Raw genomic sequence first — 288,358 nt, forward strand, 5'->3', positions numbered from 1 at the left:
CTGCAGCGGTCCGTTCAAACTTGAGAGTCTATCAATAAAATGAAGAGTGAGGTTACATTAGCTCTGATTGGTAGAGGACTGGCAGGACATAACCAGGATTCACTAACGTTACACATTACAAGAGATGGGTACCTTTCACATTTGAAATATGCCGTACCAATGCCCAATACCTGGCAATCGGTACAAACTTCAAACAACAGCGCTACGTAACTGTACTGATAAATACCTCTGTTCTTTGTTTTGAACAAAGAGAATTTGTTCAAAACTAACACAAGCCTGGTTAAAAGTCAAATCTTCACGACAGTGTGTGTGAGACTCCGGGCCAGAAGGTGGTAAGACAGTCACAGTCCAATTAAAACTGATCCTCCTCAGAGCATCTTTAATGTTTTTTTTTTTTTTTTTTAAATCTTGTTCATCTCAAAGCTTTAAAAAGCACTCAACCAATAAGTAGCAAATTATCTGAGATCCACTGTTGCTGCAATGGGTGTATTCAAGTTAATGTTATAGAAAATGCATTAAGCTCATCTCTGGGATCCCTAAAAACCTGCACATTTAAATATTACTTAAAATTAGAAATCTTTATCTTTCTTAATAATCCAAGTCTTATCTTTGCCCCAGTTTCAAAAAGTCCTTTAAAGCTTTAGTCTGTGAGCCGCTCCCTGTCTTCCGTTCATCTTTGTTCTAGACTCAGACAGAGTCCATATTTGCCAGACTTTTACCTGGATTTCCCTCGGCAGAGTGTGTTTGACACCTCCCTATCAGCTGTGTCAGGACCTGTACCTCAGCTGGCTCTAACCCTGACTGACAAGATGGGGTCAGATATAAGAGAGCTGGCTGTGATGGCTCTGACTGTGTTTGTATTGATTCACCACTTTGGGTGCTCAGGGTTCAAAAGTCTGAAAGGCCGATCCAGGCCTCTCTGGTGTTGATGTTCCAAACGGGAACAGCTGATTGAACACAGGCACAAAGTGGACAAAAAACAGACTTCTCTGGGCTGGGCCGGGCAAGCTGCCCTCTCAAAGGTAGGGCAAACATTTCTGGATGAGATCACGTTACCAAAGCACAGCACAGGTTCTAAATAAAGGTCTGTGACTGGTCTGATCTGGCTTTGTGGTGAATGTGTGTCGTGTCTGTGTGGGTCACATCACTCCACTAACTGGGAGTTCGTTTTTACTGTAAGCCCTAAACTTTTACACTGAATCCAGACCTTAAATTGGAGCTCAGTCTGGGTCTGCCTCCTGAATGTGGACAATACCAAACATTGGTTAAAACAACGTGGGCTGACTCCCTTTTTGTCACCTACGGTCGCTGCACTACTGTTTTATTTAGTTGTTTTACTGCACAGAGAGAAATGCAGGGACAAAAGCATGGGCAGGCAGGACCTTTGACAGTCTGTGTCCTAAAATAATCTTTTACTATCCATAGTTTAAAGTTTCTGAACGTGGTCAGAGGTTTTCTCTTCAACACAGCATGCTACACTGTGGTTTTCAGGCGCTCTCTATGTAAAAAAAAAAAAAAAAAAAAAAAGCATCCTCACTTTTTCTGTAAGAGGATTGTTTTTTTGTTTCTGGAGCCAGAGAATAATCTTCTCAAGTACAACCACTTCTTTACCACATTCAAGGCAAAATGCTTCTCTATATGCATCGGAAAAGTACGAACTCGGTCTTCAAAGAGACTTAATTTCTGAGTTAAAACTCAGGGGAATATGACGCCTGGGAAAATGCCCTGCAGAAATCCGTCTAACCCAAGATAAGATATCATTAGTTTTTTTCGAGGCAGAGCCTGCGATCCTCACTGTAACACCAAGATACATCATCTTAAAGCTTTTCTTCTAATTCTTCTACTTCAGAAATGCTCCACTGGTCTCTGAAGGCTCCCAGCAGGTGATGGAGAACCACACAACGGTTGTTGTAAATCTCTCTTTATGCTCCAACCTGTTGAGTTGTATGGCTGCACATAGTATGAAAACTTTGGATCATTTAATAGTCAAGGATCATTCATTTTAGGAGCCAAGCAGCACTAGAGACTGTGTGGTCTGTTGGCTGCTGACACACTCAGCGTCCCATCAGGGGAGTCAGTTTAACAACTCCTGAACTTGAGGGTGGTTATGTTATTCTACAACCTGCTCTTCAGCTTTCATCCATGATTGAACCTGCAGCTGACAGAGCTGTCAGCATCATGGGGGGACAGACGCTCTGTGGTGTGATGGGAATTTGCAACTGTGTATGAGCAGGTGGCACACTTTACTTTGTCTGACAACATGGAAATCCTATGTCCACTGATTACAAATGAATAAAAAATTTAGGTTAATGAGTAAGTGGTATTGACATGATGTGTCCCATCGTAGAGGGCTTTGAATTCACTGACTACCAGCTGATGACGATGACTGACAACATTATCTGTGGGCTCATACGTCCTAGAAACAGCTTCTTACTGTTCATGGAAAGACTGCACTGATCAAAATCTTTCTTCAGATATTTGTGAGACGGAATAGTTTTGACGTTAGGTAGCAAGAATGTCCGCTAAAAAAATAAACTTTCAAACCACGAAAATGGGAATTTTATACTACACTGTAGAAAATATTATAACAAAGTAAGAGTGGATTCTAGGATGAGCTGCAGAGAGGATAATTTATCTTGTAACTAAAACAAACCACTGACTTTAAAGGACACTGAGAGACAACAGAGATCTGAATCATCATCAATAAGGTTTCTGTGTTAGCTGATCAAATTACAGGGAAAACAGTTTACAGGCCACACAACCTGAACCATCCCAGTCACAAGACACGTTACAGTTTAGGTCATGGCTTCCACCCTGTGAAAAGAAAAGTCAGTGAATGAGACATTATACTAAAAAAAAAAATAGTAGGAATGTCCCGAACAGAATATTTAGTATTGAGTATCAGCCATTCTGGGTCCAATTCAATCCAATTGTTTGGCTTGCAAAGATAAACTGTGCTGAAGAGGTTTTTTTTTTTATTTATTTATTGGTTTCATTTACAAACCATTTGTCCAATCCAAAAACTGAAAAAAACTGGCATAATTATCAGATTCTCAAGTTTCCAAGGGTACCTGAATGTATCACAAGGGACATGGCCACTGTCAATATAACTACTTTTTAAACCTCTACATCAGGGGTCTGCAACCTTTACTTTATCGAAAGCCATTTTACCTCAGCTGACCTGGATAAAAGTCATTCAGGAGCCATAAAATGAATTTTATGTTTATGTATTTTATTTTTCACAAGATAGTAAAAAGCTAGTGAATTATTATCTAAACGAGAAGTTTTTTGTGTGTTTGTAAAATTGTACATTTGATGTCTTAGTTTTTTTTATTTCTAACAAATTTGCAAATACTTTTTAAAGAAAAATAAAAAAATGGTAATGTCATGAATTTCTTTAATTTGCAAAATTTATAAAATTTCAATATGTAAAAAAAAATGAAATTCAAAATTTCAAAGATTTGCAAAAATGTCATTAATTGGCAAAAAAAAATGTAATTTCAATTTTTTGTTAAAAAAAAAATAATTCAGAAATTACAAAAATAAATTTGCAAAAATGTGTGAAATCTTCAAAAAATAGGCTTTTTTAAAACATTTGAATAAATGTTGAAAAATTGAAAATCCAAAATTTGAAAAAATAAAATAATGCAGGAATCTTAAAAATTTTGAAATATAAAAACTAATGCAAAATCCTGAAGAATGTCAAATTTCAGAAAATTTGCAATTTTTTTAATTGAAATTTAAATAATTAAAAAAAAAAAATTCTGAAATAATTTTTGAATTCGACAACATTTATTGATTATGTTGCACCACTCATTTTTACTTTTTTGAAACTTGTAATGTCTTTCAGATTTGTGGATTTGTAGATTTAGTTTTCTTACCAGGGCTGTGAAACTTAAGGTTAGCCACAGGTGCAAAGAAAGTCATTAGGCTATTGATGTTGTAGGAGGTGAAGAAGCGTTGCGAGGATATCCCAACTGGTTCGTGACAACTTTAACGAGCAGGCCTCAATTACTGGGGTCCACCCATAGCCTTCATCAGGCCCTTTAAAAGGGCTGGCCAATCAGAAAGAAGGGGGTTTGCTGAGCAGGAAGTCTTACGAGACAGCAGCTATAACAAAGCTTTTCAGACTGAGGCTGAAATAAGAGAAAAAGTGTAAATGTACAACTGGGGAACCAGAAGGGAAGTATAAAGACTAAAAAATATGCAAAACATCTCCTCTTTAAAATATTTCTCTGATGCTCCATTAAGGCTTTCCGGAGCTGCTAGTGGAGTTGACAATAAATGTTGCTTGTCTTGTTTCTTTTACAACTTCAAATCACCCACTGACTGAAACTCTATGAAGTTCAATGATATAGTGTTCAACAACTGTGACCTAAAAAATGATGTAACACGCATAGAAGGAATGTAGCCAGGGGATGTGCTTCTCTGCAGCTGGTATAAAAGCTTTACCCTGAAACAAGAACAGGCAAGTAAGCTGAGGGGATCCCACATGTCAATTCACTCACTGTACAAAAACTGAAAGAGACCCGATGAAAGAAAGTGGCTGATGTAATGAAGTGCTGAGAGTTTGGAAATGAAATCCCACAGTTTAAAGGTCATGTTGTTCAGATTAAAAAGGGAACTAGGAGAAACCATCAGTGGTGCTGCTGTTAAAGAAGAGGAAGCAACAGGAGCAGCTCACTTTCGGTTAATGGCCTGTGACTGAGCCATTCATGAAGAGGAGCTACTGTACACACCTCACATCCCTAAGAGCAGGGACAGTTTGAGGAACTCTGACCGTGTCCTCAGCAGGATCATAACCTGCACAGTTTCAGTCACATCTGATGACCGTGGCCTTCCTCAAACTACACTTTGAGTAGAAAAACCCCACAGCGTATCCAATGAGGGGATTTTTTTCTTCCTTATCTACTACCACACAGCTCAGAAAAGCAAACATTAGGCATACCAGCTGTATTAAGAGTTCATTTGATTATGAAAATCTTCTGTTGTTGCACAGTGTCAAAAATTTGGATATTGACTGTGCAGCTGATGTCAGGCAAGGAAGGCACGTACCTGCTAAAATAACTCACCTGGTGTGGTTTTGAAAGGACTATGGAGCCTTTTTAAGTGATAAGGTATGAACCAAGTCATATGTATGAACAGTTCTGAAGTATAGAAGCCCTGTTTTTCCATAGTTGCAGATCAGATCTAACCTTGCAGAGCAGATGGACCTGCCTGATTCAGTTTCTGAACTCCTGCAGGTCCATCTTGCCAGGCTCCATTGACCAAAGATTTCACTCGGCTAAATTCTGACCGGCCCAATCAGGGAAGAGAGGCGGGAGCTGTGGGAGCAGACGTGACGTCAGCAGACTTTCGTATTTGTCAGCGTTCCTTTGATTCTTAAGCTAAATTTATAAAAACGGAAGCTGTCGTCTGACGCCTTTTTCACAGCTGTTTCACGTGATTCAGTAGTTGTTCATCTATTGTTTCTCAGAAGCATCGGCTCACATAAGCATCGTCATACCGTGGCTTGATGTGGATTGGTCCGTGGTGAGTGTGTTAATCAGAACAGTCGTCCAATCACCAGCAGCAATTTTTTTTTAAAGTCCCGCCTCTGAAAACAAATCGGAAGAGCTGCTACCCAGATGGACGAGTGAAATATTTCCGTGGCAGATGTATAAAACTGTCTGTCTGGCGTGTCAGGTTAGATCAGATCTGGCTTTTAAGGAAAGATAGTTACTTTCAGGTGTTAATGGAACTCTACTTCTTGTTCCATATATTCAACAATTGTTTTATCTCATAACAAACTGACTAAAAAATATCTTTCTTGGTTTGTTTTGTGCATTTAAAACTCTGGGGATATGATGTTTGTCTGCCATTAAAGTGATACTCCGGGATGGAACAAGTTGGGTCCTATCACAAGGTTTAGGGCAGAAATTACCCCTACAGCAGTGTTTTTGTGCAGCAGAAGCCCAGGGCGCACGCACCAAACACCCCCTCCCTGCTCGTCACCCAGTTTCCTCTGCACTCAGACGGGGCCATATTTTACTTGACCAAAAACACAAATTAACTGACTCCCAATTAGCACTCGGCACTCGCCACTGGCCAGCATTTTTTCTGTTTGCTGACAAAGATTTTTAGCCGACATGCCACATGTCGAGTATGATGTTAAACCTCCCAAAAAGTATCACACCTTTGAGGTCGGATCACGCGCCCCTGCGTGATTTCTACATAGCGATATATTTTCATTAATATCTCTGCCATTCGCTGCTCAGTAAATATAGTTCAAGCGCTCCCGGAGAGCCGAGACTCTGCCGTTTACGGACATGCCTCTCGCGTGATTCTACATGAATTCCGCACGGAGACGGAGCGAATCATTGAGCCAAGTGCTTGGCCTTAGTAGAAGACCAGAGTTCATGGATGGAGGGAAGAGAAAGCATAAATTGTCTGACTGAGAACTCTGAGGACTCCGATTCTGGCGGAGTAGAACCTCCTGACTCAGAAGCTAACTGAAGAACAGTGCAGAACATGGCAGAATGTCATGCACCCAAGAACAGGCAATTGTTTTGAAAAGAACAAAAAATCAATCTCCCCAGTCATTCCAGATGGGCTGTGGTCAAACTTTACACTACTAACACACCCCATAGAAGTGTTTCTCACGTCCAATTTTCAAGGTGATTTGAAGATATCATTTGGCTGCCTTGAGTTCAAGTCCTTTTTTTCTAAAAAGTTTCATTTTTACTAGTTATAAGAGGTTAAAAACGAGGCCTTACATTATGTTTAATGATGATTCACAGCTGCCATACTTGTGTATTTTTTCGGGGATTATAGAATATGTTGGGTGGGGGAGCTTAAAAGAGACTGGACTCTCAGAAGAAAAAAAAAGGAGTCTCAGACTCTGGCTGGACAATGTCTGTCAATGGCGGCACCTGTGACTGTTTTTTTTTTTTTGGTTTCCAAACCACACAATGGTGAAATGCAGGGCTGCGCTGTCCACTCGATTTACAGTCTAAGGTCACAACAATCAAACTTTGTAAACTCAGTTAGTAGTTTGGCGTCCAGAAAGTGAGCAGACTGTTCAGTGTTCCTCACAACCTGGTGCTCTGAGACCTGTCTGTAGCATGTAACATTAGTGAATCCTGGTTATGTCTGACCAGTCATTTACCAACTCCAACCTCACCAAGCAGTTTAAGCCTGTGCTCCATCACTCTCTTGTTTAGCTTTCTTCTGCTCTGACCTCATTTTTCTGTCTGACAGTCCAGCTCCAGTGCCCACCATTACCACAGAAAAACCAACACTTTTTAGCAGCGAAAAAAAGGACAGATCTGACTTCTCACAGCTAAACTTTATTAGCCAGCATTATGTCATCAAAGTGACTTCGGGTCTAAGTGATGTAAAAGGATTTGTTGTCTCCTGGGAGAATCCAACCTGACCACAGACACTGAGAAATAGCACGGTGATGCTGATAATCTCATTTTAAATCAAGGGTTATGAACAGACAAATATTTAAAGCTGAGGTCTTGAGAAAAACAGCAGAAATGTACTTTTTACCCAGGCTGAGTGACGTAAATGTCTACTTAAAGTTTCCTTCTGATTCATATGCTAACAGAGCATTGCTGGTCCGGTCTGTCTGATTGATTGATTGAAACACCATCAAACGCCCATGCTCATGGTCATGACTGCTCACTTCCAGCACACAGATGCTCCTAAGTGCTTTAACCAGCCTGAAGACTCTCCTGCCCTCTCTTGTTGCAGCCAGCTGGCTTTCTGAAAGAGCACATTCTTCCATCTGCTGCTGAGCACACAGTCACAGGAGACTCATCACTGGCTGCTGTGCGCGCAGGGAGGCGCAGAGTGCCAACTGGACCACTAAGCAGACACTGGAAGCCCAGTGGAGGTAAACACTGCTGGTCCAGAAGGATAACAAGCTCTGAGAAAGTTGGGTTACGAGTTGAGATGTATTTTAAAGTCACTAACACTGAGTCTGAATTCAAAGTATCATGCATAGAGGAGATTTCGTGGTGTACAGAAACAACACTGGGGCACATTGTGAACTTTTAAGCACCAGATAAGAGATAATGATGGAATAAATTAAAATTATCTCTATACTCTCTTCTTTTGAGCTGGGTTACGGAGCTAGGAAGGGAAAACTGATCCTCTAACAGGCTGGAACATCCTCCTGATCCTCTCCCGTGTATTAATATTAGCCGCGCATGTTTCCCTGCATGAGGATTTCCATTTAAACCTGGCTAAGTGCTAACTCCGCTGCTAACTGCTAACAGGCTAACGTTTGCAGAACATTCAAACTTTCTGAAGCTCCGTCATGAAGAATCATAAAAGCGACAAGTGTTGGAGGGCTTACCTCAGTTTATCAATATGCGAAAGCCAGTAGTATCCTTCTTCACAGCTCTCATTTCTCCCAGCAGCAGTCCAACATGTGTCTGGGACTGTCTGTAGGACTGTCTGTAGACCTCTGCTGTAGACGTGTCTGTATACGGAGCTAACGGCAGCTAACTGTTAGCCACCGGCTCGCTAACCTGGACAGTTCGCGCTCGCTGCCTCGGGATGTCGCTATAACTAACTTACCTTTCTCCAAAGGTGAGTTTATCGAAAGAAAGTTATCAACTGACGGTTTATTTCCACTTCTACACGAAACAAAAACGGGAAATGCACAAAAAACTCCATTTATGACTCAACGCCTCAAAGTAAAACGAACCAACTGTCAACCGTTAGATCCACATCACACTGCGCATGCGTTCATGAACATCAGGTGTACTGTATTTCTTAATATTTTGAAAACGACTGAAATGGTTGGGTTCTTATTTATTTCCCGGGGGAAATGTCTCATTGTTTAAGGAAAGTGAGCTATAAAGGAAAATTCTCGTTTTAGGAAAGCTCCCTATTTCTTCCCTCTTTTTTATTGCTGTGTTTTTGTTTTATTCTCTTAAAAGCTGCGTTTTGTTGTTTCATTCCTTTCAAGCCATAATATCTTGAAGTTTTTTTTAAATCTGTTTAAGTTTCTTTAACCTTTCTAACCCCCTTTTTTTAGAAAGTGCTGCATTAATAAAGATTATTATCATCATGTATAATCTAACATTCAACTTTTATTCAGCACCCTTTGTGCTATTGAAATGCTGTTCATTGTACTTTACAGGGATTGAAAAAAAAAATCAATATGAAAATATAAAATAAGTAATGACAAAAAAAATTAAAACAGAAAAAAATATTTCAGAGACTAATGCACACATATGAAAGTATTAGATTTGAATTAAGATTATAACTTAAATATAATGATAAGGGATAAAAGGTAAAAAAAAAAAAAATCAAAGGTACGTAAAGGCATCAAAACTACTAATAAACTAAATAAAAGAAAAATGTCAAAAAAGATTAAAATAAATTAAGTTTCAACCTACAAAAACACTACATAGAAGCCAAACTAAACAGATAAGTCTTTAGTTTAACTTATCCTTGATTTGGCAACATTTTGGGGACATTTACAGACTTGGATAAATAAACTTCTGAAGTAGGGAAAATTTCCTCTTAATAGTTATGAAAGGTGTATGTAGGTGTAATAAACATATTTCAAATAGAAATCCTTTTTTCATATAATCTCAAAATTAAGGAAATTAAATTCGGAAAATATATGTTTACATTAGCTTTTGTTTACAAATCATATTAGATTTTTTTTATATTTCTGTATTTGTTTCTTTATTTCCAATGCAAAGGAATACCTTCATCCAACTTAAACTTCTGCATCTTCATTGGTAAATATTAGAGTATCATAGTAATTTTTACATCAGTCTTCCAGTGACAGATTTTATTTCTTTGAGAGTATTTTTATTCCTTTGATCATTTGTCTTTTTTTAAAACCTTCACAAAGAGTTTCAGAAATTATGAGCGAGTCAGTAAATAGAAAATTTGTCATTTAATGCAACATAATTGTGACTGAATTACAATTAATCTCATGGAAATAAACCACCAAACTGACAGACAGGATGTTTCATACAGGTATATATTACAATGTGCCTTGTTATATAATACAGTCAGGTTCTGTTTAATAAAAATAAGCACTGGAGGAGGAAGTGATACGTTTTGATTTATTGTAAATTGGACATTATGCACATTACTTAGCGATGACTGATGACTTGTTAATTAAGCTTGTTAGGTAAGTGGTCGCAGAGCTCCCTGCACTGAGTGAGAGTCTGGACGATGTCAAGTCAAGAAGGCGATTTGAGCCTGTGAGCGTGGGGACTCGCATACAGGACACACGGTGTGGAGGAGAGTACCAGGATGAGGGGGAAGAACATTGAGTGGCTCACAGTGGTGACTGCTTGTGCCAAAAATACCAGTCAATGAACACAAACAACTTTTTCTTTTTTTCCATTGATTGTACGGGATGTAACCGTGAAGTGAAGGGAGTCGTTTTCCAGCCAAATGCAGATGCAGATTTGTTTCACCATCATTGCAAACTCAAACCGTTTTATTCAGCAGGTCAAATAAAAGGTGTGGTCTCACTAACACAATAAATATTGCACATGTGATCTGTCTTTAAGAAGGATGATTTGCATACGAGTGCTGCCTCCTTTTCCTATGTCTTCAAATAATTCCTCAAGTTATATTTTTAGATTCATCACCACAGGCTGAATATACAGAGGAGATATCTGTATCAAACAAAACAACAATAAAAGTAAACATCCAATGTGTAATGTGACATCCGGGGGTGAGACCAAACCTTTCTTTGCTCCTGTTTCTCTAATTTCTGTACAAAGACGATACAACTATCCAGTCATGCAACGTTTGTTTGGGATTGGGTGGGGATGGGTGGGGGCTGTTGTCTGTTATGTTCTCCGTTGTCTTCTTTTTTTTTTTTTTTAAGCATTCTGCATCTCTTTGCCGATCTTGTAGCTCAGGATCTTGTTCCAGTCGATCTTGGTGCGTGTCACAGGAAGCTGGCGGCGTAAGGCTTTGAAGGTAGTGTCCGACATGGTCTGGTAATTCTCGTTGATGGCGGTCTGGAAGGAAACATCGAAGAAGGGAGATAAACGTCACGGTGTATTTGAATATATTTAAATCATCTTCTGATTCCCCCCAAAAATCTTAGTTTGTGATCAGGATGAAAAAACATGTCTGTGCCGGCAGAGGCTGAGTGTGAAGGATGATTAACTTTAATGGAAACTTTGTTTTTAAAACAGAAAATTACTCCTGAAAAACTTAAAAAATGTCACAACAAAAGTGTTTTCTGAAAATAGTGGCAAGTAAAATAAAATCTCCTCCGTTAAAAGAACGTTTAAAGTATTTCATCATCCCCTCCTGATGAGAAAAACTCATTTCTGTCTGCACATCTTACACCACAAATGTCACCTGATAAACTGCAACACAAACTTTAAGATAAACAGGAACCCAGATTATAATCGTTTCCTTTTGCTCAACTTTCTGGACCACAGAGTCACATAAAAAGGTCAGAGTCACATCTTCACCTGATAGTCGTTCTCTGAAGCCTCCATGATCTTCACAAACTCCTTTGCAGTTGAAGCCTCGTTCTGGCAAAGACAACGTGGAAATCACAGAGTTTATTTCAAGACAGAAAAGGTGCAGCATTATCACATTGGTTGATTTTTTAAAGCCCTTATTAGGGCTCTGATTTCAGAAATTAAAATCAATCGCCTGTCGAAGTTCAACTCACAGAAATTGACATGGACTCCTGGACCTCTTTGTGGCTCACCAGCTGAACGTTGCCGTCTTCATAGTAATGAACCTGAAATAAAGAGAAGAGCAAAGAAGAAGCTTCATGACGCAGGTGGATCAAAAAGAAAGGCAACTCTCACAGTTTTAAAGGTCCCATATTATGCAAAAATCACTTTATTAAGTCTTTTAGTGAAATGTGTGGGTCTTTGGCTTTCTTCCCAGCCCACAAAACGTGATATCTAATGACTTAGTAGTGCTTGTGAATGTAAAATCCTGAGCTAGAACGTGCCGTTCGGAATTTCCAGGATTTGCCGACGTCAGCGATTCCCTTTTTTGACCAATCAGGAGCAAGTCTGACCTGATTGGTCCACCGGAGCAAATACCCCAGAACCCCCTCCCCGCCCACTCCCCACCCCGGGAGGAGAATGCCAAAGTTGAAGAGCCATCACTGCTCTGTTTTTGGCTGTAGACAGCCACATAGTTCCATGCACAAGCTTCTCATCTCAGAAGAAGACAGACTCAGTGTCTAGAGTTCATTTATGAAAGAAATGTTCCAGCTACACTCAGTAAAACTGTGCATGTGTGTGCTAGTCACTTCACGGCCTACTGCTTTTCCAACTTTGGACAGTCCAACAGAGGGCTAGCGAATAGACTGGTCCTGAATCCAGGCGCATTACCAACCATCCTCCAACAAACCTGGGACCCTGGAAATGTGAGTATTTTAAATGCTGTGGAGCAGAACAACTAGCTTAGCTTCAGGTTGCTAACTTTAGCTGCAGTTAGCCTGTTGTTTTAGCCTGTAATGTTACAGTAATCAAGCTTCTCTGTTTTCTAAACATTGTGCACTCGGAGCTCATGGCGCCGCTCTCAGTGACGTGGAAGAGCGGGGCGGTATCAGCGGTGGCTCATTTACATATGAAGGCCACGCCCACTAAATCAGAGCGTTCTGAACAGAGGGGCTATGAGAGCCTGCAAACAATGCTGCTGTGCTTGTTTTATTGGCTTTTTGGACCAAAACATGTTACTACCATTTCATGAAGACATCAATGATCCATATTAAACTGCAGAAAAGGAGCAGAATATGGGACTTTTAAAAATGTTAAAAATAACATGTTTTATAAACAATTCTCCACAAATATGAAAAAAAACACTTGAAAATACACTGTCTGTAAATACTGTACAAACACAGTGTCAGATTTTCTAACAGATACCTGGATTTTCATGATTCCTGCCACCTGAGTGGTGGAGGGGGAGATGGTGAATTTCCATTCTGACCTCCAGCGTCCGTTCCTGTGCAGAGCGAAAAAAGAACAAACAATGGATTAATTTATTTCTTCTGTAATCTTTCGCTATCATACATCGAACATGAGCAAATATTTAAACAGAAGAAAATTAATGCATAGACAAAAGTGATCAGACAATAAACACCAACAACAACCAAGGAGCCAAATAACATTTGTATGTTCAAAAAGCAGTGAAAGGAAATTGAGCACACACAGGGAACGGTTCTGTGCTAATGTGTTGTTCAGGAAGTGACTCGCCTGCTTCAGGTACCACAAATATTCACCCCGTGGTTATGAGTGTTGAAATTTGAGCCGTTTGACTTTATCTTGAGAAAACAAACACTGCAGGGTTTTATCATCGAGGTTGTCTCATGTCAGGATGTACGAGGCCAAGAATGATGCATCATGTGACAGCTGCAGACTCATTTAACTCCTGATTATTATCAGAGGTGTCAAGTAATGAAGTAAAAATACTTTACTTTACTTAAGTAGAAAGTTTGGGTATCTATACTTTACTGGAGTAGTTTTTGTTAGCCGACTTTTTACTTCTACTCTTTACATTTTTTAAATATCTGTCCTTCCCTACATTTCAAAAATAACCTTGTTACCTCTGTTTCATTTCAGCTTGTTTTCATTCCAGCCTGACATCACAAAAAAAAAAAAACACTAAGTACGGTGGCTCTAATGGGAAAAATATAATCATCATTCAGAAAATTATCCACAGTAAGCTTAAATTACTTATTCTATGGTCTGGAGCTATGTGGAAAAATAAAATTAATTTTAATTACATAGGGGGAAACACTGCAGGTGTTGTGATAGTGCCAAAATAAAGTAATCAAACATTTTGGGTAGCCTCAATTCCCCTTACATTACTTTTACTTTTATACTTTAATGAGTTTTGAAACCAGTACTTTTACACTTTAACATAAGTAAAAAGTAGAGTTGACATTTCAACTTCAACAAAAGTCTTTTTAAACCCTCCTATCAATACTTCTGCTTGAGAAATGAATGTGAAGACTTTTGACACCTCTGATTGAGGGATGGGACCGTTCACTAAATCAACTGTGCAGTTCTAACCCCTTTATTTTTAGCATACACCCTAATAATCCACTATTAGCAGATCATTTTTTATCAGTTATGCCATGTATAGACATGAAAAAGCTGAAAGAATGAGGCTGTTTCACATTTCAAACATCATTACAGCTGAGGGAAGAATTGCTAGTTTCAACATGCCAACTCCTCAGCAAGGACAGTCACTATTGTCTGTCCCAGAAGTCACTAAAAGTCACTAAATGACGCTGCTGTCTAATTTGCATGATAATCCATTTGCCTGTAATTGTCATGGACTCTGTAGGAGAGAGAAATAACATGGGAGAGACAGAAAGCAGGAAAAACACAACATCACAATATGTTTAAACTACAAATTAACTTTCTTGTGTCCATTCTTGTTTTTTATGTCTAAATATCAACCCTCCTCCTTTATCTGAGCTGGGGACCAGCAGAAGTGACCGTAATTCATTTGCTGTGAGTGAGGAGGACTGTCTCTTTTTTAAGGATAGGGGAGTGGCTCACACACGCTGACCATTGAGGAGATCAAAACATGCTGCAAGTTGTAGGAATTGTTGTCTTTAAAAAAAACTCGCCAGAGGGGTCGGAAATCTAATCTTTAGTGCTCCCAGACAGCAGAAGGACTTAATGCTACAGGTAAACCCTCTAACTCTGTCTTCTCTGCTTGTCAACACACACAACAACACACACGCTTCCCCACACAACTGTTCTGCTGTATCTTTCGCCTTGCGGTGCGCATGCGTCTAATCGGAGCTGCATATTTGCTTCAAACTGAGCTGTAAAACGCAAAAGAAAAACAAACCGAGCAAGGGAAACCAAACGGTTTTTTTTTTTTTCATAAACCGTTCGGTCCCTACTGATTATCATACAAACTGTAATGTCAGTCATATTAACAGACCTCACACAGATATGTTTTCAGAGCTCATCCAGACGCGAAACTGTAAATATTTCTCTCTAGCTGTGAGAAGTTCTTGAAGTAGACTCTTCCATTCAAACAGTTACATGATCTGGGCCCTAACCCAACCCTGGTCACATGCTATTAATAGCATACAAACAACGTAAAACAGCCTGCTAATTGCAAGTGTGCTTCTGATGTCAGACGTTTTTGTACCAGGTGTAGTTGCATCTCTTTTTATAGCCCTCAACTTTTCAAAAGCTGATGCTTTTCTGAAACTAAATCTACAGTGTGCAGCAGTTTAATCCAACAAACAAGTGTTTATGTCTCAATATGAGTCACATTCACCCGACGAGTCCAGGTGATTGTGAGACTTTTAGACTTCTGTTTGTGAAGTTTTTCTGCTTTTAATATCTTGAAATGAGACATTTTTATGGTCCGTCAGGTGAATTAGGCTCATACTGAGCATAAAGACTTGCTTCTATTTCAGTTTTTGCCGTGCAGCAGTTCATTCCTGGTTTAATGTGTGATCTAAAGAATCAGGAGGGAAAGTTAATGGTGCCTCTGTCATTTACACTTTCAGAATCTCATCCCAAATCGGCGCTCCAGCTTCCTCCTCACAGCAACATGTTGGCCTCATAAAGGAGCTGTGGGATCATTACACCCAACAACCCATAAGCCCAGCAGAAAGCCAGCAGCAAAGAGGATTGTTGCACTTCTTATCCAATTAGATTAACCCGATCAGAAACAGCTCAGCGATGCTTACGAGGGGCCACAGACTAAACACTGTGGTGTAAACTGCTAATTAACTTAATGCCTTCAGAGCGTCTCGTAGAAACCAAACATTTCAGGCTTCCTGCGCTCGTTCAGGATCTCGACATCTTATTTTAGTGAGGAGTGATTAATGGACCAGCGTGAGATTATAACAAGCTGCTGGGCTTCAGGAGGGAAAGTTAGAACAACAAACTCGCCAGTCGTCTCTCATCTCTCCATTAACTGGAGAGGATATTCTGGAAATGAACTGTGCTGTTTGTCCTCGTAATAACTTTCCCTGAAGCAACATGAAGATATCAGAGATGTTAGACGTGGAAAAGAGAGTTAAAGATGTTATTGATACTAGAAACTTTGCTGAACATACCAGAAGTTTTTGGGTTGAAACTGATGGCACTCGATGCACACGATGATGGTTTGTTGTCCGTCGATGGTTTTCCCGTAAATCTGAAAAAGAAGAAAAAAGAAAGGAATATTGTTAGAGGAGAGGAGCCACTAAAAAAGAGGGCTGTTGTTTTTTTTGTCTCTTTTTCATAACCTTTGTATTTGCAGTGGATCATTACTTTGTATGGCTCATTTGTTGGTCATGGACACCAAACTTTTTGTGGCTTCAGTGATATTTTTACTATTTTTTCTCCTGTGTTTGTCTGGAGATCCTACATGTATCCATGGCTGCATTGTTTACATGTGAACTCAGCTGTTAGCAGCCTGTAGCATGTCAATGCTAACTGGTGCAAGGCCAGATGTCTTCCCACAAGGTGAGGAGAAGGAGGTGAGGACTACGTGCTGGTTCTCAGGTGTGAGCTAAGAAGTGACGACATCGACCTGTCCTTCCATCCATCGTTGTTGGGAACGTAAGATCTATCTCCAATAAGATGGACGAGCTAGCTGTGCTAACCCAGCAACAGAGGGAATACCAGAGGGCAGAGTAGCATCATGCTATTCACAGACATGGCTAACGGAGCTAACACCAAACACCAACACCACATTGGAAGAGCTTCACCTGCTGTGAGCAGACAGGATCCAGGAGACAGAAACTGAACAGACTGCTGAAGAAGCTCAGTCCTGGACCCTGTGGAGGTGGAGGCTGGCTGACTGGACAATGATGGACAAGCTGTCAGCATCTATTTTCTTATGGAGCTTTTTGCACTTTCTATACACTTTCTTACTTTTGTTTTCTCGATTGCTGCTTTGACTTCAATTTCGTTGTACTTGTTGCAATGACAATAAAGTTCTATTCTATTTTATTCTCTGAAGCCTGCAATGCTATGCCTCACCAATAGGTGGCAGGTTAGCAATATGTGAAAACCATAGAAGAAGAATGTTATGAGCATGCACAGTCAAAAACAGAAAGAAGAAGCAGTCAACGGAGTAAGGAGATGGCGCAAAAAACAAATAAAATTGGGTCGTTTGAGTGCCAAAGATGCAACAACATTACATTAATTTGTAGAGCTGTAATGAGGGCAAAAAGTGCAAAGAATACAGAAATAGCTTGTTGCTAGGTGCTTGTCATCATTGCATCAACACCAACTCTGTTTAACACCACTACACGGATCCACTTGATCAGTTATTTTTTTATTTCTTCACATTTTTATCCATTTTAAAAAATCTCAGTTTATGTGGGTGAAAAACAGAAAATGTGCATTTAAGAATATATCCATATTCGTGTGGTCCAGGCCTCAATCTCAGACTTCTGACTTTAACCTAAAAATTCAGACTTTAATCTAAGACTTCTGACATAAATCGCAGAATTCTGAGGAAAAAAAGTTGGAATTCTGACTGTAACCTGGGAAGTCTGACTTTTTTCTCAGAATTCCAAGATTACAGTGAGAGTTTTGAATTCCGAGAAAAAAAGTCAGAACTCTAGAGTTAAATTAAACTTCTGAGAAAAAAAGTCTGTATTCTAGAATTAAATTAAAATTCTGAGAAAGTCTGAATTCTAGAATTAAAGTTAGAATTCACAGAAAAAAGATAGAATTCTAGAATTAAATTTAAATTTTGAGAAAAAAGTTAGAATTCTAGAATTAAATTTAAAATTTGAGAAAAAAGTCAGTATTCCAGAATTATATTTAAATTCTGAGAAAAAAGTCAGAATTCTAGAATTAAATTTAAATTCAGAGAAAAAAGTTAGAATTCTAGAATTAAAGTTAGAATTCACAGAAAAAAGTTAGAATTCTAGAATTAAATTTAAATTTTGAGAAAAAAGTTAGAATTTTAGAATTAAATTTAAATTCTGAGAAGACAGTCAGTATTCTAGAATTAAATTTAAAATTTGAGAAAAAGTCAGTATTCTAGAATTAAATTTAAATTCAGAGAAAAAAGTCAGAATTCAAGAATTAAATTTAAATTCAGAGAAAAAAGTTAGAATTCTAGAATTAAAGTTAGAATTCTGAGAAAAAAGTCAGTTTTCTAGAAGTAAATTTAAATTCTGATAAAAAAAAATTGAATTTAAGAATTAAATTTAAATTCTGAGAAAAAAGTCAGAATTCTACAATTTAAATCTAAATTCTGAGAAAAAAGTCAGTTTTCTAGAATTAAATTAAAATTCTGATTAAAAAAAATAGAATTCAAGAATTAAATTAAAATTCTGAGAAAAAAGTCAGAATTCTACAATTTAAATCTAAATTCAGAGAAAAAAGTCAGAATTCAAGAACTAAATTAAAATTCTGTGAAAAAAGTCAATATTCTACAATTTAAATTAAATTCTGAGAAAAAAGTCAGAATTCTGAGATTACAGCCAGAACTTTGACCTTTTCCTCAGATTATTCTGAATTATCACAAAAGTCAGAATTCTGATTTAATCTTAAAATTCTGACTATTATCTAAGAAAAAAAAAGGATTAAAAAAAAAAAGTTAGACTTATTTTTATTTATTTTAGTGGCCCTTTGCCTCTTCTGTTTGAAAGTCACGTATCTCCTTTGCAGCTGTATGAAGCTGAATGAGACAGTGGTTTGTGGTTTACAGCTTTAACTAAAAGCACGACCTGCTACTGAGAGTGTAACATGCTAACCACAACTCTCCAAATTCACAGGATATCCCTGTAATGTCTGGCAGAACTGCACTGTCTGCACTCTGCATGAATAAAAAAAGAAGCTCAGCAGAAGCTTTTTGGAGAGGAGTGTCTGAAAGGGGTCTGGGGGACGTACGGTGCAGACTCCGTTGGGATAGTGCTCCTTGACGTAAGCCCTGACAGCAGAGTCTACAGCGCTCCTCCAGCCTTCTATGGAGCTGTCCACGTCGTGGGGCCGGGGGTCGCTGGCCTCCTTCCTCAGGTGGTCGAACTTGAAGGAGATCTTGTTCTTAGGGTCCAGGACCCGGCCGTTGCCGAGGTCACCGTGCTCTGTGATTAAGACCTGGGAGGAGAGGGAGAGGGTGTGAATTCTTAATGAACATTAGGAAGGAGAGGAAGAAAACAGGTCGTCAGCCTGAACTTTCCATCTCCTGTCCTCCACCTCAGCACGCAGCTCAGCTCAGCTCAGCTCGCCGGGTGTCAGACTGGGGAATTTCTACCCCAACAGCAGGAACACAGGGACATGATGACATCTTTACATAAGATCCTGCAACTATTACTGAGGCTGACACACCGGCACATTCACTCAGCAGCCTGTTCACTCAAACTCACAGGCGGCGGGCTCCATGAAATTACAGCAGCAATGTGTTTCACGTGTTTGTGAAGAGAAACAGGAGCTCTGGGACTTGTTTGATGCTTTAATCCAATAAAAAGCTTCTGAGACCATCATAATATCAACAATAACAGAAATCCTAAAGGTTTTTTGTCTGTTCCTGAGTGCTTCATCTCTAAACATAATTGATTTAACAATTTTCCCGCTTTTTATTGTTTTACGAAAATGATTGTCCTTTATCCTCTGTTCATTTTCAGAAAATCAGACACACTGGATCCTTATCTTACTACTTTCTACTGTAGTTTGAATGTAATTTAGCTGCACAAAAACAGTCTGAAACAGTGGATTAAACACTCAGCGTTGGATTAACCCTCCAACTGACCAGCGCCTGGGTGAAAGGAGAGCTCTGCCCATCGTTTGGGCTATTATTGCAGACTACTGAGCGTCACACTTTAACCTTTTAAAGCCTGACTCATTAAAAATTACCAGGAAATTCTGATTTTTTCGAACTGAGATGTTTATTGACCTCTTCAACAAAATTCACTGAAAAATACTGCTAAACCATTTTGTTCCTTTTTTATTTTTTGTGTCAGATTTTACACCTTAGGAGATTTTGTGATTTTTTTTTAGTAAACTTTTTAGTAAATTTGCATCCATTTAATGCAGAAAATACTTGTTTTGAACAGTAAAAGTTTTGTATTATTCCTACTGGACATGCACTGATAGATTGGTGCCGATTTCCTTAATTTTGGGGGATCGGTGATCGGCCCATCCTTACATATGAAACTGATCTTATAAACCTCCAGGAAGGTCTGACAGCCAGCCGTTGTTGATTTTTGCTCTGAGACCTAAAACTCAGGACACTTTATTGGTTGTTGAAGTTAAAACATAAAGTTTTTATTGTTTCACAGATACTGTTTAATGATTTTAATAAAATAAGATTGGAACATTGAAGGTTAATGCTGTCAGTTATAAAAAATAGAAAAAAGTAAAAATCAGTATCGGCCCAGATCAGTATTGGCAGGTCAGGCTTTTTAAAGATCGTAATCTGTCATCGGTGCACCCCTAATTCCTACCGCAACTTCTTTGAAATAAGAAATTATTTTCCTGTGAAAACTGTGTGGATGAGTTCACGAGTGCAGCCATTTTTGAAAAGGACCAAAATACAACTTCAGCTGCCTGTACTGGTGGAGAAAGTGGGGAAGAATACATTTTTTTTTAAATTTCTTAACAGTTTTTAAGGAAACTATTTGTCGTGTAAATAAGATAGAGGTCTTTGAAGCTCATGTTTCAAATATGAAACATTTGGCAGCATAGGGTTAGGCAAAAAAAACCTGAGACATAATCTATTTGAATAGGAGATTTTGAGAATTTATTTTGTATTATAACACCTATTTTATTTATTTGTATTTCAATTTTGTTCTCCCAGAAAACTTGAAAGCATTAGGACTCAGTTTTTGAATTGAGCATTTATTTAACTGAAGTTGACAAACAAAGCTAATGGTCTGTTTTGTTTGTGTCGTCTTTTAAGACTTGAAAGCTTTTACTTGGTCAGACTTTAAGTTTAGTTAAAAGCAGATGTACTTGTCTTTTTTTATCTAAAGTAGTTATATAATATTCTTCAGTACATCTGTCGTGTTCAACCTCTTCAAAACTGACTTCTACTCCTTCATTTAGCAGACGCTTTTGTCCAAAGTGACGTACGACACAAGCAAGAATTTAGACAGAAAGAAAAACCTACTGCGACAACAGTGCTACAAGTTAGGCTGCAGGTTCTGCCATTAAGTGCAAGATTTTTTTTAATTAAATAATGTTGAATAATCTAGCAAACTAAGCACAACTGATTGCTGCAACAGCATACTTTAACCTTCAACAACATTTAGTAATTAGTGCTGGAAAATCAATAAGAGCCGAGTCTTCGACCTCATTCTCCCCCTGAGGACAAAGAGGAGAAGGCTCAGATTAAGGGTCTAAGTGTTTCCTGAACAGATGTATCTCCAGACATCTCTTAAAGTAGAAAGGGACTTTGTCGATCATATAGAGTTAGGTAATTCATTCCACCATTTGGGAACAACAGAGGAGAAGAGTCTGGCTAGAGATTTGGAGCCACAATGAGCTGGGAGCACTTCTTTTGAGTTATTACATTTTGTTTGGATCAGTATCAGTATTTGAGGCACTGTGACTTGTCTGTGTGTCTGAAGTTGATACTGACTCATGTTTATCAGAGAACTTTCACTCCAATAACTCTGCCTCACTTAATTTATCTTTTATATGTTCACATCTTTTCAGTTAGACTCTCCTGAAACCATCGAACAAGTAATGATGATGACTCAGAGAAATGTGACGCAGCAGGGGCTGTCGTACACTTTGAATTTACAGCACGTGTGAGTTGAAATTTGCTGAAGCAGCTGAAGAGTGTGATGTGCAACAGGAAGTGACAGTGTGCAGATTCAGGCACATTACATCATCACTTTACCTGTTCTTCATATCCCTCGGTTTTCACTGGAGTAAACTGGTCCAAGTTGTACTGTGCAAATGCACTGCAAGGAGACACAGAGAGACACTTCAAAGGTCTTAGTCTGAACAGATTTCTTTACATTCTTGTCTGGCTGAAGGAACAAGCAGCATGCATAGAAAAGACTCAGTTTGAGGCAAACACAGAGCTTGAAAATAGATGAAATCCTACTGAAAACTGAGTGTTTCTGTTGCTCTTTAACCTCAGTGTCAAGTAGGAGAGTTTATGGGAAACTTACTGCGCTGCATCTTCCCTGAGAAGATTGTCATTGTTGAGCAGCAATCGCACATCTGAGGAGAATAAAAGCAGGATGGTTAAAAGAGAGAAAGAAGACAGAGACAGCACATTAACACTATCACATACACTCAAACATGAAAAACAGAGCGGCCTGCAGTCAATCTTTACAGCGTTTATGCCAGGAGAGTGAAGCAGACATGGTGAATTAGCTCAGTGGAAAAGGCTGTAAAATCACACAGAGATGAAAGGGACAAAGTGGCAAGAGGGGACTGTGTTTAACAGTGTGTGTGTGTGTGTGTGTGTGTGTGGCTGTCAGGCTGTGATAACAAGCAGACAGACAGCCTAACGGCGCTCCTACGAGGTGACGACATTCATCGAGGCAGGACGATGTTTTAACGATGCCAAAACACACACACACACACACACACACACACACACACACACACTGGAGGGGCACTACTTAAGCAGCGTGGTGTCAACACTGGCTTTGCACGGCGAGCTAAAGTTTGGCCAAAACATCGCCGTCTCATTCTGTTCCCTAAGAGGCCTCTGAGGTAAAATGTGCAACACAAAAACAGTCTGACGTCTCAGCTCCTTCAAGAAAACAAAGCTGAGCATTTACTACGACCTGTTGGACCTCTACGAGTACGGGCATCCCATTACATCAACTTTATGTTTCTCTTTTCACAAGTTTCTCCTGACTACTTCCTTTTGGGCTGCAACTTCCAATCCCTTCCAGTTTCCACCAAAGAGTGCAAACAAGAGCTGGGACTTGACTGTCAGCCCGTCTGTCTCAGGCTTTCAATCAGTAGTGCTGAAGCACTACAGTTTGACAGGACAAAAATCAGGACATCAATTTTGATGACATACTTTGCCAAGAAATGCTTACTCTTATTCTGGAAAGAGGATTCCCCTCCATCTTTCAAGGTTTTCACAGATCAGATCTCAGCTTTTTTTTACCATCAGTCTAAAAGACACTAATGAGTGGTTTGGTCTGACCCCAAATCTATGTACCAAAAGGCCCGGTTGACCTCAATATAACGTGTATCTTTCTTTATTTATGTATATGTGTATCTCAAGGTTCTTCAACCTGCATCTCTGGAGCCTAATGCAGCTCTTTGACTCCTATGCAGTGGCTCCTTGAAGGATTAAAAAATGAGGAGTTGTGCAACATAATTAACATACCTTATTAAATTCAAAAAATCATTTTATGTGTGAGAAATTATAAAAAATTGTAACATTTCAAGTTTAAAAATGTTTTGCAAATTTTTGAGAGATCAAAATTTGTCCCATTTTTGCAATGTTTTTACATTTCAATATTTAAATTCTTGCATTTTTTTTTATATTTTGAATTTTTTTTGTCATTTTTTTCAAAGAAAAAAAATAGTGTCTCTGTTTGATCAGTTTTCCCAAGGTGAGTTGTGGGATAAAAATCAATATAGGTTATCAAATTCAGGAAATCTTTCAAAATTTAAGAAATAATAATAAAAAAGAAAATAATCATTTTTTAAATTTATTGTGCATAATTTTGAAAATTCCAAATTGTTCAATCTTTGCACAGTTATTAGATTCCAATTTTTCCTTTTTTTTTTTGCATTTTTTATTTTTGCATTTTTTTGGTTTTCAATTTTTTTGACATTTTTTCAAATTTAGAAGAATTTTTTTTTTTTTTAAATTTTGCACGTTTTTGCAAATTTCAAAACTTTTGAATTACTGCTAGGTTTTGCAACATTTTAAGTTTTGAAAGTACAATTTCTCGTTTGGATAATTATTCAATAGATTTTTACTATGTTGTGAAGATAAAGTATATTTTGTGGCTCCTGAATGACTTTAATCCGGGTTAGCTGAGGAAAAATGGCTCCTATGACCCCTGGGTTTTTTTTAATTCAAATGTATGAGTTATGTGAAACCTGTGGGCAGGCACACATGTATGTATTTATGTATATGCATGTATGTGCAAAGAACTGATGTCAGTGAAAATGTGTTGCTGCTTTTTCACTTATTCACTTTTTTTTAATATTTATATTTTTTAATTTTTATTGTTTTTCATTGGTCATTGTTTTTATGTTTTATTAGAATTTTTCCCTTTTTGGGGGTACATGTGGGTTAAAAAGAAAAACAGTACAAGTCAATGAAAATGTTTTCCAAGCCAAAAAAAAGCGCTGAAGCACAGTGAATTAAAAACTACTGTAAAAAGCAGCAAATTTATCACCCACGCAGTGTCAAACATGGTATCCCTTTAACTTAATTTTGACTTCTATTTCACGTGTGCAGTAACACAGCTTACAAAAAGGAAGACAAATAGAGCACTCACCGTTGAAAACTTCGTTGAACTCTCCTGGCGGGGCATGGATGATGAAGTTAGCTGCTATGCGTAACTGCAGAGAAAACACACAGAAAAGGCAAAAAGTTAAGAATGAGGGAACACAGACCAGATAAAAACACAAGGAAAATTTAAAATTTGAGAAACTTTTCACCAAAATCTCACGGTACTAGAAACTAGAGGTAGACCGATATATCGGCCGGCCGATATATCGGGCCGATAATTGGATATTTGTCTCTATCGGCCATCGGCCGTATTTTCTTTTAAAAAGCCGATTTTTGATCCGTTGTATAAAATGACGCAATTTTTGATTAGGCACAAAAAAGATGAGCACCTCAAACTTGTGGAACCACTTGGATACATTAAATACTTTTGTTCAAATTATATTAATAAGTTTAAATTTCTTTTTTGACATTTTAAGAAGAGTGTGAATGTTTACTACTGCTTGTTACATTGTGTGTTTACTCAGACAAAATATTTCATTGTTTTGAAAGCTGAATAAATGTTCAGAGGACTGGACACGACTTGTTGTAATAGATTTCTTTTAGTTGCTCAGAAATTGTTGTGTTTCACAAAAATGTGATAAATATATATTTATTTAACAATCGGCCTGAATATCAAATTGGAAAAATCGGCTTTGCATATCGGCATTGGCTGCCCAAATTTGGAAAGCATCGGCATCGGCATCGGCCCCCAAAAAAGCCATATCGGTCGACCTCTACTTTCTGGTTTCATTTTTCAGGGTTAACAACAAAGACTATTTTATAATGAGACACTAATAGTACAGCGCTGTTTTACATCTTTTTTTCCAACCAAAACTGCTTTGCCCTCGTGAGGGGGTACTTGGCAGAAAATGCATTTCACAAGGAGTAGATCATTGAAAAAAGTTTGAACAACTTTTAGTTTAAACAAAAAACTAGTTTTGAATTTGGCTCCAGACCAGCCCTGACACTTGCTTTGTGTCATTGAGGTTATTAAAGTCTCCTTAAAAACTAAAGCTTGACTGGTACGCCGTAAGTTATCTCTTTTAAAGTCCGTATTAGTTCCTAAAATCCCCCAGGACTGAGGCTACTTTTCCAACCATAACATAAAAACGCCTCTCACTAATAGAGCACTATTATAATCCCAGATCCACTTGTTCCACTCCATGCACATCCCAGTTTAATGCTGGATAAAAACAGTGGACCCGTGTGTCCAACAGAGGGGGTAACATCCCCGTGTCAGAGCTTCAGAGAGCGGCGTCCTCCACTATCTGTCTCAGTCTGAGGCACATCTGAGCAATCATTTCCCCCTTCCTCACTTCTCCTCTGCTGCTTCTGCCTCACCACAACACTTCCTGTTTCCAGGTCACATGTCAAACTGACAGTGAGACGACAGCCCCTCCCTCCCCCGCGTGGTTTACGACCATATAAGGACATAAAAATGTGCCGAGGACTCCGGTACACATTCAATCTCTCGCTGTATGCCTGCATCTCTCCAGCTCTCTGTCAGCAGCAGGGGTTCAGCCAGGTTTCCCCCTGCGCTCGCGAGCTGGTGTAACACGGGAGGTGTTCATATCTGTGTATCTGAGTGTGTGTGAGTGTGTGTGTGTCCCCTGGGCCCTTATTAGCAGTGTGTGCCTACACAGAAACACAGGCACTGTGCAGAGCTGCAGATTGATTCTTGCTAATGAGCGATGCTGAGAGGAAGGAAGACAGGGAGGAACGTGTGTGTGTGAGTGTGTGTGATGCTGAGATCAAAGTTTATCTGCATAAGTCTAATCCTCTGTCATGAAAGCATCATGACCCACTTATGCTTAACGATCCTCGATCTGTAGCACAATGGGTATGTGAGTGTTTCTGTGTGTTTCTGTGTGTGCAGACACATGCACACTCTTTGTTAAACAGCTGGTGGAAAACTGTGTTTGTGATGGGGATCCCTGTGGGACATCTCATTTGCATCGGGTCTCCCTCATTACGTTTGACGACAGAGTAAACAGACTTTTGGTTTACATACAGCAGCCTGGACTCTCATCCAACGACCAAATTTACATTTTAACATCAGTTATCTGTCAGCTCCACCACATACACAGAGAAAAGTTTCAAATCTGGGACGAGGACTTTAGTTCTGAGTGGAATGAGGAACTGATGATGACAGAAACTTGAGAAACAACACGACCGTCTGTCTGGACTTTCAGGGGAAGAAACAAACACATGTCGGAAGATTCAGAGCCCCAAATGTAACGACGACCAACAATGTGAAAACTTTTTGCCCAAAATATAAAAACTTCTTACAATTTGGGCTCTAACAAGCAACAAGTTCAGTTGGTGAAATTGCATCTCTTTGGGATCCATAACAGTAGACATCACTCTAAGGGCTCTAATTTCGTAGGTTTAACACAGCCAAGCGCTGTTTTCATCGATCAAATGAGCGCCTCTCCTCGCCTTTAAATGCCCTGTGGCCGAGGCGCAGCGTCTGATTGGTCTGAGAGATCCCCAGCACCGCGGAGAGAGTGCTGGAAAGACCCGGTAGCGGAGACGGTCAGAGCCGCTGTCCCTACCGTGTGGGCCAGCTTTAATCACAGATGTAATTTAACAGATTTAATCTGTTCCTTTGTCATTAATGGGAGTACAAAATGAAGAGGCAGTTACACAGTTGGCTTATCCATTCAGAATACTTTTGATCCACCTGCACTCCCGGTTTGTCATCGCCAAATAGCAGAACCTTTGGTGATATACTGTATACTCTCCCAGTGTCTCCACCTCATCCTCCTTACAATAATGTACTCCATCTTTTTAGATCACGTTAAAAATAAAGACTAAAACAGAGAAATATGGGAAATCACGGGTAAATCCTGAGTGACAAACATTTATTTTGTCTCTTTTTTCTTCGTCTTTTCTCTCCCTCTTTTCTTTGAATTAAATAAAATGAGAGAAGCCAGATATATACTCAGTATCAGATGTTAAGGCTGTTTGTTGTTTAATTGTAAGATGTGCATCAAACTTCCAGCTGTCGTCAGGTTAACTTTCCATTATGACAAACGGCTTTAATCTGACATCAGATGTGACGGGACAGTTAATATAGATACAAATGTATATGCTGGTTCAGACGGTTACATTAAACAGCGATTGCTGTGATTGTTTACTGCATTAAAATGTGCCTGACACTCTGGAAACCTGCCTCTGAGGCTTTGATGACATGTGCGCACATGTGCGCCTGTCACCAAATTACAGCTGCTGAGGGTGCGCTCCGCTTTGCACCGAGGATAGACCAGGTTGGAGCTGGCAAGCTTCTGCTGAATCTGCTGACACCTCCCCCTGGTGCGCTGTCAACTCCCCCTGGCGCGTAGTCACACCCATCTCTGTGCAGACGGTCTACCGAATTGTCAAATTGGCAGCGCACAGTGGTGCGCCGCACGAAATTAACACTGCGCGGGTTGCGCCCCCTGCACTGCGCCATGAAATTAGAGCCCTTAGAGTTTACATCATGCTCAACTAGTATCTGAAGTCAAAACCTTCAGAGATTCCCGCAGAACTTTTCAAAGCCATACTGCTGCCTGTCCTATTAAAAAAAAAAAAAGTTTTAACCTCGAAGCAAACAGAAAAAAAGATTGTGTGAAAAATAAAATATTGCCTGATTTTATTTATCATATTTTTTTACCTTGAGCCTTTTTGGTTTTCTGTTAATTATTCCAATTTTTAAATTCCTGATGTATTGTTTTCTTAATATATAATTTTTGAATATATCTTTTTAATTTCTGCAATTTGAAAAAAATACATTTTTAAATTTTTTTTGAAAGTTATGAAATAACAATGTTTTGAAAATTCTAAATTTGGGGGACTTTATTTTTAAAAAAACTTTAAATTTCATAAATTTTGCAAATTAATGAAATTTATGACATTACAAATTTTTCCTTTTTATAATAATTGAAAATTTATTAAAAATACAAAAAACTAAGACATCACATGAACAATGTAGTAAACACAAAAAACATCTTATTTAGACTATTTGTTGTGAAGATAAAGTAGATTTTATGGCTGCCTTATGACTTTAATCTGAGCAGAGGTGAAATGGCTCTTATCAAAGTAAAGTTGCAGACTCCTGGACTAGATCCTCTGCTGTTTTGAACTGTGTGATTTTTGTGCGGGCATTTATCCTGAATGTTTTGTAAGCTTTCTGTGAACAATAATAATAACTTTATTTGTATACACTTTTTAAAAAAGAAGTTAGCAAAGGGCTTTGACAGCCAGGATATGAAAACAAACACAAGCTTCAAAAAGGGAACAAAAGCTTTGACCCAGCTAATTGACTCAATCTGTTAATTAAAAAAAAAAATCTCCCACCTGCTTACATTAAAACACAAATTTTTCTCAATCCGAGCAAGTGCGAGGAAAGCTGGATGAGATACTGATTCTGAGTAAAAGTCAAAGATTTGTTGGTAACTGAGTAAAAGATAATTGAACGATGAATTAAATAACATTTTCCTTCCAAGAGCCCTCACACACAAAAAACAGACCACAATAACTCACGTAGTGTCCACAGCTTGGGAGAAAACAATAAAAACTGATAGAAAAATACTCGGAGGGATGTAGATACCACACAAGAAGACGAGAGGAACAGAGGAGCTGAAGATCTGGGAGTGAAAAGAGATTTAAAAGAAGCACTCAAAGGAGGAGGAGGAGGAGGAGGAGGAAGAAGTGTACAGAGATACTTCATTTAGCTGATTATGAGAAAGACAGTGTCTGTTAAAAGCTGGTGAAGAAGAGGCTGATACTTCCTCTGAGCTGTTCCACTAATGCACTGAAGCAGAGGACTTCAGTCCTCTATAACTGTACACATACGAAGAATAAAAAAAAAGCAATAAATTCTCTTTTCTACTTTTTCTTATGGACCTAAAACAACAACAGTTTGCTCTCTCCAAACCAAAGCTTGGTGTGAAACAATCTCAGGACAAAGCTTAGACTTAACTGAGGACTATAATACTAGATCAAGGGTTTTCAACCTGTGGCTCTGGAGCCTCATGTAGCTCTTTGACTCCTTTGCAGTGGCTCCTTGTAGCTTTAAAAAAAATATTGAAATGAAGACTTTTTATTTTTCTTATCGAGAGTATAGGTGAGTAAAGACTGACACTAAATAAAATCATGGGTTTACCTCTTGCAATAAAAGTTTTTTTAGATTTCTGCAAATGTATTGAAACTTTTTGCAAATCTCTTAAATGTTTTTTTTTGAGATTTTTGCATAGGTTTAATTTTTTTTTTTTTTTTAAGTTTTTTTCATTTTTTTCATTTTTTCAAATTAAGTCAAAAATCAATTTTTTGTGGATTTTGCAAATTTTTAGAATTTCGAAAATATGATTTTTATTAATTTCTGCAAATTTTCTCAAAGTTCTGAAATAATTTTTTTTACAAATCAAAATTTATGTAAATTCTAAAACATTTTGCAAATGTCATTTTTTTTAAATCTGCAAATTTTTTGAAAGTTTTAAAATTAAAATTTTTATGCACATAAAAAAACATGCAAATTTTTGAAATTTTAATATTTGGGTTTTTTAACAACCTTTAATTTTAATAAATTTTGCAAATTCATGAAATTTATGAAATTATATGTTTTTTTTGTTGTTTTTAAATATTTGGAAATTTACTTAAAATTCAAAAAACTAAGATATCACATGAACAATTTTATAAATACAAAAAACTTCTCATTAAGATTATTTGTTGCGAAGATAAAGTAGATCTTGTGGCTGCCTTATGACTTTCGTCCCGGTGAAATGAGGTAAAATGGCTCTAATAAATAAAAAAAAAATATCTTGTAAAGGTTGCAGACCTCTGTACTCAATCCTCTGCTCTGTAATTTTTGAAGTAAATATTTTGCTGTAGCTGCTGGAAGATGCTGCCTTGTTGCACTGTGTGAACAGAAAAAAAAAAGAGTGTCTCATCCTCTGATCAGTTTTCCCCGTGTAAAGCCCTCTCAAAGACACAGATTAATGGATACAACACCTTAACATGAACAACTTTAAATCAGAAGTGTCCTGACTCAACAGATGTTGAGAATAAGTCACTGCAGAAGTAATTATCAGTTTGAACACTGAGCTACGAGGTGAAGCACAGACCCAGTGTCGGTCTGGCTCACTGGGAGACAGGCTTCTGGGACACTTATGAGCTCTGAGACCCAGTTTTGAATACCAACTGTCGCCGTGCTACATGAAAGACCGAGCTGAAGGCAAAGAGTCTCTATGGAGGATTTTATTAACTAACTCAGAGTTCTCTGTGTCAGCTGGGCTGTCACATCACGGAGAAAGTCTGAGTTTTTGCCTCCAGAAGATGGACTTCAGGTCGCTCAATGTAGCAAACATTTGAGACATTTGGATGCTAAAAAAAAACCCATCACATTATCAAAGCTGGATTTTGTTTCCCTGTTTGCTCAGAGCATGTTAGATTTCAATAACTCAGATCATTTTAACCCCAACATTCACAGACAACAGGATCTAATGTCTCAGGTAAAGCTGACACACACTCAGTAAAGTGATGTGTTGATACCACAGCTTTCGAATGATTTGGGGGTATATATTTATAAAGAAAGACTTCTTTAACTCTCTATGTAAATCTTTCCTCCTTCACATTTAGTCAGTGGTCAAAACAAGGTATTTCATTAAATCATTCTGGACTTTCTGAAACACTGTTCAGTTCTTGTTGCCATTTTCCAACATCTTAATGACGTGGGACTGTATGCTCATTCAGTCACTGCACAAAAGGGACCATTAGTCATAGTTTACCGTAATGGAAAAGCCCGTTAAGCCATAGCGTTAGCCGCATGCACCACTGCCAAGAACTGGTCAATTAAGTCATTGCCACAAAAACGAGGCAGGTGCAGAAAGTTATATATCCAACTTCCTGGAAAACCTTTATCCAACAAATTCAATTTGCACATGCAAACCCTGTGTCTCCTAAATTTAAGGATTCATTAAAAACCCTAAAAAAAAATCAGTTCTCTTCAATTATTTTGTCCTTTGTGGTAACACATCAGGACGGTGTCCACCATCCTTAAACCAGTCTAACAGGTGAGGTCATCCTGCTGTTAGCACCTGTAATGGTGGGGCTACCACCGTTAAATTTAATGGTCGAAACTATGAAACTTTTTTCTTCACCATTACTATAAACGGTCCATTTTTATGGCTAATGGCAGGACGTGCATACGGGCCCAGGACACGAGGGGTTAACTTCAGGAGTCCCAGTAGTCCCCCTGTAAATGCTAGGTGAGTTAATGATACAACTTTGGGCGCCGGTATAGCCTAGCAGTCCGGGTTGCACACTCCATGAGGTAAGCCCTCAAGCGGCCAGCCCGGGTTTGAATCCAACCTGTGGCACCAACCCTGCATGTCACCCCAACCCTCACCCTGCCTCTATACACTGTCTGATCCTCTGCAGTTAAAGGGACAAAAAGCTGAGGCTGGGGCGGTATGCTTTCCTCCCAATTTGATTCTTTTATGAATTTTGGGATACTTATTCAATTTAAATTGTGATTCCTAGATATTTCCCATTTTTATAATATTTAGTTTGATTTTTTTAACACTAAATCAAATGAAATAGTGAAACGACGACTAGAGGTCGACCGATATGGGTTTTTTGGGGACCGACGCCGATGCTGATGCTTTCCAAATTTGGGCAGCCGATGCCGATATGCATGGCCGATTTTTCCAATTTGATATTCAGGCCGATAGTTAAATAAATATATATTTATCACATTTTTGTGAAACGCAGCAATTTCTGAGCAACTAAAAGAAATCTATTACAACAAGTTGTGTCCAGTCCTCTGAACATTTATTCAGCTATTAAAACAATGAAATATTTTGTCTGAGTAAACACACAATGTAACAAGCAGTAGTAAACATTCACACTCTTCTTAAAATGTCAAAAAAGAAATTTAAACTTATTAATATAATTTGAACAAAAGTATGTAATGTATCCAAGTGGTTCCACAAGTTCGAGGTGCTCGTCTTTTTTGTGCCTGATCAAAAATTGCGTCACTTTATACAACGGATCAAAAATCAGCTTTTTAAAAGAAAATACGGCCGATGGCCGATAGAGACAAATATCCAAATATTGGCCCAATATATCGGCCTACCTCTAACGACGACGTCCACAGACAAAATCAGGAGCCATATTTTCCCCAAAATACGCATCATGTGAGTCAGTTTTCAGGATCTATTCAGGGGATCTGACATCTCAACTTTTTTTTCCAACCCAGCTTATAAACAAGGATTAGAATTAAGGGAATAATGAAAAAAAAGAAAAAAAATGATTTGCTTTGTAACCACAGGAGCTTTGCTAGGAACTAGGGATGTTTTGAGAAACTATGTGCACATGAACCCAGAAACTAGGGTCTAAGTTTAGTTCTAGGGTAGATGATCCCCTCCTTGAGAGATAGTTTTTTCCAGATGTCCAGGGACTTGAGAAAATTCCCACCCACAGATTTTACAATTTCATAGTGAAGTTAAAAAAATCCCTTATTACACCCATTTTTTTCAGTGCAAGAAGCTTCCATCAAAATTCTGGCATAGATCTGATCAGATCCTGGTATCTGGATATCAAAGAGTTCAATCGCAGCAAAGAAGCATTTCAGCTGTGTCTGTCTTAAACTTACTGTTTCTTAAGGTGGAAACACGGGGTTATGTCAGCCACAGTCAATCTCCTTTTCTTTTTTCATGGAAGCTGAGGGATTTTTAAGAGTGGATCCAAAAGACACACTCTTACTAAGGAGGGGACGTGGGACGTGGCCCCCCTGTGGCGCGTGAGCCTCATGTCTTTGTGCTCTCTTGGCCTGGACACCAGCTGGTCTCTTTTCTTCCCCTCACTGTACATTCATCCTCGTATTACCCAGCCACTCCTCCTTTCATTTCAGCACACACGTCTCCCATCACCCACCCTGCAGTGCACCCTCCTGGGGAGCACCGTTCCTTAATCCCAAATGACACCCGCAAACACTGAGAGCACATTGATCTTAATCCTGGTGTCCCAATCGCCTTATCGCACCCATCCAGATCTATGAAGATGGAAATAATACACGCAGCAGGAGCAAAACGTGGCTTTATTTTGGCCTGTGGGCACTTTAAGCTGCATCATCTCCCTAAATTTGATTCCCTTCCCTGGCATGCCTCCAATTCAATACCCTAGATAGAAAACGGGAGGAGAAATCAGGTCCCAGCGCCTCGAAATGCAGAAGCAGAGCTGAGCCAAGTTTACAAGATAACCAGTGGGCTGTGGGTGAAACCTGGGAGGCTGGGTGATAATGTATGCAATCGTTCATGAATAAGAAATGACAGCAGATAAAATGAGGACCTATGGGTGGCTTTGGATGAGCTAGAAATGATCTTTTGCTAATCAAATAAGAGGAAAGTGTCCAGTCAGAATTAGATTGAAAACATTTCTCTCTTGATTTCTGAAGTGAACACAAGCTAACGGCAGAGCCTGAGCTCTCTTTGCGCTGAGTGCAGCTGCCTTATCTGCTCCACTCTGCACATTTGTCACCTTCACTCTGCACCGCAACGACTTATCCTTTTAGTTTAGAAAGCAGGGTCACTTTACCTCAAGCAGCTAGCTATGCAGTATATGGAATACCTCTGGCTTGTGTTACCACCTTCAGTATGCAGGCACTGCAGCGTAAAGCCACCGGTCTTTACAAATTAACACAGGGGGAGGCTGGGATCTCAACTCAAGCTCCAGTTCTTCAGTTTGAGGAGCAACAAGGAGGTTGGTAAGAAGATGAGAAGAAGGTTTCTACGAGGTACAAAGTGTTAAAACTGAACAAACGCTTTCTTCATCTCTAGATCTTTCGTGTTGCTGCAGGCGCGTACAGACAGCGCTCCTCTGTCTTTGATTCCTCAGCTAAAGGGAAAATGCAACTTTTTTAACTCTCCACAATACTATATAATCCCATGGTACAGGTCAGCTGTTCAAAAGCATCAAGGTCAGCTGTTCACAAGCTTTGCTTGGGGACATACAGAGCTGATACGTTTTCAATGCTGCTCAGTGTAAAAGAAATCTACCTTATCTGAGTTTGCTTTATCACTCCTAATACACCAAACTTTGATATTAGAATTTAAAGACCAGCATGAACGAAGTATTAAAGTGATACCCCGGGATGGAACAAGTTGGGTCCTATCACAAGGGTTGTGTCCGAAATGGCATACTAACATACTACATACTACATGGTCGTTGTGTTTATACTGTATACTACATACTATAAGTATGATTAGAGTGCCAACCGTTAACACTGTAGTATACTACTCGGTTTCCCATGATGCATTTCAAAACCTCCAACGACAAAAATTGGAAGCACACATAAGTCTATGGAAGCACACCAGGCTATCAAATATCTCTGTTGATTCGCCACATTTGAAAGTTTTAAGAACATTTTAGGCGGGAAAGTCATCACGTAGAATACCAAAATGTGGTCATTTTGGCCATGAAACGCACGGATACAAATTTAATTTCGATATTTCGGACATTCTGTTAAGAGCGCCAATATGCTATCGAAGAAACTTCCGGTCGGCTCCAAAACAAGAGCCCAATTTACAAGGAGGAGATAATAAAGGGTGCTTTTATTTTGAAAACGGGAAGTTCGCTAGTGGATGATTTTTAAGCTAACACCGGTCTCAAAACGAATTCATCTCTCTTAAAAAAATTAAAAAATGTTTACTGCTCGCAGACACCGAAGACGATCCGTCCGTCGCCTCAGGCACTTTATTTCTTTGTACTTTCGTTAGGTTTCCCTGTAGAGCTAAGTCCATTTTAGTTGCTTCTTATCTTGTCATCTCATTCACTATTTATGTTTATAAATACCGGGCTTGCAATGCATTATGGGGCGTGTCAGTGCGACTAGTATGCCCACCTCCCATACTTACAATTTTTACCGATATAGTATACATCCGGGTATTTCTCGCGCACACAATCTTTTCATACTATTTAATGTGAATACACTACATACTATTTTTTGACGTCGCACTTAGTATGAGTTGTACGTTAGTATGCCATTTCGGACACAGCCAAGGTTAAGGGCAGAAATTACCCCTACAGCAGTGTTTTTGTGCAGCAGAAGCCCAGAGCGCTCACACCAAACATCCCCTCCCTGCTCCTCTGCCGGTTTCCTCTGCACTCAGACGGGGCCATATTTTACTTGACCAAAAACACAAATAAACGGACTCCCACTGAAAAAATCTGATATGGGTCTGCATTCACGCTTTATTTAGAGAATTTTCAGCATGTTACTTTCACACAAAAACACAGCTAAATAAGGCACCTTTGTGTCCACTGGTAGTTTAAACCTAAAATCTGTATCAATAAAGCCCAGGTTTCATATAATTTTTTTTCTTTAGAAATTTATGTCACTCCCATCTCTGCTGAGATATTGGGTGGATGTGTTATCTATATTTCAAGACGGCCTTGTAAAAGGGATTTAATGCATGCTTTCATCCACCTTATAGTTCACTCTGACCACATGCATTATTAATCCTGATGCCCCATGAAGGAACTAACCCACTATCCTTGGTGCTGTCAGCTGACTGTTTACTTTCTCTGACTCTAGCTGAGTTAATTATTGTGCTAGCTTCACCTGCAGTAGACGGTTATAAAACTAGCCCTGCTCCTGAATGTTAGCAGGACGTCACTTCACAACATCACTTTGACTGTGTGTGGCACACAGCAGCCCAAATATTTCTCCATACATTTTACTAAAACTTGAGGGGTGCTGTGCCTCATGGTTCACCTCTGATCAGCATCAGAGGGATGTGACATTTTTTCAGCTTCCTCATAAAACTGAGAGTTCACGTCGAGACCAGGACAAAACAAACTTCAGCTTCTGCGAACAAAGAGAAACTCTGAAACTTACTGATATCTCTAACGATCATTAAACACATGACTAAGTCACTTGTGTATAAAGAGGTATAATAGACAATTTAGTTTTACTGTCTTATCAGTGAAGTCTGGGGAAGTCTGTTCAGCTCTGCTCTTCAGACTCACAACCTTTGAGGCAAAGGAAGTCCACCCTAAAAACCCTGAACACTGTCTCTGGTGAACTTCTGTTTCCTAAATGTCTCTTTCCACCCTCACCCTGTTTTTCCAGCTCTATCAGGACAGGAATAAAAAGCCTGTTCTGTCCATCAGTGGTTTACAGATGGACATGTATCATCTGCCTGGAGCTGTGTTCACACCAAACATGAACAGTATGGTAAAATGTGCGTACACAAAAACACAAATGTTTCGTGTTTACTTGCTTAAGCCCCGTTTCCACCAAACAGTCTGGTTTAGTACAGGTTGGCTTGGTTAAGCCTGGTCCTGTTTGCATTTCCACAGCCAACCCTGGCCTTTCGTGGTAGACAGCGTGTGAACCAGACGCCGCGCATCAATTACATAATATTGTGATGCCAAAACGAGCAACGATAGAAGACAGCAGTTTGTCTTCTTCGTCTTACCAAGTCCAATCAAGCTTTGTTTCAGAGAAGGCTGTGAGCTGTCAGAAGAAATACAGCAGCTGCTGACGCACAGGAAGTGATGATTCTTTGCGAATCAACGGTCTGCAGTGTTGTAGCTCCACCTTCTAGGACTGCATCGGTTTAGTTTGGCACTCCTACAGAAGGGTCCCAAAAAGTGGGAGGCAAAACAACAGAAACCTAAATGTCATAAGAATGTTCTTGTGCGTCTTTGAGCCCCTGAGCCTTGACGGACACGTCCTTATAGTCCATATCAACAGCCCAAAGAGGTTGATGTAAACTAGACCTCTCGTCAGTTAACTTCCAAATCCCTTTCCTCCAATCCTCTGTTTTCTATCTGTCACTCTTCAGGAGTTTGATTAAGATCTTTGACTGAAACATTTACAAAGCAGGGACCCTTTAAGATTCACCTGCAGATTATTGATGATGTGATGCTGCTCTTCGAAGATAATACTCTGATCCTTTTGAGATTTAGACAGTAAAGAAATATACATTAGTTTATCTCAGAACATCCTCACTGTACCAAAGAAAATCCCCTCTTAAGGTGATTTGGATGGAGCATGATTTGTGGAAGTAGACTGCAGGGTGGGGGACGGGACGACGATGGGCGATCGAACAGAGCGGCGCGCTGCTCGGACAGACATGACTACGAAGGTGTTAAACTTTTACCTGAGGAAAGCTGAGTTCTGTCTTTCCCTGTAACTCCCTCTCTTCCACCAACTAAATCCTCCATTCAGCATAAATCCATGTGCTGACGAGCAGAGCAACATAACACACCTGCAAGAAATAAGCTCTGACAAGCAGGGGCGGACCAGACTTTTTAGACTGGGGTGCCCCGACCAGGGAACTGACTTATGCAGGGAGGCATGAATTTTACGAGTCCACACTTGAATAAATAGCATTTATTTTTACTTATTTGTTTGTGTTAAAATTAAAGGATTAACAGGCTACAGCCTTAGAAAAATAAAACTTGACAGAAACAAAGTGTTTTTTTTTTTTTTAAATCATTTAAAAGTAGAATATAACTGAATAGTGCTGTAGTGCACTGAAACAGTACTGTACACTGGTTTTGAGTTTTTTCTGTCATTTGTACTTATTGTTTTCTTTAAAAGGAAAAAAAAATCGTCAAAAAATCGTAAATCGAATTTTTTGTGAAAAAATCTGAGATTTTATTTTTAGGCCATATCGCCCAGGCCTAAGTGGGAATGATTGTTTTAACAAAATAAATAAATTATAAGGATGTGAAATTTGTTTGGAATATGCATACTGCATCTAACGAGACCAAAGTTGGTTTACAGTTTTTGTAATACATTGCAGCCATAACACGCTTGCAAATTAAGAACAAGGGGGTCTGTGTTGGTTTGTCTGCTCTGTCAGTCTGATCTGTATCAGGTCTTCTCTTTTTTAGCAATCAAGCGAAAGTCTCTTTCAGATACTTCACCAGTCTCTAAACTCAGACTAGGAAGTGTTAGCATAACATTAAGTAAGGGGAGTTTCCTGTGTAAAACTCGTGTGTGGTTTCTCTGCTGCAACCAGGAAGCTTGCAGACTGCTTCCCAATTGACTAAGAGAGACGACGACCCCAGAAACGGCACTTTCTGTTTAATCGTCTATAAAAGGAAGTGCGGCTTGTAGCTTCCTATCAGGGAGCTCTCTGTACTTTTTAAGAAACAGCACAGCAATCGGAGAGAAATTCTCGCTCCCCTCCGGGGACACATTTCACAAGGAAAACCAGAAATTATTTATTCTCTTCCCTGCTACACACATGTCCTGATTTAGACATTTAGAAAACCAGTGTTCCTCCAAACTGCCTTTTTAAAAATAGACTGAATCATTCATCACAGTAATGTGGGATCACAGGGAGATAAAAGCCAGTTTGCAGGTTTTTCATTCGATTTAGGAAAGCACCATCAGCTGAGGAGACTCTGTCTGTGGCTCGTCTCTGGCAGGTTTCCAAACATCATTTTCTAAGAGTAATTCAAAGCGAGCACTCGTGACTTTTGAAAACTCTTCCCCACTTTCACATTTTAGCCAAAAAAAAATGTTTTTTTCCTCGTTGGTGCTGCGCAACACAGACAAGCTGAAGCAGATGGCTGACTGCTCTGAGCTAATGCGCTGCAGAGACGTGGAAATGCTGGGCTTTCAACAGCACAATAACAGACAGCGGACGGATGCATAATGCAACCCTCTTGGAGCGGAAATGAAACCACTTCCAGCAGCAAAATTCTGCTCACAGGACGAGATTTCTTTTCAACCAGTCAGCCTGGCAGGTCGCCCGTCCTCACGCTTTCAGCTCTCTGAAATCAAACCCTTATGTTGAACAGGATAGTGACCACTCTGGTGAAAAGTAAGAAAGCTGACAAAACTTAAACCACAACTTCCCCAGTTACCTAAAAGCACACACCGCGAACGCGCCAGAATCACACCCTGGCTCTGTCATGAAATCCCTCACCAACAGCTGATGCCTGTGTGCTGATGAGCATGATGCAGTCACACCCGCGGGTCAATGAGCTGCCTTTCCTCGAAAAAACTTCTGACTCACGCTGATGTGGAACAGATGGAAATAAACCTGGCCTTGTTTTAACTCTGAAAAGTAAATTACATAACTCAGACAGCAACAATTAATGTGTTCCCAAGCACAAGTGAAGCACAATGCTCCTAATAGTTTCCTGGGATATTGTCAAACCTGCTTGGAATTTAGGTGTGACACATAATTGACCTGTACACAGCATAGTTTTTAGTGAGCTGTTGTTGACACGTGTCTAAGTCACACCCACGCTTCTTGTATGTTGATTTTAGGAATAAGGATGTCAAACAAATACACTATTTGATAGCTACTGCTAACTATCAGTCGATCAGTTTCCCAACTCCTCTGTGGAATAGATTGATATTCTGGTTTTACCAACCATTAGGCCTGTCACGATAACAAATTTTGCTAGACGATAATTTTCCAAAATATTATTGCCAATAAACGATATTATTGTCAATATTATTTTGATTTTTTTTCCATTTTTTCATTGATGTAATTATGATAAATGGATAATAAAGTGAGTACACCACATCAAAAGCAAGAAACTTTAGTTTCTTAAGAGTATTTAACTGTAACTAAAAGGTCAGGATCTTTTAAATAAAATAAATCAAACAAAAAATATAATAAACTTAACAAACAAGAAAGAGAAAAAAATAAAATGAAAATGAAATGGACTCTCTATTAGAAAAAAATGCATGTCAATGAAAATAATACAACATATCAAAAACAATAAAACATAGACCCTGTCTCTAAAGAAAAAACGAAACTCCAAAAAAAAACAACAACAATAAAAACTATAGCCTAAATAAAAGGGAGTTTATACAGTTCCTGAATTGTTTGTAACATGTACTTTTTCCCAGTCAATCCGTACTGTCTGTCAAACATTTTTAACATTTCTGGTTTTCAACCGTATTGAAGGGCTGCATTTCTTTGTTAATGTAGCTGTCTTTGAGCGCCACCATTTGGTGCTTTTATTTCTATTTACTTTGCCGACCAAAAGCCTCAGTAAGAGCGGATTGTCAAAGAACAAGGCTCCACTGCACCTCCCCTTCTTCTTCTTCTTCGTCGCCACTATTTTCAAACAAACGCGACATATCAGCTCGTTGGTGTTCATGAGCTCACACTTTGTTCATTCTGATAAAAACAAAATATTCCCACACTGGGACTGTGGCAGGCGGCTTAAGAACCGTATCTTTTGTGCCATCACTCATATTAGCGTGTGTTTCCTCATTACCCCTCAGGACGCTCGCTTCAGCTCTCTACGTGTGTACGCGCAAGCAGCCCGGTCTTCACCCGAAAGATCGCATTTTTGACAAATGCTCACTCCACTATAAATCTGCTAAATCCATGAGAGAACCTATTCACCCTGATGTTAGGAAAGATAGACGTAGTGAGCCATCTTCTCATTCAGCCTCTTTGGTGGAAAGAGAGGAGGAAAACAAACATGCACGTGTCCGTTTATCGAGGCTGGCAAACTTACCCAGGATGTTCTTATTTATAGTTCAGTTAATTGATTTATTGATTATCGTGACAGGCCTTTTTTTATTTGTTATTTTGTGGCAAGAAGTGATCAGCTTTGAGGCAATAATATCTTGTTACAGCCAGAGGCAGGTAAAAACAATGTAAAAATGCATTTTAAAGATAAGATAGCAATCATATAACCTGATAAATTTTGTTATGATTTGTGCTTCTTCTTGTCAATTGCTATACATTAATTTTCTAGATAACTGTGATTGAAACAGAGTCAATTAATCGTCAGAAAGCATTCCTGAAATAGTGAAATACTAACAAAATGCTGTCACAGCACACACACAAATGTTTTATTTTGCCAATTTTCTTTGAATGAAGGCAACAAAAAAGAGTATTTAATTTACAAAGTCGAAACTGAATGCATCTTAAGCCATTAATTTTCCCTTGAATTTGACTCCTGCAACGCCACTACTTCATAACTCTTTGCATAATATATAATTAGCATGTGTGTTAGCATTTAAGTAAATTTTGATGCATGATTTTTGCATCATTGCAGGATCAATGTACCATAGTATACTTTTCGTTGTGGGCCACTCAGCAGGTTTTGTATCACAACATTCAACTGTAAATCCCAATATAAGTAGTCTTTACCTCCAGGCATGATTTTCTTATTGAAAACACAAAATAATTTGCGTTTTTGCCTCTTCTCTAGACTTAAAAAAAAAAACATTTCTCTGTCTCAAAAGTTTAGGACTTGTTGTTTAAGTAGTTACCCCATTAATAATCCTCTCAGAGTTGTGTCCAAATGTCCAAAAAGAGACAGAAAACCACTCATCAAAGTCTGCTATAATCAAACCCATCTATATAGAAGGATATAAACGCTGTGTAATGAAGATTTGTGTGGTTAACACACTCATGTTGTCTCAGGGGACCGGCTGAGTGTGTCTATGCTCTTTTAAGGAAATGAGAAAACTAGCTCTGTCAGGGGTGTGATGAGGTGTAAACCTCGCTTGCATTTAAACATTTACTACCTAGTTTGTTAATAAGTAGATTTTTTATTTGAAAAATTTGAACACTGCCGATAATTCTTTAAGTAACGACATGTTTTAGTTGGAAGTGCTGTGTGTAGTTCCCACGCATTTTTACGAATGAAACCCTCTTTAACAGAAGTGCAACGGTTAGCATGTAAGCTTACAGATTTCCTAAATGTCCTGATAAATGTGTCTTCAATCCTGCACCGTCTAAAATACTCTGCACAGGCTGTTATGTTGTTATTTCATATGAGTGAACGGGCAGAAAAGCGGTGTCAAACAGCAAAAAGGGCGTGTTAGTAAGTCAAGCTATCTGTTAGCATGTTGCGGCTAAGCTACACTAACCAGCTAGCGATCTTTCATGTATGAAAACTTCTTTAACACCAAAAATCAGAAACACAGAGAACCAACGACAAGTCTGCTAAACCAAAAGGGTGCAGGAGGTAAGCTTAGGTAAAATTATTGTGTGTACACGGCTCCTATTTTGAGTCAGGACCGTACAAGGAGCCTCCGTTTGAGATTTGAGCGGAACTTGAGCTAAAAATAAGAGCAGAAGCAGCAGCGGTTGAGCTGAGGCCTGGGATTTTGGACATATTAATTCATGCTGGTCGACGCTGGGATGCTCACAGAGTCGGACTCTAATGCACCATACAATCCACGCGGTACCGTCCCCCACTGGAGTCTCTTTAAAGAATAAATCGGTATTTTACCTTTTCCTCGTCGGATAGCTGCTCCTCATGATCCGCCATCTTTTCTTCCGGCACCACCAGCTTGTCAGTGCCCCGTGACGTCATCCGATGGGTGGATTCCCAGCGTCAGTTCAGCTCAGTGCTCATACAAGTGATTGATACTCTGTCACTCTGTTATTACACAGTATGTACTTGTTACTGTACCAGGAGAAGGTACGTATCTTATGACAGATCGTTTAATTAATAAATAGCAAAATAATAGAGAATAAATAAATATGAAAAATAAAAATGAGGGCCCCACTCAAAAAGTCATAGTAATGGATAGTAGCTGTCAAAATTTTTAGGTACAATTCTTTATATAAAGTACTTTTTTCTCCATTTTTAGGAAAACATATTCTTTTTTATTAATCAATTATTTTATTTATTTATCTTGATCTCATAATTTTGTTGTCTTATTATTTTGACTTGTCACATTATCATGATTTAATATCTCAAAAATATGGGATAGCTTCTTATACTTCTGACTTAATATCTCATAGTTATGACTTAATTATGATTATATAATAATTAATAATTATGACTTGGACTCATCATATGACAAACCAATTTTTTGTGATTTTTTTCCCCTTGATTTCTTTTTATGGAAATGGTATTCCATATATTGAAATCCTCTCAGTTTATGCTTTTTTCAATTTCAACTTGTAAAGTTGTTTAATTAGCGTTATGGCAATAAGTGGTCATCCTGGTCCTTGTAATACACCAAAAATCTGAACAAACTTTGAGAATTGCTCTTAAGCGTCCAAGCTTACTTAATTTATTAAGATAAAAAACTTAGATTTAAAAGCCTACATAAGGCAGTAGTGTGCTGGTGTGGAGTGCAAAGACTACTCAAATAAATATAAGTACATGAAGTAACCAAATGCTCTGCATGTGTGACCATAGTTAAACTGGACTTTTAATAGACTTTGCCTTGGCAGCTCCTTTGTAAACCTTTTTTTGTATGTAAATTGCTCAAAGGCAGTTGGAAACAAAATCTAGTTTACAAAGGCTTTTGTAAAAAAGCATTAAATCATTTGTTGTGTGCCTTTTTGTGCAATGTTTCTTTCCTTTCTTTATTTTTTCTTTACTTTTTTTTTTTTGCTTTGCTCTCCAACGTCTTTTTTATTGCATTTTGGCACAAAAGTTAAACAAAGGTTACAAATCAGCAAATCAGTGCATTAGGTCAGTGGTTCTAAAACTTTTTTTTAGTGACTTACCCCCTATGACATGTATTTTTTTCTGCCAAGTACCCCCTAACAAGCGCAAATTAGTTTTGGTTGGAAAAAAAAAAGTAAAACAGCACTGTACTATTAGTGTCTTTTGGATAAAGTACTCAGTTTAAGAACTCAAACTTATTTGGATTAAAAAATTGATTGAATAAATTGTGTTAAAGGAATTTTTCTTGGTTAATATTTTTTTTAATATACATTTTTGAATCTTGCGTACCCCTGGGAGTGCCCTCGCGTACTCCCAGGGGTACACGTACCCCATTTGAGAACCACTGCATTAGATTATATACTAGAACCCAACCACTCCAATCTTACAGAAAATAAACAAATTACTTAAAATAAATAAATACATAAATAAATGAATACATAAATAAATATTATTATTTTTATTATTATTATTATTTTTAATAATAATAATAATAATAATAATAATAATAATAATAATAATAATAATTGTTATTATTATTATTATTATTATTATTATTATTATTATTATAATGTGAAAGGAAAAGAAAAACCCACCCAGACAAAAATAGATCTAATCAATAAAAAGCAAATAATTACTAGAAAATTACAGTGGAATTAATATGATTACAAATAATACTTATAGTAATAATAAATAACAGAGATTAAAATAGAAAATCATAAACAAGTAGTAGTAGTTGTAGTATAACAATCCAAGTAATTGAGGAAAAAGTGAAATTTAGGCACACTAACCCAGCAATGTTTCTACTACTTACGCCACTAGATGGCGAGCTAAGACCACTAAGTGCGGCTTACAGAAACACAGTAGTGTCCACTGAAATTAGATCATTCTCACTCAGTGACTCAGTCTCTCACTCAAAAAAAAGTCACATCCATGCAGAAACAAATTAGTCACTGAAGTTTGGTGCATAGCATCTTCCTGAATCATGCAACATAAAACCAGTTTCCTCATTCTGCAGGAACCAACACAGACTTTACTCACTGAGATCCCTCAGGTTGGCACAGTTTGACAAAACAGCTTCTTAAGACAGTCTGAAGTGGACGCTCAGTGTTATGGAAATTCAATGACTCTTCTCATTCCAGCTGCTCTCTGCTGATCCAGTGCACACAAACACTCAGTCAGGGTATTGGCAAACTCAAGCTTACATGCTAAGTAAAAATTAATACAAAACAGCATGAAAAAAGATAAACAAAAGCAAATCATTTGATAATTTCTTAGGGTATTCTAATTTGATAGTTTGACTCATGTCTCATCCATGCAGCCTGCCAGCAGGGGGAGCTCAACATATTTTGGCGAGCTGATCTTTTGCAAAGCAAGGAAAGTTTTCAAATCAGATCTTTTGCACTCCTTGGCAATACTAATGCTTTCTTTTTCTGTTTCCTATTCAATTTCTTCCTGTTAAATTCCTGAATACACATATCTTGGTGGTCTATAGTACATCTTTGTTGCACTCAAATAACCTTTGAGTCTTTATCTCTCCTTCAAGAGGCCCCACCATCAGCACAAGTGTCTGAATTATTGTGCAGCTTCAAATTTGGAGAGGCAAGGCAAGCCGACGCTGGAGGATCAATTCAGGGGGATTTAAACCGCCCTATAATCTGCCTTGAACTCGGATCGCCTGCAGTGCTTTGCCATTGTGTTGAGACTGGAGCTACTCATCATCTCCAGGGACCAAAAGGGAGCACCGAAAACAGCTTCTGAAAAGAGGGCCGCACCGTGACTCATCCCCAGCCACTGGTTAGTCACCTCAGATACTCATTACACTGTGCCCCCGTTAGACAATAATGAGGCTGAAAAGACCGAAAAGTTGAGGTATTGAAGATGCAGAATGATGAATGCACGGAGACAGAGGAGAAGTATCATTTTGGACGCAGCGCGCTGAGTGATTGCGAGCCTCTCTGTTCTGCAGCCATGCGAGTATCAGTGTGAGAAATGTCTTCCTGGCAGTGCATCAAAGTGGAAGGAGGCAGAGCCATGGGGATGAGTGAGACCGTGTTTCCACACCTCCTGACAGTATCTGCTGCAGACTGCTTTGTGCCACTTCAATAGCTGCTGTGTTGAAATGCGGGCAGCGGTCATGCAGATGGATGAGGGCTCGCAGCAAAGCCAGGGAGTTTGGACCTGCAGGTAGAGTCCTCTGGGTTATTCCAGGATGTGGTTTTTGGCAACTGGATAATGATGTTTGTAAGCTGTGGAAAGCAATGTCAATCTGTCATTTCATACAGCGGTACAGGGCATAGACATGACTGAAAATTGATGTAGGTGTCATAACGTCACCCCTGAAGCCAAGGGTTTGATATTTTAGCTGCCAGGAGGGCAGGACTGGACTGAAGGCTTAACAATCAGCTCAGAAATAAATCATTTAGCCAGTGTGTTCTCTGCAGAATGAGGTAGTATTCGAAACATTAGATGAGCAGAACGTCAGAGTCCCTGTGGAGGAAAGCCGCCCCCTGGATCCCCCGTTTAACAACAGGTCCTCTCTTCTCCACAGCCCACTGTCTCCTCTTCCAGACAACAATCTTGATTCCCATGAACAAGCTGTAACAAATCATGCAATATTTGAAAAACACTGACAGATCTTACAACCCAGACACCAGTATCTGCTGGATTGTTCAAACTCATTAATGAAATGCTTTAAAGATGCTAAGAGGAGAATCACCTTACGACCTGGAGTCTCACGCACACTGTCGTAAATTTCTTTAAGCAAAGTGTTTGTTTTGGGATTAATTGGACAACTTTTTGTTGGATACAACACACAGAGGTAAATTATTTATCAGTACAGTTGCATAGCAATACAGTTTGAAACGTGACAACAAACTAATGTTGTAGTGGCCAATTATATGTAGTGCTATCGGCAGCCCGGTGCTCCGACGTATCTGTAGGCTAACGAAAAAAAAAAGCTAACACTGTCAGTTTGTATGTATTGTTACTCTAAGACATGTCCATTAGGGGTAGGAGAAAAAAAATCAAAAATCAATATATAAGGATTTTTTGTTTGACGATTTAAAAATTATTTTTTTCAAACTCAAATTTTTCACTCAACTCTTTGTTTATAAACTGGATTGGAAAAAAGTTACCTCTTCTCTCCAGCAGAGGGCGAAATGTTTCTCCCTGACTCACGTGATATGCATTTTAAAGGAAAATATGACTCCTGATATAGACTGTAGACATCATCATCATCATTAAACAAAAAACCGCAATAATCGTAAATATCGAAGAATCACTATTTAAATCGAATCGGCACCCCAAAAACTGTAATAGAATCGAGTCACAAGAATAGCATATGGTCCCAGCCCTAACTTCCATAATGTGAAACGTTAGTGAATCATGGTTATGTTCGACCAGTCATCTACCAATCAGAGCTAAGGTAACCTCACTCTTCATTTTATTGATAGACTCTCAAGTTTGAACAGACCACAGCAGAATAACTGCTGACTGTGGGTTGAAATGAACATTAGCACAAACAGTTTAGCTCTTTTAGCATTTAGCTCGTGCTCTATCTCTCTCCTGTTTATCTTTCTTCTGCTCTTCTGTCCTTTTTCTGTAGCGGGGAAATCAGACGCACAAGATCTGCACTAGAGAACGCGTGAGGCTTTTGGTGTTAATTCCCAAACCGCAGGGGGCGGTAAATCACAAACGTATGTCTACTATAGTCCTAAACGAGAGTCGAAGAAGTGTGGCTTTGTTTACAGAACATTTACATATCTGTCCTGGAGATTTTCTTGGTTCTTTTAACTGATTTCTTTCTTTTCTGTACCAGAAGTACCAGAAGTCACAAACACACTAAGCCAAAAACAAAGACGTTTTCAAAGCAGAAATTAACCTATTTACAGCCTGGTTCAAAAAACGTCTCCTGTCTGAGTCGCTAGTTTTGCTGTCGGCACACACTGTACGAGAGTGAATTTTTTTCTGACACGGCCATTCAGTGGATATTAAGATCACAAGCTCACCCAATCAGAGGCACAGGTCAGGGTCATGTGACTGACAGGCGTCCTATAGCTGTATGTGAAGCCCTTGCCACTTCCAATATGGCCTTGATAGCCGATGTGCTTCATTTTCAGTTTCAGAAACAGACAGGTGACGTTGGGGAGACTACGTCCATGTTTTATACAGTCTATGGTGAAGAGTCATACAGATGCCTGTATTTCTGCACTTCAACCTTTTGGAGATCCTGTTCTTCCGCAAACCTGTCCATGCATCTCCTGATGGCAGGTTAGTAATTTTTGGGTGTGAGCGGCATGGAAATTTTCCACGTGAAAGGGACCGTGCAAGGGGGCATAGGTGTGAAAATGACGTCCCGCAGACGCGTCAAGCATAAATCAGCCTTTAGGCTCCTGTGTCCACCATCACTACAAAATTAATCACAGAAATCGTTATCAGGAGAGAAAAACACAGGAAGCTGAACCACTGCACCACCAAGCCAGAAGCTCTGATTTGGATTAAAACCTGCAAACTTACTGACATTTGCATCGACCTGAGATGAAGTTTGTACCTTTTGCTTGAAGCACTAACATGTCATGGTGTAGCCAATTAAAATTGGCTTCAGACTATTGTACAAGGTGGAAAGTGAAAAATCTAATCTTAATCTTATTTTTGGATTTGATCTGGATCAGAAAATGTTTGCCCAGAAGTCACAAACTTTGGATTTCACATTTTTTAACATTCTGCAAAACAACAAAAGCTTGTTTGCTCAACATCCTGCCAAGTTGTGCGTATAGTCAGTATATTTATGACTCCTTGTGTTAACGCACATTTTTCACTGAGCTGCATCGCTGTTACTCTGATTATTTTCTGACAGTTGCTCACTTTCAGCATGTAATTGTCACCTGTCACATTTGGAAACAAGAGGAATTCGTCAAACCACTTTATGGCTGAAATGTTGAGACCATGTTCACGAAATTCCCCCCTCCACCTCCAGCCCGCCACGGAGCCTTCTGGGACTTTGGTTTCCCACTAAGCCACAGATATGAGCTTTCAACGCCAGTCTGGCTGTGATCGCACTCCCCTGGAATTCTTCGGTACACCAGCACTCCCCGTCCTGATTACTGGTCCCTCCAAACTGATTATGTTTCAGTCTGAGTGATTGAGGAGTTATTCTGACGAGGACGCTTCAAACCCTGAGTGATGTTTGAGGAGAAACTCAGACCACAAGATTACTTTTCTTGATTAAACTTACAAGTGACTGAGAAATACTGCTTTCCTCAAGTGTGTGTGTGTGTGTAAAGTTTCCCCTGTCACCTCTAAAAATGTGACACATTTAAAAGTTAAAGAATAAATCGGAGGGAAACTTTCCGATCTTGCTGACCTTGGAGGGATTGGATGCTGAGATGAACATCCTCTGACAACAAGCCTGTAAAGTACCTGAACCACATGTGAAATTATGGATTTAGGCCTCTCTCTCTCACACACACACACACTCACACACACACATGTTGCAGCTGAAGGTAAAAAGTTGAGCTGTTGAGAGCAGGAACAGGATGGTCTGTGTTAAATCATGTCTAGAAGGAAAGTAGACGTGAGCCAAAGCGAGACATTCATCGAGGATAAACTCACATTGTGTTGATTCATCGAGCAGAAAAACACAGAAATCATTTCATGTTTTTACAGGATGATCGACTCAGGTCTTTCAAGTATTCAAACAGGATAGCTAAGGCAGGATGTTTAGGATAAATCAAGAAAGATGTTTGAAATAAAATCCATGTGTCTGAACACCGACAAGAGGACGTCCAGATGATAGGGAAGACAAACATAGAGATAAAAACAAAACGACAAAGTCACCATGACTGCTAATAGACTTCTGTTTTTAAAGCTGTGGTTAAAACAGGAGAGTGCACTGAGAATGGAGGATGGGTTTTTAATAATGCCAGCTAAGGGTGGCATTGATTGCAGCAACACCTGTGGCTGATCTACTGTCCAACTTTTCCCAGGATGCAAAGTGACAGTGTACTGTATTTGTAACAACAATCAAACTTTAAAGACTCAGTTTGTAGTTCGGTGACTAACCTCACTGAGCAGAGCTAACGTAGTCTGGCTCTGCAACCTCGGGTCTAAAAATGTGAGACAATGGGGAAGAGCCGAATCTGCTGTTTCTGGGGTGTCGGCATGAGGCTGGCTCATGCTGGAAGTCACACAAGCCCTGTTTCCACCAAGCAGTCTGGTTTAGATCAGTACGGTTTAGTACTCGATGGCTTGGTTAAGCCTGGTCCTGTTTGCGTTTCCACAGCCAAGCATGCCCCCTTGTGGTAGGCGGTGTGTAAGCCAGATGCCGATGGCTGCAGCGCGACACAGTGCACCCTGCTAATAAATCCAGCAAAGAATAAAATCCAAGGGGCAACATCCAGTCAGTAAAAATGAAGCCTATGTGGAAGTGCCAAGAGTCGCTGTTCGGCAAGAATCCTCTTGAGTCTGGCTGCAGAATGACTGGAAGTCACTTACACACCCAGCTGTAAAAACAGACTTTTACAGCATTAAAAAAACATTTACACGTTGGTTCAAGAAACGGCTTGGGTCTAAAACGCTGATTTTACTATCGGCACACACTGTACAGTGAGTGAATTTTTTCCATCCCTGTGGTTTAGAATTTATTAAGATTAGATTTTCCAATCAGAGGTGCTGCTCAGGTCACGTGACCGCCGGGTGCCCTGTAGCTGCTCGAAGAAAAACCAACAGCCGGCATCATAGCGAATGTGGCTGCCTCCGCGGATTGGTTTCATTTCACAGCTTCAGTAACAGACGGGTGATGTCTCCGATGCTTCGTCCATGTTTTATACAGTCTATGATAAAAACACAACATAGAAAACAAAGAGCAACGATGGGGACATCCAGTAATTTGTCTTCTCTGTGATTGTCATGTGGCTCTTTGTTACAAAGCGCAATCAAGCTTTGTTTCAGAGACAGTGAGTCGCCAGGAGAATACAGCCGCTGCTGCACAGGAAGTGACAATTCTTTCGACTAATCAACGAACTGCAGTGTTGTGCAGTATTAACCTCCCAGGATCAGATCAGTTGAGCAGGGATGGGTCCTTTCATATTTGAAACAATACGGTACCGATGCCCAATACCTTGCAACTGGTATTGGTACTCAACAGTACCAATTTTCAGTACTTTTTTGTGTTTTTGTAGCAAAAAATTGCATTTTTTAAATTCTTATTTAACATATTTATTCTTCAAATTATAACCTTGTACTGTGTTCATGTTTAGCATGTAATATAACTACTCTTCCACTCCCTCACAGTCACAAGGATGCATTTAGGTACCTAAACATGGTAACTTTTGATTTCCATGAATCTATACATGGTACTTTTGACAGAATTCGGTCGGTACCTATTAAAGTTTCTAATTCGATACCCATCCCTACGGAAGGGTACCAAAAGCGGGATGGCTTGTCTCGGTTATTTGGGGATCTGTCCCAAGATTAGTGTATGGAAACAGCATAAAATATGTGCCATGAGGAGATAAATAGGGGGGAAACGGGGGCTGTACACCTAGCCAAAAAAAGCCATTGACACAGTAGAAATACAAATATTTACTTCCTCACACCAAAACATCTCCCATCTGGATTGCTAAATTCACTACTGGCACACACTTCAAAATTACAAATCTGTTTTTTTCACTCTGCAGTTTGGAAGATATTGAAACCGCGAGTTCTTCCAATCAGAGGCATGACTCAGCTCACGTGACTGATACACGCCTTATAGCGGGATCTTCAGTCTACGTCATCACAAAGATGCGCGTTTAGCTCCATTCATTTAAACGAGTTAGCGTTTTTAAACACCAAATTTAGCCTGTTAGCAGCATAAAAAATGTACGGGTGTTCTGTGGTCAGTTTTTAGAAACGATACTACACAACAGAAGCAACGTCTATCAAGTTTTGACCCTCACAGAGCAACCGGTGTTTTGGAGTTAATAGCAACCATGCTAACTGGTGACTCTCAGGCAACAGTATCATTGGTTGACGGCCGAGAGTCACCAGTTAATGGGGTCACACTTTACACTGGAACACCAGCGACGTCTGCGGGTAAATAATTAACTCTGGACGTAGTTTTCTGGTTCTTTTATTACGAACCGGGTCTCAGACACACGTTTACATCCTGGTCTGTCACAGTCTGGTAAGTGTCCACGGATAATGCAGTCATGAGCATCGAGTGACAGCTGTGTGTCGTTTGTCCACCTAATATCTGACCACTTGCTGATCTCTCCTGTCCACTCACTGCTATTTCACAAACCTGGAAGCAGTTTACCATCCTATAGGTGATGATATTTAGTTTAAAAGTGTGTGTTTTGGTTGTTAACTCCTCCACTCACTGTCCTGTTTATCTTTCTTCTGCTCTGACCTCCTTTTTCTGTCTGACAGTTAGGCTCCATTGTCACAGAAATCCTCTCTTCTCACTGATTAACTTTGCTGCTCAGTGCAGTGTCGTCATAGAGACCGTGGACACATTTGTATATTAAGAAACGAACTATTTTTCGTGCTGATAATCTCATTTTATATAATGGATGATGAACAGGCAAACATATTAACAGGGGCGTAGCTACAATTAGGCAAACACAGGCAGTTGCCTGGGGCCCCATAATTCCAAGGGCCCCCCAAAGCATCTCTTAAAAACTGATTTATGAAGTTCTCTTCAATTGAAAGCATTTCTTTTTTCTAAATCTTACTTCACATGCCTCAAAATACATCAAAAGGCTTAATCTTCAATGATTGTTTTGGGTACTCCTCCCTTCTTATTTATTGGGCTATTCCATGTTACAACACATCTGAAAATTTGATTCAGGAAGAAAATGGTAAAAAACACTTTTTTTCCCATTTTTTTTCTTATTTTCAACCAAGTGGGAAATAAAAACAATGTTGCTCTGAGATCTGAGATAAACATATAAGACTTTTAGGATTTTAAGGACTTTATCTAAACCCAGGAAACAGGGTAATTTTCTCAAAATCAAACTTTTTGAGTTGGTGATAAACATTATTGTACAAAATCTCTTTTTTAGAAACATAACTCACTGGACAGGGGGTCAAATAAAAATACATTAACGTTAAAATAATAGCACCAAAAAGTATGGTAACTGTAAATATCACCTCTTTCAGTAGTTTTTTTTTTCCCAGTTTTATGTTGTGCTTGATATTTACATATTTTTTCTTTACTAAATTATTTTTTTCAATACTTACCTGTTGTAATGTTTTTCGCTTCATACTTTCTTGTTTGTTACTGTTACTCTGTAAATTCCCCACTGTGGGACAAATAAGCTGTCAATTGACCATAAAAGATTTCAAATCCAGGACAAAGTGGACTAAATTATGTATTCACTTTTTTCTAAATCAAACTAATGTACAGAACTTGAGGAAATGCATTTAGTTGCGTTAAGTTACCATGTACAAAATTAGCACTGTCTCATGCCTTGATTCTGGGAAAGAGACATTGGACCAAGGGAAGGCCAGTCTAGCTCTGAGGAAGATGAGTTACAAGGACATGGAGGGCCCCACTGTCTGGGTTTGCCTTGGGCCCCCAAACGACTAAATACGCCGTGCATATAAAGGTGAAACTGCCTCCAAATCCTCACAACGCTTTTAACCTTAAATCATGCTGACACATTTAAAGTAGTTTGTACAACTGTCTGTAGATAAAAACCGTGTTAAGAGAAGATCTTTGTTTGTTGCTCCAGCTTCTCCATGGTAGTTTCACCATGATCCGTCTGATAATTGACAGCATTTAAAATAATCCTGGATAGGGTGCAGCAAATCTGCCCGAGGAACCAGCTCTTAACAATTTGTAAAGAGTCGACGGCAGACAAAATGAGCTGAGGGCATCCATTGGCTTCATCCCAGTATAAACTTGTTCTTTGGGTGAGGATGAGTCATCAGACTCAATTACAGCGCTCTGTTGCTCAAGGCTTTGCTTTTTGTCCTTTTTACACCAGGATACCTGTGTCTGTGCTGAGCTGAGCTGGGGTAGAATAACAACTCAGTGGAAAGAAACCCTGGTTACACAAAATTAGCTCTTTAGTGTGTATGTTGCAGAAACACTGCTGCCCCAACAGGAGGCGCCATACATCAACCATCTGCTGTTGTTTAGATGCTTAAACAGAAAATCTGATGAGATTCATTGATGGAGGCAGCTGTGGTATGCTCCTGTGTGTGTGTATGTGTGTGTGTGTAATGGGAGGGTGGGCATTCTTTTACCACCCTGTACCATCTCTCACTGCGCTCTCCTTTGGGCCAAAACTCATTAACAGTTTAATGAGTGTGACTTGACTCAGCAGGTCAGAATGACTCTCGTTGGCTTTAGTTGCTTTATCAGATTAAGAGGCTGTGTGTGTGCGTGTGTGTGTGTGTGTGTGTGTGTGTGTGCCATTGTGTTGCAGTGATAAATCCTCACCCGTCATCAAACACTCAGCCCTCTTGCAGCCCTCTTGCAAGCCTCAGGGATGTCTCTTTGTTTGCATGTTTGTCTAATTCGTCCTGAAAGTCGAGTTGTACGACAGTTTTTCTGCTGAAAAGTTAGGATTCAGTGCTTAACTCTGAGGAGCTCTCCAAATATTTCACTGACACATGATATGACTTTATTAGGGCAGAGTCAATTACTAAACAGTTTAAAATCCATTTGATGGTACACTGACTTTTAATGGTTGTTATGCTGCTTCTTTCGCTGCCAATAAATCTTTGTTGAGAGAGTGAAAGTGAGCGAACATGATCTCCGAGGAGAGGAGAGGAGAAGAGAAGAGAGAGGGGTCATGAAGAAAATGATCACTGAAACAATCAAAGTCTGTCATGTACAGCCTCTAGTTCATGAAGTTTTGTCCAATAACATTGAAGCTCAGTTTGACTTGAAAAGCATAAACTCAAAATGTTTGACATCTGACATCCTAAATCATGCTAAAATAATTGGGCAAAAATGTATCCTTTAAATTTGATTCACAATTTTATTTTTCAGACATATCTAATTAAAAAAGGTCTACTTACTACAAGATAACTCATGACCTACAGTGAAACTAAGACTCCTCAAGAAGAGATGAATAGTGTCCTCTCCCAAAGATGCAACCAACAAGAAAACAGTGTTTTTTATTGCAAAAACATCTCAAGGAAAGAAATTTGGCTACTTTCTACTATGCAACTGACTCTTTACAGTGAAGCTGAGACTCACCATGGACAGATAAAGTGGCAAGCTTGAATAGATGCAGCAAACAAATAGTTGAGGTGTTAAATATGCTAAAGAAATATAAATGAGACTCACCATGGATGCACATCCCAAAGATGCAATGAAGGAAGAAATGAGGGTGATTACTGTTTAAATCTAAACAGGAGAGAATTTACGCTGAAACTGAGACTTACCAGGAACAGATAAATGAGAAAACCTCAGTAGATTTTAAGAACAATAATGTGAAGGTAGTTATTTTATGAAGATATCATAATGAAGTTTTTTTTTTTTGAGTTGGAATGTTTTTACAGTGAAACTGGGACTGATGGGGAAATGGTAAAAAGGAAAGCCTCTGAGGATTCCATGGATGAAGAAGTGAAGGTTTTTTATATGCAAACGTTTATTAAAGGAGGTTTTTTTTTTACTCAATGGATAACTTACTATTTACTGTGAAACTGAGACTCACCAGGGACGGAGTAAAAAGTAAGCCCTTTAAAATGTAACTTTTTTTTGTATCATTTTCAGTTATATGGGTAAGAAATACAGTTGTCTTTTTCACATAGATATCTACCAGCAGGTGACGATGCTGTCGACTCCACCTTAAGACATGTAGTGTTATTGTTTATATCTATGAACGGAAAGAACACATGGTTTTTCCTGCTCGTCAACACATTTTGCACATGCAAAAGAAGTAGTCTGTACCTGTGTTTCCTGTGGATTGATAAAGTAAAGAAATAATACAGCAGTAACTTAGCATTGGACACTGAACTCTGTAAGAAGCGCGTCAAAAACACCTCACTCCTGTACACAGACAGTATCACAATATTTACAATAGCCCAGACATATTCCTTATGTCTATAAAGTCCAATTCAAAAAATGTCCAATAATGACCGTACTTTCTATTCATCAACATTTCTGGAAGAAGGGAACTTGTTACTCATTACTTGGTTACTTATTATTTACAGTGAAACTGAGACTCACCAGGAACAGATGAATGATTAAACCTCCACCCATGCCTTGGTAGAAAAAAACACTTGTGGGCATTTTGCAAACATATCCAGAGTGGGTGTTTTGGGATCCACTTCTTCCAAGGAAACATGGGCAGGCTTTAATTTTCACGTACAGTAGTCCTATAGATGTACGGACTTGTTAAGTGTATAGGGTACATTAGTGTGTTTGAGCTGAAAGTGTGCTCAGTTCCTGCTCCTCCTCTGCCTCACATACCACCCTGCTGAATCACTGATGACTCCGACATAAAACCCTCCATCCCGCTCAACTTCTCCCCTCTGATCCTTTAAACAGCCTCACCTGTCCTTTCTCTTTGAACACACGTGTGGTCGTGTTTTTAGTGCTGATCACTTACAATAGGAGACACAGACACACAAACACTGAGCAGACTCAGGTAGACAACAGGGGGGAGAGAATTAAAGGCTGCTGGCTTAAAGAGGGGATTAGGAGAGGGGAGGAGAGGCCTACGCAAGAGAGTTTATGAGTTAGCAGAGAAAGGGCGCAAAGATAACATTCAGTAAGAGTAAATCAGTGAGTTCTGAAGTGTTTTTCATCTTTTCAGTGTTTGCTATTTGGCCTCAAGTGACACTCTAAGGTAACTTTAGGAGAATTTCAAAAACAGCTGCAACATTTCTAATCACAACAAAACTAACTTCATTTGAGACTTCTATGAAGGATCCAAACCAGGGGTCTTCAACCTGTGGCTCTGGAGCCTCAAGCGTCTCTTCAACTCCTGGATAACATATGGCTTTAGCATATGTTATGAAATTCAAGAATTATTGCGAAGTCTAAAAGAATTTTAATGAAAAAATTTCATTTAAATTTTTAGTATTTTTCTTTCTAAAACTTCTTAACTTTTTCAAAGTTTTTCCATTTCAATTTTTTTTTTTTCTTAAATTTTTGCATTATTTATTTTTGCAAATTTTGGGGTTTTAATTTTTTCAAATAAAAAAGAAAATTCCAAATTTTATTGAATATTTTTGCAAATTTCAAAATCTTTTAATTTCTGCAAATTAATTAAGCAAAATCTTTTAATTTCTGAATTTTTTTTGCAATTTTTTTAACTTTTTAATTTACTTCTTTTTGCAAATTAATGTATTTTTGTAGTTTACTGAAATTTCAGTATCTTGGGAATTTTACACCTTTCATAAATTAAGCAAATTTATAAAATGTCTGGTATCACAAATTTTCCTTTTTTGCAAATTTCTGATATTTTAAAATTGTGGGAAGTTTTACAACTTATTTGAATTTCATAAATTTATCACAAAAATTTCTTTTTTTGGGCATTTTTTTTTTAAATTTTAAAACTTTGGGAAATTTTTAGAACTTATTTAAATTTACAAAATTAAGCAAAATTATGACATCACAAATTTTTCTTTTTTTGCAAATTTTTGGCATTTCTAAATTTGGGGAATTTTTACAACTTATTTGAATTTCATAAATTTAGCTAATTAATGATATCACAAATTTTTCCTTTTTTTTGGGAAACTTTAAAAGTTCTAAACTTTGGGAGTTTTTACGACTTATTTTACTATAATGAATATAGCAAATTTATGAAATATAGGATTTCACAAATGTTACTTTTTTAATACTTGCAATTTAATTAAAAAAATAAAAATAAAAAAACTAAGACATCACAAGTACAATTATATAAACACAAAAAACTTCTTACCTAGATAATTATTTATTCACTAGATTTTTACTATGTAGTGAGGATTAAGTAGATTTTGTGGCTCCTGAACGACTCAAAACCAGGTGAGCTGAGGTAAAATGGCTCTTATGAAAGTGCAGGTTGCAGACCCCTGATCTAAACTCTTGTTTTCACATGTAAACAAAGAGCTTTGTGGTGTCATAACACACCACTCAAAATCAGAACAGATCAGTCAAAGTGAAGGACTGAGAGTGAAGGGGGATGAAAGACGAGGCGAGCCCGATGTGACGGGAGAGATGGATGCTGGGAGTGAGACGTAAAGACAGACACGCCTCACGCTTGTGTTAGCCGGGGCTTAACGTGGATTTCACAGAGAGAGTTTAAGCCTCTGGACAAAGATGTTGCAGCGAGGTGGAAGATAAATACGATGGATAGAGCATGTTGTCTGGATGGGTTGGAAAATTCCACCGTAGAAATTTTACTGGTGTTTGTTTTCCTCGCTTGCTTGCTCTCATATTACCTAAAGTTTGAATATTCAGTGCTCCTTAAAATCTATGATTCAGGGATTTTTAAAATGAACAACAAAAGATGTTAAGAAAATTTCTGGAGTAGCTCACTCCCTTCTTAAGAGTCACAAAACTCACCCAAAGCTTTCTACGTAAGGACATTTTTTTGCGGTTTCGGGTTGTTTTTGATCTTGCATTTGCTCACTGGAAACACAAACATTTCCACATTAACTCCTTGACTCACCGTCTCAGAGAGCAGCAGACTAAAGAGTCCCAGAGGCTGCTCTGTAAAAAACGTATGTTTCCCTGGACATGAGAAAAAGAATCTCAATCTTTCCAGTCATTCCCACATAGTTTTGATTTTGATCTAAAGGACGTCTAAAAGCCTCTAGGGTTCATGACATTTTACTGTAAATACTCCAAAGATGTCCACGCTCTGGCAAGATGGCAATCGCTCTGATTTTCTCAAAAGTATATCTGTGTTTCTATGGAGGACCAAAGCTGCCACAAAAAAAAAAAAAAAAAAAAAAAAAAAAATCAAAGTGAAATTAAAACAAAAACAGGCACATCTAGTCTATTTCTGCACTCACTTGTAGATCAACTGATAGACAGACAGTTCAACCCATGGCACACTAAGGACCGCCCCTCAATTGAACATTATTTTCTTCTGTATTTTGTGCTGGGATTGTCTGCAACAAAAAAATAAAACGATTAATAATAAAAAAAATTTAAATAAATAAAATTAAATTTAAAAAAAATGTGAGAGCAGAGCACTTTTATTTACTAATTTATTGATATTTAATTCTATTTCCACATTTTTTAAAAATTTTATTTTCACTTTTATTTATTTTATCATGCATATATTTTTGTATTAATTTTCACTTTTATTTATTTTTAATTTTGGCACTTTTTGGTCTTCCAAACATTTCTGGTCTTGCAAATTTAAAAAAAAAACTCAACTCGTTACTGAAAAGTTTCCGACCAAAGAAATCTAAATGAAGTTAAAGCTCCTCCAAAGAAATCTTTGTTTGAGTTAGATCTGGCGCCCCCTGTGGTCAAAGTAATATCTTTATTTCTTGACAGATTTTGTTGCACATGCATTAAAACTCATCCTGAACTCATCATGCATTTTATGTCAAAGCATTTGACTACAAAGTTAAGAGGGAAGAAAAACAGGGATACCTGTGGCACCTGCTCACAACGCCAAAAGAACCAAAAGCTGATTAAATGACCATAACGGGACTACGAATGGACAACAAACTCACCAGACCTTGGAGAGGATCTATGATGTTAAGATCAGGATGAAGATAAAAGACACCAGAGCCAGTAACACAGAAGAGCTGGACTTCTGAAAGTCACGGTCACGGTTTAGTCCCAGTCTGGATGAGGGTCATCAGAAGACAGGGGGACTAGAAGGGAAGGATCAGAGGTTGCAAAAAGCAGTGGGTGCAACAAAACACAAAATGTTGTCACATTGATCATAGACGTGTCTGGAAATTAAAGATTTAGAAAAACCTACAACAGTTTATCTCATTGGCATCACAGCTGCTTCAGTCTGACATCCTGCTTACTGTGGCAAAAAAGCAGAGACTGAGAATTAACAGGTCAAGACCTGCTCATGTTTTTGGAAACTGTCAAGGGTAACACTTGTTATGATTTGGTGCTGTATAAATAAAGATTGACTGATTGATTGGAGAACTGGAAAGAATATTTGGCCATGCAACAAGTAGACATATAATTTTATAAGTCTAAAGTTTGTTCAATATTAACCCTGTAAAGCCTGATCAAAAAAAAAAAAAAAAAAAAAGAGCAAGAAAAAAATTGATGTTTTTGGACTGATATGTTAATTAACCTTTTCACAAAATTCACAAAAATTCTACTTTGGAAAAAAAAATGTTAATTTTTTTTTAGTAAAAAAATGCTTATTTAAAAAAAATTAGTATCAGTTTAGATGTTATTCTTACCACAATTTCTTGAAAATTAGTCATGATTTTTGTGAAAAGAATATTTTTTATTTACCCTCGTTTTAAAGAAAACTATCCATTATGTTATTATGTCTCTGAAACTAATGTGCCAAATATGATACGTTTTGGTAATATAGGTTTAAAGAGGGGCTATTGTGTTTTATTTAGACTTAATTCTGTCCCTCCATTGCCTCCACAGCAGCTCGACATGATTTACAGCACGAAAAGAATCCTTTTTTTCTCTTTCTGGTGTTTCAGAAAACCCTTATTTCAGTCTCTGTTTGAAACACTTTGTTTTAGCTACTGTCACTTTAAGACAAACCCCATCGCTCTGATTGGCAAGCCTTTTGAAGGCCCATTGGGGGTGAAACTATGGGTAGACCTTGGTGTTTGAGGCATGCTCTTCTAATGTGTCACGAAGCTTTTCGGAGATCCTTATGTGATGATGCCTGTATGCACGTTCAGTCTTTCAAAAAGACGGGACCATTAGTCCTAACATTCTGTTATGGAGCGGCGTGTTTGGCTGCAGCGTTAGCCGCATGCACAACTGCAAATAATCGGCCAGTTAACTAATTACCAGGGGTGTAACGGTACATGTATCCGTGCCGAACCGCTCCATAAGGCCGTTCGGTTCGGTACAGTGCTGTATTCAAGTGAGTACAGTAAGTTTACGTTAGCCGCTGCACATGGCTCTTTAATATTCACGTGAGTACTCGGCTATGATTGGCTGAGCAGGGAAGGTGTTTTAATATTCATAAGGAAAGTGGTCTGTGATTCGTGCTTTGTGATCTTGTGCATATCATGTGGACGTGACGTTTCAGGGTGAGCCAATCAGAAGATGAATCTTAAAGAGCTTCTGTAGCCACAGGAGCCTGTGTCTGAATTGTGCATCATGGCTGCTGCTAACGACCAACCGGAACTTGAAGAGCCTCCCCCCTCGCTGTGTAATGGCAAGTTTTTGGTTTAATAAACATGCTAAACAAGCAAATGGTTTTGCGTTGTTCCATACTGTACCGAAAATGTACCGAACTGTGACCCTAAAACCAAGGTACGTACCGAACCGTGATTTTTGTGTACGGTTATACCCCTACTAATTACATCATGAAAGAGACGCAGATGCAGATTTTGTCATAATTAAGGGGAACCTCCTGGAAAACCCCATTAAAAAAATTTGAACTGTGCATGTCTACTACTTGCAAACAGCAATAAACCTGGCGAGCGGTAACGTGTGACTGAGAGAAGATCAAGAAAAACATTTTTAGCTGGAGCAATGGAGATTTCATTACAAGAATACACAAACAGCTGTTATCAGTGAGTCAGTCAGGTAAACAAAGAGAAAGAGAAAGTTTGGCTATCTTAAACAGAGTATGTGGTGTTTCCAAGTGCACAGTGCAAAACCTCAATAATAAAATCAATAATATGAAAACTACTTTGAGGAACAAGTGCTGCAGCAATGCCTCAGTTCCTCGATGAATAACTCTTAACGGCAGTTTATGAACTCCAACATTTCACCACACACATCTTAAAGGACCTCGATGTAGAAAAGCAAGAAGAGCGATCAAATTTATTGAACTGACCAGCCTCGCCAGTTTTAAGACTCATCTGTTAACCGAAAAAATGTTGTGTCTCTTAAATCTAAATTTGCTGTATGGCTACACATCACCACCTTTCCAAAGGATTGTCCACTGTCTTTGCATTTTTCGTCTCAAACTGTAACGCATCGCGCGATGTCTGTCTTTAAACACCTGAACAGGCGCCGTAGTCCTACTGTTAGCGCCTGTAATGGTGGGGTATACCTCCATTAAATCTAACGCTCTTTTGGCCTGTTAACCTGGCTAATCAGTTTTTATTTTCAGTAAAAAAGTCAGTTTTCCCCGCTAATGGCTTGTCATGCTGAACATCCAGCATTGTTACTTCATGTTCATGTTAAACACATGGGGCAGCAGAGTACCCCCTCTTTAAAGAAACATTTCTCTCTTAAACAGAATGAAACCAAAGAAAAGACGAGTCATCTCTGGTAGTATAGCTTTATTACACTGACAAAGTTGATTTGACATTACATAGGAACATGTACCTTCAGGGTTTTTTTCATGGACAACAGATCATACATATACACACAGAACAGACAGTGTTACGCACAGACGTCTCTGTGGAAGTGACGGCAGTCTCTAAGAACTGTGTGGGACGTGAGGTGGACATTTAGCATTAGCCATCACGAGCTAAATGAGCAACTACGTCTGTGTTAGTCCGACAGATTCTCAGCATGCTACAAACCCCACACAGACCCCACACAGACCCCACACAGACCCCACGATCCCTTCTCCTTATTTACAAAATGGCAGTGATGGAGGATTGTTTCGGTGGCTCTGTTCATCGTTTATGGCACTATTCACTCACCGCTGGTCTCTCTCTGCGACCAGGTCTACAGAAGAGGCTCATCATCGATACAAAAATATAGTACAGCAATTTTCTTGTCATAGCAAACATTCATACCTGTCTGTCAATGGCCCAGTCGCATCAGCAGCCATTCAGAGAACATAAAACAAAACACAACCTGCTACACAACGCAAAGACGAAAGAGGCGCCGAAGTTTGAGTCCATGTGAGACGGATCAGAAAGTCTGACGTGTTAAAGATGTTTTTCTCTCATTCAAATAAGCTGATGCTTCACAACATTAAAGTAACTTTCTGGATTTGCAAAAGTTGAACCCATCATTTCAAAGACCACAGCGTGCAGAAGCAAAAGTTAAGTTGTTTCTACTATAGTTTTGTCATAATGAAAATTATTCTCAGTAGATTTGAGTAAATAAGTGTTTTTTTCCTTCCACCATAGATTAAATTGGAAATGTTTAGACCCTTATGTCATACTTAGCTTGATATGTGATAAGGTTATCTGGATTAAAGTTGCATCAAATTGTTGTTTCTTTTACTTGTGATTTCAGCCTCTGTCTGAAACACTTAATTTAGGCTGCTGTCTCTTTAAGGCTCCACAAACCCCCTTTCCTCTGATTGGCCAGCCCCTTCTCAGGGGGTGGGGCTATGTGGGAACCTTGTTGTTTTGAAGATGTGTTGAAGATCTGATCATTCAGAGATCCCTACAACGTATGAAGATGTAGAAGTGTAAAATTCTGCACACAGTTAGGCCAATGTTTGAAATATGGAAAAGCAGAATACCCCTCTTTAATGTAACCGCCATATTGACCGAAATATTTTTTCTCCCTCCCTTGGGCAAGCTATCCTACAATTCAGGTTTACAATTATTTTTTATGAAAGGGTTAGGATGGTGAACCTTTAAAAGTAGTCACATAAGTTTTACTAAAACAGATCCACCATCCATCAGGCGCTGTTTCCACCAAGTGGTCCGGTTTGGATCAGTACACTGCAAAAAAATGAAATTTTATCAAGTGTTTTTGTCTTGTTTTCAGTAGAAAATGTCTTTTTAGACTTGATATGAGCCACATTCACCTGACCAGTCCAGAAAAATGTCTAATTTCAAGTTATTTAAAGACAAAATGAGGTCTGAATTGCTTGTGACATCATTCTAGTTTCAAGCAAATTTTCTTGTTCCATTGTCAGATTTATTTTACTTGTTAAAGCAATTCAGACCTCATTTTTGTCTTCAAATAACTTGAAACAAGACATTTTTTTGGACTGATAAGTTGAATGTGGCCCATATCAAGTATAAGAAGACATTTTTTACTGAATATAAGACAAAAACACTTGATAAGATTTTAGTTTTTTACAGTGAACAGTTTGGTATGGTTCAGATTTGTAAAGCTTTAACCGTGCCCTTCTTGGTGATTGGCATGTAGCTCTTTGTTACAAAGCTCAACCAAGCTTTGTTTCTTTAATTCTTCTGTGGGACAGGAAGTGACAATTCTTTCCACCAATTAATGGACTACAGTGTTTCTAGCTCCTCCTTCTGGGGCCGGATTGGTTTAGTCTGGCACCCCAACAGAAGGGTACCAAAAAGTGGGACGGTACGGGTCGGTAATTTGGGGACTTGTCCCAGATTTATCCAAAGGAAACGCCACAAAATGTGTACCGTACCAAGACAAACCGAACTGAAGCGCTTGGTGGAAACGAGGCTTTAGACTTTACATGATCCTGAATCATTACGATACCAAAATTCTGATATCTCAGGTGTTTCATTTTCACTTCATCCATTTTTATGCCTCTGAAATGTGACAGTAATCTCAGATTCTATTTATTTATTTTATTATTTACTTGATTGCTCTTTTCTCATGCCTTTAAATTGTGTTTGATTATGTTTTTTTTTTTTTAAATGTTTTTTTTTGCATTTTATGTAAAGTGTTTCTTTTGTCTCATGTTAGCCACATATTTTATTTTATTTATTTAATTATTTATTTTATTTCATTTATTTAATTATTCATTTTATTTTATTTTATTTTATTTATTCAATTATTTATTTAACTTTATTTTATTTCATTTTATTTATTTGATTTCTCTGTACAGCACTTTGCTCAATAGTGTATGTTTTTAAGTATTAACAAATACAGTTGGATTGGATTGGATTTTAAAGACATTCCCTGTGTTATCTTTAACATTATTATCAACTAAAAATGATTTTTTGACTTAAAAGTAGACTCATCTTATATTCAGGCCAAAGTAAAACTTTTTTGCAAACAAAATTTTATGCAACTTGAATCCAGATAACTTCCTAAACCATCTCTGCCAAAAAAAATATGAATGCATTTATTAGAGCGACGGCTGTTTGTTGATAAAGTCACAGTATGATCATTCTACTGTGCTACATTACACTATTATTACATGCAGGACGAACTGTATGTGCATTAATAGACCAGAGTAAAAACCTTTTAAACTCAGGACTTGGTGCACAGATTGGGTTAAAGCACAGCTATCACTGATGGTCACAGGATGACACACTCTTGGTGTGAAGCCAGATAAACACAGGAGCCAACGCTGCGAGGTAAACGGTAGAAGTTCAACAGGAGGCCTTGATTGTAAGAGCAGTCATTAAACGCTGAAGATGGACTTTCTCCTCCAAAAAGCTCCTGGCTGTACACCCTCAGCGCCCTTTGTCTGAGCGTAAATCCAACAGGTAAAGCTCTTCTCAGTGTCAAATCAGCGTAAGAAAAACAGCACGGAGACAGATCTGACACACACTAAGCGATTCATCAACTGACAGAGAAACCTCCGGGCCATGTCTCTCATTTGTTGTCTTTCTTCTCTCTGAGAAAAACCTCACGCCGATCAAGCGTGTGCATGTCGCCGGGGTCGGACTGTTTTAACACGACGGGTTTGAAAAAAAAAGAAGAAGAAAGCTGCTTCTTGTCCTTTTGACTCTGAGAGATTCACAGTCACGAAAAGGCTGCGAGTCATGCACGTTAAAGCTGATCATCCAGATTATTCTACACGTAAAGCATCCAGTGAACTGCACGCACGTCCCACATGCGGCGTGCGGAGGTGGGGTGATTTCTACATGGCCATTTGTCACTTATTCACATTACAGACAGATCCCAGCCACATCCAGGTATCGAAGCACGGGCCACCCAGAGGAGAACACCAGCGGGTCGATGGCGTTGTGCTCTGTGACAGCGGCTTTGTCCTCCGGGAGGCTTTGTGCTGTGTTATTGTCTCGTAGAGGAACAGGAAGGCTGACATCACGCTCCCTGGGGTCAGAAGAAGTCAATAACCTGGTCCGATAGTTCAGAAAGGACCAGGGGTCAAAGGTCAACAATCTATGTACATCGAGTTTTCAGTCAAAGCTGCAGAAACTGTTCGTTCCCCTCAGCGTTCAGAGTCCAGTGTTTGGCGTACAGTAGTTCTTGGTCCCTCCTTCAGGTGCAGCACTCGCGCTCCACGTGGCAGAACAGCGAGGACTGAGTCGGCAGGGACGTGGAGGTGGAGGGGTCACAGGAGGAGAAGGAGGAGGAGGATGCGGGGTCGTTGGTGGAGCAGGAGGAGGCGAGGAGGGAAGGGTAGGGGCTCATCTTGTCGATGTTGACGTAGGTGGTGTTGAGCAGGACGTAGTGCTCCCCGCTGAAGCTGGAGAAGATGGCCGAGATCCGCGACACGAGCTCCGAGAAGGAAGGTCGGCGCTCCGGCTTTGGGTGCCAGCATTCGATCATCACCGTGTAGCTGGAGGAGGGAGGAGACAGGAGGGAGGAGAGGAGGGAGGAGAGAGGAGAGTCAGAAGGGAACTCAGGTTTATCTTTGGCGTACCTCTCTGAGTTTTTAGAGCTCATCTCATCAGGACATCTGTTTTTTTTTGTGAAACACTTTGATGTTTATTTTAAAATAGGAGCAGAAAAAATTTCAGGTTATCGTTCAAATGAGCAAAAAAAAATTCCCATCATTCCTCACTTTGCACTATGAATGCTGCTATGTATAACTGCACTGACTCTACACCTTTCTATCCTTCTTTCCTTCATTCCTCCCTAGAATCCTTTTATTTCTTTCCTCCTTTCTATCCTTCCTTTGTTCATTTCCTATTTTCTTTTCTTTCCTTTCTCCCTATCTTCCATTTCTTCTGTTCTAGCCTCCTTTTATTCCTTTCTTCCTTCCTTCCCTTCATTAATTGGTTCTTTTCCTTCCTTTCTCCCTTACGTTAAATCCTTCCCATTTTTCCTTTTGCCCTTCCTAATCCTTTCTTTCTTCCTTCCTTCCCTCTGCCCTTCCTCTTCCTTCCTTAATTAATTCTTGGCCTTCCATTCACCCTTCTTTCCTTCCTTTCCTTCTGTCCTTCCTTTATACCTTCCTCCCACCCTTCTTTCCTTTCTTACTTCCTAGCCTTCCTTCCACCCTTTTTTACTTCCTTAATTCCTTCCTTGCGAGCCTCCCTTCCACCCTTTTTTCTTTCCTTTCCTTCCACCCATCCTTCTTTCCTTTCTTACTTCCTAGCCTTCCTTCCACCCTTTTACTTCCTTTATTCCTTTCCTTCTGCCCACCCTTCTTCCCTTTCCTACTTCCTTTCCTTCTTCCTCCCAGCCACCCTCCTTCCCTACTTCTTTTCCTTCTGTCCTTTTTTCATTCTTTCAGCCCACCCTTTTTCCCTTTCTTACCTCCTTTCTCACTTCCTTCCTTCATTCCTTCCGCCCTCTCTTACTTCCTAGCCTTCCTCCCGCCCTTCTTTCCTTTCTCACTCCTTCCGCCCACCATTCTTAACTTACTTCATTTCCTTTATCCTTCTTTCCTTCCACCCACCCTTCTTCCCTTTCCTACTTCCTTTCCTTCTGTCCTTTCTTCATTCCTTCTTCTCACTCTTCTTCTTTTTGTTATTTCCTAGCCTTCCTCCCGCCTTTCTTTCCTTGCTCACTTCCTTGTTTTCCTTCTTATTCTTTGATTCAATCTTTCCTTTCTTCCTTCCCCCCACCCTTTATTTCCTTCTTGCTCTTAATCCCCCTCCTTTAATCCTTCCTTCCTTTATCCCTTCTTTCATCCTTACTCCCTTACTTTCCTTCCTATCCTTGTTCTTTCCCCCTTCTTCCTTTCCTTCCTTTCTCCCTTCCTTACTTCCTGTCTTGCTCTCCATCCTTCTTTCTTATCTTTTCTTTATTTCCTTCCACTCTTCTTTTTTTCATCACTTCCTAGCCTTCCTTCTTATCCTTCCATTCTATCTTTCCTTTTTTCCTTATTTATTTTCTTGTCCTTCACCCTTCCAATCCTTCTTCATGATTAATTTTTTACTTCCTACATCCTTCCTTCCTCCCCTTCTTCCTATCCTTGTTTCTTCCTCCTTCCCTCCCTCCTTCCTTCATTACTATACTTCCTCCTTTCCTTCCTTTACTTCCTGTCACATGTTCCGTGGTCAGAATCAGAGTTTGCTGATGTTTACGCAGAGTGCAGCTTCTGGTATGAAGAATGAAGAGACACCTGAGGGACAGGTGAGCTCTGATCAGTCTGTAATGATGACTCAGGATGTTTGATCACAGTTAGTGACAGATTTTTACTGAAATCACTTAAAGAAACATTCGTTTGTTACTTTCAGAGTTAATGAACGTCTCAGTTTGAGCCGCGGGTTCTTGATCATTTTCACTGAATCAAACTTTTTCCTTTCATTAACTTTTTGCTGTTTGTTTTGCAGACTCTCTTGTTTTCATTCCCCTGCTTTGAGTCTGTCTGAGTCCTGCAGCAGCATGAAGCTCTGCCTCTCCTCTCCCCTTGTGATAAATCATCCGTCAGTTGGCGTTTAACCTGGAAACCGCTCCGTGCCTCCAACACCGTCGGGGGAGCGTCAGTCAGAGATGCTTCGGCAGATATCAATATTTAATTCCATTGAACAATAGCTTTATTTTCCCGCGGCTGCTGTCATGCATAAAAAATGAGCAGCTCTTAAAAATGGCTCATTATGTCAACACGCCTCAGAGATAAGTCTGACTTTCACCCAGCGATCAATCATTTTTATCATTCTGCAGCAAAACTCTGCAGCCTGTCAGAGAGTGACAGATCAGAGATTTCCACCATCATCTCTCGCTCTCGCTGACTTGGCAGCGTATCCTCGTTAAGAATGAAGACAAATAGCAGCATCGCAACAAGCCCGAGCCGTCTGTCGGCGTCTGCCGTCGCCCAAACAGCCAGCCCACCGTCAGGAGTGAAGAATGGAGGGAATGTTTGCAGACGTGCATCATCTCCTGACGTCTCTGTTTAATTTACAGCTTTGGGAACTTCAGGGCCTCAGCCTCCTTCACCTGAACACTCCCACTCCCCTCTAATTCACACACACACACTGCGCAGACAGCCAGGGAACACCTCCGTGTGTTATCTGCTCAGGATGAGGTCACAGCACCAGCAGGTCGGGGAGAAACGATAAGAGTGATTCAGATACGGTCGTGTGGAGTGAGACAGTGAAGGTGCTTCGACTGCTGAGAAAAGACGACCAGCTGATCTGATGAGACACTTTGACAGAAACAAAGAAGAGTTTCCCTTTCCTTTAAAAAACTTTTACTAAATGTACTCATTGCTGCTGCTGAAAACCTGCAGACTGAGTCTTGCAGAAACACTTCCAACCTTGTTTGAGTTAAAAACATTTGCATGCTTTGCATTTAGATGGTAAAAATTAAAATCATGATGAATTGAACCTTCTACCTTGATTTTGGTTAATGCTTGCTTATTCCACACCAAGCTCAGTTTATTCTGTCAATGGTCAGCTAGAATGAAAATGTTTTGTGTAAAATTCCTTTTTTGTGATGCTGTCTATTTGTCTTTTTGTCCTTTATCAAAACTTTTATCTTTTTATCTCTTTTATTTCTATCTTACTGTCTTGTGAGCTTTTGTATTGTTTTATCTCTTGGTCATTATATTTATTGTCTTTCTATAATTATTTTATTATTCTATTAACACTCTTAATATTGTCTTCTTAAACTTGCTGTCATGTTTTCTGCTCTCAGTCCCTTTTTATTGTCTTTTCTTTGTCTTGCTAATTTATGTTTTCAGCTTTTATTTTGCTCCTCATTGTCTCATTTTATATTGCATGGTTTTTGAATTGTCTGGGTTCACATCTCTTATGAAACTACAGTATTTCTAAGACTTGTCTCAACTAAATTAAAGCTTTCTAATTTTATTTTCTGCGTGCTGAAGCTTGTGTTCCCTGTTTTTATGTCCTTATTGTTGTCAAAACACTTTGTAAACCTTTGATTTTAAAAGAACTATACAAATAAAGTTATAATAATAATAGTAATAATAATCAGAATCATAATGATTCTGATTATTATTACTATTATTGTAAAATATTCAAATTTTCCTAAAAATGAAGAAATTTGAAAAAAAAAAAAAAGTTTATCTTGCAGCAAAAGAAATTATTTGACTATTATTAGTATTTATGTTAGTGTAGAAAATAACTTTCTCCATATGAGAAAGGTACTTCACTGCATTTTTGTCCTTACTGTTGCTAAAGTGTGTCCAAACAACAGACACAGATTTACACATAGTTAATGTACTGACTTCTTCTGGTTTTCTGGCAGCCTTCACACTCTGGGGCCATAGACTGTAAAAACAAAAGGGCGTCATCTTGCCAGGTTCGAAGTGAGATCTCCACCAAAACTGCTCCCCCTGGTGGCTGGCTGCAGTATAGGTCAAAAAAATCCATCTCCCCAGTCATTCCAGATGGGCTGTGGTCAAACTTTAAAAAATTAATACACCTCGTAGAAATGTTTCTCACTTCCGATTGTTGTGATGATTTGAAGATATCATTTGGCTGTTTTGTATTATAATCCTCTTTTTTCTAAAAAGTTTTGTTTTCATTAGAGGTTAAAAATGAGGCTTAATGATGATTGACAGCTGCTGTTCTGTGTAATTTTTCAGGGATAGTAAAATATGTCAGGAGGGAGAGTCAAAAGGAAATAAGACTAAAAAAATAACATTCTTTCTAAGAATTGGTTTGTTTTTCCATAGACAAAGAGCCAAGTCAGTGCCATGTCATTGCATCATCATAAAATGCCAGTACGTCACTCCATATGTAACCCCCCTGGGCGAGGGGGTTGAGTGTCGGCTGCGGACACAAGGGGCGGAAGATGGCACTGGGAGCGCTTAAAACAAGGCAGAGATTAGTTTTACATTACTCGCTTCTAACTGTGTGGTACACCAAGTGTGCTCGCCTTTCTCTTTCTGTGTGTTTGTGTGTTGAAATTAGGGATGCACGATATTGGATTTTTGCCGATATCAAATATGCTGATATATTGAAACCCCTTTTGGCCGATACTGATACCGATACTGATACCGATACCGATACCGATAATCACAAGGTGGTTTGTTTTTTTCACTGTAAAGAAAGCTAAGTCTATCCTGTACTGGAATTTATATGTTACTCTTATTGTGACAGTCTTATTTGTTTAAGAAACACACATAAAACAAGACAAAAAACATTTGATTTTATCATAAATAAGAAAGTTTTTTCAAACTCAAGACATTCAGTATTGAAATACAGAAAAATAATTTCTTTAGATCACATGAACGTTAAATGTACAATGCATTTTTAAACATAACCAAGTTGCATTTGATTATTTTAGAGCTACTGTAACAACCTGGTGACAGACACAGAGCTCTGCAGTGCAAATAAATGAAGTGCTACATTTTATTTAAGGAGCTTATTTTTCAGATGGAAAATAATAATAATACTAACTGAATAGCACCTTATCGGCTGTGCTTATCGGCAGAAATTTTTACATCTGCCGATACGATAAACATGTTTTTAAGCTTCTATCAGCCGATAACGATATTGTGCCGATAATATCGAGCATCCCTAGTTGTAAAAACAGCGTAGATCTCTGCCGCGTGCAATACGGAGCAGGGGAGAAATGTGAACACACAAACATGAGGCAAAAGTGACACCCCAACATGTAAATAAGTAAGCAAAGACCTGATCTTTAAGAGACAATGTACTGCTGCTTCAATTTCTCCTCCAGTTTAAGTTATAAATGAGTAAACGCCAACAAAACAACAGACGACTCACTCAGCAGCTTTGCTTTTCAAGAATGATAAAAAATATCAGGCTGTTTATTCTGTTCAATAAAATACTGCAAAAAACTGAAATCTTATCAAGTGTTTTTGTCTTACTTTCAGTAAAAAATGTCCTATTGCTCTGGATTTAAGCCACATTAACCTCACCATTCCAGGAAAATGTCTTGTTTCAAGTTATTGAAGACAAAACGAGGTCAGAATTGCTTGGAATGAGTTAAAATAATCTGCCGATGGCAGAAGAGAAAAGTTTTAAAGGACCAGTGCTTCCACCTAACTAGACCCAGCACCAGTTAGGTGGAAAAGGGGTAACAGACTCCTGCATGGCCCACACTGCTCGCCTGATGGCATGAAGATCAGCGAGGTTTCAGCGCTGAGCCTTTCAAGTCGAGGTTCAGATACAAGTTTGCACGTGGCAGCTTTTTGAAACATGATTGTAGCTGATGTTTCAGAGAAAGCACGACTGAACTGTACAGGAAGATTTATGCAGCAGCCAGAGTTCACCAACAAAACCTGACAGGCTGATGTTGGAGGGGCGTGGATCTTTGGTTCAAACTCGCTAGAAGCAAAGATTGACTTTGATTTAACCCTGAACTGTCTGCAGAAGAAACGTTTGACGGAGCAGACGAAGGAGCTGTAAGTGTGTTTAACTCTTACTAAAGAAGGTGATGAATGCTCCAAACCTGACACCGTTTTATTTACGACTTCCACCGCCCACACAGCTCCACTTTTCTCACTTCTCCACCACCTCGCTTTGTCTCAGCTCTGCAGCGAATCAATCACACTCAGGCTGAGCTGTTAGTTAAAGGAGCTCAATGACAGGTGAGCGTTTAAACACAGGCGTTCACGCAGGTGTGTGTGACTTACAGCGCGTCGGGGCAGAACTCGGGCTGCAGCAGCCTCCTCCCCTGCAGCAGGAACACGGTGATGTCGAAGGAGTTCACGTCAGAGTACGGCGGAGCTCCACGGGTCATCAGCTCCCAAAGCAAGACGCCGAACGACCACTGCGGAGAAACGTTTTCACCCAGCGTTAAAACAAGCACCGAGCACCATCTTACAACACATTTCACCGCCTGAGCGACCGCGTCCTCACCACGTCAGACTTGGTGGTGAACTTGTGCGTCTGCAGACTCTCCAGAGCCATCCACTTGACGGGCAGCTTGACGCCGCTCTTGTTGTGGACGCTGTAGTACTCTTTGTCGTAGATGTCTCGAGCCAGGCCGAAGTCCGCCACCTTCACCGTGTAGCTCTCATCCAGCCTGTCCGAGCAAACGGAGACATTTCTCATTCAGCTTTTCTACCCCAGCATCTTCATTTCTCGCAGTGTCAGACACACTCTTCTGCAGATTCAGTACACACACACAAACTCACATGCAGTTTCTTGCAGCGAGGTCTCTGTGGACAAACTTCTTGCTGGCCAGGTACTCCATCCCTCGGGCCACCTGCAGCCCGAAGCCCATCAGGTCCTTCACTGTTGGGTTCTGCAGACGAGGAGATCACAGGTTTAGAGCCAAAACAGAGCATGAGTTTACAAAAGACTCTGAGCTTTATGCTTCACTCAACAAAAAGACAGTTCCTGCAAAAATGTACTCCATATTTTCGATTCTTGAGCCCTACTGTTGCTTCAACCTTTGCGAATATAGCACTGGACTAAATAATAAACAAACTGAATAATAACGAAGGACCCTGCAATTTGTATCTTCCTTATAATTGTATGCTTTATTTTGTTAACAGTACCTGTGACAGATGTGTGTAAACCAATGTTGTGCTGAGCTTTTTGTGTATTTTGTGTGTTTTGTTGTTGGTTGTTCATAAAAAAAGGAAAAAGTAATAAACATATCTGTTAAAAAAAAAAGACTGAATTTGCTTCCCTCTCTTAACTCTTTGTTATGCGAGAGGATCTGGGCCTGAGTCTCTCTGCATGTGTCTTAAAGCAGACTGAAGGAGCTAGAGGAAGATGCCACTGGAAAAAACTAAAATCTTACTGTTTTTGTCTTATTTTCATTAGAAAATGTCTTTTTAGACTAAATATGAGCCACATTCACCTGACCAGCCCAGAAAAATGTCTTATTTAAGTTATTTAAAGACAAAAATGAGGTCTGAAATGCAGTGACAAGTTTTAAAAAAAATGCCAATGGAAGAAGATAAAAGTCACTAAGACATTATTCTAGTTTCAAGAAAATTTTTCTGGACTGGTCAGGTGAATTTGGCTCATATTAAATATAAAAAGACATTTTGTACTGAAAATAAGACATAAACGCTTGATTTTTTACAAGTCAGCTCATAGATGCTTTGACAAATGACTTCCTATTCTATGATCTAGAATTTGCTCATGGTTTTTTTTTAAACTCCTGTGTTTTTGTCATACATTGTTGTTGTTTTTAACACACTAGATTCCCATACACCCAAATAATCTACTATTAACAGATTTTTTTTTTTTTATCAATTATGTCATTTATAGTCATGAAAAAGCTGAAAGAATGAGGCTGTTTCATTTCATAAAAGCTGAGGGAAACATTGCTAGTTTCAACTTGCCAACTCCTCAGTAAGGAAAGTCACCATTGTCTGTCCCAGGAGCCACTAAAAGTCACTAAATGACACTGCTGTCTAATTTGTATAATAATCCATTTACATGTAATTGTCATGGACTCTGTAGGAGAGAGAAATAAGGTGGGAGAGACAGAAAGCAGGAAAAACACAACATCATAAATATGTCTAAACTACAAATTAACTTTTTTTTGTCCATTCTTGTTTCTTTATGTCTAAATATCAACCCCCCTCCTTTATCTGAGCTGGGGACCAGCAGAAGTGACCATAATTCATCTGCTGTGAGTGCGGACTGTCAGTCTGTTTTGGATAGAGGAGGGACAGAGATCAAAACATGCTTTAACCTCAGATTCTCCAAACTCCAGGAGAGTCGCAAGAATTATCATCTTTAAAAAAACTCACCAGAGGGTCTGAAAAATCATTAAATGTAGGGACAAAGTCTCTAAGTTGGCAACACTCAGTATTATCCTCCTCTTTCTTACCGCTGTCATAGCTCACACTGAGTCTACAGAGCTCCCACACTGCAAAAAAATAAAATCTTATCAAGTGTTTTTGTCTTTTTTAAAGTAAAAATTGTCTTATTATACTTGATATGAGCCACTTTCAACTTATCAATCCAGAAAAATGTCTTGTTTCAAGTTATCAGAGTACAAAAATGAGGTTTGAATCGCTTGTAACCAGTAAAAAAATCTGCCAATGGAAAAAGAAAAAATTGCTTGAAAATTTCCTTGAGACTAGAGCAATGTCTTAATACAAGTAACTTTTCTCTTCTTCTGGTTACGAGCAATTCAGACCTCATTTTTGTCCTTACATAACTTTAAACAAGACATTTTTCTGGATTGGTCATGTGAATTTGGTTCATATTGAGTCTAAAAAGGAATTTTCTACTGAAAATAAGACAAAAACACTTGATAAGATTTCAGTTTTTGCAGTGCAGACAGCAGAACAGCAATGTCACAGCTACACCCTCTAAAGCAGGGATCCCGAACTCGTTCCATGGAGGGCCAAGAGGCTTCAGGTTTTCTTTCCTACCGAAAACTCCACCAGCTGATTTCACTGATTACCTCACTTTCAAACAGAGAGCAGGGACTAATCAGTGAAATCAGCTGGTGGAGCTTTAGGTTGGAAAGAAATCTGCAGCCTCTTGGCCCTCCATGGTAAGAGTTTGACATCCCTGCTCTAAAAGCTGATTTATGCTTGACGCGTCTACAGGGTCTGCGTGGCTTTGTGTGGACGAATGATGTCATTTTTGCACCTACGCCCCCTCCTAGTCCCGGACGGAGACGTGCAGAAGAACAGAATCTCCTAGTGGTTGAAGTGCAGAAATGCAGGCATCTATATGACTCTTCACACAGAGATCACCGTGATATCTGAGTGGTAAGTAATTCATGGCATGAAACTGCGGCCACTCTTGCCAGAGAAGAGAAATCTGTTAAAATAACCTGGAAAAATCTCCGGTGACAGATATGTTATGTTGTAAACAAAAACAAACTTCTTAGACTCTGCTTCAAACTGAGCTGTAAAATGAAGAAAAAAGAAAAACCCGAACCAAACAAAGCACATGCGCCCTGAACCGAGTGAGGAAAACCGAACGGTTCAGATTTTTTTCATAAACTGTTCCATCTAAACTAAGCCGTGTGAAACATACATGTCCCTCGTCCCGGATGAAGTTGCGCAGGTCTCCGTGCTTCATGTAGGGCAGAACCACCAGCGGGGAGCCCTCTGGAGGCAGACAGATCCCCAGCAGAGAGAGCACGTTAGGGTGGCTGAAGTCCTTCATGATGATCCCCTCCTTCAGGAACTGGGACACCTCCTCCAGGTCCGTGATACCTTCATGGAGAAAAAAAAAAGACACAAGGAGAGTTTTTTTAAAAGGAGATAAAACCCCCTCACCCAGACCTGACCCGTTAACCAAACCCCCATTTGGAGATTGCATCCCCACTCTGATGTCCTGCTCTTTAGCCCCGCTGACTCTGCTGTGATCTGGTTAGAGATGCTCGTAAGGTTTGAAGAAAACAGCTGATCGACCTTCAGCCCGAAGATGGAAGGAGATGACACCAGTTTGAGAGGAAATAAAATAATGATACGTCCGTTTCCTGGGCTGAAAATCTGACAAAGAAGGTAAAAGAAGTGACACGACGCCCTGAGAAATCACTAAATTGAATAAAACCCAAATCCCAGAGGGGTCCAGAGAGAGTCTCTCCTCCTCATTACTCCAGCATCAATCTCCCTGCTCCGTCTGACAGGTTACACGATTAGAGCCAAGACTAACGCCGCCATCAGGCGCTCATTCATCTCCATCAAGTCAGCCGCCGAGGATTCATCGCTCTGATGGGATGAGGTCCTTAATGCAATTTGGTCTTTATGGCAGACTACGATCATATGCAGGGTAAACTGATGAAAGTGTGATAATGACGGCAACTAGAGAGGAAAGAGGAAGGATGCAAAGAAAAGTGGGGAGTTTAAGTCCAGAAAAATGTGGATAAAAGAGAATTTATCTGTATTTACTCCATGCAAAGAGAAACAAACAGCTTTAACTCCAGTACCAGGGTTTGTCAGACCTAAATGTTTACTTACGGTTCAGAGATTTAACCGCACAGTGCTGCTTCTGCCCGTCAGCTTCCAGCAGAGTCCCGTGGAAAACACAGCCGAAGTGACCTGCAGGTTACAACAAGATGCATTAGTCAGATTTATTTGGACTCAGTGACGAACCGTGGTCCTGTTTGAACCTGCGAAGGCCGAGCGAATACCTCCTGCCCACACAGAAAAGCGACGTACGAAACACAGCGCTTTCTGTTCTGATGGATGTGAAGCTCCGATCTGACGCCGCGCTCACCTGAGTGTTGGCCAAAAAACTCTTTTTATTTGGTTTTCCAGTTAAACGTTGCAAAGGTAAAGGGTTTGTTGGCTGACTACCTGTATGAAGTCAGTTTCACCTGGCAGGAAGCCCCGTCCTCCTACAACCCTCCCTGCAGAGGTGTCCTGACTGGGCTTCATGACTCACTGCTGGAGCACAGAGTGAGTCTGAGTCCAGCCAAAGTTTCATCACCTGTGATTTCACCACACAGAGACACCAACTGTTCACTGCACAAACTGAAATCTTATCAAGTGTTTTTTTTTGTCTAATTTAAATGGAAAGAGTCTTTTTAGACTTAATTTGAGCCACATTCACCTGTCCAGTTCATTAAAATGTCTTGTTTTAAGTTGTTTAATGACAAAATGAGGTCTGAATGGTTTGTAACGAGTAAATAAAATCTGCCAATGAAACAAGAGAAAAGTTACTTGTATTAAGACATTATTCTAGTTTAAAGCAAATTTTGAGCAAAGTTTTCTTTTAACTTGTTACAAGCAAGTAAAATAAGACAATTTTTTAACTTAAAACAAGACAAAAACACTTAATAAGATTTCTGTTTTTTGCAGTGTACACCTTGGTACTTTGGAGACCAAAAATCTCAAAAACTTGGTTTGCATGAAACAGGAAAATCTGCTGATTTCCATCGTCTAACCCCAGGAGTCTGCAACTTTCATTTTCATTAGAGCCATTTTTGCCTTCGCTCAACACGATTGAAATAATACTGGAGCAACAAAACAAACTTTATCTCCACAATAAAAACTATAAAGTGGATAAAATTCGATAAATAGTCAAAGCCTAGTGAGTAATTATCGAAACAAGAAGTTATTTTGGAATTCATGGAATTCTACATGTAAAGTCTTGTTTGTTTATTTTTGATAAAGTTGCAAAAAATTCATAAAATTGCAAAACTTTTTTTAAAAATAAATAAATAATAATAATTTTTAAAATTTTACCAAATTACAAAAAAAAATCATGGAATCATGGAAAGTTGCAAAAAAAGAAAAAAAAAAGGAAAGAGAAATTAAATTTTTTTTACAAAAAAGCAAACATTTTTGTAATGCCAAAACTGCAAAAAATGCATTAAAATCATTAAATTTAAAAAATTTCCTTTTTTTTTTAAATTTCCAAAGTAATCAATCATGTATATCAATCATGTATATTAAGCCGGCATGTTGTCAGTTAAATGAATCCATCCACACAGACTTAAAATCTGTAACCGGGATGCCGATAGCTGCATCAGTAACATTAAAGCACGATACCATAGCATCGTGACACAGTGTACCCCACTAATAAATCCAACGAAGAAGAAAAACGCAACACAGTAAACCAGTGTTTCTCAATCCTGGTCCTGGGGACCCCCTGCCCTGCATGTTTTAGATGTTACCCTACTCCAGCACACCTGATTCAAATGAATGGCTCGTTATCAGGCTTGAGCAGAGCTTGATGACGAGCTGATCATTTGAATCGATGACCGTATTTGGAAATGGAAGCAGCTGAAGGAACTACTACTGCCCCCTACTTTTTCCAAAATCAAACCTTCATCAAAGCCACTGGCTTCGCCCCCTGCTGGCCATTAGTAAGAATGCATGGGTTAATATCAACTTTTCCCACCAGGGGGCTGTGCAGTCTACTTCTGAACATCCTTTAAACCACAGGTGTCAAACTCGTGCCAAGGAGGGCTAAGAGGCTGCAGGTTTTCTTTCCAACCAAAAACTCCACCAGCTGATTTCACTGATTAGTCCCTGCTCTCTGCTTGAAGGCGAGGTAATCAGTGGAATCACCTGGCAGAGTTTGGGGTCGGAACGAAAACCTGCAGCCTCTTGGCCCTCCATGGCACGAGTTTGACATCTCTGCTTCAAACCATCCCTGATCCATCCCTCCACCGGTCTGGGACATATTTAAACCGTTAGTTAAACTCTGAGGTGCTGTCCTGCTTTGCCAGAACCCCTGAGGCCGTCAGCATCCCTCGTCTGTGTCTCCACCACCATCTGAACTTCATCATGACGAACACAACCGAAGCACGAAAGTTCAGTTTGGCAGCTGGAGCACGCTGAGAGCTCCTCACAAGGAACGAAGTCGGTGAATAAACCTGAATCTGATTACATCAAAGTAAGCAAACAACAGTTTCTAAATCCTGCCCTTACATGGTAACCACTGCACCATCTAAATTACCATCTCTGCTCTCCCAGAGATACACAGAGTTATTTTTGGATTTCATGCACTAAGCATCTTTCATTTCCATCTTGGCTTGTTCAGAGCCGTCTTCTCGACACTATGATTAAGATTGTGCGTTTTGCCAGTTGGCAGCGTGATCAGAGCGGCCTCAGAAATCAGATAAAGATGATTTTTTATATGAAGGAGGAGGATGAAGGTGATTTCATTTAGTGCATGGAAAACAACTCCCCCTGAGAGTGTGTCTCCCTTTTCCACGCCTGATTCAGTCGATCTTAAATTACCATCGTTCCCACACTGAACCCGCCCCCTCACGTAACCCAGTATGAAGCTGTATTCATCAATACCCCACAAACTAACAGCCTGCTCCTGACTTATTGTGCATTTCCCTGAATTACATCTCTTTAAAGAGGGGGTTTGCCCCAGACGGTGAAGGGGTGCAGGAGTTAACCGAGCGCGGTGCTCTCCTATCACGTCCCTGCAGATGTCTGATGGTGTTGGATTACGCCTCCCAACAATGAGCTCTGGGAATACTAGCTGTGAACAAATCATCCTACGCCGCTTTAAAAAAATCCCGCCTCCAAATCCAGACTCCTTTCTTCAGGGATAATTCAGCGGAGGGGGGAAAGAGGTCTGAATCTGATCTGTGGGTCTGCTCAAACAGCACGATGAGGTGATTTTGTGTCTGCGTGTCGATAAAGACGGCTCAACCCTAACTTTTGTTTTCCTCGCTATAAACCCTGAGTTTACTCCTGGATTGCTTTGTGATAGCATCACTTCATCAGCTTTGATCCCATCATAAATATTTGTAATAAAATAAGCATCATTATTTTTCTTTTGTAGTTCTTAAGATGAGAGTTTGGAGTCCTGCTGTTTTACGAGGTTGATTAATGAGTCCGGTTTCATTCTCAAAGCAAACAAAAGAGACAGATAAATTCAGCAGTTGGTAAATTCAAAGGACTTTTTTGTTGTTATCTGACAAATAAGACTCAACTTTTTTGTCTCTATTTTTCTGCAACTTGTTTCAGAAGGGACAAATAAAAATACACAGAGTCAGAGGTGCTGCCAAACCTGAAATCTAATCAAGTGTTTTTGTCTTATTTCTGGTACAACTGATCTTATTAGACTTGATATGAGTCACTTTTACCTAAAAGGTCTAGAAAAATTTCTGATTTCCAGATATTAAAAGACAGAAAAGACGACTGGATTGCTTCAGAAAGTCTGCAAATGGGATAAGAAAAAAAATTCTTGAAATAAGAACAAAGTCTCAACAAGAAACAGACAACTCGGGTGTCATTTTTGTCTTTAGATAACTTGAAATCTGACATTTTTTTGAACATTTTCAGTGAATGTGGCACATTAAGTTCCAATAAAACTTTTTTTCCACAAATAAAATAAAAAAACCTGCTTAGATTTCATCTTTTGCAGTGCACCTAAATAAACAAAAAATAAACGAAATCGAAACTTCATTGTGGCCATGTGCTGGGATAAAGCATTAATGAACAACAGATGGTCAGCACTGATGCTGAAAAGTGACAGACACGTTTTTATTTAGTAAATTACTACAAAAACACTTATTTTATTTCAGTTTTTGCAGCAACAGGAGACTTAAAAGGGTTTTTGATTGATGATTGCTGCTTTTAACATCTATTACTCAGATTTTCTGGAGTAAATTCACGCTGTAAATTCATGCTCATTAAAAGTATTTTAATGACAAAGTATTTTAAAGTCTATTATTACAGATCCAGATTTGGACTGCAAAGCTCTTGCCATAAATTTAATGCATCGTCCAATTTATTATTTTATTTTTTTTATTTTATCATTTTCCCTTTGCCTGTTTCTGCAACTGACCAGCACCTGAGTACGTAAGTCGGCTGTGCATGAAGAGCTCTTGTGGCTCTTTTGACATAAATTCCATATTTGATAACAACTTTTTTTTATTTATAGTCTTGGCTTTAGAGTTGATCTTAAACAATATTGTGACTTCAAATCAAGAAAAGAAACATAGTGTGTCAGTGTCAGTGTCAGCCTCAAACCCCCTCCTCTGCCTGGACGCTGATGTTTTAGTTGTGCCTGGACGTTTTTGGGAGGATAGTAAGTGTGGTAACCTCAGCCAATCACAGCGTGCCCAGTGTGAAAATGACTTCGTATGTTGATGATAGTAAGTGGGAGAAGCTAATTGGTGCAGCTACAATAGCTGGCGTAGCATGGAGGGAAGAAAAACAACCAAAGTGAAACAAAACTCCAAACAGATAAAGCTTTTTCCTAAACAAGGGTGAAGCTTGGCTTGAATTTTACTCGCTTTCAAGAATTTGGAGATCAACACAGGACAAAAAGCAACAAGAGTTAGCTTTCTGCTAACCAGGTATGTGTCCAATACCCATGATTAGCTTGTGCTAACATGCTAAGTTAGGTGCAAAGCTCAGGAGTCTTTCCCATGTAGAAACATGATGCTACAGGTGGTTGCTGGGCTAGTGAAAGTGTTCACGTAGCTTTGGATGAAGGTTGTGGGTGTGTGCTGCTGCTGGCACTGAGCCAAGGAGGAGGAGCCTAGCTTAAATGGTATGTTTACTAATAAGTCACAAAAAATCCTGCAATTGCATAAGGAGCCGAACTGATTGGGAAGTATTTTTCTGTGACTAACCTCTGCCGATGACCTGGTTGAGATGGAGCAGCAGATGCTCCCTGGCGATCACCACATGCTGCACCTCAGTCAGCAGGTCCGGGTGGAGGCAGGACGGGTCAATGTGGACCGGAGCCATCAGCAGCGGGGACACCAGCTCACCCTCCATCCCCAGACCCATCCCTGCTCCCAGGACGCCCAGCCGAGGGGACAGCAGCTCCCCGTTCCCTCCGTAGATGGGAGCAGTTGCTCGGCACGTTTCGGGCCTGTCTGTGCCCTGATCTGGAGGAGTGGAGGAGACGGAGGGGGTCAAAGGTCAGCGGCTCTTTTAGAGGCATCTCCAGAGGTCAAAGTGTGTTACATGATCAGGGAAAGACGACAACAAAGAGGAAGAGAAACTTGATGCTGTAATGGAATGGAGCTGGAAAAACAGAGTCTCTGATTACTCCTCCGATGCTGTTTGAGGAAGAAACAGGAATTATGAAAAAAACAGACGACAGTGATGACTGAAGTGAGCACAATCATCTCAAAGTCTCCACAGAAGCTGCTCTCCCCGAGGACACACATTAGTTCATTAGTAAGGCGACCTCCTCACAGTTTGAGCTTTTCAAGTCACTTTAAGAAGCAGAAAATTACTCTGCCCATCAAACTCAGGATCATGATACACCAAGCCCTGCTCACGCCCTCAGGATGCAAGACCCCAAAACCACAGGTGAAACCACAGGTGGATGACTGGCCTGTCGGATACTTCCTGGAGTCTAATGTCTGACATAACGTTGCAGAAGAGGAGGTGTGTATTTACATTCAGTTTAAGATCATTAAACTTAAGTTGCTTTCTGAGCAGAAGTTCCAGAAACTAAAATGGTACTATAGCTATGTTCAGCTGAAGGCCCTGCTCCTGAAAGTTCCTGGATCTCTGGAGAGGCTGTTTTATGAGGGGCACTGAGAGCGAAGTTTAACTCAAGTTTCTGCAGCCCAAAAGCATACAGTTCTTCAAAAAAGTCCTTTGTGTTCAGAGTCTCCTCCTTCATGTGTCAAGCTCCCTAATAATTCCTCAACAGATTGGCGTCACGAACAGGATCTCAACACAGCAGCAACTGGGCTACGTCCACATGTGACACCAGAGGTCAGCAGTCTTTGGCTTCATAGGAGCCAGTTTGCCTCAGCTCACCTGGATAAATATCATCCTAAAACCACAAATTATACTCAATCTTCACATACAGACAACAAAGCGTATATAAATCTATAGTTTGCTGAAATCTAGAGAGTAACTAATTAAGAAGTTTTTTGGAATAAACAAAATTGTACCTGTGTTGTCTAAGATTTTTTATTTTTAAGAAATTTGAAAATATTTCAAAATATTTTGATATTAAAAAATTGTCCAAAATTCAATTTTTTAAAATTTCAAAAATATTTAAAATCTACAAAAAATTGTGAAAACGCAATTTTTTAAAAATGTAATTAAATTTGCAAAAATTTCATTTTTTTAACATATCAAAAAATTGCAACAAAATTTAGAAAATTTCCAAATTTAAATGTGCAAACATTTCTTAACACTTAAATATATGCAATAACATTTAAAAAAAAATCATAAATTTGCAAAATAAAAAAAAAAAACAATTTCCAAAATTTGCAAAATTTTTTAAAATATCTGAAATTTCAACAATTTGTTAAAATAAAAAAAGACTCATCAAACGCTATTCAAGAAATTTGAAAATATTTCAAAAATTTGGAAATTCAAAAGTAATCCAAAATTTCAATTCTTTAAAAACTGTCTAAAATATTTGAAGTCTAAAAATGTGTTGTGTACTATTTTTTTTTTAATGTAATAAATTTGCAAAAATTTCATTTTTTTTAACATGTCAAAAAGTTGCAAAAAAAAGGAAAAATCCAAATTTTAAATGTGCAAAAATTTCTTAACTTTTAAATATGTGGAATTACAATAAAAATTAAAATTTTAAAGATTTGCAAAAATTTGCAAAAATTTGAAATATTTGAAATTTCAACAATTTTTAAACAAAAAATGATTAATTAAAAAATTTTGATTATTAAACTTAAAAAAAAATCAAAAGATTTGAAACAATTTTAATTTCTAAAAACTCCTAAAACATTAAAATGTAAAAAAAAATTCACTTTTTTTCTGCCACTGTTTGTGTGTATCCCTTCCAAACTCTACCACAGAGAAGCCTCTTGTTTGTCTTTTTCTCCACTTTGTCTTCTCTGCATATCAACAAACTACTACTTCACAGTTTTGGGTTGAAACATGACTGAGGACTCAAGTTTTCATGGGCTACTGGGCTTTATGGTTTCATAGATGAAAGAAGTTGAGACTGGAACATTTTGAAAGACATGAATGAAAAAATAAAACTAAGTAAAATATTAAAAACCATATCGTGCAAAACATTCAACTTTTGTCTTTTCTGGAGTTTGTAGTTCTGTCTCTCACATCAACACTTACTTCATGATGGGTGACACGGCTCTTAAAGTCTAGGTGTTAGTTCAGAACATGTAAAGCATGCACTGCTAGCATAGCATTTAGCCCCAAAGGGAGGGAAGCAGGTTAGCTGGAGGGAGGGAGGGAGGTGTGCTGTGCGATGGAGGATGACAGGTGAGGTGATGGGGGTGATGGGGGCGAAAAGGGGCATTACTGGTTGACGTACCCTCCAGCAGGTTGGTTCTATAGTCGACGGACTCGTGGGAGACCATTTCATTAGTGGGGCTGACACTCCTCGCGTTAGCCAGCCTGTCCAGATGCTGGATGTGACCCCGGCCATCATACCACACCTCAGACAGATCTAGATGTAGAGAGGGGGAGGACGTGGGAGGAGGAGGAGGAGGAGGAAACGGTGGATACAGATATAAAAGGCACAGAGAGGAAAGGATGGAGAGAGTGGGGGACGTGAGAGAGGAGAAAAAAGGGGGGAGGGGGAGAGAGGAGAGAATTAGAGAGGCAAAGCAGTTCACCAATGCGCCCCAAACACAAACCTCCTGTAAACCCACCAGGCAACAAACCAAGCTTCAACTCATGCACGCAGGTTAGAAATACTGATACTCGTCATTTTCTACGTCTCTGTTTCTGCTCCTTTCTTTATCATTTATCATATCTTACATGTCCTCTAGTTCCTGACTCTTTTATGTTACATGAATTTTACTTAAAGTCGTTTTTGAATCCCTTGATTAACTCTCCTATTATGTTAGGGACTGGTTGATGTTAAAGCTCCCGTTAGGAATTTGCAGCTGGGAACTTTTGTGATGTCTCCAAGACTCTTAACAATCTTTATTTTGATGTTTTAAACCACCTGTTATATATGCTGCACTCCACTTTTACACTTAAACGATATGGAACCAATGCCCAGTACCAGGAATTGGTACTGGTACTTATTGGTATCAGTTTTTGGTACTTTTGTGTGTGTTTATGTGGCAAGAATTACCATTTTCTTAATAATTAAGTATACAATTTTTAAATTTTACTTATTTATTTCTCAATAAATAACCTTGCAATGCTGTGTTCATGTTCAGTGTTGAAAATCATCTACTCTTCTTCACGCTCACAGCCTCAAGTATGGGTGTAGGTACTTAAACGTGGTACCATTTGATGTTACGTGAATCTGTACTTGGTACAGATGAATTTTGTCGCTACCTATGGTGGTACCAAATTCAGTACCCATCCCTAGTCAATCTACTTTTCTATAAGCAAAAATCAAAACAGTACCGTCACATTAAAACAAGCTAAAAGCGCCTTACAGGAGCGCTAAAGTCAATCTGTTTGCAGACGATACTCTCCTGTTTGTTACTAAAAGCTGGGAACCTTTAGTTATCCCAATCCTTGTTGGGTGATGTTTAAACCAATGTGAAGAGTAAAGTCAGACTTTTGTTTATGTTTAAGCTTTAGGATTAAGGAAAATGTCAGAGAAAGACTTTTTTCTTTGACAGTTGGAGAATTAAGCTGAACAACATTCTATTTTATATTGGGATGTCTAAGTCTAAAGTACTGCTTCCTGTTTCTTGGTGTAAAAAAGGAAAAACATTTCTTTTTGCTTCCAAACTTTACAACCTTTTCGTACAGTATCTTATCTTAAATTTCCTCTGATTCTTAACATTTGTACGTGACGTGACAGTTACTTCAAGAGTTTTTAAAATCGATTCATCGCCCTTATTAACTTGCACATTAGAGAGAGTTTTAAGGACAATTGTAAGGAACCATACCAGGTTGGTCCTACAGCTTAGGTGAGGAGCTTTCAAGAGCGACCTTTGACCTTAAAAAAGTAAATAACACTTTGAGGAAAAAAAGAGAGAACTTTCTCTGTATTGATGTTTTAAGTTTAACCCTGGACGGGTCGTGTTTCACTGCACGCTGCAAAAGTGGCTTCGTTTCCACATTTTCTGATGCAAAGTTATTGAATAAGTGATGGATGTGACCTTTTTAAAGCAGGGAGAGTTTTTTTAATCTACCTACTTATGTATAGGACAAAAAATAAAATTAAAACAAACTTAAACTTCCTTCCAAGAGCGCTACAGTCAATCTGTTTGCAGACGATACTCTTTTGTATGTTACTGAAAACTAGAACCCCCGAGTTGAATTAATCCTTATTTGGTAATGTTTAAGCAAACATGTGAAGCGCAAAGTCAGAAAAAAGCCAGAGGACTTTTTTCTTTGGCAGTTAAAGCATTAAGCTGAAATATGAGAGATACAGATATATAAGAATAAAATCTTTTATTCTTATGCATGGTCCTTCTGCTAGTTTTTTGTTTATTTAATCATTCTCCAGCCTGATTTTTTCCGAGCATTTCTTCCTAAATTTCACTGAAGGTGGCATGATGGAATAATTTCTAGTCATTCTAACCTGATCGAAATGACGTTTCAGAGAGTAACCCATCGAGATGCTGCAGACCGACTCTGCTCTTACCATCCATGTGTTTGTTCCTCCTCCACATGAGCAGCGAGGCCAGCATCATCAGCAGCAGGCTGACACACACGCAGCCCACGATGAGGCCCGTGTAGTCCTGCTCCTGAGCCAGCGTCACCTTGCCCAGATGTCTGATGGAGTTCGCCTGACGCCACTGGAAGGAAAAAATGAAACATGAGAACGAAACTTTCCTAAATTTAAAGTAAAGAGCGTGTTTGCTTCCCGTTATCAACCAAACTCTTACAAAGACTTCAAGAATCCTGAGCGCAGACTCCCGCAGCATGCATGTCACTAAAACCATGTGGTGCGAGCACACGCGAGCATTTAGGAGGCATGAAAGTGGCATTCAGACACATGGTATGCAATAACACAGACACACAGACGGTCTGTTGCCACAGACGACAGGCAGATTACATCAGTGATATTGCTCCTGCCATTATTAGATTCAGTGGAAATGAAGCTTCTGCTGCAGATGGGTGTGTGTGTGTGTGTGCGTGTGTGATTGTGTGAACACCCCCTGTGATAAAGGCTTTCTACTCTGAAGGCCACTTCACGACTGATGAGGCTGATAATGTGTCTGTGTCGGAGCACGCCACCGCGTCAGCAGACGGCGATAGCTGGATATTATATCTGAGAAGGAGACGACGGTGTGAGGAGCTCAGCGCGAGTTCATATCATGAAGTTTGTACATTTTCTCTTATCACACATCTGAAGACCTGCAGGGATGTTTGGAGACTGACTGTTCCAATAACAAACCAGTGAGAGGTTTTAAAACAGATTAAACAGATCTGAAAGAAACTGAGTCGTGATATTTCTACATCTACTCCAGCACACTGAGCTCACTTCAACTGCTTTATTAACAAAATTGCTTAATAACTATTTCTATTCCCTGGCCGAGGGTCTCTAGAGCCTCGCCCAGGAGGCAGACCTGGGGTTGGGGCCCCCAGTTGATTGCCTGGTGGCCAGGTCTTTACTCATGGGGACTGGTTGGGCCAAGCCCAAATGGGTGACATGGGTCCTTCCCCCTTAGGACCATAGACTGTAAAAAAAAAAAAGAGACGTCCGCTTGCTCGGCTCGAAGTGAGGTTTCCACAAAAACTGCTCCCCCTGGTGGCTGGCTGCAGTATAGGTTAAAAAATCTGGCTTTCCAGTCATTCCAGATGGGCTGTGGTCAAACTTTAAAAAATTAATACACCTCCTAGAAATGTTACTCACGTCTGATTGTTGTGGTGATTTGTAGATATAATTTGGCTATCTTGTATTCAAGTCCTCTTTTTTCTGAAAAGTTTAGTTTTCATTAATTGTACGAGGTTAAAAAGAGGCTTTATGTCACATTTAATGATGATTGACAGCTGACGTTCTCATGTATTTTTTCGGGGGATTGTAAAATATGTTGGGAGGTAGAGTCAAAAAGTGATTAGACTCTTGAAAGAAAAAAATATATATTATTTTTGTCACCCAGCTCCACTCAGATTCTCAGATTCTCTCTGATAAATGGTGGAGCCACGCTGTCCACTCTATATACAGTCTATGCTTAGGACCCACCACCTGCAGGAGGAGCCATAGGGGTACGGTGCAATGTGGATTGGGTGGCAGTCAAAGGCGGAGACCTCGGCGGCCTGATCCGCGGGCTTTTGGGACATGAAACATCACTTCTGGTGGGGAAGGAACCTGAGCTGGTGCAGGAGGTAGAGAGATACCGGCTAGATATAGTCGGGCTCACCTCAACGCACAGCCCGGGCCCTGGAACCGACCTTCTCAAGAGGGGTTGGACTCTCTTCTTTGCTGGCGTTGCTCCGGGTAAGAGGCGGAAAGCAGGTGCGGGCTTACCTATAGCTCCCCAGCTCTCTACCGGTGTGTTGCAGTTTTCCCTAGTGGACGAAAGAGTTGCATCTCTGCGCCTTCGGGTTGGAGAACGGGTCTTGACTGTTGTTTGTTGTTACGCACCAAACAGCAGCGCAGAGTACCCACTCTTTTTGGAGTCCTTGGGACGGGTGTTGGAAACCACCCAAACTGGGGACTTGGTTGTCTTACTGGGAGACTTCAACGCTCATGTGGGCAATGACAGTGTGACTTGGAGGGGTGTGATTGGGAGGAACGGCTTGCCTGATCTGAACCAGAGCGGTGTTTAGTTGCTGGACTTCTGTGCTAGTCACGGTTTGTCTATTGCTAACACCATTTTCGAACATAAGGGTGTACATAAGTGCAACTGGCACAAGGACACCCTGGGTCGCGGATCAATGATGGACTTTGTAGTTGTATCGGCTGATCTGGGGCCATATGTTCTGGACACTCAGGGTGAAAAAAGGATCGGAGCTGTCAACTGTTCACCACCTGGGTTTGCTGGGAACACCTGGCTGAGGATCTTGTCAGGATGGTCTTCGAGGCGGCTGTCAGGAGTTGTGGTGGCTGGTGCTTGTCGCAGCAGTAATCCCTGAGCCTGTTGGTGGACATCAGAGGTGAAGGGTGCCGTCAAGCTGAAGAAGGAGTCTTACAGGGCATGGTTGGCTTGTAGGACTCTGGAAGCAGCCGGAAGGTACCGGCAGGCCAAGCGTTGCGCAGCTCTTGCGGTCACTGAGGCAAAAACCCGAGCGTGGGAGAAGTTTGGTGAGTCTGTGGGAAAAGATTTTCAGTCGGCCCTGAAGAAATTCTGACAAACTGTCCGGCAGCTTAGGAGGGGGCCCTCTGTCCACACTGTTTACGGTGAGGATGGGGAGCTGCTGACCTCAACTGAAAGTATAGTCCAGCGGTGGAAGGAATACTTCGAGGATCTCCTCAATTCTACCAACATGTATTCAGTCAAGGAAGCAGAGGCCATAGGTGAGGGTCGGAACGTAGACTGACCGGCAAATTGAGAGCCTTGCCTTCGGGCTCAGGATCCCATCTCTTCTTTTTGCAGATGATGTGGTCTTGTTGGCCTCATTGAACTTTGACCTCCAGCTCGCACTGGGGCGGTTTGCAGCCAAGGATGAAGGTCAGAACCTCTAAGTCTGAGGCCATAGTCCTCAGTCGGCTAGAGGGTGGACTGTCCACTCCAGGTCAGGGAGAGTCTTTGCCCAAAATGGAGGAGTTCAAGTATCTCGGGGTCTTGTTCACGAGCAAGGGGAAGATGGAGCAAGAGATTGACAGACAGATCGGGGCGGCGTTGGCATCATCGTGACCCAGAAGTTGAGATGAAGCCGGTCTGATGGAGCTCTTGAGGTTTTGCAGAACGTGCTCAGCTTTAGCGTTAAACCAGAGGCCTCTGCTCGGTTCATGTGAAGTTTAGAAAGACCTTACTCAACAGACTTTCAGTGGTTTTATAACTTTACATTGAGGTTGAGGCTGAGGTTACCTAACGTGATTATGTCGCCGTGTTACTGTGAAATACTCCACTATTTGAACACACACACACACACACCCCTGTGTTCCCTACTTCAAAGGGTAATGAGCTGACTCGATGACATTACGGTAAAGCAATCATGCCATCTGTAAACAGCTTAACACACCCTCAATGACATGTACGCACACACACACACACACACACACTCATCCACAGTACAGCCTTCAAACACACACTGCTGTCAACACGGAGAGAAGCTGGAACAAGACTCCTATTGATGGATAAAGAAGCCTGTGTGTGTGTGTGTGTGTGGGTACGTTCAGGTGTGTGTGTGTGTGTGTGTGTGTGTGTGTGTGTGTGTGTGTGTGTGTGTTTCTCGTGAGCTGGATTATTTAATTAATAAGAGATGGTCTTAATTACGAGGATTAACTTTGTTTACCTTCTCTTACAGACGCTCCAGAGAGCTGCTGTTTGTGTGCACCTGCGAGCTGGATTTACGAGCTTATCGTCAGTTTGATGGTTTCTTTGTTCACGCTGCATGAGTAGAAAAAAGCGTCAGAATGACACCTGGAGTAAGCCTCTCACCTCCACCTGCAGCTCCTTGGCGGTGGCGGCCTGCAGCTCGGTGGGAACCGTGCACTCCAGAGTGTTTCCGACCAGAGTCAGACTCTCACAGCTGTGGTTGGACACAGTCAGAACCTGACACTTCATCGCCTCTCGGTCCATCCGGTCACCCTGAGGAGGAGGGAGAGGGAAAGGAGGTGAGAAGGAGGAGGAGGGTGACAGCAGAAGAAGAGGCAAGAAGAGGAAAAGGTGGAGAAAGGAATGAGTTTAACAGATATGAAGAAGGTTAACGGTAAAAAATGGAGATTATGGATTAAAAAAGGAGCATGTATATATAAACCGGTGACCAGATTTCTAAAGGTTTATGTCTTCATTATTTATTTTCATAACCAGCACAACACCTTAAGACACACTGCATTCAGACGCAGTCAGCCACTGAGCTGCAGGTTTGTCTATGACCAACTGCTCATGGTCTCCCTGGGAGTTTTTCATGACCCTGCAGTTTTGTGTGAATACGTCATCATCAGAGCCCTTCATGGAAGTTACACACCTCCATGTTTGAACTGTATGAGCCACGTTCACCTGACAAGTCCAGAAGAAATGTCTCATTTCAAAAGACTGAAAGACAAAACTAACGTCTGAATTGAAATAAGACATAAACATGTGCCGTCAACTGAGGGTCCGTTTACACGACGACAGTTTTTAGGGAGAAACACAAAAGTATTGTTGCATTTTGGCCTCTCGTTTACACAGAAATAGCGTTTAAGCCGACCTGAAACCCAAACTTTTGACAACAAAACAAAATGTGCATCTGTTGCTCCACTTCTATTGAACCCCAAAAGATTCATAATTGAATAATTAAAAAAAACATTTTGATAAATAACAGAAAAATATGTCATACGACTATTAAATTGCAAAATACGGCGTTATTATTGTGAAATATGTTTTATTATTCTTTAACATTGAATTATCATAATTGAATATTTCATAATTATTATTTCAACAATTTCATACTTTTGAAAGAATGACTTTTTCAATTTACCTTCTAAGCTTTTAGAAATTAAAAAAGCATATTTTACAAAGTCAGTTTTTATTTCAGAATGTTGTTTTCCACATTAGTCTTTTTATTTTGTCTGTCAATCAAAGCACATCAGGCAGAGCCAGTTAAGTGATTGGCTGATCCTTTACACGGACATTGCAGCAGCACTTGCAGTATTGATTTAAACTGGAGACCTAACACTAATGCTGAGAAGACTGAAATAGCGACATTCTAGAGCCACTAAATCTGATTAATCTTCGAAAAATAAAAACATAAAAAAAGGAAAATTTTAAACATAGTAAAAATAAAGTAAATAAATATCTAAACAAGTTTTTTTTGTTTTTAAAAACTGAATATGTGATGTCCGAGTTTTTTATTTTTTTAAGATTTGCAAAGTTAAAAATATGAAAAATGTGTAAACTCATAAATGCCAGAAATTTGCAACACTAATTAAATTTCAAAAAGTTGCAAAATCTTCCCCAAAAAATTGGCAAAATGTTTCAATAAAACTATAAATAAAATAATTAAAAAAAAATAGAAATGTGCCAACGTTTGCAAAAAAAGCCAAATATTTCATAAATTTGCATAAAAAAATAAAATAAAATTTGCAAAATTAAAAAAATGGAATTTGAATTATTTACAAAATTTTCAGTTTCACATTTTTTTTAGATGTGCAAAATATTGAAAAATAAGTGTTTTTTTTATTATTTGCAAAAAAAATCCAAAAATTAAAATTAAAAATACTTGCAAAAAAATACAAAAAATTATTGAAGAAATGTCTCATTTTGAGTGACTGAAAGACAAAACTAACATCTGAATTAAAGTAAGACATAAACATGTGTGGTCAACAAAGGGGCCGTTTACAGGACAACAGTTTTTAGGATGAAACACAAAAGTATTGTTGCATTTCGGCTGCTCGTCTACACAAAAATGGCGTTTCAGCTGACCTGAAACACAGAAAAAAATTAACAAAACTTGAAAAAAAAAAAAGTTGAAAGCTTTTTTTTCAAGAGGTGAAGCATATTTAGTTCAACAAAATGTTAATCTATGATTTTGTTTAGCATCACTGTCTTTAATCATCACTACCCTCTGTATGAAAAATAACACTTCTTTATTTCACTAATATGTTATTTTATAGCTACAAGGAGCCGCTGCAAAGGAGTCAAAGAGCCACAGGTTGAAGACCCTGGATTAGACAAACTGGGCTTGTTGAGAACACGCTGCAGTTTGCAAACAGCAGCCTTTGAAGGTTTTTGGTGAAAGAGCGTGAGGAGTGAAATAAACGAGGAGCAGCAGGTTAGGAAGGCATGAGTCGTACGTTGGCAGGGTTTAATAATTACTCATACTGACTGAGAGGACGAGGCATGAACTGAGCGAGCTGGTGCCGTGACCTCTGATTGGATGACAACAAACACCCCCTCTGAGCTCTGACTGGAAGCACACACACACACACACGCGCGCGCGGCACAAACAGCGAGTAACAGAGTCAGTGAGTGAGATCTGACTGACGGGAAATTCGTCTGCAGCTTTCTCTCCTCCAGCGTTTTCTTCTTCTTCTTCTTCTTCGCTTGTTGGAGTGCAGCACAGAGCAATAAAGAGAACGATCGCATTCCTTTCGTGACAGCTTGGGATTTTCCAATTTGACACAGAGCGGCGGCTCGCACCTGTTCCTGTGCCCTCTCTGTTCCTCTCCCACACGCTGCGGTCTGCAAACACAGCTACACAAACCACTCACTCACAGTGAAGATGTTCCTCGCTCTGAGCCGTCTGCGGCGAAGGCGTGCCAGACCTGTACACACCTCTGAGACGTTATTAAAAAATCATCACTCCAAATAAAGTTTTACTGTGATAATTGGATGTAAAATGCGTCCCTGCCTCCTGTGAGGCGATCAGCAGCGATAAGCGCCTGGAAAACAGCCAAAACCAACAGCCATGTTCCTCCACGCTGCAGAGCTGTCAGTCACCGCTAAATATTCCTTCATCTGCCTCTTATTTGCAGGGGTCAGAGTTACAGGGCTTGAAGCAGGAAAAAATCCTGTGCCTGAAAGTGTGTGTGTGGGGGGGGGGGGGGTTTACTGCGTTTAATATTGTTTTTATTAATAATAATAATAATAATAATAATAATAATAATAATAAAAACAACATTAAACACAGTAACACTAATTTTTTGTTCACACAAACGGTCAGTCAGCGATACAGCATAAGTACCTGTGGCCATCGCTTCTGGTAGGGTCCACAATTTTGTTGTTGGATAATTATGTTTGATATGATCAAGGCGGATGATGAAATGCTAAAGTTTACCTGAAATAGATTTAAAACCTTTTTAAATATAAATGACCCCTGTGCACACTCAAATAAAGACTACCTAAATCAGGTATTCAGCTCTGAAATGGTTGTGCTCCTTAAATATGAAAATATGCAGACTATTGAAACAAAGTAATTAAAGGAGGAGCATAATATTGCATTCAATGAAAGTTGTGAAGGTTGAAGATTAATTGAAAAAATAAAAACTAAACTGAAAAAGCTTTCTAGAAACACTGTCTACTTTAATATTTATTTACAACAGCAATTTTCACTAATAAACTAGTACCATACTTTCTGGACTGCAAGTCACTTCGTCGTACTATCATACATTTTTTGAGGTCGTATCAGTCAAAGAAATGCGTCATGAAGACGAAAATAACGTAGGCCTACATAAGTCACACTGGACCATAAGTTTCATTTATTTAGAATGATTTGGTTTGTTTACACTATTTCCAGAGTGAACTTTTTACATATAACTTTTAAAATGTTTGTTTATTAGGAGGTTTAAATACTGTTCCTACGGCTTCTCATATCTATGATCGGTTTCACTTCTCTACGTGTCCTCCTGTCTTCTCCTCCTCCCCTGCTCTAGGTGAGTGTTACTGGTGAGAACGGTGCACTGTGAGCTTAAATGAGCTCCGTCTGATAAATGTCCTCACTTTTAACAAGTTACGGAATATTTGGCGCTAGATTGTGACTTAAATCCCGGAATCCGTTTACCATAGAGAGCAAATAAGACGCGAGTGAAGTTTTAAAACACGTTATCAGGCGCTAAACACCGGGAGCTGTCACAGTGTCCGAGACGAAGGCTGAAGACCAGCGCGTCTGGGGCGCCTCTCAGTAGAAGACTTTGCGAAGGGACCAATGAGCAAACACTGTGTGCAGGCAGTGCTCGTGGGAGATATGGTGTCGTAGTCTCATACTGCAATGGGTTTAGTATTTCAGATGCCGTTTCAGAAAACTACAATTAAATAATTCAACCCGCCGAAGTCGCTAGTAGGAGTGACGGTTTTACTGAAATTCGCATGGATGAAAAATACATCCATGCGCGCCCGATTGCGTGATTACAGACTCGCTGGCGGCGCAGTTTTCGAGCGGGTATCCCGATTACGTGGTAAACTTGCTCTCTGAAGCCAAGCTTCTTTGATGTCCAAAAACATCTCTCAAAATCACTGCTTCATTATAAGGGGTTGCTACGCTGCTTCTGCTCTCCGCCTCCGTCATTAATTACTCTCTTCACGAAGCACATTTATCTGACAAATAAGACGGACAGTTCCATATTGGACGATCGTTCTGCCAGTCACACTCATCATAGACCAATACGCATCAAGCCACGGTATGACGTAGCGGATTTGGGCCGCTGCTGCTTGTTTGTGAAAGAGAGGCGGGAGCTGCTCTCTGCAGCTCCCGCCTCTCTTTGGTTCAGTCGGAACTCGATCGAGTGAAATCAACGGAGGGCAGCCAGACCGACCTGCAGGATTTCACAATCTGGCAGGTTTGTCTACGCCGGATTTCCGGCACTATGCCGGAGGTCTTCAAGCCCTGGAGTTATCAGATGCTGCCAAATGAGCGGGGAAATTGGCCTTTTATAGAGGCCATGACAGGGCAGGGTTATCAGAGGCGTTAAATAAGGCGCTGCAGTGCCTGGCACCATCCCCCTCCTCTCCTCCGACCCCGCTGGGTGAAACCGAAGGTTGAAGGGGGATGAAGCTTGGTGGATTTAGCTCAGGGGCCAAGGTCACGCCTGGGAAAAAGGAGAGAAACGTGGGGAAAAAAAAAAACAGCCAGCTGCTCCAAACCATCGAGCTGCAGTCAGAAAAAAAGGAGGGAGAAATATGTATTTCATTGTGTTCCTAAAACAGACTCTGGGGGATGTGCTGGCTTGTTTGAAAAGCAGCATTAATATGTCAAGAGCTTTGACCTCGGCTGCAAGAACAATGCGAGTCGACGGAGAGAATACATCGAGAGGTGAGGCGCTGGAGGAGGGATGGGGAGTGTAAACGATGGGAAACAGACTCCACTTCCTGTTTTTCTTTCTGTATTGTTTCCTTCCCAACTTGACCTGAACCATGGGCGGATATGTACGTGTGAGATGGATCAGGAGGTGAAGTGGAGGGTGAACTTTAGCCCCTTTCATGTGGAGATCAATCTGTTTTAGTTAGAGGAATATCTAATCCTCTAAACCTGGTTTGTGGATTCCTAGATTTTAAAGTCTCTGTGAGGTCGACCTGTTCGATGTTGATTACAGTGACCCCTGTGGCCAGAACTGGTAGTGTTTTTCCAAAATGAAAACTGTAGCTGTGTCCCAGTTCAAAGGCTCCTCCAAAAACCGTCGAATCAGGCCCCCTTTTCTGGTGCCGCGAAGGACGGATTCAGGCCCCGTTTACACGGAGACTCCCGCAACGATTCTTCCTTTGCGTTTTCAAAAGCCACCGGCGTTTACATGAGGACGGCGTGAAAACGATCCGCGTTCATACGACTCCAGGAAGACAAGTCTCCTCTTCTGTTCTTTCTTTTTCTGCCGTTTTGTTGTGTGAGACGGTCGGCAATCCAACCATAACGTGCATTACCGCCACCTGCTGGCTCAACTGGAAATGTGGCTGAGCGCGGAGCCTTCACCCGAAACTGCGAGTGCGCATGCGGTGACGTCAGCGTTTCACCCTGAGACGCTCCGCTCTGTGTTTACACGAAGCTGGATGGAGGAGCGGATTCAGATCTTTCCACTCTGGCGAGCGTTTTCAAAAGTTTGCGTTTTCACTGAAAACGCAACGTGGTCTCGTCTAAACGGAAGGCCAAAACGCAACGAAATGTTTGCGGAATCGACCGTTTTCGGCGTCGTGTAAACGGGGCCTCAGTGAATCCTTCTTAGCCTCACATATCTCAAGATGATGGACACAGCCGAACCCCAGGAGGAGTCCTGCTTGATCCAGTTGTGGAGGATTTCTGGCAACAACTATGTGATTTTATTTCTAAAACATTGAAGATGATTTTTTTTTACTGTGGAAAAAGTGTTTGGGCTCTTTTTAAGTAACACGCTGAGGAAAAACAGCTCTTCTTTATAAATCTTCTCATTGTGAAAAACAGGAAATGCTCTGTCGACCAGACCGTCTTAATTCAGTTTGGCGACGAAGACTGGGAACTCCAAAGGCTGCAGACCCTGAACTGAGACACAGCTCCTGTACACCAATTTAAAAGTCTCTGCATTGGCTACCAGTATCTTTTAGGACTGATTTTAAGCTTCTCTTACTGGTTTTTAAATGTCTTAATGGTCTTGCACCCTCCTATTTATCTGACTTTGCCTGTGAAAGACCTTGGGTCTTCAGGTTCAGGATTTTTAACATACCAAAAGCTCATCAAAGACCCACAGTGAGGCAGGTTTTAAATATTACAGCCCACGACTGGAACAGCCTGAAGACCCGAGGGCAAACTTTAAACTTACCTTTTTAGTCTGGCCTTTAACTTAGTTTTACTTTTACTTATTTATCTATTAATCTAATTATGTTTGGATATTCGTCTTTTTAAAGGCGAATGATCCTAACCTTTAGTTCAATATATATTCATCCTTTTTATGAGTCTTAACCTTATTATTTATCTTCCTATTTACTGCACTGTAACTTTCAGCTTTTTAATTTTGTATCTTAAAGTTTTAGTTCTACATCATTTCATTTTTACTGCTTTAATCTTTAATATTTTATTACCTTATTTGTTTCTTTTACCTTGGTTGTTTTATTTTCTTACTGTGAGTTTAACAATTTACTTTACTTTTCCTCATTAAGGTCTCCAAATAGCGTTTCCACAGTTCCTCAGGTCATCTTCAGGGATTTTAATCAACTGTGTTCACCTTGTGCAGTAAGGGTGGAGGGTTGCACACTGATGTGTGATTTTTTGTTGTTGTTTGTTTGTTTTGATTTGATTTGTCAAGCACTTGTGTTGCCATCATTGTGCATGAAAAGTGCTTCATAAATAAAGTTTGATAGATTAATTGCTTCTGTTCCCCATGGACACCGTCACCCACGGTTATAAAAAATGACTCTTGCCAAATTTTCCCAGAATGCAAAGCGACGAGGTCATGTATTTATTTGTAGTTCTCAGGTTTTCGTTCTCACTGCTGTAAATGGATTCATGTTCAGCTAAGAAAATCCCATTTCCAGACCGAGGGGTAGGATTTAGAAACAAAACGTTGATGATAATCTCATTTTAAACACGGATTATGAACAGGCACATGTATAAAAGTCAGACTCTTTTAAAGGGGCTGCTCTGAGTTTTTAAGAGATCTTGACAAAGTCTCCCTTCTGGATATATGCCTGATCGTAATCCACACTTTAAAACGAGATTATCAGCACCAATATTACAGGTTACAGGTTATTTCAAAATGCTACTTCTTAGCTTGTCGACGAAGTTTAATAGAGAGAAGAGATATCTGAGTTTTTCTCTGCTGAAAATGATTTCTGTGATTAATTTTGTAGTGATGGTGGACACTGGAGCCTGACTGTCAGACAGAAAAAGGACTGAAGAGCAGAAGAAAGAGAAACAGGAGAGAGATAGAGCACGAGCTAAATGCTAACACAGGGGCTAAACTGTTTGTGCAGTTATTCTGCAGAGGTCTGTTCAAACTTGAGAGTCTATCAATAAAATGAAGAGTGAGGTTACGTTAGCTCTGATTGGTAGATGACTGGCAGGACATAACCAGGATTTACTAATGTTACACATTACAGACATGGCTCAGAGAACCGGGCTGCCGATAGCACTACATATAACCGGCTACTACAACATTGGTTTGATGTCATGTTTACGTAGCGCTACGTAACTTCACAGATAAATACCTTATCCCAACACGTTGTATCCAGTAAAAAGTTGTCTTCAACAAAGAAAATTTGTTTTGATCACAGGAAGTTTAAATCTTGCGATCCCGTCTTATGAATGAGGTTAATCCACCGTGGTCTTACCTTGAGCTCCACGATGCTCTTGTTGTCCTTGGACGTCAGCTTGGGGTCCTGGAAAAGAGGGTCCTCCACGTAAATCAGGTCCCACTGCTCTGTGGAGTAACCGTCCAGGACAAACGCCACCTTGGTGACCACAGGCGGCTGCAAACCCAGCTTGGCCAGGGAGGGTGTGGTGCACTGGATGGAAGTCCTGTTCTCGCCGTAGACACAACTCTGAGGAGGGAGACGGACGGGACACAGAAGGATAAAAATGTAAAGAAACTGTCAAGAAAGGGAGCAAAACTTTTCTGTTTTTGACCATTATTAGGACGCTGTGTTTTGATTTAGAGAAGATCTGGGTAGAAATTTCTGAATATGTCTGTGAGCTGATCAAAACAGGGTCAGGGACTCAAACACCAAGGTTCACCCATAGCTCTGCTTTGACAGACCTCCAGAGGGCCGACCAATCAGAGGAGAGATAGATGTGATCAAGATAAATCAAGTAACGGCAGGGTTTTAAAAAAGCACAATACCCCCTCTTTAAATGCCAGAAATCGCAAGGAACAACCAACACCCTTACTCATTTTTATCGCATGTTTTCCACACACTTTGGCCTGTTAACATCAGCTTTTAATACGGACATGCAGCTCTACAAAACGCTCTCTTTAGGGCTCAAACTCTGCCACATGTACGGCTCATCCTGGGACCATAATCCTCCTCCTGGCAGCTTCTTTTATTCTCAACACATTATATGAGACACCGCCTGTTTTCAGCTGCTGCCGTGTTTACACACACACTGCCTCAGGGCGGCACTGAGTTGAATCCCCGTGCAGGATCTAGCCCACGTAGGCCTCACGGCTTTTGTGCTCCGACGTCCTGAAGAGAGACAGGAATCTCAGAGGGAACCTGGACTGGGTCTGGTTGAGGTGTGGCATCAGGACGTGGGGATCAAACACACGTACAGCTGGACCTCTTGTTGCTTGTTCCAGCTGTGCGGTTAATGAAGCGTGCATCATTCAGGCGCTTCTGCAGAGCATTGTAAGTCAGAGATCCTTAAGCTCTAACCAAACACTCAGTAAGCTGCTGCCCTCACCTCCACGTTGGATACCTGCGGCCCGCTCTGTGATTTTATTCAAATCTAAGCATTTACACTAACAAATGTTTGGATTGCAGATAAAGTTGACTTTGCAGCATTTTGATTTCATCTCTCCTGGCACTTTCCCAAATCCCTTCAGAGCTGTTGTTTTTGTGCGATGTTTTAGTCTCGACTTGAGGGAGGACCGTGTGAACATGTGGGATCAAACAGCTCATTAATCATTACAGGAGATTAAAGTGAAGGTATTAGGCTGGGTGGCACCGATGAAGATTAGACTTTAACCTAATTTTGTTACACCATCACCGAAAAAAAACAGCTGAAATGAAAAGATTAGTTCAGGTTTTACTCTCGAGCCAACTCAGATTCTTTACAGACGCCAATGTCTAATCCAACTAGAAACTTCATTGCAGTGGATCCCAGTGAAATAATTTTATTTTCCTTACAGAGGGTATTGATGATTAAAGACTCTGACACTAAATAAAATCCTGGGTTAACATTTAGTTGAACTAAATCTTCATCCCATCTGTCAATAAAGCCTGCCACCGCTCTACTTCACCTCCTACAACATCAACAGCCCACCAACTTTCCATGCACCTGTGGCTAACCTCAAGTTTTACAGCCCTGGGAAGATAACTACATCTACAAAAAGACTAATCTGGAAGAAAATACAGATTTGAATTCTGTGTGGATGGATTCATTTAACTGACAACGTGTCGGTTTAATATACATGCTTGATTTGTATCAAGACATTAGCAAAGAACAAAAAAAAATAAAATTTGAGCAATATTTTTACATTGTTATAAGGTAATCAAAATTCAAGTATTCTTTCATTGTTCTTTTTTGAAAATTATAGATTTTTGCCAAATTTTGACATTTCAATTTTTTTTGTATCTTAAATATTTTAGCAAAGTTTCAATATTTCAAATTATTTTTTGTCATTATTGCAAACTGTCTAATTTTATTTTTTTATTTTTTTATTTTTTTTTAAATTTCACTTTTCAGTTTTTTTTTTCAAACTTTTTAAAAAAATATATATGTATATACATATATATATATATATATGTATATATATATATATATATATATCTATATCTATCTATCTATATATATATATATATATATATATATATATATATATATATATATATATATATATATATATATATATATATATATATATATATATATATTGCCATTTTACAAACTTTTAAAACAACAAAATAGCAATTTTTTTTTACATTTTAAAATTTTGTGCAATTTTTGCCAAATTTTGACATTATTTTTGTATCTGAAATTTTAGCAAAGTTCCAATATTTCAAATTATTTTTGCAATTTTTGCAAATTTTCTCATTTAATTTTAATTAATTTTTGCAATTTTTCAAAATTTAATTTTTCACTTTTAATTTTTTCAAACTTTTTGAAATATATATTTTTTTGTCATTTTTACAAACTTTAAAAATTAATAAAAATTAGCATTTTTTTGACATTTCAAAACTGTGCTGTTTTTGCCAAACTTTGAGGTTTCAATTTTTTTATCTAAAATTTTAGCAAAGTTTAAATATTTCAAATTGTTTTGCCATTTTTGCATTTTTTTTCTTTCTTTTTTTTGTTTCATTTTTTGTTTATTCATTTATTTTTCTTAAGAATGGAAACTTTTGAAAGGTATTAAAAACAAAAAAAAGCAGCCAAGTGGTTTAGGCCGCCAGCCCATGGCCTGTTACCTGCATGTGGCCCCCCACTATGCCCCCTTTCCTACTATATCACTCTAACTTAAAAAAAAAAAAAAAAAAAAAAAAATATATATATATATATATATATATATATATATATATATATATATATATATATATATATATATAAAATGTAAAAAAAATCAAGACATCACATGTGCAATTTTGTAAATTTTAAAAATCGTCTGGTATTGATAAATATTCACTAGATTTTGACTATGAATAGAATGTTATACACTTAATAGTTTTTTATTGTGAAGATAAAGTAGATTTTGTGGCTCCAGAAAGATTTTAATCCAGGTGAACCGAGGCAGAATGGCTCTTATGAAAGTAAAGGCTGCAGACCCCTGGTTTAATCAATTAAAGCAGCAATGGTGTTATTCTACGCCTCATTCTGGTGAACTATGGTGAGAATGGAAGAAAATCAACCAGTAAAGGTAAAAAAGCCACAAACTCGGCAACAAACTGTCACAAACCCTGAGCATGGAGGAGAAGTTTTGGTGCAAGTGTGGAGGAAGTTTGTCAGAGGGATCCAGATCAGGATGATACTAGGATCAGGATCTGGGGCAACATTCCCATAAACAAGAAATCAATAGAGCAGCAGAGGGAAATGGAAAAAAACGAGCAGCTGTTGTTGATCCAACAGTTGATGCAGTAATAGGAGCAGTTAAGAAGCAAATAGTGATTATAAAATGATCTTTCAACCCCGTCCCTGTCTGTCATTACGCTCCCACGCAGCAGCAGCAGCACTCCGTCATTACTGGCCCCATGTACCCCCACACGCTCCATGAATGTGGTCAAACTGGGCTGATAACACAGGGAGAGGTGTCTTAACCCTGTGAGATGTGGTTTGATTCATCATTTAAAGTCAATATAAACATAAAGCCGTTAAAGAGCGTCAGTCGTGGCATGATCTTCCTCCACAGGTGCACTCAGAACAAACCAGACGAGTTTGACACCGTGCTGAGAGATCAATGTTGATATTTGCACTGCTGTATGTGTGTGTGTGTGAGTGTGTTTATCTTCTGGGACACAAAGGTGCATGTGTCCTTGAGTCCATAGCCCATGAGAACAGGAGGTGCAGAGGGATCAATGTGGCTCCTGTAACCTTTGAACACAACAACTTCACACTGTTGTTCAGTGAGTGGAGGAGCACACAGCGTTTGTGGTCTTTAGATGTTTACAGAGCATGACTAACACACACACACTCGCAAAAACACACATATTCCCTCATGATGCGGAGGAGGTCAGTTTTTCTAACCTTTAAACTTTATCTTACGCTAACTGTTGGTAGCTTCCGTGTGGGAATGGCGCCCATTTCATCTGGTTTCTACAGAAGTTATGACGTCTGTTTCTTCTCCTCTAACTCCATCTCAGTCTCCTCAGATGTCTGTCTAACATGAGTCTGGTTCTGTCTGAGGTTTCTGCCTCTTAAAGGAAAGTTTAGCGAAGTTTTGGTTGTGGCCACAAATGACTGCCAAAGTTGACCATTTTGCCCCTTCAAGAAAATCTTAACAGCTCTCTTGTACAATCTTGGATCAGGACCAAAATTCACAAACAGGTTCACTGTCACAGCCCGAGTGTATTTCTAATGTGGTTGCATTAACATTAATGCTCCATAGCGCCACCAAGAGGCACAAAATTTTCTGCCCTTCCGGCTACTCTGAGCTACAGGCCTGAAATTTTTTGGGCACAGCAATCATGCCTAGACTTACAAAAAAGTCTATTATGACCACAGTGAATTCCAAACAGGAAGTTTGCTACTTGGACGTAAACATCAGATTTTGACGAGGTTTTTTCCTAGATTTTTCGTCTGATTATCTCCAAACTTGGCTTGTGTACACTACACACACTAACAATGACAAGTAACAAATGGATTTCTGGAATCTCAATGGGCGTGGCCACAAAAGACCGCCAAATTGACCATTTTTGCTGCTTTTTGAAAACCTCAATAGCTGTCTTGTACATTATTGGATCAGGAACAAAATGCACACAGAGGTTCAGTGTCACAGCCTCAGTGCATTTCTATCACTGGTTGCACAAAGATTAATACTCCATAGCGCCACCTAGGGGCTCAAATCTGCAGCCAACTTTTTGGCATAACTATCATGCCCAGACCTATGGCTTTTGGCTGAGCCACTTTTTGCTGCAAATGTGGCGGCTTGGACATGTTTCGATTGGCAAGAGTTGGCTGAGGGCCCGCTCATTGCTGCTTACAGCTTTAATTTTGTCTTATTTTCAGTAGAAAATGTCTTTTTAGACTTAATATGAGCCACATTCGCCTGCCTAGTCCAGAAAAAATGTCTGATTTCAAGCTATTTAAAGACAAATATTAGATCTAAATTGCTGTACCAAGTTAAAAGAATCTGCAAATGGAACATGAGAAAAGTCACTCGTAATAAGACATTTTCCTTATTTCTAGCAAATTTTTCTTGTTCCATTGGCAGATTTTTAAAAATTGTTACAAGCAATTCAGAGCTCATTTTAACGTAAAATCAAAAGGTACCATGTTTAGGTACCTGAATGCATCCTTGTGACTGTGAGGGAGTGGAAGAGTAGGCGATTTTCCATGCTGGACATAAACACAGCATTGCAAGGTTGTACACTGAAGAATAGATATGTTAAATTAAAGAAAAAAACAACAACAGCATTATATTATTAAACATATTTGTATTTTTTTTATCACATAAACACAAAAAGTACCAAAAATTGGTACCGCTGGTTACTGGTACCGATTGCCCAGTACCAAGCATCAGTACCATATTGTTTTAAATGTGAAAGGTACCCATCCCTAATCAGTAAGACATTCTGGGATTTTTTGGCATACTGCAGATTTTGCAAGTTTTCGCATACTGACTACTACAGACTCTGGTGCCTCTGCAGACAGCCTCAAGTGGACAAATGAGGAACTGCAGATTTTGAAACTTTAATGTTGGATTCATATTTCATGATTGGATGTAACTGCTAAAGAACAACAAAGTCACATTGCACAGCTTGTTTTTTTAATTCCCATGAGTAAAAGAAGTAAAAGTGAAAGTATGAATTTTAAAACACTGCATTCACGAGGAATGATGGTATAAATTTACACTAAAATCGACAACGCGTAAATCCAAAGCAGATAAAAACGTCACGCAGCGCGGTAGGAAGCAGCTCAAACCTCGGGGCATAAATCACTCTAGATGTGACAGCTCTTCTGTACGTGGGAGCTCCGTTATGACTTTTCTTCTTCGCAGGCCGTTACACTAACGACACTTCAGGGACGGCGGAGGTTTTCAGGATCGCTGGTTCTCTCATCACCCCGTAGCAAACCCCCCAGGCCTGCTCCTGCTCTGCTCGCAGAGTGATTGTATTTACAGCTGCTCCTGAACTACAGGCCCTTCACCTCCTCTGCCTCACATGAGAGGAGACATCCAATGAACAATGAAACTGATGGAGATTTCCACTAATTCAGGATATTTTTCCTTTCCCTGCACCTCAGGGAGACGCGGGGAGCCGCTTGACCTCCGTCCCTTTCTCCTGCTCCTTATTGGTGTGTAGGAGGCAGAGGTTAACTGATTGCTTTTGTTAGGTGACCCAGCACTGCCCTCACACAAACACACACACGCTGCAGCCATGCATGTGTGTGTTCTGCAGATGCACAGAAACTCAGAGTGTGTGTTTGTCCATCTGGGCTGCGGCGGCTCACTGGGGAGTGCGACTGGGAAGTGTGAGAGGAAGTTTCGGCAACACTTTGATGGAGCTGCTGCTGCTGCTGCTCCTGCGGGCTCTCCAGGGGGTCTGATAACACGCAGTGGAAGTCAGAGTTAAGTTTTGGACGCAGGACGGACTTTATCGGCCTCATTTTAGCGCCAAAACAAAGAATAACGTGTCTCAACCTCCTCCTGATGTTCAAGTCGCTCTCCACAGCGCGTGGTAACAACTTTGAGCCGTGGATCAGCTGGTGGAGCCTTACGCTAACTAAAACCAACATTTAACTAACTAGTAAAACATCAAAGATGTCTCAGGTTGGTTCAGCCCTCTTTAAAACAGCTGTTTGAGTCTGTTTGAAGCAGGTGTTTGTGTTTATGAGGAGTCCACTGTCTCCTGTGCCGTCGTTTGTTACATTTTTTGCCTTAACAGGCAGAATAAACATGTTTGCAGGCAGGTACAAAACACTTTGACTCTCAATTTAGGGCATGACTTTTATAAAACTCAATTTTTTTTAAGATTTTGAGGGCACAAGTTTTGCTTTTAGGTGGGCACACACGCTGCAGACCTCTTCAAGGCGACTTCTTTGTGCATCATTCTGCAAATACCTGATAGAGATGAACACATGTGGAGCTAGGTGGTCAAATGTTTGCACACTTACACAACAAAGTTTCATCCGAAAACTCTAAAATGCACTGGAAAAAAATATACGTTTATATGAAAATGCTAAGGGACTGAAAATGCTGTAGTAAGCATGCCAGGCCTGTAGTTGGCGCTATAACTGTCTTGTCCAGAAGCCGGTAGATCTCCACTGAAGTAGAGTTGGGCCGGTCATCCAGTGTAGTGGTTCTGTGTAAACGCGAGGCCGAATCGCAACAAAACTTTTGCGTTTCACCCTAAAACTGTTGTCGTGTAAACCAGTTGTCCTCAACCCCCCGGGGCAGTGGACCGGTACCAGTTCGTGGGTCAATTGGTACCGGTCCGCACATAAAAAATACTCAACTGAAACCATTTCAGTTTGATTTTTAATCTGATTCTGAACGATGTTTTATTTTGAAAAGTGACCAGATTCTCTCTGTCAAACCCGTCTATGACTCATTCTTGATCCCAAATCCCCCAAAGCTAGCAAAATGGACAAAAACAAACATCTGTGGAAAAATTCTTTAGGCAGGGTAAAAGAGCCAGCGAGGAGACAGAAGAAGAGCCAGTCTGTCTGACATTAAACTAGTTCATGGCGTGAAAAAGTTTGGGGACCACTGATGTAAATGGCCCCTCAGAGGAAAAGCAAAGGGGGAGGGGCTTACCTGAACTCACCACAACAACACAAACTTCACAGCATCTACATAAATTGCTTTACATCATCACGTCAGTCTTACTTCTGAAAGTTTGACTAATGTACAGTCAGCAGCAACGTAAGAAAGTATATAGTGTACGATGATGCTACCCTGCCCTCTAGTATTCCCTCTGTTGCTGGATTAGCATGGCTAGCTCATCCATCTTATTGGATATAGATCTGACATTCCCTATAACCATGGATGGAAGGACAGGTCGATCTCATCTCTTTTTAGCTCTCACTGCAGCACCAACACGCCATCCTCACCTCCTTCTCCCCAGCTTGTAGGGAACACCAGTCCCAGCACTATTTAGCATCAACATGCTACAGGCTGCTAACAGCTGAAATCTTGCATGTACCAACCCAAGGTGATAGAATAGAATAGATATGATAAAATAATACAAATACAAATATATATAAAAGGCCATCGGGTGCCTAGTTTCGAAAAAGAAGTAAAGAAGAAATGAGGAGCAATGGAAAAAGATAAAGGTGGGTGGGTGAGGGATGGTTCCCCCTGGGCCCTAAAGTACCCAGGACAGCCCCTGTTGATAACCGAATCCTATCTGCAAAGGAGTTTTTCTACAAGGATTTTTGATTCTGCACAAGTTTTGGTGAATAATCAGACAAATTAATAAACAAGGTGCCACCAGAGTGGCTGCCATTGTTTTTAAAAAAAATATTTTTTCTTCTCTTTTTTTGTTCCCTTCATATTTGTAGCCTGTCTTTACTTTTAATGTCTCATTTGTTGGACATTGACACCACACTGGTTGACTCAACTTTTTTTGTTCCTTTGTGTGTCCAGAGATCCTACATGTGACCATGGTTGCATTGTTTAAATACAAGACTTCAGCTATTAGCAGCCTGTAGCATGTTGATGCTAACCGGTGCTGGGACTGGTGTTTCCTACAAACTGGGGAGAAGGAGGTGAGGACAACAAGCTAGCCATGCTAACCCAGCACCAGAGAGAATACTAGAGGGCAGAGTAGCATCATCATTTGATACATTCTTTAATATTTTTCACTTTATTTTTTTCTTACATTGCTGCTGTGAATTTCACTTCGGGGATTAATGAAATACATTCTATTATTTTCTATTCTATTCTAAATATCCCAATGTTTCTGTACAGGAATTATACATCTTAAAGTGCGACTGGTTTCTACCAAAGGGGTCTGAAAAGTGAAAGATCTGGCTGAAATATCGTAACCCAGATGGCAAGAAGTGATTCTTCAGAGTCTGAAATCGCTCCGAGTTTAAAGCGACTGCTGAAAGAGACAGAAACTCACACATCCCCGTCCCTCATCCCGCAGCTGTAGGGGGTTTGGGGAACAAAAGGGGGCATCACAGGGGGTTCAGGTGTCAGCTGGGGAGCTTTAACCCACCGGGATGCGAGGAGGAAGAGGACTCTGAAGCTCTGACATGAATCAAGTGAATCTGTGAAAGCAGGCAACAGGTGTCTGGATACGGTGCTGCCTCCGTTTACGCCGCGCTGTGTGTGATGGCGCAGCAGCCGGACCAGGAGCAGGGACTCTGCAGCTCCGGCTTTATGAGCGACCTGTGAAAATGTACAGACCACTTTTTTTTTTGTTGTGTGTTTTTATGTATGAGCAGCTCCCACCATGCCAGCTTTTCACGACGGGCTGTAAAAAAAAAGTCTTTCATGTTGTGGGAAAGCTGAGATTGGCTGAGACCCGGCTTTACTCGAGATCTGAGAGGCAGATATCAAGTCAACACGGGCTGTTTTTTTTTCTGCTCCACGCTCCCGCTCCAGCTGAGGCCCTCAAACCTCTTGAAAAAGTCTCCTTTTAGCCTCTTCTGCGGTGCACGGATCTTGTTCGATCTCGAGGACACAGAAACCGACGCTTTTTCTTTCCTGTGGTATCGTAACCGTTCGCACAGCTGACATGTCGGTTTATAACTGCAGCTCTGGAAAAACGACAGGCCGGCTCATGTTACTCTGGCCATGGAAACCTCTGGGAAGTCCGTTTGTGTAGGATCTATCCATCCATCCATCCATCTTCTTCCGCTTATCCGGGGTCGGGTCGCGGGGGCAGCAGCCTAAGCAGGGAAGCCCAGACTTCCCTCTCCCTAGCCACTTCAGCCAGCTCTTCCGGGGGGATCCCAAGACGTTCCCAGGCCAGCCGAGAGATGTAGTCTCTCCAGCGTGTCCTGGGTCTGCCCCGGGGTCTACTCCCGGTGGGACGTGCCCTGAACACCTCACCAGGGAGGCGTCCGGGAGGCATCCTCATCAGATGCCCGAGCCACCTCATCTGGCTCCTCTCAACGCGGAGGAGTAGCGGCTCTACTCCGAGCTCCTCCCGGATAGCCGAGCTTCTCACCCTATCTCTAAGGGAGAGCCCGGCCACCCTACGGAGGAAGCTCATTTCGGCCGCTTGTACCCGCGATCTTGTTCTTTCGGTCACTACCCAAAGCTCATGACCATAGGTGAGGGTGGGAACGAAGATCGACCGGTAAACAGAGAGCTTCGCCTTCCGGCTCAGCTCCCTCTTCGCCACGACAGACCTGTGCAGAGTCCGCATTACTGCGGACGCCGCACCGATCCGCCTGCCGATCTCTCGCTCCATCCTTCCCTCACTCGTGAACAAGACCCCGAGATACTTAAACTCCTCCACTTGGGGCAGGATCTCATCCCCGACCCGGAGAGGGCAGTCCACCCTTTTCCGGCTGAGGACCATGGACTCAGATTTGGAGGTGCTGATTCTCATCCCAGCCGCTTCACACTGGGCTGCGAACCGCTCCAGAGAGAGTTGAAGGTCACGGCTTGATGAAGCCAACAGGACCACATCATCTGCAAAAAGCAGTGATCCAATCCTGAGGTCACCAAACCGGACCCCCTCGACACCCTGGCTGCGCCTAGAAATTCTGTCCATAAAAGTTATGAACAGAATCGGTGACAAAGGGCAGCCCTGGCGGAGTCCAACCCTCACTGGAAACGAGTCCGACTTACTGCCAGCAATGCGGACCAAGCTCTGGCACCGGTCGTACAGGGAACGGACGGCTCGTAACAAGCAGCCCGACACCCCATACTCCCGGAGAACCCCCCACAGGACTCCCCGAGGGACACGGTCGAATGCCTTCTCCAAGTCCACAAAACACATGTGGACAGGTTGGGCAAACTCCCATGCACCCTCAAGAACCCTGCTGAGGGTATAGAGCTGGTCCACAGTTCCACGGCCAGGACGAAAACCACATTGCTCCTCCTGAATCCGAGGTTCTACGATCTTACGGACCCTCCTCTCCAGTACCCCCGAATAGACCTTACCAGGGAGGCTGAGGAGTGTGATCCCCCTGTAGTTGGAACACACCCTCCGGTCCCCCTTCTTAAAAAGGGGGACCACCACCCCGGTCTGCCAATCCAGAGGCACTACCCCCGATGTCCACGCGATGTTGCAAAGTCGTGTCAGCCACGACAGACCCACAACATCCAGGGCCTTAAGGAACTCTGGGCGGATCTCATCCACCCCCGGGGCCCTGCCACCGAGGAGCTTTTTAACCACCTCGGCGACTTCAACCCCAGAGATGGACGAGCCCACCCCATCATTCCCAGACCCTGCTTCCTCCAAGGAAGACGTGCCGGTGGGATTGAGGAGGTCTTCGAAGTATTCCTTCCACCGATCCACAACATCCCGAGTCGAGGTCAGCAGCGCACCGTCTCCACTGAGCACAGTGTTTACAGTGCACTGCTTCCCCCTCCTGAGATGCCGGATGGTGGTCCAGAACCTCTTCGAAGCTGTCCGGAAGTCGTTCTCCATGGCCTCACCGAACTCCTCCCATGTCCGGGTTTTTGCCTCGGTGACTGCCGAAGCTGCATTCCGCTTGGCCTGTCGATACCTGTCTGCTGCCTCAGGAGTCCCACACGCCAAAAGGCGCGATAGGACTCCTTCTTCAGCTGGACGGCATCCCTCACCACTGGTGTCCACCAGCGGGTTCGGGTGTTGCCGCCCCGACAGGCACCAACCACCTTACGGCCACAGCTCCGATCAGCCGCCTCAACAATGGATGCACGGAACAAAGTCCATTCAGACTCAATGTCCCCTACATCCCCCGGAACACAGTTGAAGCTCTCCCGGAGGTGGGAGTTGAAGCTCTCTCTGACGGGAGATTCCGCCAGACGTTCCCAGCAGACCCTCACGATACGTTTGGGTCTACCAGGTCTGACCGGCATCTTCCCCCACCATCGGAGCCAACTCACCACCAGGTGGTGATCGGTTGACAGCTCCGCCCCTCTCTTTACCCGAGTGTCCAAGACATGCGGCCGCAAGTCCGATGACACGACTACAAAGTCGATCATCGAACTGCGACCTAGGGTGTCCTGGTGCCAGGTGCACATATGGACACCCTTATGCTTGAACATGGTGTTCGTTATGGACAACCTGTGACGAGCACAGAAATCCAACAACAAAACACCACTCGGGTTCAGATCGGGGGGGCCGTTCCTTCCAATCACGCCCCTCCAGGTCTCACTGTCATTGCCGACGTGAGCGTTGAAGTCCCCCAGTAGGACAAGGGAATCCCCAGACGGAGCACTCTCAAGCACTCCCTCCAAGGACTCCAGAAAGGGTGGATACTCTGAACTGCTATTTGGACCATAGCCACAAACAACAGTCAGGATCCGTCCCCCCACCCGAAGGCGGAGGGAGGCTACCCTCTTGTCCACCGGGGTGAACTCCAACGTACAGGCACCGAGCCTGGGGGCAACGAGTATCGCCACCCCAGCCCGCCGCCTCTCACCATCGGCAACTCCAGAGTAGAAGAGAGTCCAACCCCTCTCGAGAAGGCTGGATCCAGAGCCCTTGCTGTGCGTTGAGGTGAGGCCGACTATGTCTAGCCGGAACTTCTCAACCTCCCGCACCAGCTCAGGCTCCTTCCCCGCCAGAGAGGTGACGTTCCACGTCCCTAGAGCTAGCTTCTGCAGCCGAGGATCAGACCGCCAAGGTCCCTGCCTTCGGCTGCCGCCCAACTCACACTGCACCCGACCCCTATGGCCCCTCCTGCGGGTGGTGAGTCCACGGGAAGGGGGTCCCACGTTGCCTCTTCGGGCTGTGCCCGGCCGGGCCCCATGGGAACAGGCCCGGCCACCAGGCGCTCGCCATCGAGCCCCACCCCCAGGCCTGGCTCCAGGAGGGGGCCCCGGTGACCCACGTCCGGGCAAGGGAAACGTAAAACCATTGTTTGTACTCATCATAAGGGGTCTGTGTGAGCTACACTTTGTCTGGCCCCTCCCCTAGGACCTGTTTGCCATGGGAGACCCTACCAGGGGCATAAAGCCCCCGACAACTTAGCTCCTAGGATCATTGGGACACGCAAACCCCTCCACCACGATAAGGTGGTAGCTCACTCATGGAGGGGTGTGTAGGATCTGTGCCTCTGTTTTGAAGGGTTAAGACAATAAGACACTTATACTGTCCCTTCCCAGGCTCAGCTTTAACTCATCCCGTTTACTGGAAGGAATTTAACAGGCGACAGCTGGGGCCCTACGGGGCATGATCCCGTCCTAAATCATTAGCCTTATTTTATACAGGCTGCTCACTTCATGCTCCGTCCCTCTCTCCTTCTCTCCAGGAAGCTTGAATTCTGTTTTTGCAGCTCTCCTCTGCTGTGTTATTCCAGTTTAAGATGAAAAACAAACTCCAGAGCAGAGGTTCACTCCAGCCAGTCGCCCTGCTGCCGATCATCCCTCAGATCTGAGCGGAGGAAAAAGTTTATCACAGAGGCTCCTGAAAGTAAGACTCCAGGTTTACATGCTTTTAGAGACACTCTCAGCATGACTGTAACATGAAAGTGCGTTGAACCCTGACTACCTTTGTGTAAACTCACCGTGCCAGAGCTTCAGGTGACACTTTGACAACCTTTAACACACGGCTCCTCTAGGATTACAGGTGAAAGTTACGGCCAGTAAACTTAGCTGGAGGTGTCACGCACGTTTCACACCAATTACTAAAAGGTGGGAGAAAAAATCGATTCATAAGCTCCGTACTCAACAAGCGGTCCTGTACGGATCAGTACAGTTTAGTATGGGCTGGATCATGTTTGTGTTTCCACAAGGAGAAGTCTAGCAGCCACTGTGGCACAGGAAGTGACAATTTTGACCAATCAACAGACTGCAGTGTCAAATTGGTATACCTGGTTCCCCAAAAGAAGGTTAAGAGTCCAGGTACAGAAGGAGATGGTGTGGGTCGGTAATTCGGGGACTTGTCCTGGTTAAAGTCAAAGGAAATGCCACAAAATGTGTGCCATACTGGGATGGACCAAAATGAACCGCTTGGTAAAAATGGGGATATATCAGTATCAGGATTTTTTCTTATAATCAGGATTTAATGTCAAAAAAAAATAATAATAATAATAATAATAATAATAAAATAGATAAAAATAATAATAAAAAAAGTAAATGTATTAATCATTAAAACAAATAAATGAATAAAATAAAAAAATAAAAAAAGTTAATATATGAATAATTAAAATAAATAAATGAACTAAATAAAAATAATAAAAAATGCATAACATAATAAATAAATCAAATAATAATAATAATAAATAAAAATTAAATAGATAAATAAATGAATAAAATGAAAATAATAAATAAATGAATTACATAGTGAATAAATAAAAAAAATAAAAAGACACATTTTTTTCAGATTGAAGTCCTTTGTTTCTATCTTTGTTTATAAGCTAAGTTGGAAATAAAAATACCACTTGTCTACAGCAAAGGGCAAAAGGTTTTTCTCTGACTCCCCTGATGTGCATTTTTGGGGGAAATATGGCTCCTGATATCGTCTTAAGGTATTATTATCATCACCCATCTGGTGATCTGGTGTTAAAAAAGCAAACTAAAAATCACAAATATCTGAAATATTGGATACTCGCAATTTAAATTGAATTGGCACCTCAATAATAAAATAATCAAATTGGGAGTAAAGCATCAAAGCTTTTTTTGAAATTTTTTTTTAGCCTTTAATGAAAATGTATTAAATCATTTATGCAACACATTAAAATGGTGCTGTACTCTTTGATTCTAGCTGTTAAAGATGAAGATCTGGTTCGGCATTAACATCAGTTAGTTTACACCACCAAAATCCACTTTTGGTCTTAATGTTAAATCTAAAGAGGAGGTATTGTGCTTTTTTTTGTCTTTATTCTGTCCCTCTTGTGCCCCCGTAGTATTTTTACAGCTCAAACACACCCTAATTTATCTCTACTGTTTTAAAAGACCTTTATTTCAGCCTCTGTCTGAGACACTTCCTTTTAGCTGCCGTCTCTTTAAGACAAACCCCCTTTGCTCTGATTGGCCAGCCCTATGGAGACCTTGGTGTTTCAGGCCAGGTGGTACTTAGAGCGGACTGCATTTAAATAATGAAGTTTTAACTTATTTTTTACCTTTTGTTATCCCAGATGTTTCCACAGGTGTTTGGAGTAAGAAAAGTTGGGCGACCTGTTCTTGTTAACTAGTTCTACTTTTTTTTCTGGATTAAAAATGTGACTGTGTATCTTCACGAAACCCCACCAAACTTCTTCTTTTGTCCCTGATTTGATTTGAGAGCACCCTGAGAACAAAAACAAACCCTGTCCCTGCTCTCTAAGGACGATCTGACCTTCATACCTGTAAACTGGCCATGGGACGGGTAAGAGGTGGATGCAAATCAACACCTAGAGGCTGGAACGGTGATTGTTCAGCAGTTTCTGGAACATACCGTGCTTTCAAAGCCCTCTGGTGATGTCTGTTCACGCTGTTTGTGTGTAACCCAGCCTGAGCCGCCCCAGAGACCAATCAACAACTGACCTGAACACAGGTCAACGACCAGGAGAGGGAAACTGAAAGATGAGACACTGCAGGGAGTGTGTGCGTCAAACTTTGCATGTGTGTGTGTGAGGAAAACAGATCAGAGATAAAGGGATACTGATTGCATGGAGAATATTTCAGATAGGAGCTTTAATCTGAGTGGGTTTGTCTTTAGTTTCAGTGTGTGAGTGTGTGTGAATGTGTGTTTACCGAGCGCATTATCATCCCTGACTGGACCTGCTGCAGCGTGTGCCTCAAGATGACAGATAACATCACTACAAAGCACTGCCTGTCCTCAAACCGCCTCCGAAAAGCAAACATCACACACACACAGAGAGTAAAACACACCTTCCTTGTGAAAGGAGAAGAAGGGCTGTTTGTTTGTTATGACTCACGGAGGAACATATCAGCTCGCTCCGACAGAACACGCACCGAAAGTTTAATCACTGAATGAGACACAGGGTCCTGCTAAACAGCTTCAAACATGTCGTGTTTTTAACATCTCTGAGTTTGATAACCAGTCCAGCTGATAATAAAGCTGCTCCGTCTTTCTCCTTTCTTTCAAAGGATGTGATATCATTTTAGCAGCAACTGCAGTGAAACCGGAGCTGTGAGACTTTTCTCAGAGTGTATTATACGAGTGGATCAGCAGGTCAGCTGGTTCTCATCCAGGGAAACCGCGCCGCGCTCGGTTAATGTTACCTCAAACTTTGGCTGCAGCAGGAAAATCTTTGCTGTCCTGGACGACACGAGGCAGAGGTCTGATGTGTTTCCCTCCTGAATGATGTGTCTGAGTTAAAAAGTCTGCTTCTTCCCATGAAGTTTGAGTTTTGTTGTTAAAGATGAGTTGAAAAACAGAGGAAGAGGAGATCACAGGAAAAACAGTTCTCTGACGTTCTCTCATTGTACAACTTTTACTGAAGTTTCTTTTTCACCATGAAATTTATTTATATCTTTGGCTAAATCCTAAATCCTAAATCCTCAAAAGCTATGAGCTAATGACAGTGGGTATAGCTATTCTTATACAAGCTCTAAGGTAAGCTAACATCGTATTTGAAGCAGCAGATTGTGACTCTTCTGTAAAGAAATAAAAAGTTAGCCTAACGTTAGCTTCTAGCTGCGTTGTTCATCATGTCTCTTTGTTTGCTGGGAGCTCATTGGCCTGTTTTGTTCTAGTTTCTGTTCTTTAGTGATTGTTCATCATTGTTCGCTGTTGTCCAAGGGGCTCTAGTTAGGCTAACGTTAGCTTTTGTAGCTTAGCTTCATTAGCTTATCTGTAAATAGCAGAGATAACAAAGGTTGTCAAATGTTTTGCTGAATGATTCAGTGTAAATACTGTAGCTCCAAACTAACAGACACACTCTTTGTAAAGATGGTAAAAAGGAGGTTATATTTTTGTCCTGAGCTTGTGGTTTGTTTGGATTTAATGAGATGCCGACTATCTGTTGATTTCTGCAGAGGTGTTCTGAACCCTGCCAGTTACCATACTAAGAACACTGACTCTAACATACTTCTTAAATAGGCAAAGAGCAAGGATTGTAGCCGTAGCTTTGCAGCTAAAATGCATCTTAGAACAGTTGTCGACAACACCAAAAAAGATGGCATCTTTAAAAACTGCAGCTCCTCCAGTGTCCACTTGCAGTTGCCTGCAGAACCCCCAGAAGTACATACAAACCCATTCAAAAATCTGATCTTTGTAGTAGAAATAAAAACAGTTCAAGAAATGATTCTGGTTTGAATATGCACACGCTGCAAGCAGGGTAAACTTTGTGTAAGAGCCATTACGTGTGTGTGTGTGTGTTTAGGTCACCAAGTCGTCCACTAGGGGTCACTGTCATATTTGGGGCTTCTTAGATCGGTGCTTCCCATCAAGTAGCAGGTGTGCTAGACGGTGGAAGAACTAATAGTTTTTTGACCGCCACGCCGGCATGCTGGGCTGTTTGACTGCAGTAAGGATTAAATGGACACCTTTATGGGATTTGGGCATGTTCCATGGTGAGAAATAAACATTCATAAATTGCAAGTTGGACTTTCGTTATTGGAATGCCCAGGAAGCAGCGGAGCAGTGTGAGGCCAACGCGTCAATTGAGTTTAGCCCGTTTAGCCCCTCAGGTGCTTTAAGTTTTAGGCTTCGCCGCTATACAATAAGTCAAAAAACTTCTCCAAAGGACGCTTGAAGAGCTTCATCACAGAGGCTATAAACGTCAGCAGCTTCAGCGGAGTGGACGCTGAGGACGGACATTTGTTCACCGAACTGTAGCTGAAATACCCAGCGGGTGCTAACGGCTACAGGACGCCACGGACAGCTTCCAGCTTGGCGGAGAGGCAGCATGTTTTCTTCCCTTTTCGGATCAAGACCCTTCGTCCAGTGTGTGGACACCTGGAGCTGATCTTCAGACGCCGGCAGAGGACGTGTTTACCGGGATCATTCATGGCGCCCAACGGAAGGTATGCGTAGCGCTACATGTTTAAAAATGGCCATTATGTTTGTGTGCAGACTTTTCGGGGCGTAAATCCAATGCATTTGTGGTTGAAGGTGAATGATAATTGACTTGTTCATTGCGTTTGTGGGATTTGGGCATGTTCCATGGTGAGAAATAAACATTCATAAATTGCAAGTTGGACTTTCGTTATTGGAATGCACAGGAAGCAGCGGAGCAGTGTGAGGCCAGCGCGTCAATTGAGTTTAGCCCGTTTAGCCCCTCAGTGGCTTTAAGTTTTAGGCTTAGCCGCTATACTTTGTGTATAACTCATTATCTCTAAAGGTAATGATTTACGCTATTAGAGCCATGGCCAACTAGATGAGCAAGGAGTCTCAAAGCCAACATCGACTGCCTTTGTTTGTCATCTAAAAATTATTTTTAGTTAGAATTTTTACCTTGTAAAACGTCAGCCCAACTGAAAATAAGGGAAGACAGGCAGCAAATGGTGAGGCAGGAAGTCAAACCAGCGACCGCTGCTACAAAGACCACAAGGTGCATGCTCAAAACCACAAGGGGGCTAAAAACACCCAAATAAATCCAATCTGGTTGGCTTTCTGCCTTTATTCAGAGAAGAAAGGACAGCAGACAGGACAGAAAAGGGTGTGATGTGCTGGAGGCGCCGCAGGTTGGATGTAGCTACCTCCTCAAGGGCTGACCTCATGGGGTGTGTAACCTAACTGCTAGGGCATACTAACACTCTGTTATTCAGTATATATAGTGAACCCCGCTGGTGGGCTTCAAAATCCAATGGCAGACGTCACCAAGACCATGAACTGCAGGTCTTTGCACTTCCACATGGGCTTCATTTTCACACACAGCTGTTCCTCTGCTTGGACTAATGTCATCGTTTGCTAAAGGAAGTACTTGTTAGATGTCATCATGGCCTATGTGTTAAACTCCATCTCAGGTGGAGGTCTTCACAGGAGCTGCGTACAGCTCAGCTACAGCCTGTGAGTGTCCGTGTTGGATCATTTAAATCCCCCTCTTGTTGGGCTGAGCGGTAACCGCAGCGATGATGACCCCGTGTGTATCATTTTCCTGCCTTAAGTAGAAAAACGTCTGACGGAGGTTCGTGGATCCAGAGCATCTGAAAGACCTCATTCTGCTACCGTCTTTGAGTCAGAGGTGACAGCTGGTTCCCAAAGATCAGACCCTGCACTTTTCATTTCCTTTCTTCTCCTGTTTGTCTGATACTCGACCTCTTTTCCATTGTATTTTCCGCGGGATGGGGGCGTTAGTATGTATAATGACAAAACCACGTATAGGAGAGTCTGGTCTATGGATAAAACAAGCACAGAAACCTCTCTGTCTGCTCTTCATGAAGGATGTTTCCTATCATGTTTTTTTAGCTCTGAGTTTTTCTATGTTCATACTTTAGTGTCTATTTGTCAGCGTTGCTCTGCAATACTCCTCCAAAACACATGAGGGCAGCGTGATTTATATCATTGCAACATTTCTGCTTTTTCACAGTGATTTTGAGCACATTATGTTAAAGGTAGGGTATGCAGGAATTTTCTTTACTAGTTTGTAAACACAACATCCAAACTTGGCTCCTCCCCCTTGGCTCAGTGCCACCAGCAGCACACACCCACAGCCTCAAACTGTGACTATGTGAACACACTTACTCGCCCAGCAACCACCTGAAGCATAATGTTTATACGTGAGGAGAGACTCAAGAGCCGTGCACCCGACTTGGCATGTTAGCACAAGCTAATCACAGATATTTGACACATACCTGGTTAGCAGAACGCTAGCTCACATCGCTCTTTGTACCGTGCTGCTCTCCAAGTTCCTGAAAGCCAGTGAAAATCAGGCCAAGCTTTTTATCTGGTTGGCGTTTCATTTCACCTTGATTGTGTTTTTCTTTGACGTTTTCCAAAACATCAACATCCAGGCAGAGGAGGGGGTTGAGGCAGATACAGACACCGAAACACATGCATAGAGGCCCGGAGGTGAGGATTGAGCAGGATTATTCAACAGCCAAAGTCACTTGCACACTGGGCACCCTGTGATTGGCTGATGTAACCATACCTACTCACTGTCCAAGACAACCAAAACATCAACTTTCAGGCAGAGGAGGGGGTTGAGGCAGATACAGACACTGACAGACATGTAAAGAGGCCCATAGGAGACGACTGAGCAGGATTATTTCTTTGAAAATTGACTTTTTTTTATTTTTTAAGGAAAACCCAGCATACTCTACCTTTAATTTAAAGCTGATGCATGTTAAAGTTAACAATAGTTATTCCAGGAAAGGACAAAGATGTATCATTCCTAAATAAAGATGATGTACACTGATTCAGGAAGGATTCAGGAAATGCTGTAAATACAGGAAGTGTGATGACGCCCAGAGAACGTATCAAAGCTTGCGGTTGACTCTTCTTAACGGCTAAACAGATCTACTGGGTATAAGTACAAAACAGACCTGATGCTATGGCTCTTTGACTGGGAAGGAAGCAGGTTGTTATAAGGTTCAGAGTCAAACCATATCTAAACTAGCACTACATGTAGCCCAGAACTACCCCCTGGCCCAAATTGGAGGTAAAGAGGTTAAAGAGTTGTGTCTTAGAAGTAAACTTAAAACCAGTGTTAGCAAACGAAAACTTGTTAAATTAAACAGGGTATATGCTAAAATCCTGAGGTTAATTTCAATACCTTTTTAATAATATAATAATATAATAATATATTTTATTTATGGAGCGCTTTTCAAGGTACTCAAAGACGCTTTACACAAGTAAATGCTAAGACTTTAAAAAAAACCTCTCAAAAAGTTTAAAGACTTTATTGCGACTCTGAGTTTTTGTTGGCAAGCCAACAGTTGTAGCTTGCATTTTTACAGAAATCATGTAAGCTGGGAAGGAATAAAGCTTGAAAGAATAAACGAAACTAAAGGCAGGTTTATCGACACTCCCACAACAAGTAACAAGACTTATTCAAGACCAACTTGCTTAAAAAAAAAAAAAAAAAAAAAGAGAGATATTCCATCATTATCAAAATTTGGGACATGGTCCTGAGATTGTGTGATTTACTTTAATGTTGTATCTAATTTCTCTTTTTCAAACTAATAGTGACGTTCATTTATAGCTGATGTAACTAAAGTCTTTATGTATTTATTTTCTTTTATTGTTTTCAATTTTTGTATTTTTCTACTGACTCTAAGTCAGTGAAGTAATTCTATTCTATTCTATTTTATAATTTTATTGGCCGAATGCTCAACGTCCCAATCCGGGGACAGTCGCAAGGAGGAAAATAATATTCATCGATATTTTTGGAGTCAAAGCTTAAATACCAATAAAATTTAATACCTCGTAAAACCACAATTAAGACTTTTTAATACTTTTTAAAGGCCTTAATTTTCCCAAAATTGATTTATCAACTTTTAATACTTTTTAAGACCCCGTGGACACCCAGTTCAAGAGCCCAATGAGATTCAACCAACGTGCCTCAGAGCTGAGTCCATCCCTAGCTTTAGCCGTGTTTGAATAACCACAATGATCATAAAAAGGTTGCATTTCTGGTCTTCTTCCATATTTGCACTGGAGTGAGAAAAGAACACTGCAAAAAAAACAGAAATCTTATCAAGAGTTTTTGTCTACTTTTAAATAAAGGTATCTTGTTATATACTCGATATGAGCCACATTCAACTTATCAGTTTACAAATAAGTTTGTTTAAAGTTATTTAAAGACAAAAAAATAGGTCTAAATTGCTGTAACAGGTAAAAAAAAAAAAGCTCAAAACTAAATAATGCCAGTAATTTTTCTCTTGAGGTGAACGTGACTCATTTTTGGTCTAAAAAGGCAGTTTCTACTGAAAGTAAGACAAAAACACTTGATAAGATCCAGTTTTTCCAGTGTGTAGGGTACATTCATTAAAATCAAATCCCTAATCAGGTGTTTGTACTTTAGCTAGTCTAAGAAAGCGTTTTCAATCAGAAACAGGAACTTTTGAGGGCAGGAACCAACGGCTTCAAATGTTTTTTCCAGTCTGATCTCCTGAAAAGTAGCTCGAGTTAGCGGGAAGTCAGGAAGCATGTCTCTGTGCTCAAACAGCCACAGGGATGTTGGCTGTTAGCAGGGCTTTGTTTGTCTAATCAAGATTTTAACTCAACACAGATTGAACTTTATAACCATCTTCCCATCGGAGGATGTAAAACCCTTCTCGTACTCACCACATGAAACACCTCGGCGTCCTGAGCGGTTGTGAGAACCATCTGGGGCTGGAGGCCTGACTGGAGGAAGAAGCCATGAGCCGCCACCGTGCAGCCTCCACTACAGCAGAGAAACGGATGTTAGGACCAGACACAGACACCGTAGAGCCCCTCTGGGAAGGGCCTGCTGTTAGCGTTAGCAGCTTAGCCACTCTTCACCTCCTACTCATTTCCTGCTGCTGTGAAACCAGAGCATTAATCTGTCTGAGCTCATTCACAGGGATGCTCAGTCTTCCTCCTCCCTCCTGCTCTGGATGGTACACGCTAAAGCTCAAACAGAAAGCGAGCTAACGCTAACCTGACGAAGGAGCGCGAGGGCTGGATGCTGTTGATGATGGGGTCCTGGTTGTAGGTGAACTGCTCAGGGGCGTGGCGCTCTACAGAGTCCACCGTCAGCTTCACCGTCTGCTTGGAGGGCACGGCGTGTGGGGGCGTCTTACAGGTCAGCATGGTCGGGTAAAGCCTGATGGAGATGGAGGGAGATTGAGGAGAGGGGGGAGAGGAAGGAGGGGGAACAGTTAACACACTAGATAGACTGTTGTGATAAAATGAACAGTGGTGGCCGTGCTCCAAGACCCCTATTCATGCGTTTGTTGTTGCGTTAGCTCTGCAGAAATTTCATCAGAATTCCTGCTGGAGCGGGAAACGAGTCGGAGAAGAAAAGAGGGACAGAATTGAGAGGAAACGAGGGATGAATGTTGGACAGAAAGGCATGGGAGAGAAATGTCAACTCCAACTTCCTCTGCAGAAGGGCTGCATGATGTCAGCTTACATCAACGGGCAGATCTGATCCATCGCAGACGCACTTGATTCAGGAAAAAGCTTGGGATGGTTTAAAAAATAAATTTAATGAGTAAATGCACAAGCTCTTTTAGCCACCTCCAAACCTCTGCTGTGTGCTGTAGCAGAGATATAACATGCTGAATGGACTGAAAATTAATCTCTTGTGAAGAAGTTATGAACATTTGTTGATGTGTCCAGCAATGAAAGTTTATATTATGCTGGAAAAAGTTCAATCAATGTATGCTAACTGCTAGCATATTAATGGAATTCCTGATGTATGTTAGCATCCAGCTAGCGCCAAGTGCTCTATATATCATTTTTGGTAGATTAAGAGCTATATAACATGTTAAATGGATTGAAAATTACTCTCTTGTGCAAGACCATTACCCTTGTTTGTGTGTTTATTGATGAAAGTTGCTATTTAGCTGGAAAAACAGAGTTTTATCGTTACTACTAGCATACAGACCTGATCGAAATCTTAAAGTGATACTCTGGGATGGAACAAGTTGGGTCCTATCACAAGGTTTAGGGCAGAAATTACCCCTACAGCAGTGTTTTTGTGCAGCAGAAGCCCAGAGCGCACCAAACACCCCCTCCCTGCTCCTCTGCCGGTTTCCTCTGCACTCAGACGGGGCCATATTTTACTTGACCAAAAACACAAATAAACGGACTCCCACCAAAAAAACCTGATATGGGTCTGCATTCACACTTTATTTAGAGAATTTTCAGCGCGTTACTTTCACACAAAAACACCGCTAAATAAGGCTCTAGTTCTCATCGTGTCGTAAAACGGCGCTACCTCCGCTGCAGAGCCACAGCTGGCTATGAGGCGCTCGCCGCTTAGTGTATCAGTCCGCACACACGGTGTGCCAGATATAAACAGACGCAGGTAGTCGGCCAGGACGAAGAGAGCAAGCAAACTTGGGTCTAAAAATCAAAAGCCTGTGCGGAAGTGCCTAAAACTGCAGTTCCTGAAGTGTCCACTCGAGGCTGGCGGTAGAAAGACCAGAAACCACACACACACCCATTCATGACATAACAGTAGACGTAAACAGGGTGATTGTATTTATAACTACTCATTTTTCTCCGCCATCTGCAATTAAAGGCCTCTAACAAAGATTATCTTCAGGCCGTTGGATTAAACTTCTTAAAGTTGTCCTGTTTTGTTGTCCTGATCTGGTTCAGGTTTTTACTAGTTCCTTTGGATCTCCAGCACCTTACATGCCAGGATCTTGGTGTAATTATTGATGGTGCTTTCAAACTGGACAGGTCAGCTCAGTGGTCAAGACTTGCTTTCTTCAGCTGAGGCTTCTAACCAAAGTAAAATCACAGTTGAGCAAGACAGATCTTGAAAAAGTTACCCCTGCTTTTGTTACATCTCAGCCCTGAACAGTCCGAGCTGCAGAATGCTGCAGAAACAGGAGCACACAACTCCTGTGCTTTCTTCTCTGCACTGGCTTCCAGTTAGGTACAGGATTGATTTTAAGCTCCTTTTATTTGTTTTTAAACCTCAGAATGAGTACTTATCTGACCTTATTAAGCCTTAAGGTCAGCTAACCAGGTGATTTTAGATGTTTTTATTGTTTAAAATCCAAAGATCGAGTGTTTGCAGTTGTGCAATTTGACTTTTGGCACAGAATAGCCACTTTTATTGAGTCTTTTATGTCTACCTATATTGTTGTTTTATGATTTTATATGTTTTATACTTTCAATGTTTTGATTTTTTTTTTTTGTCTTCATTGTTTCTGCCTTTTTACTGTTAAAGCACTTTTGGTGGGCCACTGGCTTTTTGAATGTTCTTTATAAATATATATAAAGCTGATATTGACGTTTTTGAAGTTATTAAACGTATGAGTTTTGTCCATATAAGGGCGTTGCTGCCTTGACTGACAGGTGGGCACTGAAGCTGAAGACCTCCCTCTTTATCTCAACCTAACTCAAACAAAGCGAGGTTGAGTTTGGCATTTGATCCCCGGGGACAACGGGGTTCAAAAGTCTGTGTTATAAACAAACTGGTGACATCACGAAGACTATGTCCATCATTCATATAGACTCTACTTTTGCTATCTACGCTCACTCGTTTGTTCTGACTTGCATCAGTTTTCAAAGACATGCATCACTGATTTAAAACAGAGCAGTACCCACCTCTGGATCTTACAGGGTGCTTTCCCTATCGTCACATCTCGCTTGTTCCCGGTATCGAGGAACGCTCCTCTGATGGTCAGCATGGTGTTCCCAGATTTCGGCCCAAACGTCGGGAAGATTTCGTGGATCACAGGGTCCTGGAAGCAGAAACCAGCAGACATGCTCAGTAACCTCTTAGAAAGTGTCGCCTCGAGTGACGTTTCAGAGTTTGAACTAAAAAGACTTGGACTCAAAGTGTGTGTATGCGTGATCCGTGACGGCACACTCTTACCACGAAGGTGAAGCCCTCCATCTTGGCTACTTTCTGCCCACTGGTGACTTTCACTGTGTGTCCTGATGGGGTGAAGTTCCCACTGAACTGCGGGGAACACTGCATCTCAGTCCACCTAAACACAACCCCCCCACAGACACCACACAGACCAGCTATTATACCACGCCACGGCCATCCAGCGTTTATCCTAATTCAATGATCTTTTACTGCTCTCGCACAAAGAAGCCATCTTAATCAGGATTCCATCGAACGGTTGTTTTTATTTTTTTCTCGTCCGAGCCGTCATGAGGTTTGTTTGTAGAAAAAAAAGGGGCTTTTGAATGGGACGTGGCCCCAGTGGATTTGGGAGAGTGGAAAGTCTGGATGCGGAGATTTTTTCCAGCAATTTTTCAGTTAGGAGAGTCATGAGCTGAATGCAGGAGAGAGGAGGGGGGCTTCTCGGCATTCTTTCTCCAACACAATAAGCCCCGTTAAACCTATAGGAAGCCGACGCACGGCTCCCTTCATCTCGTAAACAACCACCATTTAACACACACACAGGAACACACACACACACACACTCAGCCTCTCAAAGGTGGCTCTGCAGATACCGAGTAGGAACATTCCTCATTACAAAGCCTGCTGCTGTTATAATGTGAACACTAAAGTGAATGAAGAGAAGTGAAACACACACCTGTGGATGTTGTCTTGTCGGGACAGTTTGCAGGGAGCACCCGCCACCTCTATGGTCACCCCGGACATCTTGAAGCTGTCGGTCTTGTCGAAGCCGAAGTTGAGGCCACACAATGTCACAGTCGTACTGCCTCGTATGGGTCCGGACGATGGGAAAAACTGAAGCACACACAAGGAGCATCGTTGGTATTCAAAAATCCTTGAATCCTCTAAGCAATATACCAAAAAACACCAATTCCAGAGTTTTTTTGTTTACATCGTCCTCTTTAATGACAAGTTATCCCCTTACTTTACTCACATATGTGAAATAACGGATTCTGATTGGTTGATTTTGACTGGTTGAAACCAAAGCAAAACTGATCAAACGTGCCGTAAATCAACCAGAAGAAAGATTCAAGCGATTTCACCTCTACCTGTTGACACTGTGGCAAATAATGTGAGTTTATGTTAGCATTTTTAGGTCGACAAACGTTGAAGCACAAAATTTTACTTTTTCTTAGCATAAAATTGGCAAACATTGGAGAAAAAAAAGAACTTTTAAATATCCGGCTGGTCTTTGGAGTAATAACAGTAAGTAAATAAAAACTGGAGCCCAAACATCTCTTTGAAGAAAGTGGAAAATATACTGTCCTGCAATCCAGACACCATCCCCAGAGCTACTGAGAGCATCTCTAAGCTGCTGATCTCAACCAATAGCAACAGAAGCTGCATTTCCATTACACCTAGAATTGCGCAAAACCTAAATATTGCAATAAAAAACAGAAATTGATTTTTTTCTTGGCTATTAACTCTTGCATTTAAATTTTTATCTTTAACTTAAAGGTCTGTTTGTTGATTGAGAAAGTTGTTTGAAATACTAACTTTATGGTTTTACCGTTTGTGAATGTTTCTGTGATAAAAAGAAACATGTTGATGACATTTCAGTTAAAGTGTAAATTGTGAACCTGCCTTAATAAACATGTGGGAAAAAAAGTAAGGGAAATACCAAAATTTCTAAAAACCCCTCGAATTTTGATGAAAAGTTTTTGCGCTCCATGAGGCGGTAAAAAATTGGAAAAAACACACCTCCACTGCCATAATCCTCTCCCAAAAGTCCCTAGCATCGTCATCATCATAAATGTCTGGCTGGATCTGGATTTAACCGAAGTTGTGGGCAATTCTAGTCGTAACGGAAAAACCGCCCAGGGGCACTTGTTCTTTTTCAAAACTTTAGAAATATCCATTTAATTTTGAGAAAAGGTGTTACAGAAACGCAGGTGTGTGTTTTAAGTTGAGACATTAGCTTTATTTTGGTTTTAAGTTTCTTTGACGAGCTTTAAGTTTGTGTTGGTTTTGGCGCCCCTAGTGGATGAAGGGACCTTGCGTTTCTTCATTTTATTGATAGACTCTCAAGTTTGAACAGACCACTACAGAATAACTGCTGACTGTGGGTTGGAGTCAACATTAGCACAAACAGATTAGCTTGTGTTTTAGCCTTTAGCTTGTGCTCTATCTCTCTCCTGTTTATCTTTCTTCTGCTCTTCTGTCCTTTTTCTGTCTGACTGTTAGGCTCCAGTGTCCACCATCACTACAAAATTAATCACAGAAATCATTTTCACACAGATCTCTCTTCTCTCTGCTCAACTCTGTTGGCTGGTGTAGTGTTGTGCCCTGAGAATTAGCATTCAAAAATATCAGATTTTGGCGCTGATAATCTCAATTTAAACCATGAATTATGAACAGGCTAACATGAACATCACACATCAAAAGTTGTCCTGAACAAGGAAAAGTGGCGTTATAAAAGAAAATCACCCAAAAATCCAATGTCAGAAATATATTAATAAGAAGAATATAAAATTAGAAATTTGAAGGAATATAATAAATTGAAAATATTGCTATTTAAAATTAACAGTAAGACAAAGAAATTCAAGATCAGCACCAAACATTAAACTACGAGAACTGGTAAACAATGAGTAATGGACAAATGAAAAATTATTTTTTCATCTTTTTTTATTGCACAACTCTGCAAAGTGACTTTTCTGCTTATATCTTTAAATCTGTTTAAAAATATTTGAACCTCATTTGCCATTAAATTTTATTCTATTGAATTTTTGCTCTCTAATTGATTTTTTGTTGTTTTCCGTAATATATTTTGCTGACCCTTTCTTTCAATGTTTGTTTATAGCTCCGTGAAACACTGAATTGCCTTTTTTGCAACAATGTGCAATATAAACAAACTTGCCTTGCACTACCAACTCCTACCACAGGGGTCACTGCAATCAACACAACACAAACAGTCCTCACACAGCCTTTAAATCAATATTTGTGTCCACTTGATTTATGTCTTTGGTCCTGCTCACCCTGTCCGGTTTGTCATTTGCATAACCACTTCACATGATCTCTTATGTAAATACTGTAAAGGTAAAGCTTTCACCTTCTCTTCTTCAGATATGTCAACCTCTTTTCACCAACAAGAGTGCTTTTTTGATTTAAAATCTGCTAAAGTAAACTTTTATTCAGAACAATTTATCAAACAATCACTGAAAGAGTTCATTCCAACAAAGATTGAAAGTTTTCTAAACCTGAGATTTCGCTCCTGCATCCTGAGCGGTTTCACATTAACAGTGATGGTGAAATGTTTGACACAAAGGGAAGCAAATACTGTTTCCAGTTTGGTTTACTGGAAGCTTTGGCCCGTACAGTTGCCAGCCACATCATGTGAAAGAGAGGGCACATGCCAGCAAGTTAAACTTACAATGAACTCATTTGGATTTATTTCAGTAAAAGTGAATCATGGTGCAGTGAGCAAACAAGCTGACAGATATTCTAGTCGATGAAAGGAGTAATTCAGAGTCAGCTTTAGCGGGCCCCCACTTGGTAACAGCTCAAGATGACAAAGAGGAAGAAGAGGGGGTCGGGTTGAGTTCTGGTAAGTGCAAAAATCCCATGATATAATTCAATTTGCTGACACAGAAGGTACAAAGTGCACAGTGTCAAACACTCAGGGAAAGGATATGAGACGCTGTAATGAGACCGTTCTGCAGAGACGTGCAGCAGGTCCCAGAGGAAGAGGTGTTTTTATGAGTTCCTGTACTTTTTGGTTTTAATTCAGACAGAGGAGGCAGCTTTTTGTTCCCCTCTTTAAGGAGACAGTCTTTAACAGCATGTGGTGCTGCTTTAAAGCCGGGAGGAATGAACACCACCCACAGTGAGCTGCTCAAAGCCTCACAGAGTCAGAGCCGTGTTTAACTGAACGACGCCGCTGTAAAAGCTCTGACATTTCAGGTGGGACCATGACCTTCAGAGACGGCGCTCTGCAAAGACAAACACAGCGCAAACGTACCAATCACGGGTTTAACAGACAGACTGGTTACATGAGCTGCGCTGAGGAGGTGAGGAGTGAGGAGTGAGGAGTGAGGGACGGTTTGAGCAAAGCTTCAACCTCGCATGACGGCATCACATGATCGGCGTCCCAGCAGGAAGCAGAACAGTTACACAAGTTCACTTTGAGACTTTGGCACAGTTTGGAAACGGGCAGAAAAGAAAAGTTTAATTCAGAGCCGGATCATTAAAGAGTGGTGACAGGTGTCTGCTCTTACCTTCGTAATCACAGGTGTGCAGTAGTCCTGAGTCCAGACGGAGGAGGACGGACATTCTTTGGCTCGGGTGCAGCGTCCATCGCACCAGCCGCACTCCGTCACACGTGAGGACAACAAACAAGCGGTGCAGGTGGTCAGCTGACTGCAACCAGGGCCAATCAGAGGGACCTTAGTGATCTAAGACAGAGGAAAGGGACAGTGTTATTTCATCGCAGTGAAAAGAAAGTTTACATCTTGACTGAATAATTATCGTCTTATAAATGATGACCTTGTTTCCTGTGGCGATGAGCATGGCTCCATCTGATTGGTCAGAGCCCAGCAGAGCGACGCTGGCAGAGACAGGTCTGGAGTCCAGTTGGAAGTTGACGTGAGGAGACGCAAACCTGGAGAACACAACCTGAGGGATGAAGAAAAGCATCACAGTCACAATCTGCTCTGTTCTAGTAAAATAGCACCAGATCTTCACCAGATCAGATGGGCCAATCAGAGTGACAGGGGTTTTGGAGTGGGGAGCCTTAAAGGGACAGCAGCTTAAAAAAAAGTGCTTCAAACAGAGGCTGAAATAATATTTTTTTCAAAACAGCAGGGAGAGAAAAATAGTTCTTTTGTTTCTAAAGCTGTTTGTTTAAAGCTGCAAAACAGCACAGCAACTCCTCTTTAAAAAAACTGAGGGGAAAAACTGAAAACAAGGCGATTCAAGACAAAATAAGAATTAATGCTAGGCTACATCAAGACATATCAAAACAAATTCAGACCCTGTGGAAGTAGCTAGACATCATTCAACAACTTAAAGGTAGGGTCTGTAGGAATTTGCTAAAAAAAAAAGTGAACTTTTCTGCTCTGTTGTCACTTTTGGGCCTCCATACATGTGTGTCAGTGTCTGTGTCTGCCTCAACCCCCTTCTCTGCCTGGATGTTGATGTTTTGGTTGTTTCAGGATGTTTCTGGTCAGTGACAAGATTACCTGAGCCAATCCCAGCACATCCAGTGTGCAAGTGACTCTGTGTGTTAATGATAGCTAGTGGTAGAAGCTATCTTTAGCGGCTACGATAGCGGACGTAGCATGAAAAAAGAAAAACATAATCAAAGTGGAATGAAACTCCAAACAGAAAAAGCTTTTTCCTAAATGAAGGTGAAGCTTGGCTCCACTTTCACGGACTTTCAGGAACTTGGAGAGCAGCACGGGATGAAGAGTGACGTGAGTTAGCTTTCTGCTAACCAGGTATGTGTCAAATACCTGTGATTAGCTTGTGCTAACATGCAAAGTCAGGTGCACAGCTCTCGAGTCTCTCCTACGTAGAAATGTGATGCTACAGATGGTGTCTGGGCTAGTGGGTGTGTTCACGTAGTCACGGTTGGGGGCGGTGGGTGTGTGCTGCCGCTGGCACTGAGCCAAGGAGGAGGAGCCCAGTTTGAATGTTGTGTTTTTTAACAAGTAACGAAAATTCCTGCAGACCACTTAGACTTTGGTCAAACATGGGCACAAAAGCCACAAACCATAAATTTTGACCATAGTTTTATTCAGAGTAACTCAATTATTGTGTCATAATAACCATATTTATACAGCCTTTTTTACTGGACATTTTCACACATAAAATCAGAGTTAAAACGTCCCTGTGGGAGCTCCTCGGACACATTCAGAAGACAGAAAGAGGACGATCTGTTCTCTGTCCAAATCATCTGTTCTGGTTCAGACGGATGCAACCCAAAAAAAATTTGTGATTGTTATCTGAGATGTTCTGCAGGCACCGCAGAACAAAAAATATTTTTCCTTCTTTCAGATTCAATCTCTGGTAAAAGAAGTGAAATAAAAGCAGGAATATTATGACAGGACATTTGTTTTTGAAGACATGGTATGATTTAATCGTTTTAAACAGGTTGCTGTCAGATCAGAGTCGGTTCATCTGGAAAATGTTTGATGCTTATTCGCTGTGAAACAGGATAAAGTTCCTCATTTTTTAAGATCGGCTCATGGGTTCAGCTGAGGACACCTGTGGAAAGGAGGGTAGTCTTTGTTTCTGTCACTTCCTCACTGTTTTTCTCCGTTGCTGTGTTCATTAGGAATGTTTCACTCTTTTTGGGCGATGATGAACGGCGTGAAATAAACATGAGTGCAACATAAGACGAGGCGTGGAGACCACAGAAGAGGAGAAGAGTCACCTGGAGACAGAAAAACAAGCCTAAGGATGAATAGCTGGGACGTATCAGGTAGATTTTGGGCGTTTGTCCAGCAGACTTTGACCGTGAGATGGTGAAGAAACGTGATAAAGACTCTGGCATCTTCTTCCAGCTCATCCCAGATCAGAGTTGGGCAATATTGGGTTTCCCCCAAACCAGCTCCACAGGGTTTCAGTCTGCAGGTTTTTAAGCTGCCTATCTTCTTAAAGCGGTTCTGGCAGAGCTTGGACTGATGTTGGGCTCAGTATCTGGCGCAGTCAGTGGAAACGCCATAAAACGCAGGCCGTGCTGAAACGAAGCTGCTTCTCAAAGTCTTCTCTTCACAGTGACTGAAACCAAGACTGTGGCACTACCACCTCTTTGAAGCTTGAAGCTGTTGACTCTCAGAAACTGGTCTTCTAGTTCTGGTAAGGCTCTGCCAGACCTCTTCCTGTCTGAGTCTCCCAGCCCCAGTTTGTGAGTTTCTTTGGATGCTGAAGGGAACTGTCCTCACTGAGCTCACCTTGACTTCCTATGACTTCATTTCTCTGGAGCAAAAATCAACACTGTCTACTATCATTGCTTTCCAAAGAGAAGCAGTCCCACACAGCGGACAAGTTTGCAGCGTGGTTTGAGTTACAGCAGCCATAAAGCGAGACGGTGCTGAAAACACTGGAGCGTCCCGAGCGTCAATGGGTGCGTCTCAAAGCTCCAAAGTTCCATCCTTCCTTCCTCCACTTGCGTCGTTCACTTGCGTCTTAGCCCCTCCCACCAGAGATGCATGAAAGAGACGAAAGGAAATGAAGAGAGGAGAGAGGATGGAGGAGATTCGTTGTTAGAGCAATGGGACATCCTCTCCTCTGGAGCGTCACATGAAGCGACGTGTTTCAGTGATGACGGCATCAGCTGATCACCTCTGGATCATCTGTCAGTCAGCTCTAACAGCTGTTTGCGCGTCTGCACATGTGCTGTTGTGACAGTGTCACCAAAAACAAAAGTTTGATTAAATGAGGGAAGTGTTGTTGTGATTGAAATGAATGAAAGTGGGATTAATGAAGTGAATGAAAGGATTTCAGTATAATGAAAATAAATCCCTGTTAGAAAAAAAATGTAGGATAGGACGGGGTACCTGTTTGTATCCTGATTTGGTTTATGGTCAAAAAAGAAAAGAAAAGGAAGGATGAAATTATAAAAAGAGGACGTGGCGTCAGGAAAGGGGCGGAGCAGAGATCAAAAGGGTGGCAAGGTCCTGGAAAATAGAAAAAAAGTAATAAACTGACTGGGCAAAGGTGAAATAATCTTAAAATAAACGTCCCAGAGGTGTTTACTTGAGTGTGCCGCTAAATCCCTACGGATCCCTCGGATTATCTCTTCCTAGGACCAGGAGTGCGCATAGACCGATGGCTTGGTGGATTTAAGTTGTTCCAAGGGTGGTGAGATTTTTTCCTGGTATACCAGTGTTTTTCTGTTGATCGATCACCTTTTTTGGGGGTTTTGGTTTTTTTTTTCCGGTGTGGATCACTTTCGGGGCTTAAGAAGATTCACTCCGGCTTTCGTTTGGAAAGTTGACCTACAAACTGCCTGAAAGACATTTTAAAAGGACTCGAAAAGGACAAGCGGGATAATTTTCGTTGGAAAGGAATTTTTGCATTATTAAGAGAGGGAAAAGACTGTGTTTGGGGTTCTGTTTGAGAAAATATTTAAGTTCGAGTTTCATTACGTGCTGGGTGCGCAGGAGAGGCGTTCTTTAATTTTGATTAAAGGGTAAATTTTTGTTTGATTTAAACACCGTCTCTTGAGAGTTCATTGATTTCATTTGTTTAACTTCTATTATTTGGTCTGCTTAAATACACCTTTTTTTGGGAGAATTTATCAGTTTCCTAAAAGTTACCCCCTTGAGTGTTTTAACGCCAACTCGTCAAGGGTCGTCTCCTTACGCTGTAATAACTCTGATCAAACAGAAACAGTAACAGAGATTTGTCTGTTTCTTTAACCTGTTTATCAAACACGTTACCATGAAGAAAACCTGCTCTTTGTTTATTCTGTGTGCTGTTTAGAAGCTCGAGGATCACTGCGTAATTGTGAGATTATTTATGAATTATTGAGCCTTTATCTAGAGCCGTGTGTCTCAGGAAGATATTATTTATTAGATTTGACTTTTCTGTATTAATCCTCTGTTATATTGATTTGATGATGGTTGTGTTCAGTGTTTTGTGCTTTAAACTCACAACAAACACTTTATTACCAGATTTATGATCAATTTCTGAACGATCCTCTGTGCCTGTTTTCAGCTCGTCATTTCTCTCTCATTGAACTCTGTTGTGTTTGTGAAGTTTCATGTAAAGTCTGAGCTGCTGCAGCGTCCAATCAGAGAGTGATATTCCATATGGGGGCGTGTCTGTCAGTGAAAAGACCTCCGCAAAGCCGGCTCTCATATTCCCTTGATCATTGCTCCTCCGATCAGTCTCCTCCATCCTCTCTCCTTCGAGCGCAATTATCGCTTTGGGACAGTCTCCAAAATGGCGACAAAGAAAGTACTTCCGGAGATAGGACGGAGGAGGCATGAAGTTAACGCATTGAGACGCAACCTAATGTATCAGATCAAGACACCCCAACCAGGAACTAAAGGGTTAAATCCAATAAATCCATCCTTGTGTGGATCTAAATGATGAGTTCACACTGACGTCAGTCTGCACCGGATTCCCAACCTGAGCTAACAGCTCAGAGAGGCTCCCACATCGGAGGAAAAACTGGTTTTGGGGGCACAGATGCAGAGGATGCAGCTGGAGGCAGAGACACCTTGTTCCCTTCATGTTGTGAGGCGTGTCAAACACACTAACACACACCTTCACACATGCATCACACTTTCCATCATTAATCCCTCACACGCATGAAAAACACACCTTGTATATGTCATAAAAACACATCATCATACATGCACACACTCAAATAAAGGGGCAGATAACCATGCACACACACTGTTTGCACTGTTCCCACTTGTTCTCACACACACACACACACTTGCAGTCAACACACCTGGACTAGCATTTATCATTTGTGGTTACGCTGCAATTACAGGCTTGGGAGCAAACAGAACAGAACAGGGTCTCTAATGGGGGTGTGGCTGCTCCGGTTACACCAAGCCCTCTAAATTATACCGTTCCCCATCACACACATGGAAATAGATACACTTTCAAACACACACACACACACACACACACACACACACACACACACACACACACACTCTCTCTGCCGTGTCAGGATGAAGCAGCAAAGTCAGGTCTCTTACAAAAACAGAGCACTGCTTTCGTGTTATTGTTGGGAAAACAAATCCCTGACACGCTGCAGGACACACACCTGGCTGCCTGTAAACACACTGTCACAGTGTGTGTGTGGTGCATTGTAAACAACGTACAGTGTATTAAAGCAGAGCGTCTGCATTGTGAAGCTCTAAATGTGATTTTGCAGGTCGGCCTCGCGCTCACTCGCGCCTTGTTCCCAGCATCCTTCGCCCTCTGTTTGAGCCTCATGATCAACGTTAGCTTGAACGGCGAGCATAATGGGCGGCTTTCCGCTGGGGACTGGGCCATACAACAGGCATCTCTCTGGAGGTAATAGCGGTGTAAATTACAGCTTATTGTATTAAGCAGGCCGGGGGAAGTTTGGCCCATAAACACAGCGGCTGTGTTATTCCCACAGTGGTCAGGCTGGAGCAGAGGGAAACACTTCCTGCGCCAGACACGGAGGAACAACGCTCCGTTTCTCTCGCCGCGTCAGCTCCCTCTGCTTCCATTCCTCCGCAGGGAGCAGGGCAGGAAAATGAAATACATGAAAAGTTGACAGGTTTCTTTTATCGTGTTAACAATGAGCAGCCGGAGCGAAGCGCTGCGGCGGAGCTCAGGGTGGGAGCAGGTGGCTGAAGGGTCGTCAGTTCACGTTAGCGCTCCGTCTGAAAACCAGCGAGGGAAAGTGAACGGTGACTGTTCCACTTCACAGGAACTTTGCTCAACTGTCAATCAGCCTTCTTACATTTGCATCATTTGCAAACACAACTACAGTGGCTGTTTTTGCAGGACACGAGAGTGTCTGAGCTTTTTAAGTCCAAAGTTTGTGTCCTTCATGAAAAGAAAAGTTACGCTGACGAGTGATTTAATCCCAAACGAGCTGAGTCAATATTTACTCGACAAAACTCTGAACTCTGAACTGTTTTTGTCTCATTTCTCATCAAAAATGAGTCACTAGACTTAATATTTGTATTTTAAGAAACAAGAGGCCAAAAATAAGGCCTGGGTTTCTCATAATGAGTGAAAAAAACTGCCAATGGGAAAAAAAAGACATATCTAGTTTCTTGAAATGTGGAATGGACACTTTTCAAAAGTCACATTGAACTATTCGCTTATTATTCGAATCGTTCCCCGACTTCCTGCAGAAATAAAGACATAAAGATCCGGATCTAGATCTCTACCTCCAACTTGCTTCTATTTCTCATTTTATCTAAAATGTTATGATGTTATTAAAGAGGTTTTTGTCACTGAACTGCACAAAGCAAACAGCTTTCAGATGCACTACAACCTTAAAACCGTGAGAGTCATAAAACAGGGGAAAATTTCATTTGAAGACCAAATAGTTGCAGGAGTCTTTCCATTTTTAAAATGATTAAATGGTTATTCAAAAATCTCAACTTTTCTTTAAATATATCAGATATGTAACCCATCTAATAGATCTACTGTAAAGTAAATTCGCATATCGAAAGCGCTTTGTTTATTTCTTATTACAGCACGTAACAGACTTTAATTTGCTGAGTAATGTGTCCCACCCTGCCTCCTTCAGCCTCTCTTTTCCAGCTGTTTTACCCCAGTGGCAGATTCTTCTTGTATTGAGTGATTTAGGCGCCATTTTTGACTTGCAACACCTTGAAATAGTACATTTTTCTGGACTTGCTTGTCTAGCGAAGTCCCTTGGTTCTCCGTAAGATCAAGGGGGGAGGGCTGACAGACCAAGACCTCAGTGAAAAGAATAGAATAGAATAGAGAATAGAAAATACTTTATTTATCCCCGAGGGGAAATTCAGGAGTCACCGCAGCATTTAAGAAAACAAAAGTAAGAAAGAGATTAGAAAGTGCAAAAAGGTCCAAAAGAAATTAGATGACGACATCCCATCCACCACTCGTCCACCACTCTCCAGCCCAGCCAGTCTCCACCTCCACAGGGTCCAGGACTGAGCTTCTTCAGCAGTCTGTTCAGTCTCTGTCTCCTGGATCCTGTCTGCTCACAGCAGGCGAAGCTCCTCCAATGTGGCGCCGGCGTCCGATGTCAGCTCCGTCAGCCACGTCCGTGAACAGCATGATGCCACTGGGTTAGCACAGCTAGCTCGTCCATCCCCCGGGGCGAGATCCCACGTTCCGAACAACCTCCTCCTCCTCAGCTCGAGGGAAATCATCAAGCCCTACACTAGTTAGCATTGACATGCTACAGGCTGCTAACAGCTAATTTTACATGTAAACAATGCAGCCATGGATACATGTAGGATTTCCAGACAAACACAGGAGAAAAGTAGTAAAAAATATCGCCAAAGCCACAAAAAGATTGGTGTCCGTGACCGACAATGAACCATACAAAGTGATGATCCACTCCAAATACAAAGATGACGAAAAAGAGACAAAAAAATTACAAGAAACGGACAAAGACGAGAGAGCTGCTGCAACAGGCAGCTACTTGGGTAGCGCCTAGCAACGGAACTAAAGCTGAGGGGTAAGACAATTTTCCCAAGATATTGATATTTTTTTTCAATCAGATATCCAATCCTTTGCTTCTCCACGTAAATATTTGCCTTGTTTTGAATTGTTGGTTGTATTCTGAAATTGTTTGTTGTAACGATCTAGCAATTGCTGCTTTAGCAACAGCTACGGTTGGTACCAGAGGGACTTCACTATGGTGGGCAGTGTTGCCAACTTTGTTGCTATTTTTGGCAACTTTCTGGACCCCCCTAGCGAGAAATTAGAGGAAAGTGACTAGCCATAAATCTAGCGACTTTTTTGGTGGTCGGAGGCTTCTCTCTGTCGCTCCCTCCTCACTGTGCGTCATGCATTGTGCATGTGGCTGCCTGCCTGAATGGCCAGCTGTACACTGCAGACACGAGGACTGCTTAGTTGACAGGTAGGCAGCCAGGGTTCAGCCTACCTACAACCCCCCTGTTGGACAGAAAAAAAAAAAAAAAGATCTGGTGACTTCTAGCTACTTTTGGGCGGGCCGATGACTTCTGATGCTGAAGAGTCGGCAACACTGGTGGTGGGCTGCGTTTCATGAGTGATTTGACAGATAAGCTGCATTCAGGAGCTGCATCAGCTACATAAGCTACGATAAGCTAATGTCAAAGTTACAGACGCTATAGCTTCTGGATACTGTAGCGTTGGCTTAATGTTAGCCCTAATCTGACATGGGTTCATCATCAGTTTGTAAAATGTGTTTCATTTGGAAGTAAAAAAAAAACAGTCGCTCTGCCTACGACAGCTAGCAAGAGACTAGGGGTGGATGACGAGGAGGGAATCAAGTAGCGTCTCGTTTCCGAGAGTTTTCTTTACCTCGTTTCTTTGGCCTTTAAAACACAGATCCAAGGGGAAGGGGTGAGAACGACAATTGGGATTGGCCCCAATTGAGGTCTTTTCAGACTTTTCGTGGGAGACTTTACTAGAAATGAGACAAAAACACTTTCAAAAAAACTTACTTTGAACCTTCTATGGTGGATTAACCATCCTCAGCAATTAGCAACCAAAGTTCCCTCCAGTATTGATCTGTTTTTGCTTTTACATTTTTATTTTAGGATTTTTCACCAGAGGAAATGAAAATGTGAGGAGCAGAAAGCCAGTTATCCTGTCTTGGAAATAAGGATTAATAACTTGTTGCACTCAAAGGGTGCAGACGACCACACTGGGTGTCACTCCTATCAGCTAAAAACAGGAAGCTGAGGCTGCAGATCACACGGGCTCACCAAAACTGGAGAAGACTGAGGCCCCGTTTACATGACGCCGAAAACGGTCGATTCCGCAAACATTTCGTTGCGTTTTGGCCTTCCGTTTAGACGAGACCACGTTGCGTTTTCAGTGAAAACGCAAACTTTTGAAAACGCTCCCCAGAGTGGAAAGATCTGAATCCGCTCCTCCATCCAGCTTCGTGTTAACACAGAGCGGACCGTCTCAGGGTGAAACGCTGACGTCACCGCATGCGCACTCGCAGTTTCAGGTGAAGGCTCCGCGCTCAGCCACATTTCCAGTAGAGCCAGCAGGTGGCGGTAATGCGCGTTATGACTGGAATGCCGACCGTCTCACACAACAAAATGGCAAAAAAAGAAAGAACAGAAGAGGAGACTTCTCCTCCTCCTGGAGTCGTATGAACGCGGATCGTTTTCACGCCGTCCTCATGTAAACGCGGGTGGCTTTTGAAAACGCAAAGGAAGAATCTGTGCGGGAGTCTCCGTGTAAACGGGGCCTGAAAAACTTGGTCTGATCTGATCAGTCTGGATTTCTGCCTCATGTCAATACAGAGCCAAATCTCTGAGGAGGGTTTCAAGCACCCTGTTGACTCCACGACACCAAGAGTTAAGGCAGCTCTGGAGACAAAGAGGGGCAAGACCTGGGACTAGCAAGGTGAACCTGAGAAAGTGTATTTTCAGGTGTTTTAAGACAAGTTCAGCAAGATGCTGCAGAGTGCATGCTCCTCTGATTCACCAGGAGATGAAATGCAACACTTCTCTGCAAAAACTAAAGATTTCACTCAGAAAAACGAGGGGAACCATTTATCTTCTGTTGCCCTCATTAAAACTTTAAGTTTGGGCAAAGCTGGTGCAACATCTGTGTTTAGAAATAGCTGAATACGTGTGGAGGTGACCTGAAAATCCACCTGCAAAGTGTGCAGTGATTCATCATATCCGGAGCCAACATCCTCCAGGTGCATTTGTTCACAGATGAACCAGGCTGATGATATTTTTCTTACTGTCTGACCTGATTTTATTAAGCACAGAGAGACGATGGCTGCATCTAGAGACTCCTGAAAACACGTTGCTAAAACGAAGACGATGCTAGTGACTGACAGCTGCGCTCCTTTTCGAACAGTCACAAAAACAACAAATCAAAACAAAAACTGAAGGAGGTCCGGAGACTTGAGGAGGAGGAGGAGGAGGAGGAGGAGGGTGGACTGTGGAGAAACACAGCAACAGCTGCACGGGACGCTCAGAGAGCAGAGATGCCGTGCCAGTGAACGTGTCAGCGAAGCTCGCCGTTCACCATTAACGTGCCGTTCAGCTTGTAACCCTCCATCCTTCCCTCCTTCCTCCTCTCTGCAGCTGTCCACCCTCTTCCACGTCTCTCTCTGCTCTTTTTTTTCTCCACGCATGTCTTTTCATTCTTGTGTTTCAAAAATACGTGAGGTCATTCAGATTTTCTTTACGTTGGCTTTGATTCGTCACAGTTTGGGGGTCCAGCTCTGATTCAGCACACATGAAACGGAGGGAGAGCGGAGTGAGTCAGACACGCAGCCACGCAGCCACGCAGCCACGCAGCCACGCAGCCTCATCGTCAGAGCTTAATTGCGCTGAATGAACTTCCAGCTAATGGACCCCCAACAGGCCAAGATCCACAGTTAAACTGCAGGTGCACTGGCACCTACAGTGACAAAACCGTCTCCAGAGCCAGCTTTTGGTCCAGACCGTCATGGAAACATGTTCTCATTTAACACTGATGGTGTGATTTGTGTGCAGGCGCTAAACTTGGCGAAAGCTGTGTGAGGAGAGTAAACACACAAAAGCACTTTCTGGAAAGTGTTAAATGAGTTCAGGAGACAGGTGAGAGATGAAAACCTCATTTTTTAACCACATGTGGTCTGATTCAAAGACATGACCGAGCAGTTAGGTCAAGCCCCCTCGAGCTGTCGGCTTCTTCCCCTCGTGTCTCTTCCTCTTCCTCCTGTTTCCTGCTCTATCCACCGTCCTGGCCTCTCTGGGTGACGACTGAAGACTGAATGCTGTGTTTTACGGCAGCCAGAGTCAGATTTATGGCCCCTGTGATGGCCCCTGTCTTTACGCTGGTGGCTAAACTCATTTGCATGTTTCCTCGAGGTGCAGACGTCCTTCAGGTGCTTTCCCTGTCCCTCCACCAGACTGAACACACCTCTTTCCCCTAATTATTTCTTCTATTAACTAACTTAGTGTTTACAATATAGTATTTTTTTTTCTCTTGGTTGGATTGTGCACATGGCTCAGAGGCTTGGAGATGACACACCTGACAATCACTGCATTGAGAAAACTGGTTTATATCTTTTTTTCGTAAAAAACATCTTGTTGGACTTAATTTGAGCCACTTTCACCTGAACAGTCCAAGCACACGTTGCATAACTTTCATAACTCTGGATGACCATTTAACTCGCATTCATTTATCACATGCTGCATGCATGCATGGGGTGGGCGGGTTTTTGCCATCGGTTAGTAATCGATAAGTTTTATTTTTCGTTAGACTGACCTTGAGAACAGGGATGATGTGTAGGTGAGTCTGTTTTTTTAGTGTTTATAGAGGGATGTGAATTTATTTAAGTTAATTTTGAGTTTGTGTGTTTTATGTGAGAGTGGTAAATAAAGGTAAAAAGAAAAGAGATGAGTTGTGTCCGCTGCCCTTCCTGCTTATTGAATTATAAAACTTAAAGTTCATAAAATCTGGACACAAGTCTTATTTAAAGACATCAAAGTACAAAAATGAGGCCTGAATTGCTTGAAGTGAGAAAGAAATCTGACAATAAGGTAGGAAATATTCATTCTGTAAGTTTCTTAAATAGAGATGTGATTTTTATTTAAAGAACATTGGCTCTATTTATATGCAGTCAGAAGTTCCTTCATGTTTGAATATTAGCAATAACCCGGTTGCATGGCCATGTTAACACCTATAACCCTTTGAATAAAACAGAATTTGCTCACATACTGGTTTTCCTTTGATATTGTCCTGGAAGAAGACTGTACATAGAGAGGACAGCGTGGCTCCGCCATTTATCATTGTACGGTTTTGAAGCCAAAATTCTCCCGTCACAGGCACAGCCATTGGTAGCCAGAGTCTGCGCAGTAGAGATGATGAGGGATTCTGGGAGAATCTGAGTGGAGCTGGGTCACAAAAATAGTATATATTTTTTTCTCTCAAGAGTCTAATCACTTCCTGACTCTACCTCCCGACATATTTTACAATCCTGAAAAAAATACACAAGAACAGCAGCTGTCAATCATCGTTAAACGAGCCATAAAGCCTCATCTTTAACCTCTAATAACTAATGAAAATGAAACTTTTCAGTAAAAAGAGGCCCTGAATACAAGGCAGCCAAATGATATCTTCAAATCACCACAACAATCAGACATGAGAAACATTTCTACCAGGTGTATTAATTTTTTAAGTTTGACCACAGCCCATCTGGAATGACTGGAGAGATGGATTTTTTTTTTTTTACCTATACTGCAGCCAGCCACCAGGGGGAGCAGTTTTTGTGGCAACCTCACTTAGGTTTAGCCAATTAGGTTTATTTTTGAGTGAATGGTTCAGTCTGAATTTGTTTTATTAAGTTCATTTATTTGGTGCAACTTCTTTGGTCCAGTCCCACACCTTGTTTGTCAAGCGATTTCTTAGGTTGTGAACATAAAATGCTTTCTTTATATCTATAACAACGCCACTTTGGCTTTGGCTTGTTATTTTTGATTGGGTTTTACTTCTGTACAGTATCTAGGGAAGTAAGACATGTTTTTCTTCTTTGCCTTGCTACGATGGTGTCACGCTATTGTGTAACTGATACGGCTATCAGCATCCAGTTTACACGCCGCCTACCACTAGGGGGCACAGTTGGTTGTTGTAACGCAAACAGAACCAGGTTTAGTCCATCCAACCCGTACCAAACTGTCCTGGTCTAAAGCGGACTGCTTGGTGAAAAGTGGGCTTTATATTCGTTTGAGTACAGGAAGTCCGCCGTGCTTCTGTTGTTGTTGTTGTTGCTGTTGCTATGGATACAGGAAGAATACTGACAGCATGTAAACGTAGCCATTGGCTTTTTCCTTTTTCACAAACAATTCAGGCTTCATTTTTGTCTTAATATCTTGAAATAACACAATTTTTTAGCTGAACTGGGCTCATTTTAAGCCTTCACATAACAAACATAAAACATAAAAACTTGCATAGTTTTCAGTTTTTTCTGGCCTGATTTGGATTATGCTGCTAGATTCTATGACGTAGCTGAAGTTGCTAATGAAGCTGGATGTTTTAGGAATTAGGAACTTAAACTTGCTTAGTTCAATTCTGTGTGAGCTAAACTTTGAACAAGCTTATTTTTGGGGATGCAAATCTTGCAGGAGACTGGTTCCTTTAGTAGATTTATCTTTTGTCAAATCAAAATAAATTTTGGAAAAGAAACCATGAAACCTTAACCTCACTCCAAACTCACCAAACTGAACCCTGATCTTAGTCTCTCTTCTGTCAGTCATGAATAATCTAAACTTGTCCCTGAAGAAGAGCCTCCAGTCACTGTCCCATTTTCATTAAAGAGCTGAAACCCCTCGACCCTCTGCTGCAGGACTCACAGGTCCTGTTCCAGACCCTGAAAACAATGAGGAGGCTGAAACCCTCTGTTTATACAACCATCGACCACATTCGCCGTGTTTGCTCAGATGGCAGGCTGGGACATTTTTGGAGGCTCGCTGAGCGCAGGTCAAAGGTAAGCAAATTGAGTCAACAGAAAGGTTGTAAGTCTCCCCCTGACCTGCTTCGCTCTGAAGCACCTGCAGCCGACTGTGAGCCGGCTCCAGCAGAGAGCTGTGGCTTCTCACGTACCAACATCCTGCCACATTTACATGAACAAAGAGGGAGGGAAACCGCACTGGCCACTGGAGCCTCAGGGCCTCTGTTTGTGCCTAACTGCTGGTATTTTCCATGCAAATGAGCCCCCACCTGCCTTTCAAGGAGGACGGAGGTATGTGAGGCCTGTACCTGGATGTGGCGTCCGTCTGCTGTGCCCAGGTACGCAACTGGGCGGCCATGCACGGGGACCACGGTGATGGATGTGACCAAGGTGTTTGTCAGGTCTTTCTGCCAGTACTCCAGCCGCTGGACGAACTGGGTCACCTGCAGGCGGTAGTTGCCCTCTTTCCCTTCATGGAGTCCCTCATGTGGGTCACAGTCGTCTGATGAACTCTGCAAAGGAGGAAAGCACAAACAAGAGGAGGGTTACTTCTTTGGTCCATGTCAAATGGAAAGTAGAGGTCATTTCTTTTATTCTTTGACATCTAGTAAAAAAATAATAGGCAAATAAATAAAAAATTAGGGTGTTGCTTTGGACCTGGAAGGCAAAACTTAAAAACAAATCTTGTAAGGATCTCCTTATTGGGACAAGCCTCAAACACCAAGGTCTGCCCTGACAGGCCTCCAGAGGGCTGGCCAATCAGAAGGAAGGGGGTTTCTCTTAAAGAGACAGCAGCTAAAACAAAACGTTTCAGACAAAGGCTGAAATACGGGTTTTCTACAACAGCAGAAAGAGAAAAATAGAGATTTTGTTGGAGCTGTAGATCATGTTTAATACACTACGGGGGTACCAGAAGGACAAAATAAAGACAAAAAAGCACAATACCCCCTCTTTAACACCAAATACCGTTTGTAAAAGTGCCACAAAGAGTATGGGTACCAAATTGGACCCAACTAGAAAGTGTGGGACCATCTATCCAATAAGAGATTTCTCTTTTCCTCTCATCTGAGACACAACTTGGGAAAAGCGATGGCAATCTGTAGCATCAGAGCCGCCAGCGCTGTTTGTTTCTGTGCATGTGGAGCTCACGCTGTGTGTTTACATTGTGATTCTGCAGCCCTGTAATGGGATGTACAGTCACACACTGGGATGCTAATATCAAGCTGTTGGAGCTTCAATGAACTGAAGAAGTGACATTTTTAACATGTTAAAAACAACTTTTTACTATCTGTAAAGATACCTACTGCTGAAGTGTCAGAGATTTTATTTTTCTTACAGAGGGTTTTGATGATTAAAGACACTGACACTAAATAAAATCCTGCGTTAACATTTAGTTGAACTAAATCTTCATCCCATCTGTCAATAAAGCCTGCCACCGCTCTACTTCACCTCCTACAACATCAACAGCCCACCAACTTTCCATGCACCTGTGGCTAACCTCAAATTTTACAGCCCTGGGAAGATAACTACATCTACAAAAAGACTAATCTGGAAGGAAATACTGATTTTAATTCTGTGTGGATGGATTTATTTAACTGACAACATGCTGGCTGAATATATTATTTATTTATTTATTTATTATGATATAAATTAATTTTTTTTACATTTTTCACATTTTTCAGATTTCAAAATTATTTGTATATTTTGCATTTAAAAAAATGTTTTTTTTTTTGCGTTTTTTTGTTTAATTGTTGCAACTTTTTAAAATTCCCAAATTTTGCAAATGAATTAAATTAAATTAATTAAAATAACTTTGAATTTTTTTTAAACTTCAAAACATTTTTTTCTAATTTTGCAATTTTATTAAAATAGAAAAAACTAAGACATCACATTTACAATTTTATAAATTCAAAAAAGGTCTACTTTAGATAAATATTTACTAGAATTAACTATTCATTGATTTTTACACACTTTATTGTCTTTATCATGTAGATAAATCAGTTTTTTATCGCGCCTAAATGACTTTAGACCAGGTTAGCTGAAGCAAAATGGGTCTAATATGAGTAAAGGTTGCAGACCTGGTTTAACATTTTTGGAAATTTATTAAAAAAGAAAAAAAAATACAATTTTTTTGCAATTTTAAAATTGTCTGTAGTTTTTGCAAGTATTTTTACATTTCAGTTTTAATATATAAATATATATATATATAAATATATATATATATATATATATATATATATATATATATATATATATATATATATATATATATATATATATATATATATATATATATATATATATTTTTTTTTCAATTTAATTTTTTTTTGCATTTTTTTTAATTTTGAAAGTATTGCAATTTATTAAATTTAAATTTATTTATTTTCATTTTTTATTTTTTTGGAAATATTTGCAATTTTTTTTTAAATAAAAAAACTGAGACAATACATGTACAATTTTATAAATTCAATTAATGTCTTGTTGAGATTATTTTTTTCTAGAATCAAACATTTTTAGATTTTCATACACCATATTGTCTTTATTGTAGTAGATATTTGTGGCTCCCGAATGACTTTAATCCAGGTGAGCTGAGGAAAAATGTCTCTTATGGAAGTAAAGTTGCAGACCCCTGTTTAGACTAATGATCGCTGCTTGTGCTGAACAGCCCAACGGCTATGAATCCACTTTCTCTAAGGAAAGGATAAGCTACATTTGACTTTACAAATCTGAGAAAAAACACTTAAAGAGTAAAATGGGCATAAGGATGGATGTCATCCCTGGACAGAATGAAGCGTGTTTTATTGGGGAGATTTTCTAGGCACTGCCAGCGCGATGGGATCCCTTTGTCCAAACAGTTAGCTCTCCTCTCCAACTGCTGGTGATATAATATCATGTTGAACTATCTCCTTTCATATCGGGCCTGCATGGGGGAGGGTTAAGAGCTGAGCTCCTAAGCCCCCCTCAGCTTCTCTTTCATCGGGCCGTGCTCGTAATGGAGGTCTCGGCGTGATAGTACCTCAGGGCAACAACACGCTTTGTTGAATCCACGTCTGAGGACGGCAGGATTTCATGGGAAACAGCGAGAGGACTCTCACGCTGTTTTTCATTCCACAAACTGTTTTTTTCCCAACAGGGCAGCTCCGTGTTTGCACTCTTCCTCCTCACTCGTCTGCTCGCTGGAGTCCAGAGCCAGAGTCTGTCGCTCCGGCTCTGCAGCTCTGGGTTTTGAATCGTCGCTGGGTTGTGCAGATTGTTGTGTCTGGAGCCTTTGGAGCATACAGTGAAAGCACGGACTGTAGTCAGAGCTTTTTTAGCCCTCTCCAGCAGCACCCGGCCCCCTCCTCCTCTGAGCGACCGGCCCTTTCCCCCCAGCTTCAGATCTTTTTGTGTTTAGTCATGGCTTTCTGTCCCAGCCTTGGGTTTCATTAATTATTAATGACCCAGGGTGGCGGGTCTGTCCTGGCTCTTAAGGTCCTTGACCTGGGTGGCTGACCAGGCTGCAGCTTTTTGTTGTTTTCTCAGCTTCAGTGGGTGATGACCTCTTCTGTGGCGTCTGATGCGTGGGGGAGGGGGCACAGGTAGACCTGACTGAAAGCTCAGCAAAGTGCATCTTTAGCAGAAACGTGTGTTTTTGTGACTTTAGACCTTTGTGTAAAAAACAGATCTTGTATCTTCTTACACTGAGTCGGTTAAAATCCCTCACAGGCTCATGGACTCTCTCAGTTTCTACCTGAAGGCTCTAACTCAGAGTTTTTGTTTTGTGAAACAAGCTGCTTCATTCCTGTTGAACAGATCTTAAGGACGATCTTTGGAGAAGAGAATGATGGTGAAGAAGTAATGAACCAGACATTTCTTTCTCACAAAGGAATCCAAGACAAAAGCACAAGACTGGAAGAGGAGGGAAAAATACAAACTCTGTCCTCTGACATCAACATAACCTCTCCTGTTTCTCAGGTGTCTCTGATCCCAGATGATCAGTGGTTTCTGAAGTGTTACCTGCTGCGTAAACATCAGCAAACTCTGTTCTCACTCACTTCTCCATTAGGGGGCGATGTGGGGAAAATATGTGAGGATGATTTTGAGACAGGATCAGGATCTGGGTTTCATCAGGACTGTTTTTTATAATCAGACTATTTTGATCTCTTACATAGCAAAAGGAAGGGAGGAAACAAGGAAAAGAAGTAGAGAATAAAGGAAGGACAGAAGTGAAGTAAGTTATGGCAGGAGGGAAAATATTAAGAAAAGGGATTAAGGACAGGAATTAAGGACAGTAAGGAAGGATAGAAGTAAAAAATAAAGAAGGTAATGAAGAAAAGTAGTAAAGAAAAAAAATGACATAGGGAAGGAAGAAAGGGGAGCAAAAGAAGGGAAAATGAAGAAAGTAGGAACAGAAAGAAAGGCAGAAAGACAGAAAAAAGAAAGAAAGAAAGGAAGAAAAAAAGGAAGAAAGAAAGAAAGAAAGAAAGAAAGAAAGAAAGAAAGAAAGAAAGAAAGGAAGTAAGGAAGAAAGTAAGGAAGAAAAGAAAGAAAGAATGAAAAGGGTAGAAGGCAGAAAGAAAGTAAGGAAAGGAAGTAAGGGAAGTATGTAAGGATAGGAAGACAGTAAAAAAAGGAGGAAATAAGGACTAAAGGTAGATGTGAAGGAAGAAAAGAAAGGAAATAAAGAAAGAATGGGAGGGAGAAATAAAAGAAGGAAGCTGTTAAGGGAAGGAAGTAAGGAAGGATAGAAAAGCAGTAAGAAAAGGGAGGACATAAGGAATAAAAGGTAGATGTGAGGGAAATAAAGGAAGAATGTGAGGAAGAAAGGAAGGAATCTATAAAAGAAAGGAAGGAAGGATAGGTAGGAAGAAAGGTAAAAAAGTAAGGAAGAAGGGGAGAAAGAAAAATGGTAGATAGGAAGGAAAAGAAGGAAAGAAGGAAAAAAAGGAAGGAAGTAATGAAGGAAAGGGAAGGAGGATATTAATAACGGAAAGGAAGAAGAGAGTGTAAGGAAGATGGTGATTGTTTTGGAACCAAGTGTTTTTTTGATTTCTTTTTTTCTTTGGCATTTTCTTTTTGTTTTCTTTCTGCTTCATTTCAAAACTTTAACCCAGTCTTGTTTCCTCTGATAAGTTTTTTGAACTTTCACATTTTCACATCCTGATAATCCATTAGTCTACAGACTTCAGCTGGAAGAGCTGAGTCAGGATGTAGTTTAGTGAGACCTTTCTGGATAGACTTTGTTTTTGTTTGTGCACATGATAAAAACTGTAAACGTAAACATCATTTAGGACATCATTCATTTCAGTGACGTAATTAAAACATAAGATATAAACTGGGGCTGTATGAAAACAGACTTTAGGTCTGACCTGCAGATGTCTGCGTCAGGTTTCCATTTTTGTCTCAACATGTTTCTACCATGTTTCTGTAAAGTTATATCCATCCTGTTTTTATTTTATACTGTGACTGCTCAGCTCTTTAAGTTGAGCCAGAAAGTACCCAGTGAAGCAGATTCATCATGAAAGTATTATCCTAAACACTCCATCTAGAGATGGATGAGGTTTTTGTTCTCTTATTTCTCACTCTCGCTGGCTGACCGGTAGCAGCAAACCTTGCATCGATTAACTCCCCTCATTGCCAGCGGCTGCAGTTTGAGAGAAAGTCGACAAATCATCCAGAGAAAAAATGTGGAGGAAATAAAAAGCTGGCGGAGAGGTTTGATGTTTTTATTCCAGAGTCCCAGCTGTGTGTCTGTGCAGCCAGCTGAATTACTCTCCGTTTAATAAAGTCCGAGCAGAGCAGAGTGGATCAGATCTGACAGATCATGACAAGAATTGATCTGGATCTGGACTAAAGTGAGGACACACACATGATCAGCAGGTGTTTGACTAACTCTGAGAGCGATCTTGACTTTTAGGCAGTTTCTTGCACTTCATGTCCTCCTTTTTCACTTTTACAGCCCTCATGAGGAATCTGCCTCCAAAGTAGAGCAGATAGAAGCGTCATCGCTCTGCAGATGATGCCACGCGGCTCACAAAACAGGCTCAGGGCTGATTATTTTCAGAGCAAACAAACAGGACTTTGGGGTGTTTGTTGAAGTGGAGCAGGGCGACGGGAGGGAGGACTGGAAAGGTCTCGGCCGAGGTATTCCTCAGGATCAAGGCGGGGAAAGTGGACGGTGGAGGAAAGGCTGTTTTGACAAGCTTGTTTGAAGCTCTGCTGCTGTTTCTTGGCATGTGGGCTGAGAGAGGACGTCACATTGACACGGCCGTGGGAGCCCACAGGTTGTTTGAGAAAGTCTGAGTGTACACAGTTCGACCAAGAGCTTCAACACCTAGATTTAAAGCCAGTTAGTTATGTTTGGGTTGAGATAGAGAGTAATTTTTCAACTAGGCCTGGGTGATAAAACGATAAAAATGTATATCTTGGTAGAAATATGAGACATGGATGGATTTTCAACAGAATTCATTCGTTCATGTTTTGACGGACAAATGATTAGCCAATCATATCTGGGAGGAGGAGATGCAAATATAATCATTAAATGCTTGCAGAGGGATTTATCAAACCTGAAACTGTTAGCGGTCACTGATTATGTGTCTATATTCGGCATGTTTAAAAGGCTGGCGCAAACCGGCACAGTGTCACACACAAACTGCTGAGGTCATTGTGGCAACGAAAGACGAGGGTGTGCGTATCAACACAGTTTGACTGTTAGAAAAAAAAACAGCGGATACAACACCATTTCTGAACTTTGGTTTTTTAACTAGGGCTTTGTGTTTTTGCTATGCTGGTCTTCACCAAGCAGCAACCTCCCGTCTAAGAAAATGAGACAATGCGGAAGTGTTAAAATCGGCTGTTTCTTGAGTGTCCGCTTGTGGCTGGCTCAGGAAGAACCAGAAGTCACACACCAAGCCAAAAAAGCTGTTGTCAAAGCAGAAATTAACCTATTTACAGCCTGATTCAAAAACGTTTCCTGTCTGAGTCGCTTATTTCATTATCAGCACACCCTGTACAAGGGGTGAATTTTTTTCTAACTCGGCTGTTCAGAGGAATTTAAGATCGCGAGCTCACCCAATCAGAGGCACAGCTCAGCGTATAGCTGTACACAAAGCCCTTGCCCCTACCAATATGGCCACGATTCCCAATTTGCTCCATTTTCCCTTTCATAAACAGACAGGTGACGTTGGGAAGATTATGTCCATGTTTTATACAGTCTATGGTCTCCACTCGTGCGTAATTAACGTTCATCTCCAGCGATCTCTAGAGAGCACAGGAGATGAACCTCCCCCTTCATCTGTCAGTGGCTCAGTTGAAGGACCACTGCCACTGAATGACCTCCGGACTGTTGCCAGGGCATTTACGATCTTTGTCAGCCCAGACACAGCACTGACCAGCTGCTTTGTGTGCACAACGACGGCCCATACATCTGAGTACTCCACCTCCATGGCTTCAAACTTCATTTTTCCTTTATGACCTCTCTGCTCTCCCAAACTCTCCATGGCGACAGCAGGTAGCATGTTCTAAATCCTCATTTAAAGAAGCTGTTAGCTTCTGTTGTCGATCACCGAGTAGATCACCTCCAACATGCCCACTAATAACAAAGTAAAGTAGATTAGGGGTGGGAGAAAGAAATCTAAAATCGATATAGTGGGATTTTTTGTTTGACAATATCGAAATCGTTTTTTTTTTCAAGTTCAAATTCAAATTCTTCATTTCAGTCTTTGTTTATAAACTGGATCGTAAAACTTTTCTCCAGCAGAGGGCAAAATGTTTCCCTCTGACTGACATGATTTGCATCTTATAGGAAAATATGGCCCCTGATAAGGCACCCCAAAAATCGTAACGGAATCGAATCGTGAGAATAGCATATCGTCCCAGCCCTTTATCCTGACAATATCAACATTGACTGATGTGATAGGATTTTTTCTCATTTCGCTCAACCTCCTATCTGAGGGAAGATTTATAGCGTTTGAAAGTGCCTCTGATGTTCGACATCTCTGAGGCTGTTTCAGGAACATGACTTGGAGCCCTGGGACAGTCACTCTGGGGCAGATGTGTGAAATATCGTACACCTTTCTGCCCTTTTCTTAACCAGCAGCCATTGTCCCCAAAACAACAGCAGGAGGATAGAGTTTCGGTGTCGTGAAGCTCCTAAACCCCGTGGCACTGCTCCACAGAGCCAGGAGAGAGGGGTGAAAGGTGATCTGCGTGGTCTAATGTGGTTTTCAGACTCTCACTGAGGCCCCTGGGTGCAGTGTGAGTCGACACACTAATGCCCGGGTTATAAACCGTGGACTGAGTTACAGGCAGAAGTGGGTTTGGATACAAACACTGTCACAGAGGTGCAAAAATAGTGGACAAGGCGCTCATGCTAATGTACGAAAATAAACATAGTGTTTCTGGGGCTTAGCTGGAGTTAGAGGACCTGGACTCATGTGGTCTGTCTCCTCTCTGGCTGCTCAGCTGCCTCCCTCACTGGAATAACCGACCTTTGACCTCAGGGCTGCATGTGGGATTGTGTGCTCGAGACGGCGGAGTGGTTAAGTTGTCGCTGGCGTGTGTTGAAATGCATTTTTGGGAGAAAGTGAAATGCAGAGGAATGCAGAGTGCTTGGGGTGCATGTGTCGAGGGGGGGGCTGCGGTATTGTTGTGGTAATACTGGGACACACATTACAGTCCTCCACCTGGACTCAGGGTGCACGTTACTCTGCAACCTGACCCCCAGCGGCTCCAACAGCCTGACGTGTGTGTGTGTTTAGGCACACAGGTGGCTGCATGCAGTAATGTGTTAATGTGAGTCTGCCCCTGTGTGTGTGTGTGTGTGTGTGTTGCTGTAGGGGACTGTCAGGGTGTTAGGGACGGCTAAGAGAGTGCGAGAGAAGCTGACAATAAAGCGAGGACAGACCTGGCGCTCTAAGTGCAGCTGGCCTCACCCTCCAGTGCCCCCTGAAGACGCCAGAAGGACCACAAGCTTTGTGTGTAAAGGGGCCCTGAGTGGGCACGGACACGGGCTTCACAAATAAACAGGTCTGACAGAAGACAAGTGGAGTTATAGCTCAAGATGGAGTACCAAAAATGTACTCCTCAGATTTCTTGGAAATACAAAAATCTAAATATGAGAAACTGAACATGTAGATTTTTCTTACCCCACTGGAAGAAGCAATTCAGACTTTTAATGTCCTGAAACTGACATTTTTCTGGCTTTTTCAGTTGAATGTGGCTCAGATGACCTTAGCTTTTGCTTTATTAAGGTCTAAAGGTATCATGTAAAGTAAGTAAGCTCCCTCAATTTTCATATCCGGATGCAAACTCCACTGCTTCAGTCTGAGTGTTTTCTGCATTTAAAAAGCAGAAACAAACTGGTCAAAGAGGACTGAGAGCCAAAAAGAGACCAGAAATTAGGTTCTGTTTGAGAACATGGTTGAAATATTCAACTTTTATTTCAGTTCAGTTTTGTTTATTGTGATTCAAACACATTCAAACTTGGCTCCTCCTCCTGGGCTCAGTGCCAGCTGCAGCACACACACACTGTTTCTAACTGTGACTATGTGAACACACTCACTGGCCCAGCAACCACCTGTAGCATCATGTTTCTATGTGGAGACTTGAGAGTAGTGCACCTAGCTTAGCTTGTTAGCACAAGCTAATCACAGTTAGCAACACCTGCTTAGCAGAAAGCTAACTCATGTTGCTCTCCACCCTGTGCTGCTCTCAAAGTTCCCGAGTGAAAGTTGAGCCAAGCTTCACCCTCGTTTAGGAAAAAGCTTTATCTGTTTCACTTGAGTTGTTTTCTTCCTTTGTGCTACATCTGCTAGCGTAGCTGCTCTGATTAGCTTCTTCCACTTTCTATCATCAACACTCAAAGTCACCTGGGTAGTGGGTGCTCTGTGATTGGCTGATGTAACCATGCCTACTCACTGCCCAGCAACCACGTCTACGTCCCAACACAATCAAAACATCAACAACATTCAGACAGAGAAGGGGGTTGGGGCAGACACAGACACTGACACACATGTAAAGAGGTCTAGAAATGAAACTTGAGCAGGATTATTCCTGTAAAAGTTTACATTTTATTTTTTAGAAAAATCCTGCAGACTCTACCTTTACAAACACAAAGGAAAGAAAACGTTTACCACGTCCGGCAGCGTTTTAATGACATTGTACAAGAAAGAAGTGTTATTATCCAATCAGAATTCACCCTTTGTTGTCTCCAGGTAGAAAATCTACCCTCCTTCTTTCAAACTTTGGATAAACTCTTCTACAGTTGAAGATAATGTGAAAGTTTGAAGATTTCAAACTCCAACATTTTAGCTGTATTGTTTGTATTTCATGTAATTTTGGGGGCTTTTATTTTGAAAGGACAGCAAAAAATAGAGGGTGGAATGAAAAGCACCAAATCATGCCTGGACTGGTTAGACAAACCTGTGACCAGGGCATCAAGGACGACAGCTACACAGTCTGCCTGCTCTGCCAACAGCCAAACCAGCTCCCCATGGACGGTGTATTTAAGGAACAATCTTTGATCTCAACATGAAAAAACACGACCAAAAATGGTTCTTATGGTTTTATTCAGACAACCAAAATGCTTAGACAAGTTCAGAAACATCAAAGTTTGGATATAGACTATAATTTGTCAGTAGAGAGTCCTCATTTCACACAAAACACAAGCAGCAGACGAAGCTATGAGTTCAAAGTCTGAACGGTGCAGGAGCAAAACTGGTGCCACAAACACAAAACCAAGCTGTGCAGCTTTTTTGCTGACTCACTCCAAAATGTGAAATTCATGACCATGCACAGATACGACAGAGTCAGTTTAGGAAAACTTCACAGACAGACGATGAGACTCCATCAGAGTCCGGTCAGTTTTTTCTAAAATAGACTCAGATCTGTAATTGACAGTCATCATGGGTCACTGTCTGTGGCTGTCTCAGTGCAGGGATGCAGCAAACCAGAGCCGTGTAAAATGACTGGTTCTTAAAAAGATGTCCTCCATGGGAAGCACCACAACTGTCGTGACGGCGTCTACAGGGAGGTCTTAGCTCTCACAGGGAAGTCAGGACACCAGGAAGTTAAACTGAGTCAGCACTCAGATTCTGAGGGTTCGTAAGCAACAAGGTCACCATTCAGGAAATATTCAGAAATCATTACTGTCTGTGTTTCCTCCGAGGCCTGAAGTCCATGAAGATTTTGCAAAACCAGGGCTGGGATGAAATACTTTTCTCGCAATTCAATTCTTTTAAAATTTCTGAGGTGCCAACTTGATTTAAATTGCGATTCTTCTATATTCTGGTATTTGCTTTTTTTAAATCGCTTTGTTGACATCAGACCATGTGAAACAGTTTAATTATGACGATAATTTCTACAGACTGTATCTGAAGAAAAATATTCTGCTCTCTGCTAGAGAACAGCCCTAACTTTTTTTCCAATCCAGTTTATGAACAAAAACTGAAAGAATAAAAAAAAAGAAAAAAAAAAAACCCAAACCAGTTTTTTCTTTCAATAAAAAAACAAGATTTTAATATCATCAGATAAAGAACTGCTGATTATGTGACACTAATTTTTCTCCCACCCCTGTGCAAAACAGTCTGAAGAAAAAACAAAAGTAATTGCACTACAAAGCCAGACCAGTAGAGGGCAGTAAGACAATGAAAAGGGCCACAGATGGAGAAGTTTTGAGTCAGGGATGGGTGATGATTTTTGAATATTGGAAGAGTCATCAAAATAAAAAAAAATTGAATAGTTAAGGTGACGATGGCTTTGTCACATCTGTAAGTCGCTATTCCACGCCAGATGTCGGAGCTGTTACACGTCACTTTCACAAAAAAATCAGGTTAAGCAGGACAGGAAGTTGTGCATGAAACCACCAAGGATGCCCTGTGATTTCCAAAATAAAACAAACCATGTCCAAACTAAATAGTTTGTTTTTACTTGACTACAGCAGCAAACTGATGTAATGAACAGAGCCAGACTAGGAGTCTTTTTGGATTGTGCTTTATTTTACTGCAGATCTATTTGTTGAATCAACAGTTGAAAGGAGACAAGTGACAAAACTGTTTGGAAACTGAAATGCTCGTTATAAAGAATGGCAGGGATCAACTGGTGTTTTGGCTTAAAGGGTGACACTGTCAACTGGAGACTTTCAGTCGGATGCATCCTTCTCAAACAGCTTTAGATCGTCATGAAATCATTATCATTTACAGCTGCTGTAAACTGGATATCCACTGACACATTCAGCTGAAGGTCTCCAGTTAGCAGGGTCACTCTTTAAAGTGGAACACCGGGAGCTGACAGAGACACATTTACACTATCAGACTCAAAGAAGACCATCGGTTCGGAGGTACTAAACCAAGTTCCAAGTCTAGTGTGATGAAACCACGGTGGCTGCTCCACCAGAGACAGTAAAACTTGGTTTATGCTTGATATGCGCGGCTTGGTGCAGATGAATGATGTCATTCTAGCAGCCTCAGCCCCTAGCGGGGTCTTTTTCATGCAGAAGATTTGCATGTCCTGCACCTCTGAAATTTTCTAACTTTCTAAAAGAGACGCGGAGGAACCAGAGCTCCTAGTGTCCAAAATACAAAAAAATCCCACCATGTATATGTTACATTGCACAGAGATCACCGTGACAACAGTGTGATGAATAACTCCAACAACACAAAACTTGGCAGGGAAAAGGAATTGGACAAAAAAATGTTGTAAACAGTGTAAAAAACTTCTTCTTCTCTGGTTTAGTGTTGTGACAGATGTGCGTTGGCCACACACTGCCCCCTGCAGCTTGTAATTCAGCCATAAACCTGCAGGCTCCGCCTCCAAAAAGTTCCTGGACTTCAGGAAATCATGGAGTAGATCAGGTACCCCAAAGTTAAACGTAGACTCTATTCCTTCGGGTCTAAAAGCACTTTCTTTGTCCTACAGGTACATTTTTAAACTAAGATATTCAAGTCATCAATTCTGCACTGAGGCCGACCTCCACAGAGAAGAACGACTGTGTCCATGATGACATGTTTCATGTTTTCCTGTGCAGGAATGCAGACGTTACATTATTCATGCTCACAACACACGCTTTGCATTTCGTATTCATGTATGAAGTTATATTTTTGGGGGTGGCCCGCTTAGGGAGCATTGTCTCTGCATGAGGAGCACGACCTGACCACAAGACCAACCCGACGCCCCCTGGATGAATATTCTTAAGACATCTGTTTTTCACTCTTTATTGATCCAAACAGATAGAACTAGCAGATATAGACAAGAAACATCATCCTGTCTGGGTAAACTTTGCAGAAACACTCCCCTGATCGTCCTCTTTTCTATCCCCTTCACCTCCTTGCATAAACACACACACTCTCACACTCTCACACACACGGTCTCCAGGATTGTTCCACAGGAAAACAAATCTTCCAGCCCCTCTGTGCCTTTAAATCACTGAGTGTATAAAACCTGACCGTCTGACTGATGACCCTGTCTCCTCTGCTTCCAATAAGACTCTAAAATATCATCTGTCATCGACTGCAACTCTCCTCCTCGCATGTATCAACATATTTTCTCCTCTCCTCCTCAGAGATTCAGACGCTTTATGCAATTCAAAAGAAGGGGAAAGGTGACGGACTGCTGCGTCTGCTGATCGAGGGCCAAAAGACGCTGTTTCTGCTCGGTCTGAGACGTCTTAAGCACATTCTTCAGACGAGCTGCTCTGCTAAGACGCGGTCAGACTGACACAGGAGCTGAAGTTTCAGTCTGCAGATCAAAGGGAATTAGAAAGGTCAACGTTAAGACGCTCTCAGAGAGCGATGGGAGATATTAGAGGAGGAAAGCTTCTGAATTAGACTGGTTTGATTCTGGGTTTCTTATCCTAGGTGTTTCATAAAAGCTCCAGACATATGAGATACATTACACCATATAAACCCAGACTGCTCATGCTTGGCTTGAGCTTCACGCATGAAACGCTCCCACTGGAGTCACACTTTCCTCCCTGACGTTTGATTTCAGCTACATTTGTGACATCTGCTGCGAGGATGCTGTGCAGGGATCCTCGAGACGGTTATAACACACAATGAAAGTGAGACACAACTGTGTGCTACTTAAAGTTCAAGATCAAAGAGTCCCAACTGCTTTCTTTGGATTTAATTTGCACAAATCTGAACTTTTCAGTTTGATTTTGTGGCTAACAGCTTGGAAAAGTTTGGCACTGTGGTACATGTTGCAGACATGCTGCAGACATTCTGCAGACATGCAGGAGAGTGACGCTGTATGTTTCCAAAGAGGTGAACTGAAGGTCAAACAGCTCCTTAAGAAAAAAGGGTTTTTTACATCTGACTGATCATGTTTGATTCTGTTGTAAAAATGACCTTTACAACCTACGTCATCATGAGGATTTGTACAAATTTTGGCCACAGAAGTGATGTCAAGCTCAGATTTTCTTAAAAAATAAAATGTTAACTTTCACAGGAATAATTCTGCCTTCATACATGTGTGTCAGTGTCTGTGTCTGCCTCATACCCCCTCCTCTGCCTTGATGTTGATGTTTTGGTTGCATTGGGACGTTTTCTGAGCAATGAGTAGGCGTGGTTACATCAGCCAATCACAGTGCACAACTGACTTTGTGTGTTGACAATAGCGAGTGGAAGAAGCTATTCAGAGCAGCTACGCTAGCGGACGTAGCATGAAGGAAGAAAAACACAACCAAAGTGAAACGAAAGCCCAAACAGATAAAGCTTTTTCCCAAATGAGGTTGAAGCTTGGCTCGACTTTCACTTCCTTCAAGAACTTGGAGAGCAGCAAAAGATGAATAGTGACACGAGTTAGCTTTCTGCTAACCAGGTATGTGTCAAATACCTGTGATTTGCTTGTGCCAAGTCAGGTGCACGGCTCTTCATTCACGTAGAAACGTGATGCTACAGGTGGTTGCTGGGCTAGTGAGTGTGTTCACGTAGCTTCAGCTGGAGGTGGTAGGTGTGTGCTGCAGCTGGCACTGAGCCAAGGAGGAGGAGCCCAGTTTGAATGTTGTGTTTTCTAACAAGTAACAAAAATTTCTGCAGACTCTACCTTTAAACTCTGAATTCAAACAGTAAGCAGCAAAAAAATGTCTGGTTGTGTGAGATTAATCAATATTCTGACGGATTTGGAGCAGTTCTTGGTATGGACGTAGTTTTCTGGATCCTTATTCAGACCCAGGTCTCAGACTCAGCATTCTGTGTGGTTGTCTTTGATTTGGGAGGCATTTAGCTTTATTGACACAAGCTTACGTCTGGATGTCCCCACAAAAACTGTTCGTCCTCTGAATATGTCTTCAATCCAAGATATATCCAAAAACCATAGAAGTGAGTCTTTAAGTAAAAACTGCTGTCTCGGGGGGTTAACTCTTTTGTGTATCTTGACAAACCACCAAAATGTGGCAGCTGTAACTGTTTACAAACAGTGAAGAAGTCTGTACAAGCATTTATTATAATTCACTAGCTTTGCACGCAGCCTCCAGTGGACAGTCGAGGAACTGCAGCTTCTGATTTGACTCTTAACACTGGAGGTTGCTGCTTTATAGGGGTGGGACAAAAAAATCATTGTATCTTGGCATTGTTTTTTTTTTTTTTGTTTTGTTTAAAGATTTTAAATTGTGACTTTTTTTTGTTCAAAACATTTTATTTTCAAATGTAAGTCCTTCATTTTAGTCGCTGTTTATAAATTGGGTTGTTATTATTTCATTTCCTGTAAATGTTCCTATATATATTTTTTATGATGATTTTTTTTATTTTTTTACTTTATTGTTATTTTCTCTATATTTTTTTTTATATTTGTATATTTTATATCTTAACTTTTTCTATATTCTATCTGCATTTGCATTATTCTCTTGTTAAGTGTTAGCAACAACACACCAAGTCGGATTCCTTGTATGTGCAAATGTGCGCGGCAATAAAGCTTGATTCTGATTTTCATTCTGATTTTAAAAGAGCTGAGGTGTCACATCCCCTCTTAAAAACTGGCTCATGTGTGATCTGTATTCTTTGGGAAAATATTGGAAGAAAAAATCGGATATAATGCGATATACTGAGATTTTTTTTTGATGATTTAAAAATTGTGTTTCTTTGTCAAAAAATATTTTTTTTCTCCAAATTTCGTAATTTCAGTCTTTGTTTATAAACTTGGATTGGAAAAGCATTACCACTTTTCTCCAGCAGAGGGCAAAACGTTTCCCTCTGACTCACGTGATGTGCATTTTATGGGAAAATTTGGCTCCTGATAAAGTCTGTGGACATTATCATCATCATCATTCAACTTTTTCACTTGGTCTGGTGTTAAGAAAACAAACTTATCGACGCGAAAATCGGATATATAAAAGAATCCTCCGCCTCTCTTTGAGGAGACTTCTTAGAATGATTTCTAACTATCATCCTGAAGACAGATTCCAGCTTTCTCCTCCTAAACGTCAGGAGGCAGAAATCCCCAAATCCGGATGATTGAGACAGAAACTTTGGATGGATCAAAGTGTGTTTCCTGGTCTTGTTAGGGAGTTGGTTTCAGAGCTCTCTATAAATAGATCCAAAGGCTAAAGAGAGCTACAAATCGACCGTGGATGGATGTGGATGTGACTCCCTCAGACTCTGTGTTTGGATCTCTCCTGACGGCTCTGTAACTACATGAAAAATGGCTCCGAGAGCAAACGAGCGCGGCATCGAGCTTTGCTTTTTCAGCCCGTGTGTTACTCACTCGGGACGTTATTTAGAGCATTAATGTCTTCCCAGGGTCAGATCAATCTTCAATCTGACAGCCAAGTGGGGCGATCCGTCGTATTTACTGGAGCAGCTGCCATTCCCACATGTGCTCTTAATTATAGAAACACATGGATGCAAATGGAGGAGGGGTAATTTAGTGTTAGCACACCAATCATCCGCTCAAATGTCTTTATTAGCTTTAGCATCGGCCTCTTCTTCAGATTACTGTAGACGGAGGAGGGGTTCAAAAGTCCAGCTGATGCTCGCCGTGCAGCTTGGACAGATTCAGTGGAAACGTCAAAATAATCGCTCCTCTGTCCTGAAGGGGAGGACGTTTTGATTCAAGGCGAGCAAATGCACGTTAAAATGAAGATTCAAGGCGACATTCTTCAAAGTCTTTCAGCCAACTCGCTTTTGTTTTCCAGCGGTCTGGAATAATCAAATCCATCCACCGGTGCAGACACTTGGCCGAATCTTCACAGCGAGGATTCCTCTCTGAGTTGGAAAGTGCCAAAAAAGGCTCCCACTACCTTTTAAAGCATACAAGTGGCTCGCGGCGGGAAGGAGGGGAGGGAAAGAGCAGCTGGAGAGCTGCAGGCCGTTGAGGAGCAGCCTGATAACCTCAGGTTGTAAACAGCAGCGGTCCGAGTCCCAGCAGTGAGACGTCTTATCAACAGAGGGTCAATATAAGGTCTGAGGACGCGGGCCTCCTCCTCCTTCTCCTCTCAGCGCCATCCTGCATGAAATGAGCTCACAGCGCTGGCTGAGAGGATGCTTTCATAGCGGATCTGCGATGAGAGCCAGATGATGAAAACAAACAAGACAAATTCAAAGAACGGCGACCGAGCAGGGGTCAGAAACTGAGCTACGGCTCCTCAGAGGAAAGTGTTTTAATGTGCAAAGTTTGGATTTGTTCCTTCTGTGAAGTGACAGGAAGGCGAGTGAAATATCCAAGCAGCTTCGCAAGGAAACCCGCAGAGCTAAATATAATCCAAGAACCACAAACTGCCAAAACCTCATCAAGAAAAGCTTCAGAAAACAGACTGAGCTTTTATGGACGCAAGATCTTTATGAAGACGCCGTAAAGTGCTTCACTGCTTGTTGTGACGGCGAGCAGGTGGCGCCCATTCATCCTCTTTAGAGGCTCTGCACTCCATGACCAAGCAAACAAACAATGCATCACTGCAGAGTTGCTCAACCTCCTTTCTGCACACTTGTACAAAAATACATCACGGATCTTTAGGGATCAGCTCGGAATAAGTCTGCAGCATCTGCTCGTGCTCACTTTTCGAGCCACGAGGCCTGCAGCCAGGAAGTTTACGCTCACGAGGCCTCGGATTCACACTTTACTCTGCAAAACAACATGCAGGCTGGAAGGTGTGTGATGCAACCTCGCAATAACAAAGGTTTCTCGTCTGGGAAGTAAACAGGTTGTCATTTTTTCCTCGGCAAACAATGAAAACAACATCTGAGGAATCTGAATCCAAACAAAGATAATTCTGTGTTCCCGTAAAACCAGAAACTGCAAATAGCTGTTTTGAAGAAGCCATTTCTGAAGCTGCAGACTAAATCTCAGGTGAGAGCGTGTCTCCATCGATGAGATCAAAAGTCTGCAGAGACAATGAGAGGGTTTATAGATTAAGCTTCTGTGTTTGTGATGCATTGTTCAGGGTGATAAACCACACATTAGAGGACAGAGAGGTGTGAGGAGGAGGAGGAGGGTTAAGTCTCTACTTTCCTCCATTACTTGAGCACACAGTCCTCTGCCTGCATTGTGTGAGGATTACAGCTCGAAAGGCATGACAGGGATTAGTCCTCATCTGAGCCGAGACCTTCCTGTTTCCTCCTCCGTGTGGTTAAAGTTCAGAATGATTGATAAAGAGCTGCAGGTCACTGCTAATTTAGCAGATTTGACACATCAAAAAGGACTTTCATCATCACGTCCAAACCACAGACCGAACCAAACATGTTTGAAGTCTGAGTGACGTCAGCCTTTGGTTTCTGAAGTTTGAAGCCGATCCATGGCAACGGAAACTTTAATGACTTATTAAAACTTGTAGCCAAGTTCGAACCTTCCCAGCTTAAAGAAATAACCATCAGCGGATATTTTCTACCAGGTTTCTGATTTTTGCTGTCAAATTGTGCATTTTCTGAGGAGTCTTAGTGGTTCAATCTGCTCACACTGCAAAAAACTGAAATCTTATCGAGTGGTTTTGTCTTATTTTTAACAAAAAAATTGTCTTGTTATAGTTGATATGAGCCACATTCAACAGGTCAATCCAGAAAAATTTCTTTTTCAAGATATTAAAAGACAAAAATTAGGTCTGAGTTGCTTGTTACAAGTAAAAACACTTTGAAAATTTGCAAAAAAAATTTTTTTTTTAAATAAAAAAAATGCATTAACTTTAAAGAATATGAAATTTCAAAAAATTGCAAATATATAAAAAATAAATTTTTCAATTTTTAAAGCCTGAAAAAAAAATGTCAAAAAGTTTTGAAATTTCTGAAATTTGCTGAAAAAAGAAAACTCAAAATTCCCAAATTTTAAAAAGCTGTGTTTGGAATTTCAAAATTTGCCAAAAACCAAAAAGAAATTGCTTAAAATTTCTAAAATTTTGAAACCCCCCAAAAATTCATAAAAATTCAAATAAAAAAATTACAAAAATAAAATAAAACGAAAAAAAACCCCCACAAAATTCAAAACATTTTAAAAAGTTGAAATATTTGAAATTATGGAATTTGTGAATTTAAAAATTTGCTTAAAATTTCTAAAATTTTGAAACCCCCCAAAATATCCAAACAATTTCAACTTAAATATTTACAAAAAATATTATTTTTTTTAATTCATTACTAAAATAATTTAAAAAAATTAACAACACTCAACTTTCATGACATACATCAATACTTTTGCTTAAATCATCATGTTTTGTTGTTTGCTAATTTTTTAGATTTAATATTTTATTGAAAATAAGACAAAAATTCTTGAAAAGGTTTTTTTTTTCCAATGTAGTCTTGGCAGAAAGCCTCAAGAGGACAGTTGAGGAACTGCAGCTTCACACACTTTCACATTAAAGGTCTTTACCTGATCCAAATCCTTCTAACTCAGTACGTCTGGTGTATGAACCTGAAGACGGTTCAGGATTTACAGCTCTGATTGTCCGCAGGGGGCTGTTGCTCTGGAGTACTCCTCCAAAACACATGGGGGCAGTGTGGTCTTGGTGGACCAATCACAGGGCTTGCAGTCCGTGTCATTTTGATGTGTAGTTATAGTTTTAGAAAGGTGTTTGTCAGGCTACTTGCATAGGCTACTGCGTCCTACGGCGTAGGATACGTCGTCAAGCAGAGGCAAAAGTACAAACGAGGCTTCAGTGTGAAAACGTGCAAGTAAAACGTTCATGGAAACATTTTCCTTACAAGAAATTGTCCTTGGTTAATCTTGTCAATTTATAAGGATTATATTTCTTGATTTCTGTGACAACTCCAAAACAAACTGCAACTCACTGAGCCCTCAAACAGCTGTCTTCGTGGACGGTTTCTCAGCCCGACACTTAAAGTAAATACCAAAATGAAACCTTTAGCGTTTCCTGATTGTGAGCTTTTACAAGACTCATATTTTCTTTAAAGGTCTTTATTTCTACATCAAACCGAGGAAGCAGGTGAAGCTGGTTGTCAAATGTACAAAAAAACAGGATAATGCTGAAAATGTGGTTGGTACTTTTAAAGTTTCAGGCTCGATGGAGAAATATCTCCCAAGAGAAGCTGCAGCGTTGTATTTTTTCCTTGCGGGTGTCCACACCTGCAGGTTTGTGGGTTTGATGCTCTGCCGATCTCTGCTGTGGTTAGGAGACGTTCAAAGACTCAGACCTTGTGACGGAGCATGAAGGAAATGAGAGCGATCCAGGGTCGAGGTGAGGCCGCGGCTCAGGACAGAGGCAGGACAAACGGAGATTGCTTTTGCTCCTTCATTTCAGGCGCGGGGCTGACAGATAAGCATCCACACGGCTCATTTCAGCAGAGAGCAGGATATCACCATGTGGTGAAATAGGAAAGTCGGAGGCACGCTGCTGATTAGGAAATAGCTGGAGGGCCCTGACTCATAAGCTCAGCGGAGCAAAGCTCCTCCATATTTGACACTAAACAAGTGCATCAGAGATGGCTTCTGGCGCTGCTGGCAGATGCCTTCATGCTGCTAAGAAAGCATTTAAGAAATCCAATCAGAGACAAATCTGTCAGCGGGAGTGTTTGAGGAAAGTGTCGAGACAGAAGAATGACAAGACTGCCACAGCTATCGCCGAGGCTGTGGGTCAGCGTGCAACTCTCTAAATCCTCCAGCTCAGTTTCAAGGCTTTGAGTTTTGCAGGATTCTCAAAATATTGACCCAAAATGTGAGGAAACAAGAATTAAAACAAGAAAAATGTTGCTTTTACTTGTTGCATAAAGTGTTTAGAAGCTAAAAATCTGAAAAACAACACCACATGATGTTTGTTTATCCTTCAGAGTGGTTGGCACCTCAAGTCTTATCACCTGTGGCCTAAATGTAACTGTATTTGTCAGACGGTGGCTGGTGGTAATTTCCCAGCCTGCTTGTTGGAGGACAGCTTGCATGCAGGCGCAGCAACCGTTTGCATATTTACTACTCTGCTCTTTATCTCAGTCACAAAGATAAGATGTGCACACAAAAGGCCATGCAAAAGGATTTACACACACACGTCCAGCTTTCCAGCAAAAGCAGAAACCAAACTTGAGGACTAATGATTAACCGTGCAGACGCGGAGCTGCGCTCTGACAGTCGGTGGATGTGAAATCATGTAGAAAGAAGTGCAGGAAATGCCTGCAGACACAGACAGGCTCCGAGTCATGACGGGTGTTATTTTGGAGAACGGTTAATACACAACCCTGAAGCTTCTGCTGTTAAAGAACACTGAGACCGTCTGTAGGTGATCATTAGCAGAAGAAAGAGCGGGAACGCTGTAGTTGGCACAGCCTTTGAACCACCGTCACCTGCGTGCAGCGGGATGTGGGCGCTGACCAACCCTCTCCTCACGCAGACAAACCTGCCTGGACACGGCGGATAAATGACTCAACAGCCCACCTTGATCAGGGCCACTTTAAAGAGGGGGTGCTGTGCCTTTTGTATTTACAACTCAAGAACAAATCCCTCTTTTTCTCTCCCTCTGGTGACTTAAAATCTGTTATTTCAGCCTTCGTCTGAAACACTTCATTTTAGCTGCCGTTTCTTTAAGGCTAACCCTCTTCGCTCTGATTGGACAATCTTCGTCTTGAGAAAATCTGTTGCTATATTTTTAAAAAGAGTGTTTTGATCAGTTTACAGACAGATTCAGGGACTTCTCCATGTTTAGTCTTAACATCCAGGATAGTTTCTTTAAATCCAAGTTTCACACATGGGAAAGGGTAATACCCCCTCTTTAAGTTAGAAGAAAAAAAGACCTAAAGACTGAAGTTTTTATGCTACAAGAATAAGAGGCCTGATACTGAACAACACTTTCAACACTTTGAGATTTGTGAAACCAAAACACACCTCAACTATTGTCCACAATGGGACAACTGTAAAAAAAAAAAAAAAAAAAAAAAAACCTACAACAACCTGTAATATCATTACCTTATCTTCACAACGACTTCATCTTGCAGTATTAATTCTTGTATTAAGACTTCATTCCTCTACACTGTAAAAAACTGAAATCTGATCAAGTGTTTTTGTCTTTGACTTAATATCAGCCACATTCACCTGAGCAGTCCAGAAAAATGTCTTATTTCAAGTTATTTAAAAACAAAATTTAGGTCTGAATTGCTGAAACAAGTAAAAAAAAATCTGCCAATGTAAGAAAAAAAAGTTACTTGAATTCAAACATAATTCTAGTTTTAAGCAAATTTCTCTTGTTCTACTGGCAGATTTTTTTTACTTGTTAGAAGCAATTCAGACCTCATCTTTTTTTCAACAACTTGAAACAAGACATTTGTCTGGACTGATCATTTGAAAGCGGCTCATATCAAGAGTAATAAGACAATTCTACTTAAAATAAAAAAAAACAAGACAAAGACACTTGATAAGATTTCAGTTTTTGCAGTGTTGATAAGACTTGTATTCCCCCAATTTAAGGCTGATAAGTTCAAGATGTCAATCCTATTATATGTCTTCTCTGCAACTTTATTAAGAGTCTGGTTTAGGGCTAATCCCAATTCTACTCCTTAGCTTGGGATGGGTACCTTTCACATTTGAAACGATATGGTACCAATTCCCGGTACCTGCCAATCGGTATTGGTATTGGTACTCAACAGTACCAGTTTTATTCTTTATTCTTCAGTTTATAACCTTGTGCTATGCTGTGTTCATGTCCAGCATGGAAAATCACCAACTCTTCAACTCCCTCACAGTCACAAGGATACATTTAGGTACCTAAACATGGAACCTTTTGATGTTACATGAGTCGGTACCCGGTACTTTTGACAGATTTTGGTCGGTACCGCTAAAAGGACCTAATTCGGTACCCATCCCTACTCTTAGCTCTTGCTTTTGAGCGTGCACGTCTAGTGAAGGGGTGTCCCAATTCTCACTAAGGGGTATGACAAATTTCCCATGATATCAATATATTTTAATCAGAAATCCAATTCTTTGTTCCTTCACATTGATACCAGCCATATTTGAATTGTTGGCTGTATTTTAAAATCGCTTGTTATAACGATCTAGCTAATGCTGCTACGGCTACAGCTACAGGTAATGATAGCAACACTGATGTCAGAGCAGAGTGACACATTCACAGCAAACTGACTTCACTACAATGATTGGACAGATAAGCTGCATTCAGGAGCTGCATTAGCTACATAAGCTACGTTAAGCTAATGTTACACTATTCAAAAGCCACATAATAAAGCTTCTGATTACAATGATGTTAGCCGTAAAAACCTTAAAAAAGTTTATTTAAGCCTCTGGAGACTTCACATTGTGACATTTAAATTATCATAGCTGCAGAAAAGTTGAACACTTTACATCTTGTTTGCTGTTTTTTCCATATTTAATGTTGGACTAATACGATAAAGCTCAAATTCCCACCAGAAATAGCTCTAACTTTACAAACTCTCTCTTGTTTTTGTCCCCCTGAACCTGAACGTGTAGGCCCTGTGACGTGAGACTGATGCAGGCTGCAGAGAGACAGCAGATTAAATCTCAGACCCTTATTACACACACTGAAATACACTCACACACACTCACAGTCTTTTTTATCAAAACAAAGGTTTAGAGGTGGAAAATGAGCCGGACAGGATGGGACAGGCTGGCTGTATTTTCATTCTTTTGTTGATTCCCGTATTTGGCTGGAGACGGGCCCGCCTGCTAAGAGCGCCGCTCGGTCCTGCGCCCGGCTCTGCGATGGCACGGACAGGCTCGGGCATGTGGGACACAGTCTCTGACATGCCGTGGAGATAGAGCCCGGGTACGGCAGTAGATCCTGGAGGATAATTGGTCGATTCTTTTTGTTTCTGGTAATCCCTCTTAAGAAGGAATTAGCTTCTTGTGTGGCAAGACGCCGAGATAAAATCTGACGGATCATTTCCTGTTATCAGACTTCATCAGATGTGAAGATCACTCCAAGTCAAGAAACCAAGGACTCTTCCTGAAGTGCATCAGTAAAGAATTTGAAGTCTGTTTCTTCTCTCTTTTTCTGTTGGATGTCTGTTTGTTATGGAGCCAAAATTAAAACAGTTGTTAAACTTAATCCAAAGCAGAGAGATACCCTGAGAGTAAATGGATGTTTATTGTACATCTTGAGCTCTAACCTGCTTCTTCTGTGGTTTTCTGTGTTTTCAGATTAAAAAAAGGAGGAAAAATACCTTAACATGGTGTGCATGTCCAGGCTGCACAATAAAGTGCAACTTTATCACGTTTGTAGCATCAAAGTGGGAAACTGACTGTTAGAAACTTTGCCTGTTGATGGAGTTAAAGTTATAAATACTTTTTTCCTCCTGTGTTTGTCTGGAGATCCTACATGTAACCATGGCTGCATTGTTTACATGTGAAATCAGCTGTTAGCAGCCTGTAGCATGTCAATGCTAACTGGTGCAAGGCCAGATGTTTTCCATAAGGTGAGGAGAAGGAGGTGAAGGCAACGTGCTGTTTCTCAGGTGTGAGCTAAGAAGTGACAACATGGACCTGTCCTTCCATCCATCGTTGTTGGGAACATAAGATCTATCTCCAATAATATCGACAAGCTAGCCACGCTAACCCAGCAACAGAGGAGACATGGCTAACGGAGCTAACACCAGACACCAATGCCACATTGGAAGAGCTTCACCTGCTGTGAGCAGACAGGATCCAGGAGACAGAGACTGAACAGACTGCTGAAGAAGCTCAGTCCTGGACCCTGTGGAGGTGGAGGCTGGCTGACTGGACAATGATGGACAAGCTGTCAGCATCTATTTTCTTATGGACATTTTTGCACTTTCTATACACTTTCTTACTTTTGTTTTCTTGATTGCTGCTGTGACTCCTCCTGAATTTCCTCTCGGGGTAGCTGCATGTATCTGGCATCACTTCGTTTTATTTATGTTGCAGAGCGGAGGATATTGTAGCGTCTGTTTTGATTTCCTGCAGCCTCAGTCATGTTGATGTTATGTGCCCCAGTAATGTGCATCTGCTCCACGCAGAGGGAGCGTTCAGGCGAGCAAATACCAGCTCAGTGATGGCATGAGCAGGCTGGGGCATGTGGGGGCTGAAGACAGCGACATAACCAGCAGAGCCCCGTGAATCAGCAGCAGCAGCAGCAGCAGCAGCATTAATACCACACACTCAGTCTTTAGCTCATCCATTGTCAGGCTGCTGCAGGGCACATCCTATACCCCTGGAAAACTATAATGCACGTCAGAGCGTCAGATCACAGACGCTTATTAGAGAGTGATTGATCGGTTATTGCTGCTTTAACTGCACATCTTCTATCACAGGAAGACAAGTACATTTCAAGCTCTGAAACATGCAGTTTGTGTTTTAGCTGCGAGGCAGAAGATGCATTCAGCGTGAGAGCTGTTAAATAATACACTTCCTGAAACACTTTCATGTTAGAGATCATTAAGTATAGAGTAGAGGCAGATGGCTGCAGCTGACATCCTGTTAGACATTTACCAACCTGCTCTCTGTAAAGGTCTGTGGGACTGTTTTTCTGCAAGTTTAAAGAGATTCAAACCAATGCACCTGCATTTCACAGAGAATCCAACAGTGGTTATGGTTGCAGCTGCACTCCTGATCGAAATGTTAAGAAAATTTGCAAAAATGAGGAACAATGGAGCTTCAGGTTGGTCAGGTTGGTCAGGTTCTGTGGAGATGTTGCAGGGGGCTTCCTTCATGACTGAGGGCCCTGGTCTGTGTGGTAAGGTCTGGGTTTTGGACTTCTTCCAGGGGAATCAGCTCACTCTTTGGACCATCCTGATGTTCCCTTGAACTAAATCACTCTGAGAACATTTGGTGATGGATAGAGAGGGATGTTTACAGAAATGGACATCAGGTCCAGACCGTGGATGATCCTCCATGAAGACGTCTTCACACTTGGAGCAACGTTCCCATGAGCCTCAGAGCGAGCTCCTCATCACCGAGTCCTTTATATTTTGGAGGGTTGTATTGTTTTGAGCTCTTGTTAAACTTTTGATCAGACTATTTCACTTTAATTGTCATTTACAATCAATTGCATGCTAATTTTTTGTCTCACTCTCATTTTTTCTTGTTGCAGTGTTAAGATCCAACAGTGCAAAGAGTAAATTTATGCAATTTTTCAACTGGTGCTAAGATTTGGATCAGGTGTGTATTTCACAAAAATGTACATGAGATGACTAAGATTTTTTTTTATTAGAAAAAAAGAAGTAAATATTATAAAAAGAGAAAATGTGTCATGTCATAAATTTAATAGATTTAATGAATGGATTCATTAAATTTCAATAAGTTGCATTTTTTGGAGTGAAGTTTAAAAGATTTGAAAAAAAATAAATAAATAAATAAATTTAAGTTTCCCCAGATTTGATAAATGTGCAAAAAATGTTTAAAAAAATGTGTGCCAAAATTTTGCTTAATTTTTAAAAAAATTTAAAATTTGCAATAAAAAAAAAAGAAATTTAAATGATTGAAAAAAATATGCAGAAATGTAAAAAAGTACTGCGTTTTTTTTTTAATTTGAAAAAATGTCCAGAACATTTGCGTAATTTTCAAAAATGTAAAAATTAAAAAAATTTGCAATTAAAAATGAAATAGAAATGTAAATAATTTTAAAAAATATGCAGAAATGTAAAAAATCACTGCAATTTTTTTCTAAATAAAAAAAAAACGTCCAAAAAATTTGCAAAAATCTCAAAAAATTTAAAGCTTTATTGCAAGAAGTGCTGCTTTTTTAATTAAAATTATAATGCATGATTTTTTTTGTGTTGATGTTTTTAATCATCAATACCCTATGTGAGAAAAATAAAAATTCATTGTTTCAATAATATTTGTTTTTGAAGCTATAAGGAGCCAATGCAAAGTAGTCAAAGAGCTGCAGGTTGAAGACCCTTGGCTTAAATAGTCCTGTCTTGTCTTTTTTCTGTTGTTTGGGTTTTTTAAATTTAGTCAAAATGTTCACCTCAGGCTGTGTTGATTTTACCATTAGACACCAAACTTGTGAAATAAACCGGAATCTGAAGCCTGATGTTACGTTGCATCGTCATAATTCCTTACATATTTTGTTTCCTGCTGTATGATAAAAAGAAATCCTGAAAGTCACAAAAGCCGCTCTTTTTTCTCTCTCAGCCTCAGACAGGAACAGCTGCACAGATAAACACTGAGGTAAACGTCCCTCTGACTGCTCATGGCGCTTTCCCGGCCAGTGTTTAGTGTGTGTTCATTAAAACAGGCGGGCTAATTAAAATGACTGTCGGTCAAAAGCGTCTCCCAGACAGAATCATATTAAACACGCTATAATCAATCAGGCTGCAAATTCAATTTAAAAGCAATCAGTGTGGGGTGGGTTTTTCTCCAATCAATAGTAATCTGATGATAATTCTGACCCCTCTTTATTTTTAGTCCCAAATGTTCCCGCTCCTTCTCTGGGCTTATGGGAATGATTGTCGGGCATGTTGGAGACCTGGGAAGTCTCTGCACACAACATTACCCGGCAAAGTGGTCGTATATGTCTGTTTTTCTGGAGACACAATCAGGAAACAGCGTATTGAGGAGTCGGATCGAGCTCAGAGAGTGCCTTTAATTTGAAAGGTGGGCAGCGACTGAGATACTCACCCCAAAGAAGGTCCAGTTAAATTTTAAAGAGGGAGTTTTGTCCTCTTTTAAAAATCAGTTGTATCTTTGCATTATCTCAGCTCATGAAAATCCCAATTTTTCAGCCTCTGTCTGATACACTTCATTTTACCTGTCATCTCTGTAAGGCTCCTCGCCTTCAGATTAGGAATTTTTATTTTTCTTCCAGAGGGTATTGATGATTAAAGACACTGACACTAAATAAAAACATGCGTTAACATTTAGTTGAACTAAATCTTCATCCCATCTGTCAATAAAGCCTGCCACCGCTCTACTTCACCTCCTACAACATCAACAGCCCACCAACTTTCCATGCACCTGTGGCTAACCTCAAGTTTTACAGCCCTGGGAAGATAACTACATCTACAAAAAGACTAATCTGGAAGAAAATACTGATTTTAATTCTGTGTGGATGGATTTAATTAACTGTCAACATGCCAGCTTGATATATGTGTGATAAATATGTGGCAAAAAATTGAAAAAGAAAAAAGATTAGTTGACTTATTTTAAATGATAAATATGTTATCAAATTCAAAAATTATTTCAAAATAATTTAAGATTCTTACAAATTGTTTGAATTTCAAATTATTTTAATTTTTTTGCAATTTTTTGAAGTGTCATATTTCTTAATTTTTATTTTGCAAATTTTTGAAATTTAAATTATCAATTTTTTTTAGCATTTTTTTTTATTTATTTATTTTTGTTTTACATTTATTACTGTTAAAGCAATTTGGTTATATTGCATTAAAATTAATATAAGACAGAATTTTGTAAGATTTTGAAATTTGAAAAATAAAAAAAAAAACTGCAAATTTTTGAAATTTTAAGAATTTCACACATTTTTTGAAATTTCAAATATTCCACTTTTTAAAATTTTCAAGGTTTTGAGGTTTTACAAATTATCTCAAATTTATTTTTTGGGGAATTTTAGAATTTCAATTTTTAAAAATCTTTTTTGCAGTTTTTTTAATTAATTTTTTAAAGTTTTAATTTAATTGCATCTCAAAAAATTGTGAATTTATTGCAAAATAATTGATTATCATAAAGTTTTTTCAAAGTTTTGACATTTTAAAATTTTCATAAATTTTTGAAATTTCAAATATTTCACATTTATTTATTTTTTTTAATTCAAAGTTTTGTAGTTTTACAAATTTTCTTAAACTTAAAAAAAATTCTAGATTTTTTTGAAAAATTTGGCAATTCCATTTTTTTAATTTATGCAAATGTGTTCAAAATAATATTGATAATAAAAAAAACTAGGACACCACATGCATACATTCATTCATTTCAAAACACTTAATTTAGATTACGTTTAACTAGATTTTAACTGTGTATAGTATTTCATACACTTTTTTGTTTTTATTGTGCAGAAACAGTAGATTTTGTGGCTCTGGATTGACTTAAACCTAGGTGAGCTGAGGCAAAATGCCTCCTATGAAAGGAAAGGTTGCAGACCCCCTGGTCATGAAGATCTCATGAGAGCAGAGTGTTTTGATCAGTTTACAGATTCAGGGATTTCTACATCTGAAAATGCAGAGGTTAGAAAATCTGCACATTTAGTAGACAGTTCAAGGTTTTTTGAAAGATTAGTTGGTGTGCATGAAAAAAAAAACAGAAGTTGAGCAGCCTGACATGAAAACAAACACAGAGTAATCTGAGGCCTCTGTGCAGGGCCATGTCTTACAAACTCTGTGGTCGTAACCAAAATAACCACGCAAGTTAGGGGCGGGGCTTCTGAAGGATCTGAGACAGGAGGGTCTGTGTTTGTGTGGTGGTTGGGTCCAAATATCAGCTTACTTTCTCCAGGATTACAAACCCCATCTCCTCCCCTGTTTGTGGATATAAACACTGATTAAACAACGACTGTAAAAAAAAACTTTAAGGGTGAAGAAATCCTGGAAACAATAACAGCAGACCTGATCCGTCTCAGACACGGCAGAAAAGAGCCACTCATCATTACATTTATCAAACCCTGCAGCCTGAACTGGAGCTAAGAGGCACCTCAGAGCTGACAACCAGCACTTACCGACATCAAACGTGCTCTTACTCTGAGCTTTCAACCTCGTCCAGATCCCTGGTGGGAGGTTCAACCAGAAATACTCCGTTTGTTGGAGCGAGGAGCAAAAATAACCTCCAGCGTGTGGAAGTATGCCTCCTCTGAGTGTTTACACCTTTATGAATTTATGACGGCACTTATCTCTCCCAAAACCTCATGATAGCCGACTCTACCTGCCATATGCCACTGAATACAAGCCATAAATCAGCTAAACAGAGCTATGATTAGCTCAATTGACTCTTGTTTTCAGCATGAGCATCAGAGGGGCAGTTACAGCCTGTTTCTGAACCCGGCAGCCGAGGACACGAGGAATCAGGGATGTCAGCAATAAAACTGAAGCTGAAAAACAGCTTTTTGAAGAGCGTGGAGGGGTAAGAGCTCTTTTGGCTGCAGCGTTTCAGCACATTTGGAGGCTCCAACTCCAACCAAATGTGAAGCAGCAGATTTTTTTTTGGTGCTGAGTTGTGCAAAAGCGTTTTTTGCATCTGAAGCTGCAGATAATAACACAGCGTGAAGATGCTCCTGAAAACCTGATGTCACGCTGCACGTCGACCCAGTAATCATGTGAGTCACGAGGAAAGAATGCAGAATAATGAACTCTCACTATGACTGATCAAAACAGCAGTTTTCATACCTTCGCTCTCTGAGAAAAAGAGGCGGCAGACAATGACTGTTTGGGGTTTTGGGAAGTGGAGGATTCTCAGCACACCTCTGATGAGTACAAAGCAGCTTTTGTTTGTTAGTTTTCACTTGTTTGAGTAGGAGCAGGATGACTTTCTGCTCATCCTGCAGTAGCTGAACTGGCTCTGTGAGTTATAAGACTTTTAAACAAGATCCGATCAAGATTGGAGGATGACCCGTATTGATCAGCCTGCGTGGAGAAACCGCTTCACTGTGACTGATGCGACTTCCACTCCTCCACAGGTGTCGGGAACAGGTGGAGGTCGAGCCGAGCGGCGTGGCGTGGCGGGCTGCCACAGCGGGCCGGGGGGATCATCTTCCGCCCAGCTGCTGATGCCCTGTTATCCCCGAGCCATTCATCACGGCTCGCTGAGAGTCAGATATGTGCTGCCCCCTAACCCCCCCCTCGGCTCTCAGCATTCCTCACTTTCCCCTGTGGATCGCCGCTGCTGATAGCTGTCAGGACCGCGCTGATGCACCCAGAACACCCACCCACCCACTGTGGATTTGCATGTATTTGCAAAGCTGGTTTGAATCTGAGGCTAACCGCACGCCGCTCTTCACTGCTGATCTTTATCTTCGCCTGCAGCCACTGGTTTCCAGCATTCTCTGTACATTACAATCAGACTGGAGACGTCTTCAAATACACTACTTCAAATCTCAACACTACAGTTAATACTATAACAACAAGGGATGCACGATATTAGATTTTTGCTGATATCTGATATGCCAGTATATTGAAACCCCTTTTGGCCGATACCGATAATCACAAGTTTGTTTCTTTTTTCACTGTAAAGAAAAATAAGTCTATCCTGAACTGGAATGTATATGTTACTCTTATTGTGACGGTCTTATTTGTTTAAGAAACACACATAAAACAAGACAAAAAAACATTTGATTTTACCATAAATAAATGTATTATTTTTTCAAACTCAAGACATTCAGTATTGAAATACAGAAAAATAATTTCTTTAGATCACATGAACTTTAAATGTACAATGCATTTTTAAACATAACCAAGTTGCATTTGATTATTTTAGAGCTACTGTAACAACCTGGTGACAGACACAGAGCTCTGCAGTGCAAATAAATGAAGTGCTACATTTTATTTAAGGAGCTTATTTTTCAAATGGAAAATAATAATAATCCTAACTGAATAGCACCTTATCTGCTGTGCTTATCGGCAGAAATTTTAACGTGTTTTTAAGCTTTTATCAGCCGATACCGATATTGTGCCGATTAATATCGTGCATCCCTAATAATAACAATAGGGCTGCAACAACCAATCAATAAAATCGCTAAAAATCGATTAGTAAAAGCGTCAACAACATTTTTCCATTATCGCTGCACTGTGCTGCGTCATCACTGTATTGGTTTATCTTCAGTTTATTTCTCTTTTCCCTTTTTGTCGGATCATTTAGCGGTTAGCAACTAGCTGAAGGTGCATTACCGCCACCTACTGGACTGAAGTGTAGATTACCTGGGCTGTGGGACTGTATGCGTCACATGTAAACAGATCAGCGTGGCGGAGGAGACGCCGAGCTGACAGATGAGGGAAACAAGTAAACACGCAAATAACGGCAGAGCTGGAGAAGCCGTTAGTCCAGAAAGTTCTAGAACTCTTCACGCTGAGTCAGCACACAGCGCGTCAACTGACAAAAATGACCGACTGCAATGATCCAGCACTTAAAGCGCGAACGTGTTTGGCTCATGGATGACGAGCCAGAAGCTCAACAGCGAGGTGAGGAGCTACAAAATCCCACATACACTCCTTTATATGTTGTGAAATGCATGGTATGTCTTTAAGGACTCGTTTAGTGTTTTTATTAAATCGTCACCTCGTTTAAAAACCACCAGGAGTTCATTAAACTAACGTTAGCATTAGCATTAGCTGCTACAGATAGTGGTAGGGCAGAGGGGGTAAACTGTTTGACCTGCAGGTGAAAAGATTGAGGACACATTTTTATTTATTTGCCTTTTTGGCTCAATAAATTCTTAATCTGATGACACAACATTATATTTTCTGTTATTTTGCCAAAACTGTTGATTCTTTATAAATTTAGCATCTAGTCAGTTTAACTATGTTCATATATGTTGTTTCTTTGTAAGCAAACAATAATCATCAACTACAATAACTACACATTTGGTTTTGCAAATTTTACTATAAAGAATTTCATCCTTTTTTTTCCCCGATTCATCGATTAATCGTAAATATAATCATCAGAGTAATCGATTACTAAAGTAATCGTTAGTTTCAGCCCTAAAGTTTGCAGATCATTGATAAGGACTTCATGTTAGGGATGCACCTATAAGAAAAATTTGGCCGATACTGATGTTTTCCAATATTGATATTGGTAAACAAAACAAAACAAACAAAAAAAACAATCCAAGATGATGTGTCAAGGTAGTTCGGAGAGAAAAAGCAGCGCAATCATGAGAAATGACGATCCTAGAGGGGATCAAACGATGGAGCGCTTAGGATGAACGGGATCAAAAAAAGTACACTTTTTCTGTTTTTTGGATCAAAAACAGGAAGAGAGACGTAAAAGAAGAAAGTCCACTCTTCTTAGGTAGTTTTGGTGTTTACATAGTCATAGAAAACAAGATTATTTGGGTCTTGAAAGATTGTTCAAGATGAGTAAATATCATCCGATACTGATATTGATACTAGGGCTGCAGCTGTCGAATATTTTAGTATTCGAGTATTCTACTGAAAATCCCATCGATGAATCCAGTAATCGGATAAAATACGTTTTTGTTTAGTTAAAGAGCAGTTATTTTTCAAATGAATTTTTTTCTCTTGAAGAAATAGAATTTTCTGATACAACATGTCAATGATAGCACTTGCTTTGGTAGCTCCAAAATTTGTAAACACACTTTGACACATTTTTTGTGCCTTGTACATCTCATCAAATGTTGCGGACCACCATTAGTCTCCAAACTCCAGAAAAGAAGCTAGATTTGTTGCTAGTTGCTATTTTGTATAAGAGGTAGCTTGAGGGGTCTGAAAACTCTCTTAATATGGCCTCAGCTCTATTTGAAATACCACTCTTTGATCTTTTGAGAAATTAAACGATTCCTCGAGGCGGAGAAACTTACTTGAGTATTTTTTGTAATCGAGTACCTCGAATCATTCGAGGAATCGTTTCAGCTCTAATTGATACTGATATATCGTGCATCCCTTCTTGAGGTTCATCAGGGAGTTTAAAGTATTGACTGTGATCCAGCAGCTGTATTTTCATAAATATAATCTATACAAACGATATAATCTATGAAGTGTGTAAGAACCATGTGTGTTGTTGTGAACCTAAAGCCCCTCAGTGATGCTCTGCAGCCAAACAGCCGCTCAGAAAAGCTGGGAGCTCATGCAGCAGAGTTAAAGCAGCTCATTAAACTAAATTTAGCTTCCACGGTAAAACACAGGCACAATGTTTTGACAAGTCTTCCTCGTACATTTCTCAGCCCGTTCACCTTGAAAGCTATCCTGCAGAGGAGGTGATCAGCGCCCGTCTGCTGGGATCCTGCTGTGAAGGATGCTGGGAACAAGTGGAGATGAAGTCAGAGAGAGGCCAGCTCTGTTACTCTTATTGACAGGCCCTTTAAGAGGAAGCTGTGCAGTTAACTCCATGTCTGTATTGATCAGGAGATCCAGCTCATCGATGGAGTCGATGTTGATGGATTGAGGCGGGGTTTGTGCAGGAAAGGTAACGACTGCTGTGCAGCAGAAAGAGGTGGAAGGTTACTTCGGTTCACGGAGGATAAACGGAAACTTAAGCTATGATGTTAAGAGATTCATTTACATAAAGAGGTCATTTTCTTTCATTTTAAGGCTTTGGTAGATTCAAAGATGATGAAAAGTTGATTCAAGTTGTAAAAATGTCTCTAATGGAAGAAAATTAGCCCATTTTAACCAGAATAAGATGCAGATCTGATGCATCATGATCCAAATAAAAGAAGTGGTGTCTCTTTTTTCGGATATTTTGCAAAATCCCATTTCTCAAGACCTGGGGACAAACTAGAAGACTTTGAAGCATCATGGGTAGACAAAACTGTTCGAGAAATGAATCAAGTCTTCTTTCAGACATCTTAAAATAATTGATTTTGCTTCATTGGCAGATTTTTTTAACTGTTACAACTAGAGCCCGACCGATATGGGATGTTTGGGGCCGATGCTGATACCGATACTGGGGGCAAAAAAAGCAGATATCCAATATATCGGCCGATATCGGATACATCAACTTATATTGGCCAATATCGACCGATATCCGATATATCGACTGATATCCGTTAATCGACCAATATCAACCGATATAGACCAATATCCGATATATCAACTGATATCAACCAATATCGACCAATATCCGATATATCGGCCGATATCCGATACATCAACTTATATCGGCCAATATCGACCGATATCCGATATATCGACTGATATCCGATATATCGACCAATATCAACCGATATAGACCGATATCCGATATATCAACTGATATCAACCAATATCGACCGATATCCGATATATCGACCGATATCCGATATATCGACCAATATCAACCGATATAGACCGATATCCGATATATCAACTGATATCAACCAATATCGCCCGATATATCGCCCGATATATCGACCGATTTATCGCCCGATATATCGACCGATATCGACCGATATCGACCGATATCGACCGATATATCAGCCGATATATCGACCGATAAATCGACCGATAAGTCGACCGATAAATTGACCGATATGTATAATAAATTCATTGATATACACAGGATATATATTGTATATGAACACAAATCATTATAATACCCATATGATTCAAGACAGAGACAGAACACTATTAAATTTAAACAAGGAACTAAAACTGTCAACATAAGAACTGTGGTGTAAACCAATGATAAATAAGAACAAACTGTAAACACAATAATAAAGAAAGAAGTCAAACTTTAAACAAAGTAAGTAGAAAAAAAAGTCAAACTGTAAACACGCAATGAGCAACTTACACAACATTAAAACGCGGTATTATAGTCTTACATTAGATAACAGTGGACGGAGGGGGCGGGCACTCGGGCAGTGTGCAGCCCAACCCACAGACACACAGGAGCAGGAGTGACAGAATCTCCGCGGAGCAAAATTTTTAATAATCGGCTACATTTTGGCCGATGTTGATTAATCAGTGACAGGCATAATCGGCCCGATTAATCAGCCTGACCAATTAATCGGTCAGGCTCTAGTTACAACCATTCAGACCTCATTTTCTTCTTTAAATAACTTGAAACAAGACATTTTTCCGGACTGATCAGGTGAATGTGGCTCATATGAAGTCTAAAAGTCATTTTTAACTGAAAATAAAACAAAAACACTTGATAAGATTGATGTGTACATCTGAGTGATCTTTGTTGTGGTGTTATCAGCCTCCTGTAAGAACAACCTGAGCCTCAAAGATAAAATCAAACACTGTCTGCGGAGATTGCTTTTGTCTGAAAAATTTGCCCTGAAGCCAGTTTATCATCTGCCAACTGGATGAAACCAGCAGAGCAGATCCTCAGAGTCATCTGAAGAATGAGAGGCTTCACTTTGACCTTAACTGATCAGTTCACGTCCAATCAAACGTGCACAATCATCGTTTTCGGATAAATAAGTCCAAACACATGGATAATCATGACAGTTTGAGTCTCTTCACTTTCAGATGCCTCCACTCTGTTTTTACCCATAAAGCTCAGTGTTTAAGCCACGCTTCAGCATCACGCTTAAGGACACTTCAACACAACGAGACAAGGACCCAGAGACAGTAGACCTGAGACCACCCAGGAACTGAGACTCTGTTTTCAGCCAACAAACCCACCTGCCTGCTGAGAGGCAACAGCCAAGACCTGTAACTCTGATAGACAGACACCGAGCGGAGCGAACACAGCAGATGACTGATAAAAGCTCATTTTATGTGTCTCTGAGACGTCGTAAAACAACAGGACCATGCTTTTTTTCTTTACATCAGTCTGGATAAAAAGTCACAAACTTAAAGTTGTCGAGCAAAACTTATTCAACTTTCAAAACTTAGCCTGGATTAGCTCAGTCTGCAGAAAGAAGGATTCATTGCCAGATCCTGAAGACAGACTGAAGACAGAGAGGGGAAATGTGTCCAGGAATCTGCAGGCTGTACAGTTAATACTGAGCTCCTCAATGAGAAATCTGTCGGTTATTTACACTTCACTTGATCCAGTCTATAAAATAGATTTGGCCTCATGTTCTAACTCAAGGGTATGCAACACACGTCCTCTTTGACTCTTTTGCAAGAGCTCCTTGGAGCTTAAAAAAATGTTATTGAAATAAAGAATATTCATTTTTCTGACTCAGGGTATTGATGATTAAAGACATCAACAGTAAAAAAAACATCATGCATTTTGACATTTTAATAAACAATAGATATAACCTCTTGAAAAAAGTTTATATTTTTTAAGATTTTTTTGCAAATTTTATTTTTCTCAAATTAAGAAAAAAATTGCAAGTTTTTTTTTTATTTCTGCACTTTTAAAAAAAAATTGGCTAAATTCCATTTAAAAAAAATGAATTTTAAAAAATTTCATTTTTTTTACATTTCTAAAAAATATATTTTAAAAACACTTTTTTGTATTTTTTTAAAATTGGTAAAATTTTTTGAATAAAAAATTGAAGAATTATGCAAAAAAAATTTAAGTCATTTTTTCAAAAAAAAATTGAACATTTTTAACACTCAATTTTTTTTAAATGCAACTTATTTAAATTTCATAAATTTGCAAAACTATGAATTACTGATTAAAAATGTTTTTAGTTTTCTATATTTAAGTTTTTGAGATAACTGTAAATTTTTTATATTTTTAAATCAAGAAAAATATTGCAACTTTTTTTATTTCTGCATATTTTTTTACTATTTTCCAAAAAAATGTGACTCTTAACATTTTTAATTATTTATCCATTTTTTGAAAATGAAACAATATTTTTTAAACACTTTTTGCAATTTTTTTTTAAATTTTGTCAAATCATTGACATTTCCAAATTTTTAAAATTCAAACACATTTTTTTATGTCAGTTTTTTTTTTTAAATGCGGATTTTGAAACTTAATTTTCTTCACTTATTAAAATATTTTAAATATTGAAAAACTATGAATTTATGACTTCACAAATTTTCATTTTTTTTTTATATATATATCAAAAAACCTGAAACATCACATGTAAAATTTTATAAACAAAAAAATCCTTTTAGATAATTCTTTGCTAGATTTTTACTATGTACAGTGTTTTTGTTTTTTTTTACACTCTGACTTTATGGTGAAGGTAAGTAAATTTTGTGGTTGTAGTTTGACTTTAATCCAGGTGAGATAAAACGACTCCTATGAAAGTAAAAGGTTGCAGACCCTTGCTCTAACTGATCTGATGCAGACACTTCAGGCTGATTAAACTCAATATTTGAGCCTTGGATCAGACAAAGGAAAGAAAAAAATCCACTTTCCATCACCTCTCAACAAAGTTTTGTCTGAAATCTCAAAGTGCAGTTTTGACAGTTGAGAAAAGACAAACATTTGCATCTCTCCAGAAAACACAAATGCAAAGCAGTCCAGTTCAACAAAAGCCGCCTCATATGGTCCCCCCACCCCACCCAACCCAACCCCACCCCACCCCACCCCACCCCACCCCCAGCTCTTACCAGGTTGTAGCAGGACTTCTTGTCTGATCCTGTGAAGTGGTACAGGTCCACCGTGTTGCAGGCCTGCATGTACATCTTGAACATGGCGTTGATGTGGTTAATCGACCAGATGCACACGGCAGAGTTTGGCGTGGGCTCTGATGAGTTCACCTTTCCTTTGGCGAAGGCGGTGAACAGCACGTCGTCGTCCTCCTTCACGTTCAGCATGCTCTGCAGCTCCGCGTCCCTGCCCACTTTGGTGATGTAGGCGGCCTGAAGGATGTTGAAAACCTTCACTTCACCCACAGAGCGCTTGCGCCGCTTATCGGTGCTGATGCACTCCAGAGGCATCTCCACGTAACGGCGGATGGCGAGGTCCGAGGAGCACATCCTGACGATGCGGGTGTGGTAGGCCTGGGAGTCTTTGCTGACCCTCTGCACGGTGAGGAAGTAGGTGAACGGTCCGCTGTGGAAGGAGTACACGTAGCGCAGGTAGTAGTTCCCCCTCAGCGGCGGGTACAGGTCCATGTAGGAGCGGCTGGAGAAGAAGGTGAAGCCGTTCTGGCTCGTCTTCATCTTCCGCTGCGAGATGGTGTGAGGATGAGCTGCATTCCTGGATACGTTTCCTGTCACACCTGGGATTTCAGAGTTCCCCACAAAAAACGTGATGACGTTGCTCTCCACGTTGAGAACCTGGGACCCCGAAGGACTCACAACAACATCTGGGTCACTGGGTTCACCCCTTCCTTGCTCCACCTTGCTAGCGAAGCAGTAGACTTCTTCATCCACGGTTTTCGGGCTGGTATCGTCATCCAGGACGTGACGTCGGCAAACGCCGTTATCAGCCGAGCCACAGCTGTACAAGCCCTTATCGTAGATGTTTTCCACCACCAGCGCAATGTTGTGATTGTCTATTCTTCCTCCGTCTGTGTGCGCCACCTTCCGTCCACAGGTCTCGTTGGCGAGCAGCGGCCCCGTGTGATACTCGGACAGCTTGGTGAGGTTTGGAGCCAGGGCGTAGATCCTGTTCACGGCTCCCACGTAGATGATCCCGTCCAGCGTCACCATGTTCTGTATCGGGAAGTCTGAAGTGAACGTCGGGAGGTCGTAGCTGACGGAGAGGTTGAGTGTGCTGGTTTCAGGTGATTTATCGCACTGGCCCTGCGTACCCGGGCACACCGCCCACAGCAGGGAGAGGACGTGAAGCCAGGGGAGATTCATCCTGCGACAGAGAGACGAGAGATGAAGACAAAGCCCCCAAAACATGTGTCAGAAATCTCTGAATAGGTGGCCTCGATTCTGCTGGAAAGCTGCGATGAAAAGGGGGCCGCAGAGTGACGTCAAAACCCCGTTTTAGACTCATAAGTGGATCTGTGTCAGGGTAAGGAAAACTGGGTTTACTCACTCCACCACAAGCAGTGAAAGCACCCTCACGGAGCTGAAAAGACAGCTCTGATACCAGCGTCTTAATCATCACAGCTTCATCTTCCTCCTCCTCTGACCCTGCTCAGGCTGGTGCAGCGGGACCCGGTCGAGCACTTCTGCAGCACTCCCGGGTGACCACAGCGAGAGGCAGAGCAGTGAATCACCCAGAGAGCAGCCACGCTCTGCAGAGCGGCACAACCACGGGGCCTAAGTTTAGACAGAGAGCGCCTCCAGGGAGCGGAGATAAACTTAATTAAAACAAAAGAGGCTGAAGGGAGACGGCACGGGGGAACCATCCTGCAAAATGATAAATAACCCCGGCCTCTAAATGGTAATCCACTGGGAGATGCTTTTAGAGGAGGGAGGGATGGATTGAGGGAGGAACAGCAGAGAATTTGCAAAAGGAGGATTTACATGCTGCCTATCTGGATGTGGTTTTAACAGGCAAGCAGATGCAAACCAAAACAAGGCTGAGGAGAGCAGTTAGAGAAACTGAGACTGTGTAAAAGGAAGTTTTGAAAAAGGAAGGAATAGCTTCCTTTTTTATTTTCAGGAAGATTATCTTCAGACTGACAGAAACAGGTGCTTGGAGACGAATATTTGGGGCGTATGGGGCAGAAAAGCCAAAAAGAAAGAGTCTAAACCACAACTACAGGGAAAAGTAGCACAAACACGTTTTGCATTGGGGGCACAGTTGTGCTTGTTTTGCTCCACATTTATGAGTAACAGTGGGCGCATTATTGCGCACCTGCACCCAACACAATACATGAAACTTTCAGCCTCGTCACTGTTTTCAACCCGGACAAAAGGCGGCGGCAAACTGTGAAAATGTTTTCATTTCAAGAGGAAAGTGACTCACAGGGAGCCGTGTCAGAAAGCGCACACGGGAAGGAGGTGAAAGAGTGTGAAAAGCTGAGGAAAGACGTGAAAGATTTGAGAACAGGCTGAGGGATTCATGGAGAGAGGAGGAGGAGGAGAGGGTGAAAGCTTCAGCCCCGGGTTGTTTCTCTGCGCTTTTACGCAGAAAAGTGAGTCTGAGAGAGGAGAAAAGTGGAGGGTAGGATCAGAAACTCACCTGTTAGAGAGCAGCAGAGTCAAAAGCTCCTTGATTCAGATCATACTCCGCGGATCTCTCCAGGAGCGGGACTTCTTGACTTTCTCATTAAGTCCAAAACTGAGCGCCGGAGATTTTCACTTCTCCTCTTCACTTCTCCGCAGAAACAAACTTCAAGAAAGAAAAAGTAAAATCCTTTCCCAGACTTTGCCTCTGTCACAGAAGTCTCCCTGTGGTTCGTTGATCTCTGGTGAGCAAACAGCTCTCTGACTGACTGACTGACTGACTGACTGTGTGCATCCAGCAGACACACGCTGCCGCCGCTCTCACATCCCAGCTCCTCTCGTGGCGCGTAGAAGCTCCGCCCCTTTCTCTCTCCAAAACTCTGTGACGCGTCCAGGTGCTGCTGCGGCTGTGGGATCCAGGTGAGTCAGAGACAGTAGGGAAGGAAAAAGTGAGCAAACAAGGTGTTGTACACTGTAAAAAATCTTAATCTTATGGTTAATAACCCTACATTTTTAAAGTAGTTTCACAGTTTTTTTTTTAAATTACAGAAATGATCCATAAAATATGGATGCTTTTTTTAAGCATTATGCCAATTATAAAATATATATTTCTCTTTTTTATTTTAAGGAAAAATCTAGATTTGTCTTTTCTGCTCTCTTAAATCACAGACAATTTGATGTAAAATGGCAACAATTATCTATAAATAAGTTCGTCGCTAGTTTTACAAGGGTTTATGTCCATTCTTATAATCACATTTTTTTTTTTTTTTTTACACTGGAGTTTGCTGATAAATCTCTCTGTTCCCTCGCTTATGCATCACTGGTCACTTTGTCTTCCTTCAGTTTGTGTCCGAAATTTCCTATTTTCCCGTTATTTGAAGGGATACACGATATATCAGTCCTAATATCGGTATTGGTCGATATTTAGCTATTAGCTTCTCAGAGCATTCTCGGAGCATCTTGAACAATCTGTCAAAATCCAAATTATCTTGTTTTCTTTGACCATGTAAACACCAAAACTAACTAAGAAGAGTGGACTCTCTTCTTTTATGTCTCTCTTCCTGTTTTTGAGCCAAAAAACAGACCAAACATACTTTTTTTTGATGGCGTTCATCTCGGGTGCTACATCCTTTGATCGTCTCTATGGTCTTCTTTTCTCACGATTGCACCGCTCTTTCTCTCTGAACTACCATGACACATCATCTGTGTCAAGATTGTTTTCTTTCTTTCTTTCTTTCTTTTTTTTCCAATACTGATATATCTGTAAATATCGATTATTGGACAAAACAGCAATATCAGTATTAGATATTGGTATTGGATTGTTTTTATATATTGGTGCATTCCTAGTTATTTCACAGTAAAGTCACTTTTGTTATGACAGTGCTTGAAACCATGAGTGAAGAGGAAACGCTGTGGATATGATTCCCTGCTGTACAGGGGGCACTGCATGTCTGTGCTCTACAGCACAGACTTGACTGGCTGTCTGTGCTCCACAGCGTGGACCATGTATCCAATGATTTTCACAGTGTGTTTGTGCAAGGGCCAACCTCTGGTCTGAGAATATGAGACAATGTGGAAGTGCTAAAATCTGCTGTTTCTGGAGTTTTTGCTTGAGGCTGGCTCCAGAAAGACTTGGGGGGAAAAAAGCAATTTTTAAAGCAGAAATTAACCTATTTACAGCCTGGTTCAAAAAATGTTGTTAATTTTACTACAGGCTCCCACTGTAGGGGGGTGAATTGTTTTCTAATGCGGATGTTCAGAGGAAATTAAGATCGCAAGCTCCCCCAATCAGAGGCACAGCTGAGGGTCATGTGACGGCTGGTGCCCTATGGCTGTAGGTGAAGCCCTTGCCACTACCAATATGGCCGCTATAGCCAATGTGCTTCATTTTCCGTTTCAGAAATAGACGGGTGACGTCGGTTTTATACAGTCTATGGTTTTGTGTTAATGAACCTGAAGTGTTGAAGGGCAATACCATGTTGGTTAATTTTACCAACACTTTTTGCAGTGTAATAAAGTTTCCACACCTGGTCCATGCAGTGTTGCACAGACAGCCTGTTCCCAGACACAAGAGCTTAATGTACAGCAGGGTCCTCCTCACTCACGGTTTCAAAACAAAAAATAACAGTTGTCTCTGCAAAACTCTTCGCATTGTTACTAGATTAAAGGTCTTCGATTGTAGTAATTTAGGAAAAATCTGTTAAATAATGGAGAACTCTATATCAAAATTTCTGTTAATGTAATGTATATGCTTTTTATTTGAATTAGAATATTTGACTTTAATTTAAAGGTTTTTGTTTGGCAGACCTGGCTGCCAGTCAATAATGCAGTCTTTGTTTTTGTTACGCGCCACAGAAGTATTAGTGACCCTGAGGCTCGAGTCTTCATGTTTTTAATGATGTCAACTTTCTGTGTAAGTTTCTTTTACAAACCCAGCTGAACACATTGGTTTCTTTTGTCTTTGCACTGATCATAAAACTACTTGGTTTGGCCTCAGATCAACTCTCTTGGCCCAGACTGAACATTTCAAAGGAGGAGTTCACACAAGCTACAAGTAGCAAAGACTTTCTTTCTCCTCCAGCGTCCACCTGACTCTCCTCCTGCTGCTCTGAGTCAGACGGCTGCTTGTCATGTTAAAACGGCGCACTCAGCCGTGAATAATGGGCAAAGATATAAAGGCTAAACCAGCCCTGAGTGTGTGTGTGTGTGTGTGTGTGTCTCAGCCATGATTCACAGTGGCCAGCACAGAAAAAAAATGCCTTTGTCCCACATCCTGAATGGAGGGCAGCAGGAATGAAGAGTGGAAACCCTGATAACAGAGTGTGGATGGAGGATTAATAGGTAGAGAGCAGCTCAGTGGTTGTTTGTGCTCACTTTCTGACAGACGTCCTGACATGTGAGGCTTTAATGACACACACACACACTCAAACATACAGGAGTGTGTTCAAGTGGGCAGATGAATCTGTGACATCTTCCTAAAACCACTTTTCCCTGACAGATCTCAAAGCACCATCTCAGACTCGACGTGTTAAACTCAGATTTGTTTCCTTTCTTCTCTCAACGCGCTGATTTCCCAGAGGACACCACTTTCACCGTCTGACAGCACACGGAGGAGCCCTAAAACTGTCACTGCGCATCAGGGATCTTTATCTAATCTCACAGTGAGTCCTCTGGAGAGAGGTGTGTCTAACCATGAGCTGCAGGAACTGTAATCTAAGCGCTGATTCTGACTTAGAAATTCTTATTTCAAGAAACTTCAGAGGCAGTTTGTTTCTCACCTCTTTGGCTGATTTGTTTCACTCTTTATCAACCTTCACTTCCTGAACTCTTGGTTCATCCACACAGCTCACCATTTCTTGAGTTTAACTTAAAAGAATATCTCCTTACAGGCAGTTTTGGAAGAAAACTTTGATCAAATGTCTTTTTAAGGATTTGCTAGACGTTCCACATGCTGAGAACGGAGCACAGCTTCCTTGTTTAGCAACATATTTTAGTTACTTTATGCTAGAGATGCTAGGTACCACCGTTTTTTAGGCTGTATTCAGACCAGAAAAGTCCTCTGGTCCACTTGTTTGGTCTGGACCAAAAGCGGACTTTATTTTTTTCGTTTGGTGCGGTTCGTATTTAGATTGTACTTTTAGCAAGTGGACTATATTCTGTAAACACATCCACGTGTGTGACGATCAGTGCTCTCATTGGACAGCACTGACAAAGGGCGGCACACAGAGTACAGACCCAGAAATGGAGGTAAACGTGTGTTTGTGCTCTTATTAGAGCTGCAAAATCATTTTCAGTTTCAAGAGCAGCTCCTTCAAAGCAGCTTAACAACACCGTTTACAATTTAGGAACAGGAAGACCAATTATCGCAGCTAGGAGGCGCTATGCTCTGCATGTCCTGACACACAACATGCCAGCAACAGCGTGGCTAAACAGAAGACGGAGGATCAGGTATGAACCAAAGACGGTTAGGTTACGGTGGCTTTATAGGCCCAAAAGGAGCATGTATCCTGTAGTTAGTTCGGATGGACCTTGGTTTGTATTCAGACCTGCACCGGAGAACCACGAACCACACCAGAGTTCGTTTGCAGACCACCTCTAAAAGTGGGTCTCGGTCCGGTTGTTTGGTCCACACCAGGGTTCGTTTGTGTCTATTCACACCTGCATGAAAAGTCCGCACCAGCGTGGGAAACAAACCCTGGTCCGTTTAAAGTGGACCAAACAGTCCAGGTCTGAATACACCCTTACAGACCGATGCCAGTACAAATTCCCTCTCTTTCCCTCTTGATTTTTTTTTAAATAAATTGAAATAGTGCAAAACAAAACAGGTTAACTGTTAACTCTCTTTGGTTCATTCGTATGAACACGATCTGACACTGTCAAACTGTGGCAATGCAGCGCCAACTACTGGTGAGGAGGACTTTCTCAGGTGATATCTTTTTGCCTTGAGTATCGGCAGCCTTTACGATTACCCAAAACCTAGAAATAAAGCCCAGTACCAGCTTGATATCTGGTATCAGTACTTACCTAATCCTAACTTTTTGCTTTGCACTGCAAAAACTGACATCTAAGAAAGTGTCTGTGTCGTATTTTTAGTAGAGCTGATTTTTTAGACTTAATCGGAGCCATAGTCACCTGATTAGACAGACCAACACCTGAATTGTTTTTAAAGAGTTTTAAAAATCCTCCAGTTTTTTGTATCAAGACTTATTTTTAAATAAAATCAAAAAAGCTAATTCAGGCGTCATTTTTGTCTTTTAATATCCTGAAATCAGACATTTTTTCTGGACTTTTCAGCTGAATGTGGATCAGACTAACCTTGATAAGAAATATTTATCTAAGATAAGACATGACAACTTGATCAGATTTTAGTTTTTGGACGGTGGAGTTGAGTTGTAAAAAATCTGGGCTCAAATTTAAAAACAAAAAGCTTCTTTATTTTAATGTAACTGTAATGGTTTGGGTTTTTGAATTGTGTATTTCTGGATTTTCTTGTGAAGAACGAGTATCCCTCCCGTCGTTCGTTTTTAAAAATGCTTTCGTCCACACACAGCGGGTAAATCCGCCGGTGAGTTCAGCTCCAAGCACACCAAACCCATAATGCGCAGTGTTTTCCTGACGTAAAACCCGTACCAGCCAATCAGAATGAGCCTCTGTTAACTCCATTAACTGGCATCTACATGAAACCATGACACCAGAGTTTTCTCAAATCTTCACTTTGGCCGGAGTTTTCAGAAAACATCGTTTTAGTGATGGAAAGCTGCAGTTTTGTGTGGACGACAGGCGTAAACCTATAAAAATCTACGCGGTTTCCCAAATACCCGGCTACGTGTGGACATGGCCTTAGTCTTCTTGTGTTTCTTTGTAATTCTGTGCTCATCCTGTGTTTTTGTGTCACCTGTGTTGATTTTAGTCTCTGTCTTGAGTTTCCCTGTGCTTGGTTTGGCTTTTGTGTTTCCCTCCTTGTTGATTGCTCCTCATGTGTTTCACCTGCATCTTGTTTCACACCTGTGTTGATCACTCCCCTGTCTTTTTTTGAATCCTTTGGATTTTTTTCCCCAAAGTTCCTTATTTTCAATCATGACAGTAACAACATGAAATCTGTGCTGACTCATAAACAGAGCGGTGAACAGAAAGAAAAGGCTGATTTAGGAAATATCTCTTAAACCCTCGAAACATATAACATCCTTCTTCTATAAAACTTTTTGCAGAGATTAAACATTAAAGCTCCTGTAAGTAACTCTCAGGTGAGCTGGTTTCAACACCTCCTGTGGACAAAAATATCAGATTTTGTCCCACACATGCATCCAGAAACCACTTAAAGGATCCAGACTCTGATTCAAAAGTTGAACATAAATAAGCTCTTTATTAGTGATCAGGAACCAGGCTTAAAGAGAAAACCACAATAAGGTCCAGGTCAGAAATGGAAATATACAAAGAAATGAAAAAAAACTGTGTGAACCACCATGTTTCAGGTATGACTTTACTAAAGAATTGGGCACAGGTGGGAAACAGCGAGGGCAGGGACAACAATCACCAAGGCTGAAAATCACATCACAGCAGGAAGTGAATTTTCTGCAACAAGAGAAGAAAAATTACAACAAAATAAAACAGGAAGTGAAAAAAGAAACAAAATTAAACCTAAATGACAAGACATGACGAGAGCAAAAACAAAAAAAGCAGAAGAGGAAAGATGAAGCTCATGGAGCTAGGAGACTGGAGCAAAGTTTGTCCAGCTCTGACAGCAGCTCTTCCTCCTTTACGACGTGTCGTCGAGGAATGATGGCGAGACATAGCAGACATGCTCCAGCAGCCAGGTGAGTTACTGCCATTAGCGTTTCCAGGTGTCGTCTGGTCCGGCCCCTCGGCCTTTGGGCGTGTCTCGTCTGTCACGCCACACAAATCTGTCTCTGTGGTCACCTTAGCTTTCACAATGACCTTCAACAAGAGACAGAAAGACGTTTGATTCTGGAGGTCAGCTAAAGGCACAGGTATTCATTCCAATCTGATTTTTCTGTCTGAAATGTGCATACAATTATCTTTTAGTAAAAAGTTTTTTTTGTACACTGTAAATTTGTTATTGTACATGGAGAAAAAAGTATTTTATAAGGAAATTACTCCAGACCATTTTTACTGTCTTCTAAATTAAGTAATTAATATAGTAAAATCATAAAAATTTATCATTTAAGACATTTACCTGAAAAGACACAAATTTGAATGTGTTTTGACTGAATTCATGTTTTTTTTTTTTTTTTTAACAGTACAACGGATATTTATCAACTTTGAAATACCTTTTTTTTTTTAATTAAATTTTGACTACAAAATCTAGTCCTGTATTTTTTTTAGTAATTTCTCTTAGTTCTATGTTATGGTTTTTGTAATTTAACATTATCCATCTAGAAACTTTGCTGCCAGTGCAAAAAACATTTTTTAAAATTTGTTTTTTTTTTCCAACTAATTTTATTTTTTTAAATTAATATACATTTTTAAGAATCAATTTTTAATTTCTAAAATTAATTTTCATTTTTGAAAATTAATAATATTTTTTACATGAATTTCAATTTTTAAATCCTATTTTAATTTTTCAATTGTTTTTTATTTATTTATTTTTTGATTAGCTGTTTTTAGAAGATTATTTTAAGTTTTTAAATTAATTATTTTATTCATTTTAATTTTATGTATTTTAATTTTAAAATTATTTTTTGATTAATTCCTTTTTTAGAAGATTATTTTAAGTTTTCAAATTACTCATTTTATTTTTTTGTTTATTTATTTATTTTTTATTTTTTTATTAATTTCAATTTTTTAAAAATAAGTCATTAATCTATTTTATTTATTAATTTATTTTTGTATAAATTAATGCTATTATTTTTCATTCATTTATCAATTTATTAATTTAATTATTTAATTAATTTGATTAATTTTTTTTTTTTTTTTTACAGTGCAGACAAAACTCCTTACAGTAGCTTTAAAGTGTGATATTTGTGCATACAATTCAGGTTCAAGAGTAACTTTTTCATCTTCTTTGTTGTACTAGTTCTCTTAGCTGCACTTGAATTTACACTTGTACATTAAAACATAAAAGCACAGCTGTGTGTCCCTTCATCACCTCTTATGATGAGGTCTTTAACTCAAACACTAAATAAAGTTTGTTCTGCTTAATAAATAAAAAGAAAAGCCTTTTGGTCTGAACTTCACTGTTCTTGCTCATTGAACCGATGACCCCGAGGTTTCCCGACACTCTCCTTTGTAGTCTGTGTTTGTCAGAGGAGCTGTGTTTTGCCGTACCTCAGGGCATTTCTGATGCTGTTGCCAAGGGGTGTGTCTTTCACAGTAGGGGTGTGTCTGTGTGTCTGTTTTGGCTGGAGACCCTCTGTGTGTCTGACGGGCAGTAGGAGAGGAAGAAAAGGAAGAGCAGGGCTGGTTTGGTGGTGAACCTTGGAGCGTTGGCGTGCCGAATGTGGAAATAGTGAAGTATGACGCTCGCTGCAGGAATGATCTGAATCCTGAAGTCTCATCACCTGCAGCACAACAACTACACACAAACAAGAGGATGAAGGGATTAAAATAGCGCACACAAAGTTAGAAAAGTGTGCTTCATGAGAAATCTAAACAAAGTCATCTAGCATATCCTTAATTATTTGCTCATATAATGTCTCCATGTTAGTGTTTTTGCTCCTGTGGTCATTCAAACTGGACCTCCTACTCTCCCACCACCCCTGCATCTGACCTCTTCTGGCGCCATCTGCTGGTTCATTAAAGGTAGTAGTGTTTCTCCCTCTCCAGACAGAAAGTAAAGAGGAAGGATGATCAGAGAGGAGCACTCTGTCTCTGTGCTCTAAACCTGGTTCAGCTGAGCTTATTTATCACCTGGGGGTCGATGCAAACCCTGGTTAACTGCTGAGCGGGACAGTAAACTCTGATTGATGCTCCTGACCTATCAGAGCCCTCCGTCTGCTGCTTCATACGCTGGATGGACTCTTTATTAACCTCTCAGCTTCTGTCAGCTCAGGATGGAGCGGTGATAAAGAGAGAGCAGTCTTCATCGCTCAGCTCGGGAGGTCATCTTCATCAGGAGGAGCTTTAAAAGATGAGGAGAGGTCGTTAAAGCAGAGGTGGAAACGAGAGGTCCAGAGATGTTTCTGCTGATTCAGGGGGAGTTCAGTGTTAAACAGTTTTTTTGAGTCCATGTTTGATGTTAAACCTTTCCTGATCCTGATCCTGCAGCAGAGGTGACAGCATGATAAAGAAACAGAAGCACCTTGTTAAAACTTCCTGACAGGAGCAAGAAGTGTCGACATTTTACCTTTGATGCTTCCTCCCACTTTGTTCTTAAAATTCATCCCGTTAATGCAGAAACAAGGATTAATGTTTTTTCCTTAGTTTGACTTAATCCTCAGCGTTGTTTTTATGTTGACACCTCCACTTTGTTTTCTAAAGTCTAAACACAAAGGCTTGCTTGCTGTTTCTGTGGCTTTAGATCTGTTTGTTTGTTTGTTTGTTTACCTGCCTGTGTAAGCAACAGAGAGTTGTTGAACATCAGCGTCAACTGACAGATAAAAAAGAAAAGGATTTTTAAGAAAGCTCTACATTTCTACAGTTCTACAGTTTAATTTAGCAGACGCTATTGTCCAAAGAGACGTACAACACTAGCAAGAATTTAGACAGAAGGAAAACCTAGTAAGTGTGACAACAGTGATACAAGTTATTCAGCTGCAGGTGCTGCTATCTGGTGCAGGATTTTTTTCCATCTATCAAAGTAGTTTCAGAAATCAGAAATAATAAAATAAACTGAAGTGGAACATTTCTAACCTGATTGTTTTCTGTGAAGAAAGATTGATTAATCCAATATCCATCCATCCATCCATCCATCCATCCTGCATCCATCCAACATCCATCCATCCATCCATTGATTAATCCAATATCCATCCATCCATCAATCCATCCAACCATCCATCCATAAAATGATCAGTTCATCCATTTATTAATCCATCCATTCATCCATCCATCCATCCATCCATCCATCAATCCATCCATCCATCCATCCATCCATCCATTCTTTGATTAATCCAACATCCATCTATCCATCCATCCATCCATCTGTCCATTGATTAATCCATCCATCCATCCATCCATCCATCCATCCATCCATCCATCCATCCATCCATCCATCCATCCATCCATCCATCCATTCATCCATCCATCCATCCATCCATCCATCCTGCATCCATCCAACATCCATCCATCCATCCATTGATTAATCCAATATCCATCCATCCATCAATCCATCCAACCATCCATCCATAAAATGATCAGTTCATCCATTTATTAATCCATCCATTCATCCATCCATCCATCCATCCATCCATCCATCCATCCATCCATCCATCCATCCATCCATCCATCCATTCTTTGATTAATCCAACATCCATCTATCCATCCATCCATCCATCTGTCCATTGATTAATCCAATATCCATCCATCCATCCATCCATCCATCCATCCATCCATCCATCCATCCATCCATCCATCCATCCATCCATTCATCCATCCATCCATCCATCCATCCATTTATTCATCTATCCTTTGATCCATCCATCCATCCATCCATTCATCCATCCATCCATCCATCCATCCATCCATCCATCCAACCAATCTGTTCATCCATCCATCCATCCATCCATCCATCCATCCATCCAACCAATCTGTTCATCCATCCATCCATTCATCCATCCATCCATCCATCTATCCATCCATGCATCCATCCCTTGATTATTCTATCTACCCATCCATTTATTCCATCGATCTATAAATCCATCCATCCACTGTTTTATCCATTCATCCAATCATCCATATTTTTATAAATCCATATAATTATCCATGCATCCATCCATTTCAATTTTTTATTTTTTAATCCATCCATCTATCCATCATTTTGAAATCCCCTTCATTCATCCATCCATCTATCATTTATAAATTCCTTTATTCATTAATCTATCCATCTGTTTATACATCCATTCCTCCATCCAAACATTCATCCATTCTATAAATCCATCCATCCATCGTTGAGAAAAAACAGTATTTGTTTGTTTCTCAGAATCATTAAAGTTAAAAAGCCATAGCGATTGGATAAAACCTCCAAAAACTCAGTGCTCCTGATTTAAAGAGTAAATTAAAAAACAAATCTGGACCCTGACAGTCAGCCTTTATTTAATGTAGCTTTATGACACAAAGAATGAAAAATCCCTGATTAAAGAAACAACTTTTACTCCAAGGATAATCCTGAACTGAAGAAACAAACCCAGTCTTCAGCGCAGCCTTTAATCAAATGAACAATGCTGCTTTGTTCAGGGAGTGACTTTTTCACTTATCGCTTGTCGTTTGAAGTTCACAGCCCGGCTGAGACGTGTCACAAAATGTTATTTTCTCCAGGAACAAAAGACTTTGTGCCGTGTTTCTTTTAAACAAAGTAATTTCTTCACGTCCTGCCTCTGGTAGCCAAACTGCTTCCTGCACAGACTGAACCTTTCCCCCCTCAGCCCGTCACTCAGCAGGACACCCTGCTGGGAGGGTCACAGGGACTCGGTGTGATCCGGATCAGAGCGGCCGTCTCCATATCACCTGTCTGATAGATAAAGACTCATAATGAAAGAGGAAATCAAAGCACAGGGAGCTCATACCTGACAGGAAATGGTTTCTGCTGGCGGCCGGTGAGACGGCTGTCAGTCTCAGGTTATATCCGTCCATCTGTCCGTCCTTCGCTGTCCATGTGATCCAAAACAACAGCCGCGCTCATATCCAGACTCATCGCAGGCCATCGGAGGAGAAAGTAATAAAGAAGAAGCTGCAGGAGAGGAAACATGTGGAGGCCAGAAGAGATGGGATGTTTTATAGGAGCACAGCGCGGTTAATCATCTGAGACACACATTAAATAAAGTTAAAGCTCTTAAAGGTCAGACGCCATCACTCTTTGAAAAGTTTATAGAGCCTCCAGATCATCACGCTCCCTGAAATCAGGCCTATTTGTGTTACATCTTCCAGAAAGATCAGGAGATTTCATTTTAAGGTTCCTCTTCTTGGGAATTATAATAAATAGGGTGTAAAACTTTCCATTTTTATAAAGATAGTAGATCAGACCAGGCTTAGACCAGCTCTGGTCACCAACCACCTGCTGCTGGTGACTGCTCCACCACCACCTTTCCAACTAATACTGACACTTGTTTTCCTTATTTCCACAGTCACTTCAGCCAAATAAGTCAATCTCTGACTGTTCTGGAAAGTTCCTGCCAAGCAGCAACCCCCAGTCTGACAATATGACAGCCACACTGAAGTGGAGAAACTGCAGTTCCTCAAGTGTCCACTTGAGGCTGGCTGTAGAAACACTGAATCACATAGATACTAAGCCTAAAATGTCAATCTTTCTGGCTGCTTTACTGCTTTTTAATTCAAAGGGATTATCAGTCTACGTCATCATGACCGCTGAAGCAGCGTTTAGCTCCATTCATTCAGACGAGTTAGCATTCTTCAAACACTGAATTCAGCCTGTTATCAGCATCAAAATGTTTGGTTGTTCTATGGTCAGTTTTTAGAAAGGATACTATACAACTGAGTCAACGTCGATCAAGTTTGTACAGTTACAAAACTGGTGTTTTGGAGTTAGTAGCGACCATGCTAACTGGTGACTCTCAGCTAAAGGTATCAGTGATTAACAGCCGAAAGTCTGTTCATTTCCCTCTGGGATTGGGGCCATCAATCTAAGGTTGAGGGCTGGACAGATACCTATAATCATGAACAGTTTTGCAATGGAGGCCATGTCCACATTTATTTTCATACGTTTAGGCCAAGGGGCAACATCCAGTAAGTAAAAATGAAGCCTGTGAAGAAGTGCTAAAAGTCGCTGTTTATCGAGTATCTGCTTGAGTCTGCAGGTAGACTGGAAGTCACGTAGACACCCAGCCAAAAATCAGACTTATCACACTCTACCATGAAGTTATTAGGATTGTTTGATGCCCAATCAGAGGCACAGCTCAGGTCACGTGACTGGAAGGTGCCTTATAGCTGTTCAAAGAAAAATTCACAGCTGGCATCGTAGCAAATTTGGCTGAGACCGTGGATTGGCTTCATTTCACGGTTTCAGGAACAGACGGGTGACATCGCAGAGGCTACGTCCATGTTTTATACAGTCTGTGGTTTAGGCTCGTCATCCACTCAAAACTGAAGTTTAACATCACTAAGACAAAGTTTAGACGCTAGGAAACAGATATTTTGGTTCTCAAGCATCACAACTGAATGATTGGGGCTCATTCTGATTGGCTGGCACAGGTTTCACGTCCTCGTGACGTTAGCTCAGTCCACAGGGACCTCGATTTTGAACTGAAAAAAACTGGCTATTAAGTCCGAAGAGACATTTTTAACTGATAATAAGACAAAAACACTTGATAAGATTTCACTTTCACCTGACCAGTCCAGAAAAATGTCTTGTTTCAAGTTATTTAAAGACTAAAATGAGGTCTGAATTGCTGTTACAAGTTATAAAAATCTGCCAAAGGAACAAGAGAAAAGTTGCTTGTACTAAGACATTATTCCAGTTTTAAGCAAATTTTTGAGCAAAACTCTATTGTTCCATTAGCAGATTTTTTTCCATTTCCTTACTAAAAGCAATTCAGACCCCATTCTTTGTCTTTAATAATTTGGAACAAGACATTTTTCAAGACTGATCAGTTGAATGTGCCTCAAATCGAGTATAAAAAGACAATTTTACTCAAAATAAGACAAAAACGCTTGATAAGATTTTTTTTTGCAGTGTTGTAACCAAAAAGTTGCTGTTTCAAGTCTTTGCACAGACCATGATTGGATATGTTGAGGCGTTAGCATAATTTCCTGAGTACTGTTGAGGTGTCTTTGAGCAAGGCACCATAACCCCCAACTGCTCAGGTTGTATATTGGGTTGGACAAAAGTGTCTGTTTTAATCTTCCTGTTTTTTTTTGTTTTTTTTTGCAATTTTATTGAGTTTTTTCTCGTTTTTATTGCGTTTTTGGCTTAATGTTTTTTTTTTGTTTTAATTTTTCTTCTCCCAACCTCTGTAAATCACTTTGATCTGCCTTGCTGCCCAAAATAAATAAACATACATAAATAAACTTTCCCTGCCTTGCCTTAGTGAAATTGTACAGTTGTAAAAACTCTGCCATGCACCAGGTACGGAGCCAGGATTTCAGGTTTTGGGGGCCCAAACTAATTTTGGCTGGGCATTTACAATAAGTTCACTAATACTAATGTGACTATTTCTTGTTCTAAAGCAAATTTGGTTGCTTTTTGCACCTTAAACATTTTTTTCTTTTTTCTTTTGTATGGATTATACGCTGTGAGAGCAGGTACCTCAATCACCACTAAATTAAAGGAAAAACTGTACAGTCTTTCTCAAAATTATTCTCTTCTCTCGCATGTGTAACATGAGGCTGAATGTGTCATCATTCTTGTTTAGTAATTTTGTCCTGCCAAACTTGGCTCATTTTACAAAGACGGGGCATTTAATACTAAAGAAACAAATGTGACATGACAAAATTTCACAATGCTTTATATTTATATTAAAAAAAAATTGTTTAGGGTGGTGATGTTGAAAAGCCAACGGGCCTGGGACCTCTGGGACCACCCATAATGACGCCCCTGCCACGCACAGGTTTTGAATGCTTTTAGCTGCACTTATCGGCAGATTTGCTGGATTATATGTGATAAAAGTGTTTTTTTTTTTAAATGAGGGGGATATTTGTTTTGAGGTTTAGCAGGGAGGCCAGAATTGTGACATAAATAAAAACTGTAGCTTTATTCAAGGAGTCACGAACTTAAATTGACTGACAAATCATTTTGGGAATATTTCCGTGCTATAGCATGAAATGTTTTATGTTGAAATATCTCCGCTCTTTGTCTGCAGAGTCTGTTTTATCCCTCTGAATGTGTAAGAAATCACTCTGTTTCCTCAATGTTAGGGAAGTTTATCCAGCTTTGAGGCCTTACTGCCCTCATTTCTCCAAAATAAAAGCCTTTAGTGCGTTAAGTATGAAACATTGTCCGTTTCCGTCTTCTCTGTTGCCTCATTCCTGTCTCTGAGTGTTTATGGGAAAGCCTCTCTGAGCTCTTAAACTCTGCTGTCCTGGTTGTTTATCTCTGAAAGCTCAGACTAAAATAAACTCCCTCAAGTGTCTCTGAAATATCCCAGCATGACGTGGACTCTGCGCTCTGAGTCCATTTTCTCCACCATGTATATACGTCTTCTACCTCCCTCTGAACATTACAGAGTTTATTTTACAGACTCACTCAGTAGTTTTATAACCGGGGGAGGATCTTACTCATTGACTGAGTGCAGCCTCTCTGAAGTGCTCCAACAAAGAGCAGAAATCAAAAGGAGAGAAGTCACCACAGAGGTTTATTCTCTGGGTAATGGAGTGAGATCAAAAAGGAAAGATGTCACCGTTTCCCTCCTGGGAAGTTTTTAGTGATACAGAGTAACACAGAGATGTGGTTAACATGACGTGCTCCTTTAAAGAGCAGAGAACCAGGTGTGCTCAGTGAGCAGGAACATCTGTACCAGGCGGGGTGAGCAGCAGCTGAGCTGGAGGTGATGGAGGGGTGCCAGCCTTCCTCTGGACTGACGTCATGGCGTGAACAGCTGATCGAGTTAAAGGTCTGCAGATCGTTTCTTCAATAGTTAGACATCAGATTTTCCCTCCCCAGAAGAGGAAAAGAGTTTATTTATATAGATTCAGAGGTAAATACTCCACAAAATCCAAAATCTAAGCATGTGTTTATGTCTGAAAGTTGGTCTAGAAGAAACTTTCCTGAAATATGAAACTTTACTCAATCAAACGTCACTTCCATGACTGAAAAGCAGCTCATTTTCTTTCTTATAACACTCATAGTTATACTTCAGACTTCTTCTGTCTTTATTTAGAGAAGACAGGACACTGGACCTAACAGGAAACAGTCAATAAATTTCAAAGTTAAGGTCAATATATTTATATAAAAATCAACAAAACACCTTACTATGACAGAAAAAAAAAATCATTAGAAGTTGAGTAAAAAGTTGGTCTTAGAAGAAACTTTACAGAAATACAAACCTTTACTTGATCAAATGGCACCTGAATGGATTTTTTATTCCCCAGGGGAAAAAGAGCTCTGATTCCTGTTTTTGCAACATATTTTAGCTGGGTTATACCATGCATTGTTAAAAAAAAAAAAAAAAAAATAAGAGAAAAAAAAAACACAATAATAAATAAATAAATAAATGAAAGGATAAAAAGATAAAAATAGACAAAAAAATTAAATAAATCAATAAATAAAAATTGAATAAATACACAAACAAATTTATAAAAATAGATAAAAATTAATAAATTAAAAATAATATATACACACACAAATAAATACACAAACAAATAAATACACAAATAAATAAATAGATAAATAAATAAAAAATGATAAATAAATTAAAATAAATAAATAAAAATTAAATAAATACACAAACAAATGAATAAAAATAGATAGATAAATATAAATAAATAAAAAATGATAAATAAAAAATAATAAATACACAAACAAATGAATACACAAATAAATAAATAAATAAATAAATAAATATATAAATAAATAAAAATCTTTGAAAGTGCCATTTTTTTTCTGTTTTTGGTCAAAATTGTCTAATTAAACATAAAATGAGCCATTTTAATGTGACAAGTCCAGAAAAATGTCTTGCTTCAAGATTTTAAAGAACAAAAATGATTTTAGAGCAAAAACTAAAATATCATCCAATAGGATAAGAAAAATGTCCCGGTTTAGTTTTTGTTTATTGAGAAATTACTCTAAAGAAACTTGACTTTTTAGTTCGTCAAGGGATTTTTTTTTTTTCATTTCAGCTGAATATGACTCAGGTTAAGTCAAATAAGGCTTTAAAAAAAGACATAACTAGCTATATCTCACTGTTGTTTCAAAAATGAGTCAACAGTGAGGTTATATAAAAAAAAAAAAAAATAATAATTGAACATTAAAGCTGCAGTAAGGAACTTCAGGGTTTCTGGATTTTTGACGCCCCCTGTGGCTAGTAGGGATAATTTAAGATAGAAAAGGATAAAAATGACACCTGAATAATTTTGTTAGAGTAAAAATATCCCATGAAAATTAACATTTAATAAATACCAAGAAACTTAACATAAAACTTTTTGTGACTACATTTTCAAGCAACTCTGGGATCTGTTTTTTTCTTTTCTTTTTTCTTTAGGACTTGTCTCATGAATGTGTCTCCTTTCAGGCGTTGAGATCCTGATTATCCCACTCTGCCACCTTCCTGGTGAGCCAATCACACACCTGTGTTTTCTGAACAATCAACACAGGTGAAACCAACGAGTGTTTGGCAGCTCGTTACAAAGGGAGGACAGAGCTCAGAGCTCTGCTTGATCTTCTGTCTGTGACGTCTGTATTCTGTGTAACATCTGGAGGAAACTAAATATGTTCATGAGCATCAGCAGCCTCCTGATGGGTCTGTTTGTTGAAACAAATAAAGGAAACATCCTGCTGAACACAGAGGACAGTGTGTAAAGATCTGACCTCAGAAACAGGCCTCGTGATGACGTTCATAATCCAAACTCTGACACTAGTTCTCTAAAAAGCTCTCTGGAAACACTTCAGGGTCAAAGGTCAGGCCTTAAAAGTCTCTTTCTGAAAGCTCACAGGGTGTGAGCGATGAAGTTGTGAATGTATCATCACAAACATCGTCTTAAGAGAAGAGGAGAGTCTCTCTGTGATATATTTTGACAGCTACAAATCAATCACTAAGACTCACCTTCTTTCTCCTCTGTGAGCCGTCTGAGAGAGGAAACAGCTGCTGCCCTGCGGGTGGTAAAAAAGACCAAATGTTTATGTCACCAGGTGACGAGCACGCTGAGTCACACGGAGAGGAGACCGAACATCATGTCTGCGTCTTTCTTTGAAGCAAGCTTTTGTCTTTTGTCTCTTTTACCACAGGATGGGAACAGAAGAAACTTCTGATAAATCACCTGAACAGAGCCGGAGAAGCAGTCTCATAAAAACATTCAGGATGATTTATGTCTGTACCTAAACGACCTGAGCGCTCCAGGCCAGAGTTCAGCTAATTATGCCAAAATGTTGGAGTAAATGAAGACGTCGAGTTCAGACAGGTGATCAGTGTCCTCATCAGGACTCCAGATGCAAACGCTGGCAGAGGTCTGTGCCCCCCCGATGCTAACAGTGCTAACAGCTAGCTGTGTGTCCTTGTTGCTGGTCACAGCGTGCAGTGGTTTATTGGAGTTTGTAACACGTCTCTGACACATCACCTGAGGAATCTTCTACACTCCTCCTCACTTTGGTTTTGTGGAGCAAGTTTTTCTCCAGAAGCCGGGTATGTTTTGGTCCATTGTCATGACCAAGGGTCTGCAACCTTTACTTTCCAAATAATTTTGCAATTTTACCTCAGCTCACCCAGATTGAAGTCATTCAGAAGACACAAAATCCACTTTAAGTCCACAATAAAGACTACAAAGGGTATAAAACTCTTTACAAAGTGAAAAAAGTTTTTTCTTTGTATAAATTGTGCACTTAATGCCTTAGATTTTTTTTTAAGTTTTAATATTTTGAAATTTCAAAAATTTGCAGAACTTTCCCCTCAAAAATAGAAATTCAAGTAATTTGCAAAAATTTGAACATTTAAAAAAAAAAGTTTCAAAAATTTGCAAAAATGTAATTTTAAAAAAGTTTGATATTTCAAAAAATTTTAGAAACAAATACAAAAAACTTCAAAAATGTTTGATATTAAAAAAAATTAAATTGAAATTACAGAAATCTTTAAACATTTTTTGAAATCACAAAAAAATTGAATTTCCAAAAATCTTCAAAAATATTTAAAAATTCAAAAACTTCAAACAATATTGAAATTATAAAGATCTTAAAAAATGTTTGATATTTAAAAATAAAAAATGGAATTACAAAAATCTCAAAAAATGCTTGATCGTTCCAAAAAAAAAAAAATGACAGAAATATTTAAAAAATTGAAATTTAAAAAAAAATCTAACTGTTGAAATCATAAAACTCTTTAAAAATGTTTATTAAAAAATGGAATTACAAAAAAAAAAAGTTTGACATTTTAGAACTTTTTTTTTTCAAAAAAAAAATAAAAAAAAATACTGACTTTATCTTTTGATTATATAGCTCAACTCGTCATTTTTTTGTCGTTCGTAATGTCTTGCCACATATTAAGCATGTATGATGAGCCAGCACGTTGTCAGTTAAATGAATCCACGCAGAATTAAAATCTGTATTTTCTTCCAGATTAGTCTTTTTGTAGATGCAGTTATCTTCCCAGGGCTGTAAAACTTGAGGTTAGCCACAGGTGCATGGAAAGTTGGTGGGCTGTTGATGTTGTAGGAGGTGAAGTAGAGCGGTGGCAGGCTTTATTGACAGATGGGATGAAGATTTAGTTCAACTAAATGTTAACGCAGGATTTTATTTAGTGTCAGTGTCTTTAATCACCAATACCCTCTGGAAGAAAAATAACTATTCTTTATTTGTATGATATTTTTTAAAGCTACAAGGAGCCACTACAAAGGAGTCTAAGAGCCGCAGGTTGAAGACCCCTGGTCATGGTGAAGACAAAGCCATGACCCAAACCCAGTTTTGCTGCTGACATCTTGAGGTTTTCTTCCCAGGTCTTCACATATCCTCCTCCTTCACGTGTTTTGATAATTACACGTAGCCGTTGAAATGTGATACAGTGCACCAGAGTTTAAATGTTCCCAATGGTGAAATTGCTCTTGATAATAATAATAATAACTCTAATAGTACAGAATTAGGAGCTTTGGAGCGGTGTATTATTTGATCTGAAGTCTGTGAAGGTTACGTTTGCTCAGGCGTAATTATCTAAAGTGGTATAAACAGGATGTGGTGAACGGATGAATGACAACTTCCTGGATCCTGAGGCAGAAAGAGGGATTAGAGGCTCTGTGTGATGTGGTGAAACCAGATCCTTTCTGACACGCTGATAATAACAGTAAATATTAATAATGAAAGTGAGACAGCTTCGGTGTTATCATCATCACATCAAACTGATTTAATCTGACTGTTAGTGTTTCTGCTGAGTGACAGGAAACGCCTCAAGTTTGAGTCCTGACGCACATGGGACACCTGCAAACACAGAGGATAAGAAGCAGTATCTAAAAATACACAAAGACAACACATAAATATAATTTTCTGCTGTCCATTGTGTTTGACATTTTGGTGTTTTATGCATCTCTTCACAGCAGCCACTAGAGGGAGCTGTTGCATTGATAAAGCTGAGCTAAGTGTCTGAAATTGAGGAAATACCAGTTCTCTGTATTTTTACAACTTCAAAAAGTAGAAACGATGATGTATGAAAAAAGTAAAGGCTAAAAAAAGATGTTAATTTGTTTTCTCTGTTTTTCTTCAGAAGTTGTGCTTTTGTTTTGTTTCTAGTTTTAGACTCTTAGTTTGATGAAATGATCTCTCTCAAGCACTCTTTTCTCCCCAGCTCTGATTTCCAGACGCTGATCTCAACATTTATTGCTTCAGAGTCAAAAATCCACCTGACCTGTGGACGGCGTCAGATGAGCAAATAAACCAGGAGAAAATACAAACAAAGGAGGGAACAGGATCAAACTCAGGAATTCCAGCTCAGAGATCTGAAGCAGTCTCCAAAAATACCTGAACGAGACGGAGCTGTTTCTGTTTTATTCCAGGCGTCCACTGAGCTGCTTTCAGGTTTTTACTTAGTATAAAAGAAGAAGAGATGAGAGGCAGGCGTCACTGTCTCTGTGTCCTCTCATCCTCCTGTTTGCTCTGCTTCTGGTGGAAAACTGGAACCTTTCAGTGATTATTTGTATTTCTATGTGAAGACTTTGAATTGCCTTTTTGTGGAAATGTGCTGTATAAACAAACTTGGAGGGAGGAGGTTGGGTCCAGGCTGCGGGCTTTTGTGTCCTGGAGGTGTCCGCTGTAATTAATTTGTATTCATCCTTTTTCACCCTTAGAGTCTCTTAGTTGTTGGTTCCAACAACTTCAAGACTAGAATATGTGCAGTGACACAAATCATCCTTAAGGTGGAGCTGTTATGTAATAGAAGTAGCTTGCATCAGGTCTTAAAACACACATCCACTATTCAAGTAGTCACAAAAGTCCAGTCCTTTACCTAAATGCTACTTCTCAGCTTCCTGATCGGGTCAAGCAGGACTGAAATGATTTGAAGCCTCTATGACAACACCACGCTGGCTGATGAAGTTTAGCAGTAAAAAGAGAGATCTGTGTTTTTCTCTGCTGATTTCTGTGATTAATTTTGTAGTGATGGTGGACACTGGAGCCTAACTGTCAGACAGAAAAAGGACAGAAGAGCAGAAGAAAGATAAACAGTCAAGTCAAGTCAAGTCAGCTTTCAAACAACAGCACAACGTAACAGACGATAAATACCTTGTCTGGTCACATTGTATCTGGTGGCATGTTGTCTTAAACAAAAAAAAAGTAGTTTCAAAAACAAGATCTGATGTCCATTCATTTCTAAAATAAGCAAAAAACATCTTCACAACTGTGCATGAGACTCCAGGCCAAAGGGTGGCGCTGCAGTCTAATTAAAACAGATCCTCCTCATGGCATCTCCAATGACTTAATTTTAATTTTAAGGACTTTTTAGTTTTACTTAAACAGATTTAAGGATTTTTTGTTGTTGTTGCTAATTTTGTTTATGAACAAATAATATTTTTTTAAATAACAAGCCAAATCTCCTTGCAGCAATTAAACTTTATTATTATTATTTTCAATAATAATAATAATAATAATAATAATAATAATAATAATAATAATAATAATAATAATAATAATTATTATTATTAATGAAAATAAATAAATAAATAAATAAATAAATAAATAAATAAAACAAGAGAATCCATGTTGTCAGTTAAAACTCAGGTCTTTATCCACTGAAAAAAATTGCACTTAATGGCAGCACTAACTAGGTTTTCCCTCTGTCTAAATTCTTGCTTGCGTTGTACGTTGCTTTGGACAACAGTGTCTGCTTAAAGAAACTGAAAACTGTAAGAATCACCTCATGTAGTTTAGACTCAGCAGGCAGATTATTCCTTTATCTAGCCGCAGAAATCAGTAAAAGTTTGCCAACACTCCTGTTTTTAAAGGTCCCATATTCTGCCCCTTTTCTGCAGTTTAATCTGGATCATTGATGTCTTCATGAAATGGTAGTAAAATGTTTTGGGCCAAAAAGCCAATAAATCAAGCACAGCAGCATTGTTTCCAGGCTCTCATAGCCCCTCTGTTCAGAACGCTCTGATTTAGTGGGCGTGGCCTTTATATGTAAATGAGCCACCGCTGATACCGCCCCGCTCTTCGGCGTCACTGAGAGCGGCGCCACAAGCTCCAAGTGCACAATGTTTAGAAAACAGAGAAGCTCGTTTACCGTAACATTACAGGCTAAAACAACAGGCTAACTGCAGCTAAAGTTAGCATCCTGAAGCTAACACAGAGACAGGGGGGACACTGAGGAAAAGCTCTTCCATCTGCTCCACAGCACACAGCATTTAAAATACTCACATTTCCAGGGTCCCAGGTTTGTTGGTGGATGGTTGGTAATGCGCCTGGATTCAGGACCAGTCTGTTCGCTAGCCCTCTGTTGGACTGTCCAAAGTTGGAAAAGCAGTCGGCCGTGAAGTGACTAGCACACACATGCACAGTTTTACTGAGTGTAGCTGGAACATTTCCTTGATAAATGAACTCTAGACACTTAGTCTGTCTTCTTCTGAGATGGGAAGCTTGTGCATGGAACTATGCGGCCGTTTACAGCCAAAAACAACCACACTAGGAGAGGAGTGGGCGGGGAGGGGGTTCAGGGGTATCTGCTCCGGTGGATCAATCAGGTCAGACTTGCTCCTGATTGGTCAAAAAAGGGAATCGCTGACGTTGGCAAACCCCTGAAATTCCAAACAGCTCGTTTTAGGTCAGGATTTTACATTCACAAGCTCTACTAAATACAGGTTTGTCATTAAATATCACATTTTGTGGGCTGGGAGGAAAGAGAATAGAATAGAATAGAATAGAAAATACTTTATTTATCCCCGAGGGGAAATTCAGGAGTCACCGCAGCATTTAAGAAAACAAAAGTAAGAAAGAGTATAGAAAGTGCAAAAAAAGTCCATAAGAAATTAGATGATGACATCCCGTCCACCACTCGTCCACCACTCTCCAGCCCAGCCAGTCTCCACCTCCACAGGGTCCAGGACTGAGCCTCCCCAGCAGTCTGTTCAGTCTCTGTCTCCTGGATCCTGTCTGCTCACAGCAGGTGAAGCTCCTCCAATGTGGCGCCGGCGTCCGATGTCAGCTCCGTCAGCCACGGCCGTGAACAGCACGATGCCGCTGGGCTAGCACAGCTAGCTCATCCATCCCCCGGAGCGAGATCCCACGTTCCCAACAACAATGGATGGAAGGACAGGTCCACGTCGTCACCTCCCAGCTCACATCCGAGAACCAGCACGTCGTCCTCACCTCCTCCTCAGCTCAAGAGAAATCATCAAGCCCTACACTAGTTAGCATTGACATGCTACAGGCTGCTAACAGCTAATTTTGCATGTAAACAATGCAGCCATGGTTACATGTAGGATCTCCAGACAAACACAGGAGAAAAGTAGTCAAAAATATCGCCGAAGCCACAAAAAGTTTGGTGTCCGTGACCGACAATGAACCATACAAAGTGATGATCCACTCCAAATAAAAAGATTACGAAAAAGAGACGAAAAAAATTACAAGAAACGGACAAAGACGAGAGAGCTGCTGCAACAGGCAGCTACTTGGGTAGCGCCTAGCAACGGAAAGACCCACAAATTTCACTAAAAGCCTTAATAAAGTGATTTTTGCATAATATGGGACCTTTAAAGGTCACAGTGATCCTGATTTTGTTGTTTCTATTCGATAATTGTTTAGTTTCTAATATGAAGAGAAAAAAATCTCTTAAAAATCATTTAAATGTGGCCAAATTCAAGGGAGGGTCCAATATTCACTCTCATGCTAAGTCGAAGAAGATTTTTTAAAATATTTTTAGTCCCCCTACTTTTTGCAGTGTAGCATAAACTGAAACATAAACCTTGACACAGCCCTCTATTGTATCACTTGTATCCTGCGTGTGATAAAAACAATGAGCCATTGTGAGACCGGCTTCGTTCTCAACGTGTTAGTGCTGAATTATTCAGTTTGGAGTCCAGGCCGGCCTCGGGCTGCATCATTAACCGCCCGCCTTGGCTCTTAATTAACTTGAATACAGTTAAGAAACTGGACTCCAGTCTGCAGAGCAGTGCCCGGTGTTTTTACTTGTTTTTCAAGTCACCATGGAAACGCTGTGCCAGGCTTTTAGTGGGAAAAGAAAAGTGTGTGAGCGAAGCAGCTTTACCGTCACTGACTGCTGCTGGAAATTATTTATCAGGAGCTCCAGCTTCATTCTTCTGCTTTTCTTTTTTTCCATAAATGAGTCGGTTTCTCTGAATCAGTGAGTCATTATATAATTAGATTTGCTATGAGTCAGTATCACAAGTAATAAAAAAGGAAAGGAACAAAAAATCTACTGTAAGCATGTGACTTTAAGGAGAGGCACATGCCAGCAGGAGGAGACGTCGGTAATAAGACAGAAACACACGCACCGTGGATTATATTAACTTTTAATGTGCACAGCGTGGAATTGTACAGTAAAAGCAAGGAAAGAAAAACAATTCTTATAAAAAATATCACCTTTAGAGCTTAAAAACACTCGATTCAAAAAGCAGGTGCTAAAAAAAAGTTACCATTCCTGTGAGAAGACAGCAGGTAGACTGAAGGTGACGGAGTCCAAGCAAGATTAGTGTCTCAGTTTAAGATCCCCATCCGCCAACTCGGGCGTGGAAGGCGTCACTTTGATGCTTTCTGCACCGTGTCCAAAGCAGAATCAGAGGGCGATGAAAGATTAAAGAAGGGTGCAAATGATGACCAAAAAATGCATTTTTAAAATCACACATTCAACCTCACATTATGTTAATTCCAATGCATTAACCTGTGGAAGTACCACAGCTTGAAGAAATCTCCACACAAGCTTGTTGAGAAGTAAAAAAGCGAACAACCTTTGCAAGAACAGAAGAGGAGATTTTTTTATTTCACTAAAAAAAAAATACTTTCCCATAGATTAGTGCACTGGAATGCAGACATAGCTTTAGGAATCTCTGCAGAAACACCCATACAGTACGTCAAAGATTAACCCCTCAGAGTTCTTCATTTTCAAAGTGATGGAAGTTAAAAAGCATTCACTACGCCACTACGGTGATGTGCAGTAAAAGGAGTGAGCGTGGCTAAAATACGGGCAATTCTCTGTCACACACTCTCGGTATATTCAGGATAATGGTGGAGGAAGAAGCTGAGCAGAGACACACACACAGGTTTGTGTCTCCAGGCTGTGGCGGGCGTGGCAGTGGCGGACGGCGAGTTGCTGGCGTGGCAGCGCAGGTGCATGCAGGAACGAGGGCAGGTTCAGTGTCAGACTGCTGGAAAGGCCGGGTAGAGGCAGAGAGGGTCGGCCGGCTGGAGGTCACAGGGTGCACAGGGAGGGCCGCGGCTGCTGCTGCTGCTGCTGGGGTTGTTTTGTTTGTGCTGAGTCAGCGAGAATCTGGCAGCGCTCACTCGCTGGTTCTCTCTCTGCTTTGACTTTCCCCAACCCCCCACCCCCCCATCCCGGCATCGCACCATCCTGCCCCGCCCAGCTGCTCCAAAATACACAAACACAAATAAGCAGCGGGGATGGCAGGGAGACGGCCCGACATCCCCTCTTCACATGAATCAACACAAGACAGGAACTCTCCACAGAACTGGAAAGAATGGAGGGATTTTACATCATGTGGCAAAAAAAAAAAAAAACAGAAACGGAGCTTGGTTTCATGATGACAAAATTAGCATAAAAAATAAACAAAAACAACGACAAAACCCGGAGATCGACCCTTTGAATTTCCTGTGCCCACCCACATGGTTACACCAACACTGGAGAGAAAAACAGCTGGAGAAAGAAGGCGGGGTCAGTTGCCATGTGACCACGCCCATCCACTTCCAAACAAGCCCCGCCCAGCTCTGGAAAAGTCTCACCTCTCTTCTTCCAGAGGTTGATATTTTTCTGTTCTGGCTTTTCCCTCCGTCTGTGTGGCTCTAGCCCTCCCATCCTTCCCCCCCTCTTTCCGTGTATCCTCCCCCACTTCCTCCTCTCGGTTGGGGGCGCTACACCTCCTTGGAGGTGCGGATTCGGATGCTGCTGAAGCACTTGCCCATGGCCTCGAACAGCGGGTCGCAGAAGGTGTGCACGCAGATGGAGTAGACGCGGCTGACGCAGTGGATCTCGATCAGGTAGCTCTTGACGCACGGCACCACGGCCCAGATGTGGATGAAGGACAGGATGGCGAAGAAGATACCCCAGATCAGAGCCAGGGGGATGCCGACCAGCGCCGTCAGCAGCCGGTAGCACCAGTACTTGGTGACGGTGAAGGTGGTGAAGCTGGCTTTCCACACGCCGTCAAAGCTGTAGGTCCCTGCAGGCTCGGCGATGACGTCCTCAAAGTCCACCTGAGGAGGAAGGAAGAACGGAAACGTGAAAAGACGCCTTTAGGAGTCTGCAGCTAAACTACAACAAACTACAACATGCACAATCAGACTTCAGTCAGGAGCGCTCTCAACAAATTAAAACAAGTTAGCTTTGGTGGTATGGCTCAGTCCTTTTACATGCTTATGTGGAATGCCAAAGTCTAAAACAGGAGTCAGCAGCCTTTACTTTCATAGGAGCCATTTTTCCTCAGCTCACCTGGATTGAAGTCATCCAGAAGCCACAATCAACTTTATCTTCACAATAGAGACAAAAAAAGTGTAAAAAAGTAAAAACATGGTAAAAATTATGTGAATAATTACCTGAACAAAAAGGTTTTTTTGTGTTTATAAAATTGTGAATGTGATGTCTTAGTTTGGTATTTTTAATAAATTTGCAAATATTTAAGAAATTTAAAAAATAATAATACCATAAATTTGATAAATTTCCTTATCTTATGACATCTCAATAGGTGACAAAATTCTTCCAAATTATTATTATTTTTTTTTAAAGTTGCATTTTTTAAATTAAAACTTAAAGAGAAATTTAAAAAAAATGTGCACATATAAGAAAGCCATTCATTTTTTTTTAATAATTAGCAAAACTTTTAATTTTTTTGAAAAACTTTCAAAATCCTTAAAAAAAATTTGGATTTATTTTTTTCAAAATTTGGAAAAATGTCAAAAATTGTTATTCAGAAATTTAAACATTTTTGGAAAATCTCATAAGAAAATTGACAGTTTCATTGCAAGAGGTGCTGCATATTTAATTCAACCAAATATTAACACATGATTTTATATAGTGTCAATGATTTTGAGAAAAATTAAAAAAGTCTTTATTTCAATAATATTGATTTAAAGCTACAAGGAGCCACTCCTGAGGACTTGATGAGCCACATGAGGCTCCAAAGCCACAGGTTGAAGACCCTTGGTCTAAAATGTTTCCCTCAATTTCAGGTGGCAGGGAGAGCAGCAGCAAAACCTAGCCAATTGTTTAACCCAATCCCAATTTTAAATAAAATTTTTTCCATTATTATCATGTTTTCAGATCACATGCATCATCCCACATCTGCTGGAAGTTCATCCTCCAACTTCATGCTGCAGAAAGAAATCATTGCACGAGGACAGTGTGCCCCTCATGTTGGTCACTTTCGGGAAGCTGCAACCCCTTATATAAAAATATGAAGCCTATGCAGAAGTGCTAAAAAAAAATTTAAAAAATAAAATAAACTGCAATTCCTCAAGTGGCCACATGGGGCTGGCTCCAGAAGCACAAGAAACCACATACACACTAATTCAACGAAGCTGTTTTCATAGCAGATATAAACATGGTTTACAGGCTGGTTAAAAAAAAGTTTTTAGTCTGGACAGATCATTTCCTGATCAGCACACACTGTGCAAGGTGGATTTTTCATATTCTTGATGTTAAACTTTTAAAGTTTGCCCAAACAAAAGCATGGCTGACTGGACTGAGCACCCTGTCGATGTCTGCAAAAAGGCCAAAGACTTGCTTCTTTACCTCATCATAACTTGAACAAAGCTGGGTTGAGTCAGCATTTTTACCTTTCACCACCAACCTTACCCAAACCTGATCTAACCCTAACCCTAAGAAACAAACGGTATCATCCCTTGTTTAATTAGCCCATGAAAACTGAGTATAAATTCAAATTTGAAGTCTTGGATACAGGTTACTGAAAACACACTCTAACAAAGAGACACTCTTCACCACCAACACTCAAATTAAACTCCTCATGACGGTTTTAACTCCTTCATCCAGCTCCAGAAGTATTTCACAAGAGCCCTGAAATGGTTTTTAATGAACCCACCACATGAACTTTACAGCTCATCTAATCTGGACTCATTATTTACTCATAAATCAGCCGCTTCACTCCCTGTGAAAGCTCGCAGACATGAGGAGGAATGACTGCTGACAGGGTTGATATCTCCCCTCGCAGAGACTGGCACGGAGTCTAACCACCAACCACGGGCCACGCCCGGCACACTGATCTCTGCTCGCCGTCTCTATCTGCACTCTGGCTTTGCTTTCTGCATTATACATGAGTGTTTTCATCTCTAGGTAACTCACACCATCAGGAAGTGCATTCTTTATTGTGTAGAAATGCTAACTGCTAACAGAGGCTAGCTGAGTGGACAAACCAAACAGTCCGGTGTTTAATGATGGCCACAGATGGAGCCTATAAAACCCTGTTCGAGTCCCATCTGCTCCGTGTTTTAACGATGCTGTGTGACGGTTTGATATCTAAATAATTACCAGGACGTGTCTACTTCCTGGAAGCTTTTACATCCATGGTTATAAACACTCCCTGTGAGGTACCACACTGTCTTTTCTGAGGAAGAGTTTGATCCACTGCTCAGGTTTTAAGGGAATAAACAGACTGCACAGTAAGTGTAACCATACGATGACCACCACGGCAGGAAGTGTTCACTCATGAACCACCCATCAGGTTTCATCCGTCCTCGATGCTCTGCTTCTACATCACTTTAGTCTTTGCACGGCACAGCTCCTGCAGGTCTCCATGATGGGGCCAGGCCGTTTAAGGCACCGAGGGAAGACTGTGGACTTGCTCTCTGTAAACACAATACAGACTCTTTCTCCCGTCCTCTGCACAGGCTCCTGAGCGCAGAGTCAATATTTATCTTAGTTACTTGGAGACTGTGTCCTGCTAACAGAGCAGACAGGCTACTGTGGGCTAATGGGTGCAGGATCCACAAGTCACAGAGATATGAACCAGTGAGGGCAGTGAAATGGAAAAGTCAAGAGTTTCATCCCTTAGAGACTTAGTACCCACTGTTTGGAAGACTGGATGTGTATTCACACAGGATGACAAACGGCTTCAGAAGTGTCTGGTGAGAAATTTGTCACTGTTGATTTAATAAGACAGTAATCTGAGCCACATTCACCTTACAAGCACAGAAAAATGTCTTATATTAAGATATGGAAAGACAAAAAAAAAAAAATCTCCTAACACAAGTAACTAAAGACTTGGGATAGACTGTTTTTTGGCCAAGCCGATTAACAGCATTTTGAGGCTTATTGTCATGGACCTTTTTTAAGTTTGATAGCTGATAAGAAACTCAGCATTGTCCCACCCACAGTACAATCTGATTGGTTACATTGGTTACATGGCTCTGTTAACAGCCAATGAGCAGTGAAAACTGTGCATACACAGTGTTCTCACACACTGCAGAGAAGAGAAAAGGTAAGTTAAAGCAGCAGACTCTCCTGGAATTGTAAAATAAAATAAAATAAAATAAAATAAAATAAAATAAAATGAAAAAATTATAAAATAATAAATAAATAAATAAATAAATAAAAATAAATTATATTAAAAAATTAATAATAAAACAAATTAAATAAATGAAATAATGATATATTTTTGATGTAATAATAATAATAATAATACAAATTCAAATAATAATAATAATAATAATAATAATAATAATAATAATAATAATAAATTCAATTTATATAGAGCTTTTTTAAAGATATTCAAATATGCTTTGGAAAACAAATATGAGCACACAACACAAACAGCTAAAAACAAAGAAAACAGAGGTTATAACAGTTGAGGTCAAGTCTTGAAAGTCTTGATAAGGTGGGTTTTTAAGTTGAGTTTTGAAAGAGAGACCCCACCCAACATCCCAGTCCCAGTTTTCTTTTCACATTATGAGACATTATGTTGCTGAGCCTGGGAGCTGTTTCATAAACATATGCGTCAAGGTATTTTAACACTCCTATTGTATTGCTTTGAACGTACTGTGGCAGTGCCGAGTGCAACCGCTAGGACGTGCCACCTCTCTTTGTTTTGCTGTGTTTTACATATATGTTCAGAGACGGCGTTCCTGACCAACCAAGCTTTCAGTAGTGACATGTTGGTAACGGTTTTGACATGCAGCTCAACTTTTCATGCATGAGGAGCAAATTTGTTGCAGTGGAGACCTGGCTACATTGTCCAAGTATAGTTTTCGTAAATAAAACAGTCGTGTGGAAAGTCCCCTATCGGTCCGTTTTCTGTCTTATGCTGAGCTGCTATCCTGGGATTAGCCTTTAGCTTCACGCACCTGCACCAACTATGGTACAGTATTCAAACAAAGTTAAGTGTTGGAGTTTGTATTATTCAGAATTTTGATGCTAATACTTTCACTTTTACAGCAAAAGAATATCAGCTCCTAATAGGGATGGGTACCATACACATTTGAAACGATACAGTACCGATACACGGTACCTAGCAATCGGTTCTGGTACTCAACAGTACAAATTTTCGGTACTTTTCATTGTTTATGTGGTAAAAAAATATCAATTTGTTCAAAAACAAAATGTTTTTTTTTTTTTTCAATTTAACATATTTATTCTTAAATATATAACCTTGAAATGCTGTGTTCATGTCCAGTTTGGAAAATCTCCACTTCTTCCATTCCCTCACAGTCACTAGGATGCAATTAGGTACCTAAACATGGTACCTTTTGATTTTATGTGAATCAGTACCTGGTACTTTTGATAGAATTTGGTCGGTACTTGTAAAAGTACCTAATTCGGTACCTATCCCTAGCTCCTAATATCAGTTATCGGCCTCCTTGACTACTTAAAGTCAGTAGTTAGTTATCTGAATTTAATTTGAATGTCGATCATTTGAGTTCACCTGCAGAGTAATACTTGAACAACCCAAATATACAACAAAGAATGAATGATTTTCTTTCCTTAAACTGCACATATAGAGCATTTCTCTCCTCTTCTGAACGCTCAAAGTGCTTTTACACAACACACACACTCCCATGTTTGGTGATCATTGGTGTTGACACATTCACAAGCTGCTACCAGGAGTGTCCTTCCCAAGAAGACTTTGGCATGTGTACTAAGGGAGCTGAGGTCCAACCACCATCCTGGAAAATTAATGGATAAGTGTCGACCACGGAGCCTCGGTCTCACCAAGCCAAATCAGACACATCACTTTCCCAAGCTCATGATTAAAGTTTCTAACGAGTGTGTATTCTTCTTTCCCCTATATTCAACATAGTGTCCATAAATCTGTCTGAAAACTGATCAAAACACTCTGTTCTGAAAACAGCACCAGATCCTCACCAGACTTGCTGAAAAGATAAAGTTTTCACATGAGGATCATCCAATTGGTTTGTTGGGAGTGTGGGCCTCAAACACCAAGATCTGCCTGTAGCTCCACCCCTTTCAGGCCTTCAGAAAGCTGGCCAATCAGAGGGAAGGGGGTTTGTGAAGCAGGAAGCCTTAAAGAGACAGCATTGAGAGGCTGAAATTAGGGTTTTCTAAAACAACAATGGGAGAAATATACATTTTTTGGAGCCGTATATCATGTAATGATACTTTAGGGACAGAATAGAGACTGAAAAAAGCACAGTACCCCCTCTTTAAAGCATGATAAGGTCTGACTACAAGAGGGTGGTAGTAATTACCTTTTCTATTCTCTGTTTTCATAGATCCGCTCCAGGCAGCAGCAGCATAAAGCCTCTCACACAGCACAAACTGGCACAGCTCACAGCAGCCTTATAAAATAAACTGCAGCCACAAAACCAGCAAGCCGTCCATTTAGTTTTTCCACAGCTACAGATTCTGAAGTGGATCCACTCGGCTGCAGTTTCCAGAACTTTTGATTGAGACTAAATGAGGCCTTTTTTAGCAGGAGGCACAAACACAAGCATGGCAAGATGGAGGAGATTTTTCAGCTACTGCTCAGTATTCAGAATCACGACGAATGAGACGAGTAGCTGATGTTTCAGTCAGTCCAGTGTGCAGGAAAGAGTCTGAACTTCATGCTGAGTCACTCACGATGCCCTAATATAGACATCTATAGCATGAGAAGCATCGAGACATCAAACTGTGTGCCCTCCTCCTGCTGAAGCCCAGCTCTGATGGGTCAAAGCGTGGGTGGATTTTTTTTTTTGATATGAAACAATGAAGTGTAAGGGTCAGCATGTGACCAGTGGCCATGGCAACTGTATTATTGAGTAAATATGGGGCTGTGCTATTTTCAGCGATTTAACTTCAGGCTGTCATCTACGCTTGGAGAGACTCAGAGTATCCCAGGAGGAGGAGGAGGAGGAGAGTTAAAGGATTATTAATGGATTCAAGAGTTTTTCAGGGGAAATATTTGGTTTAAAGGACAAGGTTGACCAACTGACACAGACTTTGGCTACAATTAAATCTGACGTTATGAATGTCTGATGATAAAGCTTTATTCTACACATCGTTCAGATAGCTTCCAGTAGTTAAAGTTGCTCTATACGTTCTTTTTTTTTTAACCAAGCCAAAAATTCTGGTGTGAAAAAAGAAGCTAAAGCAAAAGTGCAACAGACTGCAGTTCCCAAAGTTACCACTTGAGGCCAGCTACAGATGCTTACAGAGGGGGTATTCTGCTTTTCCACGTTACATGTTACATTTCCAATAATCTTACGGATATAGGCAAAACAGAGCAGAACCACCAGGGGGCAGTGTTGCTGTTTCAACCCGATACATAGCTTTTAGTGAGACACAAAGAATAAATAACAATGGCCAAACTTTTGCAAGATATTTAACTGCCTCATCAACCAGTGTCTCCTAAAACGATGTTTGTTTTTGAGTTTGTTGTTGTCATAAACCTTTGACTCTGGGCTGCTCCCCCTGGTGGATGTATTAGTTAACAGCAATAAAACATAAAGGATGAACAGAAGTGTGTGAGGAGTGACGGAAACTTTGTTTGAAAAGTACAGATAAATTTTCATGCCCAGATTCCTGAATCTGAATCTAAACTTCTCAAAAAGTTCCAGATCTTGACGAAACTTTTGCAAGATTTTTGCAAGACTTGCAAAAGTGATGAGGATAGCGCATAAGGAATTCCAAACTTGTCATGACCATAGACTGTATATGGAGTGGACAGCGTGGCTCCGCCATTTATCATTTGAAGCCAAAATACCGCTGTCTCAGGCGCCACCATTGTAGCAGTTTGGAGCCAGATTCTGTGCAGTAGAGACTGTGAAGGATTCTGGGAGAATCTGAGTGGAGCTGGGTGACAAAAATAATATTTTTTTTCTGTAGACTCTAATCACTTCCTGACTCTACCTCCCAACATATTTTATGATCCCCGAAAAAAATACACAAGAACGTCAGCTGTCAGTCATCGTTAAACGTTACGTAAAGCCTGGTTTTTAACCTCGTATAACTAATGAAAACAAAACTTTTCAAAAAAAAAAAGAGGACTTGAATACAAGACAGCCAAATGATATCTTCAAATCACCACAACAATTGGACGTGAGAAACATTTCTATGAGGTGTATTACTTTTTTAAAGTTTGACCACAGCCCATCTGGAATGACTGGAAAGCCGAATGTTTAAACCTATACTGCAGCCAGCCACCAGGGGGAGCAGTTTTTGTGGAGACCTCACTTTGAGCCAAGCAAGCGGACGTCCATTTTTTTTTACAGTCTATGGTCTTGACACGTAGGAGGAGCAGGCTTCCGAACACCCATAGCCCTGCCCTCTGACAGGCCTCCAGAAAGCTAGCCAATCAGAGTGAAGAGGGTTTGTAAAGTGGGGAGCCTTAAAGAAACAGCAGCTAAAATAAAGTGTCTCAGACAGAGGCTGAAATAAGAGGTTTTTTAAACAACAGAGAGAGTAAAAAGGGTTTTATTTGAGCTGTAAATAATGTGAAGATACTACGAGGGCACTAGAGGGACAAAAGTAAATAAACAAAAAAAGCACAATATTCCCTCTTTAACGTCTTTAATTATTCGTTCGTTGTGGTTATTAAAATACTGAGTTGTGCAAATTTAAGGGGTAGCTGATTTGACTGACCTAGCTTCGAAACGCCTCATTGGACACCAATAAGTGATGTCACTGAGACTACATACAATCATGCTCGAGACAGTCAATGCAGTTTGATCCTTTCTTTGAATAATTACAAGCTCTTTTGTTGTTTCCTCGATTTAAAAAAAGCAGAAAAGGAATGTTTTTGAATGGGTTTTTGTATCTGTGTGTGTATGTGTGTGAGTGTGTGTGTGTGCTGCCTCTGTCTTTCATTGACTCTGCTCTACATCCACAGATGTGTTTTATTTGCATGACATTTGGCTGGAAAACAAATCCCACAGATCTGAGTCAGAGAGAGCTCCATGACCACAAACTGCCTCCAGCCTGCAGGGGGCGATGGGTCGTTTTACAGCAAGAGTGTCGTCAAATCTGAGCAGAGCGACATCCTGGATATCAGCTGAGCATCACAGGTGTTAAATACCTAAAGAGGGTTTTCCATTCTTTGTTTAAATGGAGGTTTATGATGGCTCCCACTCCCCTGAGCCGTCCCCTCAGAGTCTCCTGAACAAACTCCACATGTGTGTCAGAGCTGGTTTGATGTGGCCGGGGATTGATGCCAGCTGCAGCGAGGAGAGCACAGCTCCTCTCATTTTAAGAACAGAGTGTGTGAGACTGTGCCTAAGTATGATACATACAGTACAGCCCCCCACACACACATACAGAACGTGTGTTTGTGAGTGCTGCATGTGGGGGTGTGTTGGTCATGGTGGGTTGCAGAATGAGGATTGCTGGAAGGAATTCCCTGCTCGTACTTTTTCACTGGGAACACGCCGAACACACGCTTCCACTTGGCAGAGCTGTTTCAGTGACCTCAGAGCACCTCAGAGCGCTGCATACGGCACACTGTAAAACCTACAGACAGCAGGGGGCAGCACTGAGCACAACTGAGGGAGGTCTTTTACCCATGAGACCAACCGTAGACTTTTTGAAGGTTGATTAAACATTTCGGCTCATACTGTGTCGTCTTTCTTTGATTTAAAGTCTCCATGAGGACTTCACAGCTGGCGTTGATTGCAGTGACACCTGTGGCCACAACCGGAAGTGTTTTTGTTCTGTAGTTCTGCGCATGCGTCATTAGTATCACACCCATCATTTTTGGCTCCTTTTAAGCACTGGGAGCTTTATTTTGATGGGGTACAATTCATTTATCAAAAATATGCTCCCGCCGTAACGTAAAAATAAAAACACATCAAAACTAACTGGGGTTAATGACACAGGTGAATATTAATTATTTATTAATGCACTGAGTACTGGAAGCGTTAATTAACAGGGGGTAATTAAATTAACAAAATATGTTCCCCCTACAATTTTTGTTATAATAATTATCGCAAGAATGCTCTTTTTGTAACATGCTAACATTAGCATGATTAGATAGACACGACTGTAATGGACACAGCTTTAGGAAAAACAGAGGTAGCAAAATCTGACAAATCAGCAAAAATCAACAGACGTGTCCATCAGGAAAAGCATTGGTAAAAAAATCTGACAAGGCAGCAAAATCTGGCAGATTATATCCCAGGATAAAAACTCCATTTCCCATGAGCACTATCACCCAGTTTTGGAAAGATGTCAGTCTTAAGCCCTTTGCACACCAGACGTATATTTTTCATGCCAATATTTTGCACTTTATTTTTTCAAACCTACAGTTTTTGATGCAAGCTTTCACACCAGCAACGTTAATTCCCTGAAAGAAATCGCAACTTTTATTTTTTTGGACCCAGGTTGACCTTTCCAAAGTTTTGCTTGCGACGAGTACACATCCGAGCAATCAAAACACTCATTATTGACACGTCACATACCAAAACATTCAACATGGTGGATCGCTTGATTGTGTCTGTGTCCTAGCACACGGTTCTTTATGGCAAAAGACATAAAAACTACAAAGACAACGATTACAAAGACAATGTTTGGAGGAGAATAGCTGCAGAGATTGGTCGCTTTTGGTGTGCAAAGGCACCTTTACCAAGTTAGAGCAGCTTTTCTTTTTAACACTACTTTTCCATGTTCAAGACAACTTTTCCCAGGATGCAAAGCAACAAGGTACTGCATTTAAATACAGTTAGCGTTTCTTTGTGTCGGTGCAGCTCCTGTGTACACCATGACAACGAAATAAAGCACAGAAATCCTTTTCAGCAGAGATTCTGGTCGACATTTCATGGTCTACCGAGAAAATCCAACCTGATCACAGAAACTGAGACAAACAGCATTTAGGAATTGATGGTTCTGGTGCTGATAGTCTCATTAAACAGGCTAATGTCTACAAAAGTCTGACTATTTCAACATCACTGAGAAAGCTCCTCACGGGGTCTTTAACTGAGGAATATTTTTGCTTGATCCTGGAGATGGAAGAAGGTGAGAACAGGCGGTTGGATGCTTTCATCGTTCTCAACGAGCACTGTAACGTCAACACTAAAAACCTGTTTATGCTCAACGTTACACACAAAAATTTCTTGTCTGAATTTCTGCATGTTTCCAGAAAGCTTGGTGCTTTTCCTACCCTGATGTGTAGCTTTAGTGAGACTCAAAGAAGAAATAACAATGGGGGAACTTTCGCCAAGTGTGTAACTACTTCACCCACCACCGCCTCTTACAACACTGCCTCCGTTTATGTCTTTTATGCAAGAGCTACATTAGCAAAACTCCTCCACAGTCGCCATTTTTTTTTTTTGAGTTTGTTGTCATAAATATCGGACTCTGGGCTGCTCCCCCTAGTGGATGTATCTGTTAACACATGGTTAACAACCTTAGTGATGATTCTATGACTTTGTCTAAGAATTCCAGACACAAACTCTCCGTTTGAGACAGACGAAGAAAACAACCTAAACCCAAAAGACTCAAGTTTTGCAGAAATGTTCCTCTAAACTTTCAGCAACTGGTCACAAGTCTCTCAACAGCTCTCGGCATCAGTTATTCTTTCATTTCTGCAGTTTAGTCTCATGTGATTTCAGATCATTTCAGCAGCGGCAGCAGCCTGTTGAGTTGATTAGGGAGAGGCGGGACAATCGTAAAGCTGTATTCTATTCTGAGAGCCAGACTTGGAGGAGACTCTGACTCACGGTCACAATGAGGGAGAGCTGGGAGGGAGAGCAGAGAGCAGAGGAAGGAGTGAACTCAGAGGAGGGAAAGTTAGGAGTCTCTTTCTTTGCTCCTCATTCATTCAGACTGGGTTTGGTGAATTGTTTAACGCTCTAAAGCTCTATATGTCTTTTCTTTAAATTCAGTCTTTTTGAAGCACATTGTAAATCATCGTGTGTTGAACAGTATGAAGCAGGGGCGGCGTTAAGGGTGGGCCCAAGGGTCCCAGGCCCACCCTTAACTTTTCTTATACTGTTTACATTTTTTTTTATCAGTTTAAAAAGAGCATGCTAAAATTTTGTCACTTCTTTTTTGTGTTGTTAGTGAAGCTGTATTCTGTCTCTTCTTCTGTTCTAATACACCACTTTTTGATGTCAGACAGCTAACAGTGTTTGCAAAGCATAACAGCAACCACTAATAGTGTCACCAAAGTTTAAAGCAGAGCAATGCGATTTTAAACAACATGAAATATAATTAATTAATAATGACATTTTTCATAATAATTTGTAACACTTTTAAATATTCATCGCTACTAAATTTGTCTCATTTTGTCTCTTACAGTTAGTGTTAGATGATCAGTCTTTGTATCAGTCACATTTTTTTAGCTTGCTTGAAAAAAAAAGAAGAGAAACATTCAACCTCATGTGGGCGGGGTCAGATCATTATTTTTGGGAAGACTGTAGATTTTTATTTACTTTATTTAATTTAATTTAACCCTGGTTGATGTCCTTAAGGGCTGAGACGAAATGCTTTTCTCTTTTCTTTTACGATTCCTGGGGTGCTGATTCGATTTAAATTGCAATTCTTGAAATGTATGAATTTAAGTTTGCTTTTTTAATGCCAGACTGCATACACAAATTTAAAATGATGATGATGAAAATGTCGAAAGACTTTATCAGGAGCAATATTTTCCCATATAATGCTCATCACATGAGTCAGAGAGAAACGTTTTGCCCTCTGCTGGAGAAAAGTGGTAACTATTTTCAAATCCAGCTTATAAACAAAGAGAGAATTGAAGAATTTTAAATTAATTTTTATTTTATTTTTGGGTGGGTGGTGGTATTTTTTTTTCAAAATCTTTATTTTATTTTATTCTATTTTATTTTATTTTTATTTTTATTTTTGGGGTGGGTGGGGGGTGTTTTTTTTCAAAATCTTTATTTTATTTATTCATTTATTTTATTTTATCTTATTTTATTTTATTTTATTTTATTTTATCTAAACTTATCTTATTTTATTTTATTTATTTATTTATTTATTTTTTTTTTTTTGGGGGGGGGGGGGGGGGGTATTTTTGTTCAAAATCGATTTCTTTTTGACATAGAAAAAAAAGTTGTTTTTTTTTGACAAAGAAATCCGATTTTGACATCATCAAACAGACAAACAAACAAAAAAAATTCCCAAGATGTCAATTTTTGTTTTTTTCTCCCACCCCTAATGCCCTTGGTTTTTCAGCCTTTAACGCAAAAATGCAAATTAAAGGTGGAAACTGCAATTTACATAGTAACATTGGTATTATATTTTTTAGTCATTTGTATTTATTTAATTAATGATCGACAAACTTTTTGTAACTTAAGGTCCAGAAAAAATCTGTCTGGCCCACCCAGAACTGAAATCCTGTCCTTGCAGAAGCTTTCCACCAACATTTGGGAGGTATAAGGATCTGATTTGAAGATTTTATTTCCTTTTTGGGCACATGAGTCTCTCAGGGCAGTATTTTGCTTTCACAAACTCTGTTGTCTGCTAAACATCGTCTCACCAATCAGCTTAAACCATAATGACAGACTGCCTGTTATCACTCGGAATCTGACAGCAGCCAATAAAAAGCAACACATGGGTATTTGCTCCTCTGACGCAATTACAGGCATGTGGGGAGGAGGTGATGGGAGGAGAGGAATGGGAGGACAGAAAGGGAGGAGAGATGGGGAGTGGTGAGGGATATCCCCTCGTCCTGAGCAGATACTTTGGGTGTTTCCCTGTTTGAGAAGGCAGAGGTTCAGGCATTTCAAAGAGCTGCCCCCTGCTGCCCCGCGCACCGCGCCGTTTGACCCCAGCTCCAGCTCCAGCTGCTGCTGCACCCCGCTACAACCCCGACGCGTCAGGTGGCTCCCAGCGCACCCCTCCTCTGCTGCTCCAACCTCCCTGCTCCTGCTAACTCCTTTAAACAAAATAAACACTCCGTATTTGTGCGGTCAGGCTGTGCTCTTATGGAAGGAATTCTACTTTCCAAACAGCAAGGCGTGTGCAACAAGGACTGTGGGAAACGTCTGTTCCAACAACAGGAAATTCGTAATGTTTCCTTTGTTGGAGCAGGGATGTTCACTGCTTGTGCAGACGTGTAGATATTTACGCAAATGAAATTCTTCACATTGTGTCATGAGGTTTGATACCTCTGCAAAGCTTTTCCCTAATAGGGGAAAGCTGTTGAGGGGGAACGCTCCTGGTGCCACGGTGCGCACAAAAAGCAATGTGCGCACACCACGCAGAAGCTCTTTCCTGCAGCTACGCGCAGTTTCCACAAGTTAAAATAGTTTCAGTGAAAATCCTGAGGCTCCAATGAGTGAAAAAGAAACGCGGTACTCAAGCAGAAAGAGATCTGACACACACCAGCCACATGCTTCACCTCGCTCTAGAGCTCTAAAAGCCCTCACTGGCTCCACTCACCTTGACAACGTCGTCGTTTATGTGCTTAGGGTCCCGGTTGACCAGGTCGATCTCTTTGGTGTGGACATCCTCCATCGTTTTCTCGTTCAGACTCTCGTTGTCCATGTCCTTGTTGTTAGGTTTGTATATGTTCCCTTGTTTTCGGATGAACGGCGAGTGCAGAAACTCCTGTCAGGGTTCAGAGGAGGCAGAAAAAGAAGAGAGTGAAGAGGAGGAGGGATAGTGTGCAGCGCGCTGAGAGGGAGTGAGACTGGAGCTGAGAGTTACCAGCCTGCCCCACAAACAGGGATGGGTTTAAGTGAAGAGAACGTGAAGCACCACACCCCTCGATCCAGCCGCAAGGGGTCCTCACCACCCGGAGTAGAAATGTAATACCCATACTACCTGACACTGTGGATTCAGCGTGTATCAAAGCAACGTTTGGAAGTCATGCGTAAAATGGCACATTCCAAATTTGAATACTTTCCTACCACCCAAACGTTTCCTTAACATTTATTTAAAACAGATATCGACACTAAACACGTGATATTCTTGCTGGTTTGATGGACTCATTTGGATAAAATAAAAAAGAAACGCGCGCATGGTTTCCTTGTTGATCGTGTGAAAAATCTAGCGCGTAAACTCGCAAAATCATCCTCTATAAGTAGCAAACGTTTCAGGTCTGTTTTTTTTTCTTATTACAGCAATGCTTCAGTTGGATATCTGGAATTAAAGTGTCAACGATTCCTGGTGTAATTCACCCAAGGAAGTGTTGGGCGTTCGCTGCTTTTTGCGCTTTTACGCACGAAAACCTTTGATGCGTAAAAAACAAAAACCTGCCCTGTTCCAGCAGGTTCAATCTCACACCAACGCGCTAATGTACACTCAATGGTCCTTCACATTCCCTCAGTGTGTGTGGGAGAAGTCTTCATGACTGTGTGCCAGAAAGAAAGATAACGACTGAGACATTTCGCTCTGAAGTCGAAATCACATCCAGACTCCCTAAAAGAGCCGAAATCCTCCTCGATGAGGAAAAAAAACCCCGCGTAAGCAGAAAGAGAGCCAGTGCATGATGAGAGCCATACCGTACCTCCTCTGTGTCGCCGTCCTTGAGTCCTCCTGTCATGCTGTCCTCACGTTAGAGCAGATCAGGGCGGTGAGAACAGATAGTATAGGAAGCCAAGTGGGCGGTGTGGAGGCGAACTGAGAGGACTAGGGCTCTTCTCTGGGACCTGTATGGTGATCCAATTCCTGCCCTCTTCTCTGAACGTGACTTGAATTTAATGCCAGGGCTGTGAGGGGGAAGCCTCCGGGGTTTCCTCGGATCCCACAGAGCGCGTCTCTGCAGCCAGGGAGACACCTGAGAGCAGGGGGGGACGGGAGGACCGCAAGTGGAACCTGCTCGGCTGCAGGAGAGACTGACGCGGTTTTACTCTAAAGGGCTGTTTTGACGAATCTCTCTCTTTTCTCCTCCTCCGTTGTTGTTGTTGAGAGAGATCTCTCTCTTTTCCTCCTCCTCCGTTGTTGTTGTTGAGAGCAAGGTGTGGATATTTGCCATACCTTAGCCTGAGGGAGACCGACTAAAGCGGCTGTTGAAGATACAGGAGATGAAGAAAAGTTAAAAATGATTTTAAATGATTGAATTAATAAATAAAATAGTATTTTTTTTTTTTTTTTTTTTTAATCTGGAACAAGCTGGAGCTGACTCACCCCCTCCTCCTGCCTGACCTCACCTCGCTTCATCTCCTCTTACAGGATGAAGTTTCCTGCAGTGTTAGGAGGAAAAGATGAGCTCAGATTTGGTGAATGACACTCAAACTACTCTCCAAACACACAGACACACATGCTGGTGACTCTGGTTTGTTTACATTCTTGTATGAGCTCACCTTAGTGTGACACAGGTGAGCAGACTCCACTGTTTGCTCTGAGGAGTGGCACAGAAAGAAACCAGTTGGCATTAAGTAACCAGAAGCTTTCACCAAATGAAGGAGCAACTTTCCTCAGGCTGTTACATAAGATAAATTTGAATAAATTATCCCTAAACATTGGAAAAACCAACTTCATATGTGGTAATAAAGGCAAACGAATGGATGCAGTCAATATAGAAGGTGTTGAAATGAATAGAGTGAATGAAATAAAGTTCTGAGGTGTTATTATAAATGAAAACTTAAACTTAAAATTGCAAAAACAATCACAATGTTTTGCAAAGTTAAGAGTTACCTCAATGACAGAGCTTTGCATCTTTCTTAATAACCTATTGGGATCTAAAACTTCCATCCAACAAATCTTTATTTAAAAAAAAAAGAGTTGAATTGAATTGTGGAATAACAGTTGCTGAAGCTTAATGATATAATAGATTTCAACATGTTGCAAATTATGTACAAAGCTCATAAAAAGCTGCAACCATTCAACATTTAGGGCTGTTTCAGAAACAGAGGAAGTGTTGACAATTTAAAAGGATTCAAAGTATTCACAAAACCAAGTTTCAGAACCACACTGAAGTATCACAGGTTTAAAGTTGAAGTTGTCACTTTGTGAAGTAACTATGGAAGAGGACAGGGGCCACTGAAAAAAAGTCAATTTTCTTTAATCGCTATTTTTCAGAGAAAAAAGTCAGATTGGGGTCAAATTCTGAAAAATAGTGCAAAAAAAGAGGACTCTCCTGTTTTTTTTTTTTTTTAATATATTTTCTTTTATTTTAGTGACCTTGATCTTTTGATCTACCTTCGTGCTAAACTATGAAACAGAAATTTGACCAAAAAAAAACAAAAAAAAATGTATATATATATATATATATATATATAAATATATATATATATACAAACAACAAAAAAAGAAGAACAAAAGAAAAAAAGAATGTATACATACATTTTTATATGTAGTTATAACATTTTTTTCTTTTTTCCATTTTTCTTCTGTTTAGTGGAAAGTTGTTTGTGTTTTTTTTTTGCACGTTTTGTTTCTGTAAGAAAGAGTTAATGGAAAGCTAAAAGGGAATGCTGGCTGAAAGATTTTGTTTTTGATCATGTGTTAATTCTTAGAAAAAATAGTAATAAAAGTAATTTGATGTTTTATTTTTCTCTTAAGTGGCCCTGATACTGTGATTCTATTATTAACATAAAGGAAAAAAAGAATCTGTATGTTTATGTATATATGTATATATGTATATATATATATATATATATATATATATATATATATATATATATATATATATATATATATATATATATATATATATATATGTATATATATATATATATATATATATATATATATATATATATATATATATATATATATATATATATATACATATATTGTATTGTATTTTTATTGTTATACTACATACATTTTTCATGACAACATGAATGAAATAAAGACTAACTTAACTAAACAAAACTAATTGATGGGTAATGCATGATTCATTCCAGGGAGGAGAAAAAGAAGAAACACTGTCATTAGCAGTTATTAAAAGCAGTATCTGGGACGTCTTTGGCTCATACTAAGGGAGAGTTAACAGAAAGATGGTTTTTAAAATAGCCAAATAAAACCTGTTCCAGAGGTGACGAACACAGCTGTTAGGTTTTCTCACCTTGAGGCAGTGAGCAGCTGATTGCTACCAGAGTCCAGTTGATTCCTCTTAAATGCATTTTTATCAGGCACAGCTTCACTATCAGGATCAGGATCTGTGTGAACTTGATGGCGATGCAGTTCAGTTTTATGATGTGATGATCAAAAACATGACGGTTTGTCAGGGAAAGCAGGGACAGGGCGGGTTTAGGAGCTGTAAAAAACAAAGATAACAGCAAACAGCACAAACGTTAACATGACCTTTTTGACCTTTACTGCAACCAGTAGCTGTAGGAGAAAAACAAATCCCACAGCTGATATCAGTCATTTGCACAGAATCGAAGGCATGTGATGGTTTGTCATGTGTGTGTTTACTGACACACAGGATGTGATGTAACTGTCACAAGCTGGAGACTGATGGGAAGCCCTGACTGAAGGGAGTGTCGTATTTCACAACATGAGAATGATGCAGCTGCAAAAGTTTCAGGAACATAAATAAAGTTTGGATTGTCAGAAAATAATGAGTCTCAGTCTGATTAACCTGAAGAGTCACAGGTCTTCACGTCTCATGTCTGAAGTTTCTTTCTAACAAACTCTTCACAAATCTTTTCTTCCAGTGTTTTTGCAAAGTGTTGATCTTCATCAGCAAAGGTAAAAACAGTAATCTGACAGAAACAGCACGCTGCCGTCTGCAGCATCGAGTCGTTTTTTTAACAGAAGCTGTGTTCCCAGCTGCGTCGTGTTTGCTCAGCACTGACGCTGTTTCTATTTACAGCAGCAGCCGTGTTGATAGCTCTATCAGAGGCACAGAAACGGTCACAACGTCACTATTGATGAAAGCCGCTGTGGATGAACTGTTTGCTCGATGGTCTGGAGGAAGGCCAGAGGTCAAAGGTCGAGGTTGGGTGCAGAAGAGTGTGTCTGTGTGTGTGTGTTGTCAACTTCAGGAGGGCTGAAAGCAGCCGAAGCTACAAAGAATGAATCTTTATTTATGAGGTAATACCTGAGGGATAGGTGTATGTGGAGGGAAAACACACACTGAAAATAAAAAACACCATTTGTATGAATATTCTGTGCAGATGAATGTGATACACTCGCCTGACAGTGTTTGTAGAGTTTTGAAAGATGTTCACCTTCTGAAAATAAAAAATAACAACAACAAAAAACTTTCAATAATAACAACATGAAACAATCCAAATAACAGGAGAAAGTCGGCCAGCTGATGGTAAAACAGGAGCAGCACTATGAGATTCAGATCTGGAGAAAATCTCAGACATTTCTGCTGCTGCAAAAAGTTCTTAGGGTGGAAAAATTTACAAAAGTTTACATTTCACGCTGGTGGATGGTAAGAAGGCTGTAAGAAGAGTTTCAAAAGGCAAAATGAAGAAATAAGAGCAAGAAATAGAGAGTAGATCACTCAACGACAATGGCTGCCTGACAAAGGACTTCTTCCAGAGAATATAATATAATATAATATAATATAATATAATAGAATAGATTAGAATAGAAGGAATAGAATAGAATAGAATAGAATAGAATAGAATTACTTTATCAATCCCAAACTGGGAAATAGTTGTGTTGACAACAGCAGTTGATGGGGTCAGGAGAAAAATACAAAAATAAAAAAGAATAAAATAAAAGATATAAAGTTACAACAAGATACAAAAATAAAGATTGCAAACATCACAACTAGTTTTAATAAGATAAATTAAATACAACATGAACTTCGTGTAGATATGCTGACTGAAAGTATGAAATGTACCATGTTTAGGTACCTAAATGCATCCTTGTGACTAGGAGGGAGAGGAAGAGTTGGAGATTTTTCATGCTGGACATGAACACAGCATTGCAAGACTATATATGTCGAAGAATACATTTGTTAAAATCTAAATTTTTTTACATCTTATTTTCAAACAAATTGATATTTTTTACCACATAAACACAAAAAGTACTGAAAATTGGTACCGTTAAGTACCGACACCAGTTGCCAGGTACTGGGCATCGGTACCGTATCGTTTCAAATGTATAAGGTACCCATCCCTAATCATCCCAGCTTCAATCATAAGCCAGTCAATCCATAGCTGTCAAAGTTTGTCTTTCAGGCTCATGTCACGACCCTCCTCCTCCTCCTCCCCGAGCACCTCCAGTCTTCATCGCTCAGTTCTCTGCTCCCCTCACCAAATCATCAATTCCAGCCTTCTTGACTCCATCAGGGGATATTCATAACTCATAACGTCATCATAACCCTTATATTTATCATTCAAAACGCTTGATGGGGTCCAACCACCAAACTCTAATTTTGCATTTATTCCAATAAATCTGTTTGTTGCTCTTTCTGGTGTAGAAGTCTCTCCTGATTAAAATAACCTCACTCTCCAGGACCAACCTGCATGTTCCCCTGATTTAAATCCATTCAACCCCAGTTTCATTTCTTAATACTCCCAGTTCTTTCTTTTCCTTCTTTATTTTTGTCATTTTCCTTCTTCTTATTGATTAATGAATTCATTTTTTTTCATTTTCTTTCATTTCAAAACTTAAATTAGCCTCCCAAAGTCAAACCAACACTTCAAGAGATTTGTGAAGTAACATAATGAAAAATAAAAAAATGCAGTGACTATATTTGCCAGTAGGGTTAAAATCAATCACATTGAGAACTTTTGGGGATGGATGAAGAGGAAAGTTAAAAAGAAGAAGAAGAAGAAGAAGAAGAAAGAAATAATTTCAAGTCAGTGGATAATCCTCCAAGAATCCATCTTCACCACTTGGAGCAAAGTTCACACCACAGACTGTCTAATTAATGAACGTAGTCTTCCCGACATCACCCGTCTGTTTCTGAAATGGATTTTTGAAGCAGATCGGCTGTCACGGCCATATAGGAAGTTGGTTGGGCTTTGAGTCTCCATAGTAACAGCTATAGGGTGCCTGTGAGTCATGTGACCTGAGCTGTGCTTTTGATTCGGCAAACTCGTGATCTCAATACCCTCTAGACTGCAGAGTCAGGAAAAAAATCACCCCCGTATAGTGTGTGTCGATAGTGAAATTAGCGGTTCAGACATTTTTTTTGTACCAGGCTTTAAATATGTTTATCTCTGCGATGAAAACGCCTTTTTTTGGCTTGGTGAGTTTGCCACTTCTGGTACTTCCAGGCCAGCTTCACGTGGACACTGGAGAATCAGCAGGTTTTAGCTCTTCAGCATCGTCTCATTGCCACATCAAGCATGAGGAAACAAATTTTTGAAGTGATCAACAAGAACGGTGTAGCTCCTAATTCCTCCTAATTTTCCCCTTGGTCATCATGAAGTGTAAACACTGGTCATATCCACATATCTACATTTGTGTTTCACTGTACAATAATCTGAAAGTAGCTAGCAGTGAACACCAGATAGCATTTCTGCTTGAAAGGCCCATCCCTTACAGATCCCTTCATGCTGTGCGGGCCTGCAGGTCTCGCAGCGAGGCCTCAGGTCATGTTCCATCCACCCACAGCTCCGTGTGTTGGAAAGTGTCTCATGCAATCTCAGCAAAGTGATTTACGAGACCTTTCTGGCACTGAGCTATCCCAAACACACTCATCTTCCCTGAGAGGAGAAACCACACACAGAAAATGACCTTGAGGAAAAACTTTTTATTTTGGCCGTGAAGAACATTTGGTTTGTTAGAGCAACAGATACAAAGAGGATATCAGCAATAAGCGACACTTAGAAAACTCTTTTTGTTGATCTCATGTGGGGTTTATAACTGTTGAAGAGGAACTGCGATGAGCTGAAGTTGATTCTTGCTACAGGCTATGAGTGTAAAGAGAGAAGAGCTGTAACCACGCACCTGTCCTCAGCGATTGCACAACTCTGCTGTGATTTTCTTCTGAATGTAGAAAACCTGAACACAGACGTGTCGGCTGTCAGAGTAGACATTCCATAAGGTACAGCTTCTACTTCAGCTTAATTCTAATGGAAAATGAGGAAGAGCACACACTAAAAACTGCTGGGAAATGTTATACGCATCATGGGTTAATGAATTAGTCATATAGATGTAAAATGACAATAATTATCAGTAACTAAATTTGTAGCCTGTTTTATAAGGGTTTATGTCCGTACTGACAATCTAATGTTTGTAACTGGAATTTCCAAAATGTCTTATTTTCCAGTCATTTCACAGCAACGTCATTTTTGTTGCGATGTAACCATGAGTGAGGAGGGGACACTGTGGTTATGAGACTCCACTGTACAGGGGGCACAGCATGTCTGTGCTCTACAGCACGGACCAGACTGGCTGTCTGTGCTCTACTGCGTGGACCATGTATACAGTGACTCTTATTGTATGTTTTGTGTTAATAAATGAGATGTGTTGGTCAATTTTAAAATGCAGTGTAATGAAGATTACACACCTGATCCATGCAGTGTCGCACAGGCAGCCCATTTCCCCGAGCCCAATACCTTAATGTACAGCAGGGTCTTATATTCGCAGTGTCCCCTCCTAACTCATAGTTAAAAACTCAATGGCAACAAAAAGCACTTTGTCGTAAAGTAACAGTATTTTTCTGCAGAGTTCTTTGCATTGTCACTACATTGAGGAGGTCTGATCATAGAAAATTCAGGAAAAATCTGTCAAATACTAGTATTTTTCTATAGAACTCTTTATGAAAACTTCTGTCAACGTGATTTATTTGCACTTTGTTTGAATTAGGATGTTTTACTTTTATTTAAAGGTTTTTGTTTTGTAGCTGTGGCTGCCCGTCGTTTATGTTTTTATAACCTTTTTTTTTTTTTTTTCGTACAGCGTACTCATAGTATGGATCGGCTGTCTGTGCTCCACAGCACACACCACTTGTCTGTGTTCCACACCGTGAAAAAAAAATCTTATCAAGAGTTTATTTCTTACTTTTCGTAGAAATTGTCCTCTTATACTTTATGCCACATTCACCTGACCAGTCCAGACAAGTGTGTGTGTGAAAAGTTTCTTGAAATTAGAAAAATGTCTTAAAAACAAATAACTTTTCTCTTATCCCACTGGCAGATCTTTTTTACTTTTTACAAGCGCTCAGACCCCATTTTACTCTTTAAAAACCTCAAAATAAGACATTTTTCTGAAATGGTCAAAGAATATGGCTAATATTAAATCTAAAAAGATATTTTTTTTTTCTGAAACTGAGACAAATACCTGTTTAGATTTTAGTTTTTGTAGCGCACTGCATGGACTGGCTGTCAATGTTCTACCTGGCTTTTTAAAATACATTAAAAAATTAAGTTAAATTAGACCAACTGTTAATTTTTGTGTGTAATGTTTAATTTAACCAAGCATTTTGGTAGAAGATGGAACAAATATTTAGTTGAAATAACCCAGAATTGTAATTAATTTGACCCAGCAGTTGGGTTATAAAACAGCCCATATTAGGTTATTTTTAACCCAACGGTTTTTCGTGTGATTCATGACAATCTTTATTTTACACCAGGAGAGTTTCCCTCCAACTTCCTGTAAGCGTAAAGTTTGTCTACCTCATGATACTGTCGGTACTCCTTTAAAGATGTTCAGCATAAATAAAACCTTTATTTGAAGAAAATAAGTTTGATTCACACTGAGCCAGCACTGCAGCTCCTACATCAGCTGGTTTTAATTCCTCAACCTGCTTTTAAAGCATATGCCACGTGTGTTTTGACTCTCCACACAGGCACCTCGTGGACCCTGTTTAATGACCTATCAGGCAGCTGTTCTCATAAAGCTACAGTTAGAAACTAGCTGCTAATGAAAGTGTCACATTCAGTAACTTTAAACGGCTTCTCAGAAGAGAGAAGAAATGTTACAGCACTGGTATCTGCTAGGTGTTCGACCAAGTAGCTCTTTGCTAACATGTTTATCAGAGGAAGAAAAGCAAAAAATCTCTGCAGAGTCGTACTTTAAATTCAGCATCATAAAAGCTCACTGCACATGAAGGCTCAGCTTGTGTTCTCTGATTTTTCTGACTGGAAAAAGCTCAAAACTTTACAACCAACGAGCACCTCCAAGTTAATTCTGCAGGTTCAAAGTTTCAGCCAACCACAGAGCAAAAATTAAAGAAGGGGTATTCTGCTTTCTTATATTTTAAACACACTGCAAAAAACTGAAATCTTATCAAGTGTTTTTGTCTTATTTTGGGTAAAATTGTCTTATTATACTTGGTATGAGCTGTATTCAACTGGTCGGTCCAGAAAAATGTTGTTTTAAGCTATTTGATTTTTATTTTTACTTGTTACAAACAGTTGAGACCTCATTTTTGTTTTTAAATAACTTGAAATAAGACATTTTTTTTCTGGACTGGTCAAGTAAATGTGGCTCATATTTAGTCTAAAAAGACATTTTCTACTTAAAATAAGACAAAAACACTTGATAAGATTTCATTTTTTTAAATGCAGGGCCTCCAGAGGGCTAGCCAATCAGAAGGAAGGAGGTCTGTGGAGTGGGAAACCTTAAAGAGACAGCAACTTAAACAAAGTGTTTCAAAAGCTGAATTAAGGGATTTCCAAACAGCAAAGAGAAGAAAAACAGGGATTTTACTGAGCAGTAAATTATGTGAAGATACCACTAGTGTGAAAAGAAGCACAATAACCCCTCTTTAATGTTACCAAATGTCAGTTTAAAGAAGACCAATAAATTACAAAGCCAACTCTCTGATCATATTCAATCATCTTAAGCTCAAAACAACTTTATAGCTCAGGTCCATATACATATATAAAGCAAATGCCCTTTATTATTATCATTATTATCACCAATGCACTGTGGAATCAGCACAGCTGTTACAGTTAATATTTAAAGCTCAAAAATGTGCAACAGGCTGCATCTTAGCATCTAATAATCATACTGCAGAACTCTGCTATAGTATTTGATTTATTACATTCAACTTCTAACTGGAGGTTTGGCAATATATACAGTTTATATATAAAAAAGCAGAAATCTTACATCTCAGCGAGTCAGCAGTAAAAACAAGCATTAATAATAAACTGATTCTACGTCTTTCAGGCACAAAGGATCGGAATGATAAGAACTCATTTTGGCCACAATCAGCAAATAACTCACACGGTATCAAACCATTCAGCCTGTATAAAGATGTCAGGAACGCACAGATGTGCTGATTTGCAGGTGAAGAGATATCAAGGCTCAAATGGGGGAAAAAATTATCAAAAAGTTGAATTTATCTGACAAATAAAACAGAATATGATTCCTTCACTTTCCCCCAGAATTAGCTCTGCTTTAATTTCTTTCCTCTGCAAACAGTCAAATCCATACCACCACCTCTGAGCTGAACTCCATCCTACATTTCGTCCTCCGTAGGCGCAGTGAGCTAACTGTTTCAGTTCTCGCTGGTCTTCACTTGAACAGAGGACAGGATTTTTCCCATACTGTGGAAGAGCGGCGTCACAAACATGTCCGTCAGACTCCTCCACACCACCTGCACCGACGGTAGGAGCATCAGGAAGCACTGGATCAGCGGCATCACCAACCTGGAAGGAAAAAGGTCAAAGGTCGACTTAGAAGAGCAGCTGAGAGACGAGGAAGCCAGAAATTATCATTGATGGATGTTTACACCTGGAGGTTTTCTTTCTCTGGAGTCTTAAACGACTACAGAGTAATATTTGAATGTTTGGTAAATCCAGGGTTTTTGGTCCAAGTTGCTGCATTACACACTTAAGCAATCAGAGGTCAATGTCTCCTTTTACCCAACAAACTTTTAACCTACAGGGAAAGTCGTCTTTGAAAGGAAAGACTGAGAATCTCAAGAAAAATCTCCCAGACCAGCGGGAAAATACACTAACAGGCCAATCAAGGAACATAAAATCAGTCTGCCATGCACACATACAGTGGAACCAGGAAGCATTCAATCAAAACAAAAGTTTTGTTTTGATTTAAAGGAAGAGTCTGCAGGATTTTTCAAAAAATAAAAAAGTCAACTTCTACAGGATAATCCTGCCCAGTCGTCTCTTTTAAGGCGTCTATACATGTGTGTCAGTGTCTGTGTCTGCCTCAAACCCCCTCCTCTGCCTGGATGTTGATGTTTTGGTTGTTCCAGGACGTTTTTGGGTGGAGAGTAAGTGTGGTTAGCGCTGCCAATCACAGCGTGCCAAGTGCAAAAGTGACTTTCACTGCAAAAAACGGAAATCTTATCAAGTGTTTTTGTCTTATATCAATAAAATGGTTTTATTATACTTGATATGAGCAACGTTCAGTCTATTTTAAGTTATTTTAAGACAAAAATGAGGTCTGAATTGCTTGCATCAAGTAAAAAAAAATAAAAAATGCCAATGGAAGAAGAAAAAATTAACTCAAAAATTTGCTTAAAACTAGAAACAAGTAATTTTTATCTTGTACCATTGGTAGATTTTTTAAAATAACTAGAAATAAGACTGGACTGCTCAGTTGAATGTGGCTTATATTAAGTCTAAAAAGGCATTTTCTACTGAAAAATAACACAAAAACTCTTGACAAGATTTCAGTTATTTCCAGTGTTGCATGTTGATGATAGCATAGGGAAGAAGCTAATCAGAGTAGCTACGATAGCGTAGTATGGAGGAAGAAAAATTACAACCAAAGTGAAACAAAATGCCAACCAGATAAAGCTTTTTCCTAAATTAAGGAGAAGCTTGGCTCAACTTTCACTTGTAGAGCACACAGGGCGAAGAGTGATGTGAGTTAGCTTCCTGCTAACCAGGCACGTGTCAAATACCCGTGATTAGCTTGCGCTAACATGCTAAGTAAGGTGCTCTCTCGAATCTCTCCCACGTAGAAACGTGATGCTACAGGTGGTTGCTAGGCTAGTGAGTGTGTTCACTTAGATTCGATTGGAGGCTGTGGGTGTGGGCTGCTGCTGGCACTGAGCCAAGGAGGAGGAGCCCAGTTTGAATGTTGTGTTTACTAACAAGTAATGAAAATTCCTGCAGACCCTACCTTTAAAAATAAAAATGTGTTCAAGTTTTGATATCTGCTATCTCTTCTGACGTTTAAGCTATGGAGTTGCTGATGCTAATACTTGTTTGTTTTTGCTTTTTTAAACCGTATGTCCCTAGAGAGTTACCGTAGGAGGCTGTAAAGCAGATGTTACAGCTGTGATGTGTGATCATGTGTTCTGTGATGAAGCTAAGTGTGGCTGCTGCTCAGCAATGTACAAAACGTGTTTTTTTATTCTCATCAACTTTACGAGGTTGGGTGAGATTAGGATCCAGACTTTCCTGGTTTGTCACATTTTCCTGAAAGGTTATTTTGAATAATGGTGTGATATTTGTGTGCAGGTTTAAAAAACTGTTTCACATCACTGTTCCTCTCCTGCAGCCTGTGACCTTCACTCTGCACCGTCACCTAAAAATAAAACACTTCGTCGTACACGCTGTGCTCTCCTTTGAAGCAGCACCCCTCTGTGATCTCCTTCCTGACATTCCTCATCTATTGACCAGCTCTGTACCTCCATTGACTTGATTTTCCACCTTGCATTGAAAGGATCATGTGTGATTCCACCTGGGGTTAAAGGTCAGCTCTCATCTCTGTCTGAAGAATGTCACACTCCAGTCTGCAAACAAACGTGTGTAGCTGCTAGAATTCAGCTAGCTGGGAAAGGGCATGGGGCGTTTTTTTTATTTTCCACTACCAGGGGAACATTCCTCCTAACTTTCCACTCCGTGCTTACCTCATTGCTCCAAATATCGTTCCATTAAGTGTTAATGAACAGACTCTGTGAGTTGTGGAACGTATGCATTCATGGCATGATTTGCTCCAGCTCCACCTGGTCTGACTTGCCGCAGGCGCATAACGCCGACATGAACATGACATAACTATCCAAATATAGGTGCAAAAACAAAACTCTGACAAAATGTTTCAAACTTCTTCTGCATGTGACGCAGGCTGTAAAAATAACTTATGTCAATGTTTGCCTAAAGGGGCTGAAAAAGTACGCTGCCAATTAGCAGCAGCCCCTGAGGAAAAGTCAGACACGGCAGTGATCCTGTTCTGTTCACACAGGAATGTGAGCTCCAATGTTTGAGTGATATTATTAAAATAGGATACTGTTACCCCATACGATCCTTCAAATCTCTTTGGATCTTTTTCTGGATGTTGGTTAGCAAAACAGTCTTCATTCCAAGCTCCAACACTGCAAAAAACTGAAATCTTATCAAGTTTTTTTTGTCTTATTTTCAGTAAAAACTGTCACGTTTCACTTAATATGAGCCACATTCAACTGGTCAGTCTAGAAAATGTCTTGTTTTAAGTTATTTAAAGACAAGGAAGATGAAAAAGAAAATCTGCCAATGAAGCCAGAAAAATTACACTGTTAAAAATAATTTGTTGATTCACCTCAACTCACTGAAGTCATCTTGTTGCTTTAACTGAGTTTAGTTAATTCAACATAAATTGCCAAATAATGGAACTAGAAAAAAAGCTGTCTGTGTTCTAAATGGCACAGATCAGCTGTTTATGCTCCATGGAAACAACCAGCTGTCTTGTCTGTCCTAACCCTAACCCATCAACACATCTTATTTATTAGCATAAACATTAAATGCAGTGTAAAAATCCCTGTGTATACTGCTCCACTGCACAGACGCTTGGTCTGTGCACCGGAGCACAGACGCCTGGTCTGTGCAGCAGAGCACAGACATCTCTCCCAGTATAACATCTCAATGTACAGCCAGGTTTCATATCCACTGCGTTTCCTCCTCATAGTTACGAAACACCATCACAACAAAAATTACTTTGATGTCAAACAACGGTCAAGTACTGGCAGCAGGTACCTTACCGTCATTTTACAGTGTATATTTTTACAGTGCTGTATTTTAAAAAGAATCACTGTCAAGTTAACAGACATAGAGCTTTGGCAGATGAGATGATGCAACGTATAATTATGTGTTAACACAACAATTTCAGTGATCTTTTGTCATACTGACTTAAGATATGTTAGGACAACAAATGTGTGAAATCACTTTTTACAGTGTAGATTAATGTCTTAATACAAGTAACTTATTTCTTAGTCCATTGAAAGATTTTTTTTCACTTGGTACAAGAAATTCAGACCTCATTTTTGTCTTTAAATAACTTAAATAAGACATTTTTCTGGACTGCTAATTTGGATGTGGCTCATCTTAAGTCTAAAAAGACATTTTCTACTGAAAATGAGACAAAAACACTGGATAAGATTTCAGTTATTTCCAGTGAACCATCTCTCAAACATGGGGATGACTCTCATTAAGTGTTGTATGAGAACTGTTTGGCCCTGTTCCACATCAGTCAGACTCATTTACCATCACACAAACAGAAAGCTGCAGGTCTAAAGGAGCCTCTTCCTACCAGATGTGGATGCAGCTGAGCACCGCGAACACCACACCGAGGATGAACGCCATGGGCACGGCCAGCAGCGTGCTCAGCAGCCGGTAAAAGATGAACTTGACCAGCTCGAAGGCGGCGTGGCTGCCGATCCACACTCTGTCAAAGCTGTGAGAGGAGAAGGGCTCCGCGATGACATCGTCAAAGCCGACCTGTCAGATCAAACACACACAGGGACAGGCGGTGAGCGCTTACTGTAAGGGTGATGGAGTGACGCGACTTCCAGGTATTCACGCTGCCCTTACAGGCTGATACGTGAAAACAAAGAGGGTACAGTAGTTTGTTACAGTTCATTACACAACCTGAGTACAGTTTACAAGCACAGTATCAGTTTCGGAGAGTGATTCCGCCCTGTGTTCAGACTCTACCTTCAAGTGCGCGTTGATATCGTGTGGATCTCGATCCGGCTCCGCTGTGTAAACTTTCCCTTTCCTCGACAGGATGGGTTCAATCGACCTGTTGAACTCCTCTTCGTCCATAATGATGCTGGTGTCCAGTTTCTCCTTTTCCAGACCCATGTTGAGCGCTCAGACGGAGCAGGGAGAGCGGCTGGTGACGGTGCGCTCTGCTCTGTGCGCCGGACTGCGCGGCACCCCGCCCCGTATGGAAAGCAGCGCAGCGTGGGGCCGAGGAGACACAACAAGCTCAGAGTCACTTCCCCAGAGCAGTGCACGAGCTGTGTGATGACTGAAGCTACTGTGCAGGACCCGGGCCTCCAGTTAGGAACCATGAAGACCCAGGAGCCCTCAGGGTTAAACCATCTGAGCACGCTGGCCCTCTTCAGACATGTGATTAATGCGCATGATCTGACCTGCAGGCTCTCTTTAGATTTTGGGACTAATCCTTTAAAAAAATAGTGAATTTGGTGACAATATTTCCAAAAACACAACTTCTTTTACCTTTAAATTACACAATAGATCCATAACCCCATAAGACCTGCTTAATGTTGATCCATAAATGTCTGCTTTACTATCTGTGAAAACAACACTTATCAACCTGTTGAGTTGATGAACCACCAACTTCCTTTGTGTGTGTGGATTTATCACCCTCTGGCTGTGTCACACTCCGAGCTCAGCCAGCATAGTTAGAATAACTCCTCAGACACCTCAACACCAACAGAGGAGCTTTTTCTCCTCAGGCAGCTGCTCTTTCACATGGAGATGAGTGTGTGTCTGGCCTCAAATGCACTCTGCAACATACATGTTTGTTTACTAAAGAATACAGGTCTGGCATATTTACTTCCAGTGGCGTGCACAGACATTTTGAAGGGCAGGGGTGGACGTAATAAAAAAAATGTAAATACAGCGCTCAACAAGTGTTTTAGTCTTATTACTCAGTAAAAAATGTCTTGTTATACTTGATATGAGCCACATTACACTGGTCAGTCCAGAAAATATCCTGTATGATGCTGATGAAAGTAACAAAAACTGCAATTCCTCAAGTGGCCACTAGAGGCCTGCTCCTAAAGTGAGCCATCTCCTTCTCAACCTGGGGCTTATCATCATCATCATCACAGTAATATTTAAGAAACTTGAAAAAGAAAAAATATTTTCATCTTTTTTTCATCATCTTTGTATTCCGAGTGGTTCATTACTTTGTTTGGGTCATTTATTGGTCATGGACATTAAACTGTTTTTGTCTTCAGTGATATTTTTACTATTTTTCTCCTGTGTTTGTCTGGAGATCCTACATGTAACCATGGCTGCATTGTTTACATGTGAAATTAGCTGTTAGCAGCCTGTAGCATGTCAATGCTAACTGGTGCAAGGCCGGATGTTTCCTACAAGGTGAGGAGAAGGAGGTGAGGACGACGTGCTGGTTCTCAGGTGTGAGTTAAGAAGGACATGGACCTGTCCTTCCATCCATCGTTATTGGGAACGTAAGATCTATCTCCAATAAGATGGACGAGCTAGCTGTGCTAACCCAGCAACAGAGGGAAAACCAGAGGGCAGAGTAGCATCATGGTACTCACAGACATGGCTAACAGAGCTAACACCAGACACCAACGCCACATTGGAAGAGCTTCACCTGCTGTGAGCAGACAGGATCCAGGAGACAGAGACTGAACAGACTGCTGAAGCTCAGTCCAACTTAGAAAGAGTTCAGTTGGACAATAGAAATGCAATACTTTACTTTTTTTGGGACTGTCCTAAACTGAAATTGTTTGGGGGAGGGACTCGAATAGAAGTACAGACCATCCTCGGAGTAGACCTACCACTAACAGCGCCACTCTTCTTCATAGGTCTAATACCCGATGGAGCATGGGTAAAAAAAAAGGCAAGTCACTACATATCCTTCTCCTAGTGGCAAAGAAAATGATAACAATAACCTAAAACCTCTTCCTCCTGCTCTTCTCCAATGGAGGGATAGATTAAAGAAAGTGAAAGTGATGGGAAAGACAACAGCAAAGGTACACCTGAAGCTGAAACTGTTCAAGGATCTCTGGGCTCCTGTTATTTCTTACCTCACGTTACCAGTGGGACAAGAAGGTGGTTTACAAAGACTCCATTTATTTTGTCTCTTTGGTTTGATTCAGTGTTTATAGAAATATGTGTTGAGAGGTATTTGAAAGGTTTATAAAGACTTTTGTGTTTGTGGACAGATTTATTTGTTGCATGCTTTAAAGAAGCTGTATTATCATTTTATTTATTTATTTATTTATTAATGTATTTAATTTTTGTTTATTTATATTTATTTTATATTTATTTATTTATATACTTTTATTCATTTATTTATGTTATTATTTTATTTTATTTTATTTTATTTTATTTTATTTTATTACATTCTATATCGTGTGTGTGGTTGTGGATGTTGCCGTGAATTTTGACTATAAATTTCTTATGTTTCCCAAACTGTAAATATTTCATTGTTCAGTCATGACTATGATTTATTAACTGAGATCTGTAGATATAAATGAACAAAGCTGAATAAAAATGTTAACAAAGAAGAAAAAAAGATTAAAAAAAGGAAAGATTAAAAAAAAGAATGAAATAATCCAAACAATGTACGTACAAAAAAATGAAAGACAGCTCAGATAACAAGATAACCCAGCTGACATGATGAACCAAAGCAGAAGATGAAGAAGAAGAATGGAGACCATCAAACAACACAACAAACGAAGGATGATGGGAATGGTTTTAGGTTACTTTGGTGCACTCATGATACCTGGCTTGTTGTGTTAGCATATAAGAATTATACCTGACAGGTAGTGCATAGGAGTCAGAACTGCTAAAGTTGGTGTTTGTTAATCACTTTTTAAAAAGTAAACAAGCAGTAAAATGTTTGCCTTGAGAGGAGCTCTTTCTGCTCTTTCTGCTCCTGTAAAATGACCAAACGTCCAATCTGCTTGCCGCCCTCCAAACTTTGCATCTCATTTGTTGATGTGGCAGCTTCAGCATCCTGCCTATTGATGTGCAACATGTAAACAACCCCCTCTTTTGTTTAGACACCGAGTCCCGGGCACAGCGCGCAGGGACAAAAAGTAGGTCAGGATCGTGAGTGACAGCGAAGCAGAAACACGGAGCGATCGGGTCCACAATACAACACGACAATGGTGCAGGATTAACAGACAGAGAGCGGCTCTGAGGGGAGACCTGGCAGGCCTGAGGGTGAGGCGGGGACACAGGACAGTGTTGACATGAGAGAATGTGAGTGTGTGAACCAGAGCAGCAGAGGAAGTTTGTGCTTTCAGTTTGTGTTACAGTCTGGATGCCGATGCTGTGATGAGGTTAAGATCTCTGCTCAGACACAGTCAGGGCCTTATAAGGAGGCAGATGTTGGTCAATCAGTCCCAAAACTTCATTTCATTTCATTTTCCAGCGCATATCTGGGGTCTGGGTTGTGGGGGCAGCAGTGCCATCAGCGAAGACCAGCGGCCCCTGTCACCGGCCACTTCCACCAGCTCCTCTGGGGGGATACCAAAGGAGTTCCCAGGCTAGTTGAGAGATATAATTTCTCCACCCTGTCCTGGGTCTGCCCCAGGGTCTCCTACCTGCTGGACATGTCCGAAACACTGCCCGAGGGAGGCGTCCAGGAGGCATCCTCACCAGATGCCCGAACCACCTCATCTGGCTCCTCTCCATGTGGATGTCCAAGCTATGAACCCTATCCCTAAGGCTGAGCCCATCATTGCTGACACCGCCCCGATACATCTGTCAATCCCTTGCTCCATTTTCCCCTCACTCAAGAACAAGACCCTGAGATACTTTAACTCCTCCCCTTGGGGTAAAGACTCTCTCCCGACTTGGAGTGGGCAGTCCACCCTTTTCCGACTAAGAACTATGGCTTTGGACTAAGAGGTGCTGATCTGCATCCTCGGCTGCAAACCATCCCAGTGCAAGCCAGAGATCAGTGTTCGATGAGGCCAACAGGACCACATCATCTGCAAAAAGCAGAGATGGGATCCTGAGACCCCCAAACCTGACTCCCTCCACCACTTGACTGCACCTAGAAATCCTGTCCATAAAAGTAACAAACAGAATCGGTGACAAAGGGCAGTCCTGGTAGAGTCCAACCCTGACTGGGAACGAGTTTGACTTACTGTTGGCAATACGGACCAAGCTCTCGCTTTGGAAATACAGAGACTGAACAGCCCATAACAACAGGCCATCCACTCTATATTCACGAAGCACATACCACAAGATACCTCGGGGGACACGGTCAAAAGCCTTCTCCAAGTCCACAAAGCACATGTGGACTGTTTAGGCAAACTCCCATGCGCCTTCTAGCACCCTTGCAAGGGTATAGAGCTGGTCCATTGTTCCACGGCCAGGTCGAATCTCTCTGGGCTAAACATCTGAATCAGAAACTTGTTGCAAAATTGATATGAAGATGTGCAGAGTCCATCCCGTATGATCCTTGTGACCTCTGCACATTTTAACCAAGTTAAAAGGTACAAATCTGATGCAAAAAGTTTCCTCAGAGAGCAGAAACTAAAAGACTTTGGTTCAGAAAAGCATATTCAAGAAGTAATTTCATGCAAGATTTGCTCAACTTTTGACATCACAAGTTGGTAACTAAGCATTAATGGCTCTGCTTGAAGGTGTGGGGGACTTTCAAGGTCCAAAACAAACTTATTTCATTATTTATCTTTTATAATGTGTAATTCTGATTTTGTAGCATGGAGACAACAGTGGAGGGGGCTCCTAGAGTTCAGGGACAGATCATTTATAGGCCAAAAATACGAATCAAACCACCAAGCAGCAATCTCTGGTTTGAGAAATGAAGCTAATGCAGAAGTTGCAGTTCCTTGAGTGTCCACTTGAAGCTCACTGTCTCATTTTGTTTGTTTGATGTAAAATTTTACAAGTTTGAACTGCAGAATAGAAGCTTGACAGAAGTCCCTGACAAGACTTTTTACACAAAGTTTTTCATCAGACAGTAAATCTTTATTTACATATGACCAGATCCTGAAAAATGTTATCGCAAGACCCAACATCCAGACAAGATCAGGAGTTTGATCTCATCCTGACCCACCATGAGTACAGACCTGAGTGGCATTTAGCAAGTTAGAAAGAAGAGGATGAGCTCCCTTTAACAGGCAGAAACCTGGAGCAAAACCAGACTCACCAACTCACGTTAAAGTTTTCTAACACTTTTTTTTCAGCCTGAACCATCTCCACCCAGAGGAAGTCTTCACTTTGACTTCCTGTACTCCTTCAGATCAGCCTGAACACAGAGCTGCTTCTCACATCAAATCTTCATATGGTTTCATTTGAAAAGCCGTCCCAGGTCCAGAGACTCAGAGACTGATTTCTTATCTCCTGGACCTCATACATGTTAGACTCTTGGGACTAATCACAGACCAGAATCAGACTTTTAAAAGTTTCAATCCCTTTTTATAAAACCACTGGACTAAATCGTCTGATAAAGCACTTGGAAAAATGATCTTACTTGTCATTGCATTAGCGTCGACACGTCATGAGGTTAAATTCATTCAATTCTTCAGAGAGAAGAGATTTTAGTTTGAAACTTTCTGCACGAAACTTGAACTACTGTAAGAACTGGAATCAGTTAACATCTCTTCTTCATGTCACACGACCTGAACTCTTCCTCTTTGCACTTTCAGTTTCCCAGGAGGAGGAGCTTTATCTTTCTCCATCTACAGTGTTGCACGATTTAAAATTGTTCTTGGCCTTTTGCAACGATTTCAAGCATCAGAAGAGTTTTATCTGATCTTTATTCTGAGTAATTCTGGCAAAGGTTTGTACTTCAGAAGTTTGGGCAGGGAGAAAAAAAGTTCCTTCCTTGACACTTACTTTTTTCAAAAACGGCCTCAAACTTTTATTTTTTCATTCTAAACTCTTGTACTGTTTTTCTTTCAGGACTTCAGTGCTGCTTAAGCTCCAGCTGACCTTTTCTTCTCCATCCTGCAGGTTAATTTTTAATGAATCCACCGAACAGTCACATTCCAGGACATCCCGACCAGAGCTCCTCTGAGACTTTGCATCTCGATGCAGAGCGGCGTGGAACGTTTCCTCTGACTTCATGGGGAACAAATGTATCCCAGGGGTTTGCAGGGGGGAACAATGATATCAGCGCACTTGCAGCTCACACTGGGATTTCCTGTTACAGCCAAAAGACCCTCATCTCTGTGACACACATCACCTTAAGGACCATCAGGAGGAGGGGGGTACATGAACTTTGGACACACCCAAACTTTCCTTCGCTCACCGTGTCAGAATGTGTTTCTGCATTCCAGCATTTCAAAACACCCAAAAAAGGTCTGGATTTATCAGATCTGAAGGATTTAAAGATAAGAAAATAAAAGTGAAATCAACAGAAAATCTCTGTTTATCCCAAACATTGAAAACAAAAAACGTTTTGCTGCTGGATTATCCCAGAGTATCTGTTTAAACTGCTGAAATATGTACGCCATAATAATTTTGTGGACCATAAATCACAGACTCGACTCAGAGGAAAGCCAAACCAGAAATCTTTTGATAAATGAAACCCAGATTGTGCAGAAAAATGCCTGAAATTTCTGACACATTCAATTTGAATTCACCCGAAAAGCTTTTGTTTAAAAGTGCAGGTTTGTCTTGTTGAGCTCCAGGGGTGTGCACAAGAGGGGGGTTGTGGGGCCAGTTGCCCCCTTTGTAGCTCAACTGCTGAAAAACACACGCTAGAGTGCCCTTCTTTTTTGGGGGGAAAAATGCATGTTAAGGAGCCATGCTTAAGTGCCCTCTTGGTTGCCAAAATTACTAATATGCCATGCTGAAGTGCCATTTTGGTAGCCACATATGCTAAATTGCTGAGCTAAACTGCCTGTCTGGTAGCCAAAAGTGCGTAAGTGCCCTCAAGGTAGCCAAATGTGCTAAAGTGCCCTTTTGGAAGCCAAAAATCGCTAAAGTGCCATGCTAAACTGACTTAATAGATAGCCCTCTTTGTAGCCAAATGTTCTTAAGTGCCCTCTGGTAGCCAAATGTACTAAATTACCACGCTTAAGTCCCCTTTTGTTTGCCAAGTATGCTTAAGTGCCATGCTAAACTGACATGACAAATAGCCCTCTTGGTAGCCAAATGTGCTTTAGTGCCCTCTAGGTAGCCAAACACATTGAAGTTCTCCTCTGGTAGCTAAATGTGCTTAAATGCCATATTTAAGTGACATTATTAATAGCCAAATAGTAGCCCAACAATAAGTGCCCTCATAGTAGTAAAACTTACCAATGTGCCCCCTTCATAGCCAAATGTGCTTAAGTGTAGTGCTGAAGTGCCACTTGGTGATTAAGTGTGTGAAGTTTCCTCTTGGTGGCCAAACATGCTAAAGTGACATGATAAATAGCCCCCTAGGTAGCCAAATGTGCAAAAGTTCCCTCTGAATAGCCAAAATAACTAATGTGCCATGCTGCAGTGCCATTTTTGTAGCCCAATGTGCTAAATTGCCATGCCAAAGTCCCCTTTATTAGCCAAGCATGCTAGAGTGCCATACTAACCTGACAAGGTAAATAACCCTCTTGGTAGCCAAATGTGCTAAAATGCCCTCTAGGTAGCCAAATATGCTAAATTGCCACCCTAAAGTCCCGTTTTTTTAGCCAAGTATGCTAAAGTCACTTGCTAAAGTGACACAATAAATAACCTTCTTGGTAGCCAAATGTGCCCCTTATAGTAGTAAAACTAGCCATTGTGCCCTCCTGGTAGCAAAATGTGCTAAAGTGTTATGCTCAAGTGCCACTTGGTGACCAAACGTGGTAAAATTTCCTCTTAGTAGCAAAACATGCTAAAGTAACATAATAAGCAGCCCTCTGGGTAGCCAAATGTGCTAAAGTGCCCCCTCTGAAGCCATAAATGTGTCTAAGTGGCATGCTAAAATGACATGATAATGCTATGCCATGCTATAGTTAAAGTGACATGACAAGTAGCTTTCCTGGTAGCTAAACATTCTAAAGTGCCTTCTAGGTAGCCAACATGCTGTAGTTCTCCTCTGGTAGCAAAATGTGCTTAACTCCCATGCTTGAGGGACATTATTGATAGCCCTCTTGGTAGCCAAACATATTTGAGTTCCCTCATACTAGTAAAACTTGCCAAAGTGCCCTCTTTGTAGCCAAATGTGCTAAAGTGTAATGATAAAGTGCCGCTTGGTGACCAAGCGTGCTAAAGTTTCCACATGGTAGCCAAACAGGCTAGTGTGGCCTCTTGGTACCCAAATTTGCTTTAGTGCCATGCTAAAGTGACACGATGAGAAGCTTTCTTGGTAACCAAACATGTTAAAGTGCCCTCTTGGTGGACAAATGTGCAAAAGTGACCTGCTAAAGTGATGCCCCTAATAGCCTTTTTGGTAGCCAAACAAGCTAAAGTACTCTCTTGGCTGGAAAAAACACCCATGTCTGGTTAAGACATTAAAAAGAGGGTCAAAACGCTGAAGTGCCTTGAAAAACATGGAGCATTTAGTGTCCCTTTTTAATAAAGAGAACACACTTTACTTGCCTTTTTGTGTGTTTGTGTGTGTGTGTGTGTGCGTCACTCCCGCCCTTTAAAAAATCTGTGCACGCTACTGTTACATATAAAGATGCAAACATTAAAGCAGAGCCTGTGTGACCCTCTGTGTGTAATCATCTATATTTGTGAGCACATGTTCCTGATTTATGCGCTCTGCAGTATATTTATCTCCTCTGTTTGTATGAGGTTGTCTCTGTAGCGTAAATCCTGCCGTGAGTCTGTTTGTGAAAGTCTGCAGAGCTGTGCGTTCTGTGTGTTTACTTCTGTCAGCTCAGGTTGGAGCAGGAGAGCGTTTCTTTCAGCCTCCTCTGTTTGATTCCAGCTTAAAGAAGAATCTGCATCAAATGCGCCACTGAAATGCTTTGTTGGCCTTTCGTGCAAGAAAAGGAGGGCAGAGCCGCTCTGATGTCTGGCATGACCGTGGGCTATTTTCTCCTTTTTAAGTTGTCGTCTCTGAGTGACTCATTCAGAATTCTTTCCAGTAATGAGGAATATTGCTTTCTGGCACACAGCAGCTGCTCTTTTAAAAGAAAACGACCCTCGCTGACTCAAAGCAAAGCGTGTATCCATCAGTGTGCCGTGGAGAGAAATACAGATATAAAGCGGGAACAATGCAGCTCAGACGTATAAAGAATGCACATATGGACAGGAGTGTGACATGCACAGGCCTGTGTTAACGAAGCTGAAAAAGGAACTTCCGCTGACTTGCATCCCCCTATTTTTCCTGGCAGCTTCACGGGCAATAACTTAAATCGTAAAGCTGTCAGTTTGAGTTTCTTCATTAGGGCCGATATTACAATCCTCGTACTCCTCGCAGTCAGAAATGCATCAAAGACACGCCCCCTCATCACCTTCAGGCGAGGTAACTTGAGGAAGAGGACGCCCATCTTTGGAAGGAAGTCTGAATATCAGAAAAGCAGAACAGATCCTTGTGCTATTCTTATCCTGAATGAAAACCTGCATCCAATGCACGGCTTTCTGGCATGTTGCATATGAGATGCACCAAATCAAATTAGCATAAAAACTGATTACACAACACGTAATGTAACCCTGCTGCGTGCACGCTGAAATGTGACTGTAAGTGAATCCAGGCGCTGATGCAAACCACACACTGCAACAGGAAAAATACATTTCTAAACCTAGCTCTGTAAACTAAAATTAAACTTTTAAAGTCTTAAAAAGTCAGTTTCCCATGAGCACCATCACTCACTGTCGTAAAAATGTGGCTTTGGCGAAGCCTGCATTCGTGGTGGATACAAATGAATGAATTCACATTTTATTTTCATGTTACTTTTCTTTTTTTTAGAGACGTTCAGCAGGATGCAGAGTGATGAGGTCATGTGTTTGTTTTCAGAAAAGCGTACAGTGAAGAAACTCATCCCACAATGACTGTATGAATGAGCTCCTGATGACCCAGAGTCTCGAGTCTGAAAACAAAAGCCTGAAGTCAGATGAGAAGCAAGGAGCCAGGACAGGCTGAACAGTCAGATCTGGGGTCCTAGCGCAACCCACTTCTATGATATTTCAAAACAAATGGGAAAGATATATGGCAGGAGCTTTAAGCTGGAAGCAATGTACCAGAAAAGAAGTATCGGATCGGGACTCGGTATCGGCAGATACTCAAAATCAAATGACTCGGACTCGGACTTGGGGACCAAAAATACCTGATCAGGACATCCCAAACAACAGTCTACGTGCCCAAACTCCCCCATGCCTTAAACCCAGCAAAAAAAAAAAGAAAGAAAAAGGGATAGGAAGAGAATGTAGGGAGAAGTTGGAAAAAGGACAGAGAAGTCAGAGCAAGAATAAGGGGCCGGTTTAGACCAGGACCCATCCCGGTCTCCTCCTCCGTTCTTGTCATGTAGGGAGATATTTTCTGTTATAATATGACTCCATGTCTAGATCCACTGACTTGTCCTAACGGCCTGATGTCTTGTGGATTAAAAAATCAGGCCAGGAATGATGGGAGAAAAAAAAAATCAATTGTACTACACCACCAGACCAGTAGAGGGCAGTGAGTCAACAATGTATCCCTGCGACACTGCTTTTATTTGGGCTTTTTGGGACCGCAGATGAACTTTCTGGACATAGACTCCAAGAAGGAGTCAAGCCCCAGTGACAAAAAGTTTAAAACTCGCTTTTTCTTTCGACCATCAAAACACTCGTCGACCCTCGGTCACTGACCATCCGAAAGCATAAAGACGGCAGATTGACCCCTGTTTCACTGCTGCTAAGTCCTGCCCTCAATAATAAGCCAATCACAGTGAGTTGAGCCATTCTCATTCACTTGGACATTCTCTGCCTTTACATCCATTGAAATGCAGAGCAGAAAGTCAGTTTTTGTCTGGTTTTCCTGAGATTTTGAATATAAAAAATGGTTAAACGGTGTTCATGGTGTACTTGCAACTTTATTTTCTATGCTTTCCTAAGCCTTATCTTAACCGAGAATAGTGTCTTCTTGGTATAAAGTTGTGCAGTAGACCTCAACATGAACTCTGTGTGAATCAAATAAAGAAGGATGTGTCCATCTGCTCTAAGGTAAACTGACATCGTATCTGAGGCCAATAAAAAGAAATATAAAGTTATCTTTAACACTCGAACCACTGCAGTCTGAGAGACTCTTAGGTATTTTCCCTAACGTTAGCTAAAGTTAGCCTGGCGTTAGCTCCTAGCTAACTCTGTGTTTGTTGGGAGTTCATTGGCCTATTTTGTTCTAGTTTTGGTTCTTTGGTGATCGTACATCATTGTTAGCTGTTGTCCAAAGGGCTATAGTTAGGCTAACGTTAGCTTCTGGAGCTTAGCGTCATTAGCTTATCTGTAATAGCTGAGATAACAAAGGTTGTCAAACATAGTGCTGAATGATTCAGTGTAAATACTGTAGCTCCAAACTAAGAGACACACTCTTGGTAAAGATGGTAAAAAGGAGGTTATATTTTTTTCCTGACCAAAGCTGATGCTTTGTCGTGTTGTCTGGGAAGCTAATGGTGTTTATCAGGTTTGCTAACGTTGGGACCTGTAAATTTAGCCTGTAACTGAAGCTTTTTATCAAGCTTCTCAACAATCAAATGATGTCATACATCCCTCCAATGTGGAGTTTAGAGCCTTGTTGAGACTTCTAGATGATAGACGTTTAGGCTAGGTTAAACCAAATAAACATCTTCTAACTTTTGTAAGTTATATCAGCGTCGTTGGCATTCTTTGGATTACCTGCAAATTAGCTGATTTTGAAAAGCACGAGTCAGAGACATCACATCCTGCTCAAAACAACGCCTCTTAACTTTCCAGATTCAGGACTGAAGGGTTGTATCGGTGAAATCAGCAGCTCTGCTCCTGCTCAGCCTTCAGTTTGGTGGATGGATGGATGGAGAGATGAGAGGGGGGAAAGGAGGGATGTCAGAGGGAGGAATGTCCTGACAGGCCCCGGCATACTGAGCCTCTGACTGTCACATTTGTTCTTGGCAGTGGAAAAATTTCACAACAACCTTGAAAGCCCCTCAAACCATTTTCCATCATATCCTGAATCTGTCTGCTGAGGAGTGGAGCGCCTTCTTAAAACGTCAGCGTCACCTGTCGCTCAGCTGTAGGTGATCCAACCTTTATCCAGTCAGGACGCAGACTTCATTTTGATTTTTCTGACATCACTTCCTCTTGTTTTGTACACAGCTCGACCATCTGTTGCCATGACGGTTACAAAGCAAACATCATAAAAGCTGCATTAGCGTCTGATAAAGCTGCAGGTGTGTTCCTGTCACACAGGAAGTGAGCACAGAGCTGGGGCCCTGTTTCTCTGTCTGCACAGTCACAGGTTTGTAACGGTCGCTGTGCAGAAACAGCCAGAGTTAGTTAAAGGCAGTTTTGCTGTTTAAAATGACACAAAGTTTACTTTTAATCAGACTTGAGGCCTTCAGAGCTGAGAGTTTGGTTTGTTTGTCAAAGCTGTGGGTGCGGTAACAGCTCAGAGAAGCTTTCTTACTCTTTTGAGGTCAACAGGTCAAATAGGTTAGCATTCATGTAACTGCATTACAATACAGGAGGATAAACGCTGATTTACTCAAAGCCAGACTGAGGTTTGAAATACCTCTCAGAGATTTCTGCATCTGATTTAGTGAAGAAACTTTATGTTAGGCTCCTGAAACAGGTGCAGACCCACAGTGAACCTCACTCTGCAGCCTGTGCATTCTTAAAAAACATGAGCTTCAGTCAAAAAATGTGCATTGACATCTTTTGGATAAGCTAAATAAATTTAACTACCTTGAAACTTAAAATAAAATATGTTCTGTGTTTTGCCCTGGAATTTTTACTTTACAAATTATGGACATGGTCGATTAAAAACACAGATGTCCTCCACAGTTATTACAAATTATCAGTGGTCCCCATGTGAAACTTGTCCTGTGAGAATAGAGCTTTTTTCATTGCTCAGGTTGCTCTCGGAGAGTAAAAGGATTCCTAATTTTTAAGGCCATGTCCACACGTAACCAGGTATCTCAGCAGATGCTTTCATCCAAAGCAATGTACAACATAAGCAAGAATTTAGACAGAAGGAAAACCTAGTTAGTGTGACAGAGTGCTACAAGTTATTTGGCTGCAGGTGCTGCTATTAAGTGCAGTATTTTTTTTTTCAATAATGTAGAATAATCTAGCCAACTAACCACAATCAATAGCTGCAACAATCTACTTCAACCTTCAACAACATCCAGTAATAATTGCTGAAAATTTACTAAGAGCTGGTCTGAGACCTTAAGGCTCATTCTCCCCCTGAGGACAAAGAGGAGAAGGGTCAGATTAAGGCCTAAGTGTTCCCTGAACAGATGAGTCTTCAGACATCTCTTAAAGTAAAAAGGGACTTTGTGGACCGTATAGAGTTAGGTAATTCATTCCACCATCTGGGAACAATGGAGGAGAAGAGTCTGGCTAGTGATTTGGAGCCGCACTGGGCCGTGAGCACCAGGTGTCTTTCACAAGCAGAGCTTAGCAGGTGAGAAGGAGTGTAGACCTGGATGAGGGACCCCAGGAAGGCAGGAGCCGTTCTTGTTAATGTTTTGTAAGCCAGAAGAAGAGCTTTGAATTTGATTGGAGCTGCCACTGGAAGCCAGTGAAGAGGGATTAACAGTTGGGTCACGTGTGCTGTATTGGGCTGGTTAAAGACCAGAGATGCTGCTGCATTCTGGGTAATCTACCGAGGTTTTAAATGTACAACCAGGGAGGCCTGCCTGGAGGGAGTTGCAGGAGTTGATGCATGATATCACAAGGGCCTGTACCAGAAGCTGTGAGGCCTGTTGTGTCAGGTAGGATCTGATCCTCCTGATGTAATAGAGGGCATATCGACAAGATCGAGCAATCGAGGCCACGCAAACCTTAAAGATCATCAGTCAGGACACCCAGATTTTTGGCAGAGTTATATAGATTGTACTATTATAATTATTATTATTATAATTATCATTATTATTATTATTTGTGTACGTTTACACCTGAGGTCCACACAAAACCACAGTTTTAGGCCACTAAAAACAATGTTTAATGAAAACTTCTGCCAAAGTGCAGATTTTGGAAAACTCTGGTTTCATGGGTTCATGTACACACCAGGAAACAGAGTTTTTGGTTCTCAAGCACAGCTGAATAACAGGGGCTCATTCGGATTGGCTGGCAAGGGTTTTACATCTGAAAAACACCGACAAATATTGTTTTGTAAAGCCTCGAGCTGCACTTTTTGGGACCTTGCCCACTGTGTGGGGATAAAAGGATTTTTGCAAATGAATGAAGGGGAGATATTTGTTTTTGAAAATACCCAGCTATGTGTGGACATTTCCTAGATATGAAGCCCATTATTTTTAATCTGTTACAAAACAGAGATTTAGTGTTTTCCTCAATGCTAGTTTGAAGCTAAAGGCTGAAACGTCCTGGTTTTAATTGTATGGTTTTCACCACGGCTCAAAGGCTTGATGTGCATGTCAATGAAAATATAAATATGTGTTTGAAACAGGCAGCAACGTTCGACTGATGCGCAAGTGCTAAAAACTGCAGTTCATCAAACGTCCACTTGAGACTACCTCTGGGAGTACAGTAAAGTGCACACATTGGAGGAACACCAAGGTTTGCCCATGGCCCTGCCCCCTGACAGGCCTCAATAGAGCTGACCAATCAGAGGGAAGGGGGTTTCTGAAGGCTTAGAGAGGCAGCAGCTAAAACAAAGCGTTTCCAATGGTGGCTGAAATTAAGGTCAACAGAAAGTTCAGGATTCTGGCGTTATCTCACAACGTCCAGCTGGAGTGTTGTTGTTTGTGTTTTGAAGTCAAAGCCTGATTCCTCAGCTACAACAAAGACGCTTTCAAATTGCAATAAAACATTCATATCTCAGAAATCCTTTCATAGTGGGGTGAATGATGCCATTTATCAATCCACACCAAAGGAAGTCAGCATTGTAGCTTTGATCTCTCTGCTGTCGACAGGAAAACATCTGAATAATGTAGCATAACCCACAAATTAAGCTCTGCCGTCGTCACCCTGAAGGCTTTTCAACTGGAAAAATGGAAAACATGACCTCACACTTTAACGGCATTGTGTGCACGTGCCTCAGCGTTTTTCTACACACATAAAAAAACAAACACCACAAAGAACCCGGGGGGAAGTGAGCACTCATGACTCTGGTTGTTTAAATTATGATGCTTGTACCCAGAGAAACTCCAGAAAACAGCATCATTTGTGCTGCGCTCCCTGTAATCTCAGGGTCACACCCTGTCATCCCAGGACAGATAGAGATTTCACGCCTCATGCCAACGGGATGTAATTTCCTCTCACGGATGGCAGACAAAGAATTACTCTCTCAGGTGATGAGTGCTTGGCTTCATCCAGGTGAGAGACGCTGATGTTTTTCCCCCTGCTTGAAAGTCATTTGTCGGCTTCTTATCACGTGAAGGATGACAGCATCGGAAGGTATGCAGAGCAGCTGTCGGGTCATGCTCAGTACCACACGGGCACAATGTTTCTAGTGTTGAGTCAGACAGGGACCAACAATTGGAGATTTCTTTTCTGGGTGTTTATTCGTACATGTTGAGGAATGAAAATAACAGTGTAGGAGTGGAGGTGCTGGTATCTTCTTTCTTATAATTAAACCTGACATGATGATCATTTGGAGGGTGATAAAATCTCCAACAAATTACTTTGTCATGTTTAAAGAGGGGTATTCAGCTTTTAAACATGGAGATAGAGTAACAATACTGGGTGTTTAGACTGAGCGTGTGCAGGTATTCAAACCTCTACATATTCATACGTTGTAAACACATCAAAACGCTCCAAAACTAGTACAATAATTTTGTGGCTTCATGTGAGTCCTGTATATAAGTGAAAGATCTTGGAGCAAGACCTTTATGCGAGTGCAAGATATTCGTCATTGTCTTGCAACATCTTCATGCAAGACCTTTGTGTTTGATCTTTGTTCGAGTTTTTGTGCCAGATATCTTCATGTGAGACCTTTGCGCAACACTTTCATGCAAGACCTTTTTGGGAGATCTTTATGTGTGTGTGAGATCTTTGTTCAAGATTTTGTGTGCAAACGGAACGATGTGGTCATCACATACAAATTTCCTAGCCCAGGGGTCTGCAACCTTTAATTTCAGCTCACCTGGAATAAATTAACTTAGGAGCCACCAAATTCTCACAATAAAGACTATAAGGTGTATAAAATAATAACACAGTTGAAATCTAGTTAAAATTATCTAAACAAGAAGGTTTTTTTAAATTGATAAAATTGTAAATGTAATGTCTTAGTTTTTTTTTCCTTAATATTGAAAAAAATATACAAAAATTGTTGAAATTTCAAAATATACAAAAAGTTGATAAAATTTGTAATCAAATAAATTTGCAAAAAATATCAAAATTTTAGAAGTTAATAAAAAAAATGCAAAAATTCAAAATATTGAATTTTCCAAAAAAATTTGCCAAGATTTTTTTTCAGTCACAAAGAATTCGAAACACTTTTTTTTTATTTTGAAAAAATTCTAAAATCACAAAAATATGCAATAGTTTCCAAAAAATGAAATTTCAAAAAATTTCTAAAACAAGTTAAAGTTATCTAAACAAGAAGGTTTTTTGGATGGATAAAAATGTACATGTAATGTCGTTGTTTTTTATTTTACATTAATTTTGCAGAAATATACAACAAAAATGTCGAAATTTCAAAATATACAAAAAGTTGATAAACATTTGTAATTAAATAAATCTGCAAAAACAGTCAGTATTTTAAAAGTTAAAAAAGTGCAAAAATTCAAAATATTGAATATTCCAAAAAATTTTGCCAAGATGTTTTTTCAATTGAAAAGAATGTGAAACATTTTTTTTTTTTTTAAATCCTAAATCACAAAAATATGCAATAGTTTCCAAAAAATGAAATTTCAAAAAATTTCTTAAACAAGTTAAAGTTATCTAAACAAGAAGGTTTTTTGGATGGATAAAAATGTACATGTAATGTCTTTGATTTTTATTTTTCCTTAATTTTGTAGAAATATACAAAAATGTTGAAATTTCAAAATATACAAAAAGTTGATAAACATTTGTAATTTAATAAATTTGCAAAAACATTCAAAATTTTAGAAGTTAACAAAGTGAGAATATTCAAAATATTGAATTTTCTGAAATTGGCAAAATAAGTAAATGAATAAATAAATCTCAAAGAATATGAAACATTTTTTTAGTTAAAAAGATAGTTAAAAAAATGCAATAATTACCAAAAGTTTAAAAAAAATATATACTCAGATTTGACCACATGTATTGATAATATTGCTCATATCATCAGTTTTTGGTGTTTGCCTATGTCCTGCTGTATATCAAGCATGTATATTAATCCAGCATGTTGTCAGTTGAATGAATCCATCCACACAGAATTAAAATCTGTATTGTCTTCCAGGTTAGTCTTTTTGTAGATGTAGTTATCTTCCCAGGGCTGTAAAACTTGAGGTTAGCCACAGGTGCATGGAAAGTTGGTGGGCTGTTGATGTTGTAGGAGGTGAAGTAGAGCGGTGGCAGGCTTTATTGACAGATGGGATGAAGATTTAGTTCAACTAAATGTTAACACATGATTTTATTTAGTGCCAGTGTCTTTAATCAGCAATACCCTCTGTGAGAAAAATTAAAAATCTTTATTTCAACAATATTTTTTAAAGCTACAAGGAGCCTTAAGACTCTTGTCCCAGCTGGTTTATGACACTTTGGAGGTGCAGAACTTTAACACCAAGGTCTGCCCATAGCTCCACCCATTTTTCCAAAGACTGGAAAAACAGAATTTATTCTCCTTCCAGTATTTCTGAGCTTCTCTATATCCTGGCATCAAAAGATCAGTTTACCTCAATGACCAGACTAAATTTGTTTCATTTATTCCCTTAAATAAATCTTCTTTGTTTCCTTTCATTGTTGGGAACATGAGATCTTTGCTATGTGAGTTGGGGTAGCTAACAGGACTAGCCAAGAGTTTGGGGAGTACAGTCCGATCGAGACACCATCAATGGCTTCCAGACTGTCAGGAAAACAAAAAGTCACGGAGGGACAGAATTTTTGCTTTTGCTTTAGCAGACGAGGTCTTCATTGTTTATAAAAAGTTTGAAGAGCTTGTCCTCTTCCCAAATGACATAAAACAGTAAAACAAGAGAGGACCAAAAATTGCGCCCTGTGGAACTCCACATGTGAAAGACATGCAGGTTTTTGAGTTTAGCTCTTTAAAAATGACAGATATGTCACTGAATAATAATCCTTTCATTGAGGAACAGAGCAGAAATTATGAACCCGATGCTACAACCTCATCTGGACACAGATAGTGTGAATAGATCCTATAATGCTCAACCGTTTTCAGGTCACTGTCAGGATTTCAAGGAATAAGTTTTATGGAGCCCATCGCTCAGGAGTTTCCAACTTCTTCTTCTCACCATAAAGCCTTACTCATGCTGACACAAATACAGGCTGGGTCTGACACACCCAGCTCCTCCATGAGAATCAGCACATCCCCAGTAAGACACACACTCACACACTCACACACATCTGCAGCAGCCCACACATCCCAAACCACAGCAGCTCTAACTGGAAGCCCTGAATAACCGTTTAAAGATGTGTTCCCTCTTCCTTCGCTTCTCTGCAGCCCTGTGTGCTCCATCGCCCTCCAGCAGGCAGAGGAATGTGAGGGCTTGGCTTTCACTTGGCAAAAACAAGATTTGTGCAACTATGCAAACGATAAAAATAGCAAAGGCATCAGGATAATTTTCCTGACAGATGTGTTGTCAGTTCAGCTCATCGTGTGCGTGCTTGAGCGGTTGTTTACTCTTAAATCAAACAGTCTTCATGGAGTATAAAAGAGCAGCAGGGAGTAAAAGCTCTGCAGTGATGTACTGTCCACTGTCAGGGTCGGTTGGAGCCCGGTGGAGCATTCGATGGCTAAAACATGGAAACATCCCCGACAGGTTTCTCTTTCTTCTTAGAGTTGGTTTGATGTGACACTGAGGGTCCCCAGACCATTTCCTCTATTCCAACTGAAGACGAGCTATGACTACTGTTTGCTGTTGTGGACAAGATCACAAGCAGTGGCGTTTTCTCCCGGAGGCCAAGGGAAGCCATGCTTCCTCTCTTTTTTTTAGACTGTAGCTGTGATTTAATGAAAATATTCCTTTTTAACAGTTTCGATACTTCTTCTGTGTTTTGTCACGTCATCTCTTCCTTATTCCTCTCCTCTACTTATTGAGCATTTTACAAAGTGTAAAACAGCGCCCTCGTAAATGTTCTGTGGCGAATGCGTGGTGAAAATACGATACTGCACGCTGTTGTCCGCAAGGAAGCCAAGCAGAGTTGGCATCCCTTGGTGAAAAAAAACAAGAATGATTGACCAATCAGATGAGGCCGTGGTCATGACACTGCTCATCTGTGATTGACCAAGACTGTGCCAAGGGAAGCCACCCCGTCTTTGGCCTCAAACCAATCAAACCACAGTATCGTCATCCTCGAGCCACTGAATGAAATCAGGGAGATTAGCACATTAGCAGTGTGCATGAAGCGGCCGGTTGTGTGTTAAGTGGGCGGTTGAATTAATTAATAAGATGTTTAAGCTAAGTCAAGAGGACAATGTACGTGTGTGAATGAGTGAGTGAGGGTGGGAGAGCTAAAGGGCGTGTGTCGGTGTTCAAAGTAAGTAAAACGAGCGCTCTCTGGGCGCTCTAACAGGTCCGTTACATGAAATAGCGATCCAAACTGCAACATAGCCTTTTATGTACCCCACTCCCTAAAAAAAAATACAGATAAGAGGCTTTGTCTCACTTGGCTTCCTCAAAAAAAATCTCCACGCCACGCCACTGATCACAAGAGGACTTTTCTTTCTTAAAGTCTACCTATGGAAGCACTTTTAAGACATAATTTAAATAAAAATGCAAATATGAAAATGCAATAAAGGAAATACAGCTTCATTTTAAGAATAAAGGACCAGTATCTAAAGCTGCAATGAGGACGATCTGTTTAATTGGACTTCCTCGCCACCTTCTGGCCTGGAGTCTCATGCACGCTGTTGTAAAGATGTGACTTTTAACCAGGCGTGTGTTTATTTTGGAACAAATTTTCTTTGTTCAAGTCAACTTTTTACTGGATGCAATGTGACAAGGTAAGGTATCAGTAAAGTTACATAGGGGTGTTATTGGAACGTGATCACAAATTGTAGCTATACGAACAACTGAAAAAAATATATTTTTATTAAAAAAATATATTTTTTCTCTTGTTAGCCTAGGGGAGGCACTGCCTCCCCTGCCTCCCCTGACCGCACACCACTGGCTATAACAAAGATCCATGCTCAAGGACGCCAACTTTTTGTATCATGTCAGTTTGCACAAATTTTAGATTTCATTACTTAGGTTGGTTTTTATTTTCCTCTGCAACATCCTCAATGCAAAAAACTGAAATCTTATCAAGTGTTTTTGTCTCATTTTAAGTAAAAATTGTCTTATTATACTTGATATGAGCCACATTTAACTGACCAGTCCAGAAAAATGTCTTGTTTTAAGCCATCTGAGGACAAAAATGAGGTCTGAATTGCTGTAACAATTTGAAAAAATCTGCCAATTGAACAAGAAAAATGTGTTTGAAACTAGAATAATGTCTTAAACTAAACCGTTAAAATATGGACTAGTGTGTGAACCATGTGGCTTCTCATCCAGGCGTCTTGTGATCAGATAAAGCCAGGATCCACCTTCACATGAGTCTCTGTTTCCCCTGAATCAAGCTGAACATGTCAGATAGAAGTGTCACTGTGCCACTGATAACAGGGAGCTTACAGAGTGAATTAATCTAAAGATAAACCCTCACACGTGCCGTCCTCTGAACACACCATCACCTCCAGGAGATACGAACAGAGTGTGATCAACCTGGATCAATACGGCCGCAGATAGAGCTTCAAAAACACATTCTTCATCGACTGAGTAAAGCTGCACAGCGTGCTGAGTTATTCTCATTCCTGAGGTACTTCCACACCTGACACACACATGGAGGGTGTGGTGAGCTGAGGAGCCACGAGCCAATAGACACACACACACTCACACTCACACGTTGCCTCCCTGGTAGTTTTCCACAGAAATCTAAGCTCGGGACGTGAATGATGCTTTCACACAAAACGGCCACGGCTGGACGGATTTCAAAATGGCACAAAGCTTTCTTTTAACACGTCGAGGCAGAAATCTTGGGTTTTAATGATGCTACTTAGTGGCCCGGTTTCGCCCTGAAGACAGAGCATGAGGTCCAGTCCTCTTTTATAAATATAACACAGCATTGTTGGTGGATGCCTGCACACACTCACTCTCTGTTCTTCAGATTCTGGACGGTGGATAAACACAGAAACCAACGACTTATCTTTACTCCAACACAACTCTAATAATATATATTCAAAACATGGAGGAAATAAAGCCTCAAGAGTTCAGGAAAATCGTTTACAAGTCTTGTTTTTGTTGCTCAGACTCATTTGGTGTGAGAGAAAAAACCCTCTGATGGAGGTCACAGGAGGACACATCCGCCATGTTTCAACGCACTGATCTCACCATAATCAGGTGTTACCCTCAGGGTCTGAGACGCTCTTTGAAGAAAGTATAAATCAATGGCCTTGAAACCTTACTCCACTTTAAACATCCTTAATACCTCGATCAGAACTTAACATCCTGAGGAAAACTCTGCGCTGAAAGCTGGAGCTAAAAAAAACAGCACAAATTTTTTTTTGCCTTTTTATGGGAATCATGTGAAAAATTGATGCTTTTTCTCATTCCTGAAACTTTCCAGCCATGGTGCCAGCCATTCACCACGATGTTTCAAAACAATTACACAGTCCATCAGTCTTTGAAAGCTGGAACAAAGCTGTGACAGTTTGCTGGAGTGGAGAGATACTTCTTTAAGGTGGTCACAAATCACCGTCACAGCTGTTTTGCTCCAGTCTTTTCAAAGATATTTAATCTGAAGTTAGAGAGTTTAAGCCTCGATTATGCTCCAGTACTCTGTTAAAATGCTGCTTGATTTAAAGAGGGGGCATTGTGTTTTTTTTAGTACCTATTTTGTCCCTCTGGTGCCCCAGTAGTATCAATTTACAGCTTTAAAAAGATCCCAATTTTCCTCTTTTTTGGTGTTGGAGAAAAGCTGCTGTCTGAAACACTTCATTTTAGCTGCTTTCTCTTTAAGACTCCCCGCTCTACAGACCCCCTTCCCTCTGATTGGCCAGCCTTCTAGAGGGCTGTCAGGGGGGCGGAGCAATAAGCAGACCTTGGTGTTTGAGGCCTGGTGAAGATCTGGTGCAATTTTGTTTTTGAGCAGGTGTTTTTATCAGTACACAGACAGATTCAGAGATTTGTTCAATGCCAATTTAGAAAGCAGAATACCCCCTCTTTAAAATTCTGAAATGTTGTCTTCAGAAATACTTCCGGATTCAAACCACTTAAAGGATAATGAGATAAAATATGTCAGCTAAATGTAATTAGACATACTCCTATGTATTAAATAAAAACTTCTCCAACACTTGAGAACAACTTGATGCTAGCCTTATGAGGGTAAAGTGTTCACGCAGTAATATTTGGTTTAGATTAGAGTTTAATTTCTTGGAGTGGATCATTACTTTGTATGGTTCATTTGTTGGTCATGGACACCAAACTGGTTTTGTGGCTTCAGTGATATTTTTACTATTTTTCCTCCTGTGTTTGTCTGGAGATCCTACATGTTACCATGGCTGCATTGTTTACATATGAAATCAGCTGTTAGCAGCCTGTAGCATGTCAATGCTAACTGGTGCAAGGCCTGATGTTTCCTACAAGGTGAGGAGAAGGAGGTGAGGACGTGTTGGTTCTCAGGTGTGAGCTAAGAAGTGACGACATGGACCTGTCCTTCCATCCATCGTTATTGGGAACGTAAGATCTATCTCCAATAAGATGGACGAGCTAGCTGTGCTAACACAGCAACAGAGGGAATACCAGAGGGCAGAGTAGGATCATGCTATTCACAGACATGTCTAACAGAGCTAACACCAGACACCAACACCACACTGGAAGAGCTTCACCTGCTGTGAGCAGACAGGATCCAGGAGACAGAGACTGAACAGACTGTGGATGTACTTCCGTTGTGTTATGACTTTTGCAAATCATCTGACACCTCCCAGCCACCATAGAAATATGGACAGAAAGTGAAATATTTGTTGAACACTGGTGAAAACTCAGCTGTTTGGGGTTATTTTCAGGGATTTTTTTCAATGATATGTCTGCGAATATGTTTTCTTAGTCTTGGAGATTTGTGTGTCCTGGGAAGCCCAGTGTGTTGCTATGGTAACACTGTTGATAAGGAGGAGTATCTGGTTCCCATTTCTCCAAAATGATACGTTGTGCGGAGGAATCTCCCTGGTGGTGGACGAGTGGAAGGAGTGGTTGCTATGTTGGGCTGCAACCACAAGGCCGGCAAACAAACATCTCCTCTCTGAGTCACACGCGGCCTCCCTCCCTCCCTCCTTTCCTCCCTCCTTTCCTCCCTCCAGTCCAAGGAGTTCCCTCGCTGAAGCCGTCCTCACTTGCCGTGTGTCTGTAATTACGCTCACTTTCAGTTCCCCTCTGCAAGCCCAGACACTGCTCACTCTGTTACTCCCCCTCTGCTGCTCTCGGCTCACACACCCTTCTGACAAAACACCTACTGGACGGTATTTTTAGGGAGTCCCCCCTCACCCACCACACAGACACACTTTTTCTCTCCACCTTGTTCCACAAACAAGCGCTCCACTCCACGTCTAAAGGAGGAGAACTCAGTTCACTCTCTTACGGCCTCATCTGGCTCACACGGCTCAGACCAAAGCAGAGTTTAAACAATCTGGACTTCATTTGCATCAAACTTTTAGGAGTTTGCTCTCCTCCTCCTCATCTCTTCTTTATCCTCCTCCTGTGAGGAGTCCCCGTGTGTGGCCTTTGAACTCCAAGCCGAGCCCATCCTCCCACCCGCGCTGTGCTGGGGCTCCTTAGCTTACATGCTCTGAACAATGAGACCCACAAGGCCAGGACCACGCCCTCCAGCACAAAAGCTGGATGACTGTAAGGTGGAAAAGTTTCTGTATGCTAAATGTTTCATTTAAGACTTAAATAATGATGTTAAACAGAGAAATGGCAGGCTCCTTTCATCTCACTGGCAGCAGTGGCACACGTCTTTATTGCGTTGTATGTTTCAAAGTTTGAATGAAGGAATGACACAGCAGTTGAGCCTCATAAGTAGAAAAATCATTGCCTGAGGACACAGGTTATTTAACAGAACTGTGCAGACAGGTTGGCAGAAAGAGCTGAAGTAAAGACAGTAAGAAGGGAGTGGAGTGAAAGTAATCAGGGTGGTGTCGTTTACACAGAGGATTTTCAAAGAGAGCAACCACAGCATAGGCTGATATTAAGACAGTGTTTGAAGTGAACGTTTAGAAAGTATAAACTGTGTTAGAAACCTGTTTTAAATGTCATGATATTAAGAAATGTGATGAGATACAAACGGTGCTGAAGCCTTTGTCACTTTCCCTGAGGACTCAAGATCCTGAAAGAGAATATTGTTAGATGAGGTGATGATAAAATGAAGATGAGATTATGATTGAATGAGGATAAAATCATGACAGGATGATGATGACAAAAATGACGATGAGAATATGATGAGATCACGGTGAGGTTATGATGTGATGGTATATTACGATGATGAGCTAAGATGTTTAGATGATCAAACAAGATGAGAATTTGAGTTAATGAGGCTTGAAAAGATGATGAAGATATGAGATTTGATGGGATGGGGCATTGAGACAAGATGAGATGAGGTGATGAAATGATGAGACAATGATGAGATGTTGAGATAAGACAGGATAAGATGTTTGATGAGACGATGAATGAGATGATGAGAAAGGGTAATGCAATGAGATGATTTTATGAGATTAAATGATGGAATAAAAAATGAGATGATGAGATGAAATGATTAAATTATAAAACAGGGTGATGAGATGAGATGATGAGATAGTGAGAGAATAAGATGATGATGAGATGAGATAGGACAATGTAATGAGATGATTTGATGAGACAATCCAATGAGATAATATGAAAATGAGATGAAATGATAAGAAAGTGTGATTAGATGATGAGATGAGATGATAACAATGAGAGAAGAAAATGATGATGAGATGAAAGAATGAAATGATAAGAAGAGATTAGGCGAGTGTGCTGAAATGAGATGATTTGATGAGATGATCCAAGGAGATAATTTGATGATGAGATGAGATGACGAAATGATAAGAGAAGAAGATAATGAGATTAAATAATGAAATGATGAGATGGGATAAGGCGATGTGATGAGATGATGTGATGAGACAATCCAATGAGATCATCTGATAATGAGATGAAATGATGAAATGATAAGAAAGTGTGATGAGATGATGAGATAGGGTGATGAGAGGATGAGATAAGATGATTTACCTCCTGTTGAGGTAATTCATTTTCTTGTGGGCCTATAATATGAGGCAGTGAAAAAATGCAATACAATAGTATAGAATAAACTAAAATTAAAGAAATGTATGAATAAAATAAAATGAAATGTGGAATTACCTGAAAGTAGAATAAATTAAAACTTAACAAAACTAAAACAAATTAAATTTACCAAAAACATATGATAGATAAACATAAACCTAACACGATTCATAACTGCGTGTGTTTGGATTTAAGTGTTTAATATGGTAAATATTATTATAACAGATAAAGAAAGAGGCATGTTTGATGTAGTAGATCATCAAATCTTTACATCTTTTACATAATGCAGTGATTATTTTCCACTTTTGTCTCATTTAAACGTGTCAGTAGTTTATACGTAGTGTGCAAGTACTGGCAAAGTCACCTACCACAAACTTAGAGATGTGCACTCTAAAGACTGTACCCTTTATGTGTTTTTGTTTTATTTTTGGTAAACATAGTCCATTAGACTTAATATGAGCCGCATTCACTTGCCAAGTCCATAAAAATGTCTGGTTTTTAAGATATTACAAGATGAAAACAACACTTGTGAGGAAAGAAAAATGCACTGGTTAAGTTTCTTGTATTAGGTATCATTTTATAATCACATTGGCAGATTTTTTTTTGCCCCTTACAAGCAGTGGGGGCATCATGTCTGTCTTCATAAGTGGCATCTTCCAGCTCAAGCCCAGAGAGACAAAGCAACCTCAAACACTGCTGGGTAATAAACTTAAAAGTCACTTATGGGAAAATAAAAACATAAATAAAAGTGATGTTGATTTTAAACATAAATAATCTGCTAAGTATTCTGATGCCCTGGCATTTTCTTTCATTTTTCACATTAAGACATTTTTCCAGGTTTGGATCTTAAAGCAAAAAGACGCAGAGCTGCATAAAATCCCCTCACACCCCCATTCATAATATACATTTACTTTATATAGATCTTCACTGACATCATCCTGGTCTACCGTGGAAACTATGTGGCTCCACTAAGAGAAGAAAACCACTTTATACCACACACACACACACACACACACACACACACACACACACACACACACACACACACACACACACACACACACACACACACACACACACACACACACACACACACAGAAGTCTGAATGTGATGGAATCAGCTCCTCTAGTGGAGAGAAGCGGACAGAGTCAAAGAGGCAGGAGAAAAGAAGAGAGTCAGACTCTGGAAGAATTTATCCGAGTGTGTGTGTTTATGTCTTTGTGTGTGTGTGTTGGTAAGGCTTTGGATAAGGATTGGAGGTTGGGTCCAGTTGTTGCAGGCTTTTCATATTTCTGAAGGGTGTGAACGGTCCCACCACACCAAGATGAACCACCGAACGAACATGCACAGCCTTTTTGAGGTCGACATGAAAACAGGAAATAAAATATCAAATAAATATTGATCCGTTTGTCTGAGTCAAGTCTAAAGCTCTCAGTGTCTCAGACCACCAGACCTGAAACCTGAGTTTAGGCAGGTTCTAACAACATTAAAGACGGGGGATCTAGCCTTTCCGTATCTAAAACATGTATATAAAATTTTCACAAAGTCTGCTGCTTCAGGGTTTTTAGGTGGTGTTTTTTTCCAGATGTTTCTATGGTATAATAAAATACAGTTAGAAGCACTTCATAAGTATCAAAAGCTTTTATTGAGAATTACACAGAATTCATGCAACAAGTCAATATTTGCAGTGTTGACCCTTCTTTTTCAAGACCTCTGCAATTCTCCCTGGCATGCTGTCAATCAACTTCTGGACCAAATCCTGACTGATGGCAGTCCATTCTTGTATAATCAATGCTTGGAATTTGTCAGATTTTGTGGGTTTTTGATTGTCCACCCACTTCTTGAGGATTGACCACAAGTTCTCAATGGGATCAAGATCAAAGGCCCAAAGTCGCTTTATGGCAAGGTGCTCCATCATGCTGGAAAAGGCATTCTTCATCACCAAACTGCCCTTGGATGGTTGGGAGAAGTTGTTCTCGAAGAACGTTCTGGTACCATTCTTTATTCATGCCTGTGTTGTTAGGCAAGATTGTGAGAGAGCCCACTCCTTTGAATGAAAAGCAACCCACCAAGCTTGCTGCACTTTCTTGGGCGCCCTGGAGCCTGTTTGGCAACCTTTGAACCTCTCTCCTTTAAGTTCTTGATAACCGAAAGACGGTTGACTGAGGTGGGATCTTACTTGCTGCTATAAACTTCCCTGTTGGGCCCTTTTTGAGCAATGCAATGATGGCTGCACGTGTTTCCTTGCGGGTGACCATGACTAACAGATAAGGAACAATGATGTCATGCACCATCTTTCTTTTAAAGTTTCCAGACCCTCAATCATGACAGATTGATCTCCAGCCTTGTCCCCAACAACACCCACACCTGTGTGTTTGATGTGTGTGACACCTGTGTGTCATTGAAATCATGTTAGCTGGTCCTTTTGTGGCAGGGCTGAAATGCAGTGGGAATGTGCTTTTAGAGATAAAGTTCATTTTCAAGGCAAAGAGGGACTTTGCAATTTATTACAGTTGAGCTGATCAATTCTCATAACTTTATGGAGATAACTGCCATCATAAAAACTGAAACAGCAGATTTTGTGAAAATTAGTTGTGTCATTCTCAAAACTTTTGGTCATGACTGCACTCATATGGAGGTGAAATCTCTGAATCTGTCAAATCGAAACACTTTACTTTAAAGAATAAGACGGGATCTTCATCGTATCTTCACCAGACTTCCTTGAATAATAATGAATCTCCTACATGGTTCGAGACATGTTGGTAGATCGGGCCTCAAACACCGAGGTCTACCCATATCTCTGCCCTCAACAGGCCTTCAGAAGGCTGACCAATCACGGTGAGGGGGGTTTGTGGAGCGGGGAGCCTTAAAGAGACAGAGGCAGTTGAGGAAGGGTTTTCTAAAACAGAAATAGGAGACTTTTTATAAGAGCTGTAAACCATGTGAAGATACTATGAGGACACCAGAGGAACAGAATAAAGACTGAAAAAACCCCAGTACCCCCTCTTTGCTAGGCGCTACCCAAGTAGCTGCCTGTTGCAGCAGCTCTCTCGTCTTTGTCCGTTTCTTGTAATTTTTTCGTCTCTTTTTCGTCATCTTTGTATTTGGAGTGGATCATCACTTTGTATGGTTCATTGTCGGTCACGGACACCAAACTTTTTGTGGCTTCGGCGATATTTTTTACTACTTTTCTCCTGTGTTTGTCTGGAGATCCTACATGTAACCATGGCTGCATTGTTTACATGCGAAATTAGCTGTTAGCAGCCTGTAGCATGTCAATGCTAACTAGTGTAGGGCTTGATGATTTCCTTCGAGCTGAGGAGGAGGTGGTGAGGACGACGTGCTGGTTCTCGGATGTGAGCTGGGAGGTGACGACGTGGACCTGTCCTTCCATCCATCGTTGTTGGGAACGTGGGATCTCGCTCCGGGGGATGGATGAGCTAGCTGTGCTAACCCAGCAGCATCGTGCTGTTCACGGACGTGGCTGCTGGAGCTGACATCGGACACCGCAACACATCGGAGGAGCTTCGCCTGTCGTCATCTAATTTCTTATGGACCTTTTTGCACTTTCTATACTCTTTCTTACTTTTGTTTTCTTAAATGCTGCGGTGACTCCTGAATTTCCCCTCGGGGATAAATAAAGTATTTTCTATTCTATTCTATTCTATTCTATTTAAGGACTGCCCTGATTATTCACAGTATAACCCACGCTTTAAATTGAAAAACTGATTCTCAGATATTGAGCTCTGACCAGCAGCAAACTGGTCTATGACTAGATACTTTAACTATACACTTTAAACTTTGTGGCTATGCTAACTTAGCTGCTAACAGTTAAGCTAACAGCCATCCATAGGCTAACTTTAGCATGTCACTTTGAAACACTGAGCCCATCCTTCAGATTACACTAAACTAATAACTTCATCACATAAAACTAACAGAAACACAGACATCTAAACATCTGGTGAAGTTCCTGCTCTGTAACTAACATCTGTGGGATTTTTGCAGATTCAGGTATAAACAACGCACTAAACAGCTCTGTGTAATGACTATAATAAAGTGTTTCAACAAGTTTGACTTCAGTCATGACACCACACACACTGACATTTTCCAAATCATCACGTTTCAGCTCCAGAAGAACGAAGCTCACACAGACGAGCAGCTTCAAAGAGCAGAGACAGAGGAAAGTTTACCTTTGGGATGAAAGTTAATCTGGAGTGACGTCAAGAGGCTGGATTATGATTGGCTACTGAGAGCTGGAGGTGGGCTGAGGGTGACAGTACCCTCTTCTGCAGGTAAGACTTTTTCTTTTTTTAACTTCATGATTCTTTAATATTTGGCATATCTGTACACACAACTGTCAGTGTACGCTGACACTAACAATGTTTCTGACTTCTGGGATTCATTCTCTCAGTTTCTCTGATGCCTGAGAGAAAACTTGAGACTGTTTAGTTTGAATTAGTCTGCTCATTCATCAAACGATAACAGCAGATGTGAAACAGCAGCAAACATTCTTCATTCTCCTTTTATAGAAGACATTCTTCATGGGTTGCTCATACAGAAACAGAAATTAACTCCAGCAGACACGCCGCACACGGACTCTGACATTCTGCTTCAAACCCAGTGAGCACGAGAGCCTGTGTTCTGAGGGTCAGCTATTTTTAGATTCACTGTCTGCGCTCGGCTGAAATTGGGTATCACATTTAACCCAAAAGGCTAAAAAACCTTTGTTATTTTATGAAAAAAGTTTGACTTCTATATTACACAAAAATAAGATTCCCTGCTGTTGCAACAAATGCACAAAACAAAGCAATTTTGAGGCTACGCATAAAAACACTCAATGCAAAAGGATTTATCAATACACAGATCAGTGGAGTGCCCAGCTTTTTAAAGGGTGGGGTAAAAGGAAATAAAAAGCATGTACAACTCATTTTTTCAACCCAGGAGGGCAGTTTATCAAGTTTCAACCAGCCAAAGGTTTTGGCTCCATTGAGGGCACTATAATGATTGTTTTGGCTTCTAAGGGAGCACATTTGCATGTTTTTAGCTCTCAAGAGCATCCTTTAGTTTGTTTATTTGCCCTAAAAATAGGCCCTTTAGCACATTTTTGGCTCCAAACAGGGCCCTTTAGCAAGTTTTTAGCTTCAAATGGGGCACTTGAGCACATCTCTTGGCTCCTAGGAGAGCCCTTGAGCACAATTTTGCCCCTAAAAAGGCCCTTTAGCGCATTTAGACCTACTAAAAGGGCCCGTTGGCACATTTTTTGCTCCTAGTAGCACCTTTTGGCATGTTTTATGCCTTCAAAAGGGCCCTGTAGGATGTTTGTGGCTCCAAATGTGGCCCTTTGGCACATTTCTTTAAACCCAAGAGAGCCTTCTAGCATATTTTTGCCCCTAAAAGAGCAAAAGAGCATTTTAGCCCAATTCGGAGCTTGTAAGAGGGCCCTTCGGAGTGTTCTTGCCCCTATTAGTATCTTTAGTGTGTTTCTTAGTTCCTGAAAGAGCCTTTAGCATGTTTTTAGCACTAAACAGGCTGTTTAACCAATTTCTAACCACCTATGAGGGCCCTTTAGCACATTTCTGCCCCTGAAAAGGCCCTTATGTAAATATTTTGGCACCTTAAAGCAGCCTTTCGCATGTTTTATGCCTTCTAAAGGCCCTGTAACATGTATCTGGCTCCAAACGGGGCCCTTTGGCAGATTTCCTTGGTCCTTAGTGAGCCTTTTAGCAAATGTTTGCCCCTAAAAAGCACTTGAGTGTGTTTCTCAGCTCAAAAGTGAGTCTTTCAGCACATTTTTGTCCCTAAACAGTCACTTAAGCACAACTCTGAGCTCCTAAGAGCACAATTTAGTGTGTTTCTGCCCCTATAAGTACCATTAGTGCGTTCTTAGTTCCTGAGAGAGCCTATTAGCATGTTTTTTTCTTGTTAAAATTGCTGTTTAGCTCGTTTATGACTCACTAAGAGAGCCCTTGAGCATGTTTTTGCACCTTAAAAAGTCCTTATGGTCATTTTTTGGCACCCTTAAAGCACCCTTGGGCATGTTTTTTAGCCTTCAAAAAGGCCCTGTAGCATGTTTTGGGTCCAAAGGGGGCTCTTTGGCACATTTCTTTGCTCCCAAGAGAGTCTTTTAGCATGTTTTAGCCCCTATAAAGCACTTAACCACAAGTCTGAGCTCCTAAGAGCACCTGTTAGCGTGTTTTTGTTCATAAACAGCCCCTTCAGCTGTTAAGCATTTCTGACCCACTGAGATGTGTCTTTAGCTCGTCTTTAGCTTGAATCTGGTCCATTCAGCCTTTCTTAGCTCCTAAGAGAGCTCCTTAGCATGTTTTTGCTCCCTATAAGACCCTTTAGCGCATTTTGACCTACCAAGAGGGCCCTTAAATGCTTTTTTTGCACCTAAAAGCACCCTTTGGCATATTTTTTGCCTCTAAAAAGGGCCTATAGCATGTTTTTCGCTCCAAACAGAGCCCTTTGACACATTTCTAGCTCCAAATGGGGCATTTTGGCAAGTTTCTTAGCTCCTTAGAGAGCACTTTAGCACGTTTGTGCCAATGAAGGGCGCTTTTGTGCGATTCTGAGCTCCTTAGAGGGCCCTTTAGTTTTTTTTTGCCCCTAAAAGTACATTTAGTGCATTACTTTGTTTCTAAGAGAGCCCTTTGCCACGTTTTTTTCCCCTCTAAAAAGGCTGTTTAGCACACTTCTAAGCCAATTAGGGGGCCCTTTAGCATGTTTTGGCTCCAAAAGGTGCCCTTAAATGAGTTTTTAGCTCCAAATGGGGCCCTGAGCACATTCCTTAATTCCTAGGAGGCCCTTTTAGCACTTTTCTGCTTCTGAATAGGCCAATTAGTGTGTTTCTGGTCTATTTAGAGGCCCCTTAAGTGCATTTCTGTCCCCACAGATGGCCCTTTAGTGTGCGCTTATTGAACACTGAGGCCACAAAGGGGAGCAACCACTCCTCTTGCCCCCTCTTTGTTCACACCACTGACACAGATCATTCATAATTGCCAGGAGAGGCTAATACATGAGGCTACAAATTATACTGACTTAGGAACTGTTTGGGAGCTGAAGGAGTTGGCTCCTCTTTGGGAACCAAAAGAAACGTCTCTCTGAAAGGAGCCAGACGTCCAATCAACACTCCCCATCATCTGAGTCTGAACGCAATCAGAGCTCAAGGTTTGTTCCCCCTCATTTGTAATCCTAAAGTTTAAACACATTATAGATATTTACATTCCCCGGTCAGAGAAAGACATCCAAATATGTCACAGATCTCTCACCAGAGTTTAGATGTTAATCACTTCTCACTGATTAAAGTCATTATGTCGTTAACAGCTGCAGGTTAGCATCGACACGGAGCGCAGAGAGGAGAGAAACGTTAATTACCTTCAGCTCAAGTTCAAAACTCTCTGAGCCACAGATGATTTCACTGCTCAGGAATCTCACCTCTTCTCTCAGACTGTCTCTTCAGAAGACACACACACACACACACACACACACTGCATCACGCTGTGCCAGGGATGCCAACACCGTGCCAGAGTGAGACAAGCTTTCCTCAACAGCCTCTCAGGAAGTGGTGTAAAGCAGATAACGAGCATATGGACGAGGAGAGGGGGGCGGTGTGTGGCTAAGTGCTCGCTGTCTTTGCACATCTGCCAGAAGATCTTGAAAAAGCAGCACAAGTGGCCGAGCCATGGCTGATTAATAAGAAGCAGGAAACGTGTAAGAAGTGTTTTCTTTGTGCAGCTGAACACGAGATTAGAGACGTTATCTCAGACGCTCAGGTCTCCGGTCCACTTTCTGTGACTGATTCCTGAAGGAGAGCTCAGGTCAGAGGTCAGGCTGAGGAACAACAGCTGTAGAGCTGCAGGACATCTCCATAAAGAGATCTTTACAGGGCGGGGAGGTGAGAGGTGCTGGAGCAAGCGTGGAAGAGAAATCATGTAAAGTTGTTGAGCACATGTCCTGTTTGTTTGGTGACACAATGTCAAGAGCTGCAGTACATGGAGTGTCCACTTGAGGCTGGCTGTAGGAGCACCAAACCACATACACACCCATTGAAAATACTGGAAACACTGCTGCAAGTATTTTACAGCAAAGTAATTTCTGTTGTGACAGTAGTAAGTAGTGAGGAGAAAACGCAGTGGATATGAGACTCTGCTGTACGTTGAGAGACTGTGCAGAGGTCACAGGCGGTCTGTGCTCCACATAGCATGTACCAGCTGTCTGTGCTCCTTAACTACTTTTCCAGAAGTGGTATTTAAAAGTTGACTGAAAAACGAAACAAAACACAACTCAGTTACACGTTTTTTAACACTTCATTTTAAAATTTGCCAACACACTGTAAAAAGCGTTGGGTACCAAGCACAGACAGCCAGTCCATGCCATTAACTACAGTCAGTCCATGCCATTGAGCAAAATGAGCCAATGCTGGCCATGTGGAGCACAGATGGCGGGTCCATGCAGACAAAACAGTTGGTCTGTGCCATGTAAAGCACAGACAGCTGGTCTGTGCAAGTAAGCACACTTAGCTCGTCTGTGCCAAGTAAAGCACAGACAGCTGGTCTGTGTAATAAAGCAGACTTAGCTAGTCCGTGCCAAGTGAAGCACAGACAGCTGGTCCCTGCCATGTGGAGCACAGATGGCTGGTCCTTGCAATTGAAAACAGGCAGCTGGTCTGTGCCAAGTGAAGCACAGACAGCCAGTCCCTGCCATGTGGGGCACAGATGGCTGGTCCTTGCAATTGAAAACAGGCAGCTGGTCTGTGCCAAGTGAAGCACAGACAGCCAGTCCCTGCCATGTGGATCACAGATGGCAGCTCTGTGCCATTGAGCACAGACAGCTGGTCCCTTTCATGCAGTGCACAGATAGCTGGTCTGTGCCATGTGGCGCACAGATGGCTGGTCCTTTTAATTGAAAACAGACAGTTGGTCTGTGCCATGTGGAGCACAGACAGCTGTTCTATGCCATCAAGCACACTGAGCTAATCTGTGCCAAGTGAAGCACAGACAGCTGGTGCCTGCCATGTGGAGCACAGATGACGGTTCTGTGCAATTGAGCACAGACAGCTGGTCCCTTTCATGCAGTGCACAGACAGCGTGTCTCTGCCATTGACCACAGACAGCTGATGCATGTCATGTGAAGCACAGAAAGCCCGTACTGTTACAGTAATGTACAGCAGGGTCTCATGTTCACGGTTTTCCTCCTCACTCACGGTTTCAAAAGACCATCATGGGTCGCCAGTTTTTCACAAAAGCGAAAGCTTTTACAGTGCTGTATTTGAACATATCAGGATTTTACAGCTGAAATCACCTCAGAAATTTACAGTAATTTGTTACAGTGTGTAAAAACCACCACGAAGAATCCCTCCTCACTGAGCTTAGGTTTGGGTGAGGGGTCAAGTGGTCTAGTTAATGTGTCCATGTACATGTCTTCCCCTGTGCCTGCCTGTCTGTCTCTTCTTCTTCAGCTGTCTCTCTTTCTCGGCTCTTTTTCTATCTTTCTGTCATTTTCAGCCTCATCTCTTTTCTCTCCAACCCCTCACCTCTGCATCAACTCTCATCACCTTCAACAACATTCCTCTACGTGTTTCTCTTCACGCTCCTGTTCATCTTCCATTTTTTTTTGTCTTGACACACCCAGTAAGAATTTAGATAAAACTCTCTTGAAGTGCCTACTGTATAAAATCCTCACCCCTCTCTCCCCTCCTCACCACAATCCTCTCTGCCTCTCAGCCCAGCAGAGCGACGCAGAGTTTCCTGGCCTGGGTTCAGGAAATTGCTGCTCCAAAGAAGGAGGAGGACAAGGAGGAGAAGGAGGAGGAGGAGGATGGAAACTTAGAAACGGCTGGCTTTGCCTTGGATACAATAACAAAACACACACTTACACACACTTACACACACACACACACACACTCAGAGAATGAAAGAGAAATGCACACACGGCCTGGCTTTGTTATCAGGACACAGTGTGGGAAAATACAGACCTCTAACTACGATACTCTTTGTTCGATGTGACATTAGCCCTCTAACATGACTGTAAAAGAAAATATTTTCATATGAATAAAGCAAACAAAGTGTCAGACTGCAGTTCCTCCACTGGCCACTTGAGGCATGCTCTAACCATGAGTCTCCCCCATTAGACTCTTTATTAAAATACCAAACAGTACAGCGGAATTAAATGAGTTTGAAAACATCCGTAGATCTCTGAATTTGTAAATTACAACAATCATGAAAACTGTGCAGGAGAGGCCATTTTGACATATTTATAACTAAATGTTTCCTTTTGAAGGCTAAAAATGTACAAATATTGGACAAAAACATGCTGTACTGAAAGAAAAAACATTTTTTTTCATTCATTTTTTTTCTGTACTGCTTATACTGTTCAAGATCGCGGGTGGCTGAAGTCTATCCCAGCTGTCTAAGGGCAAAACACAGGGTACACCCAGGACTGGTCTCCAGTCAATTACTGTGATGGCACAAAAGCCCTGTTTCCACCAAGCAGTCTGGTTTAGATCGGTACAGTTTGGTACAGGTTGGCTCGGTTAAGCTTGGTCCTGTTTGTGTTTTCACAGCCAACCCTGCCCTCTTGTGGTGGGCAGCGTGTAAGCTGGCTGCCGATAGCTGCATCAGATACATAATAGTGTGACGCCATAGCAGCACAACACAGTGTACCCTACTAATAAATCCAACAAAGAAGAAAAACGCAACACAATAGATGGCAGACTGCATTGTTGTAGCTCCACCTTCTGGGACCAGATCAGTTTAGCCTGGCACTCCTATAGAAGGGTCCCTCCCGGTTATTTGGGGATCTGCCACTGGATTATTCAGTAGAAACGCCATAAAATGCGTGCCGTACCGAATTGAAACAAACCAAACCACTTGGTTGAAATGGGGCTTTAGATTCAGATTCAGACAACTTAACTAATTCCCAAAGGTCAATTCAGTTTTCAGTTATCCCTGCCTTGTTGAGTACATCATCTAAAATAGAAAAAACAAATGCAAGCATAGGCAGCCAAGTGTAAATATCTGTGATCCCATTCACATTCAACTTCACTTTCACCTGTCAGTGCCACAAGAGTAGACATAATAAATACAATGACAAGAATGCATAGTAAGACACTTCAAGTAAGCATAAACCACCAGAAGTTCAGTTTGGTTTAGTGCTTAGCATTTAGCAGCCTAATAGTTAGAGGGATGAATAAATGAGAGAAAGCTGGAAATCCCGAAGCAAACCCACATTTGGATGTAGAGAACATGCAAATTCCGCATTGAAAGGCCCACCATGCCTGGACAGGGCCTTGAACTGGAGACCTTTCTGCTGTGAGGCAGCACCGCTAACCATTGCTCCACCATACAGAGCAGTCGGACAGAAACAAAAGTAGAAGAGCTTGACAAGAACCTTCATGAGACTTGCTGAAATGATGAGGTCATCACATAAGGATTCAAGACATGTTGGAGGCCCTCAAAGAAGAGATGGGAATCAAACACCAAGGTCTGCCTATAGCCCCGCCCCCAGTAGAGCTCCAGAAGGCTGGCCAATCAGCGTTAAGAAGGTTTGTGGGGAAAAATGAACTCAATGATTTGATTGCTCTCAACATTTTGCATCAACCCAACTTGAAGTTTCCAGTTGTTTCAACTCAATAATTTGCAGAACCCAAAAGGAAAATCTGACGAGGTGTTTTTATACGTTATTGCACTGTAAATCTGTGACAAGTTGAGCTTACTTAAAAGAATCTAGGAAAACAATTGTGCTGAAAAATTTTAGTAAATACAACTAACTGTCTCAAGTTTACTTTGTCTACTTGTAAAGTTTACTTCACAGAGATAGAATCTCTTAAAAATAGGAAATTAAAAAACAAATAAAAATTCCTGTTTTTGAGGGATTCTTTTGTCATAAAAACAGGAAGATTTTTTTTTAGGTGAATGCAATAGGCTACCATAGAATTCCCTGAATTTGCCTGAACAAATAACACTGGATCTTCACAAGACTCGCTGAAATAATGAGATCATCACATAAGGATCTTTTTTCTGGTTTGTCAGAGGGGAGGGCCTCATGCAGCAATCTGGCTGGCCAATCAGAGAGAAGGTGGTTTGTAGAGCTGGGAGCCTTAAAGAGACAGCAGCTTAAACTAAGTGTTTCAGACAGAAGCTGGAATAAGAGTTTTCTAAAACAGCAGAGAGAGAAAAATCTCCTTTTTGTTAAGTGTCTTGTACACCAAAACATGTTATGGATGTTATGTCATACATTCCCACATTTACAGTGATAGGAAAGGATCTGGTCACCCTTCAAGATTTGCAGAAAACACTGTCATGAACTTGCCCTCTTCAAAATTGGCTTTGCTTCCTCTCATCCTAATCTTTTCATTGCCTCTTTCACATCCATCCTTGACTCTGACCTTCTAATGATGACTTCTTTCTCTGTTTTTCTGAGTTAACATGTCTCAGTTTCTCCTCCTCTCACCGTCTCCCTGACTTTCTAACTGCTCCTCAGCGGTGAAGTTAGAGGTGCATTTTTCCTCTCTGGTGTTCCTCAGTTCCTGGTGACTCAGTCTTGCCTTTGAAAAACAGAGTTCCCTTCTTCCTTTTTGTGGAGCTCACTGGTACAGTATGTGTTTTCACAGCGTGTGCTCTCAATAACTTCCTTCAACAGCCACAGAGAGAGGGGAACGGTGTTGAAAAGAGACTGTACTGCACACTGATGTCATAATACATTGTTTCAAGATTTATAATTTAACAAAATGAATAAAATCTGGCTGCAAGAGTTGAATAGAAGATCTTTGTTTGAGCAGTAAAGTCTGCTGGGATGCTTCTTGTCTGCAGTGCCAGCAGTGGCCGTCTCTGGCATTTATGCCGCTCTGATGCCAACTGGGTTTCCTCACTCAGCACGCCACTGAACCACAAGGCCACACTTGATCCAAACTCGGTTTTTATAACCTCTCACACACATAAAGGCACGAGAGCGATCAGTCTATAGCATGTCTGTTTGAGAACGCATGCCCACAGATGGTTAATGCAGTCAAAAAACAAAGAGAAACGCACCATTTTCACCAGAATGCCCCCACCCATCCCCACCCACACACTCACATATTTACACAATAACTCTTCAACCACAGAGCACCATACTCTGCGGATGACGAACCTCCGTCTTCGCCGCAAATACTCAGTGAAGAATATTTTCTGTCGACACCGGTGTTTCCTCCTTTTTCCTCCAGTTGTAACTGTTGGCGGCGAGTTGCTATGACAAAACGCTGCCATGACGACGGTTACATAACCCTGGGATGACTGATTCTTTCTCCCCCTCTCGCAGGCCGGTGGCTGTGGGTTTTGGACGCTGTACCGGGCTCTGGGACAACTGGGCTGGTTCCACAGACGGGAAAAACTCTGATCCAAAATAAGACATCAGAGAGGAGAAAGGGCTCCACTGAGAGAGAAAATGACAAGCCCGTTTTGACACGCGCGGTTTACACTGGCCTCCACTGTGTTTTTAAAAGTGGTTTACTACAAAGAAACAACGTTAGTTGGAAAGATGACGGGTGTAGACCAGAGAGAGACCAGAACCAGGGAAGTGGTGTGCTCGCTCCAGGGAGGCATTAGAGCTAAAAGAGACCGAGTGTTTCCTCGAAGGGAAATCCTTGATGGAGCCAGTTCTGACTTAAAGGGCATATATATATATTTTTTAATATTGACTGATAATGGCAGTAGAATAAGTCAATACTTGATTTTATATGTTATTAAACCAAAAAGTGCACACATTAAGAGGAAGAAGTGTCTGTTTTCAGTATACAGGCGTCCCAACACATAGCAACCCAAAGTTCCATGTGACTCGATTTTTACCCTAAATACCCCCTAAAACTCAAATAACTATTCAAATACATTCACCCGAAGATCCTGCTTTCCTTTTTGCGTCCATGACGCAAAAAGGTGAGGATACTGAAAATAACTCAAAGCCTTCTCTATTTTCTAATGTACGTATGTTTATTGGCGTCAAAGTTGAAAAGACCTAAGTCGAGGACCTCCTGTAGATGTTAAAAACTCTTTTCTTCAACGTGTCATATGACTAAGCAAAGAGGACTTGCATCTCCTTACTCCACCTTTAGTTAATGTGAATAGTAGGTGGTAGTGAGTGAGACTGGGTGTTTTGAGTCGTGTTTATTGTGTTTCTTTCAAAGTATTATTTAATCTGACCATCCATTGGATGGATGGATGCATAAATACTAGCTCAACAGTACATGGAGTCCACTTTTTCAGACTCCATGGAGTTAGCTTTCATGCTCAGGCTTTATTTATATAAAAAACGCAGTCTGTGGCGCCCAATTTTGATAGAATAATTGATATGATGGAGTCTATTTTATAAAGTCTATGGATGGAGTTCAGGATGGGATACCAGAGACAGGTCCAGGTGAGACTGACGCGGCTGCTGTCCTGTCAATACGGACAACTGCAGCTTCAAACAAATCAAAAACAGGACACAAAAACAAGACCCTAGCAAAAAGCACAAGTCAAAGGAACCCATAGGAACCCAGACAATACAAGAACCATGCAACATGACATGAGAACATGAGGACTGAAGTAAAGGCTAAAAGCATATACTCATTAAGAAAAAGAAAGAAGGCAATAAAAGGTAGTTAAAAACAAAAAGTAGAGGAGATCGGATCGAAACAAAGTTTCTTTGTTTAAGACAACTTTTTAGTGGATACTACACGCTGATGTAAGGTATTCATCGGTACATTTATATTACGTCTGGACTATAAATCCATATGTCGCACTTTTTTGCAAAGTTTGGTTGGTCCTGCAACTTATTATCAGGTGCAACTTAAAGATGCTATGAGGAGGATCTGGTTTGATTGCACTCCTTCACCACCTTGTGGCCTGGAGACTCTGCACGCTGTCATAAATTGCTTTTAATGATGCATGTGTGTGTTTTAGAATTAAAAGGTGATCAGATCCAAAAAAATTTTCCTTATCCAAGAAAGCTTTTTACTGGATACAATGTGTCGAGGTAAGGGATTTATCAGTACAGTTATGTAGCTCTACGGTTTGAAACGTGACAACAAGCAAACGTTGTAGTAGCCAGTTATATGTAGTGCGATCGGTAGCCGACATATTGACGTATCTGTAAGCTAATGTAACAACAAGTAAACACTGTCAGTCTGTTAGTAGTTTAGTGGCTGTCCATATTTAGCACAGCTAGCACCCCGGTGCTCTGAGACATGTCTGTAATGTGTAACGTTAGTAAATCCTGGTTATGTCCTGCCAGTCATCTACCAATCAGAGCTAACGTAACCTCACTCTTCATTTTATTGATAGACTCTCAAGTTTGAACAGACCACTGCAGAATAACTGCTGACTGTGGGTTGGAATCAACATTAGCACAAACAGTTTAGCCCCTGTGTTAGCCTTTAGCTTGTGCTCTATCTCTCTCCTGTTTCTCTTTCTTCTGCTCTTCTGTCCTTTTTCTTTCCGAAAGTTAGGCTCCAGTGTCCACCATCACTACAAAATTAATCACAGAAATTGTTTTGTCATAGAGACTTGCACATAAGACTGGTCCCGGACAACCCGATCTGGAAGCTAAGAAGTTGCCATTCAAAATAACCTGTAACCAGCGACATCTGTGCTGATAATCTAATTTTAAAGTGTTGATTATGATCAGGCAGGTGTCTAGAAGAGACACTTTTTCAAGATCACTTTCAAACTCCTCACAGCCCCTTTGAGTCGTGTTGTAAAAGTGGCTATTCGCTTTCTGCACAATCAAAGGTAATGCATTCCACAAAGTCAGAGCTGCAATTTCTAACGATCAGTCTCCTCTAGATTTTAATGAGGAACGAGGAACATCTACGACCAACTGATTAGCTGACCAGGGAGTTTTCAACTGTACTGAAGCAGAAAGAGCAAAAAAAAACGAACTAATTTTTATCAAATGTGCGTGGAATAATGTTTTTTTATTTTCTAAGTCTGTGACATATTCCCTCCTCTTGGTACCAGGTGGAAAGAATGTGGGACCTGTGTGTGTCAGGAATCCAGCATGAGTTGGAAAAGACTGAGCCCGTGTCATCCGCCACATGTGAGGGAATTCCGTAGGATGTCGGGGAGTTTGTCAAAAGCCTGACAGGGAAACCCTATCATCCCAAGAAATTCCTTCCAAAGCCTCCCACCACAAACACACACACACACAGGACAACACACATACTCTGAAACGTACAAAGACATGCATTCAAAAGGCCTCACACACTCACACATCCACACAATGGCGCTGGAATGAGTGACAGCAGATGATGTAAGAAGGGAACCCCGTGGCAAGAAAAATCCAGTTGTTTGTCAAACGGGGACGTCAGCATCGCTGCATGTGTGAGGACGCCCCTACGCCCACGTGGTGCAGTCCAGATGGGAGTGGGATTTCCTCAGCCTGTCAGAGGAACGCTGCTTTGCTAATGGGGCTTCAGTTGATGTGTGTAAATCTGTCTGTGAGCCCGGTCAGGCTGACACACGCCCTGTTCCTCTGGCTCACAGCGTCCCGTGTCAGAGTATTGTACACCGTCTGGTAGCAGAGAGGATATGACGGCATGTTTTGGAGCTCTGCATGTGAAAACGATACTCCAGAGACTGTTCTCCTGTTACCCAAATAGGCCTCAGCTGGCTGCTTCCGTCTATTGTCTCCAGACTAGACGTGGGGGTACAGTAAAAAAGCTTGGCAAGGACAACCCCAGAGGATTTTCTTAAACAAGTTAATCAAGAGGGGAAATATCCAGAGACGGCGAGGGAAATGATCCCAGAGGGCGTAAACGACACAGTGTGCTTTTTCCTCCGAGCTGACAGGGGAAGCTGTGTCATGGAAAGCAGAGCGGGCTGAAAACAGTCACTGTAGAACAATGAGTTTCCTTCTGACACAGTCTTTCAGGGTTTCCTCTGAGAGAACATGTTGCTTGGATTTGCCGCTGGTTTTGGGCTCCCCTACCTCAGGGTTACTTGGTTCATTCACTAAAAGTTGACTCACATTTTCTCTATTCTGGGGATTCTAATAACACTTGATATGAGGAGGAGTAAATCCCTAATTTAATCCAAAAAGATCTTATTTTACTGTACAGAACCCAAACACCCAGGGGCGTGCTCAGAGGGGGGACCAGGAGTGGCACTGCCCCAACATAAAGAGACACACCCAAAAAGTCTTATGCTGTGTTTGGCTATTTGCTTTGTAAGAGCTGGAGCTTTTCTCTAAATAAACTATCTTATAGCAGCTAGACAAGGGGTCTGCAACCTTTACTTTCACAGGAGCTATTTATCTTCAGCTCAGCTAGATTAAAGTCATACAGGAGCCATAAAATCTACTTTATCTTCACAATAAAGACTATAAAGTGTATACAGTTCTAGACATATTTGAAATCCAGTGAAAATCATGTAAATAAGAAGAATTTTGAATGTATTTGATTATGTGATGCCTCAGTTTTTATTTTTAATGAATTTATTTTATTTTTCTAATATTTAATAAATCTTTGAAATTTGAAAATTAAAAAGAAAATTAAAATAATTCGCAAAATAAAAAGGATTATATTAAATGCATTTTTAAAATGACGTTTAAAAATTAAAAATGTAAATAAACATTAAATAAATTTGCAAAAATATTATTTTTTAATTTCAAAAATTTGAGAAAAAAAAGATATAAAAACGTGCAATGATTTCAAACAACTTTGAAATGTTAAAAATTTGGAAAATTAAAAAAGTAATGTGGTCATTTATCAAAAGGAAAAAAGAAGAAAATAAATGTAATGATTTTTCTTAAATTACATTTCAAAATAAAAAATGTAAATTGACATTGGATTCATTTGCAAAAATTATTGTATTTTTAATTAGAATTAAAAAAAAAAAAAAGAAATATATGCAACACATTCAAACAACTTTGAAATTTCAAAAATTATACAAATTCATCCCTGTATTTGTCTGAAAAAATAACACCAGATCTTCAAAAGATCATCACATAAGGATCTTTTGACTGGTTTTGTCAGGGAGGCGGGCCTTAGACACCAATCTGGCTGGCCAATCAGAGAGGAGGGGGTTTGTGGACCTGGGAGACTTAAAGAGACAGCAGCTAAAATGTTTTAGAGTGTTTTAGACAGAGACTGAAATAAAAGTTTTCTAAAACAACACGGACAGAAAAAATAGGGGATTTTTCAAGCTGAAAATCATGTGAAGACACTACGGTGGCACAAGAGGGTCATAATAAAAACTAGAAAAGCAAAAAAAAAAAAAAAAACCTCCTCAAGGCATCAGTAACAATTGCTCTAAGGGCAAACGGTGGAGTTACTGTTTCTAAGCAAAGCTGTGTTGTAAACGAGACTTAAAGCAGACCAGAATAAAGCATCATGAAGTCATCGTGCTCCACTTCTGTCTCTGTCTGTCTCTTGATGGTGGGGGGGCTGGCCCCAGGTCCAGATCAGTCCTGGTTTCTAATTAATTCACTTACGGGGTTAATCTTGTTCTGCTTATGATCAAAGTGAGGCCTTCTGTCCCTGGTTGACCTTCTCATTCACCAAACGTTCCTGCTCTGCTAACAATCTGAGGTCTGGAGTTAATTTGGAGGTTTCCACTGCTGGGTCTGCTTCTTCTTCTGCAGGAGTACAGAGGATTGGAAATAAAAGGGCACTACCTTTCTGTTAATGTAAGTTAAAACATACGGAGCTGGTGTTCACATCAGTATGAAACATTTTAGTCAAAGCTTTGTGAGTTTTTTTTATTGCCGTGTTCCCAAGATAGCTAACTTTCCGCTGAAGCACGTGCACGTTCAGAGACAGTCCTCTTACAGCGAGCAGGGAGTGGACTTCCCCTTCTTTAAGCGTTTAATGGTGGTTAGAAAACCAGCTCAGAGGAAGCAGGACCACATCAGGCCACACTGGAGTGGAGCAAGGGGAGTAGATTTAGGCTCCACAGAAAAAAAATGTGGTCAGAAAAGTCTTAGTTTATGCTATTTAGGCACCAAAGAGCTGCAAATAAGAATTTCTCATTCACAAATGATGTATTAGTCAGATAACAAGAGACCGCACTCTCTGCGTTAGTTTAACTTTTACAGTGAAAACTTCAAGGGAGTTTTCTGCAAGGCTCTAAGTTGAAGGAAGATAATACAAACCAGGTCGGTGGCTGCATTGCATTGCCAGACCAGTAGAGGGCAGTATGACAACAACAACGAAGGCCACTAAGCAAAGATGGTACCATAGATAGGTCGACATCGTTATGTGCAAAGACAAAACATTCTCTGATCTATGCTGTCTTAAAAGTCAGGGATTGTCCAGTGTTTTGGCTGAAAGAGTGACCCCTGCTGGTTGAGGACTTTATGCCAGATGCATCCTTCTCAAACAGCTTTAGATCATCATTATATCCTGATCTGATGATGATATTATGACACTTACATATTCGTATATCAAACTAAACCAGGATGACTTCCCCAGGACTTCTTCTTCTGTGTGTGAACAGCTGTTGCAACCTGGATATCCACTGACACGTTCAGCTGAAGGTCTCCAGTTTACAGGGTCACTTTTTAAACTGGGAGCTGACAGAGACACATTCACACTATCAGGCTCAAAGAGGACCATTGGTTAGGAGATAATAAGGGTCCGTTTATATGACAAAAAAAAACAAACAAACAAACAAAAAAATGCAAATTTTGCACAGCTAGAGGTCAGCTTATAGTAGACAGAGGGAGGAGGAAACAGAAACAGGTCCTGCTCTCCATAGGACGGTTTTAAAGGGTAGATCAATTACCCCACAACTAAATTGAGACCCTAGTTCCTGGGTGCTAGTTCCTCAAAAAGTCTCGAAAAGTTCCTACAATCTAAAAGCACCTTTGATGTGCCACTTTTGTCCAGGGGTGTCAAAAGTATACATATTTATTACTCAAGTAGAAGTATAGATGGTAGGGTTTAAAAAGACTTTTGTAGAAGTTGAAAATCCGACTGGTAAAAGTGTAAAAGTACTGGTTTCAAAAGTACTTAAAGTATAAAAGTAAAAGTAATATAAGGGGAAAAAATGCCACTAAGGACAAAAGCTTAGGCCGTGCCAAAGGAGCCTAAGGTGCACTCAAAAGGCCATAATGGCTCTAAAGTTTTGTTTTCGTTAAAACGTTTATGTTGAAAAATTTGGAGCAGCTGGTGTTGACCGATACTCAACAGGAAGGCTACATCGCTTTAAACTAATCTAGGTCAAAATGTTTAATTACTTTATTTAGACACTACCGCAATACCCGCAGCGCTCTGCCACTTAACGGCAGCCCCCCCAAATTAATTTAATTTTCTACATAGTGCCAGACCAAAGCACGAGTAATTTAAGGTTACTGTGGATGATTTTCTGAAAAGTTATGATCTCTTTCCCATAACAGCCACCGTACTTGGTAGGTACTGTTTCCTGTTTTGTGCCAGCAGAGCGCAGCACTGGGTCGTCTTCATGCTAAATGACTGTCATGATAGACAGATAGTGTGTCCCAAATCGCATACTTTCATACTGTGTACTCAAAATTTTCAAATTGAGTGTACTAAGCATACTACATACTCACTGGCTTAGTGCGCAAATTTTGAGGGTGTAGTGCTGTCCCAAATCGCATACTGCCGAGCGCCGTACTTACCGGGAATGATGACATGATGTCGACCTCTTCTTCTTCTACATCTAATTGTGACCGGCTTCCAGCGCGTTTCCGCCAAACACCGCCACTATTTGCCAGCAAATTTTCAAAGCCTTTTCAGTAGTATATTAAACACAGCTAATAACACGATCAGCGGTGTAGAGTTTAGTAATGGGGGTCGGTGCAGCTGACTGAAGCTACCAAGAGAGCTACCGGGGCGCTATGGCAGTTAAAATACATCCACAAATTAAATGTCTGAGTGGTGCTTCTGGTCATGTATTCACTGTGCAGGGTCTAACCTGCTTGTTATTATATTTACCTGGTTCACTGGGTAATGCTAGGGCCCCGCTAACTGTTAGCCCAATGAGCTTTAGCATTCGAGATAGCTGTTAGCTCAACTAGCATTAGCATAGCCCAGTGTTTCTCAATCCTGGTCCTGGGGACCCCCTGCCCTGCATGTTTTAGATGTTACCTCACTCCAGCACACCTGATTCAAATGAATGGCTCGTTATCAGGCTCGAGCAGAGCTTGATGACGAGCTGATCATTTGAATCAGGTGTGCTGGAGTCGGGTAACATCTAAAACATGCAGGGCAGGGGGTCCCCAGGACCATATTTGAGAAACACTGGCATAGCCTATCATTCACAGAACAAAACAAAAACAAGTTACACCACATACACAATGTCAACAGCTGATGGTGCTTGGTGGAAACAACACGTGTAAAAAACAACATCAATAAGTTACATTTATACATTGCTGCCAGAGGAGGAAATGAGTGCGTTAAGTGTCCACAGCTGCATACTCAAAATCCGGGCCGATTTGAGTACATCATCCTGGTACTTTTGCATACTCATTTTTCGCATACTATGCAAATTGTTTTTCATTTTGACGCAGTATACTCAAAATTTTGAGTATTTGAGTATGGAAGTATGTGATTTGGGACGCACTAAGAGTGTGTTCACCTAGCGATGGGTAAATAAACGTTTGAGTGAAAACTTTACTATGCCTCATTATTCCAACTCATCCTCTGGCAGTGTTAGGTTTACACCTCCCATCCAACCACAATCCGATTCACCCTATCCTATCCTATTTATCTGAATAGGTTTTTTGGTTTTCATGTGTGCCATTGTGTGTGTGTTTCTGTTGTGCTTTTTGGAAACAGGAGTAAAAGACTATTTCTTTAAATGTAGGGAGTAAAAAGTACAGATATTTGTCTGAAAATGTAAAGAGTAGAAGTAAAAAGTTGGCTAAAAAATAAGTATTCCAGTAAAGTATAAATACCCAAAATATCTTGTCAAGTAAGGTAACTAAATATTTTTCACCACGTTACTTGACACATCTGCTTTTGTCAATGGGGGGCCCAAAATCAAGGTAAAGTAAAGCTAAACACAACCTTATTTTTTCATCATTTGCTTTTAGAAATGAGCATGATTCAGTTCCTTCTACTTTTTCTTCTGGGGCCGTTCCAACTTTCTGAAAACCTCACTTTGGTATAAATGGTCTGTTTTTTAGATCGAAAATATCAATCTGCCAAAGTAAAGCAAAAATATTAGACCTTAGCAAAACAAGATGGTTTGAAAAATGTAGAAATTGATAATAGATGTCCTGCAGCCGATCTTTGCTGTTGATCTTTGCTGAGCTGTGACATATTGTCCACAGGCTCAGACTCCTCTGTGGGTTAATGAATGAGGGTCAAGGGAGCAGCTGACAGACTCAGTAAACCCTCCATGCTTGACAAGCCAGCGCACCTGAGTGGAACCTCATGAGGAGGAATGTGAGGATCCCTTAAACTGGTGGAAGTATAAACAGATGAAACAAAGGAGGGGGGATGATACGCTGCAGATGCACGCAGTCATGCAACAGGTAGAAAAGATATACAGGATTTGGAACAACCCAAGGAGGAGCACGGTCTGGAGCATGGCCTCCGTGACCGTCACAATCCTTAATTCCAGCCTGGGCTCCATGGAGCCTCACATTGTGAGCAGATAGGATTTATTACAGCGAGAGGGGCCGGGTGTATTCTTCCAGAAGCCACTGAAACAGAGAGAGTCCTGTTCATGTGTCCTGCTGGAAGAGAAACTGCAGGGACTTTACAGCAGAGCTAATAACTAACCATCACCATGGGAAAAACAGAGGAGGGGCCTCCCACACCGAGTGACGGGGAGGTTAATGGACGTGTTTCCAGAAGAGGGTCTGCAGAGTCAGGGATCAGAAACCAGGGGTCTCATCTGCTGTCTCTGATAATAACTGAAATGACTTTCACAGACACTCGAGGAGAAGAGTTACAGGGTTTGATTCTTTCATTTTAAGCTTTTATGTTTATTTCAGTGTAAAAAAAAAGAGTCTCTCGTTAAGTATAGCATTCAAAAATTAGCTCTGCAATTATAGTTAATCACCTCAATTGTGAACAAACCAAATGCATTCTAGGCTTTAGAACTAATACCACTAACCTTTTTTTATATCTGGATGAAATTGAGCACAGAAATCAACCATGGATTTGCTCCAAGGACTAATTTCACTTAAAGATGGAGATAGCGACACAAAACTCTCGCTAGCTTTCAAGTCAGCAGCTCTCTCTTTTCATTGTTGTTTTTTTCTTTTGGCTTTTCTTCTTCTTCTCTTTTTTGTTTTCTTTATATTCCAGTCGGTCGTTACTTTTTATGACTTTTTTGGCCATTGACGCAAAACTGGTTGCAACTGCAATAGTATAAATATATTTTTTTGCTTGTGTGTCTGTCCAAAGATCCTATGTATAACCAATGCATTGTTTACACATTAGATTTCAGATATTAGCAGCCTGTAGCATGTCAATGCTAACCGGTGCTAGGACGGGTGTTCTCTGTGAGCTGTGGAGAAGGAGGTGAGGACGACGTGCTGGTGCTATGTTGTGAGCTAAGAAGAGATGACATCGACCTGTCCTTCCATCGATGTAACTGGGAATGTAAGATCTATCCTCAATAAGATGGACGAGCTAGCCGTGCTAACCTATGAATTCTTTTTTTTCTTGACACTTACTATATTATTCTATTTATATATTCTTGATTATTTTGCACTATGTATTACAATAGAATAGAATAGAATAGAATAGAATAGAATAGAATAGAATAGAATAGAATAGAAAATACTTTATATATCCCCGAGGGGAAATTCAGGAGTCACCGCAGCATTTAAGAAAACAAAAGTAAGAAAGAGTATAGAAAGTGCAAAAAGGTCCATAAGAAATTAGATGACGACATCCCGTCCACCACTCTCCAGTCCAGCCAGTCTCCACCTCCACAGGGTCCAGGACTGAGCCTCCCCAGCAGTCTGTTCAGTCTCTGTCTCCTGGATCCTGTCTGCTCACAGCAGGCGAAGCTCCTCCGATGTGTCGCCGGCGTCCGATGTCAGCTCCGTCAGCCACGTCCGTGAACAGCATGATGCCGCTGAGTTAGCACAGCTAGCTCGTCCATCCCCCGGGGCTAGATCCCACGTTCCCAACAACGATGGATGGAAGGACAGGTCCACGTCGTCACCTCCCAGCTCACATCCGAGAACCAGCACGTCGTCCTCACCTCCTCCTCCTCAGCTCGAGGGAAATCATCAAGCCCTACACTAGTTAGCATTGACATGCTACAGGCTGCTAACAGCTAATTTTGCATGTAAACAATGCAGCCATGGTTACATGTAGGATCTCCAGACAAACACAGGAGAAAAGTAGTAAAAATATCGCCGAAGCCACAAAAAGTTTGGTGTCCGTGACCGACAATGAACCATACAAAGGAATGATCCACTCCAAATACAAAGATTACGAAAAAAAGACAAAAATAATTACAAGAAACGGACAAAGACGAGAGAGCTGCTGCAACAGGCAGCTACTTGGGCAGCGCCTAGCAACGGAATGTAGTAAAATGTATTATATTGTTATGCTGCTGTGACTCTGAATTCCCCTTCAAGGATTAATAAAGTATTACAAACAAAAAGGAGAGACTCCAAA

General features: G+C 40.6%; 5 protein-coding genes across 6 annotated transcripts in view; all 5 read right to left on the bottom strand.

Annotated features, from left to right (window-relative positions):
* The window catches only part of LOC141796183 (suppressor of tumorigenicity 7 protein homolog), a 78,166-nt gene extending 69,633 nt beyond the window's left edge, over nucleotides 1-8,533 (bottom strand). For both annotated transcript variants that reach the window (XM_074677163.1, XM_074677159.1), the window contains exon 1: nucleotides 8,345-8,533. The gene's annotated coding sequence lies outside the window, so the exon portion shown is untranslated. The remainder of the gene's footprint in view (nucleotides 1-8,344) is intronic.
* Nucleotides 8,534-10,832: 2,299 nt separating this feature from the next.
* Nucleotides 10,833-42,718, bottom strand: LOC141796185 (F-actin-capping protein subunit alpha-2). The gene is made up of 10 exons (XM_074677164.1): nucleotides 42,586-42,718; nucleotides 24,374-24,437; nucleotides 22,061-22,112; nucleotides 21,784-21,847; nucleotides 18,831-19,037; nucleotides 16,052-16,131; nucleotides 12,879-12,957; nucleotides 11,666-11,737; nucleotides 11,460-11,522; nucleotides 10,833-10,994 (listed from the first exon to the last, which is right to left on the bottom strand). The coding sequence occupies exons 1-10, from the start codon at nucleotides 42,667-42,669 to the stop codon at nucleotides 10,854-10,856; spliced, it is 906 nt and encodes a 301-aa protein (XP_074533265.1). The 5' UTR covers nucleotides 42,670-42,718; the 3' UTR covers nucleotides 10,833-10,853.
* Nucleotides 42,719-64,549: 21,831 nt separating this feature from the next.
* met (MET proto-oncogene, receptor tyrosine kinase) lies at nucleotides 64,550-183,652 on the bottom strand. The gene is made up of 21 exons (XM_074677943.1): nucleotides 183,265-183,652; nucleotides 180,786-181,986; nucleotides 142,707-142,910; nucleotides 128,817-128,945; nucleotides 128,549-128,725; nucleotides 124,972-125,129; nucleotides 124,299-124,413; nucleotides 124,028-124,164; nucleotides 121,398-121,562; nucleotides 121,061-121,160; nucleotides 98,792-99,001; nucleotides 90,524-90,673; nucleotides 86,617-86,770; nucleotides 84,370-84,504; nucleotides 81,731-81,991; nucleotides 76,638-76,718; nucleotides 75,709-75,890; nucleotides 72,885-72,994; nucleotides 72,607-72,772; nucleotides 72,381-72,517; nucleotides 64,550-66,200 (listed from the first exon to the last, which is right to left on the bottom strand). Exons 2-21 carry the CDS (start codon nucleotides 181,983-181,985, stop codon nucleotides 65,900-65,902), a joined length of 4,272 nt encoding a protein of 1,423 aa, XP_074534044.1. The 5' UTR covers nucleotide 181,986; nucleotides 183,265-183,652; the 3' UTR covers nucleotides 64,550-65,899.
* A 23,791-nt stretch (nucleotides 183,653-207,443) lies between these two features.
* On the bottom strand, nucleotides 207,444-224,280 carry cav1 (caveolin 1). Its single transcript, XM_074676819.1, has 3 exons — nucleotides 224,034-224,280; nucleotides 222,965-223,132; nucleotides 207,444-209,379 (listed from the first exon to the last, which is right to left on the bottom strand). Exons 1-3 carry the CDS (start codon nucleotides 224,067-224,069, stop codon nucleotides 209,038-209,040), a joined length of 546 nt encoding a protein of 181 aa, XP_074532920.1. The 5' UTR covers nucleotides 224,070-224,280; the 3' UTR covers nucleotides 207,444-209,037.
* Nucleotides 224,281-232,818: 8,538 nt separating this feature from the next.
* On the bottom strand, nucleotides 232,819-238,513 carry cav2 (caveolin 2). Its single transcript, XM_074676830.1, has 3 exons — nucleotides 238,219-238,513; nucleotides 237,815-238,002; nucleotides 232,819-233,988 (listed from the first exon to the last, which is right to left on the bottom strand). Exons 1-3 carry the CDS (start codon nucleotides 238,366-238,368, stop codon nucleotides 233,838-233,840), a joined length of 489 nt encoding a protein of 162 aa, XP_074532931.1. The 5' UTR covers nucleotides 238,369-238,513; the 3' UTR covers nucleotides 232,819-233,837.
* Between the last annotated feature and the right edge of the window lie 49,845 nt (nucleotides 238,514-288,358).

Source organism: Halichoeres trimaculatus, unplaced genomic scaffold, assembly GCF_033239565.1.
Source record: "Halichoeres trimaculatus isolate MK-OKI-2021-1 unplaced genomic scaffold, fHalTri1.1 fHalTri1_scaffold_10, whole genome shotgun sequence".
Taxonomy (NCBI): Eukaryota; Metazoa; Chordata; class Actinopteri; order Labriformes; family Labridae; genus Halichoeres; species Halichoeres trimaculatus.

What these genes read in the sequence shown, in the direction of transcription:
- LOC141796185 (XM_074677164.1), bottom strand. Translation starts at nt 42,669, where the DNA reads ATGACGTCACGGGGCACTGACAAGCTGGTGGTGCCGGAAGAAAAGATG. An exon ending in CTCAGGGAAGATGCAGCGCA is followed by an intron (nt 21,848 to 22,060) that starts GTAAGTTTCCCA and finishes GTCTCCTTGCAG; the next exon opens with TGCATTTGCACAGTACAACT. An exon ending in AGGAGTCCATGTCAATTTCT is followed by an intron (nt 11,523 to 11,665) that starts GTGAGTTGAACT and finishes TGTCTTTGCCAG; the next exon opens with AACGAGGCTTCAACTGCAAA.
- met (XM_074677943.1), bottom strand. Translation starts at nt 181,985, where the DNA reads ATGAATCTCCCCTGGCTTCACGTCCTCTCCCTGCTGTGGGCGGTGTGC. An exon ending in GCACCCTGTAAGATCCAGAG is followed by an intron (nt 121,563 to 124,027) that starts GTGGGTACTGCT and finishes CATCTCCATCAG; the next exon opens with GCTTTACCCGACCATGCTGA. An exon ending in CTCGCTGCAAGAAACTGCAT is followed by an intron (nt 72,773 to 72,884) that starts GTGAGTTTGTGT and finishes TTGCTCGGACAG; the next exon opens with GCTGGATGAGAGCTACACGG.
- cav1 (XM_074676819.1), bottom strand. Translation starts at nt 224,069, where the DNA reads ATGACAGGAGGACTCAAGGACGGCGACACAGAGGAG. An exon ending in AGGACGGCGACACAGAGGAG is followed by an intron (nt 223,133 to 224,033) that starts GTACGGTATGGC and finishes GAACCCTGACAG; the next exon opens with GAGTTTCTGCACTCGCCGTT. An exon ending in TAAACGACGACGTTGTCAAG is followed by an intron (nt 209,380 to 222,964) that starts GTGAGTGGAGCC and finishes CTTCCTCCTCAG; the next exon opens with GTGGACTTTGAGGACGTCAT.
- cav2 (XM_074676830.1), bottom strand. Translation starts at nt 238,368, where the DNA reads ATGGGTCTGGAAAAGGAGAAACTGGACACCAGCATCATTATGGACGAA. An exon ending in ATATCAACGCGCACTTGAAG is followed by an intron (nt 238,003 to 238,218) that starts GTAGAGTCTGAA and finishes TTGATCTGACAG; the next exon opens with GTCGGCTTTGACGATGTCAT. An exon ending in CTCAGCTGCATCCACATCTG is followed by an intron (nt 233,989 to 237,814) that starts GTAGGAAGAGGC and finishes TTTTCCTTCCAG; the next exon opens with GTTGGTGATGCCGCTGATCC.